At 39.9% G+C, this 225,592-nt stretch overlaps 5 protein-coding genes and 1 pseudogene across 6 annotated transcripts; 2 read left to right on the top strand and 4 right to left on the bottom strand.

Annotated features, from left to right (window-relative positions):
* Positions 1-3,296: 3,296 nt before the first annotated feature.
* On the bottom strand, positions 3,297-14,054 carry TMEM64 (transmembrane protein 64). Its single transcript, XM_010210774.2, has 3 exons — positions 13,090-14,054; positions 7,399-7,554; positions 3,297-3,528 (listed from the first exon to the last, which is right to left on the bottom strand). Exons 1-3 carry the CDS (start codon positions 13,852-13,854, stop codon positions 3,334-3,336), a joined length of 1,116 nt encoding a protein of 371 aa, XP_010209076.2. The 5' UTR covers positions 13,855-14,054; the 3' UTR covers positions 3,297-3,333.
* On the bottom strand, positions 13,952-14,585 carry LOC133625373 (spidroin-2-like; annotated as a pseudogene).
* Positions 14,586-51,462: 36,877 nt separating this feature from the next.
* Positions 51,463-112,398, top strand: NECAB1 (N-terminal EF-hand calcium binding protein 1). The gene is made up of 13 exons (XM_061995886.1): positions 51,463-51,612; positions 59,982-60,135; positions 63,270-63,378; positions 78,437-78,462; positions 80,728-80,825; positions 95,084-95,220; positions 96,734-96,846; positions 99,472-99,548; positions 104,033-104,086; positions 105,071-105,183; positions 108,508-108,585; positions 109,597-109,688; positions 112,324-112,398. The coding sequence occupies exons 1-13, from the start codon at positions 51,463-51,465 to the stop codon at positions 112,350-112,352; spliced, it is 1,230 nt and encodes a 409-aa protein (XP_061851870.1). The 3' UTR covers positions 112,353-112,398.
* Positions 112,399-115,092: 2,694 nt separating this feature from the next.
* Positions 115,093-137,795, bottom strand: C4H8orf88 (chromosome 4 C8orf88 homolog). The gene is made up of 8 exons (XM_061995887.1): positions 137,782-137,795; positions 136,825-136,877; positions 131,313-131,338; positions 125,952-126,021; positions 124,806-124,882; positions 121,617-121,701; positions 118,617-118,723; positions 115,093-115,191 (listed from the first exon to the last, which is right to left on the bottom strand). Exons 1-8 carry the CDS (start codon positions 137,793-137,795, stop codon positions 115,093-115,095), a joined length of 531 nt encoding a protein of 176 aa, XP_061851871.1.
* A 3,992-nt stretch (positions 137,796-141,787) lies between these two features.
* PIP4P2 (phosphatidylinositol-4,5-bisphosphate 4-phosphatase 2) lies at positions 141,788-165,493 on the bottom strand. The gene is made up of 7 exons (XM_061996025.1): positions 165,291-165,493; positions 159,235-159,383; positions 157,936-158,042; positions 156,041-156,164; positions 150,445-150,497; positions 144,587-144,677; positions 141,788-143,348 (listed from the first exon to the last, which is right to left on the bottom strand). The coding sequence occupies exons 1-7, from the start codon at positions 165,394-165,396 to the stop codon at positions 143,205-143,207; spliced, it is 774 nt and encodes a 257-aa protein (XP_061852009.1). The 5' UTR covers positions 165,397-165,493; the 3' UTR covers positions 141,788-143,204.
* A 7,868-nt stretch (positions 165,494-173,361) lies between these two features.
* Positions 173,362-193,112, top strand: OTUD6B (OTU deubiquitinase 6B). 2 transcript variants are annotated; one of them, XM_061995776.1, is made up of 7 exons: positions 173,362-173,710; positions 184,822-184,976; positions 186,864-186,959; positions 188,309-188,621; positions 189,785-189,846; positions 191,404-191,510; positions 192,062-193,112. In XM_061995776.1, exons 1-7 carry the CDS (start codon positions 173,692-173,694, stop codon positions 192,144-192,146), a joined length of 837 nt encoding a protein of 278 aa, XP_061851760.1. In that variant the 5' UTR covers positions 173,362-173,691; the 3' UTR covers positions 192,147-193,112. The 2 variants fall into 2 exon arrangements, with proteins under 2 accessions (XP_061851760.1, XP_061851761.1); XM_061995777.1 differs by lacking the exon at positions 173,362-173,710 and adding an exon at positions 182,062-182,233.
* Positions 193,113-225,592: the final 32,480 nt, after the last annotated feature.

Consider the following 225,592-nt stretch of genomic DNA (forward strand, 5'->3'; position numbering starts at 1 on the left):
TGCCACTCAAGCTATTTGCTTCTGCCATTAAGATGACCACAGAGTGAATGGGAACACATTTACTGTACTTCATCTCAAGCATCACATCCTAGATTATTTGCAAGGCCCCCGATGACTCCAGTAATCTTGGGTCAGTCAAAATCCAACTCATACCAGACCCAGGTAGAAAGCTGAAAATGAAGGCAAAGGTCCTGCTACATGACAACAGCCACACATCACGTACAAGCAGTTTTCCCACTTTTCCAACCCAACCTCAGCAATGCCTGTTGTTGTTTGAGTGCAAAAATCAGTATGAAAATGGCATATAAAGCTCTTGGACAAAAAAGGGGTTTCCTCCCAGCTGTTTAGTATAAAATTAAACTTTGACAAACTTAGTATGCAGCTGCACTTACCATGAGGACGAGGAAAGAAAACTGGAGCCATGCAGCCGGGTAAGATTCCTTCTTCTATATGACCTGCGATTTCGCTATGTTTCATATACAAAATGCAGAAATGTCACCATCGTGGCAACTCAAAAAGTATTCATAAAGATGACTTGCCACATATTATTTAAACTGGATTCATATTCTTTTATTCTTTAATTGCACTAGGTAGGAAGACTATCTAAAAAAAAAATGAAAAGGCAGGACATGACATTTACTACTTACATTCAAAATTCTCAATCTTTCAGTTCAGGAGCACATTCCTCACACGCCCGTCTATATTTATTCTTCTATCAGCCACAAATATCTAACCCTCAAAGTATTTAACAGAATGCAGTATGCATTTAGTTTTAATGAAAACAAGAATAAAAACCAAGTGTCTTTCCCTTATCAGTAACTGCCCACCCATGGAATTCATCCTTAAACCCTAACTTGTTACTCCTTTAAAGCAGAAAATTGTAGTATGCCCATGATGACAGTCCACTGCACCTTCTTTCCAACTACTTCATAGCAACCTAAACACTTCATACATATTCCTTTAAAGAAATTTGAGTGATTTTATTGTATAAAATTATGATTGGCATGGTACAGAAAAGTTCCTTTTAATGCACATTTCCCATTAACTTGTACACAAATATTACAAGTATCAAGCAAAATGCAAAAGTCTTAAGAACTAATTCCATACTACAAAAGTGTTCACATAGTGAAGTTACTCTGGTTACAAAATGTCATGGAAATAAAAGCACTTCAAAATACATATTTGGGAAATGCTCTTGAATAATCAACACAACCTCAAGTTAGTTAAAAAAAAAAATGCAAAGAAAGAGATACCCTTGTTAAAACACTGTTGTTGATTTGGCAAGATGGAGCAAAGTTCAGATCAGTTCATTTCTTTAAGGATTTTTCAAGAAACAAAAAAAAATTAAAAACCTTTAGTTAAGAAAGGGCTCAATTATACTATGATGACAAATAACGTCATCAACAATTTATCTGGCTCTCTTGTTTTCACACAGGAGCTGTCAGAGGCAGAGATGTGTAAATGAACGCTTCCAGGTATATACAGATTGCCTTTTCAAAAACAAACCAATCAACCAAAAAAAAAACCAAATCAAACTCCGAAACAACAAAACAGAGGCAATCTGAACTTTGTTTCACTTAACTAGTTTGGTTTCTTAGGCCACAAGGCCCAAGAACAGCAGTCAGCAAAGGATACATAAGTAAAGAAGAAAACTGAACTTCCACTACTAAGGAATGCGTGGGTGTCAAGCTATGGGAGTAGCGTACATCCTCTCAGTAAGGCTGTCAGAGGCTATTTAATCCTCATTTCCCAACAATCTCCAAGACCTGCTATTCTCAACAAGACAAAAATGTTTGGATCCTACAAACAGCCTTACAAAAAGGAGGCACAGTCACATTGTTAGAAAACAACACAAAACCTTGAAGACTGAAAGCATCCTTAAAAACTTACACAAAATAACTACAAAATAAGCAATACGTTACGTTACTTTTGTATCAGATGATGTGCGTGCGTTTGAGCAATCGAACACTGGTATGTATATCTACATGAAACTCACACATACAGGACATCATGTTCAGGCATTATTTTTGTTTTCCTTTCACACTTACGCACAAGTCACTATCGAGTTTTCCAGTCTATTCAAATGCAGTGAAAAACAGTCCCCAGCAGGCGTAAAAGGAGCATTATCCAATACAGTGTTGTCTTGTGAAAACAGAGTCAGAATTCCTGAGTCTCACAGACATTACTTTCCTCCTCCATTATCGGATTATTTAGTTTTCCAACAACAACCTCTAGTTTCCATTTCTTCAGGCTGATGAAATTTCTAATAGATTGCATCTTTTAAAAAATGTAAAACTTTTAGAAAAGAACCATGCCAACCAAAGTGATTCTTTAAAGCTTTTTAAAGGGAGAGGGGATTCACTTACAAAATAAAGGCCACCTTCATGTAAAATTAGCACTGCCAGTATCCCATTGTTCTGTTTAAAGGAGAGATTTAGCTCCCTGTTCTGGAAGCCTTATGACGTACAGCCACGAGTTGAAAAACTCCATCCTTTTAACAATTAGAAATACTATAAATAGGACTAGCATGGAACAGCCCTTTGTTACAATCACCAAGGTGGCAAAACCAATGCAACAGCTAGGTCACGAAGTCTCCTTCAAATAGTCACTGCAATCTATTACAATTTCTGTATTTTCCCTTTTACTTTGCATATTACACAGTGTAACTTAAAATGTTATTTAAGAGCACTTCAGTCCCACAATGTAGGATTTAAGCTTGTGTGAATACATATGCATGACTCTGCAACATTTTTAATGACTTACAAAAATACATTCAACCAAAACTTCATATAGGGTTCTCTTTGTTGTTTTTTTAAGTCAAAAATGAAGGAAAAGCCAAATGGTCCCACCCTCAGCTAAATAATATACTCCAAGTTCTGGAAGCAACTCCAAAGCAAAAGCACATTCAAGAATAACATACATTGAATTGCATACTTCCTCATTCGTCTTTATCAGTAATATAATTATTCAGCCTTATAAATAATGCTAAGCAGAAAAATATTTACCTCTGTGCTACTTTTCTCAGTCTATAGAAGCATTTCCCAGTTTATAGGAGCAAAGGAAAAAAACTAAAGTGCAGACTACAGGCCATGACAGGCATAATAAATGACCAAAGGTGCAGCAAAATTTGCATTTACATCTTAAGTTACTTTGCCATCTTCCTCTTCTTGCTAGAAGTCATCCCATAAGCAAATGAAGAGCTGGTCAGTTGGTTTGTGCCACAGTACAACCTGTAACCACCTGTAATTTTTTCTGAAAACTAGTTGAATTGTCCATAGATATTTCTAGGCAATAGCTTAGGTTCATAAAACCTTACTTTATTAATACTTGAAATCACACAATATTGACACCTCCTCCAGAGAAGGCTACTGCCCTTTTGCTGCAGTACGTGCTGGAACCACTGATGCTCGGCTGACTGTCCTTAACAAGAGATGTCTTCATTTCCATCTCACACGCTACAATAGCTGCGTTCAGTTCCACTTGAGCACGGTGAACGACATAAAACATGAGTCCTATGCTTATGACAATCTGCAAACAGACCAAAAAAAGCACTGTAGGCTACATAAACTGTAAGCATGAATACAAAGCGACTGTTCTGAACAAAGCAAGAAGTTGTTGACACTAAGACTGATGGAGGCATCTGTTGACTCAATGCTTCACAGGCAAGACATCAACAAGGGAGATGAACTTAACCAATCAGTGGCTCTCAGCCTACATATACTAAGAACATAACCAGCGTGTCAGAACACAGGCATTACACAGAACTTAGATATTAATACGAATTTGAAAGGTATTTTCTTTCTTTCCATTGACATTCACATATTTGTTAGAAAACAATCCCCTCACTTTCTCTCTTGGCAAAAATGTTACCACGAAGCTATGTCACATGTTTCTGCAAATTAAGAGGGCTGTTTCACATGCACCAAATAAATAATAGTTTGGACTGTGCCAGGCATCTGCAACTTGCAAAACAGCAGAGACAGGAATGATGCAGTGTAAAGGAAATAAAACTCCTTGTCCTTGCCCCTCTGGTGTGGAAGATAGAGAGCAGCAGTGTCACTGTGCTTCTCTAATGTCAGAACTAACCATGACAGAATCAGTGTTTCTGAGAAATTTCACCTGTATCAAAGAGCTTGGTGTTTGGAGGATGGCTGAGAGAGGAAAGAAGTGTGGGTTTTTTTGTTTGCTTGTTTGTTTTAAGGAGGAACTACTGTCCAAAATTAGGTTCTAAATGCAATCTAAATTGCATTACTAAGAAATTTTTAACTTTCACCACAAAAATTACCAGGAATAAATCTGTACAATTTTGCTTAGAAATTACTCATTCAATGACACCAGCATACACAGCACTCCGCAGAGGCAGCCTTCAGTTTCAGTAAAACATCAGTTAACATTTTCAGCTGACATCCTCCTTAAAAAGAAGTAAAATCTTCAAATTAAAAAAAAAACCAAACTCAAGCTGTCTTATAGCAACAGTCCTTTTGAAAGAAGTATATTCTTGTGCTTTTTTTTAAAGACTATTTTATGAAACTGGCTAGAATCTACAAGTTCCTTTCAAAAAAACCCAAAAGGTTATACTGTTTACAACAGAGTCCAAAATCTGAACTTCATTATTAGTTGGTAGGGCTATGTTTTCATATCAATTAGATAGTCATAGTAAGATGATTGATGAGTATGGTCATAGAATAATTGTGGTTGGAAGGCATCCTCAGCAGTGTCCAGCCCAATCTGCTGCTCAGAGCACAGCTGGCTGAAAGATCAGACTGGCTTGCTCAGAACTTGTGTGCAGTAAGATCCTCAAAACTTTTGAGGATGAGGATTTCACCACCTCTCTGGGCAACCTGCTGCACTGTTATCCATGTGGTAAAAAAAATTTTCCTCATGAATACATGCTGTCCATTTCAAAAACTGGCAATGTAAGAGTAAAAAAGATACTACAGACACCAAGTTCTGAATATACAGGAAAAATCCTCTTTTAAAAGCTTACCCACATATTTAAATATTAAAAAAATACATACACACAGATAACAATGAAACGTGAAGGACTGTTAGAGCTATTTACTAAACTAAAGTCCAATCAAAGCCCAGCTAGGGAAAGAGCCTGAGAGCAAGCAGGAGAACATAAGTAACTCCTCCACTAACAGGCTCCCCCTCACTTGGAGACTGCTCTTAAAAAGGTGACAACTCCTATTTAAACAGTCAGCCTCTCTACTAGCCCTCACCTGAGTGACAGTTATACTACAATCTATAAAGTATACAAAGAGGGTCAACATCATACAAAAAACTCCAGAACATTAATGGAAGAAAAAAAGGGGAGAGACAGTTGGATGCTGCACTTAGGGAAACAGTGTAGTGGTTGATAGGGCTGAAACAAAGGCTGGACTCAATGATCTTAGAGGCCTCTTGCAGTTGAAACAATTCTGACTCTATGACTCTAAATAACATTTCACAACTAAAATGAAAGCTGAGCAAGTAACCATTTATTTCTCCTTTGGTCTATCAAGGTTATTTATCCCACATCTATGAATGTGTTTAATACTCATAAGCCTGTTCTATGAAGTCTATAAATTATATATTCTTTTCAAGAACATGTTTTTTGGGGGGTGAGGGAGGAGGGTGTGTTTAAAATGGTCCTAGATGTAGTTTTGTATCTTAGTATCGTTAAATATCACGTTTATGTATGACTGTAAAAACTGAGGAAGACAAATGACTGCAGTAGCAACTAAAAATCTGCAAACCATGGTAACTGCTGGTCGAACATAGCCTGAAGTATTGATGCTGTCAGAGAAAGACTTAAAGCATAGTCTGTTTCTGAAATACTCATAATCTTTGTGCTAGTCATGGTCTCAGAATTAAGGCTTATCCCCAAGATTTACGACAGATTATTTCATCAGCTAAGCTCATGTAAAGGTGCTATAATATTTCTCCCAAGTTTACTCACTGAAAAGTTAGTATATTCTGATTTAGGCATTAGCAAAATGGTATTTCTACAGCACTCTTCATCCTAAACACCTAGGGAACATGGGGAATGTTCAATGCTAACAGTGAACACCACATAGGTGCTGGGTCTAAGCACACTAACTCATAGCTGGTGGCACGTGGGCTTTTGTACAGGAGAGGCTTGACAAGTCAATCACACCACAGAGGGCAAGAGAAGAAAACTTGACAAAACTGTGGCTGAAGGAGAACAAAGAGAATAACTAGCAAGTTCTGCTTTGTGTCATGAAAAGCAGGCAAAAATCAAAAAGAAAACACTACACTGGAAACCCATTTCTCTGGGTATCTAGCAGTCAACAAGCCACACAATCTACGGAAAATATTAGTAACAGCTATAAATTAAACGCTTTTGGAAACTTTTCCCTTTTTAATACCACATATCTTATACTTCCTTGGTCTGTAAGAGGTTGGCTCCCTGTGGCTAGGGAGCTGTTATGTCAACCGAGAGCATCTCATTATCTGAGATATGCATCCCCTCCAAACTTCCTGCAGCCACCCCTTCACACTGGAGGCTGGGCAAACTGAAAGAGAAACCAGCAATGCTGAATCTCTCTACACCTCATGCACACTATTATGGGCATGCAGTTTCCAAAGTGAAGATTCAATGACTTGAAGAGACAAAGCTACAGGAAGGATACTGGCCTACTGTCCCTAGAAACAAAGTCCTGTCTTGAATCCTACTGCTACAACAGGTGAGCAAGAAAGTAGGGGGATAAAGAAATAAACTCAAACACACTAAGATGACATTTTCCAAGAGTTACTGCTTACCCAAGCAGTCAAAAAGACTCACATTAGCACTACCAAGATCTATGACAGTGTAGTGGGTCTGGGATGGTAGTGATTTTCCACAGCAGCTCCTGCAGTGCTGTGCTTACTGTTGATATCAATATTATGACTACCGCTTGCACAACATCAGGGCTGTCCCTCCAGCATTCCTTCCCCCACCTTCACCAATAGCTGTGAGTGGGCATGATCTTGGGAGGGACTATGGCCAGGACAGCTGACCCAGGCTGACCAAGGAGATATTCCATAACCATATGACGTCAGCTCAGTAATATAAACTGGGGGAGAGGAGCAGGAAGGGGAGGCGAGATTCATTTCTGGCCTTCCCAAAGCAACCGCTACGCGTACTGAAGCCCTGCTTCTCGGGAGGTGGCCGGACATCGCTGCTGATGGGAAGTAGAGAGTAACAGCTTTATCTGCTTCTGCTTTGCTTCCCGCGTGCGCGGCTTTGCTGCTTATTTATTAAACTGCTTTTATCTCAACCCACGAGACTCCCATCTTATTTTCTCCCCTTCCCTGGCTTGCTGAGGAGGTGGGGGATAAAGCGGTGTGGTGGGCACCTGGCATCCAGCCAGGCTCAAACTACCACAGACAGCAATCACAATCACTTTCTCTTACCTGTAAACTGAATACAAAATAGCCACTAACACTTTGTTTTGCAATCACATCCTCCATCGTGCGCAACGTTGTGCCCAAGTACGAGTTCAGGAGCTGAGTAGGCAGCAGCCCAACGGAAGAAGCCATCAAGTAGTTGGGTAGTGACAAATCTGTAATCTGAATAAAAGAAAGAGTAAGAAGCTGAGCACAGCTCCAACACAAATCTAGGACCATAATAACCAGACTGATGCTCCCATGAGCATTCATGCAAAAAAATGAAATAACTTCTTACATTCCTTCACTGAAACTTTCCACTGTATGTGAATCTAACATAATACAATAAAACAGTATGTGGCTAGTTTTTATCTGGCCTTTTAAAATTTATTAGGTTTTATTTCATTTCATCTTACACTACACAACATCTCTGTGCAAAAGCCATTAACTAAGGATGTAATTACACTGTTCACTGAAGACGTTTATTTCTGCATGGTGAACGGAGACCTACAATTTATGAGAATTTGCTCAGGGAAGAAATTACTTTATCAAATGTGAAGGTCTACAGCAAAGATCTATTGGCTTTGCTTTTTATAGGTATGGCAACTAATAAAAGAGGTAACTTTTCAAAATGTCATTGTATTGAAGATGATTTAGGTAATCAGAATGGCAGATGCAATTTGTCTCTGCAAGGGAAGTTATATACTCATTAAGATACATATGTGATCTCTAGCAGTGCTATCTATCTATCAGTGACATACATGGGTATCATAAAGATTCTCTACCAAAGATATTTTATATAATACTTTAATTAGTGAACAAAACAATACACACGGCTATAGCTTTTGTTACTTTCTCTGGAAAAAAAATAACCACACCCAAAAACTAACAATACTTCAAGATACTTTCCTCTCTTTCCTGTGAAATTTCTTTTCTGAGTCAGTATGTGGTTAGTTTACATGGGAACAAAGTACACAGTACTAGCTAAATTAGTATCAGCAGCCATTGGGAAAAAATAAATGCAAGAGCCAGGAGGAAAAAAGATATTTATGTAAGAAAAATTGAAAAAGGAGGAAACCATAGGTTAAAAATGAGCATGAAAAGGGAAATTTTAAAACAAGCAGTCTAAGAAATTTTGCAGACAATTCAGTTGATCACAGTAATAAAACAAGTTCTAATTAAGAACAGCCCTGAATGCTGAGAGCCTACATTAGGAAATTATTGACCTTGACAGTTTTGTATAATGTAGAATACGAGAGAATAGAAGCAAAGTTACTTATTTCATCATGCTATTCTTAAAATAAACTTTGGTTACTATGAAAGTCACAGTGCTGGCTTCTCAGAGCTCTAAGCACCATCAGTGGAAAGTTTTTAGGAGGAAGGGCAGGCAATGGAGGAGGAGAATGCAATGAAGCATAAAGATCAAGAATAATTCAATGCAACATGATCCAATAAGCCAATCCAAACTTCACACTGCAAATTCCACTTCCCGCAGACTGAGATATATAGGAGCAACTCAAATAATACATTTCCTTCTCTATATCAGACTGATTTAGATCTGCAATGGAAAAGCACTACAACATTAAGTCAGAACTTCATATTTGAGAAATGCTTTGAATAAAAACTTACTGCTTTTTATTTTAAACGTTATAGGAATCTGGGCCACATAATAAGAATTCTCAACTTCCCAAATTGCCAAGGGAATGAAGGAACTGCTATTAGAAATCTCTGAAATACTAATGTAGTGGTAACATTTGCTAAGTAGGATACTGTCATTAAATCTGATTTTGCTAGGAAACTTCCCAAAAATTGTTTTAACACTCCCAGGCACCTCTTTCATTTCTTTATACCTATTTAGGACACTTTGGTTACGGAACCACACCTGCACCTGTCCTAAAGAAACTGGACCCCCTGGGACATGGGATAGACCATTTCAAAACAAAGAGGAGGCTGCCAATAGACACTCTGGACTGAGACTTGTGCTTCCCACTAAAATGAATGCCAAGGAGAGGAGGTAAAAAAAAAATAAAATGCAAGTGCCCTTTTACCTCCTGGTTTGCGGAGTTTAGACCTACAGTGGTATCCCTTCTGCCAGAAGGCATACGAAGGGGATAGATGGCATCCCTACCTAAGAAACCTGAGACATTCTTAATAAAACTTACAGCTTTCCATGTCCTTTTGGTAGCTCAAGCTACCGAAAAATAACAGTGCAATCCCAAAGCAAACATGGATGCAATTGTTCCAGGTCATGCCGATGTACTAAAACTAAATCAAGAACTACCTAACCACTCTGGTAAACAAAGATTGTTAGCCAGAAATACTCCCACTAAGCCTTGGAAGGCTTTGCTGGTAAAACTTTTGTGCATTTCTTGCAGCTGACACTTTTGGTTCAGTCTTGTCAAAGAATAAACACTTGTGTCAGGACTTTGTTGGGGGCTCATATGCCCTTGCAGATTGCAGATTTCTCTTCCCCCAACTTAGGAAATCCCATGTTTCAGATCAGGCAGGCTTAAGCAACTCAGCACAAAAGACAATTCTGATGCTTTTTACTTTCATCAAGAAAAAAAAAAAACTAAAAACAAAACAAACAAAACCCAGAACAGGTAAAAGAATAAAACTCAAACCAAAAAATAGCTAGCAACTTTCCAACAAGTAAAGCAAGTAACCTGCAAGTTCCTGCAAAGCAGGTACTATTTCTTGAACTTGGATTTCACTGTGAGCATTTCTCAAACCAGAGAAGCACATTTGGACACATTATTTCTTCCACACAATACTCCCCTCCAAGGAGAATGAAGAAATATGAATTCTGACCTCAGCTACATCTAGCACTACAAATAATGTTTGTGCAAATCTAGCTCCAGGGACTCAGAAGAGGGAAGGAGGTGATAACCTGCATATCAGGCCTCCTCACAGACCTGCCTTCAAAACACTCAGAATTGCCACAGGGAGAGGGTAAACAATTCAGTAAGAACTATCAGATCACCTTGTGCACCCCAGGCCACCCTGGCATCATGGGAGCGACAAGTAAGTAAAACCCACTTAAAGAGAAATGCAAACATGCTTTCAGTTAAGAAGTCTAGGTCTTCCAGAAAGGCAAGTAAATGTATTATCCCAGTGCTCCTACTATCAGTGCTTTCACAAAGAGCAACAGAATGACCTTAAGTAGCAAGATGTTTACGTCTGGCTGGTGAGAAACTACGAGATTCATGTTAATTTTCTTCTTATGCTGTTTCAGATAATGAGATTCCATAAGTTCTTCATTCCTCCAGTACGTTCTCTTGCAATTCAACCTCCCCAAAACCCTCAGCAGATGGCACATACCACTGAACAAGTGCTTGTGAAAACCCACTAATCCAAGCCCTGCAGATGACCCCTTCTCACATCAAGGTTATGCCTTGTCCTGGACCTCATGTGTCACTTCCTCTGTTCCTTCTCATTTAACTATTCTCAGTATCTCCAGTAACTAACCACTTAGAAAACACACACAGATGTGACTGCTGGAAAATAAAAGATGTGTTGGAGGGGGTTTTTTGACATTCATTGTTCTTTCTTCTGCTGTTAAGAGCAATCCTTTTCAAATTAATTGCTCAAGTTGCTAGTACAGAGAATGGATAGATGGTTAGGACACTCCAAATTCCCTTGAATTTTAAACATTGAGTACTCAGTTTTCAAATAAATCAGATTTCAAAGAGATGACAGCTTGGTCGCTGTAGGTAGATCTATACTTAACTTAAACTTAACTCACAGTGAGAAACTGCCTATAATTCCCAAGTTGTATGCAATGCTTTTATTTTTCAATAATCTAATAGTTCGTATTAAATGTTCTTGGTGCTTTGACTATGCTGCAAAGCAATAAATCCACAGTAATAAATGCAACGCAAACAAAATTTAGCAGGCAACATCCAAGTTATTTGGCATACTCATGAATCTGGTTTAATCTAATTTCCTATCTGTTATTTTAACACTGAAACCTTCCACTTGGAAAGAAAATTATTTAGCTTACAGTACTTAGAGAACACAAAATACTGATTTACAGCATCATTTTAATATGGCACTGGCTTGAATACCCTCCTGAACTGTGTTTCAAACAGAACAGTTATGCCAGGAAGGAAATAATTTTAACTCAGTAATTCTATGATTAGTTCTTCAGATCCAATACTGCTCTGCAACATCTTCTGACTACTTCAAGAGACACACAAAAGCTGTGAATAAACAAAGCACAATAGCTATCTCTGAGAGGGTCATCCTACAGCAGAAGCTCCATCTGCTACCCAGGGATCTTGGGCTCTTGGGGAACTCTGCTCTTGACAGCACAGGTCTAAGCTTCCTCAGTCATGCAGGAATATAAGTAAATAAATAAAACAGATCAGGTTCTTGTCATTCATAAAAAGGAAATGGTTAAAGGATCTGCCTAAAAAGAAATTGTAAGTTTCCACAGATTTTGCAGGCAGAGATTGCAGCTCCTGAAGCAAATGCCCCAGCACACACAGCTTTATATACAGCAATTTTAAACATTGGGTGTGGGTGTTAACCCCTAAGAATTCTGTGGAATTAAGTTTTTCTTAAATCTGGTACTCAGTGACCTACTCATTTCAACCAGAAACCCACTCCTTTCAATTCTGTCAAAATCAAGCAAAGTGGTTCAGAAGGGTCCAAGATCAAGACTGATGATGGGGGGGACCTAAAGCATACTGTAAGAAAGTGGCAGACCACTTGTTTATACGTATAAACACTTGTTTATACAGCCTCTTACATTATAGAAAATACCAGTTACTGATAAGTTTAAAATATTTCACAGCTTGGTTGGCTTTGACTTCACCAAGTTAACAGGCACAACTGAGGCATAATGCACAGTCAAAATCAGATCCTTCAAGGGAAGCACTCACAAAGAGCTGAGGGTCTGAAATTTTCATCATCAACATGATGGTATGGAAAAGCAGTACTCTCAATATTGTTCTTCGCTTTCTTCTTTAAGGTCATCAAATAGAACAGTAAAATCCTAAGTTTTAAGCACTTTTTCTTAATGAATGTACCAATCTCCATTTAAAAGTGGAAAGAAAAGTAAGACCAACCCTTTTCTAAACTCAAGTTTAAATTGACTTTCAGTACTACTCTGGCACACCATTCCCTTTTTAGCTTTCAGCCTACATCTTAATGCTCTGCCCAAAACGCACAACCTCACTTGTGTGCATGGACTTAACACTCTTGATGGATTTGCTAGATGTGTGTTACAAACATCAACCAAAGCGAGCAAGAATTTTAATCTGTCCCCTTCTTTCTTTACAATACGGTTATTTATATTCAGTTTGCCAGATGTCCCTCAACTACTTAAAAATACAACTTTTCCTCCCACTTCAAAAACACAAGCAGTTTAAAGTCGTTGAGTTCTTCACAAATTTTGCTACACAGCTCCTTGGTGCTTCTTTCTAACACCACAACACAGCCTCAAAAAGCAGAGCAACACAATGCTACCGAATGAGGCACCTTGAGAACCCATCTGCTGCTCCACTACCAGCACAGGTGAGCCATTATCAGGCACAGACAGAGAAGTTACTTTTACTGTTGTCAAAAGAGAAAGAAACCAAGGCTCCTTCCTGGGAAAGGAGGCAACCTCAACCCGCGGCGCTGGCCGCTACACTGTGAGCCAGCCCTCCAGCCAAAGCCTCTTCCACAGCCATAGCCACTGGACCGTGGCGCTCGGCCCCGGCTAGCACTCACCGCGAAGACGGCGTTCTGTAGCCCAAAGGGGATGGGCGTCAGCCGTGCCAGAGCCACCACTTTGAGGCCACTGCCACCCTCCACGACACGGACGACGGCGCTGAGCGTCTCGCTGCCCTGGATCCTGGCCCGTGCCCAGTGGGCCAATAGCCGCTTGCAGGCTACATGAGCAACAAAGGTGCCAACAAGGACGCCGAACATCATCAGCACTATGCCGAGCACAAAGCCGTAGAGGTAGCCAGCGGCCACGTTGAGCAGGATGTACCCCCAGCCGCAAGGGAAGGACACAACGATGAAGCCCACGGTGAAGAGCAGCACGCTGGCCAGACTGTCCAGGCTCTCGGCCCAGAGCATCAGGTCCCGTAGGTACTGGCGCACCAAGGCCAGTGAGGCAAAGCAGAGGGCCGCCAGGACACACACGCTGAGGCAGCTCTTGCACCAGCAGGTGCCCAGGAGGCAACAAGAGCAGCGCCAGCCCCGCGCCTCGGCCAGCCCGGGCCCGCCGCCGCCCGCCTCGGGCAGCTGGCACAGCAGCAGCTCCGCCGGCGCCAGCCCGCCCTGCTCCGCGTACGGCCCCAGGAGCAGCCCGCCGGCTCCTGCCGCCTCCGCAGGGACGAAGCCGACGGCGTCCCCACCGCCGCCTCCTGCCGCCGTCCCGGCTGCTCGGGACAGCCAGCGGCCCAGGTCCTGCCGGGTCCCCTGCGCCACCGCCTGCTTCACGGCCCGGGCGAGGAGCTGCAGCGCCGCGGCCCCCGCGCCCCACATCCCCCCGCCCCGCCGCCCGGCACTAGCACCGCCGAGCCTCCCAGCCCCGTCGCTCCCCGCCTCCCCACGCAGCCTGCGGGCAGGGGCGGCCGCTCCCTCATCGCCCCGCCATGGCCCGACTGCCGGCGGCGGAGCCCAGCCGAGGGCCGGGCGGGGGCGGGGAAGCGGCAGCGGGGAGGGCGGGGAGGAGGGAGCCGCGCTTCACCGCCGCCGCCGCTGAAGTGCGGGCCCGGCGAGCGGAGGGGCCGCGGCGGCCTCCGCGCTGCCTCCCCGCCTCGGCCGCGCCGCCGGGGCTAACGGCGTTAGACGGCAGCGCTGCGCTCTCCGTCCCGGCTGTGGCTGCGGCGTCCCTGGCGGAGCGCGAGTCCCGGGGGGCGGCAGCGGCGACAGCGGCAGCAACAGCGGCAACGGGGCTCCATCTCCCGTCACGCTCGGCTCCCGCTCCGCTCCGGGAAGCCGCCTTCTCGGAACAGCCGTGCCGATGTGGCAGCTCAGGCGCCGCTCGCAGCGGAGGGGGCGGAGGCTCGGCTTCGGCGGCGGCCGGGCCCTGCAGGCTCGGCGGCAGCGCCCCGCCCCGAAGCACCGCGCCAGCGGGGTGTTACCTCCGCGGGATGCCGCGGCCCGCCCGTCTCGCCCGTGCCCTCACCCCAGGTAGCTGCACGCCGGCGGCCGCCGTGCTCGCGTGTGAGAAGCCGCCGCTCGCCCTCACGCGTAGGGTTTGGAGGGACCATGCTGAAAAGCCGAGTGTTTTCCGGCAAGGGAGCGTGTGGCTAAGGCTGGATGGTTGTTACCCTTGAGCTCCTGTGGTATGTCGGCCAGTCTCCCTCCCGTATGTGAAGGCTTTGTACTGCAAGTGCCGCGGCTTTCTTTTCTCCACAAATGAGGCAAACCTCTCTCAAACAGCAGCCGGGGGTTTGAGCCGAGCGTCGACAACCGCGGCCACCCCGCTCCACAGCAGCTGCTGCATGGAGCTTGCGGCATCGCCGCAGCAGCGCAGCTTGACTCACGCGGCTACTTGGCTCACATGCCTGAAGGAAGGCTCAGACACACTCTGTCGTTTTGAGCTTGAATTTTGAGCCATTGCTAGAAAGAAACAGCCTGAATACGCAACGAGGGCTCCCAACGAGGGATGTTTTCTCAGGAGGCTTGACAGCTTTGTACGTCGCTGCCGCTCTGGTGTTAACTACTGAGAGCAGCCGTATAGTGCAGAAAAGGTTTCGCTTTCTTTACAATGCTTAAACTAAGTACAACGTACTCCGGTGGAGCTATATTCCTCTGCTGGGAAATTTTCAAGCATATCAAAACAAGAATATGTGTGGAAGTTATAAAGATTAAAAGGTGTTTGGAACCTCCCCACTCCCCCTGCCCCAGATCTCAAAATGACAAACGTACCTCGGAGAATGTATTGCAGACATGTTCACTTGCAAAATATGCCATTAGACCTGGGCAATGCAACAAATCAGCCAAAAAACACAACAGATGTCTTTGAGCACCACAGAAAATTAAACAATCCTGGGAAGCTGCAGTTAAATATCTTCAATATAATCTGCTTTCTTGCTGTTAAAGTGTATCTGAATGTGAGCATTTGATTTTGTCTGTGCTCTTCACTTAGAATGCAAACACAGGCAGTTCATACATCCATAACAACAATAGTAATGCAAAAAAGCCCTGCATTAGGGCTTGTGAAGGATGATGGGCATGCTCGTATATTCTGTAAGGCATTTCAGCAAACTGGAGGAGGCTAGAAATTCAGCAGAAAAGAAAGGCAAATATTAATTTCTGGTTTTATACTAAGAGCACATATGTCTTTGATGTGGATTCAGCTTGTGTATATTTTTGTTCAGTGCAGTTGCTTTAATAGAATATACAAAGCCTGAGTGGAAATGTCTGTCAGAGTTACATGCGCTACACTGCCCCTACACTTCTGCATTTCAAGTGCATAACCTTATGCTCAGAGCTGGAATGAATCTCCTGCTGCAGCTCCTAAAAGCTATAGCGTTCTATAGTTATAACCATGGACTGGAAAAGGGACCAAAAAATGGTATGAGGAACATAATGGTGACAGTCCTGACATTTCCCTCTGTAAACCTCTAAGAATATTTTAACTGGTTGGTTGGAGATGCTTCTCCAGTCAATAGGAATAAATAGACTGAAACTTCTTGACCTCACCCGTTACCTGCCCACCCTAAAATAGCTAATCCTGACATTGCACAGATCCTTGGAGCAATAGCACAGGAAGGAAAGACAACATACAGTCAGATGTTGAGTGACACAGAGCGTGGTCATGGAGCAGGAGCTTAAGCATCTTTAGATCAACATCCAAGCAAGGCCACAGGAATTCGGCGTGACTCGGGTGGAGCTGGGAGCCTCGCCCACACACAGAGCGGATACAGCTACAGAGCTGAGAGGCAGCGTCAGCTGGCTCCTGCGAGTCTTCCTGGCACACTCTCACCATCTCAAGGGGAAAAAAACCAACTTCACACACCCTTGAAGATGTGCCAACTTCTGTACTGTACAAAATGCTCCCCCTTAAAGACTTACTAGTCAGTGAATCATAAGATATCCATACTATGGATGCTGCAGTTGCAATGATCTAACAATATAAGCAAGGTAAGATCGGTAAGGAAAAGCGGTTATCTTTTCATGGACCAATCACTACACTTAGAGAAACACAGGCACACAGCACACAGCTGGAAAAACACTTTTTGCTCCAAATTACATTGCTTTGGGGTTTTTTTTTCCCCAAGTGGTTGTTTTAGTGAATAATTTCCAACAAATGTTGCCTAACCTGTCCTTTAAAAAAGCACTGCTGGCCTGATTAGCTTCAGAAATTATTTGAAGTAGTAGGAATAAAAATCATAGGATTAGTACAAATGGATTTAAATGATTACATCAACTAAAACTTCTTCTATACTTCCTCAGTCTGAGTTACTTAGATTCTCATTAAACTCATCTATCATTTGAGCTGATTTCTTATCTGTCTTTGTATTTAAAATTGGTGTTTGTCAATGTTTCAGTGTGAAACCTGAGAGGCACAGGGTAACAGCTGGAGGACTGTTCTGCTTCAAGAAAAGGCAGCTCTCGTGATGACATAGATTGTAGTGGATATTGAAGACTTTTTGCCATGTAAGTCTTTTTTCCAGGCCTGTACTATAGATATAGCTGGCACAAACAACCCAGAAATGCTATTTTGTGTTTTGAAGCTCTGCTTCTCTTGCCTCATGTTTTATTGGAAGGACACACCTCACTAAGTGTGTGAATCATCTTATTGATGTGAAAGACCTGACTCGTTTAGGCCCATGCAACTGGTCCACACTGAACAGGGATCCTGAAGCCAGAGAGTAGAATACATTAAGCCACAAATCAGGAGCCAAAAGAAATCTGAATTATGAGCTCCTGGAAAACTGTGATAGTTATTTCTGTTTTGGAGGGAAAAACAGGACTTTTTTTTCAAGAAGATGATGTTAAAGACCATAACCCCAGTATACTTCTAAATGCCCATGCTGTTTAATTCTGTCAGCATTAATGTGAGGATAGTTTGGTGAGGACTGAAATGTTGACTAATTTATGTCAGGAGTAGCCATTCTTTGGCCACAGCTGGCTGTCACTTATCTGCACTCTTTCTTGTCATACATTCCTTTATATCCACACAAAGGAAGGTGCACACACTTTTTCATGCAGGGAATACACTCTTTGCTGTGTAACAGAGGATGAGTTGCAAGGATTTGAGGGAAGATACTAGCAAGGAGCAAGCCATGACCAGATAAATTATTCTGGTAGACAAAATTAGATCTGCAGGCCATAGTCTGGACACCATTGATTTGAGTTGTTCATCAAAGAGACTAAGAAGTATCCTGAAGAAAAATAAGATGTCATGTAGCTTTACATGAGATTGGTTAAATTCCCAATTTTGAAGTTGCTGCATCAGGAACAGGAGGTGTAAGAAGAGAAATGGCACTTAAGTAATCTAGGATTATCCAGTGTTTTAATATTTTTTTCAAATCTTGATCAAGATGTAACAAAGCCTGGATTGCTCTCACCTGGAGCATCTAAATTAGAAGAGAGCTTTAAATAAAAGGTGCCAACATAAAAAAATAAATGCCCATAAAACTCAATAAATGTATCCATTAAAGAGTGCTACTTTGTAAGTCTTCGGGTGGGAATCCAGACTCTTGTTTAGCAGCTTGATTGCCTAGGTGTCTGCACAGAGTACTAGAAACTCAGCCTCCCAGGGAAGTGCTATACATACATGCTAAAAACCTTAAATGATTTGATATACTGTCAGAAGCTCATAGAATTCAGAAAAGGAATGTGGTTAGCTTCATACGTATTTGTAGAGTACAAATATGGTTAATATAATGATTTTACAAGAAATATTTCAAAAAAGTTTTATTACAACTTTAGGTAAGGCATCAAGAAAAATGAAATACAGTGAGGTACTGAAATGTTTACATTGAAGGGAAGATTCTGAGACATCACTCTGATATTAGTTACTATAGAAGTAGTGACACACCTAAACTAAGGCCATTTCAGTAGAACTGAGGATATACAATGACTTGCCTGGTATTCCTTAGATTGTCATAGCTCAGAAACAGCAAATAAGAAACCTTAAACATCCTTATACATAAGGCAACAATACAGGTATATACTTGGTACATCCACAGCTTCTTTTGGCTATTGCAGTAATGGAAAACTTAAGCTAATTCTTAAAGACTCCCATGGGATTCTTCCCTGCAAAAGGATATCCTTAGGTTGACAGAAGAAACTTCCACCAATTTTTTCATTCCACAGCGTTACAGCTTTGTTGCCAAAAGACCACAGTAGTCAGGGGCCGTTGGTATAATACAGAGTAGCCTAAAGTTTGGAAGTCACAAAATTGCTCATGAAGATGAGACTAGACTTGGCAGCCCAAGGAAATGGTAAGCTATAGAAGAAAAAACAAGTTTATTAGATTAATAGTGTCCCCTTACACAGTGCAAACATTAGATGCACTGCAAACTGTTAACCGTGTAATTACTTCCTTTTGTCATGGCCACAAACTAGGAATCTGTGTTTTCACACAACAGAATACTTGAGGCAGTTTTTGAGAGCACTAGGCAGTCTTGAGAGCACTAACATTTAGGAGTTTTGCTTTCAGAATGAATATTGGCTATCATGAAATAAGGTAGAGTGAGCAAGGCATATCTGAAAAATTGGAAGCTCTCAGTAATTTACTGAGGCAGTTTACACAAATATCTTTCTCCACTTAAAAGTGACTAAAAGAAGAAGTGTATCTAAATATATGCCATGCTCGGGGCACTTTTTAATGCAAGACGTGTAGGAAAATGGAAATGTTAGCATATCCTTTTTGTCATGTTTTCATCACTACCCACACATCTGTGTCTTGCTAGCAATATACTTTGATATCCTTCCATAACTTACCTCATTCCTTTTGATACATTTACAACCTTTTTTTTTACCCAATCCCATATGTAAAAGCTGTATCTCCCTCCTTTTATATATATACTTTTAGAGTATACCAGACTAAGTTGCAAAGCAGAGTAGAATGCATTTTCTCTATTTCTGTGGCAAGTTTATAGTCCTAGCAGGTTATGGATTGGCGGTCAGTTTCTCCTAATATTTTTGGATCAGTGATTTTTGTAGAAGTATTTAACATTAAAGGTTAAACCAACATCCAAAGATTCTGTTCTAACAGCACAGTAATATTTGCCTTAGTTTTACTATTAAGCTTATCAAGCAGCTTGAAGGTTAGTTTCAAGTCAGCACTGAAGCAGAACATTGAGTTTGTGGGCTGGATAAAAGAACACATATTTAAGTTTTCTGGTATAAAGCAGGCCACTGAGTTAAAGCTGTGTAAGATCAGAAAGCAGCTCATGGATTTATTTGTACATGTTGTCTTTATTTATAATTAGCTTTTACTTAACAAAGTTTTAGCAGTCCTTTCCTATCTTTGTTGTTATTCCTTTATCTGAGAAACCACAATGTGGTAACCACCAGCAAGCATTGAGCATAGCAGGCTTTCATGCCTCTGTAGAAGGGTGAGGACTAAAAAAATCCCAGCTTTTAAAATCAATGGCAGAACCCTTGTCTGAGTGTTACACTATATCAGGCACTGTTGCTGCAACAAAGTGCAATTCCATTGATTTACATGTTGTCGTCCTGGTTGTAGTATATCTACTAAATTCTTTTTCTTAGTTTCCATATAAACTAACTGAGGAGTTACAAACCTCACGTTTGGGTATGGGAATGTTCACATTTTACATTAAACTGTGGTGAAAACCTGATTTGAAGCTTCATTTGCCTCCCAGTTTAAATAGGAGTCCTGGCTTCAGGCAAAAGAGTATCTTAACCAAAAGCCCAAAAAGTCGTAGTTCAATAGGCAGCCTAGCTCTCCTCTGCTGTGTACTTTAAAGGAAGGGAAGATTATGACTGAATTTGGAAAATGATTCCCAGACTTTTCTTAATAGCCTCACCTCTTCTGTGCTAAGACTGCAAAATGGAAACTCCTTCTCTTGCCTGCTTTTTCGAGGCTCTGGTGTCTGCACCACTACTCCAGTGGCTGACATCAGGGTCACAATGTAGTTGCAAGAGCAGCAATCTGTTAGGTTTGCAATAAAGATTTTGCAAAGGCTTGGTGTGTCCTCTCTTTCTTTTGAAGCATTCATTAGTTCTCATAAGGCTTAGCAGGCACTCAGGAACTCCGCATCAAGCAGCTTATGAGATAGACACAGAATACAAATAAATGAATGGTCAGATGAGATAGCAAGAGCTGAAAGGACTTAAGGAATGTTACTGTTGATAGGAAACCACAAGAAAAAGAGCTATGTGTTCTTTTTGGTCCTGTTCCTCCTTTCTGCCAGACACAGGAGGTGCTGTAAATATAAAAACGCCTTTTAGTACTATTAAATGGAGTTATGCGGGAGGTATAAGGTACACAAAACAGGGTAGAGCGACAGGGTCTGTGCATGAAAGACACCTCCCTTCATCCCCAAAACTACTTTATCCAAGGCAACCTCAATGCCCCCTTTCTGCACTTGAGGCCAGCTTTTCCATAATAAAAAGGAGGAACCTCTAATGCTGCATGAGACACAGTAATTAAGATTAATCTTTTTGCTAAGTATGAAGCCTGTGTACAAAGCAGATCTCTATAGGGCACACAGCTTAGGCAAGTAGGAGTTCAGGCGCATGGTACTTTGGACTTTTGAAATCAGACATTCCCAAATTGTACCACTTACCAGGTTCAACAGAGCCAGAATAGCTGTGTTAAAATATTTAGACATGTTGAAACTATTTATTGACTTTGCGACTGATTTAAACTGCTCGTACATTGATACCCAAAAGCATGTGTTTAAACTGAAGTTATTTAGTAAACCTGGTTCAATTGATACTGTCAGATAAAATCAGGAAAGGATTTCCAAACCTTGCAAAGACATAGAAGCGTATGGGTTTTAGTCATTTAAGCAGATACTTCAATCTGACCTCTTTTGACTGTATCTTGGGCAAAACTGAGCTTTCTGCAGCCAATAAATCCAAAAGCGATATTGTAAACAGTTGCATACAGCATTATTAAGCACACAGAAAAGTTATACATGTCACTGTTAGACATGTTCAGGTAAAGACATCCACAAAACCTGGCAGCAGCTAGAGGTTTCCATTGATACTCTCTACAGCTCATCTCTTCTTTACTTCAGATCTTTACCTAGATTTAAAGTCTGTCTGTTTGATTTCACAGTTTGTCTGTGAAGATGGTTATTTGGGTTTTTGAGCCACCTATACATTTGCTGCGCAGGGTTTATTATAATAGTTTCAATTTCAACAGTTTTCATTAGGCTACATTTTTTTTTTTTTCAATTGTCTGTCTCTCCTGTACTTTGCATCCTCAAAACACTATATATAAGCATTTTATGTTGGCTTTATTGCTTCCATCTATCCCTTGAAGCACTTAAAATTACCTTTATAAAATATGCATACATTAAATCTAACACTCTGTACATTTGAATGAATCTGCTCTAAAGTTCTTTCCAAGTCATCAGGCAAAATACGGTCTGCAAACCCTTAGAAAATAAACACACAGATAGCAATCAAAGATATCCTGGGAAGATTTCTCAGCTTCAGAGTACAGTCTTTCCCCATTACTCCTCCCAAAATAACAGAAGTTATTATGTGAGCCGTTGTAGCAAGCCCTAACTTAGGTTCTAACTAACTTCATTGAAAGAGCACCTTAAAACCTTCCTCCAACACTGAAGCAGCTATCTCTAGAAAACCTCTAGGTAGTTTGCTTGCTTGTATACTTCTTGTGATCAGAAATATGGCAGAAGGATTAAATTAGACATAGAGGGAATTAGTACCAAATCAATTCTTTACTCCTATTATACAAATTTATATTTTTGTGAGGGTTTTTTTTTCTCTTAAAAAAATTTAAAGAGTTATTTGGGTTTTTTTAAAGTAAGTTTGTACAACACAAAAAGTTCCCAAAGTTTTCTTCATGTTTTTCACAGTTTCTTTAACACATTCTGAGGTCACTCTTTCGATGTAGTTTGAATTCCTTCATGGAATAACATGTTCTGTTAACATACAGGCACTTCGTACTGCTCTGTCTTTAGGAAAATGTTATCTTTCATCATTATATATATGATCTCAGTGGGAACACTTAACATCATCCTTTATTCCTTGTTTCCAGTCAATAACACTGGGAGGTTCAACTCTGTTTTTCTTTCTCCTCTGTCTCCTTTCTGGCCTTCTGCCTGTGGTCATGGGGTTGCAGGAGTATATTATTTCTTCAAGCAGTTACACCATTTACTTTAGGCACGCATATCTCTTCAAATTAGCTTCTCCATGCCCCTTAGCACCTGTTACTGCTTCATCACTTCACTGCCAGATGGGCAGCAGGAATCAGTCCTGAGCCAGGACCAGTTGAAGTGCCATTTCCATTCTTACAATAGCATCACTGTTGAATTCCATAGTGGAAACTGCATTACCTAATCAGCTATATTTTTACATCAAAATTTAGTCTCATTCTTCTTTATATGTGTTCTTAATATTTCTCAATAAGATAGGACTAATTTTATACCAAAGAAGAAACTGAAGACCTAGTATGCAGACATCTATATATGATTTTTAGTGCATTTTGAAGGCAACTCCACATCACTCCAGCAGGAAATTTGCCTTAATCTGGAGTATTCCTTATTTTCTTCTTTTTGCATCAAGGCCTTCCAGATTAGTCTCATGTCTAGCAAGGCATACAAAAACACTGGAAAATTTTGCTATGACATAGATGTATTTTAAAGTGTAAAATCTACCTTACCTCCTCCAAAGCCCACAAAAATGTCCATAACATAATTATTTGGCAAAGAAAAAAAAGGGATAAAATAATAATTAAATATATTTGGAGTTGTCTTTGATATTGAATAACTTGAACAAATAGTTACAATGTGCAATGCTAACATCCTTCAGTACAAAAGGCAGACCAAGTTAAACCCAACAGATGTACCTTTGTGACATTCTCAAATGTAGTGTACGGTGTGTAGGAACTAATGGGCTATTTGCTAATTATGGCTGCAGTAAGACCATGGCATGCTCTCTTATGAGCCTCTCCATTCCACAATAGCATATTGCAATCATAAGAAAGAGGCTGTGGTGCCTTTTCTTCTTGACCTGTGAAATTACAGACTTTTCCTGTAACACATTCCTTGATCCAAGGTGCCAAAAGAGAATGGCCACATTTCTGCAAAAGTCTTTACTTCCCCACAAAGCAGATGTCGGAAGAAACTTCCTTCTAGATTGCCTTCATCAACTGTATCATAGACACATGCTCCTGTAATGAGAGAGACATAAATTACCTCTAGTCAAACTGTATTTGCTGTCCCTCAGGAGCAGTATAAATGTCAGGACCACTGACATCCAACATGCAGATATCCCAAACTATGAAGACCGAATTCAATATAGGTAACCATTTATTTTGCTAATTCTAAGGAAAACTGTGTTATGAATGGAAACTAGTCTGGCTTATGCGTGATTAATGTGCTAATAGAGGTTGGTAAAGTATGGAGGAGGATTATATCTTTCTTATTTGCATTCATGGCACTAAAAAGTTTTGTGTTAGGTTTTTTTGCTTCTAGGTTTGGTTTGTTTTGCAATAGCCATTATTATTTTTCCTGGATTTTTTTTTTCTTTCTTTCTTTCTTTCTTTCTTGCATGGAGGTAGAAACAACATCTCACAAAGCAGTGCCTTAAAGAAATCAGAAAACTGGAAAGAATACTGGATGGGAGGTGTTGAGCTTTTGTTGACAGCAGAGATCTAGTACCTTGCTCCTATGTAAGACCTTCTTTAGGATTTCACCTTCTTGTTTCCTAGTCACTCTTTGCTTTAAAATTTGTCATGCACTTTAAATTTTCATCACTTGAGATGCTTCACATTACTTCAATATCCACTACTCATACACTTGCCCATTTGGCCAAAACCTGCTGGACAGAAAGCAAACTAGGCAGTGTATTTTGGAGATTGCTTCAGAATTAAAACAATTGCTCATAAATTTGGTATGTAGTGATAAAGAAAACCCCAGTAGCTCCCTAAGAGATACAGGAAGCTTTTTGCAAAGTTACTCTTTATAGACATACAAAATATACAGGAACAACTCATTGCAATAGCATTTGGAATCCATGAAGCATGTGAGGGCTTTTTATTGTCTTAATTTTTATTTTGCATTTTACTTAGCAATGCTTGAGCAGCCTTTTCCCGCTTTGCTGTCATTCCTTTATCTTAGAAACCACAAATAGGTGGTCCGTCAGAGATAATTAAGTTGCTCAGGCACGATTTTTCTACACAAGTAGTTATGTAGCTGAAGACTTGATGTGATTCAAGAGAGCATTACAATAGCTCTAGGACAAGTTATCCTCCTTGGGCTCAAAAGGTTTTCATGAGCAGGGAAACACAGAAGCAGTCAGGCTTCCCTAGTCTTCAACGTAACAGAAGGCTGCTTCAACAACAAAGGCAATAAAGTACTTGTAACACTGCTGCAACCAATTACAAGGTTTCTAATTATGAAGAATTATTTAGGATTTCCTCCAAGGAGTTCATTTTAAAGAGTACCGGAGATTATCCCTAAAGACCTCGTCTAACCTGTCACACTTAAAAGTGTTCCAGCTTCTCAGATGTGCTGCTCAAGGGAACTCTTTCTATTTTATTGGTATCCACTAGAGAATAGTGGCTACAGCCAAGTCATAAAAAGGTTGTTTTTTATTACTTAACATCACAGAAATTTGCTGTTGCTAACCTTGTTGGGAAATTGCAGGGAGCTGAAAATAAGTGGATGAGCTGATTCACTGCGGAGGGTGATTGATTGATTGATTGATGGTGGTAAAATAATGAGAGTTCCCAGGGAAGCACATTGCAGTGAGAAACTTCAGCAAAAAGAGACTTTTAAAGAGAAGTGTTCTATTTTTCTCTTTAATCTGCACAGTTTTGACTGGGTTATTTTCAGAGTATAGTAGGCCCTTCTTTCTGTGTGAAAGTGAAAAGGCAGCACTTGCCACTCCTGGAAACAGCTGTAGGATTCACAGTTCGCTCAGAGCTCCACTGGAGAAAGTGGATGAATGCCATGTGTGACTGGACAATAAACTGCTCCTCCACATGCCAAGATTTAGACCAGAGCAAAACACATAAAAAGCCCCAAAACATTTCTCCACCTGTTTCCTGCCTGCGCACTGACTGTAACAGGGTCTGGTTTGGAAGCAGAACTGAAGAGAGAAGCTGTGATTTCAAACCGGCACAACATGAGGTAAATGTTCAGTGTGGCAAGAGCGGCTGGAGTGCCCACTGTCCTGCAGAAGAGCAAAAAGGTTGCCCTGCCATTATGAGACTCTTACAGATTTAGCACACTGGTGTCAAAGATCCTCACTTGGTGGTCTTCTGCTTTACCACAAGCAGAAAAGAGGACAATTGAGAGGATAAACTACAGAGCCAAGGGATTTCTTCTTTCTCAGAGCTCAAGCAAGACGAAAACACGGCAAAGGATGATGAAGACAATTCATATCAAGACCTCAGAGAGGAGAGGACAAGAATACATGAGCATTAGAAGAAAGCTGTGCTGAAGGGAAGCCAACTAGCCTGTCTCTAACAGACATTTGCTTTCAAGGGAACTTGGGAAATGGCTGAACTTTCTTGTTCTTCCTCACTGCTGGTGTATAGAGGCAGTACTGCATTAAGTCCTACCCTTTAAGGTATAGGCTTTTTGGAATTAAATTTAAACATACACTGCACTAACACAACTAGTGTTACTACTGCAGCAGTTATGCTTCCTTTCCTATATTTCTGCAACAGGAGAATTAAAAATAAATAGAATTAACCTGATTTTAAGACAGTAAAGGAAATAATCTTCTTAGTTTTCTTTCTAAACTGAACTAAATAGTCCTGTTTCAGTGTAGAGTGCTGAATTACTACTACACCAAGATGACTTAAACTTACAGTTGAGCCTTATGCCTTCTCAAGGGACTGCCCCACAGCAGCTTTCTTGGAGAGTTTTTCAGAAACCCTATGTCTTTGATGCTGCAAGTCCCTTGGCAACACTGCTGTCAACAAATAACCCACAAAATCACCCGGTGGCGTACACAAGACTCTCTACTATGATAGAAGAATCTAACACTGAAATATATTCCCTGAGATATGGAGAAAACTTTTCTGGTAAAATTTTGCTGGAGGCTGCAAGGCTGCTTTAGCTGTTGTGCAAGAGATCCTGTATTATATAGAAAAGACAAGCAATTCCAAAGTGATTATTCCCAGTGCTTGCTTCTGACATCACTTTTCAGGCCAACTATGTAACCAAAAATAAAGAAAACAAGGATCATGTCATCATTAAGATGTTAATTAAGTAATGAGACAGGTTAAAAATAAAACAGGAAATTGATCTTCTATTTTTACTTCTCAAGATTTTATTAGCTAACCGATGCAGGCCAGCTCCTGAAAATGTACTTGTTTAACAGCTGGTCAAAAAATCAAAACATAACTTTGAAGGCCATCTCCTTGGCAGCTCTTATGACAGACTCTCTGCAGACATTCTCCTTTAAAAATATTAAAAGTCAGTCAATCTAAAGAAACCTTTCAGGAGATTTCATATCTTTCAAAGTGAAACTAATCTGCTTAAAGCTGTCATGACCCTGCAATAATTTATTCTGTCCATCCTCATCTAATGTTCAGAACATCAGCATACCAATCAGATTTTCCCAAAGAGCATATAATTAATCTTTGCCCTTTATAATAAACTCTTGGGTTGGCTGTATTGTATACAAAATGAGCTTGGGATTCTGTCAAGGCCTTGTCCTCTATGGATCTCCCACAGCCCATCAATGTGGAGTCTTCTGAGACTGAAAAAAATGTCATTTGGGATTTCCTTTAGCATTTGAGAAAGGGGAGAGGAATAATGATAATTACTGATGAAAAACAAAATAGAAATACTCAGAGATGGAGAACCAGAGGGAAAGAACAGTGCAAATGCAGCCCACACAATAAAAGATGTGCTTGTGTTTTATTTAGATTCCATTGCCATTTTTATTTAAAATAACCTGACTAGAGTGCAGGTTATTCAGCACCTGGAATGTTCTCTTTACTGCTTGCAAAAATAAATCATTAAGCCTTATTCCTTGTGATAAATGGAAGTCGAAGAAAAAGACAGGAGAGTAGGCTTTGAGAAATACTCAGAATACTCAGCAATGGGTTTGTATGAAAGTACACCTGAAGCCTATGAGACACCAGGACTTTTGGCCCGCAATCGTAAGAGACTTCAGGAACTGCACAGCTGGAAGCGATGGGCACAGCAAGTCTCACAGGGCTTCTGAACAGTGAGGATGCCTGAACCCTTGTCATAGCCTTAGCAAGGGAGAAAATTAGTATTTCTGTAACTTTGCCCCTAATTAAGTTTGAAATTGTAAGTGAAATGGAGTGTCTTGATGCCATTTCCCTGCTCACAGAAGATGTTTCCATGCATAGTTCTGTTCATATTTACTTCTATGCCAACAAATGTTCATCAAATGCCTTTCCACTGCTGTTGTATTGTCAGAACCTCTGCCAAACCATACAATCATTTTTTTCAGTGTTTACAGACATTTTGAAAGTTTATAAACTGTAGTTCCTGCGATATATACAGAAAAGCAAAGGAAAGAGGAATAAAAATCTCTTGCCTGCTTTGATGGCAAAATTGTACAACAAGGAAGTATAAATTCTTTTATTTTTTATCTTTTAAGTTACAACAGCTGCCAAACTCATATTCTGCTAAACTCCAGTATTTAAAAAATGCAATTACTAAACCACAAGGGATTTTGTACACAAACTGGAGTTCCATCCCTCTAGTTCTGAGGCTGGCTTTTCCAAACCAGCATAAGCATACGCAAATGGTTTTGTATTGTGGTCCTCCCAGCTCCTACATCAGACTCCATCTTCTGAATTTAATGAGCCTTCCTTATATTCTCTTCCTTATCTGATCAAGAACCACATTCATCCTTCAAACTGAAGATTAATTAAATTAATATACTCATTAGATTAATATACATGTTATAGTTGCATAAAGGACTTGCCAGTAGAACCTGGGAAAGGAAGAGGGAAGGAAGACAAGGAAAGAGGGGAGAAGGTTTGTTTGTGGAAATCACTTTGTAAGGACCAAGAACACTTCCAGTTCCTCTTTCTGAAGTACAAAACCAAAGCAAAAACTTGCATTTAGACCCATAAGCCTGTCTGAAACCAGTCTGCTGTGAAATAATTCTTGGGAATTATTCTTGAAATAGTTCTTGAAATAAATCTTGGGAAACTAAGATTGGGAAACTAAGCAGTACTCTGTTATACTGTTGTTTCCTCATTACTCAGCAAAGTAAGTAGAATAGTCACTGAGTGAAGGAGAGAGAAAACCTTCAACAAAAGACACTAGCCACTTATATTAGTAAATTCTATAAAATATATGATAATGAATAAATAGAATCATAGAATTATTTCAGCTGAAAGAGACCTTTAAGACCATTGAGTCCAGCCTTTGTCCCAGCTCTATCAACCACTGGACCATTTCCCTAAGTGCAACATCCAACCGTCTCTTAAACACCTCCAAGGATGGTGACTCAGGCTGTTCCAATGCTTTCAACCCTTTCAGTAAAGAAATTTCTCCTCATATCCAGCCTGAACCTCCCCTGGTGCAACCTGAGGCCATTTCCTCTTGTTCTATTACTTGTTACTAGGGAGAACAGACCAACTCCTACCTCGCTACAGCTTCCTTTCAGGTAGTTCTAGAGAGCAATACGGTCTCCCCTGAGCCTTCTTTTCTCCAGACTAAACAGTCCCAGATCTCTCTGCCGTTCCTCATATGAGATGTGCTCCAAATCCTTTACTACCTTGGAAGCCCACTTCTGTATCCTCTCCAGCACTTCAATGTCCTTCTTGTAGAGAGGGGTCCAAAACTGGACACGGTATTCAAGGTGTGGTCTCATCAAAGCCAAGTACAGGGGAATGATCACCTCCCTCCTCCTGCTGACAACACTGTTCCTGATACAGGCCAGGATGCCATTGGCCTTCTTGGCCACCTGGGCACACTGATGGCTCACGTTCAGCTGTTGTCAGCCAACACTGCCAGGTCCCTCTGCCTGGCAGCTTTCCAGCCACTCCTCCCCAGGCCTGTAGTGCTGATGGGGGTTGTTGTGGCCCAAATGCAGGACCCAGCACTTGGCCTTATTGAAACTCATGGCACTGGCCTTGGCCCAGCCATCCAGCCTATCTAGATCTCTCTGTAAATCTTCCCTGCCCTCAAGCAGATTGACACTTCCACACAGCTTGGTGTCATCTGCAAACTTACTAAGGGTGCACTCTATCCTCTCATCCAGATCATTAATAAGGATGTTAAACAGGAGTGGCCCCAGTACTGAGCCCTGGGGGACCCCACTCATGACCAGCCACCAACTGGATTTAACTCCATTGACCATGACCGTTTGGACCCGAACATCTAACCAGTTTTTCACACAGGAAAGTTTACACCCATCCAAGCCAAGAACAGCCAATTTCTTTAAGAGAATGCCGTGGGAAAGTGTCAAATGCCTTACTAAAGTCAAGGTAGACAGTATCCACAGCCTGTCCTTGATCCAACAAGTGGGTCACCCTGTCACAGAAGGAAATCAGGTTTGTTAAATAAGGACCTGCCCTTCATAAACCCATGCTGACAGAGCCTGATTGTCCTGTATGTGCTACATAATAGAATGATCTGCTCCATCAGCTTCCTGGGCACTGAAGTCAAACTGACAGGCCTGTAATTTCCCCAGATCATCCTTCCATCCCTTCTTATATATAGGTATTACATTGGCTGACTTCCAATTAGATAGGACCTCAAAAGCTAATTTTCTAAACTTATGACTGTAATGTAAATGGAGATGTGCTAATCCAGTTGAAATTTGTGCAAATATCATCAAAAACTAATCATACACTTCTTCTCTATAGATTTGCTTGAATTTGCTTATTTTGGAAACAAAGCAAAGCTTTAACTTCATTTGTTAAAACTGTATAGGCAGCAGAACTAGCCAGTATTTTACTCTGCCTCATGACCTAATAGCAAATTTCCCAGAATCAGCAGATTTCCAGGTGCAGAAGTTTTAACTGGTCACAATACAAGGGACAGAAGTGACTCATGGGCTGTAAAATTAACAATGAAATAACTAGCGCCACATATATCCCAGTGATGTGTTCCACTGGTAGATACTTGCCATTTTACATCAGTACACTTTTGTGAGATGTCCTGAGAGTTCCCAGCATTAAAATTAAGATAACATAATCAGGTTCAGTCCTCGATTACAACAGAATGTTTCCAGATTAACAGCAGCATTGAATTTCTATCACCAAGAGAATGAGAGACTAAGAATATTTAGCATTTTCTGGAGAGACTCAAACCAGAAAATGTTAATATTACCTTTCTCGTAAGATTTTACATTGGTAGAAGTGATGGAAGAATGTGGCTACTAATTCATTAGCCTTAGAATTAATTTCTAAACTTAATTACTATCTCCAGTGAGACTCTCAAATGACTTTTGCTATTCATCATTCCAATTATTTTCAGCTGCAAAGCAGTCAGAATTTCTAGGGAAAATTCTGAATCTTTGAAAGTTATGCTCAGTCTGAATAGAAACAAAATCAACTTTTTACAGTTTCTTAAAACATAAGTTTCTGGAGGAAATGCTGTTTCAGAAAATTTGAAATGCATTGCCCTAAGATAATAAACTAGTAAAGAGCTTTGAGTTTCAAACATGACAATTTACTCTTAAATGCTTAAAATTAATTACACTGACATTGTTGAAACGTTTTTTCAATTGTTTTCATCACAGAATTAATGAAAAGCAGTGCATTTTTGAGATTATTCAATTTTTAATGGTTTCATTTCCCAAAAGAGAAATTTTTGTACAGCAGATTTCTTACCTTTTAATTTTATCCTTTGCTTTCTATACTCTTTCATCTGACACGGTTATACCAATACTGAAGACAGTCACTTCTATCACCACCACTACCACTTTTTCTTGGTGAGTCTCTTACTCCATCTGCCAGTATGGAAGTGTATTACAGACATTACAGCTGTATATATATGGCCTTTCATAGTTTAAAGATTATCTAAGGGTCAAATATTGGTACCAAAATATAGTAGTAAATGTCACAAATCTATAGTACTCTCCAGCTTTAAATGTGGTTTTGCAAGTTGGAAGTCAGTGGTAAATGGTTGCTAAATGAGGCCCTTCTGCTTTTTAAGAGATGATCAGGGAGAAATGGGTAGATTTGGAAAAGAAGCTTAACTGAAAAAATTAGGGGGGAGGAATAAGGCTTGAAGTTACAAAATACACAGACAGTATCTCAATTAACAGGAAAAAGATTTCCAAAGAACGGATGTACTTGGAGCATGGTGAAAAAATTAATTGGTTCTCTTGAGGTTAATAAGGAATTAGAAAGGATGGAAGTTGCTTTGCAGACCTGTTGTGTAATTTCCCTGTCTGCTTTTACAAATGAAGTGGAAGGAGATTTTCTTTAGCTAGATGTCCATTTTCCCAAAGACAGGGAAAAGAGCTAAGAAAAAATGATCAGCTATAGGTACAGTCAGAACACAATGGGGCCAAAGGCAGTCAAAGCAAAAGGTTTGTGTGTGGGAAACTGTCAGAGGTAACCACTGAAAAATATTTGCAACGCCATTTTTGGTGGATTTAAACTCAACATCTATTCTGAAGGACAAAAAAAAAAACAAGTGTAAAATAAACACCAACACTGGAATCAAGGCTTATCTGCCAGAGATTACAGCCATTTATTACTGATCACACATACGGAAATCTGACCTTTGGCAAGAAGATATGATTAGACAGAGATTGTACTTTGCAGACGCTGCAACTTTCCCACTGGAGGAGGATGCTAGGAGAAGCAGTGGCTGAAGTACACTGGGGTTGTAAAGTGGCCTCTGATGCATTCCTTGGACATGTTGCTTGCCTAGCAAGTAGTGCGCATAGCCCTCAGGAGGAGGAGAAGATGCACAGCCTCTTTACAGCTCTATTACCTCACCAAGTCTATCAGATGTATAAGATCTGGACATAGCTTCTGGCAAGCCTAGGGTCTTCTGCAGATGCATCTTTGCCTTTAGATAGTTCAGAGGTAGCAGAGGTGTTATTCCCAAGTTCCCAAGGACAGTGGGTATGTTCTTTTTCTAAGGGCTGCTTTAATGGCCTAAAAATATCTTAGACAAAATTTGCTTCATTTTCAAGCAAGATCCACCTGATAAATACTTATGTTTACTGTTCATCTGCCTCTATATTCCTCATTGTTGACAACACAAAGCAAGAAGCCATGGTAAACCTTAGCTATAATTAAGGCTAAGCTGAGAGTTGAAGGCTCTGCCGTAAACATCCATTTTATTGCCACATGAGAGAATCAAGTAGTACAGTGTGAGCTATAAAATGTGAAAGGATAGTTTATGTAACTAATCTGCAAGCTTCTTAAATTCAATGTAGATGTTCTTCTTGTGCAAGTGTGAAGCAAGAAGGTTTGTGGGAAGGAAGTTGGCATTGGGATAACATGATTGCAGAGGCAGCTGAGGGAAGAAGATCCCTCTGGACCAAGGCTCTGGGGCTGAAAGGATCTTGTGTGTTATAAATAAAAGAGGCATCAGCTGGGACCCTGCAAATGTTTAATAAAAAATAAATTAAAGAGCAAAATTACAGCTGCCATACATCTCCATAAACTTTCTCATCCATAAAAGAGTTTCAGACATTAATTCTCCTCTCAGTCAAGAAATTGGAATTGTTTAAGAATATTCATATTGACAAATCAAATGCTGAGTAGGGACGGATGGTTAACGGCCTATCACTTTTTTAATTTTTTGTGCATTGCATCACAGACTTTTGTCTTAGATAAGCCAGAACTAAATCTCCCTCACCCTACTCTTTTCTTATAATTCAATTACTTTCTACCTTGAGAAACAAAATCAGGAGCCGATAGCTTTGAGTTATTAAAGATGATGTGATTAAACACAAAGCACTACTAATGAGAGAGGAGCACCTGACCGACTGCCAGTTTCTGCAAACAGTACACATGTTTCTTATGGTATGGCCAGTGAGGAGGGTGTCCTCTGTGTAAATACTTTCCCTGCTTTTAATTTGTGGTTTGTAGAAATTGATAGCCCATTAGTAGGTATCTTAGGTCACCATCCCTTTAACTGCTTTCATGGTTTAATCAAATACATGACAAATTCTACTAACTCCCAAATTTTTATCTGTGGAAAAGACTTAGTGTGGGCAATGCTTTTTGTGCAGATGGAGATTGTACATGTATTCATTTCATTTCTACAGCTCTCATTTAACCTGTTCATATCCTTACATTTGTAGAAAACTAAATACAAGATAAAAGGAAAGAATGTAAGACGGGAACCAGATGTGACTGGTAAACCTCTTTCCATGCATCACAGCTTTCCAAAACTAAACAAAATTGCTAAATATCATGCAGAGTGGAAAAGGAGACTAACTTTGCATAGCTTTCAATCTCTTGTTTTAATTGATTAACAGGTAAGATTCAGAATTTTTAAAGCATTCAGTTTCAGAAACTCACTTGGGAATGACAAAGCAAATAAAACAAAGAAGTCTTGTTCAAACCACTTTCTTACTGTTTCATCAGATTACAATTCTGATTTATATTTATATATCATAAGCTTAAAATGAATATAAGTACCATATTTATTCTTCAAATTATAAAGTAGAGATTTTTAATTCTAAATTCCAAAAAGGTAATGTAAATTTCCTGTTCCTTTTACATTTTAAGGGAGAGTGATGTATTTGTCAATGTCATTTTAATGTTTTATAGCTTTTGTCAAATGCATTATTCACAAGTATGTTTGGTGATTTACTTGTTTAGTTCTGAGCAAATATTTCAATGTGGAAAGTCGGAAAGACTATTCAAATATTATTATTCTATTCAACGAGCTCTGTTTTGAGAGCCAGAAGAAGGCACATTTGCTGAAAATATGCTGTTCTAGTACTTTAATTAGAAGAGACTGGAGAAAATTCCCTATAGCTTTTGGTTAGTATTAGGCTGCAGTGTAAAAAATAAACTCTAAATTAAAGGAGGAACACTCTTCTCATGGCAGATTAGAGTTCAGATGGGACTCCAAAGGATGCCTGCAGCCTTGGTCATTTTGCTTGAAAGGTGAAAACAATTTGGGTTTTGCATGCTTTTTTTACAGCAAAATTGCAATGAATGAGAAGAGAAAAATAACAGATCTCTGATAGTTAAGACAAGAGCAGACCATTTAAAATAAGAATCTGAGTGCCACATGCCATTTGGAGGCTGTATAGTGAGGTCCACTACAGGCAGAGCATTTGCTTCTGTGGCCAGAGGCCAGGCCATGGGCTGTGCCCAAGCAGCCCAGCTGAGGCACAGGGAGCCCTAGTCTAGATCCATTGCATGGGTTATTTCTGCTCTAACTTCCCCAGTGTAGTCTGTGGCAGATGTGAGCACAGCATTTCCTAAAGCTGTAGCTGTGCTATTCCTGATCTGTAGATTAATGGAGTTCAGCAAGCCCAGTTGTTAATCTCCCTCTTTTCAGGAACATGATATGTATATTTATTTATACCCACATCGATACTCATGCATATATAAGCAAATGTGAAGGGAACAAAAGGAAACCATTAAAGTAGAAAAAGAAATGAGACTCGTGGGAACTCTGATTTCAAATTAGAAACACTGTACTTCTATTATCATTTTAGCTCACAGAGGTTAATAGAAAATGAGATCAAAGGCAGTATGTGTTTACCAATGGTAGATCATGCCAGACTAAGCTTCTTTGATGTGCTAAGAGATCTGAATAGGAAATGTAGAACTCATCTATCTGGACTGCGGGGAAAACATTTAATGTGCTGCCACTTGGGACAGTATCTGTTAGATGAACGGTAAAGGAACTCATATGAGAACTTTAGAAGTGCATGAGATTTGGAAAAGGGCAGATAACAATCTGATTATGTTGAAAGGAAAGTGACTGTGCTGGAAGGAGGTTTAGTAGTAGAGATCCTCATGGATTTGTGGTGGGTTTAGTCATCCTCCTCAACAGTACTTACATTGTTCCTTCTCCTCCAATCTCATATGTTCCCCGAGGGGTGTTTTTAACCAGATGTTTCAGGCTGCTCAGCAAACAAATGCAATGCTGCTCTGATCCTGTCACCCAGCTGGTGGAAGTCTGTGTGGTAAGCTCTTTCCCTTTCTCAAGGGGAAATCCTCAGCTGCGTTGCAAACGTTTGCTCCAGGGAGGGCTTTAGTACCTAGCATTGCAAGGATGGTGATGCCTCAAGCACTGACATTTTCAGAAGACTTAGACTGGGCACCACAAAACCTTCTGGGCTCAAGTCCAATTGATAGCACTGCCAGGTCATCCATCGTTCAACTGGTAAAGAAAACACTTTCCTGTGTTGGGAAGCAAATAATGAACACAGAAAGATAATTCATTTATAACCTTAAAACATTATTTTTAATTGAAAATGTAGGTGTGACAAAGTGGAAGACTGCAATATCATTCAAGGGGAACTAGAAGACCTTAGGGCATGGTGTGATGAGCTTCCATCAAGTATGCTGTAAGACTTGCCCTCTGGACCTACAATGAGATTTGTGTTACAGGCTAGGAGTTTGTCATTTGCATAGATGATGGACTAGGGGTTTTATTTTCAAAGAAGCAAAGGTACCTAGAAAGCACTGTCTAAGCTACTTCTAGCAAAGAGGAGGAAACACATAATGCCATTTTCCTTCTGAGCTCTTTCTGGAAGGTGGAATAAACCCCTTGTCTTTTGCTTTGAAGAGAAGTAAGTGTGAACCAATGTAGAGAAAGCAGACATGATGAAGGAACTAACAGCTTCTCTCAATGACAGAAACACTGAAGAGTTTAACTTGTTCTTCTAGCAAAATTAAGGCTGAAAGAGGAAGTAATTATTATCTGTAAAGCTATTGAAACCAAACCTCATGGAAGGAAAGGGACTTTTTACCTGACACAGGAAGACATGGAAATAAACTGGCCTTGAGTACATTTAGAATGAAAAATAGGAAAAAATAAACTATCATAGAACTGATACATCTCCCAGTAGAGGCAAATAAAAGTGTACGCAATTTTAGGACAGCAGCTAGTCAACATATGGAATGGCCACCTTGAGCAGTGACATTGTGCAGCTGGAAAAAAATTAAAAATTATAAACCATAAGACATTTCTAATTTGCAGCTGGACATACAGAAGCCCAAGGGATACCAAATTGCATGACAATAACTAAAACTACATCTTCTGCTCTCATTGTGAGAGACTGCTCTCTAAGCACAGGTTATTAACGCTTGGATTCAAAGGTTAGTCTTACATCAGAACAAGCAGGTTCTTTGCTCTGGAGTTACAAGTGAAACTGAGATAAAATCTACCTAGCTCCTGTAGAGCCATCTACTGCTGCTCCTAAAAACAAGTGAAAAAATGGCAACAAGAAAAGCCACAAGCCCACATTAAGTAACTTCAATCAACACTCAGATCCACAGCTGAAGCTAAGCCACAATAGCAGAGGTTGGTTATAAAGCCTCTGCTTTGGAAAAAAATGCAGGGTTTTATAGAAAAGCTTACATACACTTCTACCATGAATTATTAAGACTCCAGTTGGGTAGGGCATACACACATTTTAAAGGCAAACATGGACATTAATGACCTCTGGACATTACCACAATGACAGTCTTTGCTCTCCCTGCCTGCCAATCCAGGAGCCTGCAGAGCTGAAATTTGTCTGAGGCATGTATCCATTTGTGAAGCATCCTTTGCTTAACACACCTGTTAGACCATTGCTTAGGGGAGTGCTGCTGGATTCAGGTCGCTTTGGCTGCGGCTGTTGGCAAGTTCTGATTGATTTCCAAGCCAGAAAACTTTGCAAGCTTTGTGCAGACCACAAGATGGCACAGCTGTAGTAGCTATATAGAGCTGGATAAGGCAGCCCAGCATGAACAGACTAAAGTTAAAACTGAAGATAGTATTTATTATCAGTTAGAAATGGGGAAGAATGAAAAAATATCCTATTCTGGTTAAAAACCTCTTATTTCTAATTGAAGGGCAGTGTTCTCTGAGCCTATAAACAGCAGTCAATGCTGAAATCTTTTATTTTCAGTAATCATCTGCTTATATATTTACCAAAAATAAAAAAAAATTTCCAAGCAGAAAGAACTTCTGAAGAAGGAAATTAGTTTTATCTGAGATGCAATAGAATCCTGTGATTTTAGAGTCTTTTCAGTTGAATGTTACAATGATTACAGAAAAGCATTTTGATAATATATTCATTTAAAATGGAAATTTCTTTAATATCAACAAACTCTCTCTGTCCTACAGACAATTCCATTTGCAACCACTTTCAGTTTTTGAATAGCAAGAGCTTGACATCAATACCTAATTAGATGTCAGATACCAATGACCTTTAGGAAATAATCTTTTTACGATACAATCCAGAAGGCACAGAATGCATCCTGTGAAACAATGATGGTAGTAATATGGATTTATGGGATTTAGATTTGCTGCATACCACAAGGAACTAGACAATATAGGTTTATTTTCTCCGGTATACATGCTTTATTGTCCTCTGACTACTGAGGAGATGACTTGAGGTAAAGAGATGCAGACATATATTGAAGACTATGTAGGGAGGTGGAATTTTCATTTTGCTTCCGTTATGGGGTTTTTTTTAACAAAAATGTTGTCATTTGTATCATTCACCAGTGAGTTTTGCCATTTGACCTGCAGCTGTTCAGCATCTAGCATAACATGGTGATAATTCGTGATGAAGATTTCCAAGAGTCTCTGTAATAAAATACTAACTTTCTATCTGTTTATGTACTGCCATATTTCTCAATAATTGTCACAAATTCCAGGTCACATTATGACAGAATAATCATAATCTAAATATAAACATCTAAACATTCTGATATGTCCATCAGAAATATCTATCTCTAGTCATCTAATCTGTTTTGAAAGGAGAGGAAAATAAATTTTCACTCAGGTCTTGTAGTAAATCAGAATTCCTGAGATAGCATCTAATCAAAAAACTGACCTTTCCAAATTTGCTATGTTTCATCCAGACAAACTATTCTCTGACTTGGACAGTGCCAAGATTCACAAAAGCCTTCATTTTTATAAATGAGATTATTTGGATTGACAGTATTCCTTATTTTAACTGAGAAATGCCTATGACTGTTCTTGCTATGCCTGATATAATATTTATAACGAATGTCCTAGTAAATAAGAATTAAGTCACTGAAATTCACTAATACTCATGGATACAACTTTCAAAACAACCTAAGGGATCTGAATACATTATGTTTTTCCCCCTGCATAACCTCAGAGCCTCCTTTTAGTCCCCCTGAGTCTCTGGACCCTTCTTCCAAAGATCATATACTCTTTTTTTGTCACTCACAAGTCTTTGTTCACAAACACCAGGTCCAGCAAGATGCCTTCCCTTGTTGGTCCCTTTACCAGCTGTGTGAGGAAGTTGTCTTCCACACATTCTAGGAACCTCTTGGACTGTTTCATATCTGATGTATTATACTTCCAGCAGACATCTGGTAAGTCGATCTGCCCCATAAGAACAAGGGCTAGTGATATCAAGACTTTTCCTAGCTGCTTTTAGAATATTTCATCTTCATCCTGGTAAAGCAGTCTATAACAGACTCCTGCCATGATATCAGCTTTGTTATCCTTCTCTCTGACTCTTACTCATAAACATTGAATGTCATCATCACCATTATTGACCTCTAAATAGTCAAGACACTCCCTAACATACAGGGCTACTCCTTCCCGTCTCTTTCCTTGCTGATCCCTTCTGAAGAGTTTGTAACCATCCAGTGCAGCACTCTAAACATATGACGCATCCCACCATGTTTACCTAATGGCAACTAAGTCATATTTTTCTTGGTGCACATTGGTTTCCATCTCCTCCTATTTGTTGCCTGTGCTGTGTGCATTGGAGTAGATGCACTTCAGGTAGGTTACTGATCCAGACACCTTTTGAGGGGAAGAAGTTCTAACACCTACGTGACCATTTGCAGGACTTTCTGTGGCTTCCAACACATTAACCCTCACATCGTTGCTGCTGCAGTGATCTCCATCTCTTGCTGCATCAGTGCTACTAAATTATTTGTCTAGGACCCTATAGAAAATAAGCAGTATGGTCAGGATTTTAACCTAATTGTCTCAGGGTTGGGCTAGCATTGTGGCACTGAACTAGCCTTCACGGGCCTGGCTCCAGGATAAAAACAGCACTAGTTGGATATGTTTGTCCAAATCACTTATTGCTAGTTTCAATTTCAAATCCGATCTGTAAGGAGAACTTCTCTGGGAATATTTAATGTAGAATTTAGCCAAAGAAGCACAATATTCAGAAGCAGGCCAAAACTTAATCATCTATACTGAAAGTTATCTCAATTTCTAGTACAAAGTTGCATTTGGATAGAAATTTCTCCAAAGTTGCACTTCGTTTAGATTAAAGACTTTGGCTGTGTCATTTAGCAGAACTGATTTTTTATTTCAAGTAGATATCTATTAATTATCCTAATTATTGACCTATTAATTGTATTATTGTTAAAATCAATAACAGTAAAAATTACATCCGAATTCTCCTCTCCTTTTTTTTTTTTTTTTGCATTTTGTTGCATTATTCTCCTTAGCCTAGGATTAAACATGATAACAGCTGCAGAACAGGCAAAGTGTTTGTCACTGAATGCTCTGTCAATATAAAGTTGCTAGAGATTTTTTTGAAATATGATAATTCCATGTCTGATTCTGTAATTCAATCTTTGGAAAAAAAAATCCTGAAAACAAAATACACTATCAGCTACAGTCATAATAATATGATCACAAACATTAATCAAGAAGACCTTGAAGAGCCCTTGGCTTTCCTTCAGGTGAGAAGTACCAGGAGACGTGCCACCAGGCTGTGAATATCACCCATTTCAGGAAGCGAGGGTTGCCTGCAGATTCTGAGCTGTCAGCGTGGCTGTAAGGGATGAAATCACTGAACTGGAATAAGCCAGGTGGCCATTTCTGACAGCAGAATTTCAACAACTGACAGGGGTTTTAAGGCTGAAAAGCAAAGAAAAGAGCTAGCATCATCACATCAGGTACTACTTCATGGAAGATGTGTGCCTCAGGAGCAGCTGCAGCCTGGAAAGGGTGGAGAGAAAATTCTTTATTTTGCAAAACCATTGGAATAATAAAGTTTTTGTCTAAAAAATCAATTTTTCTCAAATTCAGCTACAGAAATAAATTTGAAATACTCAGATCCATGATGTCATTATCAGATTCATGTAATTAAATCCCTGTTGCATAGGAAGGATGATGCTCTTCACTTAGAAGAACGTTTGGGCACCTAAAGCAGAGCTTAGGCACTCCATCTCAATAGGTCTCAGACACTCTCCCAGGTTGCTGTACTATTATATGTATATATGCGAATATTTCTGGCCCAGTTGTGAGGCAAAAAGCCTTTGGCATTTTTCTCAGTGGCAGTCACCAAATACTTCTTACCTCAAAACATGTTACTCATAGGTTGGCATTAATGAGAGGGTACATTTGCAAGGACGAAGAAATAATAATAATTTATGTACCCCATAAAGCTTCAAGCACTAGACTAAATTAACAGGGCTCCTTGGCTGCCCATGACTTGGATGGGTGCACTCTTTTTTGGATGGAAAACTGTCAGGATGGCCGGGCCCAGAGAGTTGTAGTGAATGGAGTTAAATCTAGTTGGTGACCGGTCACCAGTGGTGTTCCCCAGGGCTCAGTGCTGGGGCCTGTTTTCTTTAACATCTTCATCAGTAATCTGGATGAGGGGATTGAGTGCACCCTCAGTAAGTTTTCACATGACACCAACTTGGGTGGGAATGTTGATCCATCTGAGGGCAGAAAGGCCTGTCAGAGGGACCTGGACAGGCTGGAGCAATGGTTCTAAGCCAATTGTATGGGATTTAACAAGGATAAGTGCCAGGTCCTGCACTTAGGCTACAACAACCCCATGCAACACTACAGGCTATGTGGTATATTAATTATCAACACATATCTTATGGATTTCACACATCTCTAAAAAGTTATATGAAAATCTATCAGTCCATGTGAAAGACTGGAAAAAATCTCTGTGCTACATCTTGCAAGGAATAACTAATATTCTGGATACAGTGATGTGCATATAGTTTACTTAGGCATTTCTAATGCAACACTGTGCATTACTGACCCAGAACTCTTCCATCTTTAATATGTTTATAATGATACCTTTCTACCCCAGGAATATTGTGTCTCCTCTACAGACAGAAAGGGGGCTGGTAAATAGAGGATGAGGCTCATAGCTGCTGGTCTAAAGCCTGCCTTAGATGCCAGGAGATCCCAGCCTTGGCATTTCCCACTGACTGGGAATAGTCTGTCAAAGATATGATTTATTAAGAAAAATTAGGCTTGGGAACGTATATGAAAACTGGATTGAATGAATAAGGCTTCAGCGATTTTCCCAAACACTTATAGGAAGAGCATGAAGTGTACAAAAGAACAAAATTATGTTCTACTATAAGCTGTGTGCAGGAGCTCTTACTAATATGGAAGCCAGCTTTACATCACATTACATTTCCTGGTGATTTAGGAAAGAGAACCAATGCACATAAACTGCATCCAGGTTCACCTGCTGATACACCTCCCACATCCCTGTTGTCTACACTAGATTGCCATTGGAGCACAGGCTCCAGTCCAGCCTGCGACTGGGTTTCCTTTCCACCTAAGAATGCATGTGGGACAAGAAGGAAAGGATGAGGATGGGAGGGGCATGGGAGCAGACTCAGGTCTTGCCTCAGAAGGGATTAGGATAAGGGCAAAGTGAGCTTCCAGAGCCAGGGACTTTGAGGTGGCTTTTATCCAATGATGAAACCCTACATAGATGGTTGACCCAGTGTCTTTCCAGGAACACCATCAGTCCTTTTGGGAATTAGTACATCTCTCCTTGTTGTCACTAACAGGGATACCATATGGAAGGGGACTCACTTTTCCATCTTCACAATCCCATTAGTGGAAACTCAGAGATGTAAAGATACTGACTCTTCAATTCGGTCAGATTAGTCCATGTGCAAGATACAAGGTGAAGGAAAAGAAAGGTGGCTTCTGGCACCCTCTGTTTCTGCTCATGCAATAAGCCAACACCACACACACACTAACTCTGAAATTTCTCAGTTTTTACAGCTTATGATCAAGAAAAATCATGAAGAAGCTATTACATTTGAGTACCCAAAGAAAAGGCTGGTTTGGGGTTGACCTACTAAGCATCAGACCATGTCAAAACATGAGAAAACCATGTTTTTAGAGCTGAAGGGAGACATCATAGTATACTAACTCAACTCTTTAGATAGCTACCAGTGAGCCTCTGCAGTGACAAAAGGAACATAAAGCAGATATATTTCCTTGGCCAAGGGCAAACAGCACTTTTAACGACAAACCCATAGGGCATCTGAGCATGCAAGCTGTTCTTCTGACAAAAAGGTTGTATTTTGACATAACCATAATAGTATTTTTCCTGTCATTTAGAGGCAACACACATAGCTAACCATCATCATGGAATGACTTAGAGACTTGATTATACAGCTAGGCAGCTTGTATCTCCTCAGTGAAAAAGAAGCTTTGCTGTCTATCTCAGCATCCATAGCTCTTGTTGCTCAGACCACTGCACAGTGAGCGGAAGGTAATTCTTGCTGCCAGTTTTTATTTGTTTTGCCCAGATAAAAGGGCAAAGCCATTAAATACTGGCTGAGCACTTAGTTTCACATGAGTGAAGATGTTGGTACAGTAGGCTAGTTTCTAAACAAAAGTTTAATTATTTGACACATAGTAAGAAAAAAAGCTGGAACTTTCAGGTTTTATCCTCATCTACATAAGAAACATCTTTATTTCTTGTAATACATTACGAACAGCACCGGTCTGTGGCTGCAGAAGCAAGCAGATCACTGAGTACAGACCTCTGCTAACCTCATCTGGGTATTTAACAAAGCCATCATCCTCCCACTAAGACAGAAAGGTCCACACCTGTACTCCCACACCAGGGGAACCACACGGCCACCTTTCCCTCTCCTCTGCCTCACAGACTCCTACACAGAGACAGAGGGAAGACATTGAATAAATAGAGAAGCTGCTCAAATTCAGAGCTTCCGCCCCACTTATGTTGTTAAAACTGAGATATTACTTCACATAAAGTGGCATTAAAAAGTATCACCAGATAGTCTACCCACAGATTTGCTTGCTCACCTGAACCTGAAAACTAAAGTATCTAAAAATTATTACTTAAACAGTACTTTCACGTTTCCATGTCTTGTGAAGGCAATTTGCAAATGAGTTTTTAAATAATGGAAATACTTCTTCCTAACATCGTAAACGGCCTAAGAGTTATTCTTGCTTCTTCTGTTTAAGGTTTTACCTTAAAAATATCAGGATTATACATTTTTTTCTTACTGTATTTAAGGAAGATTTTCTAGACAAACTTAAAATATTCACAGTGAATGTTAACACTAATCAAAGGGGGAAAACACTGCTTCTTAAAAAAATAAAGCCTTTTCCTTTCAAGACAGCAATTAATCAATAAAGTTGAATATATGAAATGTTGTTGTTGTTGTTATTGTTTTTACAGCAGTTAACAAAAACAAGTTCTCCCCTACAGTCTAAATAATCTTTTCCTTTTCTTCACGCACTCTCCTGGCTTTTGACACAACGTGTGGACTTTTTTCTTCTTTTCTCTCTCTGGAAAGAAATATATTACAATATTTCCATCATAAAAAACAGATTAAATAAAAGCCTTTCAGTATTATTAAAAAATCAGATATTACTAAAAAGCAAAATAGTCCAAGATGATTTTTCCTTCTCTTTTTCAATTCATCTTTAAGAAGTGAGATAACAATTTCTCACCCTGTGAAATGCCTGTCTTTCATTTTGGACAGTTCCCTCTCCCCCCTCAGATTCCCTCTCCTCCCTCAGATTTTCTTTTGAGTCATGGAAAGGGAGGTGGAAGAAGCAGGAACACTCATGCAGAGCAAGCTGTGCCATAGCCAAGGCTTTTCACACAGGAAAGTGTTTTAAAGTAGAAACTTCACTCTAACAATTGTTATGAAGCATAATACCACCTACAACAGTACAGAAAAAATAAAATAAAATATTACTGTAATATATAACATCAAATGACAGTGGCATCAGCTAGTGGTGTATGCTGGGAGAACAAAGACAATGCCACCATGACATGATGTTCATGTAACAACCTCCTGTCGTGCGTTTTAAGTAACACGAGGGGAGTTTCCCCAGAGCTGCTCTCTCCCTCACCCCAGACCCCTCCTCCTTCTCATCTGCCCTCACCACACACAGGCTGCTCCTGCCCCATCCTGCAGCTCCACACTTGCTCCCCTCCAGAATCACCAGCACTCCCAGGTCCCTGATTTTTAGCCAGGCTGTTTTGAGGGGGTATATATAATATTTAAGGATCTCAGTTTGAAGCCGGAGTGCTTTTGCAGAGTGCACCTTATCGTGATGTCTGCATCGCCCATGCCCCATCACCCCTTCACACTTCAGCGACTTCAAAGCACGTCCAGTCTGGACTGTTGCGGTTCAACAGATTTCCCCCTCAGGTGATTGTATGGATGACAAAAGCAGCCAAAATTATGGTGAGAACTTGAGCTGGCAAAGACAGACTGCGAGAAGCAAGTTTCTGTCATGGAGAGAACGCAATCTTAGCCAGGCACACGCTTACGGGATTCAGCCAGGCGGCTGCAGAACAGAACCAAACGCGGCCCCGCGCGAGCGAGCAGCGGCAGCAGCCGCTGCGGGTTGGTTTCGCCTGGGCAGGCGAGGCGGGGCGTGCGGCCCGGCCCCCGGCAAAGCCGCCATCCCCAGGGCCGGGAGGGGGGTCCGCCCCCTCCACCGCCCCCCGGGCTGCTCTCGGGCCGCGCTGCCGCTGCGGGCGGTGCCGGCGGCTACGGCGGGCGGATGGCGGCGGAGCCGGGAGCGGGAGCGGGGCTGCGCATCTTCGGTGATGTGAGTACGCGGCACCTTTGCCGCGGACCTTTCTTCCAGCACAGGCAGCAGTTGCAAGCGTTTTGGTGGGTGGGGGGAAGCGTCTTTTTAGTTTTTTTCTTTATTTTCCCTCGTCTTTTGGGTTTTTTCCCCCCCGATGTATTAAATTGTATTACTTTTTCTTTTTTTTTTCCTTGAAGATGTGATTTTCTCCCTGGGGTGAAAGAGGGTGAAGCCCAACAAGTCTTTCCCTTTCTTTCCCTCCTTATTCTCCCTCTCCTTCCACTTTCCCTTTCCATTTCCCTTTCTTCTTCCCTTTCTCTCTCTCCTTCTTTCCCTTCACCTTCTCCTTTCCTTTTCTAAAAAATGTTGTTAACATTTAAATGTGAATGAGAGGAAAGAGCCCGTTTCTGATGAGCTTAGCAGTTGGGGGTGGTTAGGAGAGACACTGGGTGAAAACACTGCCACTTTTTGCAAAACATTGCTTGGATTTTTTAAATATTTTTTTCCTGGTCTTTTGACTGAAGAGTTTTCCCAAAGTGTGCAGGCTCCCTCTCATCCCTTTACATCCTGATTGATTTGAGGTGTGAACCCCTCATCTCCTTGAGGGGGAGTCCAGCCAGGTGCCTTCATGTGTATTTGGCCATCATATGCCTTAGGGCTGCCGTGCTAGACCATCAACTAGGGATCAGCATCTAGGAAGATGCAGCTGTAAAGTTTCTTGTCTAAATCTGCCCAGCACAGTACATTTCTTTGGTCCAAGGCAAGTCCTGGATAAAAGGCAAGCTCCTACCCAAAGATCTCCAAAGTATCCCCTGTCCTTGATGAGACCTACAAATCCTCAGACCAGCTCTACTACCAACTCTGATCTACTTCAGACCAACGTGTATACTGGAGTTAGTCCACAATGTCAGATGAAAATAGCATGTTCTGCATTAGAGGACTCTTTTTATAGGTGTTTTCTTTAATGTGCCCACATTACCTTTCCCAACCTTTTCCCTAATTACTTGAGCAGCCCCGAATGAAAGTCACATCTGCACATCTCCTGACTGTTCTTGGCTCCATAAGAAGTCATTTACTTTAGTCTCTTTGTTGACTTTTATAATTTCCATTCAAGGATATAATGAAAAATGCAGCTTTTTGGTCTTAAAAATACCTCTTATAAGAGAAGCTAGAGGTTTATAGGCATGCATCACAAAGGCAGAAGAGAAACCCAGGTTGCCAGGAAAGAGATAAAAGACAATCAAATGGAGCTAACTCCCCAGTTTAACTCAGCACACTGGGTTAGGATAATGCAGGTGGTCAGAATATCTGATAAACTGAAAACATTTTATTTCATTCAACATGAAAAATTAAATTTGAATCAAAATTGTTTGTTTAGTGTTCACCGATTTCTTAAACCAGTGCCATGTTCATATTTATAGATAAGCAGATGCCTTTCACAAACCTGGTGATGAGGAAAGGACAGGGCTGCTGCTGTACTCCTGCTCTTACATCTAGAGGAAGACCTTAAATTCAAACCTCATCTCTGCCTCCTTCAAAGCACAGACTAGACCCTGGGAGCCCTTCCTCCTGTGAGACCACAGTCAGTCATGTCACAGACATTTGGGGGTGTTCAGCTCTGTGATTACCCCTCAGTGAAGTGCTTCCACCTGTGTAAATACTCAACTGTGTATTAGGGCAGAAGGAGACTGGCTGTAAGGCTGCTCAGGAAGGGCAGGGGCACAGGCAGAGAGACCTAATGGGAACAAAACCTGATTTCTAATGTAGCCTCCTCCCTGATTTTGTGTCAATCCCTATTGAACGTCCAGAGGATTTTAACAGTTCCTTAAGGGGTTTTGTAAACAAACAAAAAAAATAATTAAAATTTATCATTTTAAAAGTAAACAATAAGTATTAATTAAATGGAAACGAATTAATTACAAGAATTTAAAACTAATAAAGATAAATTAGTTGTGCAGAAATGTTTGCCACCTTTGACCCATAGTTACGGAGTGCTTCCAACTGGTGAAACTCCCCTGCTGTGGCCGCCCTAGTCGTGTACATCCGTGAGCCACAGCAGCGTGGCCAGGTGGGCTGCTTACACAGCAGCCGTGCTTGGGGGCGTGAGCTGGTCACTGCTGTGGCTGGGCTGCTCTGCAATGCCCTCGGCTAATTAAGGCACATCCATGGTTCCATGCTGGCTGTATTTCCTCGCTCTTTCCCACTGTGTGTGCCGGACCGTGTCACAGCGTGCAGCTCAGCTCAGGCACCTGTGAGGTGAGGAGCACTTGCCCCTTTCATATACACCTGCTTGGGAGCACCCACCATTCCCTTTTATGGGGTGCAACTGGACAGAAGAAAGGCATTAGATCTCAGGGCATCATACTTTTCCACTCTCCCCAGATTTCATAAACCTCTCCACTTCTAGCCGAAAATCTGTAAAAGCTTTTGGCACACTGGCCTTGTCATCTCTGTTAACATGTTACTAACTCCAGAGCAGAACCAAGTCCTAAGGGCAGCACAGCAGTAGGTACCTTGACAAGCAAGATGACTTTTCCATCAGGTGACAAGGAAAGAAAACAAAGCAGCTTGCCAGTGAGATAAAGACCACCAATAGCTCCCTGAAAAATCCAGCCATATTTGTCAGGAATCTAGGACTGTGTTCTACCTCTTATGGATTGTAACAGTTTTTATTTTATTCTAGTAATGCTTTTAATGATCTCTTCTTTGCTCTGCATTTAGTCTTTAGTGCTCATCAGAATAAAATTTCCATTTTAAGAGTAAACAGTCCAATCCTCATACTGAAAACTGAATTGCAATATATTGAATTTGGTTATATAGAAAAGGGAACTGTCATCTTGCTAAGTTTATTTCATACTTTATGTGCTGTAAACTCGGTCCAATGCAAAACTCAGCATAGAGACCATCAGTGAAGTCCTGGATGTGGGTCACAATTACATTAGTTTCCCACCCTACAGAATACAGTCACAAAGATGCTCCAACTGTGCTTGGCACTTGGATCCTTGGATTTCTCATTTGGTTTCACCTCGAGCAGCAGAACAGTTATGGCATGTGCTGGAGAAGCTGTTCACATACTACTAGCAGTTTATTAAACTGAAGAAGATTTCCAAGCTGTTAGCTCTCAAAAATGTATGTGCTGATTTTGGAACTCTTTACTGATATTCATAGAAACAATAGCAACTATGTTCAGAAGATTTGCTTTCTTCCCTTGCCTGAAGTTGTAGTGTTGCCTGGATGACTCCATTTTGGCTCAGGCTGCAGTAGCAATGGGGATTACATCTTGAAACATAGCAAAGTGACAATGGATACCAGTTGCATATATCTGAGGTGTCACATGGTGACCCCAGCCACAGCAAAATCACCTTGTCTGGAGAGCAGGGAGCAAAGAAACTGGACCAGAAGCCCTCTGTTGCTTGTGCTCCCTATCCCTGAATGCTTCTTCAAAGTGTGGACTCTTGTGGTGGGGCTGCAGCAGGGGCAGGTGGGCACACTGGCCTGTCCCTGGCAGTGAGAAGTCACCAGTGTCCTTGCATACAGCATACAGCCCCAATGGGTTGGTGTGTGTGTCCCTGCCAATGGCAGGGCTGGGCCTGGAGGGCTGTAACACCTCTCCTGGCAGGGTGCACTCCCCAGGATCATCTTCTCAGACTTTGCATGAGGAGTTCGAGGTTCTTGCCTGCGTATTTAAATAGCTTCTCTAGCAGGTGCCATTTACTATGGGGAGAACAGGCAGACCTGCACACCAGGAGAGTGAGCTGGATCACACGTAGTTTTCACAGCAGACACATTGCAGAGAAGGATCTGCAGCAGGCACCCTTGCACTGCCCTTGCCTTCCCAGCTTAAAATCTTCTGTCCTCTCCTTCTCCCCTTTCTTCTGTATCTGGTTTCTATTTGTTATCAGAGCAATCCTCAAATTAGCTCCCATACATCTGATCTCGCAGCCTCCTACACCCTGCCTGATCCCTTCATGCCACATGTCTCCTCTCCTGGCTTACTCCTTTGCTTCCTCCATCCACGCAAACCCTGAGTCTTTCTCACCATCTCAGACGCTCAGCACATCCTCCCACCTGTCATCCTTGCTTTACTTCCTTAAACCACTCCTCTTAACCCTGAATCCAGTATCATGGTAGACATACAATGTCAAGTTTTGTGGCTGAACATTTTCCTTATAAGCCATGCACAAACTGGAAAATAAAACTGGTTCTCAGTATGGTCTTGGTTTTCAGTGCATAGAGCACAGGAGGAGTTAAAGAAAGCAATATGCTGAGGGAAGAATGGAGACATTTTATTCAGCCTTGTGAAAAAATGATGTAGAGTTCAAACTATAAATGCCCACTAAATACAGCATTGTGTAATATTTACCCATTAAATAAAGAGTGATTCCGTTCTTTCTCTCTTTTTGTTTAGATATTAAGAAGAGCAGACAAGAATGGTAAGACCAGTCACATGTCTTCCCACTTCCCTTTGGAAAGAAAAAAATCCATTGTTGATTGAGCATTTTAAGTCATGCTTTAAACATTCTAATGGAAAAACCAGCCATCCCTCATGTCATTTTATGTTTTCTACAGGTTTCATGCAGTATATGTTGTTGGGCACTGATCCTCCCTACAAGTTCTTTAAGGGCAGATCCCGTGCTTTCACAATTTGGCATGTGTGTTTTTGACTTGCACTTTGGGCGCATGTGGGTGTTTTCTGAGTGACACTGTGTTCACAAATAGGTTTGAAATACTTTTTAGTAGCTCTTACTAGTTTTTTGTAAACACTATAGGCTATATCCAGCAATTAGTCTTGTTTCCTACATTCTGTAGTTTTGTATTTGTTCAATATGTCAGTAGGCAGAATAAAACCTTGAATTCACCTCATATATTTATACTACAAAAGTAATGAGTTTTTTATTGTGTTTGTAGTTGCAAGTTTTGCCCTTATGCTACTTACTGATTTTCCTCCTGCATATATTTTTTCTCTAACTTAAATTCAGTAGGTTGGAGTGGTGTAAGGCTTCACAAATGCTTCTATTTTGGCAACAGCAGAGAAAGGTCCTTACTGTAAGGACCACAAGTGCTCATATACATAGTCACGATCTTGAACCCGACTTTAACTCCATTTCCCATCTCAGAATTGCTGCACAATTTTGGACATTACATTGCTGTGTCTGTGCCACAGACCCAGCAGAGAAATGAAGCCCCTGCTACTTCCTTGCATCACACAGAGTGTGAGATTTGTATGTTTGAGGCTATAAAGAGCTTCAATAGGTCTGCAGTTACCGTAATATTATGTATAGGTAACTTGGATAATCAGATCTTACAGGACAAGAAGGAAATAAAAGTTCACAGTTATTTAGCACTGTAATACCGAAGTATAGGAAGAGAGGAGGTGCAGCTTCTTGCAGAAGCGTGGGCCAGACTTGGATCTTTTCCTGAAAGCATAACACACGAGGATCTGTGTCTAACCCACAGCTCAGACAGGTTTAACCCTTACAAGTAATTCACAGCCAGCCCTCAGAACACAGCTATTGTGCAGGTTTGATAAAATGTACTCTCAGATATCTGAAGGCAAAGTGATACCATTGAGAAAATCAGAGGTTCTAACTTTCATGGAAGAAGTGTTGGACAGTAAGGGGCTGCCATATAGTTTGACATTATAACTGAGCCTGTTGGATAACTCCTTAGTGTTTCTGAGAGAGCAGTCCCACTCCACAGCTTACTTGTGGTTGCTATTCCTCACCCAGCTCACATGCAGCAACTAGCACGTCCCACAAGACCATAGCAGGCTCCCTCAGAGAGTTCAGGAGCTACAGAATTCACCACTGTGAAAGTTTTTCACAGTGCTTTAGTTATCTCCCTTGGTCAGCTTGCCTGTGGCTTGCAAGGGCAAGTTGAATCCCAAGGCAGGGGCTGTGATGTAGAGGAGAAGAAAGACTTTCCACTTCAGCAGGGCCTTTCCAATTTAGCTGCATGCCAGCCATGGCCAAGCTCTGCTGGTGTCCCCCACAGACCACGTCCTGTGGTCTGGAATAGGTCCTTATGTGTCTAGCCTGAAGGTTAGTAAGAGTCAGAGCACATGGTGCAGAGCAGTACTTGCTATCGTCCTGGAGCCAAAAAGAGCCCCAGCAGCTTCATGGCATTGCCCTGGGACATAACTTGGAGCTCACGCTCTGTCCCAACCTTGGCGGATCCACAGCACTTCAGTCAGGAAGATCTACAGGCCTCAGTGAGGTTACCCCACAGTTTATCATTGATACTTTGCTATTAAAATAGGAGAAACAACTCACATGACCAGTGACAAACGTGCTTGTTCCAACAACACAAAACCACATCAGCCTCAGAGACTGGTCACTGGCATTTGTACCTATATAGAGAGGCTTTACAATACACTATTGGGAGAAAAGTGGCTAAATTCAGTCTCTTCAGTTCTGTTAAGTCCATGAGCTTGAAATGGCTTGAGCCCTTATGTGCTTCATTGTGTTTCCTCAACCATCAATCTTCCACTTTGCTAACATAGCAGTGCACAGGTTTGTGCAACATTAATAGTGAGGATATTTAAGGTTAAACGCCTTCTCAGAGAGGTGGTTGGATATGTGGACGCTTACCTAACATATTTACATTGCTGTCAACAGAGATTATTAGCTCTTGTAAATGTCTAGGATACTTACACTGTAAGTGTCACCCTTCTGTGCTAACAGGAAACCAAGTATTGGCTTACGGTAACAAATACTATGTTAGTGTTCGTGAAAAGGTCCTATTAAGTTGTCCCATGCACATTTAATAGGACTCGCTCAGAGCTGCCATATTCATTCCCTCTATGAGATTAAAATAACCCCCAAAATATGTAATCAAAAACCTTACTAGATATGTGCTTGACAGCAAGAAAAATATACTCCTAAAAAAATGTATTGAGCTGATAAAAAAAGGAGTATTGCAGGAGACTGCTTCCTTACTATGAATTTAGGCACTATGACACTTCAGGTTAGCTTTCCACAATAAGGAAAAACAACTATTCTTGCAAAGACAATATAAAATGAGATCTAAAGAGCCAAAAATTGCTACTGGATTGCTGTACAATGACTTAGGACAGCTGGGTTTAATTGGGGAACTCCTTTATCAAACTGGCATTCTCCTGTTTGAAAAAAGCCATACAAATATGTCTTTCAGGGTGGTAGCTTCTTTCTTTGCCAGCACAGGTACATATATCATTCTCTTACCCTCCTGTTCCTGGAAATATCAGTGTTGCACAGCTTCCACAAGAGGATCAGCTTCTTAAACTCTATCTATAGTCCTCTGTCATGGTTGAGCAACTCCGCTCTGCATGGAGCAGACCCACACTCCTCCCATAACTGAAAAGGTCTTGTGATTTTCTTAGAGGGAGAACAAGGTGTATGGAAAGAATATCTCATTTCTAAGAAATAGATGGTTCATAATATTGACAAAAGAAGACCCTGAGGGAAAAAAAGCAATTTCATAAAGGTGAGATGTTGCACAGTGACCTTTTTGGAAAGGAGAAGTTTCAACTTTGCATGTCAAAATGAAGTTTTGGTCAGGTTTACTTTACAAAACTCCATACATTCAAAGGAAAGCTAATTTTGAAAAATTCCAACTAAAAGGTAAGTTCTTATTTTATTAATGGTTACACTGTGTTTAAATCCCCTGTGGTTGCCTTGGCACTGCCTCCTGGCATGTCTGCCTGCCTCACCAGAGCTGCCAGCTCCTGGCGGGTCCCTCTGCTCTTCCTTGGGTTGGGCAGAGAGGAATCTCATGAGGTTCAACAAGGACAAGTGCACAGTCTTGCAACTCAGGAGGAACAACCCCATGCACCAGTACAGGCTGGGGATTGACCTGCTGGCGAGCAGCTCTGCAGAGAGAGACCTGGAGTCCTGGTTGATAATAAACTGAACATGAGCCAGCAATGTGCCCTCATGGCCAAGAAGGCCAATGGCATCCTGGGATGCATCAAGAAGAGTGTTGGTTGAGGGAGGTTCTGCTTCCCCTCTACTCTGCCCTAGCAAGGCCACATCTGGAGTCCTGTGTCCAGTTCTGTGCTCCCCAGTTCAGGAATGATAGAGAACTATCATTCTGGTAGTCCAGCAGAGGTCTACCAAGATTATAAGGGAATTGGAGCATCTCTTTTATGATGAAAGGCTGCAAGACCTCAGGCTGTTTAGCCTGGAGAAGACTGAGGGGAAACCTTATCAACACTTACAAATGCCTAATGGATAAGTGTTGAGAGGATATGGCAAGTCTTTTTTTCTGTAGTGAATAGTGACAGGACAAGGGTTAACAGGCAAAAGCTGGAACACAGGAATTTCCACTGAAACGTGAGGAGAAATTTCTTTCCTGTGAGGGTGAAGGAGACATGGCACAGACTGCTCAGGGAGGCTGTGGAGTCTCCTTCTCTGAAGGTTTTCAGAACCCGCCTGGATGCGTTCCTGTGCAACCTGATTGAGATGAACCTGCTTTAGGAAGGCATAGGACTGGGTAATCTCTAGAGGTCCCTTTCAATCCCTGTCATTCTGTGATTCTGCAATTTCATTCCTTTTGGTATTTAATCCAAAATCAAAGTTAATCTCAAAAAGTAATATCTTGCCCTTAGCCAGCAGAGACAAGAAATATGAAAAGCTGGAACTGCCAAATGTAGTCTTTCCTAATCAAGATAATTTTTTACCTGCCTCATCTCACAGGCAACAGTGGTTGCCCTACAGACATGTGACTGCAGCACATATACATGCTTACCCTCCTGCTTGTCTGCATGAGGTGTTTCTTTTCTAATATACTGAGGGATGTGGGACACCCCACAGGCCTTGCAGTTATTTGCAATCAAGTGAAACAATACAGGTTGTTGGTAAAATTCACCCTGCGGCTTCCCCTGACCATGCATCTTTGACACATGCCCTTTTAGAACAGCCTTATGCTATAGTTCCCTCCTGTTAGCACAGAAATGGAAATTCAAATATGACTGCATTGAAGAAATCCAATCACAAACAATCTGTCAAAACTGAGACGAAAAAAGTAATAATCTACTGAAAATGCAACTCTCAATCTTGCAAGAGTAAACCTTCTTTCAGTTGAAGGAAGGTGCTTCAACACTGACGGGTCAACACTGGCCAGGGTCAAGGAGTACGACAAAAAAACTGGAGAGCAGTGGCCTGCCCTCATTTGCATCATGGTGGGTATTGTTTCTCTTCCCACTTTCCTGTGGGAGATGAGGAGAAGAGGGCAGTTCTTACCATTCTACTTTATCGTCTCCAGCTTTTCACCGAGAGGAGCCTGGATGCTTCAGGTCTGTTCTCCTGTGAAGGTAGAAATGAATGGCTGAGCCTAGTGGCATACTTGCCTGACTTGACTGCTGAGCACTTGTGCCATCACAGTAACTACTCTTTAAGGCAGGAGCTTGCTCTCCTGCTCTTGGAACATGTCATGCCTGGGCATTTAAACTCCACTTTCCAGTGTGGAAATAGCCATCCAGTGAAACCTGGAGGGAGGAGAGAGTGAGCCCCCAGCCATGTCCTCCTGAAGGAGGACCTCTCTCTCAGCTATCTTTTGTGCCTCTACAAGTTTAGAACTGGTATTTGATTACGGCCTTGTTCCAAACTTACAGCTTCTTCCTCCAAATGCTTTGATCAGCTCTAAGCAGCAGTTAAATGAAAAGGGCAGCTCTAATATGACAGGTTTAGAGAAGAAAGGCTGTATATTGATGATGAAAAAGCACCAAGTATAAACTATATCTCAAACATCCTTAAAGCTCCTAAGAGAAGCTTTATATTTGAAAACACCACAGGAAATATCTGCTATAGAAGCAAAGACTTTCCAAAGATACAAAATTTTAAAAAGAAAAAAACCCTGTAACTCTAAGGAGCACAGTAAACTATGCTACAGGCAGTCAGGACCAAATGTGGGGAATTCAAAACATTGACTAAACAAAGCAAGACTGAAGCTCCAGAGATGGACTAACCTGAATATCAAAAACCCAGCAACAAAACAAAATACTGTTAATGCCAGAATCGGCATATTTATGCTTGATTTCATTTTTTTTCTTTGATATTTCAAACAAGCCTTCAGTGAAAGCTGAGTTGTTTTTCACCCCCCCAAAAGTGTAGGTTTTATAATTGCATTGAACTAGAATCGGTAAAATGAAAGATACAGTCAGATGAGACTAATTTGATTCTATCAGGTGTCTTGATGTCCATGATAGGGACATCACATTTCTAAATGTAGACTTCTAAAACTGAAGAGCGTGTTAATATGAACGATAAATTCTCACCTGTCTTCAACCTGAGAAGTTATATAGAATCACAGAATCATAGAATGGTAGGGGTTGGAAAGGATCTTTAGAGATCATCTAGTCCCACCCCCGTGCAGAAGCAGGTTCACCTAGATCAGGTCACATAGGAACATGTCCAGATGGGTCTTGAAGACCTCCAAGGAAGGAGACTCCACAACCCCTCTGGGCAGCCTGTGCCAGGACTCCATCACACTCACAGTAAAACAGTTTTTCCTTATGTTTAAATAGAGCTTTTTGTGTTCCAGCTTCATCCCATTACCCCTTGTCCTGTTGCTAGATACAATAGAAAAAAGGGATGTTCTAACCTCCTGACACCCACCCTTTAGCTATTTGTAAATATTAATAAGATCTCCCCTCAGTCTCCTCTTCTCCAGACTAAACAGCCCCAGTTCCTGCAGCCTTTCCTCATATGAAAAATATTCCAGTCCCCTGATCATCTTGTGCTGGACTCTCCAGAAGTTCTCTCTCCCTCTTGAGCTGAGGAGCCCAGATCTGGACACAGGACTCCAGATGAGGCCTCACCAGGGCAGAGTAGAGGGGGAGCAGAACCTCCCTCAGCCTGCTGGCCACACTCTTCTTGAGGCATCCCAGGATGCCATTGGCCTTCTTGGCCACGAGGGCACATTGCTGCCTTATGTTCAGTTTATTATCAATCAGGACTCCCAGGTCTCTCTCTGCAGAGCTGCTCGCCAGCAGGTCAATCCCCAGCCTTTACTGGTGGATGGAGTTGTTCCTTCCCAGATGCAGGACTCTGCACTTACCCTTGTTGAACCTCATGAGGTTCCTCTCTGCCCAACTCTCAAGCTGGTTGAGATCCTGCTGAATGGCAGCACAGCCTTCTGGGGAATCAGTCCTCACAGTTTGGTGTCATCAGCCAACTTGCTGAGGGAACACTTTGTCCCCTCATCCAGGTCATTGATGAACAAAACTGTCCCCAGAACCGATCCCTGTGGAACTCCACTGGCCACAGGCCTCCAACTTGATTCTGTGCCATTAATCACCACCCTCTGGGCTCTCATTCAGCCAACTCTCAATCCACCTCCCCATCCACTCATCCAAACCACACTGCCAGAGCTTTCTGATGAAGATGAAGTTATATAGGAAGAGTCCTCCAGTGCCCTGTGGAAAACACACAACCCTCCAGGAACAGTAAAATTGCTTTTAATTGCAGCAGTCTAAGGGTTTCAGACCAGCTCTAAAACCATGTGAACATTATCCAGAGAAAAAAATGCATCAATGAAGGACCATTTAAAATAAGGCAGTAGAGTGCAGCAGTAACATCCTATAGCTTCCACTGATGTCAGTGACCTGATTCACAGAGCATACACATTTGAGTCACCAGACAAGATTTCCACAGGATAACCAAAAAGGCACCAAGTTGTACCTGCATGAAGGTACAATCAAGTGGAAATCTCACAACATCCACTCTATAGTCAGCTTTGTGAAGATCAAAATAGGTGTTTTCATGTTCATTATTTACTGACAGTGCCATTGGAGAACAAACACTGATTTTGCAGGCAAGTCTTCTACCAGCTGCATCTGCTCATGTGTCTCCAGGTGAGCTCTGACAGGGTGATAACTGCCTCAGGACAGAAGTCCTCAGAGAGTGACTTCTGTGTCTCTAGTTTGTAGCCCAGAGTGATAGTTTAATTCTCCCAAAGGACTGGGTGAATATGCCTTGGAGAGGCAGAGGAAGCACCTCAGGAAGGAGATCTCATGAATCACCCTGATATGAAGCATCAGCATTGGCCTGGGGACTCTCTGAAGATCGTCGCTTATGGGATTAAACTTTTTCAATAAAGGTTTTAGCGTTACACCAAAGCAAGGAATGCCAGATCCGTGATTTCATCATTTGTTTTTTCCTCAGCCAGTATCTCTTAATCTGGGTCTGCAATGTCTTGGTATCTCGTGAAGTCTTCAGGTAGCACATAGATTGCCCTCAGCAGTGCTATGCAGTGGTGGCTGCAGCAGTGCATGGACTGTCCCCTTCATAAACATGGGCTGGTCAGATATGTCACAGCATGATTGAGTGACCCAGCTTGTGTGCCCTTCCTTGAGAGAAACAGCCATGTGCAGGAATCCCTTGGGGAAACTCTTTGTGCCACGATACTCAAAAGAGACGAGTCTTAACATCATTTCATCCACACTTGAGTTATGTATTTACTGGATGACATTACAGAACATACGTTTTGAATGGGAGCCAGAGCACAGAAATTCTCTGAATTGCAGTTTCGCTGATTTGAGATCCCCAGTTATTTAATCAATACTGGTAAAATGGATTTCTAAGGCAAAACCCATGTAGCACAGCCTCCAGGGACTGCCACCGTGGTGCTGTTCTGCTTCATGACCATCTGGATCCACTGCAGAGACCATCCTGGCTCCTGTTTCTGAGCCCAGGCTCTGCCTGTGGTTCGGATTGCCTATCCCACCACCCTGGGTCCTTCAGGTGCAACAGGGCTAGACTCTGCACTCCAGATTGCTCAGGTTCCAAACATTTTGATTTCTAAAAAGACAAAATGTCTACTTTTAAACCTAAACCCTCACCCTGTTAGTCTAGACCCCTTGGGACCACTTGGTTGCCAGTACTAAGCTTTTCTAGCAAAACAGCTGGAATAATGTCTCAAAGTCATTATTTCTATTTATATCAGCACTCGATACAGACTGGAGTCAATGAGAGCTTAGTGCATTTTCCCAGAATCTTTAAAGCTTCAGCATATGTCTGTGCTTTTTCTTATTCAATCCCTTATGCCTGGGACATAGTGGATATTATCAACATAGTCTTTGGCACACTGACATTTATTCTTTTGGCAGCTCTTCCTTGATCTGATTCCAGTGGGATAAGAAATCCTTTTTTTTTTTAGCTTTTTGCATCTGGTTCTGTTCATTCGTATCTGTTGTTACATGTCCTTCCCCACCCCCTTGTATTCACTGTGTATAGGACAATATCTCTAAAGGTCCCTTCCAACCCCTACCATTCTATGATTCTATGATCTTTTGTCCTTTAAGTGCTCCAATCCAAACCTTTTGCAGCAGGTATGAACTCTTACCAACAGCAGGTCCCGGGATGCTGAGAGTAGGGCCTGTGCTCACACTGCCTTCCCACTGTGTTTGCTTCAGCTGTGTGAGCATCTGTGGCCTGAGTGAGGCACTATAAAGCTTTAAGATCTTCAAAGAGAGATTCCAAAATGGCAGAAGGGGCTATCACAGCTCCCATGAGGGATTTGGGAAGTTGGCTCCCATTGACAGCTGTGAGGGCCCAGACAGGGCTGTGGTTTTGGCCATTGCCTTTCCTATGACAAAAGTGACTGCATCATTTTGAACACTGGCATTTCCTAGTCCTTGCTGTACCTGAGGAACAAATACTTTCTGCCACAGAGAATTTTTCTATTTATGGTTCAGCTTGTGGCCGTCTCTTTTCCCTTTGCTATTTTTTGCCCTACAAGGGCAGAGGATTATGTTTGTAGAGCTGTAGACCCTAAATAACCCAACTACCTTGGCAGTGTTCATGTCACCATCCTGGAGGTGGGCTTGGACAGGACAGTGCCATGGGCTGTGCTTTCCATCCTGCCAATGTGAACCCCAGGATGAGCTTTGGTCCCATGGGTTTTCACTCCAATTGACCTAAGCTGTTCCACATAGCTCTTCCAGTTGCCATGAGTACTAGCATTACCATTCAGCCATATGAACTCCATCTGATGTGACTCCTGATCTGGTAAGATTGCTTTGGTGGTCCTATATAAGGCAATCAGACATGCTTAACTACTAAGAAAGGCTTACAGTCCTAACAAGAAGCCTGAAATGTGTGGAGTGGATGCTGTTTTGTTGCCCTCCAGAATTTGCTGGCATTTCTGTGAGACATCCTGCTCCTCTGCAGCACTGTAGCTTCCTTCACTGACTGCAGACTCACCATTTGCTATCATCTTCAGGCATGTAGACCCCAAATCTATACATGTTTTTCTTCATTAGTTGCTTGTCATCTTTTCACACACTTAAGTCATCTTTCAGCTCAAAAAGAGGGCATCCATGTTAATTTCTTTCATCAGGCATTAAGACTACTGTAGTCTTAATGTGCCAAAATGTGCCCTGGCGATTACTAGTGTTTCTGGAGCAGACTGGATGGGGGGAAGATATTCTCTTGGGCTTGTTTTACACATAAAAACATCTATTCAATAGAGAGGGGAATTTTACTGGTATAGATGTAAGAATGCAATTATAAGGAAGACTCCCCTAAAACACTCTGTAAATATATGTCTAAACCTGCAAGTGGGAAGATTCATTTTATTGTTTATATTTCTGTCTGCCAGTCAGGAGTGTTTTGGCTCCAAGAACGATGGGCAACTGTGCCTGTTTTTGAAGAAACCCTGTTTTTGAAAGACATCAGTGAAGATACACAAAAGCAAGCAGGGCTTGAAAAACAGCTTCTTTGTGATGACGTTGCCAAAGCAGACACTGCCGAAGGTTGATTTGTCTAAGGGATGCATGACTTCAGAGAATTTTTTCTTTCATGAATCATCCATTCCCTGTCATTTGCCAGTGGCAAGGATTGAAGCATCTCTAACAGAGCTTTCTGCTTAGCTGCTCTAAATCACTTGAACCAGACAGTATTTATCTGGGCGCTTTGAGGGCAGTGAAGTGTGCCTCAGGGAGGCAGTGCTCAGGATACACAATGCAGTCTTGAAGGCCATTCTTGACACTTAAAAAGCCCCAAATCTGGCTGGGCAAACGTGCTTTCAATTAAACAGCACAAGGAACACTTATTAGCAGTTGGGTCTGAGCTTCATCTGAGAACTAAGGAAGCATAGCGGTGGCCTGGGCCATCAGCAGCCAAGTCCCTAGCTGCACTAACGAAATATTTACAGTCATACAAAATCAGAGAAATGCACCGAAGAATCAGAGCTTTTTTTGAGTAAAAATAACTGTATAAAATCTGTAAGCAACTTAACAGGTTCCAACCTCCTTGGGTTTTGTCAGCAACAAGATCAGAGGTGTGTGTCAGTCCATGTCAGCAGCATTCAAAACATTATTGAGAATAAATAGAAATGAAGCAAAAGCTAATGTCTGCTCTTGGATGATAAAATGTAAAGAAAATAGCTAAAGTGTCCAATCTGGCTGTTGGCAGATCACTGATTTTATGGGTTGATGTAATGTCAGTTATCCTGAAGAAAAGAGATAAATAGATGTTTCAGGATTTGTGTCATATCCAGCTTGTTGTATAAGTAAATTCATAATATGTTTATCTCAAGGAAAATTGCCAAAAATCACTAGTTTTTTGAGTATAACTTGCATGGAAATCAGTCCCCAGCAAAGGCTAAAGCTGCAGAGGCACTTTGATTAAGCAATTGATTGTGTCTCAATGAACCAAAGAAAGAATAGCTGTGAAAAGAAGCTCATTTCAACACCCTCAATATTTGATATTTCTTCTCTGTAACTAGTGCCAAATGGCAGATATGTTTAGATTCTCAATTAGTTAATCATGGCAGCTCTGTCAAAGAAAATTGCCAACCTTCAACACAGTATCGTGCCATCTTGGTTTTTAGCTCTTGTATATCTTGACATTTTATTTTGATCGCAATGATCATTATCTCCAGCTACAATCTGTCTTTTCATATTAAACATTTCAAAACATTGTTCTTGAAACAGGCATTTAATTTGTACAATTTTGAAACCTCTCGAAGATTACGTGTTTGAAGCCAAATATTCAAGTGAAAGAAAGTATGAAATAATAGCAAGTAAAAGAGTGAAGGAACCCTCATCTCTATTCTTCAAGTCTACATGCTGTAGCACAGCATGTAGTTACAGGAGTCAAATGCTGCCTTCATGATAGTTTCTTCCCCACTATAAAATTAGTTGTGCTGATTATCATATGTTGTTTAAATGATCATTTTGAGACCATAGTTAGCAAAGTCCAGCCCATATGTCCCAGAGTCCTATTTTCCAAAACAAACAGTATCCTAAGTCTGCCACTTCTGCCACTGCAGCCGTGGCCACCCAATGAATGGGACAAGGCTGTCCAAGTTACGGCACATTTTGTCCACTTCTGATGTCAATAATCAAAACCAAAACCAAACCCAACCCCAAGAGTAAAATAGTCTGCAGTACAGCAGTTTCTCTGGGGTTATCAGAGATGCAGAGATGTGATGAGATGCAAGTATGGCCCCTTCTTCAATGTAGTAGTTACTGGAATATCCTTTAGAAAGCATTGATGGTTGTGCATATTTTAATCTGACAAGAAGAGGATAGAGCCTCAGCATCAAGTGGTAGCATCCTGAAAATACCAGATGAATTGATCTAGCGCATTGCATCTCAAGGATTTTGCCTGTGTAGTCAAGGGCTTGCTGTAATTAAAGCTAACTTAAGAAACAGATTAAACAGATTCCACTAAATAATGCAGTGGAGACTGTAATAAGGACTTTCTCTTCTTAAATGAATGTACCTCTCATTACTATTCTTCTAAATATTATCACATGATGCTTCCTCTCCCTGAGTCCCATTAGTCCTGCAGACACTTCCTAACTACATGGACATGTTATTGATGATGATCAGGATCCATGCATGTGGCGATGTGAGGTTTTATTTGTCCTAAACAAATAACAACAGCAGATGCTTAGAAAATTGACAGTTTCTTCATAGTTGAGGTTCACTGTGTATTAAATGGTCAATTCAAACTCTATCTGGAGATTTTGAAAGACTTCTGATATGTGTCCAAACCAGTTTTCTCATTCCTATATTTGGCATAGTCTCCAGATGAACTACACGCTGGCACATAGAAATGTATTATTTCTATGCTGACCAAGAAAATAAGTTGAAATTCTTTCCTGTGGAAGAGGACACAAAGCTGGCTTTCTATTCCATGAAAATAAATTTTTATTAAAATGTATTTTGTTATTTCATACCAAGCATAGAGCTTTTTGAGAAAGACATATTTCATTAAAGAGAGAATCACAATGCTGCAAACCAGTGCAGTGTATTGATTCATGTTCTTAGCTAGAGAGAAGAGCCAGGGTCAGATCCGTGCTGCTACTAAATTTTGCATTTGAGGCTCAGCCGCCTGTGTGGGAGGCAGAGAGCAGAGGGAACAAAGAGAAGGAAGAGGAAAGGGAAATAGAAGCTCTAGACAGGTAAAAAAACTTTTATTGAAGTAACATGTCCCATCAACAAATGTTTGCTTCTGCATTTCACTTGAATTTCTGTGCTCCGCTCAGTCTCAGAAGGTCACTGATGTTCTATGCAGAGGTGGGGACACATTCAGGGGGCAAGTAGGCGAAGTATGCAACAGAACAAGGAGAGCCACAGTGAATGGGATCAGGGCAAAGATAGAACTGTATTGATGTGTTTGTCAGTAGACAACAAACTATCTTTTCTTGAAAGATAAGGAGGAACAATAACAGAGTTAGCAGGCAAACTCAGAACTCTGATAAGAAAGACAAAGCATTTCGCATCATGTTCTTTGTGTGTCTTGATCAAATATGTAAAGTTTCTACATTTAATCTGATGAGCTAGAGGCTTTTAATAGTTTCCTTTTCTACTGCATGACTTAAAAAAGCAAAACCATAAATGAAACTAAGGCACTTTCCATATCTTCATTGTTTCAGATGATGGAAAACTGTCCTTTGATGAATTCAAAGCTTACTTTGCTGATGGAGTTCTGAGTGGAGAGGAACTGCATGAACTTTTTCACACCATTGATATACACAATACTGAGTAAGTGCCTTGTTCATACAGTTACAGTGCTGCTCTCTGTATCTGAGAATGGAAAAAAACCTATCAGGCTGATTTTAGAAAAGAAATCTAAGCAAGCTGCTTCAGAGAAGCCAAGCTGTGTCATGAGGCTCTAAACTGTACAAGGGATGTATTTCTAAACCTTGTAGAAATGTCTGCATGTTTCAGTAAATGTGACTTTGGTTCTGAGAATACAGGGTGGAAAATAACTGCCTTCTATGTTCCCCACCAATGGAAGTAAGGAAAAGGGGCTATGGCCTCCTTCAGGCTTAAGTGAGTTCCTCAATTCCTGATACCACTTCCCTGATTTGTCACATGAGATGAATACTTTGACCAGATATTGAGCAGGAAAAAAATTAAAGGAAGCAATCATATATAGTTGTGGTTTAGGCCCATCAGGAAACAAAAGACCACGATTAGCCTCAAGTACCAAAGACCTGAGAATTGCCAAAGGGCAGGAAGGGCCTAATTGCCGCTTATGGTCCCAGAAAAAAAACGACCAGGCTACTCGGCTTGAGAAAGAAAATAGAAAATAATTTAATCCACCACCAATTAAAACATAACCATAAAACCCCAAAACATAACCAACACAAAGCAACACAGAGCGGTACAATGATGAAGAGCGCAACCAGCCCTTTAAGACCACCTTCTCCCCACTCCTCCCCGGGCTCAGAGCCCTGATCCCGGTGTCTTTATCTCCTCTACCCTGAACGGCTCAGGGGGGCAGGGAATGGGGGTTTCTGTCTATTCCTGATAGCTTCTGCCCTTTGTCTCTCCTCAGGACAGGTGGGCTCCATGCCAGTCCTCCCTGCTCCTCCATGGGGTACCTCACACACACCACAGCCCTGCACAGGCTGCTTCGATGTGTGTTCATTCCAAAGGCTGCAGCTCCTCTCTGCCTCTCGTGTGGGGCTGCTCTGCAGCACACAGGCTCTCCAGCATGGCTTGTGCCATGGCTGCCTCCTCACATAGTCTCTCGCCCGTCTGGGCGCACTCACCCGGAGCTGCTGGTGGCTCTCAGTCCTGCCATTGCCCTGCATGGGTTGCAGGGGTACAGCTGCATTCTCACCACGGCTTGCAGAGGGGTCTCTGGTCTGGTGCTCCTCCTTCCTTCCTCCTTCTCTGACTGTGGAGTCCACATGGTCGCCTCCATCTTGTATCATTCTTACACCTCCTCCCAAACCCTTCAAATTCCCATCCCTAAATAGTGATGGCAGAGGCGCCAGATTGGCCCAGCCGGGCCGGAGGTGGGTGTGAACCCAGGAGACGGGGGAGAGTCCAAAAACTCTTTACCGGGTCTTCACTGCAACCTGCTCCTCCTGTTACCAAGCAAAAGCTGCTCCTTGCTAAACCATGACAATAGTAAAGGGCAGGAAAAGCTATATGGTCTCGTTCTGGCATTGTAGCTGTGTTGGTGCTGTCACATAGCTGTATGGATCTCTCCATTATGGTTGGGCTTAACAAGGCCACAGGGAAATGAGCTGACAGGAACTTTGTGAAGTTCAACAAGGAAAAGTACAAAGTCCTTCACTTGGAGAGGCACAGTTCTGCAGGTTTTTTTGCTGAAGGCTACCCAGCTGGAAAGAAATGGATCTGGGGTGGACACCAAGTTGAACATGAGCTAACAATGTGCCCTTGCAGCAAAGAAGGTAAATGGTGTTCTGGGCTACATTAGAGAAGGTGTTGCTGGCAGGTCAAGGGAGGTGATCCTGCCCCTCTACTCAGCTCTGGTGAGGCTACATCTAGAGTCCTGTGTCCTTTGCTGGCCTACTCATTGCAAGAGACATGGACACAGTAGAGAGTCCAACAAAGAAAAACAGAGATGATGAACAACAGAGAACAACAGAGAAACTCATGCATATGAGGAAAGGCTGAGAGCTGGGACTGGTTTAGCCTGCCAAAGAGAAGGCTGAGGAGCACTTCATCACTGTGTATAAATACCTGAAGGGAAGCTGCAAAGAGGACAGAGGCAGGCTCTTTCCAGTGATGGCCAGTGACAGGACAGAGGCAATGGGCACAAACCCAAACACTGTTCTGAACATCAGGAAACAGTTCTTTACTGAGGGTGATCAAGCTGTGGCACAGGCTGCCCAGAGAGATTGTGGAGTCTCTGTCCTTGGGAATGTTCAAAAGCCATCTGGACATGGTCCTGGGCAACTGGCTGTACATGGCCCAGCTTGAGCAGGGCTGGACCAGATGGCCTCTGGAGCCCCCTTCCAGCCTCTTCCAACCTATGATTCTTATGACTGAAGAAGAGAATGATTTTTTTTTATTGCTTTCTGGATATCAGCAGTTATTCACAGCAGGTCTCCCATTTACTGTTAATTAGGAGAGTGTTACTAAGCCAGTGGTTTTTAAATCAGACAATTCCGGTAGTACACAAGGTCCTGAGGAGGGCACATTTATTGCTTTTGGTAAGAGGTTATGAAGACATTGTGTAGTAGTTGGGTTGTGGGTTGTGGTTGTGTTTATAAGGAGCAAGCACGCAGTAAGTCAGTATTACTTTTCTCAGCTGCATAAAGTGGAACAACAAGCACTGAGATGCTATCACAGCCCTGCTTCCTATGTTTACTGCAAGAAAAGGCAGGAGCAGTGTAACAGGACCTTATCTCATCCAATGCCAAACTCCACTACGTCTCTGGGCTTTTTTCCTTCCACAGGGAAACAAAATCAACCGGCTGTGGCTTTGTAATTGATCTACTTTGTAAACATCCAGACACTAACCCACAGTGAGAGATTAGTAGCCTTGTTCCTCAGTCACTTGAATTTGGCAATCACCTTAATACTCTAGGACATGGGGATTAGCACAGGTAGCTCCAGACGAGCCTTCCCCCTTGGGCACTTCTTCCTGACAGTGACTGACATATTTCCCTAATTTCCAAGAAGTACTTACATGCTATAAATTCAAAGCAAAAGGCTGCAGAAATATTGCTAATTGGGTATTGTGTACAGAAGAAGTATGTGTAACATTTTAATTTCCTCAGGTTTTTATTTTTAACTAGTGGCAAAGACTGAGAAATAAAGACAATCTTTAACAAACACTACATATGCAACCTACTTAAACCTAGCAAAATGAATCACATGCTTCTTAGAACAGCATGGGAATTTTCTTAGCAGATTAAGAACCTTCTCAAAAATTTGTGCTTCTCACAAATTTTTAACCCATAGTCAAAGACTCATTTCAGAGCCAAAGACTCATTCATATAGCTCTGGACTTCCTCATCTACACCACATATCTGCATGAGAGTGATTTTATTTACTATGATTCCACTGTCTGCATTTGCCAGGGGGCACCCTCATGAGGGCAAATATCCTTGATGACTATGTAAGGTTTCTAAGAAAAAAGACAGATGTTCTACATCTATTCTTCTTTTCTTTTTACTTGCAAAGCTTTTTTTTTTTAATTTGTAAAATATTTTTCTTTGTAATTTTAAATTTAGTTGTAAACTTTTTCATAGAATCACAATTCTTTTTCATAGAATTGTAGGGTTCTGTGAATATCTAGACTTGAAAAAATATGTTAGGAAATTGAGGATAACATTATGTTTTTCCTCCTGGAAAACAGGCATACCTGAAGAGTAGGAGCAACTGTCAAATGCTACAGTTATTAGCTGAGAACAGGTAATGAAACTGGCACAACAGCTGTCTGAGAGAGAGGTCATTGTCACTTTCCAGGAAAAGCCTGGTGGAAAGCAGGGCACAAAAGTCACAGAGAAAATGTGTTTTGAAGGATCATATTTTCATGTATTTCAGGGAATTGAACAGGTGTAAGACTCAGAAAATCTAAGAAATCACCTTTTCCAACCACAAGGCTTTCTATTGACCGGTTAACATTTGTTATCAATTAGAACCTAGATATGCAGGAAAACATACTTAAAACACGGATTTAAAACAGCAACAAGGAGCTTTTTGAGTATGTTTTTTCATAAAATTTTTAGCTGATTAAAGGTGTAGTGCCTGACTTTCCATACCACTTGATCTTTCTCTTTAACAGAGGCAAATACATTTTAAAGGCTTTTCCTTAGCACCTTGAAAGCTTTTGAGAACCCTGTCGTCAGGGAGCCAGCGAGATGGATGATGATATATATCAGATGGATATAAGAAAGAGAGACAGCTTGGACAGTACAATAAAAACTCCTTGTTAGTACAGCTTTACAGCAAAAGTCACATGAAGCAGATATAATAAGGAGGCAAACACTTTACTCATTGGCATTTGCTGAAAAGGGCAAATTATGTAAAAAGTCTCAGATTAACCAGCTGTCTAAGAAAAGTAACAAAATGTTCATTGAACCTTGGGAAGTTTTGTAATGTAAGCATTAAGAGAATCAAGTATATATCAAAGTCCCCAATCTACATATTTTGTGATGTTTTCATTTGCAAATTACCCAAGAAAATTACATGAAAATCATTATTTATGCCTATAATCCCCAGGTAGTTTATGGCTGATTTTTACTAGAGGAGGATGAGAAATTCTACGCAGTTTTGTATCTATTAGTAGGAGATTTGCAGATTATTTTGTCTCTCTTGCCCATTTAAAATCCAGGCTCTCTCAAACTCTGGGCAAATCATTTTTCTTCTTTTCTCTCTGCTTCACTTCACTAGTTACAAGGTGCAGACTGTAGTTCTCTTATATTGGCTTATAATAAGTGTGGAGATGATGCAGTGATTTACACCACACATAAATGCCTAGGACAGATGGCTAGGGAAGCATGTCATGATCTGCTAGATCATTTGTTGGAATATATCAGGATTTCATACCCAGCTTGTAACAAGAGTAGACTTTGGGTTGTTTCTACCTGCATTAAATCTTTTAGCTCTGACAGCATTTGAAACCTTACTGTCAGTGTGCGTGAGTCTTTGTACTTCAAAACCTGAAGATAAAAAGGAGAGGTTGCCTTGGGGTGATTTCCACGGGCCACAAGCTCAGGAAATTTGAATTCTCTTCCCAGTTCTGCTACTGCAGTCTTTCAAAAAAAAAAAAAAAATCAATGTATAAAAGACTTATGCTGGCTTAACACTTTAAAGAGAACTAAAATAATCAGATATTAAAAGCTTCGGTTGCACAGGTCCTACCATCAGTCTTGTGGAAGAGAGATTTAGAAGATTATAAACTTTTAAAAAGACTAAGCCAAGCTAATGTAACATACCCATTACAAAGCAGATAGAAGACTATGGAAGACTGCTAAAACGAGCAATTAGCATTTTCAATGTGATAACAGAACAAATAATAGCAGGTTTAACTTCTCAGTAATTAGGGTTATGTCTGCCTAACTGACTATGATCTTTGCATATTGATATTTAGTGCAAACAGGTGTTATCTTTTTACAAAGTAGAGCCAGTTGATACTGCAGTGACCATAATCATCAGGAGAAAAAGATAAAGTATCCAAGACACAACTTGGGAGTTCATTATGCCAGCATGAATTTCTATTTACAATTTGTCTAGACCCTGAAGTACAGGTTATTTATTCAGGGCAGATCGTTGCTTTTACTGAAAATATCCATTAGCTAAGGATCTGTCCTCAGTATGTCATTTGGACATATATTTTGCAATTTCTGAATGTACTTAGGTGAAGATTGGCTATTTTTTTCCTTTATATTTCATAAAATCTTGGTTACTTTTTTATATTATTTTAAATATTACGTAAATACTAATAAAGATATACCATGCCTTTTTCCTTCTGATACAGCCAGAAACAAATGTGTAATTTAATATATACTAGGTATGACATAGATTAATAACTATGCTATCACTATCTAGAGAAGCAAATTAGGTGAAGCAGTGTGTCCTTGCAAAAAGGAAGTTTCTTTTTCCCTGTATTTTATTATTGCCACACTGTTTTACTTTTCTTGAAGGTGTTTTATTACAAGAATTATATTTGTAAGAACTGGCAATCAAAAAGATGAGTTGTAAACAATTCAATATGTGGCAGAACCTTTCCTCCACTGAATCATAAGCCAATATAATAATTAGTTCATAGGCCAACTCCTGGATACTCAGGGTCACACAGAAATTCCCCCCATGGGCAGACTAGTTCATACTTGTTCACAAGGCCTCAACATACATTGTGGGGTTTTTAAAAGCTTCCTATGACCACAGAGAAAAAAGAGAACACTGGAGCAATGGGCCACTGGTGATTCAGTGAATGGAACAGTGAATGTGGGGAGATAATGCCAAGAATTCATTAAACTAATTTTAAAATTCTTCAGTAAAACAAGTAACTTCTGATTATTCAGAGACACTGTGCTTCAAAAGTTATGTAAAAAAAGACAGCAGAGTGCTTTGATTAGACCATACAAGTTGCAATCCTGACCTGTAGTTAGCACAAGGTGACTGCTTTAGTGGAGTAGGAGTTAACTATTCTTCCTTAACTGCAGTTTCCAGTACTGTCGTTACCTCAGATTGAAGCAGAAAGGCAATTAGGCATTTAATATTCAGAGAGTCACTTCTATTTGTGCTTTCCAGGATACCTTTGGGCAATCCCTATTCAGTCACATAGCATTAAATAGTAAAAAAGAAGGCTGTTACAGAGCGTCCTCACTCAGATGCCCTCACTCTGTCAGTGTAAGAAAAGGCATTGATGCAGCAGTGACCAGGTTCTGCTACAGGCAGCTCTCTAGGTTCTTGTTTCCTAGCATGTGTTAGCACTTGCATCTACTGCAAAGCACTGTCTTGTATTTAAAGACCCTTTAAAAAGTACAGGCAAGACATTAAGATCAGTGATTATTAAAGACCTAAGCGTCAACCTAGAATTGTACAATGATCCCTTTCCCCTTATTTATAACGGTCTAAGTGTTGCAGATAGCCCAGAAATAAGCATACTGTAAGCATCTGGGCAACATCTTAAGCTTTGCTAAAGGTATCAGGAGGCCAAGGTAGATCCCCACAGTGTGTTGAGTAGGAGCCAAGCCACCTCAGCTCGAGTTGGACCAACGTTGAGGACATGGCTGTGAGTAGGGAAGGAGCAAAAAGAATTGTTTATCTTTACCTTCCAAGTTGACACACGTTTGACATGATGTCTGTATTACACATCTGTAATGTCACAGTTGGGAGGTTGCCGGTGATTTTCCTGAGACTTAAAAAAACCTCAATGTGCTCTAGTTGAGAGCTGAGTTAACCTTTTTGGAGGAGTTTTATCAGGGTGAAAGAAATCCTCCCCCAGAGGCTGACAAGGAGGGTGACAGTGCAATTTATGGAGGACATGGTCTGCAAGTCATGGCTGAACTAATTTTTAAGCTGAAGACCCACACGTTCCAACCCCTACCATTCTATGATTCTATGTTCTGCTATCTTGGAGCATCCTGGTTAATGGCAACTCTATCAAGAAGTGTGAAATGTTCATTTTGGTTGTGTAGCCATTTCTACTATCAGAGTATGAGTGCAAATTAATACATACAGCTCAAAGTCTGTCAGAGACTGACGCTCAAAGCCACACGAAGATGGAAGTCAGCTGGAGATGATAAATACAAGAAAGAATTTATATTTTCAGAAATTGTAGACTTTTACAAAGGCAATATCTGAAAAGTTGAAGGCTGAGAGAGTGGAGTTATCTTGCAGCCTTAAGCATTATGTTTCTTAACATATTCTCCTAAGCACTATTTTTAGGAGCAGAACAGTGCATAAAAATGTTTCACATATTAAATAGGAAGAAGAATTATGGAATGTGACTGGCTTTGCTGACTTTCCACATTAAAAATATTGCAGAATTTTTGGTGTTGTTCCTGTTGCTATTTCATTTATTGACCTTTTTCAATGACTAAATCATAACATATACATCAAATCAAAATCTGAAAAACTTCTTCCCCCATTACTTGCATGCAATCAGGAACAAAAGCCGTATTTGTGTAGTAAATTTGATATTTGAAGCACTGCGATAATGTACACGTCATTCCCACCACCTATTTTGCAGCCCAACATTTCTGTGAGCTCTCATCTGGTTTCTAAATCCAGTGTGTGCGTATGTTCAGGGCAGCTGCCTAGGTCTTGTAACACTGAGAAAGAAGCTGTTTAAACTCCCAGTTATCCCAACTCAGAAAACCCTAGCTTGTGGGGTTAGCATGCTCCAAACAGTGAATAGATTGCATTATCTGGACTGCACATCTGCCTTTGCTGAATGCTAAACAGTTTGCATGCAAGACAGTATTGCAGCATAGTTCAGCTTCAGAGGAGGTAGTTCTGCAGAAATATAGCTGCTTTGTTTACATGTGTTAATCCCTGAATAGTCGTACTGAAGGTAAAGTATCAGCAGCACAGGTCTTTCTATACATGGAGAGAAGCATGCAAGGCAAGTTTGAAATTGTGGCATACGGGGGGTCAATGCTTTTGCAGCTCATTTCGTTAGTAACTCTGTCCCTCCTTAATTTTAATGTCAACTCTGACGAACCCATGCTCCAGCAGAGAAATGATCCTTGACATGGTTAATGGCTGAGTGCATAGATTATAACAGTCATTGCAAATGTAAGCCTCCCTTTTAGCCCACAATTTTCATGGTGATTGTTTTTCATAATGCCATCCTCAGGGAAAAATGTCAGAAGATAATGAGAATATTTGGCAAAGTTACAAACTAAGATATATGCAGAGGCTCTCAAGGGGATTCAGTCTGCAGCACTGCCAGGGTGATAGTGCAGTAAATGTTTTACTGATAACTGACTCATGAGTCAGTGGGAAATCAGACTTGTTTTTCTCACTTTTCTCATTGGTAAAATGAAGTCCTTGGATAGCATTTTAGTTAAAAGGTAGGAGGAGTGCTAGAACTATTGAGGCAGACCTGGGGCACAGGAAACCTCCCAAAGGTAGGGAGGTCCCATTAAGCTTTTGCGTGTGGCAGAAGTTAAAATATGCATGAGCCAGAGATGAGTTTGGTGAGGACCTGGGACATGTGACCACCTGCAGCGCCAAGCTTGTGCTGGGCATTTGGGAGTCTGCCATGCTACATGGGCTGCACATGCACGTAGGTTTGGACTTGGCACTATGGTGACACATCTCCAGTTGCATGTGTGTGTGTCTAAGGCTCTCTCACAATGAGGGCACTGGCACTTGAGAAGTAATTCTGCTCACGTAGGCTTCAGCACCAGTGTAAGGCATTTAAGATGCTCCCCCTTAAAACATCAGTCTAAGGTAGACACGATGACACAGGAGAGGCAGCTGGGACACGAGTGGTGGGAGAAATGCTGAAACAACACTAAAACACTATGTTATATCTAAATACTGAGCATCCTGCTGTCTGGTCTACTGAAAAAAACTCCCAATTTCTTTGCGTGCACTGGGGTTCCTTTGCCTGGCAGGAAGGGCTGAACATGCAAGCACATATATGGCCATCTACATTTAGGACTCATCCCGAAAGTGAATTCACCTCCTTCACATCTGCCCAGTTCTTCATTATCAGAGCCTTAGTTCCTCCGTTGGATAAAAAGAAATCATCTGCTCTAATAAGTCTCCAAAAATATGACAGTTTGATGTCTTAAGAGCAAGAAGTTGGTTATCATTACCCTTGCAACCAAGGAACACTTCTTACTGCATTAGCCTGCAGCCCAGTACTATGTACCGAAACTAAAGTGAAATGCACATTATATGGGACCACAGTGTTTCCTTCAAGGTTCTGGTTGTAAAGATTGTGATGACAAATCCTCAGTAGTTTAGCAGCAGTCTAAGGATAGTAATTATCTATGCCTATCTATTCTTTGTTTCAGCTGGAAGGCATTAGTCTCAGGCTATTGCTGATTTATCATGGTTCAATACAAGTACAGAAGAAAAAAGAATTTCTAAATACAATTAGGAAAAAAAGATTTACTTTAAACAGCAGGAGATACAGACAGGCTCTTTGATTAGATGAACTGCAGGTGAATGAAAAGTGCTTTTTTCTAAAAAGGAATTATTGACTGCAAATAATGGCAGGAGGAAAATAATACATTGGGTTTTGACCATTTTTAAAAAAAACTAGATCCTTTAGCTTAAATAAGAATTTCAGACACGTGGTGCAGCACGGGCATCAGAAAGGTGTGTTTGCTACTATTTAAGAGATGCAATTTCAGCTATTGGCTTTAACTCTGAGACTTTTCAAGACAATATCTATAGAAATCAGTTTGGAAATGATGTACCGAGAAAAGGGTGAGACACTGGTCAGAGTGATCTGATTATACGGCTTAGCATTTTGTGACTGAACAAAAGTTAACTGAGAATGACTTATACAGTCCTGATGCTTACAGATCCTCTGGTCGGCTAGACAACCTGAAAATAGAGTTGCTTGGAAATTTTCTGTATGAATGGTTATTTTTAATGGGAAATTGAGCTTTCTGCAGAGAGAGTGAGAGTCGCTCTCAGGGGGAAACAGAACAATAATGAGTAGTCTCGATTGCATTGACCTAAATGGAGCTGATCTGGAATGTTTCATCTCAGTTTGGTTCTTCAGAAGATAACATTGACTTCCTAGCAGTGAGCTCATTGCTTAATGGCAGGTGTAGGTTGAGAGCCTAGGCCTTTCCATCAGCTGGGTTTCTCAGAGAACCACAGCAGGGTTGGTGTGTTTCCAAGGAGTTTAATTAACCAAAATGAACAAGAAATAATTTAACTTCATTTTTTAAAACAATTAACACATCATTTTGAGACAGAACCAGAAACTGAAATGCCATCTTCTTCTGTGGGGTAAAAACTCTGAATTTTGCTCCTCATGCAAAACAAGCTATCATGTTGCCCTTTGTCTCCTTGTTTAGGTTAGTGCCATTCAGACATTGCTAAAAAAGTCATAGCTCTGCAGCCCTTTACAGTTCTCTACAGACTGTAGCATGCACTGCAATTTTTAATAGTATTAATAAGACCCATTTAGCAACACAGAGACTGTAGGTGGGATGATTAAGGTGGGCAGCTATGTAGTCATTGCATCCTTGTGAATCATTGCACAATACAAAGAATTACGGTGGTCTTTTTTTTGAGACAAGTGGTTAATTTTCTCCTTTAGCCCTGCCACACACAGATCAGTAAGTGAGCATTCCGAAGTTTTCACTTGGCCTGGAGTTAAACACAAGCAAACAAGACAATTATTTAGTGTAGCAAAATGTGGGTCATGGAAACAACTATGACCTGTGTCAGAGCCCAGAAAGGGGAGCTGTTGCTGCTGTTGAAAGGCCAGAGGACACACAGCCCAGCTAGCCCTGAGGTGGAGAACAGCAGCAACAGTGAAGCAGCTGGAAGTTTGGCTCTGCAGGGACCAGCCCTGCCAGCTCTGTCACGTTTTTGCCTTTTCTTCCTCTTCTGTGTCAAGAGGCCAGCACCTGGTCTTGTCCCATTGGCAAAAGGCAGTTTTGCCTCCACTAATAAGAAATGTTGAACAAAACTGAACAAAAAGGTCTTTGCTCTTGCGAAGGAGCTGTGAAATAGACTATTCTGTGAAGTAGAGTATCCTTATGTGTCTTCCATTTTAAGACACATAATATTCCTTTGCACAACACCCTCTGTAGGGTTGGAGAACTTATTTTGCTAACTTGAAGTGGGATTGTATACAGGCTTTCTTGTTGCAAAGAGCTTACAGGTTATTGTCTGAAATTGTCCATGGATGACTATTCAGTTACCTTTGTACAGTCTAAGTAAACACTTAATTGTGACTTTCAGTCACGAATTATATGCTTCTACTTAACAATATAAGATACTAGCCTCAAACTTTCCTCCTTAAAAACAAATCCAGCAGAGATGTGCAAATGAGACCCAAAAAAAGAGTTGGTGCAAGCCTCCAAAATAAATGTCTCATATCTGAGAATGAAGAGGAAAGTATTATCCTTCCTCAGCTATGACAGCCATACCAGTGACTTTCCTAAATTTAGTTTGTAAAGTCTTTCATATAGTATTGGATTCTTCAATAAAATAACAGCTTTAGGCAGCAGCGTCCATACTTTATATATAATTCCTGCACTGAAGGGATGTCATTGCCCATTCTCATGGTCCAGGGGAAACGGGCAGGTGTTCTGCAGGTACCTCTGCCTAGAGATGCCTTTTGTACCAGAGAATGGTACATGTCAGGTCAGCAAATAGGGCTGTGGATTGATTGATTCCCATTAGTGGATGGGTGTAATAGCTTTAACCTTCCTTCCTCCCAGGCTGGCCTCAGTCCACAGCTGACTGTGGTGGGCAGAACAGGAGCATGATCACAGCTGCTTTGCTTCCCAACATTTTGGGCCACTTCCAGAAGTACTACAAATAGGCACTTTTGCCTCAGTTCATTCAGGTGAATTTGCTTATGTTTCTGTCACTGAGCAACGCATATGGTCAATGCTCAGTGGAATATTTATAATGTTTTAAAACAGTTCATGTTATTAGAGAGAGAGCATTTTAGACACAAAGTCAGGCATGTAAAAGGACTCAACTAGTAGTCAGAAAGCAAGTTGAAAGCAGAAGTTCAATAAATGATTATGCTGACATGCCATGAATGCATTTGGCTGCACTCTCTGCTTCGAGGGCTTATCATCAGTGGCATGCTGGCGTCTGGATGTGAGTCATCCAGCAAGTATGGCAAATGACATGTTTAGCCTTGCCAGATTATAGATCTAAGCAGAAGCATCCTTGGCATAGAATACCCAATGAAATAACAAACAGGTGCCCACCATAAACCTGAATGAGTAGCAGAAACAGCCTTCTGGTGTGCACCTCACTCCTGAACTATTACATATATTCTAAACTTCTTTAATTGTGCCTGTATCATCCTGCTGGGAGCTCAAAATTGTTTGTATACAGAAAAATAATTTCTAGGTTTGTTCTTCACTGCTTGAAGCATCATGATATTATTTGAGAGAATGAAATAATCAGCAATTCAAAATTATAGTTTCCCTGCCTAGAACAGCATCCCCTTTGAAAAGGATGCCAAGAACAATGGAGCCTCAGAGGATATTTATAATAGAGAAGGAAACACAATAAATATGCTGGACTGAAATCCATCCTCTTTATGTTATTTCTATGTTCACTCACAGGCTTCCCGAAAGCTGCTGCACAAATCACTTTGGACAATAATTTCCTCATTATTCAGGTTCCCAATTCTAACTGCCAATTAACTCAACACCTAAATACTTTTCCATTTTTACTCGTAGCCCATTTGCAGCTGTGTGCCTCCTGCAAATAGGACTAAAAGCAGTGTTCTAATGAGAGCAACACTGAAAGCCTCCAAGCCACTCCCTTACCCTCCCACAGTACTGAAGATACTGCAGAAGAGCAAGGACCAGAATAGATTTTATTATGAAATTTGAAAAGACTATGAACTTGACTGGCTAACAATGTGAAAGGCTGCTCTAAACACCGTTACCAAGATGTACATTAAGAAATACAGAAATGTCTTTTACAAGAAGAAAAGGCAGTGGGACATGATGTAAGGCATGATGTAAAAGGGCAGAAAATGCAGAGAAAATGAACAAAGAGTAGGCATCATAACAGCAGACTCCTGTCATTTAGCATGATATTCTGCCATTGCCTTTTGCTCCAGCTTTCAGGGTTTCAGATTGCATTCAAGGAGTGAATGTCTGGGCTGTTCCAAAAATGACTGTTGAACTATGGAAGTGATTGCTCAGACATATTTAGTTACTGATGCCATAGTGATCTGTGGTGAACAGCTTTTAGGAAACACAGACGCTTTTTTCCCCAATCACATAGTTTGTGGACCTAAGAATTAAGTTTCTCAGCTTCAGCTCCAATTCTTCTAGACTATGAATTTCATTATACTTGCTGCTAAGGTCATTGGAAAAATTGGCTGCAAGACTCATTTGCAACCCTACAACTTGGCCTTTAGAAAGGCAGATAAGGTCACCTTCAGTTAATAAAAGTTGTGGGAAAAATCTCATTTACAGCATCAATTAAAAGTGTTCAGAATTTCATATAGCCGTGAGTATGCAAGTTTTTGACAATTCAGGATTGTGCAGTTTCTGTCTGTTTCACGCTATTATGAAATAAAAGCGAAATATATGGAAGTTAACACTGGCAAAAGTGACTTTAAGATAATACCGAGTCAGCATTTCATTAAAAGGTCAATTTAAAAAAACCATCCCATTATAAAGACAAGTGAAAAAAATCCTAAGTGCAATCAGACATTCAATATTCACCCTTCAGCAAGGTTCAAAAAGGACATTAATGCTTTTAAGTGTCTTCAATAATCGTCTTCTTCTCCTCCTTGGAAGAAAGTCAACATGCTAATTCAGAATTGTGCTGTAGGGTTTTTTTTCTTTTGTGTATTAAAGCCTCAAAGAGAAAATGTTGCTTAAGAGAGAAAATATTGCTTAAGACTTGATCAAGATGAAATCTGTTTGAAGTGAACAGCTTTGAATTGTATAACTCCTTGCATATATTTATGTATTTATATAATATTGGCATGGCAATGTGGCAATACAGCTATAGTTTTCACACCACTAATTTTACTGGTTAGTACTGCTGAAATGGCTTTGTACGGCCAAGGAGTCGTAGAAATTACATGTGTGATAGGCCGTGTCTGGTTTTGTCTTCCTACTGTACTGTCACTACGCTGGTAGCCCTATTGCACAGTGTGGACTGCAAACAGGAGAAGGTTATCAGCTTTTCCCTGATTTAGCATGGAGGGCTGAGCTCCCTGAGCCATACTGTCCAACATGACAGCCACAGAAGTACAGGCAGAAAAATGGGGAAAAGAAAAACCCCAATTTGTGTGTTCAGATAGATTTCTACCAGCACTGGGACCAAATGTATAAAGGCTGAGATGGAATAACTCTGCACTGTGATGCCCAAAGGTTGGGATTGTCAGAGGGGGTTGTCAGTCAGTAGAAAGGTACCAGTAGAACATGGCTGGGAAGGAAGGCTGCACCTGTAGCCAGCTTCAGAAAGGCTGCAGTACAGTTGCAGCCTTCATCTTCGGATAAGCCTCTGTAAGATAGCAAAACAAAACCAGCAAGGGCCAGGTGCTCATCTCATGTTACAGCCTGAGCATGGAGATTTCATATCACAGTCAGGCTCACCTTTGAGTCCTGTTGTTTACCAATCCAACAACAACAAAAAAAAACATTACTAAGCTCACTAACCTTCTATACTCTTATCTTTCCAGCAATCTTGACACAGAAGAGCTCTGCGGTAAGTTCCTTTTTGGGCAAGAACATAATCAATGCCTGTGGCAGCCCTGTGCAAGTGAACCTATCACATGATAAGATAATTTTAAATTTTTTTCTGTTTAATCTTTGTAGATCAAACAGAAAATAATTTCCATTGAAAGAACTCCTGGGAAAATGCAAATGGCTTATAAAATTTTCAGATTCTATCATCCAATACATGCAGAAATTACTTTGAAGATACTTTTCTGATTCAATACTTCACATTCTCCAAGCTTCAAGTTCTGATCTGATGTAAAGATAGCTAACTTTTATCTTATTTCCATTTCACACAAGATTTTTTTATAGCTTGTTTATGATTTTCAGAAGTATGAATGCTTTAGCATTCATTAGTACCTAGTGGGAGAAAATTCATTTATTTTCTTCAACTTAAGCCAATGAGAGTAGTAGCTTGATAAGTTCTATCATCCTTCAGCACAAAAGCCTCCTACAAGGCCTAGAATTTGGCCTAGTTACCCATTTTTGTACCCCATTCTGGGCTGTGAGTCATTCTCCCAAAACTCTATTTGCTCTCCATCTGATCTTACAGCTACTGATTTAGAAGTCTGCTTGCAACAGAAACTGATTCACAGAAAATTTCTGCAAGTCCTCCCACAAAATGTCAAAAGAACAGTTAAAGTTGTCAAAATCAGACTATTTCTGAGGGAAAGACAGTAGCCTGATGAATTTTCCAATAGTCAGCAATGTTAAAGACTTATAAACCCTGAAAATCTTGTCAAGTTGCATGCCAGCTCACTTACCCACAGGGTAACTTCACCCATAGCCAAAAACCTAGTAAGAGGCCCCTTACTCTGTGGCCTGTAGATATATGACAAGAGACTCAGCTGGAGTCAGTTGGGCTGTGACAACCTCTGCTGATTGACCATCTGGCCAAAATGATATCAAAGTGGCCAAGGAAGATGTGGTATTGTTACATAAGGGATTTACTGCTGTTGGTGTTGCACTGGAGGCCCACAGGTTGGCTCAACATCTGACCCCCATGAGCCACCTTAGACTGGTTGGAGGATGGAGGAGGGCTGTCAGCCCTGCACTGGCTCTTTCTGCTGTCTTCTTCAGCTACCTTTTAAACCTTTTATAGGTTGCCAATAGGGTGTTTCTCACCTGAGAATCTGGTACTGAGTTTACTCAGCGCATGTTTAAGCCCTTTCTAGGTTATCTCAGGTCTCCTCAGAAAGGAAACTTCACTTCCAGGATAATAATTCACAATATGTTTTTATTCTAAATCATTTTGTTCGGCCTGTCAGCAATACCAGGTTCTGTTGCAGTGCTCCTGAGACTTTATGCTTTCATGTCTCCCCTGAGAAGCTTGTGCTAACCTCTAAAAAGCCTCAAAGTATTGTTTTTAATTACGTCAAACAGCTATCTCATTTGTTCTTCCTGTCTGCCATTTAGATGTTATTTTTCATGCTCTTCCATGTGATCTGATGTCTAAATGCCTTGTCTAACACAATCTCTAGCTTTAACACAATTTTCTTCCTTTTTTGCACTTTTTATTTCCTGTGCCTATCTCTGTTGTGTTTTGCTGCATCAACCAAATAGGAACTTGTGTCATGATTTCCCAGGTTTGCCTTCTCCTCTCACTTTAGTGCTTCTGGGTTGTGCCCCCTAAATTTACGTCATCTCTTTCTGTTAAAATGCCCTTTGCTTTGAGCAGCTACGCAGGGACATTCTGCAACTTATGTTCTTTCCGTGAGTTTTGTTTAAAATATTTTGCATGCACTGTATTCATTGAAAATATCATCACAGTACCTGGGACCGGAAGCTTATCTAGCTAACTCATGGCCTCTTCATTTCTCAAAGAGAAACAACTGGTCTCAGCTGACCCCAGTTCACAGCAGCCTCCACTCTAAAGGCTTTACCAGATTAGATTTAGTGTGTATATGTGAAAGCTTCATTTCCTGATAGTAACTGTAGACTATTAGACTGAAAATTGAGTTCAGAAAGAAAATATAACTCTTTTGAAAAGAAGTTTGTGTAAATTTTTGATGATTTGACAGGTCTTTTGTTGAAAATGTTTTGAAACACTGAATTTTGAATACTCCAGGAATTGTTTTTAGGAAAATAATAAAAACTTTTAAAATAATACTTTTCATTAACTCTTGTATTTAAGTAGTTAAATAGCTAAATATCAATACCATACCTAAATTTGGACTTGATAAAATTGATATTTAATAAAATACTGTTTTTTTCAGGTTGTTAATAGGTGACATAGGTTTTCTTCTTCTTTTAGAATATTTTTCCCAGCACTTAGGAGAGTATGAAAATGTTCTATCTGTATTGGAAGACTTAAACATAACCATACTGAAGGCAATGGACAAAACAAAGAAAGTAAGTAAAAATTGTGATTATTTTTGTTCTTTACATTGTATATTTTGTTTATTTAAGCACCAGTTTTTCTTACTGAGATAAAGTTATTAATTCATGTTTAAGTTCTTCCACATACATATGTTTGTAGGAAAGTCTAGTAGGAAAAGGCTTCTCAAAATGGTCAAGTATGAAAGCTGTAAAGCTCTGTCTGCATAGTATTATAGTTTGGATGTAACCAAAAATTGTCTTTATGAATGATCAGAACAATGTTCTTCATATACAACAAGAGAGTTCCATGTCCTGTGCCAAATGTGGGTATTATCAGCATATAGACATTTGGAAGCAGTCTGACTTTGAAAAAAATAATCCAAGTTTTTGAAGTAGAAAACATTTTAGTAGAAGGTGTTAATGACATAAAATGTATGATGACTACTGTTAAATTGGGTAGGCAAGAGTTATTTGGAGACATATTGAGTCATATTTATGTTATTGTTAAATGTAGATTCCAGAATAGTTTTAAAGATTAAAAAGATTTGTAATGTCTCTCTCCACGTTCCTGGAAGCTGAACTGCAGTACTGTCATGATTATAAAATGATCCTGTAGGCTGCAGCTCTGCATCCCAGCTGCTTAGCCCACAGTTTTGCATCCCAGCTACTTTTAACTGGCTAATATAAATCACTTGAAAATAATTCTGATAGTAACAACAGAAGAAATAGTAATTTGGGCTGAGGGAAACCTCCTGACCAAGAACAAGATTTCATTTCTATTTCAGGCATTTTAAACAAAAGCAGTGCTCACGGAGTCTGGAAATAGGAGGTGTTGCCCACCAACAACTGGCTGTTGCCCACCAGCACAGCAAGGGAACATTTACCAGGGAGGAAGGAGATGTTTCTTGGGAGGAGAAGCTCAGTTTCTCCATCTGTCCATCTGATAGGGGATGTCACCAGGTCACAGGATATGCTAGGCAGCTGATCCATTTGGCATCCAGTTCATTATAGTCATATCTGCTCATATCTTTAGGCCTGCTTGTTCATACCATGTCCCAACTAGATGTCTGATTAAAAGTGCATCAAGACATTGGGTAATATGCTCCTTTTCCCTGTCTAAACAGTTAAATATTCTGTGCAAGATGAAACAGCTCCAAAAGGTGAGAGAAAGCAAAAACCAGGGAAGGAAGTAAATGTGGATCCTCCAAACTCAACCCCAGACTCACATGGCAAAACTGTTCCCTGGAAAGTGAGCTGTCAAGAGACATTTTGGCCAAAAGTATCCTATGAGATTCCATGGGGGGGGGGAAGTAATTTTTTTTTTAGTCAACCAACAGAGAGGTCAATGGGGATGGGGAAAAGGCTTTACTTCTCTAGCAAAGTGGTTGTCTTTGGTTATCGAGTGTTTGCAAGAGCGCAGTACTCATCCATTTTACATGAACTGCCAACATAATATCCAGAAAATAGAGCTTGTTTATTTAAAGCTTGAGCCAGTAAACTCAATGTCTCTCCATCATGCTGTGCATCTTCCACTCCTAATGAAGTGAATGCATGCTGACTCACTGCCTCATTGAGCTGGACAGTAAAAAGCAACAGATCAGTTTATTCTAGCTATGCATAATAATAACAATTAAAAAAGTAGCCGTGTCTATAAGCTACTGCTAAAGGGCAGGACATGTCATCTGATAACTACTGGAGGTAAATAGAACCCAGCATTTAAGAATGACTTCAGAAGTTAATTACAAGGAGGAGTCCCAGAAGACTAGTCATAGTGAGCATTGGCCTGAGTATTAAAACAGATAAAATCTGTAATATTAATAGATGTTTCATCTGTCTGCTCAAAGAACCCATCTGAAAAATAATCAAACCACAATTTCTTTGGATTTTGTTTTCCTGACTGAAGATTCAAGCTTAATGGGTTTTCTCTTTCGGGAATATTACAGCCGACTATTTGTTAGAGGTGACAGAAGTAGAGCAAGGCTAACACTGGATATAAAAAACCACTTTTCATTCCAACTAGTATAAACAATGTGTGAACATAATAAAACAAAAAATGTGTTATCCAATATTCTAAACCGGAGCTTTCTGACAAGGATATGCCCAGCAAATACAGCTTTGTATTGGAATGAAATTGTCAGTTCAAAACTAGGATTATTCACAACAGTAACTCAGTTCTGAGGAAACAGATTGTGACCTGACTGCCTGATAAATTATTGGAGTGCAAATGTTAACATTTCCATCTTAAATAATCCGAGCTTTTATTGATGTTTATGGTCCAAACTCTGGAATATATCCATCTAAAATCTGAGCTGGGGGTGCAGCAAAAGCTAGTTAGCATACTGAGATAGCACGGATAAGTGATGTTCATCACCTGTGACACACAAGGTGTAATGCAGCTCCCAGCTCAAGTTGGCTCCTCATCTCAAACACAAAAGTGCTCAGAAATGGGTGATCTGGTTATGAATGGCTGTTGGTATGTATCCAGATCAAGGTTTGAGGTTTTCTTTCCTAGTGCAAAATAAAACTTTGTCACTGCTCTGCCATTGTAGTCACCTGGTCACTTGAATAGCAGCTGAGAAATGGGAGCAGTTTTTAATGTCTTCTAAGCTCTTATCTAGTTGGAAAATGTATACCTAGAAAAAAAAAAGACCAGAATTGAAGACCTACACTTTGAGACATAAAAAGACATGATGTATCTACAGTAGCTGAGTCCGTTTCAAATTACCAGGAACAAATTTCTAAAGACCAAATTCTCATATTAATACCCAAAAGTAAAATCTGCTGAGGTTGAACCTAAACTCTGCTCTGCAGAGCATGGGGCTGTTTATGGACTCAATCCTCAGGTATGCTGTGAACTGTCCATCCCCTCTGACTTTTAGTGGACTGGAGAAAGCTCGGTGACTCTAGCCTTAGCTAAACTTTCCCAGAGTGCATGCCACTTCAGATAGGCAGCTCATTTAACCTTAAATATTTTTGGGGAAAAAGAAGCAACTTGATACTTCATTTTATTTATCCAGTTTAATGTCAGATAAACAGTTACCACTCAGTCCTTCCTATAGAAAATCCCTGCTATCCTACCAATTCAAGTTGTCTGTGCTCAGTAGATACTTTGCACAAGAGGCAGTTGCAGAACTGAAGCCCTAGAAAAACTGTTCAGCTTCCGTTTCCAAGGAAACCCTGGAGAAAAAAAGATGTATTAGTCTTCAAGGAAAAGCTAAACAGGGAATCAGCATGTCTGAAAAATCTAAACACCTCCTTTTTCCAGATATAAACACAACTAGAAATTAAAGCTCCCTAAAATGTAGAGTTTAATAGATGTCTCTTTACTTTGTGGCATATGTTAATATAAGTTTGATAACAGCGAAGTGTGTGGCTTTACTTGAAACATATCCACAACTCCAGTGCACACACCATCTAGCTTTTGCACATGTTTTATTGGTTTTTTTAATTCACCATCAGTTTTGAAAATCCCATGCATTGATGAATAAATGCCTTGAGTTTCATTTACAAATATTCTTAACCAGTTCAGCCTTTAGACATAAAGATTTCCCACCAAGAGCAACTGGAGTTTCACTTGGCCATGGACTCCTGAATTTAAATCAAGATCAACCAGATTGTCCCCATTACTCCAAATTATTTCCATGTGTAGATAATTTTAACCCAACAGATTAACAGATAACTGATTTCTGTAAGGGAATTGCAGCATGATTTCTGTGGGCTTTATTGCCCTCTGTGCCTTGAAAAGGTTGTCAATATATCTTTCCTGAACTGAGCTTTTCTCTAGTCTCCCAGACATGTGCTGTCTGAAAGTGAAAATATCAAGTCATCTGTGGGAGAAAATGTTCCAGTGTGTTTTCAGGTTTAAGACATTTTTAAACTGGACTTCCTTTCAGCATTCTGGGGACAGATCCCTCCAGCCTATCCGTCCTAAGCATCTGGGATGTCAGGAAGCCCTCAAGGGTGTAGGAGTGGTTCATGCTCTGTTGCTTGACAGGAAGGTGCTAAGCTAAAAATGGAGATAAATAGATATAGCAAGGACCATCTTTCAGTGAGGAAAAAACTGAGTTGCATTTGCAGACAACTATTTTTAATTCAGAAAACATCTTACCAGAGGATGCTAGGGGAGCTATAGTCCTGTTTTGGTACTGGCTTCTTGTTCTATCCTTATAGAAGGAAAGGAAACACATATCTGAGGATTTTTAGAGGGATTTTTGGCATTTGATATTTGCTCATTTTTCTCCTTAGATGGAGAGTTTGCATGAGTTGACTATACAGGAGTGGTTGGTGTCAGTTGTTTTTCTTGTACGTGCCAGGCTGATAGTTTCCTGATCAAAGTACAAGCTGGCATAGTTCTCTTTACCTCATTTCTTCTTAATCATACATTCATGAAGCATTAACAATCAAAGACTCTGCAAAACTGTACAAATGCATTGGAAGGCTTGTTTCTTCTTCTTATAACTAAACACAGAAGCATATTTCATATAAAGTTAAAATAAAATATTTAATTTCTACTTTTTATTACCCAAATAAACATAACATTTTCAGCAAGCTACATTTTTATGACATTCTGAAGCTTGCAGTCATGTACAAATAGAGTGAAAAAGAAACTCTGCAACCTACAGCACAGAAAATAAAATCTGTCACTGAGTAGTGATGTACATAGATAAAAATAGACCAGTTTTTTAAGGTGCTTGACATCTTTGTTGTGTTGACTTGTGACATTCTGAAAATAAGAAACTTACAGGCTAAAGAACATGCCTTCCTTAAGTTATCAAGCCATAAAATTGTTGCTATTTGTCAGCTGTTCAGTAAGAACAAATTTGACTCTCATTTTATTTCTGGTCTTGCTGTAGTTTAATGCAAATGCAGGCTGCTGCTGCTGGTGGTGAACTATTCTGTGCTCAGTAAACTGAACAAAAGCTCGTTTAATCACCAAAACCTGAATTTTTATGTGCAATGAAACTGACAACACAGAACTATTCAGGGATTTAAAGACATTTAGTGGCAACTTAGAAATCAAAGGGTATTTAAGGATGTCCGAGATGTCTGGACAGGCCTGACAAATAGCACACAGGACATCTAGGAGACCTGGGAGCAGGGTGGGGTCTCCCTTCTGGGGCAGCAGCGAGAAATGAGGTGGATTTCTGAAGAGCATCAGACTCCAGTTCAGGTACTTGAGTAGCTCTGAGGTCTCTGACGGGTTTTTCCCAGAGAAGTTCCCTGACGGAGAAAGAGCTGGTGATGGCTTACTATGATCTGACAGTGCCTTTTATCAAAGTCACAACACCCATCCAAAGTTTACCATTTTTTACCCCTGAAAACTGGTGAAACCCCTCTCCTCCTGCGTTCTGCCTTCCCTTTTGCCAACAGCATGAGGTTATTTTCCAGCCAGACTGTATCCCCACTGGTACCTGCACAGTCAGTGAAGGCTGGCAGCAGAGGCTTGTGGGGAAGCAGGGAACATTGCAGATAATTTTAAACCCTCTGCTCTCATGGGCAGTTTGTACTGCAGTGCAGTGAAAGGTGAAAGTCTCCACTGGCCGGTGGCCAAATGACTGTGCCAGGGAGATTTCAGGATGAGAATTACTTTCTCCTTTGGGATTGAAAAGGCTGTGGGAACTGGGGCTGTTTAGTCTGGAGAAGAGGAGAAAAGGGGGAATCTCATGAATATTTGGAAGTATATAAATGGTGGATGTCAGCAGGTTGGGACATCCCTTTTTTCTATTGTATCTAGCAACAGGACAAGGGGTAATGGGAAGAGGCTGAAACACAAAAAGTTTAAACATAAGAAAAAACTATTTCACTGTGAGGGTGACGGAGCAGTGGAACAGGCTGACCAGGGGGGTTGTGGAGTCTCCTTCCTTGGAGATCTTCAAGACCCACCTGGACACATTCCTATGCGACCTGATCTAGGTGACCCTGCTTCTGCAGGGACGTTGGTCTAGATGATCTCTAAAAGTCCCTTCCAACCCTACCATTCTATGATTCTTTGATTTCAGTGATTGTTGGCTTGAGCCTCACCTATTACCTCTATCCTCACAGTCATGGAGCTGACAGTGGCATTGGCATGAAATGAAACAGCTCTTAACTTCCTGGAGTAACAACTAAAATTCAGACTTTTTGCACTAGCACAACGGCAAATGGTGGGAACTGGGAATCACTGAGAGCAACTGAGCCAGCAGAGATGCTCCCCTGGGAGAGTGACACTAATGCCCACATGGTTGTTTCTTTTTCTTTGCAAATGCAGAGTCCATGTAGCTCTCATGGAGGCCAGCCTGCAAGCTGTCTCCAAAGTGAATTAAGGGCACCATACCTGTGTAAAAGTAATCCAGCCTTCAGCAACAAAAACTTCATATCTAAGTTGTTTCTTAGGTTATACTGATTATATTTATTAGATTAATTCGAAGGGAAATGGTACAATAGATTCTTTAAAGAAAATCAAACTAAACTGAAACTAGCTTTTATAATTAACAACACTTATAAGATGAAACTTCAGTCTGTCGGGTAAGAGTATAACTCAATCCTATATATACTTTTAATGTCTGAAGCACAAATCCACTGTGACACATGGATGGACTTGGGCAGGACTTTCTAGCAGTCAACAAAAAACATATATTAATAGCAAAATGAGAAATTCAAATCTAAAATAAAGACAACAACAAAATAACCATGAAAGACTTAGTTAGCATAGTAGGAAATTCATTAAACAAATATTGAAGATTCCTTCTCAATCTGTTCTGTGTTATATTTTCATGATCCTTAAGTCATTGTTTTCATTCCATCTCTTTTCTATCTCAAAACTAGAGCAAAATCTTTCTTCCACAGATGAAAACCAGAAGGTGTTTTGCTAGAATAGTTAATGCTGACCTTTTCAAAACTGAGTCAAGAGAGCTGAGTACACACTCCTCTTGTAAATACAAAGATCTGCTTGTTTTGGAGACAAAAGCGCTGCAGACTTCCATGGAACAGAATGGTAGAGAATATAGAAAATGAGCGATGAGGTGCTGCAAATTTTCTCCTTTTCAGACTCAATCTGAAAAATCTCACATTCTTTGCTTTGGAGGGACTTTCTTCCCTCCTTTGCAACTATTTTATGAAGGACACCAAAGGATCTGTCTGTGGTGGCTGGGGACCAGACTCAGTGGACTACCAAACAGCACTTAAGCATCAGAAACCATGACTGGTTTCCATCCAGCATTTAAATATGCAAAACATAAAAATAGTGAGTTTAGAAAGCAAATGAAAGATAACCCTTATTCAATAGAGCAATCAAGTTCTGGAATAGCCTTCCAAGCATTTTGGGGTAGAAAACCTGTAACCACTTTTCACACGTTGCTTGAAAAAACCTGGGAAAAAGAGCATGTGGTGCGGATTCAGTGAATGACACAGCATGTCTAATTTACTAGCAATCATTAATTTTTCTGCTTTCCTCAAAAACCCAAAGCTAAGTGAAGTCAATGCAGCCTTTATTATTACTGGAAAACTTGAATTACTGGAAAACTTCTTGAATAACATTAAAAATGAGAGCCGGTCAAAATAAAAACGAAGATTAGAGGAGCTGGAAGAGTAATACAGGAACATTGAATTGAGTTACTCATGGTGCATTTATAATAAATATGTAAATCACTGCACTCTGGAGGGTTGATACCCATTATAAATCAGAATACCTGTATTTTTTTAATTGCATATTTGAGTAGTAGTAACAGTAGTAATTAGGTAAATTATATTGCAAAACAGAATAGGTGGGGAGAAAGCTAGATAAGCATATGACAACAGACTAACATTCTGTTTGAACAAAAGTTGGGATTTTTTTTGCTTTCACAAAATCTGTGTTGAATTGGATAGTTTTTGCATGTGATTAGAAGTTATTAAAATTTTTCACTGAATCTAATCCTATTCTCTTTGAAATTGTGCTTTTTACAAATCTATCTTTCACAGAATGAATGTAATGAACAGCTGCTGCGTAAGAATAACATAAAGCAGGTATTACTCAGTGATTATTTTAATGCATTAGTTTTGAATCTGGCTTCTTGGTTCCTTTATGTTTATCACTAAGAGTTTTTCAGATTGCTGTCAATCTAAAATCAGAATCTCAGAATTTTTTAGGTTGTAAAAGACCTTTGTCATCAAGTCCAGCCATTTCCCTGAGTGCCACGTCTTTTGAATATCTCCAGGGATGGTGGCTCAATCACTTTTACAGATGATCAGAGTCTAGATTCTTTTTGCATGAATTTATGTACTCAACTGTTTATCAGCTCCCTGCTGTAAACTCAGATGAAGAGAGGAATGCTAGTGAGAGTGCTAGATTTATCACCAGTTGTACTGTGCAACAAGGCAGACAGGACCCTATGAATAAACATCTATCTAGGGACATTATTAAATGAGGTTTTGGAATTTCATTTAATAGATTTTCGATCCATATTTTTTTTAAAGATTGTGATTATTAGTGCCAGTCAAGTTAAACAGGGATAAATTAAAAAAGCTGCAAGTGATGAATCCTAAGCAGTCGTGCCAGGATATTCCAGAGATTTGCTACTTTCATAGAATCCTAGCTCCTTACCAGAGTAATGAAAACTCCTGGGAACTTTTGTTCTGTTTTGTGGAAGTCTTACACCTACTGGGTCAGAAAGAGACAATGTTCAAATTTTTGCTGGTAGCAGAGAAGATGTGTTGAATAGTCAAAACTAGAAAAAAAAAAAACCACACAAAACCAACCATAAAACATCTTAATTAAGTTAATATCCATACATTTAAACATAAAAGTGTATAGAAATAACTTCACAGCAGAAACATTTAACACAGACATTCTTCTTCTGATACCTGTCAAAGCCTCTGATGTTTTCCTTGTATCCTTACAAACTTCTCCCATGACCAATAGCATTACACATATCCCTGCTACCTACTGATATAAACCATAGCCAGTTTGTTGTCTCTAAGCTACATGGTGCACTAAATAGTGGTTAAATAGGAGTTAGCTTTTGTCCACGCATGAATTCTGGGCATACTGTTATTGCAGTAAGAGTACATTACTCCTTCAACAGTCCCAGTAATGGAGAGTGATAGACTGACCTGCTATTACAAATGTGTGTCAGTATTCTCCTACAATCACCCATGGCTGCCTATTTTATTTCATTTCCTTGCTCTTCTGTCAGCACTGCACATGGTTTGTTAGAGATTGTCACTTCCAATTCTCTAGGCAGAATTTAAACATGCTGTAAGATTTTTTCTGTAAAAGTTGCATTTGTGTGAAGTCATCACAGTGTGCATCTCTGGATCCGGTTCACAGAGTCATAGAATGGTAGAGGTTGGAAGGGACATTTAGAGATCATCTAGTCCAAACTCCCTGCAGAAGCAGTTCCACCTAGATCACATCACACAGAAACGGCTCCAGATGGGTTTTAAAGGCCTCCAGAGAAGGAGACTCCACACCCTCCCTGGGCAGCCTGTGCCAGAGCTCCCTCACCTGAACAGAGAAATAGTTTTTTCTTATGTTTAAATGGAACTTTTTATGTTCCAGCTTCATACCATTACTCCTTGTCCTGTCACTAGATACAAAGGAAAAAAGGGATGTTCCAACCTCCTGACATCCACCATTTATATACTCATAAACATTAATGAGATTCCCCCCTCAGTCTCCTCTTCTCTAGACTAAACAGCCCCAGTTCCCACAGCCTTTCCTCATAAGGAAGATGCTCTGGTGAAATTGGGATTTTATTCTGCCTGTTCTGATTCCATCCTACTAGTCTGAAGAACTAAGATCTTAGGGACAGAAATGAAAAAGGCTTGAATTCTTTTTCCTTTTACTACAGTTATTCTGAATAATTTTATATCCTCACTTTAAAGTTGTAACCTAAGGCATTGTCCCATGAATGTAAGATGTAAACACACAGCGCAGGCGACTCTCCATGATCAAGGGAAATTTAAATAGATTATTCCTTAATGAGTTTTACTCAGTGATAGCTACTTTTCAGTTCCTTTGGGGATGATTTCTGTAAAGCAAAGCATAAATAATTTTTATGAAATTATTTTTATATGACATATAAAATAGGAAACAGAAAATCACAAAGTAATGTAACAGTAATAAGTTGTAAGTAATGTTACAAATTAAGTACAATAAATAGCTTTTACAGTGGTATGTAAGATAAACTACTCTATAGCAAAATAGCAACACAGGGAGAGGCGAAGGAGAACAGGTTTGTCCAGCCTAGAGAAGAGGCTGCAGGAAGATGTAATTCTGCTATCTAAAGAACGGTTATAGAGAAGACAAAATGACATTGTCCTTTTCAGAGGTGCATAGCAAGAGCACAAGTGGCATCAGCTACAGCTTGCAGACAGGAAAATGCTGACTAGACATACGGAAAATACTTTGTGCAGAGAGAGTATATCAGTGGATCAGAGAGATGGTGTAAATCTCCATCTTTGGAGACATTCCAAACTCAGCTGGACATGTCCCTGAGCAGCCTGAACGGCTTTGAAGTTGGCCCAGCTCTGAACAGGGGGTTGGGCTAGATGATGGCCAGACATCTTTTCCCACTAAGTTTGTGGTGCTCTTGTGTAAGCTCCCACCCCTTCTGAGAGACTTCCCAGCCAAGCTCAGTTGTCTTGCCCCAGGTAAGTGGACATCAGTATCCCCTACCCCATCTCAAGGAGCTGCTCCTCTGGTAAGCAGATCAGTGTGGTGTCAGGTAACCCAGGGGGAGAGGATCAGGGCTGGCACCAGGGCCAGCTGTGTTAACCCTGAGATGTGGAGAGGTCTAAGCACTGCGGTCCCCACCTTTAGAAGAAAAGAACCTCTTCTGCACCTTTTAAGACAGCTGTAAGCCATTTTTAAAGACCACATTGACCTTTTCCTCGGGGAAATCACTAATTATGTGTATTTTCAGTTGCATTAATGAAAACTCAAATCTTAGCTGCTCACAAAGGTCACAATTGTCTCTTGATGAGGAAGATGCAGAAAATTACCCTCATTCACTCACAATCAGTAAAACTAATAAGCAGAACGATATGTTAACACAGACTTATTTCATCTGGACTGCCCAAACTGCTGAGCAGTATAATATGTATGCTAATGAACCCTAATTTACAGCTAATGAAATTCAAGAAACGGACTATTTTTCCAGTTCATGTACCGATGCCATCACTGGGTTCCATTAATAATTGGTGGTGTGGCATACTGACAATACAAATGCTGGGCATTAAGCTGATTATACCATAATATACACTTAATAAATTGGCACATATTTTTCTTAATTCAGAAATAACATTTTCTTTCTTCTAGGGAAATATAGTAAAATGCAAATAAAGTCACTTTTCTCTTGGAAGCAGAGCAGTGAAACGATAACAAAGCATGGCTGGTAATTCCTCATCACTGAAAGACTGAGTTGAGGTTTCAGTGAACTGCAGTGGACAATCTTTTTCCCTCCATGACTTAAACTATAATAATGCTGGTGATTTATATATACTGAAGGCCTTCTTTCATGTTCTTTGAGGAATTTTAGGATGGGTAGGAGTAGTCACCCTTCAGTGGACAGGAGTCAAAGTTCCCCAACATTGCTGTGAGCTCAGGATTGCTGGCCTCAGAGCTATTATTTAAAGAAAAATATTAAGCATCCATTGGCCTAGCTGGGTGCAATAAGAGAGTTAAATAATTCCACATAGAAAAGTTGCAAACATAAATATGTGGGTAGAATATACATAGGAATGTGTCTTTGACAATTCTAGGCTCCCACAGATGATATTCACATCCTGCCTGCCTAACCCATCTATACAGGTAGCTCTGCCTACCTGATAAAGCAACTCTAAGCCATATTTAAAGATCACAAGGACTATTCTGTCTTTAAATATAGAACTTAAGAGACAATAGAACAGGATGAAAAAAAGACTAAATTCTGATGCAATGAACAAACTGTTCTGTAGTTCTGATGAAAAAAACCTTAATAACTTTCAGATACAGGAAAGCATTTATCAAAAATTGAGAAAGCAGCCAGCTTCAGCCAGTATTACACAGATAACATTGATATAATCCCCACATCAGCCAAACAGAACCATTTGCAAATGAAACAGTATTGATGTACATTTGAAGTAGTAACTGAGCATGTTGGTATGAGATTTACCATGGCTACATGCAAGAACCTGTATGGAAGTATCTGTGGCATTTGCTTTTTGGCTGCCTAGAATTTTAAACCACTTAGATTATCCTCCTCTTATGAGATTACTTTGGTATTCAAAAATTTACAATAAATGGTCAGTTCTGTCATGTTTAGTTCACTTATACCCAAGAGCACTGGCAAGAGCTGCATTTCTACTGCAGGGTTTTATTTAGCTGCCCATGCTCCACAGATTTGCACACAGTATTCTAACATGCCACAGAGAATCAAAATTTTTTGAAATTAAATTATCTCTGTCACGTGCACCAAAGTTTTGAATGTTATAGGGGAGAAAATTTAGAAGAAGAAAAAAAATCAGCTTTCCTATTGCATAATAAGCAATAATAACAAAAAAGTTGCCACAAGTGGTATTTATAGGACTGCTGGGAGTCTCAGGTATTCACTCAAAGGTAGGCAGACAATCTCCCGTGAGTATCTATTTCTAAAATGTATAAATACGATATTATTTGTTGGAGAATGGCTCACATCTGATTAATCTGAAGACAGATTAAGTTAATAGAGAAGACCATGAAGGTCCTGTCTACAGAAGTAATTTCTTCATGGGTGGCTTAACATCTGAGATTTCTGTAGCAGAAGTCTTCTGACGTGAACTAACTTAATAAGATATATTATGAATAGATTGCTTTCATTTGAGAGCAAAAAGATCTTACGGACTTCTATTTTACATTTAGTTTTTAAAGCAGTCCTTATTGGGTTCAATTGCAAATACATGCATGCAAAAAGTCAAAAAGGCATTTCAGGTGTAAGAATAGGGAAGAGCTTAAAAATACCCATAGGCATTGCCAAAAAATACTCAAAACGGCTTCACAGCTAGAGTAGGAGGTAAAACCATTCAAATTACAAGCTTTCTTTAAAGCTTCGAGATAACAGACCATCATCTATCTTCAGATGTGGTGACTAGAGAAATCTTTCATTCAATGCACCTCATATTTTATGAAACTATTTTAGGCAGAATTGTACCCAAAGGCTTTCAAGATCGGTTGTGTGGGTTTTCTTCACATAGAAGCAGATTTAGGGCATATGAAAAATGGATACCAGCATACTTTCATTAGACTATGAATCAACAAATCCATTCTGTTTAAGAGATTAAAGTCTGTTTTTCTTCTCTGTTTCTGATGGGAGCTCTACACAGTAAGTAGAAGTTCTAGGGATCTGTTCTATCCTCTCTATTACAGTTATTAATGAGAAGACAACAAAGAGGGTGTTTATGTTATTGTTCAGGTGACCCCCAGCACACAGCATCCCCTGCATGTCATGGAAAGACTGCGTTTTGCAGATCTGGGCTTGCTAGAAGTACTAAAGATGACCCCATCCATGGAAATACAATTCATTGGGTCAGGGAGAGAACAGGCATAAGAACTGATTTCTGAAATTAACTAGACAAAATAGGCATAAATATCTGTGAATACATGAAATATATTGCAAATGTCATTAAAAACAAACCAAAAAAATATTACAGACTGCTAAAGACAAGTACAAACTTTTCTAACTCAACATAGTAGATGCATTTAATCTACTCTAAAATATATGGACTCATGGTTTCAAAAATAATTAAACAAATTAAAGGAACAAAAATCAGTCCATGACTGTTAGATTCAGAAAGCAATCTCTGTGGCACAGGCAGTCTTTCAGCCAAACTGCTGGTGGAGTTTTCTAGGGGAGTGTCACTAAGCATGTCCCCTGCTTAAAGACTATTTCCGTAATTACTGTCAGAGACAGGCCAGTTGGTCAGATAAACATCTCTTCACAAGAGTGAAGAGATCTGAATAAAATCTTCAAATTCACTTATGCAGTTGTCAATCATATCTTGGCTTCTCCATTCTGAAGAAGTAATGTGGTACTGCCACCAGCTGGAGCTAAGAAACATAAGGGAAAGGGGTTTTTGAGTACAAACTATGTTGTGCCACTGTGTACCTCGGCCTCTCAGCCTGGCTGAGATCAGTTTCTATACCTGGAAATTAAGACGTCTGGTCCAGAAACATAAAGGTTACTTACGTGGTTTTCACATATAAGCATGAAAACATCCAAGCTGCTTCCTTTCCAAATTAAATCTGAATTTTCCCTTACAGATTTCTAACCTAGTAGGCAAATATTTACTTTTTTTTCCCCCTATGTAATTTTTAGGACTATCAGAAAGCTTCTAATTTGGAGCAGTTTGTGACTCGCTTTCTTTTGAAGGAAACACTGAATCAGCTCCAGTCCCTCCAGAGCTCCCTGGAGTGTGCCATGGAAACCACAGAGGAGCAGACTCGGCAGGAGAGGTGAGCAAACACTACGTAGCTGCAGTAAAGGGGGTGAGAAGTGGCATCACCATCAACCTCCAAGGCCATTTTATAGTCCCCCTGGCAACCTGATGCAGGGAACAATGGGAAATAAAGATACGCTTTTGATTCCATATAGGTGCTCACTAAAAGCAATATTCCTGAAGATTAATTCAAGCAGGTTCCAATCTGATCCTGTGGTGGATTATTCCTCTGGAATAATCATTGACTTGTTTTCTGACTTGCTTTATACAATGGCCTCCGTAGAAACACGATCTGGAAAGACCATCTGAGTAACTCAAACTACTCACTTGGGTGTGTAGAATTGGGTGATATGAACATCCCTTTGGTTGTCACGTTTGTCATCTCCATTGACTGGGCATTGTGGAGACTTCTTTCTCCAATTTTATTAGTAAAATTGTCTAAAAATATCCTCTTGCATGGTGAATTTGGTTTATGGCAAAGAAAATAAAAAAGAAGTGTGACAAAGCCAAATACTATCTTCCTTATTTTCTGAGGTAGCAATGGAAAAGCCAGGGAAACTCATCAGTCTAACTACAGCTGTTTTGGAGAAAATTAGTTAGTTCCTAGTGCAGATGCTCCAGTCTCTATGTAAAATCATCCATCAGTTATATTTAACTTAACTCAGGAGCAAACAGTCTGAATCAAAATCCCATTAAGACACTCCTAAACTAATTTCAGAATGCTCATAGTGTGGAACTGACTTACTGTGTAGTGATTTTGTGCTGCAGAAAATACTATCCTAAAACATCTTCTTAACATGGTGTATTTGGTCAGCCTTCATTCTGTGCTTCAAGACACAAGACACCTTTCCAAAGCTGACCTGGAAATTACTGAATCTTTTAGGCTGCTGTTTAATGTGCTTTGCAATCACTCATCCAACGGTTCAAAACTAACCATAGCTTCAATGACTCTGTCACAGCACAAACATAAGTCATTTCTATATCTGCTATGTTTCAATACTGGTCCTAGAGATGTATCTGTCCTCCATAAAATATTAGCTAGTTCTCATCAGTTTTCTTTCCTTATTAACAGATACACGTTGCTGTTTATCTTTTCAGCCTTTATGATGAAGGGGTCAATGTTTAAAGTTCTTTCCTCACTTTTAGCTGTTCTTATGAACCCTGTTTCTCTTCAGAGATGCTACAAAGCTCCCATGAATAATGAAATGCTGTGAATGGTTTCTTAGGTCAGGTCAGAACCACATCACGGACAGAAACTGACTTTGAACTTTCTCTCTCTAAAAGATTCACATCACCTTAAACCTCTTTTCTTGTTTGGTTTTTTCCTCCTTTATTTCTCTAACAACTAGCAACCTAAACACAACTAATTAGTAACAGTGAAATTCTGGAAAATAATTCAGTGGTCTCAATAGTTATTTCTCCTTTTTTAATTCCAAAGCACATTTTTAATACAAGCACATTTTTTGAGAACAGAGAGGAGAGCTCTCCCACATGTGTTACCTCATGAACTCTTTTGTGTTTCTGCGCAGACGAGATCCAACAAAACCAGAAGTTCTCTCAATTCAATGGCCAGGAAAACGCTCAGCTCGAAGGCTTCAGAGGAACAACAGCCTCTTGCCAAACAGTCCTCATTTTAGCACAGGTATGGTGCTTCACATTTTAAAGCTACTTAAAACACATGCAGACACATAACCAGAAAAATACACATGTATCTTCCTCCCACAATTTAATTTAGACTAATGCTAACTAACTCAGATACCTTACAGAAGTCAATCTTGAATTTAATATAGCAGGTATTAGCTCAAACTAAAAGGAAAATAAATATGTACCCAAAAATCAGTGTGAACTGCTAAAAACTATATACATAATTATGGGCCAAACTGTGATATTGTTTGGGGGTTGTGAGTTGACTGAACATTTCTCAGGTTATATTTGCAGATTGCAGATAAGAATGAAAAGGTGAAGGCTGTAACTTATCCAGAACCAAGTTCTCTATCATGATTTACATCCCAGTTGAAGCGAACAAACAAGAAACAGAGAGGGAAAATACAAATCTCAAAAGAAAAATAAATACTTAATACAAAAAAAATCTGAAACAGCACTTATGCTTTGGAAAATGTGAGAGGTTTCTTACTGTATGAATGTAATTTTAAAGAGCTAACATCTTTCTCCACAGCTATTCTAATAGCCATCTAACAGCTGTCTGCTTCCTAGAGAAGATTTGTGTTTGTCTTGGCATTTGGTCTTCCTCTGTACTGCATGCTGCCCACATGCACAGTAACATTGTAGGTGTGTATATGCACTTAACACTCCAAGTCAGTATTTTTTAGCCTTTGTACATGTTCAGGTAAAGCCACACTCTGCCTTCTGTAAGTGTAACACCTGTGATACATTCCACAGAAATCAGAATTTCTTTGCTTGTTCAAAACAGTCCAAGCGCCACAAGAAGCCTCATCTGGAAAATGCTCAGGTTAATGAATACGCCTGTAAAGAGTATGTGTTGAAAAATCTTCTGTTTCTGATAAATAACCTTCCTCTCCCCTTAGAGTAATCACTTATGTGCACAGTCACACTCTGGGTGATGCCAGCCACTGGTCTCATAATGCACATACCTGTTTCCTTGAGTATTATCCTTTCCATCTTATAGGCAATTTTCTTTAGACTTCAGCAAAGCAAAATTTTCCAGAGACTTTTAAAGAGGCTGAGACATGCTTGTGCCTTTGTAGAACATTCTCTAGCTCTCCTTTGCTATATGACGTCAGGTCATTATGATCATGAGGATTACTGCAGTAGAGATGGAAAGCTAGGAAGTCTTTTGAAAGGAGCATGTTCTTTCTATCTGTATAGAGAGACAAGAAGCGACCTGGGAGAAAAATAAATATAGGAAAGTTATTATGATGAAACATAATCAATCTTGAGTTGGTGAAAATTTGCAATCACTACAGGCATAAATTACACATCTCAAATCCAAAATATAATTCTAGAAAAATCTAGTGTAGGAAGGATCCATCCTAATAATCTTTGGTGCAATGCATCAAGCACCCAGGCATGCTGTTTATCTGGAAAGGTAAAGAAGGATCGTTAGCTGCAAGAGACATCCAGTTAATGTTATTAAATCAGGTATAGAGTCAACTGCAAGACTGTATTCATAATTAGTCACCAAACACATGAAAACACCTATGATGGTATATTGCAGATGACTGTAAAAAGCTGAAAACCCCTCAGAGTATAAGTGTTAAAACAGTTGTTGCGGATAAACTAACCTTTTCGGAATGAAGGGAAAGCCCCTTATTCCCAATGCATATGAGACATTCCTGGGTTATGTTAGGAGGCTCCTTCAGGAATACCTCAATATCAGGATTCCTCAATATGCCATGCCAGAAATATAGATCATTTACTTGCATATGTACACCCAATTAATTCTTTTCTGCTGCCCATAAGAATGTAGTTTTTCTATTGGGTCGGAGCATAGATACTCTTAACTTTTGAGTAATTCTGGAATTCTCCTGGAAGCACCATCTCAGGATGCTGAGACCAGCAACAGGCCAGCCATGGCAATGTCCTCACAGTCAGGGCCCTACAGCAGGTCTGCTGTCTCTCTGCAGGAGAAAGTAAGATCCTGTCACCTAAGCTGTATTGTCTGCGCCAGGATATTTAAGCCAGTCTTGACTGCCTTTCTTTCACCTTCACCAGTGCTCTCAGGGGAAAGAGAAACTGCAGACAAAACACAGCACGTGGTGCCTCCATGGGATGTGTTTGAAAGGAATTCCAAAGACAGGCCTGCTATGTGGCAGAAGAGCTGAATCTTACTCTCATAGAAAATATCACAGAAAGATGGAGAAATGGCAAACTAAGAAAGATAGTAAGACAGAGAAAGCTTTAACACCCATACACACCACATGCACTCCCTCCAAGACGACTTTGCATTTTGAGCAGAAGGTGCTCAGGTTATGAGCTGAACCCATCTGCAGAGGAGAGTGTTCTTTTCTTTAGGTATCATGATTTCAAAAGCAGTGGCGTTAATCTAGAATGTAGTTTGCATTCTGTATTCGATTTCTATTGTATCATGAAGAGAAAGGAAATATATAGTCAAAATCATGCATTCCTTTAGTTTCACCTAAATAAACATTAAACTAGTTGCAGCACAATCATTGAGAAGCAAAATAAATTGCAGGCTAAGCCAAACTTTTTTGTAAAAGAAAAGAATGCACCATGTTCCAGCATTTAGTAACATTTTGTAACCACTCACTATTTATATTTTCCAAAGGTTGGTTTGAGGAAGACAACCAGTGGATGACCCAGATAAACAGGCTACAAAAGCTGATTGACAGGCTGGAAAAGAAGGTGTGTGTTTCTCTTCACCTGTTCTCCCACTTTCAGTATAGCCTTTAAACTACAAATGCTTCCAATACCCCAATCACGGTGTTTCCAATCAGTTATGAGTGACACTTCAACATCACCTAAGAGAGCTAACTCTCAATAAAATGCATGTGTTTTCCTTCCACCTTTTTTCCTGTTTCATGAGAGTATGACAGGGTTTTTTCCATTCTCCCCTTTCCCCTTCCTATCACAACAGATCTAGCTTTCCATAAAGATCTGAAAAGTCATACTACTTTATGACAAGCAGATGGTATTGTATTTGTTTGTGCTTGTTTTGGGGAATATGAGACAAGCCTCTCTTTAGGATGTTTTTTTTCTCTTCCTCTCCAAACTTTCTCACTAAAGGTTGACAAAGTTTTGTTTCCTCCTTCTGCATCAGAGAAAATTAATTTATAAAGATTTAAACACTTTCCCAATATTTGAACTTCAATGAAAAGCTTATGCAAATCCCACCTCAGAGGCAGCTGTAATGGTCTCAGAGCCCTGAGACCACCTGCAGTTCCCACACCAAAGCAGAGCCCTCCAGAGAGGACAGAACAGATCTCAGCAGAGTCTGACAAATGATACCAAAGTCTGATCCAAGGATACCAAAGTTTCCAAGGGCTTGTAAAAAACCTGAGTAACGTCATATTGATTGCTGTCAAAGTTTGTTTATGTCTCTGTGTGATGATGACTTTTTTTTTTCCTTGAGAAGAAAGAAAAGCAGAGGAAAAAGTAAGCTTATCAATTCCTGTGCTGTTCTCTACATAGAGCATTCCTATTGAAGGACAGGCTGGCAATTTCAGATAAGTGCTAAGGGGGTCACTGTACTCAGTCGATTTTGGGACCCAGGGACTTTCTTCCTCCTGGCCCACTAGCGGAGAGGTTTTAGGTTGAAGTGATCTTAGGCCCAGGAGTTGCTCCAGTCCCAGGGCAGCTGATGCTGCTCCTCCCTGCAGATTAGTGCTCAACAGCACTGAGGCTCTGGAGGTACTCCCGAGATGTGGGCCCATGCACACGGGCACCCACAAACAGACTGGCAGCATGCCCAGAAACATACCATGTCCAAACCCATAGCACATGGTTGGACCCATGACCCATTTACCCAGGCACTGCCTCAGATCTTGGAGCCTGGCAGACCAGTGTCTCCTACTCAACTGCTAGTCCAACTTGAGTTCAGTAGCAAATCATACACACAGAAAATAGTTAAGTAAGGAACTTAACAAGAAGACAGAATAAATAGTGGTGACCTGGCCCAGGGCTCAGAGAGACAAGCAAACCAATTTTTCTCTGCCATTGCACCCTCTCCCACGAACAAACTGTCCGTAATTACTTTTCCCCTCTGTCCTTAGTCTGTTATCTCACCCTGTTGCTGGTTAGCTGCATTGCTGACACATTCCCCCTGGCACTGCTGCTCTCGCAAGGCTCTCCAAAAGGAGCCCAGCGCTGCCCACGGTTATCCCAGAGCTCTGACAGTCTCTCGCATTGCTTCTCCTTAACCAGCTGTGAAATTCAGCCATTCTTTCTGGTACTGTATATAACTTCTGCCAGCTTCTCACTCTTCTCCCTGCTATGCTCAAGCAACTCCTCATGGTCTGCTCTGTCTATTAAGCCTCTGGCCAGAGTATACCCATATGCCTGCACACAATAGCTTCCTCCCAGAGGTCATTTCTGCATGAGGAAAGTCACTACATGGCAGTTGCCACATTAATGACATTTTAATAGCAAATTGATTTTTTTCTGCATAGATATACATTGGATTTTGAAATGTCAAAGTCCATCATGACATGTAACTCATTTTTGGCTCAGTTTTACTTACTTTTGTTCTTTGGAAGCAGCAGCTTGCTGCCCTAACAAGGTTGCCTCCTGACACGGACTGATGCCAAAAGGCATTTAAGGAAACTTAATATTTAAAAGAACATTACTGAAAAAAAGAAACCTGGCATACAGCAATAATACAATGCAAATACTACAGAAAGCAGCCAACCATTTTGCAGTAAATAAAACAAGGATGTTACAGAATGATCAAAATCTGCTACAGAAAAATAAGAGACCTTCAATCTGAAAAGGGGATTGGTGCCAAACAGTGGCAGGGCATAGTTATTATTAATTGATTATCCATATTTATATCCATATATATCCATAATAATCCATAATTATTAATTGATTAATAAAAAATTAGATAAACATGTTTTTGCTAGTAGATAGCCTTTGCCTAACTTTGCATCTGCTTGGTGGAGTCAACATCCCTAGAGATATTCAGAAGACCCATAGATGAGGTGCTGAGGGATATGGTTGAGTTTAGTGATGGGCTTGGCAGTGTGAGGTTAGTGATTGAACTCGATGATCTTAATGGTCTTTTCCACCTGTAACGATTGTAACTTGACTTTATATCTCAGAGCCAGATCTGTGCAGGTATTAAATATCAGCCATCTTTCAGTAGCCATTAATCTCCTCTTTTTTATTTTGCTCTGAAATAGATTAGAAAGCATTACACAATCACACTAAAAGGCAATTTCAGACACTACCACTTCTCAGCTGTGGTGAGGTAGGACTGTGGAGGCATTTTAAAGCCCCAGCTCTGAGCTGCATCAGCTTCTATTTTCAGGCTGCATGATAATGTTCTGGCAAGGCCTCTGTTCTTCTCATTGGGCTACTTCATGCATGCTCAACGTCGAGTCGGTTGATGCACAAGCATGAGGACTATGTGCCAGTGCTCTGAGGTCACAGCTGGCTGGCTGGCTGTGTAGTCATGCCCTGTCTAATGACATAACATTACAGAAGAACTAACACTGATTCTTTTCAACTTCTTGAAGGGGCCAGCAAGTTATGCATCTGTGGTTCCTACTGGGAAACCACCTGGTGAAAGGTTGAGTTAGTGTTGTCTAACTCATCTGCCATCTTCTGTCAAAAGTGAATTTAACCATGAATTAGTCTCAAAAGTTGTCTTTTTTTTCTCAAGTACTAAATTTATACATACTGGAAAAAACAGAATTCTTTTCTTGCTACCTTAAGAGAAAGTTTGCAGTACAACTTGAGTCATTCCTTTCCTCTCTTCTTCCATACATTGCCCAAGAAAAAAAATGAGCTGAATGTATAGAAAAACCAGAGGGGTATCCATTTTCCCTCAGGGTTTTTATCTGAAGTGTCTGAACTGACAAATGGGTTATTAAAGCTGTGTGTTTTTCCCACCACACATGCATTTCATGCCTTTCTACGCACATTCTGCAGGAGAGGTACCACAGCTCAGCAGTTTCTGTTGAGTTGTTGTTCCTGCCTCACTCTGCCACCAGCTGCTGGTCCTCAGCTCATTTGAATTCTACCTGCACACCTCTTGCTGGCTTTTCAGTGAGTACAATATTTGTGCTGGCAAAACACCTGCTACCTGAGGGTAATCAGTCCTCACCCAGCAGAAAGCAAAAGAAAGTTTTTATCTTTGCTACACAAGAACTGTGTGCAATAAGATGCACCAATAACGAAGAGTACACTTTGCTCTAGCTGCTTATTGCAAATTGTTCTGCTTTTCTTCTGGCATACAGGTATTTTTCAGAACATCCATATGGCACTGGGTCAGAAGGTAGCTTAGCATGTAAGCAATAGGTTTGTGTGCATTGCTAGATGGGGTTTGCATGAACTGGCGATGCATGAAGTGTGCATCCAGTGTGCATCAGCTCACAGATGCATCAGCTTGCTCTGCCCAGACTGACCTCAGAAGCAGAAGCAGCGGTTCAGAAGCCAGACTTGGAGCGTCACACACATCTTCAATGAGAGAAAACAATCCCTTGCTACCGTAGAAAAGTTTCTTCTGAGCTCCCCAGCTCAAGAGGGGAACTTGTGGAGATAGTCCAGTGCAGGGCCACCAAGATGATCAGGGGACTGGAGCATCTTTCCTATGAGGAAAGGCTGCGGGAACTGGGGCTGTTTAGTTTAGAGAAGACTGATGGAGGACCTCATGAATATTTATAAGTATCTAAATAGTGGATGTCAGGATGCTGGGGCACCTCTTTTTCTATTGTATCCAGTGATAGGATAAGGGATAATGGAAAGAAGCTGGAAGAAAAAAGTTCCATTTAAACAAAAGGAAAACTATTTTATTGTAAGGGTGATGGAGCCCTGGCACAGGCTGCCCAGGGAGGCTGTGAAGTCTCCTTCTCTGGAGATTTTAAAGAGCTGCCTGGACAAGTTCCTGTGTGACCTGATCTAGGTGGACCTGCTTTAGCAGGGGGGATGGACTAGATGATCTCTAAAGGTCCCTTCCAAACCCTACCATTCTGTGATTCAGTGATTCTGAAAAGCATGAAAGATTCTGCAACCATGCTTGTGTTTGACTTACAGCTAATAAAGATTTAATTATAACTTCTGGAGATAAAACAGAACTTAGCTGTTGGAATAGTTTGTTAAAAAGGTAAGAGTAGAATACGGATGTAGTATTGCCTCATATTTCTCTTTTCTTTTCAACTGCCTCAAAGGACCTAAAGCTTGAGCCATTTGAAGAGGAAGTTTTGGAAGAAAATGCAAGATCTGTAAGTGCTTTTCAAGATTATGATTTTGACATTTGATTCTGAATGCCAGGTATTGAGACAACAGTGTCATTGGATCTCTTTTTAAAAATAGCTTTTTAAAAATTGTACTCATTTTTTCCAGTGACAAGAATCCATGTTAGTTGGCAGAGGCAACAACCCAAAACTTAGAATATGTGGGCAAAACTTTTATGTTATTTTTGGCATTGTTTTTAAAGGATACAGTGAGGTAAACTCTCAGCTCACATAAAGAGGAAAAGATGTCATTAATAAGATTTACCACATTTGGTGTCACTCTTCATGAAGTAGTAGCTCCTCTGCTTCTGATCATCCAATGCTGCATGCATGCTTTTAAATCATAGTTAATCCCAAAACTGCTACAGGAAACTTTATCAGGAAAGATAGGAGAGCATCTAGTGCTAAACCAGAATCACTATTATTACAACTAGCATTCTTAAAATCAGGGCTTTGAACCTAACAAAATGCAGATGACGTACACATGAAAAAATCCAAACAGATGATCCATCAAATTTCTTATTTCTCCACAGAAATTGGATTAGATTTCTTTTCTTTTTTAAAATAACTCTATCAGGGACTACTTCAGGCACCTCATCCAGGTGTGAGTTGGAGCTCTAAAAGACTATGATTGCCCCTCAATGAAAGCAACACTGCATCCAATGCAGATTGCGGGAATGTGCTCTTACCTCAGACGTCTTACCTGCTTGCATACAAATACATCCAAGGAAACATGCTGACTCAATTATTGAATATTTCCGAGATCAACAATTGCCTAGACATAAAAGCCACATGAGAATTTCTACTTCTCCACTCCAGAGCAGGAAAACAGGGATTCAAAATGTTGAAGGAACTTTTGTGGGTTTTCTTTGGTGATTGTGTTTTTGATAGTTTTATGATAGACTTTTCTGAGTGTAAAGTACAAGGAATTCAGAGGATGATATGACAGTAATAGTCATGTTTTTGTATCAGCACATAATGATTGTTCAACGTCAAATGTCTGTAATAGAAGAAGACATAGAGGAATTTCGGCTTGCTCTGAAGCAGTACGTGGAATCTGCTTCTACTCAGGGTGGCTGCTTGCAGTAAGTACAATGTTATTGTCCTTGGGCTCAAGGAAGGAATGTAATCTAATTTCCTGAGTAACTTTTAAGTGGAGCTGGGTTATTTATAAAGAGAGAACCTGTAACATGTTCTTTCCTGGCTGGTTATGCATGCGTGTAAAATGATTTTTCAAAGACAACTAAAACCAGAAAGAGATGTCCAAGTGTATGTGCAGATTTTAAGTAGTACAAGTCTTCTAAAGCTTCTCAGCTCTGCAGGTCATCAATTCATGACTTCGAGAAGCTTCTAGGCTGAGGCTCTTTATTAGAAAACTCATTAGCCATCCTTCATTTGTCCTCACCTGGCAAGTGAGCAACTACTCAACTTGTCTGACAGTTCTGTGCTTGGAAGCTTTCGGAATCTTCCCTTTAGTCTGTCATGTTAAAACCTGCATTCATTGTAAACATTAGGAAGAATTATAAAGCAAAATTTTCAATGAAATGGTGTATTTCTGCTTTGCTCCTTTTTGAATTTAAAAATGTCGTGGTTTGGCCCAGCTAGCACAACAGCACCACGACAGTTTCTCGCTCGATGCCCCCATTCACCCCCACCCTCGTTAAGATGGCGGAGGACCCAGCAAAATGGAAGTAAACAGATAAGCAAGATTGTTGTGGATTGAGACAAGGGCAGGGAGGGCTCACTGCCAATTATGGTTCTGGGCAAAACAGACTCTAGTACTCGACTTAGAGAGGAAAGTAGGAAAGTTTATTCTACAAGAAAAGAAACAGAACAGAATAAAAGCAAAAAGGGAGTAGGATGATGAGAAAATTACAACCAGCACTTTAAGATCTCCCTCCCCCATCCCTCCTTTCTTCCCGGGCCCAGCTCACTGCTCCCGATATCTCTACCTCCTCCCCCCGCAACAGCTCAGGGGGGTAGGGAGTGGGGGATGTGGTCAGTCTCTCACAGATGGGCTCTGCCGCTTCTGTCTTCTCAGATGAGGATGACTCCTGGCATTCTTCCCCTGCTCCAACACGGGGTTCCTCCCCCGGAACACAGTCCTTAACAAACTTCTCTGGTGTGGGTTGTTCCCAGCAGCTGCGGCTTCTGCCGATACAGGTTCCCTCACACGGGACACAGTCCTTGGTGAATATCTCTGACGTGGATTCTTCACCGCGGTTGCAAGGTCCCTCTCTCGGGACAAGGCCTCTTCTGGGCCTAAGTTTAATGAGCTGCTTTGTCGTGGGTTCCTCCCCGCAGTTGCAGCTGTGGATATTGGGTCCCTTCCTCGGGACAAGGCCTCCTCCGGCCATAGTGATAAAGGGCCCCTCCTTCGGGACAAGGCCTCCTCCGGCCAAAATCACTGTCCCTGGCTCGGGGCCTTTAATGAAGTGAATCGCTGCCCCTGGTCCGGGGTCAGCTTTAGCAAAATGAGTCTCTGCCCCTGATGCGGGCTCATTATCAACATGAGTCTGTACCGCTGATGCGGGGTCTTTAAAGAAATGAAAATAAATCTCAGCTTCACCAGTTCTCTCCATAGAATGCAGGGGAGTCTCTGCTACAGTACACCTCCTCCCTTTCATCACTGACCTTGGAGTCCACATGGTTGTTTCTCTCACCGTTCCTACTCCTTGCACCACCACCAGCCAGAAGAAGAGAAGAAGGGGCAGAAGCAAGAAAGAAGATGGAGGAAGACACCTCCCCTTCCGGCTTCTTCTTAAAAAGTGATCGTGGAGGCGTCTAATTGGCTCAGCCCCAGAAGTGGGTCTGGCTCTGAGCTGGGGAGAGTTGTGAGCAACTTCTTGCAGGAGCCATCTTTGCAGCCCCTTCCCCCTTACCAGAAAAGGCTGTCATGTCAAACCATGACAAAAAAAAACCCAAAATATTAGAACTAGGTTAAGAATAAATACTAGTGACTTCCCATTGTACTGAATTTCTTACCTTAACATATTGGAGAAAGCTACTACCGAGCACACTACAGACCATTATGAAATAACTATTTTTATGATGTGTACTCGATAGATCTTCCTGTATGTTCCAAGGTTTCAAAGGCTGACTATCATATCCACAGTTTATAAGCCTTGTTGTTATGAGACCATCATATTTGAGAATATATCAGTAGTGCTCACATAGACCACCAGAAAATGTAAATGAAGCTGGAAGAAGAAAAGAGTGATCTTCAGCAGTGGTTCACTTGTAAAGGCAGACTGATAAGGAAAATAAAATTCTCTTGTGGGCCAAAAAACAAAGAAGAAAAGCCCCCTGGCCCCCTTCCAGGAATGAACGTCCATCAAAACAATGTAGTGACTGTGAACTTGTCAGGGGAGAGAGCTTACACGACTTCAGAATGCAACTGATGCATAATGATGGCCAGAAGATAGTTTCTTTCTCAAGTTTACAGGCATTTGTTAAGTCTGTATTGCCACCTACCGTTTGTTTATAACTATAGCTGTTCATGACGTCTCATTTTTTGCAACAGTTCTTCCTTTTTTCGCAATTTTAGAACATACATTCACATACATCAGGAGAAAAACAATAAATTGTATCATTTGCTGCTTATTACAGCATGAAATATAACCTGAGTTCAGTTTTCAAGCACATCAGTAGTAAAATGCAGTCTCACACGTGGGTACTCACATATCTATGCATTTAAACAGCAATTTGCATACCTAAATGCATAAGTACCTTACATGCTATAAAGCTTTTATGTTCTAGGATAATAATGATGATTCTGTGTAGAGGATCAGCAGATATTCTGTGGGTATCCATGATAAATTGTTAGCTAAATAGCACAAGAACAACTAAAGAGTACCCAAAAGTATTATTTTAAAAGTATATCTGCAGCAGACATCAGCCTGTCTGGCTTTATACTCCATTATATATTTGTCTTCAAAACGCCTAAGCTCTATGCCACTTTAATGCATCTCTCATACAAAAGGACGACTTGTCACAGCACAATTCTTCAAAGAAAGAGCACAAGTTACTCTGTAAACTTGTTTGAACTGTTCCCTATGTGCAACAGGCTGTATTAGCTGATTTTCCCTGAACTGGTTGTTTATTTTTCTGTTTTAATGCATTTCTGTAGATAAATGAGACTATTGGAGGAATATGAAAAATTAGTTCCATAAACAAGAGTCCATCATTAAATACAGCAATATAAATAATAAAAAGCCATCAAAATTCTCCGAAGTAAAAAGTATGTGATCATTTATTTGCTAAATTTATTATTATTTGGGTTGGTTTTTGGTGTGTTTTTTCTTCAAAAAACACTGCATTGGTCCTACTCATAACCAGTTTGGAGCAAGATCTGTACATTCACAACTTGGTCATGATTTATTAAACTAGTTCTCTCCTACACTTCTTAGTGTTTCCATACAGAAGCTTCCAAGTGATTCCCGCTTCATTGTTTATGAGTTCTGGGAGAACAGCAATGCCTGGAATAGGTAAGTTTCAGGGTTTTGGGTTGTTTGGGGTTTTGTTAAATACAGACAGTTTTGAAAGTTAGAAAGCAATTGTGTAGAAAGACTAAATACAAATTACCTTAATTACTGCTAAACAATCTCTTGCTAAATGTATTGCAATTAATACTTCAGAACAATACTTCTATTCCCAAAGACTGAAACAGTGAAATAGAAATAAAAATGGCAGAAAGACAAAACTAGTTCTAAGACAACTTAAATCTGAAAGCAAATAGAGAAAGATATGGCAACAGATTGATGTTAGCTCATCAGAGACAAAAGAATAGAGAAACAGCAATATTATGACTTTAATGATAATGAAAGAAACAAAAGGAGTCAATAAGACTGGAGGTGTGCCATCCAACACGACCCTTAAGCATGCAAGCAGTCCTGGAAGCCCTCCCAAAGCTTCCCAAATCCACACCACAAAAACTCATCCAGCAGATTCCCAGTGTCTCTTCTGGGACCAAAACAGAAGTTACAGTGGTTAAAAGTCCTACCAGACAAATTCTAGCCTGCAACAGGCAGATAACTAAGTAATTTGAGTAGAGACAAAAATATTTTCCTTAACTACATTTGCTATTAAAAAACCAAACAACTAAACAAACCCTATGATCCTAAATCTAGACAGAAGCCATTCTGAAGGGAAATTGAGAAGTCTCTTGAAGTGCAGTTGCTTTCTTTTTGAACAAAACCCCAGATCAAAGTTTACTTTCACAAAGACTGAAGAACACCAGCAACACACAGTGACACTATATTGGGTCACACCCAAGAGGTAAGCATCAGAGTAACATTTAACCCAAGAGAAGAAACCCTGTGTTTAATCTCATATGCAAGCACTTCACAGTTTATCTGGTCCCCTCTTCCGCTATCATAATTGCCTAAGTTTTGAAGCACAAAATCTTTGTTACAGCATTAACAGTAAAATTTCCAATGCTCATTTTTTAAAAAAGTGTCTCCTTTAAAAAACTTGATATATTTTTTACAATTATTTAGTCACCTTCAAATGAATTACAGCAAGACATTCCAAAGAAGTAACGTGGACTTCTTGGAAACTCCAGAGCTCATAACAACAATGCTAGTCCCTGGTAAATATCATTTTTTTCACATTATTTTGTTTGATATTTTGTTTGTTTCATGTGAAGAGTTCTGCTATATTAGTATGTTCCACATGCAGGACGACTGCATAGTGTCATCCTTGGTCAGATCTTCTTTGGTGAAGTATGGGGGAGAAAGGGACTACACAGCAATCCGGAATGCAACAGCAAGAATAAATCTCAAATGCTTTAATTTTATAGTGCAAAATTAACACTAGCATATAAACAAAATATCTAGAATGAATAATACTAATCATCAATAACTTCATTTAAGATTTTCAGGCAAAAAAATGCTTTCTGATGAAGATTTCATCTTAATCATACTTACATTGACTGACAGAAGCCTTAATTACTCATAATTAACATCTACTAACCAATTTATTGTACCTGTTTCCTGCTATGTTAAAGAACCAAATTGCTTTGAAAAAGCAAGGTGCTAACGATTCCAAATTACTATGCCTAATACAAACCAAGGAGCATGCAACCATCTTCTCTCTCTTAGAAATGGCAGTTAAAAAGAGACAGCGCAGGATGAAGCAAAACAAGCACTGGTCTCATATTTACAGAGGGAAAACGGCAAATTTTTTATCTTGAGGGAAATAAATCCATAACAATGAAACCCTGATTTTCCCTGTGCCTGAGTACAGATTAGATTTAAAATAATAAAACCCACCTAGCAGGAAACAAAGATTACGTAGTCCTGTACTTGAGTTCTCTCCTTAAAATAAATCAGACAAGACGTTTTCAGACCTCATGAGCCTCATGTGAACACACAATTATATACCAGGGATTCCTGCAGAATCAGGAGGCTGTACTTAATGAACCAAGAGTCAAATCTTGCACGTTACTGGGAAATTGCTGGATTTAAAACAAACCTGGCTGTAGGAGATAATCCAGCCTTTTCCCAAACTTCTTTGTGTTCAGGAGCTAGACTGCATTATGACCCAGTGCGGGTTTACTCCCGGAAAAAGTACAATGAACATGAAATTATATATAAACATATTTTTTAATACCTGAATATGAAAGTGTCTGAATTTGGATTCAAAAGGCTCATTAAAGCAACGACCTTGCCTGCTAAGGATTTGAGTCTGCAGCACTACATCCTGGCAGACAGTTGCCATAGAAACAGCATTTCTCACTGTACACTCCTTGCTAGTGGGCCGGAGTGGGGGGAGGTCAGTGGGAAGTAAGGTGTTCACAGCTATTTTTATAAGTTTTACATTATCTGTAATTTAGAAATCTGTGCTTTGTTTTTTTTTTCACGGAAAGTCCTTCCCATGTTTCATCTATACAAACCATATTAGTATTTAAAAGACATAAAAGGTTCTTGAAGTTAAAAATTATGTCTGCAGTCCTACCAGTTTACCTTTGTGAAGGAATTTTAGACGCTGTAAAGTGATACCATTGTAAAATCAGGAAAAAAAGCCCCCTGCAACTAGTTCATAAATAGGCTCCATTTTAAAAAGAAATTTACCCCAGCTCAGACACATACATACTCTTTGGACATCTGTGTAACCAAGAATTGTAACAACTCTAAACTGTAGTCTGAATCTGATTTAATCAAAGATTACAACCCAGGAATCTTTATTCTGACTATTAATGAAAATTAATACAAATACACTTATGTGGCCAAGAATGATTCAGGAAGACAAGCATTTTCAAGACTATTAGATCTAACATTATCCTAAAGCAAATTCATTTATCATCAGTTAATAGGAACCACAACTTATTAAGATCACCTGTTAACCGGCCAAGTTGCTTCAGGCCAACCTACCAGGATGGCATGAATCACTATCTTCAGTGAATGCCTCCTCCTTATAGATGGTCTGGACTTGAGGTAACTAGAGAACCTTTTGGTGAAGAAAACAGAAGCTAAGGGAAAACCATTGAACACATAGGAAACTATAACCTATGAAATAAACTGTTAAATTGGTGTATTTTGGCCAAAAGTAATTAATCCACTGATGTCTCAGAGACTTAGGCTTTCATAGCTCAAATTCAGGTAAGATTCTTAAGCACCTTCTCAACATTCTTCAAGAATAACATTTTTTATAAAAGTGACATAAATTGAAGGATTTATGGACACATTCACAGAAACTTAATGAACTTTAAGTTAATGAACTTAATCCCCAGACTCTGTAGTGCAAAACCTACTGAGCTCAGAATACCACTCTGCTAAGGAGACTTGGCACCTTAGAAAAGTCACAATTCCTTTTCCTCCTTCCTGTCTCTCTCCTTATCTCTTGTGGTTTCTCTCTGCATAAGTTTCCATTTCAAAAGGCCAAAGTGTAGGGACTGTGGGGAAGGAAAATAAATGTGTTTGACTTCAGCCCTGTCTATAATGTGGTGATTACAAGTCGTCTTCTACAGAACAACATTTTACAAGTCCATCTATTCTCTTACTCTTGGGGCAAAACCCCCTTAATTCTTCCCCTGCCTGGAGAGGTTTTGTCCTTGAAATTATGCAGGTTTCAAATAAAGTACCTTTAGCTGCATATATAAATGAGTGTTTCTTTACATAAGTTTACATATAGTTATAGCTATCTTATTTAGGATTTTTACAAGAGGTAGAGAAAGAAATACTGCATAATGTTTATGTTAATAAATAAATTCTTCTCTCTTTCAGCATCATGGTGGGTCCTCAATAACAACTAAAAGCTGTTGTTCCAAGTAATGTTAATGTTGCATTGCTTTTCCTGACGGTGACGTTTATATAGCAGCTACAGGTGTGCTGGCTAATGGATTTATGATGTGAATCTGTTTGTTACAAATGTGATCTTTTCCATTTTAAATTATGGAAAACTGTGTATTTATTACCTTCTCTTCTTGTGACTAGTTTGGTGAAATGATGCATTCTAAAACCTGAAATAAGACAACTATGCTAAACTGTTTATTGTGTATATGCAGTCCAAACTGTTCCAGAAAAGTGAGTCTTCATTGGCATGACTAAATATTTGTGAAAAGTTTTAGTCTTATGTTAATAAATAATTGTTACTTAATGCTGTGGTTTTCTCCCTTTAAAGAAGACATAGGCATGAACAGGAACACACATTTTCATAAATGTTTTATGCTTCAGAGAAGCTGTAAGTCATTAATTAGGACATAGGGCCAACTTTTTGTGTTAATACAGAATGTCACTCATACAGTATATGTTTTGGCCAGAAGAAGACAAGGCAAGTACCATTTTCTCTTCACAGCCTCTAGCCCCTGCCCACAGAAGAGGAAGGATAGCCACCTGTCTGTCAAGCTGCTATGGAACCACAGACCACACATTTCACAACCAATTTCCCTTCAACCCTGTGTCTTTACCACTCCAAAATATTTTCATTCAATCACTGGCAGCTCACTGAAAAGTCATAAGAGAAACTGCTGTTAGAGCATAAACAGCTATAAACCTGGACGCAGAAACACTTTATTCCTTTATAAGTCTTGCTGTTATCCCCTCCACCTGAGCAACAGGTGTGTCCTCGAGACCAAGAAGGCAAGGCAACCTCACACATCCAGGCCAACAAGCTCTACACACTAAATGAGCACTCTCTCCACTCATCTTGCAGTCCAAGGTTACAAACAGCAGCCAAAAAGTAAATTAGAGGTCGTATTCAATAAAAATTAATTATTAATTAATTTACATTATCAATCCTTCTCAATTCTAATTCTTCTAACCTTCTTAATTTTTCAACTACGTGAGTCCATATACCACTCTCTGAAGTCAGACCCGGGCTGAGGCTTGTATAGTCCATTTCAGGAGCGTTCTGCCTCTAAAGGCATGGTGGGAATTAACTTTTTAGACAAAGGCTCTACCTAAGCTTACATCTGTTATGCATTAGGCTAATGTTATACTTTAGTTATGTAAGTCCAACTATTATGAGACCCCATCTAGAGTGGGGGTGAGAGCACCAAGGTCAGTGGAGAAGGAGGGAGAGGAGGTGCCCAGACACTGGAAGAAAGATTCCTCTGAGACCTGTGGTGCAGCCCATGGTGAGGCAGCTGTGTCCCTGCAGTCCATGGAGGCCACCAAGGAGCAGAGATCCACTCGCAGCCTGGGGAGGACTCGATGCTGGAGCGGGTGGATGCCTGAAGGAGGCTGTGACTCCATGAGAAGCCCACATTGGAGCAAGTTCCTGGCAGGACATGGGAGTCCATGGGGAGAGGAGCTAACGCCAGAGCCAGCTTGGTGACAGGACTTGTGATCCTGTGAGGGACTCAGGCTGGAGCAGTTGGTACCTGAAGGACTGCTGTCCCTGTGGATGACCCATGTTGGAGCAGTGTGTGAGGAGCTGTAGCCCACAGGAAGGACCCACGCTGGAGAAGTTCATGGAGGACTATCTCCCGTGGGAGGGACCCCACACTGTAGCAGTGGGAAGTGTGAGTAGGCCTCTTCCTGGGAAGAGGCAGCGGCAAAATCCATCTGTAACAAACTGACTGCAACCCCCATCCTCCATTCCCTGCGCCGCTGATGGGGAAGGAAGGAGAGTCCTGGAACAAGAAGGAGTGAGGAGAGGTGTTTTAAGATTTGGTTTTATTTCTCATAGCCCAGTTCTGTTCTGACGGTTCATTAATAAATCAAACCATTTCTCCCCAAGTTGAGTCTGTTTTGCCCAGGATGCTAATTGCTGAGCGATCTCCCTGTCCTTATCTTGATCACAAGCCACTCATTATATTTCTCTCTCCCCTGTCCAGTTTAGGAGGGGGAGTGACAGAACGACTCAGTGCACGTCTGGCACCCAACCAGGGCTAAACCACCACATATACCCATTTACCCATATAAGACATATTATTAAAACATGTCTTGTTCCTCAATTTTTCCCATTACTTTCCCTTTTCAGTCATAAACACTGGAAAATTATTTACAAAGAACTTCAAGAAAAGTAATGATAGGCAGCTCTGCTGTTTTGATCTATGATAAGTCATGATTTCTCATTTCATGATTTCTCACTGTTAGTAACTAAGGTCTTCATAGCTTGAAAGAAGGTATGTATCCACAGAACATGAAGGAATTTCTTGTGTCAAGATGGAGATTTCAAGCTAAGTTTTGTCGTAAAACAAAGAAAAAAATCAAGCTGGAGGAGTACATACCCTAAGACATCTGAGATTTGACATAGCCAGTATTTGTTGTTCCATTATCACTGCTAAGGAAGCAAGCAAATAAGCTCCAGTCAAGTATTGGTTTAAAATTTATGGTCAAACTATATGGCTACACAACACAAACAATAAAAGACAAAATTCTCTCACAGCAAAACACAAAATTATTTATTTTCACTGTAATTGTTTTACCATCTTGGACATTACAAATGACTTTGAAAGCGTTCAGGCAACTACAGAAAGAAACAGGCATTTCTGTAAGTTTCACAGGGTCCTACTTTCATCTGTAGGCACTTAAGTACCTTCAACAATCTTAAAGATCTGCATCATACGTAGTTCTTTCATTGATGGATTTCTCATCTTCCAAACAACCTGTCACTTCTTGCATGCCAATAAAAGTGTTGCTCTTTTCCTGTTAAACAAACAAACACTCAAATTACTCCAGATATAAGAAGTCATTTAAATGAAGTTTTCATAGGTCTGCTTATAAGATAACAATTTGATATCTTTTTGATTAATGCAAACAGTTCTACTTTCATTAATCATAGAGACATAATCTTAAATCTTCCTGGAAGACTCTGTAAATACAGTAACATCAGTTCAGTTTAAATGCTGAGCTATGTACAGGTAGGGCTGACCCTCACGTCTCAAAAAAACCCAGTGTTTTTTGAGACAAATGAACTCACAGACCACTACTTGTAATAACAACACCTCCCTTGTACAGGTCACTCCAGGAAGCTTTCTCCATCTGAAAATACAGCTTCCACTCTTAGATGGGTATATACTTCAGCAGCGAATTCAAAATTTCAGAATTGGGGAAACCTTAAGATAGGCCTGAATATTCAATTTAGCAGCAAACAGTTGACAACCACTTACTCCTAAATACAAGCTTACAGACATGTTACAGGATCATCTGTTCATAATCAGAAATTTCTCTGGGGGCCTCCTTCTGCCCCTTTTAGCATTATTCATTTAATTTCATCATATTTCGTATTTCATTTAATCTCATCAATGTATCTGGTTTCTGAGCAGAAAAACGGACATCTTGAGATCAGTCAGCACACTGGAATTTTTCCATGTAACCACAGAATCTGCTGCATGAAGGAAACTAAAGTGTAGAGGGGAGAGGATAGATAACAGAACACTTGAACACTGTATTGTTCAGTGAAATTAAATGGTTTTGCACAGTCCATGGGAAACAAGTCCTAAACAATGATACTATCAAGAAACACACATTTTATATTCCTCTATATTTGTTCTGGTACTGGTTTACCAAAAGAATACTGTCTTTAGATGACTTATTACCAGGGTGCCAGAAGCAAAACTGCACAGCAATTCACTTCAGCGCTTACCTTGGAGACCTCAGGAACAGTAACATTCAGATAATGTTTATCACCATCTGCTACAGGATGTACTTAATCTGTATCTCTCCCACCCTTCTAGAAACCACAATGGCTATGTGGAAGATTTTTTAATTATTTTTTCTTTTTAACTAATGGGAACATCCAATAAGACCTGATGAAAGACAGACAGCTTTCACAGCTTCAGCAAACCAATTGGTTTTTCACTTTGAGGGTGACCAAGCACAGCAACAGGCTGTGCAGTCTCTCCAGAGAAAGGCTGTGGAGTCTCTGCCTGTGGACATACTCAAGACCTGACTGGACACGATCCCAGGCAAGGTGCTCTGGCCTACTCTGCTTGAGCAGAGGGATTGGACTAGGTTACCTCAAAAGGGCCCTTCGAAACTAAATGATTCGAGGAAAATTCATTAAAAGCTACTGAAAATGTCCTTAGGAAGAAAAACAAACAAACAAACAAAACCTCAAATCCAAACTAAGGCTGCAGATTGTAATTCTGTCTCATCTGCCAGAAAGCAGGACCTAGGGCTGTTTAACCTGGAGAAGACTAAGTAGGGATCTCATTAACACTTAAAAGTATTTAAAAGGTGTATGTCAAGATGATGGGGTGACACTTCTTTATGTTGTCTCAAGCGACAGGACAAGGGGCAATGGACATAAACTGGATCACAAAAAGTTCCACTTAAGGAAAAACTTATTAACTGTAAAGGTGATGCAGCCCTGACATGGGCTGCCCAGGGAGGTTTTGGAGTCTCCTCTAGTGGTTTGCAAAACCTGTCTGGAAGTGTTCCTGTGTGACCTGATATAGGTGAACCTGCTTTGGTAGGAGGCTTGGACTAGATCATCTCTAGAGATCCCTTCCAACCCCTACCAGTCTATGATTCTGCAATTCTATCAGTTTGTCTTACTTTTTCTTTTATTCTAGATGCTTTCTCACATTACATGGTCAAGAACTATTAAATGCTTTTCCTCCAACCTATATAGTCTAAGAAATATTACAAAAAATCCATAACAGGCTCAATCCTTTTAGAAGATATTGGGCTCAGACTATTCTCATCCAAGATAAATCCTGTCTTGGAAAGCAAAATGGCTTATTCAGTGTCACCAGTTTAAGAGGAGCTATACATCAATCCATTCTGAACAGAATCCTCTCCTATTTCCATGTTGACTGATCAGTCCTATATTTCATGAAAGTCTCACTAGTACTGCTTTCCAAAAAATGCAGTTAACTCAGAGGAGTAAATTACACAATTCTTTGTCCCACAAATGTTTGTAGTTACTCATTTTTCTTCTTCTAGTTTTGAAATGTGTTTTATCACTCCTCGTTCTTAAAATTCAACAACATTCTTGGAAACAACGGCAGTTTTTTCCTTTCTCTTGCCATTAAGGAAACCACTTAGTTAAAAGTGAGCTGGTATATCCATGTAAACATACACAAATATGCATCTTAAGACAGTTCATATCCAAAGAATTTAGATTTAATTTACAATATATACCTCCAAACAAACTCCCAAATTAGAAAAATTGACTGTCTACACTAAAATTCAACACTTAGACTACAATAATGTATCATTTTATCTTACATTAACAGCAAAATATGTATTCTAGTCAATTCAGAAAAAGAATACAAACTATCACCAACCATGTTTCATACTTATAATGTGGAACTAACTTCTAAGTATGACTAGCAAGTTGGTAATATCACCTTTATATGCTCATGAGACCAGTATACTTGCAATACCCTTTTCAACAGTCTCCAACATCACAGCAAATTCACCAGCTTTTGCCTTCTTTTAATGAGAACAGGATTTTTTTCCTTTATCTTCCTACCCAGCCATCCATGGTTTGTGCTTAAGACACCAATGATGATAGTGAAGTGACACACTTTATGTTACTCTAAAACAACATTCTGACTATTAAGGGTATGTAGTTCACCCACCCCCTTTTGCAGCTGAACAGAACCAGAACACTGGCTGCCTTTTCATCTGTATAATAAGCTAGCATATGCAGGTGATGATTTAGATACATGAGTAACACAAAGCATAGGAACTGGATATTGAGTCCTGACTAGCTTCTTCACAGCATCAGAACGTCTTTTAAGAGTAGCCATCACAAACAGTGAGATACTATTATTTTAAAGAGAAGACATCATATAACTGGTTACACTTATGACATCATTCTACAGACACAAATCCTTCTCCAGTCAAACCAAACTCTTAAAGCATAGGCAACCCATTTTGGCTTGCACCAGTTTTTTCTATCCTTCTTTCCCTTTACTCAACTATTTGCAATTTAGCCATGTCATGAGCAATTTTTGAGTTCATTTGTCTGCTGACTCCATTTCTGCAGGGATCTTCCTTTACCTATAAAGATAATCAAGCGAAAGCATAAATTGTAGCAACATTTGCTACTCTTAGAAACTCAAGTAACCTCCCTGACTGTTTTTCATAACTTCACTTCATGTTAAAAATGCACTTACTGGTTTTTCAAGTACAATTGGATGATCAGGAAGAAACGCAGGCTTCTTCTTTGAAAGAGAAACACTTGAAAGTTTCAGAAGGAAATCTCTGCTGTATTTGATCCTTTCTGTGAACATACAAAATTACTAAGTTTGATATTACTGTTTAAGGTATTAAGGTTGGGAATTCAAAGAACTGCTCTGTTTTCTTATATAAAGGTGGGAATCCTGCCTGTGTAAAATCAGTCTTAAAAGCAGCAGTAAGTCTGATCTTGCATCAGGACAATTTCTAGTAAATTACAGAGCATTTCACTTTATCAAATTGACTTAGTAAATATGGAGGACTAATCCAAGCTAACAAGGGTTTGTTGTTTTAATATAGAAGGAAAAAAAAAGTGAACCCAACCTTACACTATAGACTGATTCTCCATATCTTCTTCCAATGAACAGAAACATCAAAAACTTACCTTTAAACACTAGAAGAAAATCTGTTTATAACTCATAACAAAGTTGCAGATGGGACAGATGACAAAAACTGAGTGTTTCTTTTACTGGAGCTACTAAATTGGTATCTTTCAGCAGCTCAAAGTAATTAGGAGATCTGCTGCATGTGAACTGGCAAAAAGGATTAACACCAATGAAAATGTTTTGAGGGTTTTATACCAAAACAAGAGTCAGAGGCTTTGCTTACAATGTGCCTGTTATCATTCAAGTTTGTACCACTATCTCTACTCTAGCATAGCTTCAAAGGTACTATGTCTACCCAAGTCTGTATTTAAGCTGATATTCTTAAGCAAGAGCAGAAATAAGAGGAATTAGGCAAAGAAGAGACAAACTTTAGTTCTGATCCTTGGTGATGAAAAGCTTTCTGTCTTTAGGAATAGCGGGCCTTTTGTAAGACTGTTACAAAGTCACCTGATGGAATACAGAATACAGTTTTTGCTTCTCAAGCTATAGGCTGTTGACAAGGGAGGCCACAAAGTCAACTATTAACGGGATTTTTCCTGCCTTTGACCACAAATTATTCTCATAGCTGCTGAACCTATGTGAGGGCATGAGGATAACTTTAAAAAGAATAGTTTAAAAAACAGGACCAAACTTGAAAACTTACAGCTTGGTACTTTTCCTCATTTAAAAACATATGAAGATGACAGCTTCTCTAAGGCTTTCAACACAGTCTCCCACAACATCCTTCTCTCTAAAGACGTATAGATTTGATGGGTAGACTGTTGAGTGGAAGAGGAATTGGTGGGTGGTCACATCCAGAAGATAGTGGCCAACAGCTCAACGTCCACACAAAGATCAGTGACAACTAGTGTCCCACAGGAGAACAGTATTAGGACAAGCACTGTTTAATAACTTCATCAATGTCACAGATAGTGGGATCAAGCACACCCTCAGCAAAAGTTTCCACCAAGCTGAACGGTGCAGTTGACATGCCTGAGGGATGGGATGCTATCTAGGGGGACCTGGACAAGCTCAAGAAGTGGGCCCATGTGAACCTCATGAGGTTCAACAAAGCCAAGTGCAAGGTCCTGCACTTGGGTCAGGCAGCCCCGAGTATCAATACAGACTGCAGAATGAAGGGATCAAGAACAGCTCTGCAGAGGAAGACTTGGGAGTACTGGTGGATGAAAAGCTGGACTTGACCCAGAAATGTGTGCCTGTAGCCCAGAAAGCCAACAACGTCCTGGGCTACATCAAAAGCAATGCGGGCAGCAGGTTGAGGGAGAGCATTCTGCCCCTCTATTCTGCTCTGGTGAGATCCCACCTGCAGTACTGCATCCAGCCCCGGAGTCCTCACTCAGCACAGGAAAGACATGGACCTGTCAGAGGGGATCCAGAGGATGCTACAAAAATGTTCAGTGATGGAACATCTCTCCTAGGAAGAGAGGCTGAGAGAGTTGTGGCTGTTCAGCTTGGAGAAGGCTCCATGGGGGCCTTACTGCAGCATTTAAATACTTAAAGGGGGTTTATGAGAAAGATAGGGACAAACTTTTTAGCAGGGCCTGTAGCAATAGGACAAGGGGTAATGATTTTAAACTAAAAAAAGGAAGATTCAGACTAGATACAAGGAAGAAACTTTTTACAATGAGGGTGGTGAAACACTGGAACAGGTTGCCCAGAGAAGTGGTCCAATTCTCCAGAGACCAGTTCGTCAGAGACTACTTCAAAATTGGAGATTACAGATGAAGATTTGAGATGCCTCATTACAGGAAGACATGAACAGAAAACTGTCTCAGTGAACTAATGACCTAACTCAGATCATTGACACAGTTTCTGTGACATGTTTAAGAATGAAGAATTAAGCAGGAAGCAAGGCAGAGAACTGTGAACATATATCTGGAATATGAGATTATCCCTTAGTGAAAAAAGTTTGGCCTGTTTAAACCACCAAACCATGACAAAAACACTATTCTGCTTTATGAGTACTGAGTGATAGGCAGTATAGAAAAAAAAAAATAAGGAGCAAAACTTAAGGATGGAACTAACATAAGAACAAACTGTCTGGGACTAACCATAAAAGAAATTAAGTAAATTCATCAGAAAATTAGTATTTCAGAAGCACTGTAGTAAGAGTATGAAAAGGAAGCCAAACTACAAAACTCTGAAATTAGTTGCTGCCATAGGTTGAAGGACGCAACTCAAACTTGTACTTCTACACAGAGAAGCAACTTACACAAAAACATGGCTTTGTGTGAAGAAATTTTTATGCCTAGGGTTTGCTTTTCCTTGGTTTTGTTGGTTTTGGGGTTGTTTTTATTTTAACATACAATCAGGTCTACTATGGAAAGTTTCTCACTTCAGTTATGGCCACGTTTTACACTGTCTCTGGAGAGTGTTATGTGAAAACCAGAAAGGTTTCATATTGCTGTCAAATTGTGGCATGGAAGGAGGAAAACTCTTAAGTACTGGCTAATCAGACAAAAAAAATTACATGTAGCCCATATCACTTCAAACTTCAACCATTTTCGATTCAGAAAATACGATTCTGATACAGAACTCTATGCGATCTGTTACCTTTCTTTGTTTCTGATTCATGCTGTTTTGCTTGACACAGCATCGTGGTTTGAGTTAAGATCTTCACTTCAGTCATTTCAGGTGACTAAAATAGGAATGAAAGAGTTAAACATTTTTAAATCTATTTGAAAAAAAAAAGTTATGAAGGTTGGTACCTTTAAGCATATCAAAACAAGTATGTATGTTTCTGGGTTTCTTAATTAAAAACAAAAGTTGTAGCACAGTTTCAGTAATCAATTTTGCTTTCGCCAGTCATCAAGATTATTAATACTTTATGTGCATGAAGAAAACTGGATTCTGTTCATTCATTCTATTCCTTGCAACTGAATCACCATCTTCCTCCCAGTATAAGAACGGTCTGAAAATAAACCACCCAGAGTACAGTCAGAAGCTTACATGCTGGGAGGTAAGAAAACCAGGAAGGACTTTCCTTAAGACCAAAAGAGAGACCTGGGTTGTCTCACTTAGCAAAAGCATCAAGACCCAACAACTACAGTATATTACTGAGTTCCTTCCAGCTGCAAAAATCCTGAAGCAAGTGTTTTGGAAAATAGGAAAGCAGTTTACACTCAATAGTTCGTCTTGGCTCCAGGAAGGCTCTTCTGGTTTGTCTGAAGAATTTTAATATCATTCCAAGGAGGATAAGGAGAACTGAAAACTTTGTGGAACATTTGTCAAAAGCAGAAGAGATCCTACATTTTGGACAGAGACAGCAGTTAACACTTTGTGCTGTAACTGCAGCACCAGCTTTCACAGTGCACTAAGACTAGAAATTGTGAAATGGCAAAATATTTCTAGTGTATTATCCACCCTGGTCAAACTTCCATTTTCTGTGGTTGAAATTTAGTTACCTTCTCCTCATTTGTCTAAAACTTCTGGGGGTAAAAAGTTTTAAAAATCTAGGGATTTCAAAGAATTAAGTTAACATGGAAGGAGTTTTTTGTGATGCTCAATTTGTCTTGGCAAGTCTTAAGCTATTCAGAGGCTCTTTCCAAGTACTAGCAAAGATTTAACATATTCTCAAATCTGCAAGACATGCATGATAAAGCAGAATTTACAGCAATGTGCCAGACAATATCATCACAATATTTTTACATTTCTTCCTGCGCCATGTCTCATCGCATCATCCTGCCAACCACTTTATAATAGGAAGAGTGCTACTCTGTTTGCTATTTGGTCCAAAAATTAACATGTGAGTATCACCACTCAGAACCATACTGTCAGAACATGTCCCCACTTGAAATCTATCTACAAAGAATGGATTCTATCTATAAGGAATATCCCTAGAGCAGTGCATGTATTACTGAAGCTCAACATCATTTTTAAATGATAGCTAAGAAGTAGTAAACTAAAATTGATCCTGACTCATTGACACATTTCAAGCCTCTGTACCTCAAATGGATCTGAGGTGGTGGACTCAATGTTCTCCAGACCTCTGAAAATGATTTGAAGAAATAAAAATTGTTCATTTATCCAGTTAGGACACAGTGAGTATTCAGGAATTTCTACGCTGAACATCAGCTTGGTGGAAATTCCCTAGAATCAAGGCTAATATCTTAGACACAAGCGCTGTCACTGTGGTCATTACTAACAGTAGAATCATAGAACAGTAGCTCTTCTGCACTTCCTCTAAGGCTTAAGATTAGAAGTTTGTGGCAGTAAGTTGCTCGGATAGTACTTTTAATTCCATAATTCTCTGTTCTTTATACTCAGAGTTGAATTTAACACTGACCAGAACTCTTGATGTGCCATATGAAGATTCTTTTTTTTCCTGGCAGAAGTCTAAGCAGCTTTAAGTGTACTTACCAAATATCTCAGTATAAGGCAGTTTGGAAAAATCTGGTTTCCAAATTCTTCTTCAGTTCTTTCACTGCTTTACAAAGTTCATCAGAGTGGACTTTTTTTTTTGGTTGTTTTGGAAGCCTCTTTTATTTTTTTTAAAATCTATTTCTATAGGTTAGTGGCAACGACAATCTGCTTTAGTTTTTAAAATCTTCACCATGCTTTCCAAAAAGTCACCTGCATTTCCTGTCTCCTAATCTATGTGAACTTGAATATTTATTCTCTCTTTAATAGATCATCACTACATAAGACTAGACTATGACTGGCACAAAAAGTTGTTACCAGTTGGTTTCCCTTTAGCAATACTAAACATTACATCAGCAGTTGTTTTTCACTTTACAGTGTGTTTAGTGTTGTGCTCATTCATTCTCTGTAAAAGGAAATATACTAGAGGAGGAAAGAAATTTAATTAGGATAATTAAATTTTAATGACTGCAGATACAGAGTACTATTGCTACCTTGCCAAAAAGGTAATAGGAATTACAAGGTGTCATAGGGTACTGATCAGCTGGTATTTGGAGATAACTCATGAAATAGAAGACAGTGAAAAGTATTAAAAAGTCATTTCGATATCCTATGCCAATGAAAAAGGCTAAATAATACAGCTACATGAACATCAAAGAAATGCAGTATGTAGCTACATGTAGCTAAATATTGATGAAAAAGAGTACTACAACACTGTTGACTGAAGCTACAGGCAGCTTCCAGAAGCTTCATACTATAAAGACAAGACTATGGGACTACAAAATTAATTTTGGAGCAAAGAGTTATAATCTATTTCAAATTTGATATTGTACCATGTCTAAAACCAAGTATTTCTGTCTGCTTCTTGTTGTTTGAATGCTAAGGCCCATTTACTACATGATCCAGCAGTCAGTGAAGCAGAACTATAGAATGCACTGGAACTGTTTTAATTACATAGGTTTGTGAGGTTTCCTGCTTCAAAAGAATTTTTAAATGTGCTAACAAAACTGAAGAAAAAAATATTTGTAATGTTATTCTTTACATGTAAGAAGCAAAGGCTGAATATGTGCACTTTAAGTTGAAAATAATTGTCTTGAATTCAATGAAGACTAAGGAAACGGTAGACTTTCCTAAGACTCTTAAATAGCTAACTCATAAGATACATTCTCCAGCTACTAGTGCATGGAAGTATTAGGGAAAAGCATTCCTGAAACTCATACTTAACACTGCTGTTTATATCATACGAATTCAAGGACACTCCAAGCTGGAAATGCAGTTTACTTTTTATTTGGTACCATAAGGGACCATCTGACCTCACATTTATAGTACTCTAGAACACATCCCATCAACTTTGTCATCTACCGCCATTTACTCAACACTCACCCAGCCAACCTCACTCTTCACACATACTTCAGTGTTGCTAGGTAATTCAGTTGGAAGGTTTAACACAATGGCTGATGCTGGGGAAGAGAAAATATTAAGGAAAAACATTTTATATAGACTCCACATTTTTATTTTGTGCTACTAACCACAAGAACATTACTGAAATCCAACTGCAATGAGATTAAATGGGCATTACAACTGAAAATATCTAAATCATCATTTCTAAGTAAAAAATTATGACGTCACTTAGCTTCTGTCCACTTTATCACTGCTGTCACTGTTTCTCTGGCCACAAAAAAATTATAACTTAAAAATACTAGTAGCTTTAATACTTCAATCTCTCAAAGGTATACAGAGATTTATAAACAAAAAGAAAATATGCATGCCTGACATAATACTGTATTTTTTTTTCTTAGGCTTTTTTCTGCTTTAAACTGGCATGAAGGCTAGGTAGAGCAGTATGGTACAGTGTATTTTACTTGCAATAAGCCTAAACAATAATCTGTTAAATTATGTGTATTTCATGTTTTCAATAGTCAACTAACCTAAGAAACCCAAATTTAATAGAAAAGCCTGATCAAAGTCAGAATTTCAGATGTCAAGCTAGAACAACACTAAAAAGAGCTCTGCATAAACCTAAAGTAGTTTAAATTCAGATTTTATCACAGAGATGATGTAGCAAGATCAAAACATAGCAAGATATAACATTTACAAATATCTAAAGGGTGGGTGTCAGGAGGTTGGCAGATCCCTTTTTTCTATAGTAGCTAGCAACAGGAAAAGGGGTAATGGGATGAAGCTGGAACACAAAAAGTTCCACTTAAATATAAGAAAAAACTATTTCACTGTGAGGGTGAGGGAGCCCTGGCACAGGCTGCCCAGGGGAGTTGTGGAGTCTCCTTCCTTGGAGGTCTTCAAGACCTGCCTGGACATGTTCCTATGCGACCTGATCTAGGTGAACCTGCTTCTGCAGGCGGGTTGGACTAGATGACCTCTAAAGGTCCCTTCCAATCCTTACCATTCTATGATTCTATGATTTATATACCAACTCATTAAAAAAAATCCAAGTCACCTTACACATGCTTGTTAATTTCCTTAAAGGCAACTGAAGCTTTGGCAAAGTGAACTGTATGTTAGCTATGATACCTTCTTTAGAAGACAGATGACGAACAGGTCGTGTTGGCTGAAGGGATTTACCAATAAAAGTTCTAGTTTCCTTTAACATTTTGCAGCATCACATTTAAAAAGCTGCAGAAATCAATATAGAGCATTCAGTTCCCCATATTGACATTCAGTGAGAAGAGCAGTCTAACTACCACTCATTCGTTGCATTTGATGGGAGGATATACTATATTTCAGTAATTGGGCAGGAAAAAGCAGCAAGATCTAACACAGAAATCTTCTCAGATGACAGAATATGATGGATAAAATTTGCATAAAGATAAAATCAGAATGTTTATCAGTTTTCCTTCCAACTGAGCTACCCTAGCTGCTTCTCAAAAAAGTTTCTTTCCTGTATTCATGTCTGTATGGTTGGAGAAAGGAGATGGGATATCAGATGGAAATGAAGCTATTTTCTAACATTTAACCCATTGGGGTTTAAATTAACATGAGCATACTGGCTGCAAAAATTCCTTTCATATATATCTGTCTACATAAACTTGCATAATTGTTTTTTAATACCTACTTTTGTTAAATTAGTACAGTTTTGCATCTTCTCTCTCACTTTAGCAGAAACACCAAAAAAAAGAAGCACCAAAAACTGCTAAGGTGGCACTGCGCTGACAAACCTCCCACTACAAGTAAACCACTAGTCATAATATATTAATTTGTAGTATCTATATCTTAATTTTTCTCTTTCCCAACCTCATCTCCTTTGTCAGCGGGGAGATTTCATGATTTAAATGAATTTCATCTTCTTTTAGAGACTTGTCAAGACAAGGGAATAATTGTTACAACAAAAAGGAAAGATTCAAAGGAAATGATAAGGACTTCAAGAGTTAAAGAGATTATTATCCAAATGTAGTACAGAACATGAAAAGAGAAGTCAGGTCATTTAAAATATGATCCAGCATCACTTTCCACTATAACTGGTCTTTCCATTATAGGAAAAAAAATACTATTTACTATGCTATAATTTTTTGAACTTGAACATTGAACTTTTTCTATAATCAAGTAACAACCTTCCCACACAGACAGTTTGAACCCATTCAAGTCTAGAAACTGACTGTTAAATGGTTACTGTCTGAATTGGAACAGTTTGGCTAAAGTGAGGAAAAAAGTTCTGGCTTGATTCCCTGGTTTTCCTACCTTCTCATCTTAAAAATGAAAGTGGTAGTCAAAAGCAACAATGAAAATTCTTGCAGGTGAACGACTGAGACTACTGACATTGAAGATACATTTCATTTTATCCAGATTAGGAATGCTTGTTTAAACCATGTTTATATTAGATACTAAATTTTCACAGAAACCAATGCAGTAATAATATTTGCGTTGGAAAATTAAGACGAGTAAGTTTTCCTCACACTCTGGCTGCAAATGCTATGCACACTTTAGAAAAAAACACTATTTAAGAGGCTGTCTAACTTTCAGAATGTAGCACACTGGTATTTTCTAAAGCATTCTCCTGATGATGAAAACAAAATTACTTGTGGCAACCGCAAAACAACACATTTTTCTCCTTCACCCTCTCCCTGAATTTCCACAGAGATGATGTTCAAGAAATCACATAGTCCCAAAGCAAGCAAGCAAAGAACAACCCAAAAAACCTCACCAGAGTATGAGAGGGGGGAGTTTGGACAGAGGTGAAATCAAGTAGGTGAAATCAAGAGGTGAAATCAGGGGGTTGGACTAGATGATCTCTAAAGGTCCCTCCCAAACCCTACCATTCTATGATTCTATGATTCTTAGTATTGTAACAGCTCTATTTGCTCCTTTAAGCATAAGGAAGAGGTTAGAAATGACCTTGACAAGTCATCTAGCTCAACCTTCTGGATTAATAGTGTTCTATGTGACCAGTAGTCAGAAAAGTGGAGAAAGATCATTTTTACTAGCTGAGAAATAAACTGCCTCCATGACAAACTACTGCTGCAGGGGCAACTCCTGCACTGGAAAACTTTACCCCCCTTTGCAAAGACCATATTGCTTCTTGCGAGTTACTCCTGTCAGTGACCTGCCCACCAGAAAGGAAGCCCACAGCAAACAGGCCCAGCAGGATGTCTGTAGGACAGCTTTTTTAGAGTATTGTAACAAGATGGCCATTCAAGGCGGACACCTTTTGAGGACCCAGCAGAAATGTTCTCTGGAAGACCCTTTCCTGAACATGTGAAAGAGAATTAGAACAATTTTTGTAATAAATTCCCCTAGCCCTGCAGAACCACCACTGCCTGCCTCCCCTTGCCCAAGCAGGCACGGCACGGTGCCGCTCCGAGCCCACGAACGCCGATCACCACCCACAACGACACGAAGCCGCCTCCCTCCTGCACAGTACCTACCGGCCAGCGGCGGCCCTCCCCGGCCGGTCACTCGCTACTCGCCGGCACCTCCTGCCCCAGCCTTGGGCCGAGGGACGCGGCGGACTACCCCAGCCCAGCGCTAACGCCTCCTGCGGCCGCTTGCCCAGCCGCAAGCGCCTCGGCGGACGGGCTGCGAGGCACCGCGCTCCCTCAGCGGCGGGCGGGAACGGCCTTCGCGCGGCGGCGCTCGCCACAGCCGCGTGCCGGGCGGAATTGGGCGCTAACGGGCGGTTAACGGTCGCGGCGCCGAGCGCTGGGGCGGGGGCCAGCGCGGGTTGTAGCCTAATGCCGATTCTCGGTGCCCTGAGTGGGTCTGCTGTGGCTTCTGCTTGTGACTTGTTGCAGAATGCAGACTTGAAGGGTGCCCTGTGGGGCGTAGCAGGTTTTGGTCGGCCCTGCCAAGGAGCAGGATGGCAAGATGAGGTGCTGTCACCTGTTCCCTCTTGTATCAGAGCTGCTTCCTCCCTCCTGCCCAAAGTATAGTCCTGTTACAGTCATATAGTCATCAGGGCCTTACAGTGGAACTGACGAGAAAATAAGTGACATTTGAACGTGACTATGAGGCCTCCACAACTAAACATATCCAGAAAGAAAAGGAAAATCCACAGGATTCAGGAAACTGTCAGGTGTGGCTTGGGAATCACGATACAGCCCTTACCAGCCCGCCCCTTTGTACCAACCAGTTACACCGGCATGATAGGCCACAGAATGGCCACCAGCTTGTTTGTGTGAGTGGTGGCATCCTGCATGTTTTGGAAATTAAAATATTTTTTTTTCTTACAACATGTAATCAACAATAACAATGGAAACTCATCAAACTCACAAAGAGGCAGACTGAAACTTCCTGATGTTAATTTACTGGATTCCAGATAGTCACTTTACTTACATTACTATAGTATACAGCATTAATGAAAAGTTTGGGGGTTTTATTTCATAGCACCTAACAACTCTCTGACTCCAAAACTTCAGAATAGGTTGGTAACCCCAAGTATGTAACAATTATATAAATAGCAAATACTTAAATAATAGATATTTAATTACTAATATCTAATGCTAAGATTTACAGTCCTGGTTCATTATATAAAAAGACTTTTTTGTTCCACCAAGCATCTGCAATCTCTGAATTTTATTCCAGTATTTTTGCAAATTTAAATATTGTAAGGATGAATTAAATGGTAAAAACCGACATCTGTACATTTCATAGGGGCTGTACAGTGGGACAATGCTTGCAGTATGTAAGAGAATAACAAGGAACGGGAGAAGAAATAGGGCAAGAGGAAAGAAAAAGAATGTGCCAGATATTCTGAAAGCTTGTTGCTCCTGGACCTGCTGGGAAGATGGGACTATTAGGTCTGGTAATGACTGTTTTTTGAGGCACTGACTGTCCCAGCAGGAACAGTTATCACCTCATACACTGCTGCCCATGAGTTGGCAGTACCAGCAATAGCAGTGAAGCCAGCTTTCCAGCAGTCTGGCCTAGGCAGAGGAGCACTGGACAGCAGCCATCTCACAGATCCCAGCAACCTGCTGTCTTAAGCATCTTTGCCTGTGCCTAGAGAGAATCCTGCTTCTGATTGTAGGGATGATAACATAAGCCAATGTGTTTTTTTCTACTTTATCAATTCTCTCCCGGTTTGCCTGGTGCTGGTAATTACCCTGCTGAGAATTTCTACTTCATTTAGTATTATGTTTTCACATTACATGTTGATAACCTAGCGTTCTCTCAAATACTTATATATATAATAATTAATGTGAGGAGTTAATGACAGATCCAGCCAAGAGAAATTTATTATATATAGAAAAATATAAACATTAAAGGTTTTATTGCTATGTGACCAAAATGCATAGATGTAGAACAAAACACCTCCCCAAAACCAATTGGCAAACTAATCAGAGAGATTATTTCCTCTTTTTTTTTTTTTAACATACTCTGTCATTTTGCAGTGGATGGCACATAATAGTAAAGTAATGGCGTTCTGCTGAAACGGAAGGACTCTTGGGTCAGCCAGGGGCAGACCTGTAGTTGCAAATTCAAAAAAGCATTTTCAGTGTAATGTGTCATTCAGTTTTGCAGACAAATGTAATCAGCCTTGTGGTGGTTTAGCCCTGGCTAGGTGCCAGATGCCCACCAAGTCATTCTATCACTCCCCCGCCTAAACTGGACAGGGAAGAGAGAAATATAATGAGATATATTCACAAGTCAAGATAAGGACAGGGAGATCGCTCAGCAATTAGCATCACGAGCAAAACAGACTCAACTTGGAGAGAAATGGTTTGGTTTATTAATGAACAATCAAAACAGAGCAAGGAAATGAGGAATAAAATAAAATCTTAAAACACCTCCCCCACACCTCCTCTTCCCAGGACTCTCCTTCCTTCCCCCCCAGCAGCGGCGCAGGGAATGGAGGATGGGGGTTGTGGTCAGTTCATTACAGATGGACTTTGCCACTGCTTGTTCCCAGGAAGAGGCCTACTCACACTTCCCACTGCTACAGTGTGGGGTCCCTCCCACGGGAGATAGTCCTCCATGAACTTCTCCAGCATGGGTCCTTCCCATGAGCTACAGTTCCTCACAAACTGCTCCAGCATGGGGCCTCCCACAGGTGCAGCTCCTCACACCCTGCCCCAGTGTGGGTCACCCACCGGGAGAACAGTCCTTCAGGTAACTGACTGCTCCAGCCTGAGTCCCTCATGGGATTGCAAGTCCTGACAGCAAACCTGCTGTCTGGTGTGGGCTCATCTCTCCCCACAGACTCCCAGGTCCTGCCAGGAATTTGCTCCAACTTGGGCTTCCCATGAGTCACAGCCTTCTACAGGCATCCACCCGCTCCGATATATATATAAATGTACAAAAAGACATGATAAAAATTAAATGTCTATTATTTGGGGGAAGACTGCCTTGCTCATCTCTCATCACTGAGACATAGCAGTACTGAACTGCAGAGGTTAATTGCCACACCTAAACTGAACAGTGAATGCTGGATATATTAACTGAAATGTTCTCAAAAACTGCAGACACTGAACATCAAAATTTCAACTGACGTTGTTTTATAAGCTCTGGAAAGCCACCCACACATACAGCTTCCTGAAGGGGATCCCAGAAGCTGCTGTTAGGAAGATGAACAGGCAGAAACACAGACCCCTGTAGGCAGTACATCACAGAAGACTTACCTGAGTAGAAGAGTCTGCTCTTACTGCTCAGACCAGCACAGGTGCTGCATGCTTCTTAGAGTTGCTTTTTTCATGTTGACACACAAAACTGTGCCTCTGTTGAAGGTCTAGCATGTGGAGGGCACATCTCAGTTGCAGAGCTTTATTTTAGCCTGGGGCACAGTGGCTGGAGAGATGTCTGGTGGAAAAAGGCCTGGGGATGTTCATTGACAGCCAGCTGAACATGGACCAGCAGTGTGCCCAGGTGACCAAGAGCATCCTGGCTTGTATCAGAAACAGTGTGGCCAGAATGAGCACAGAAGTGATTGTTCCTTGTACTTGGCATCGGTGAGGCCACATGTTGAATACTGTGTTCAATTTTGGGCCCTTCACTACAGGAAGGACAGTGAGGTGCTGGAGCATGTCCGGAGATAGGCAACGAAGCTGGTGAAGGGCCTGGAGAACAAGTCTGGTGAGGAGTGGCTGAGAGAGCTGCAGGTATTTAGTCTAGAGAAGAGAATGAGAGGAGATATGATCTCTACAACTATCCAAAAGGATGTTGTAGCAAGGTGGGCATGAATCTCTTCTCCCAAGTAACGAGTGATAGGACAAGAGGAAATAGGCTCAAGTTGCGCCAGGGGAGGCTTAGATTTGAGATTAGGAAGAACTTTTTCACTGAGGGGTTTGTTAAGACACTGGCACAGGCTGCTCAGGGAGGTGGTGGAGTCACCATTCCTGGAGATATTTAAAAGATAAGGTGATGAGGCATATAGTTTAGTGGTTGACTTGGCAGTGTGCAGTTAGGGGTTGGATTTGATGAAAGGTCTTTTCCAACCAAAACAATTCTACGATTTTGCTATGACTGCATACAAAAATGGAAGAAGATGCAACAGTACAGTTGATCCTTAAAGAAAAAAAGAGTGCTAGACTGCAGCTAACAGTTTGATGAACTATTTTTGAAGGATATCAGAAAGTATATCTGCTGTCTGCTTATTTTTGTATTAACAAAAGCATAAAAGTAAGAAGTTAGGAAAAATTTGTGGTCCAATGTGAATTGATTAAATGGATTTTTGGCTGTCAAGAAAAAACTATCCATAAAATCATAGAGTTAAAGAGTGGTAGGGATTGGAAGGGACCTTTAGAGATCATCTAGTCCAATCCCTGTGCTCAAGCAGGTCCACCCAGGTCAGGTCACACAGGAACGTGTCCAGACAGGTTTTCAAGACCTCCAGAGAAGGAAACTCCACAACCTCCCTGGACAGCCTCACCCTCGTGGTGAAGTAGCTTTTTCTTATGTTTAAACAGATCTTTTTGTGTTCCAGCTTCATCCTATTACCCCTTGGCATGTCACTAGATACAACAGAAAAAAGGGATGCCCCAACCTCCAAACATCCACCATTTATATACTTGTAAATGAGATCCCCCACAGTTTCCTCTTCACTCGACTAAACAGCCCCAGTTCCCACTGCCTTTCCTCATAAGGAAGATGATCCAAGTGATCCATATGTATCATTATCCAGAACAAATTTTTTATAGTCTATCTATGCATACAGTTAGTAGCAGATTCTTAAAAACCGCACACATATATTTCTTTTATGTGTTTACATATACATATGTACAGGGAAAGAGACTCGTGCATTTAGTAGTTGATAATCATATCCTGGAAGAGCTTGATTTGCTTTGGGAGATTGGAATTCTGAAATTGGAGCTTAATAAATTTAGTGTAAGTTTTGCACTTTACTGGGTTTGGGACAGAATTTCACTACTGACTTGAATAGAGTTTTTTACTCTGAATTCTTACATCTGACATATATATATATATCATAGCTCAATTACAAAACCTAAAAATCTTTATATATGCTGGACTTGGCCTCTGAATCTGAAAAGAAACTTCAAGAGAAATCAGCTCATGCTCCAACAGAATTTTGCTTTCCAGTGTTTAAGTCATGAGAAAAGAGTTTAGTTCTTACACTGATTGAGATCATTATCATAGCTTTTAATACCAGGGCTATATATAGAGTCTTGTGACTAAGACATTGCTACCTTGGAATTCAGTCTAATCACCATGATTCAGCAAATGATTCCAACACTTGTATTGATAAATATATAGTAAAATGGGGATAGAAGAGTGAAGTCCAAGAGCTTAACAGGAAAAAAAGACCAAAGTTTGAAACGTGACACAAGGAAACGTGTATTAGCTGTGCAAAAAGGGTTGTGATTATAAAAATTCCACACAAAATTCATGCATCTCTGGATTGAGAGTAATTGTTTATGTCACAGCTATGGGGGAAAATGATTATTAAAATTGTTGATAGTTTTAGTTTACATGATGAACAGGAAATATAATTCAAGATAATAAAACTGTACTGTATGCAGATGTGCATATATATATATATATATATGAGGGCAAGAATGACCTAAGTGAAAATTAATCCACTGTAAATTAATCCATTGTCATGGATTGTTTTAATTGGGAAATCAGATTTGCTTCATCACCTTGAAATATATTACTGTAAAATCACTAAAAGCAAATAACTACATATTGCAATGGAATCATTCTTACCCTGTTCAGCTTTTTCTAGATGCAAGGTATGGCCAATTTATAATAATCCAGAATAAAGTATCTTACTTATAAGTATACTACTTATACTTATACTACTATACTACTTATACTACTACTACATTTAAATCTTAATTTACTTGGAAGTGAAAGTTACAGATATTTCTGGAGCTTTTTAGTCAGTTCTGTTTATGCAAGATGTAGAAAAATATGACATTTTTTCTCAATGGCTGTAAATATAAAGAGTATGTTTAGGCAGGTATCTTACTTTTCTTGTTCTTTTGACTGCCACTGGAGCGATAATAAATTAAACCCAAGATTTATGAGAAACCTAAAAATTTCTAGGATAGCGTTTTTATTACCACACTAGGTGCAGTTTGATAGAATCATAGACTCATAGAATGGCAAGGGTTGGAAGGGACCTTTAGAGATCATCTAGTCCAACCCCCCCTGCAGAAGCAGGTTCACCTAGATCAGGTTGCATAGGACATATAAGCCATTTTCAGATTTATTTCATTTTTAAAATAAAAATATTTTAATTAAGCTTTTAGGAAGTTTGAGATTTTCAAGGGAGTCTTCTCAGCCATTCTTTGTAGAAGTCTATTAGTACTCCCTGGAAATTGGTTTCACAGAGAAAGGAATCAGCATGTCAGCTGCTGTGAGCTTCTTTTCACCCTACACCCTACCAGGGGCAGATACTTATACTTTGACAGTTAAACATGGACGTTTGTATCCCATTCTGAACATTAAGCATGTGCTGCCCCAGGTCAGGAATTTGTTGTTCAGTCTGATCTTCCTTCTGGAATGTGACTTCCAAAGACTCCAGTGATATCAGTCTCTTATCAGCAATAACATTTTTGCAGGATAAGTAAATCCCGACTTTTGATGTTTTGAATCCCAGCAAAGGTAGCAATGTGGCCATCACTAAAACTACATTCTAGACAGCTGTCCTAAACAAAAAATGATATATCACTGTAGTCACAGTGTCAAAGAAATAGTTATATTCATTAAAGCATGTATTCCTCATCAATTTAGAAAATATTATAGATTTAGAGAAATGACAGAGATTCTGTAATCATAAAATAGGAAAATTAGTCAGCTCACATAAACACCTCATTAAATCAGCTCACACACCAAGGCTTGCCTTCAAGCCAAGATTAAGATCTGCTGTTATTTGAAAATTCCATTCAAGCTTTCTAGCTCAGCCAGCCTGTGTGCTTACAAGCATGAAACTAAAAAGCAGATAATCCTAGCAGGGATTTCTCAAATATAAACACTTAAATTGTAAATTTTATTATTTTCTTCTTCCTCTGCCTGCTCCCCAAAATCAAATCTGTATTAGTGACAATCCAGAACACTTAACGCTATATTAAAAATACGTGAGCTATTTTGGGCATAACAGTGCAACGGCAATACTGTCAGGGCTCAGAGTTCTTGCTCATATCATTGTGCTAATGGCTGCTGCTGTTACAGCCAGGCTGCTTCTCTGGTGCAGAGAAGGGCACTGTCACACTCAACACTGGGTCACACTGTCTGTATGTAACAGAAACTGTGCTTTTCCAACATGCAGTGAAGCATGACATTGAGTTCTCCACACTCTTGACCTGCTCTGTCTTCCTAATGCTAAAAGCATAGAATTCAATAGTTCATTTGACAAAGCCTGAATGACAGGCGGCAACAATATTCTTTCTATAATTCATCAGGTAGGAAGCTTTAATTTACTGTCTCCCAAAATGAAATCTATCCCAAGCTTTCAGTTTGGCTTTATAAAAATAATTCAAACAAAGTATTTAACTTTTTTTTTTCAAGTCAATTGCACTATTTTTTGTTTGTTTAAAACAGAAAGGCTGCAAGTGTTTTTTGTTCTGGTTTAATGACACTGGTTTAAAAACACCATATTTAACAGATTGTGGTTTATGCTTTTTAATTTAAAACAAAGACAATGAGGTTTATTCTTACTAATTTTTACCTTGATAGTGTAGATGAGACTGCAGGGAGGATCTCAGTAATATTTACAAATATCTAAATGTTGGATGTCAGGCAGTTGGAGCATCACTTTTTTTCTGTTGTATCCAGTGATAGGACAAGGGGTAATGGAAAGCAGTTGGAATACAAAAAGTTCCATTTAAACATAAGGAAAAACTATTTTGCTGTTCGGGTGAGGAAGCCCTGGCACAAGCTGCCCAGGGAGGTTGTAGAGGCTCCTTCCTTGGAGGTCTTCAAAACCCGCCTGGACGTGTTCCTGTGTGACTTGGTTTAGGTGGACCTAGGGTTGGACTAGATGATCTCTAAAGGTCCCTTCCAATCCTATCATTCTGTGATTCTGTGCAAAATCATTCTTGTTAAGCATCCTGTCACAGATGTGATACCCAAACTGTACCATGTCTTATAACTGTGCCATTTCTGCTTTTGCAAAGTAAATTGCAGTATGATTGTACATCTGAGGTTTTATTAAGTAATAATAGCTGCCACATTATATTTTACACGTTTGGAAAGAGAAACCCATTTAAGGTTAACAGTCACAAAATGTGTTAATTTGCTGCAGGCCTACCAGTCAATGAAGTTGATTGCATGCCACCTCTGATACTGGTGACAGGGCATTTTAAACAAATCTGGAAGTACTTTGAATAAAAATGCAGATTCTAATGATTTATCATGAAACCTACAGCATCTGTTCTGTTCAGCAATATGTGAGACCACTTCAGTGTTTTTCCAATTAGAAAAAAATTAATGAATTTGGGGACAGTTCTTGTGTTAGCACTGCATGAGACAGTAGGTAACCAGTGATGCTTACAGCGTACAGGTGAGTGTTTCAGCAGCCTTGCCTGGGCTTGTAAAGAGGGTTGACTGCACAAAAACATGGGAAGAGTTTAATGCATAACAATAAAAAGAGTCTTGTCTTTTTTGAGAGATAGATCTCTGAGGAAAATCTAAGCTATTTCATGGCAGGCTCTGATTTTTTGTTGTTGTTTTGTACTGTGCATGCATTTTTAACAATTTTGCTCAGCTCAATTAGGTTCCTAGTGTCCAGTTTGACATTCTAAATACAAAATTACATACAACAATTTTTTAAGGGACATTTACTCATTTATAAGATAAAAAAAAAATCACAAAAAGTAAGATCTCCCTTTTAATTCATAGGGTCATAGAATGGTTTGGGTTGGAAGAGTCTTTAAAGATCATCTAGTTCCAACCCCCCTGACATGGGCAGGGACACCTTCCACTAGACCAGGTTGCTTAAAGCCTCATCCAACCTGGCATTGTAGTGCTTGTTCCTTGGTTTTGGCACTTGTGGGGTGGACTTAATTCTGAGATTTATATTGTTTCCCACTTTTCCTGGGACATGCACGATGTTGCTGAGGGCTGTCAAGCTCAGAGCATTTCTGCCAAGAACTCCAGGGTCTCTCAGCCACACAGGACACTGCTGATGGAGGGAAATCACAAGTACGCTTTTAATTCACAGGGGTTCTGGCTTCTTCAGGTTTTCCAGCTTCTAGTACCTGATACAAGGCAGACTGATACAGACAGCGACAGTGTTCAAGAGTAAGCCCAGAGACCAGCTTATAGCCTAGATTCTCTCCATCCTCATCCTTTTGCTGGGGAGTAAGGAGGATAATATTTAGGAGTACTAAAACGGTCTTCTCAAGGATGCTGTTGTGACTAGATATTATGCCCAAAAGTGCATCATGTAAAAAAGGAATTGTTTGTTTAAGCAGAATTTGATGTTCTTAAGAAATTATTATACATTTACCTCTCATTTTCCATAGCGGGAGTTCCTCTATTCCTATCCCTTGGTCTGACTCATGTGAATTGTGTTTTCTGCCTGTATCTTTGCATCACCATCCCCCTCTAGGCTGCTGCTTCACTCTGACACTCCTAGTTTGTTTTGTTGGTATTTTTTTCCTTCCTTCACTTTGCCCAATTGCAAACAAAACAGTCCACAGTACTGGAGGGGGCAGTCCTTTTCTTCTTTCAGATAGGGTAGAAGGAAGAGTTATAGGAAAGCCACATGTGTTTCCCACACCTCCAAAAGGAAAGAACCAATCTGACCAGTTCAGAGGAAACAGATATGCAGTATAAAACATGTTCTGAGATTTTTAGTTTATTCTAACACACAGGTAATTTTTTTCTGACTCTTAGCCGTATTTCATCTCACTTTCACAGTAGAGTTGAAAACATACCTGACATTATGCCAACTGATCCCGTCAAACTGCAGTTTGGGGCAGGGATAGATGGAATTTTCTGGTTATGTGGTTTATGTAAGCATAAACAAATAAACAATTTTCCCCTGCTCTCAATCCTAGAAAAATAGTACTATTTAAACTGAAACTCCACAGAAACTGTGCCCGAGACAGATGCCTGGGATGGAAAATTTTTATCTAAAAGGTTAATGTTTGATACTATAAAGAATCAAAACAGAAATAAGAGACAACTAAAACTCAGAAAATAGAAATGTTAGACAAGTTAAATATTTTTTTAAGCACACCTTCTTTTTCATTGACCTTCCAAGCAAGATAACAATGTAATTTTTGCACTCATGTTAAAAGGAATGTTCTGTTTTCTTACTCCTAAATAAAAGGGTACACAAACTATAAATAGCTGTGTAAATAACTCTTCAGCACTAATTAGAGCTAGCTGAGTAATTTTTGATGGAAAAAATAAAATAATCAGAGAATGTCAGTTTGTCAAACTCTGACTTCTGAAGGCAAGACTCCTAGGGTGATGACATTTTCAATGAAATCCAGAGAGCCCTCAGGAAAACCTGCAGGCTATCTGCTGCCTCGTCTGGTGGGTGGCTGGGGTTTCTTGCCACGCAGCCTGCTCAAGGTGAGAGGCTCCAAGCTTGCAGAGCTTTTTGAGAGCTGTGTTGTACCTCTCAAATGGATGGTCAGTAGAAATCCTGTGTTAAAGATTCATTTCTTCAAGGTACTTTTTATTTTATCTCTCTGAAATGGTTAGGAATTATGTTCAGTGTGTGGTAAAGGCATCCCTTAAATAAGCACGAATTCACAGTATTTCAAAAGTGTAACTTAAACTGACAGATTCTCCTATTTGTAGACCTGTTCTCTTTTAGAGACCCCTCCTCATGTTCCTTTTATGTTACAGATATCAGTAACAACACTACACAGAAAAATATAATAATCACACTATAATAATAAAGGCAACCTAAAATGCTCCAGTAATATGACATAAGCAAAATTTTGAAGGCAAGTAATATAAAAATCAAATTCTCTACCTATTACCTATCTGGGCAATCATGCAAATTTTCTTAATGAATTAAAAGTATGACAAGAAAAATGTATTATAAATGGGTAAGAGGGAAAGTTTAAAGATGTGGCTTTGGAAATACTAGAAATTCAGTCTCATCTTTCTTGCTGTATGTCATTTGACCTGCACCCCTGATAGCAACTTCTTTCTCACACAGCTTTTTACTCAAATAAGTCTTGAAATTCCATCCGCTACATAATTTTCCCTAGAAAATACTGCAAGAGAAAATAAGTGTGCCCTCAGAGGTCTCTGTGCCTTCCCCAATTTTTGTGCTCGAATAGTAAGCAAGAAACTTAATTTAAGCTCTAACCATGTCATTACAAACTCATATAATGCCATGCAAAAGAAACAGTATTAAATTTACTTTGAAATACAATTGTTTCTGCAGTAAATATAAGCTGTTATTGGACTAAACACCATAATATGCAATTGTCCCTGAATCTCATCCAGTTTTGTCTTTTACCCATTATTTATAAGTGTTCTTAAACCTATTTGATTATGATTTTACTCAGTCTTTGCAATGACATACAGTTTATCATCTGGATTGACGACTTCCCATCCCCTCTGTCATACAGAATGCTAGAATTTTGTTCACAAGAACACACTTTTTGCTAATAATCTGTTAGGAAGGAATAACAAAAACAGCTATACAGACCTGGATCTAAAAATCTGCTTAGCCCCATGTCCTTTTTTTTTTTTTTTTTCCCCCAAAAGCAGCCAACAGTGAATGCCTAGAGAGGAATATAGAAGCAGAGAGTGATCCAGGGACACCTCCCTGGCAGACTTCTGCTTCCAGTGAAGTGCAACAGGATGAGATGAGTTGCTAGCTAATCAGGCTCCCAAGTAGCTTTATTGTTCTAAAATAAAAGCCCTTTTTGTGCTTAACGCTGTATGAAACTAAGCCTAGATATTCCTTTCTTGTTGGCTCAAATAATTGATTTGCAAGATAATATTATGGTTAGATTAAGTTTCTCTCTCCCCTCTCCTTTAAAATCTCCAGCTTTTTGTTCCTTCACCTTCATGCAATCTGCTGCACATCAATTGTACCAATAAAAATCAATGAAAAAAATTTGAATTAAGGAGTCAATCGCAAAGTTATTTTCAAGCAGTCTTTCTCCTCCTATGTGATAGGTGCACAGTGCAGGCACTGACACTCATCTGGGAGTTCAGCTCTGCTGCAAAGCTCTGGTATAGGAAGGCTAAGGAATGGGAACAGTTTCATCTGATGTGGCTACTCAGACAAACGTGGCTTGTAAATTCATTATAAAAAAAAAAATATATCAATCTTTAGTATGAAGGGAAATTCGATAAAATAACAATTTTTTTAAAAGGGAAAGCTGAGTTCCTGGCAATGCAAATCTGAATCACACGTGATACAGAAAATAAGTAGAAAAATAGGATAAGCTAGCTTAATCCAGCTTCCTCTCAATTTCTGTTAGCTAAGAGCAAAATACGTGAAGCAAAGAGCACGCTAACTTTACAAAAACATTAAATATTTTGAAATAGGTCACATGTATTTGCCACATCCTCTTTTGATAATGAGTGTTTCTGAATAATTTTAAGATATGTTTCTTACATGTGCTTGAAATAATATTTCACAGGTATTTTTAGAGGGCATATGGCATGCACTGCAGTATATTTGCCCTGGCAGAAAAGGCAGTTGGATTGATCTAATGTGACAAATCATCTTTGGTGCTACTCACTCATTTATCATTCAAGTCTTTCCAGTTCATTATAGGGGTTTTCTAGCACTTGATGTTAAGGTGCTGCCTTTGTTTTCTCTGTTTGTAAAGACATACACTGTTTTTCAAAGACCAGGAAAAAACAAATATTACTAATCATCCATTTTTTTCAGTAAGAACCACTAATGGCTCCATGGCTGCTTTAGCATCAGCACTTCATGGTCAATTTCTGATCGGGGTGATTTGAAACCTCAGCCTCCTTTCAGAGATCTCCTGATAAATGAATTTTCAGAAAGGCTACCCTCTAGTCTTTAAGAGATGACAAAGATAGGCATGAAGAGTACAAAAAAAAACCTCAGGAAAACACTCATCAGTAGGTCTGTAATTAATAAAACACAATTCAAGGTCTAAAGCATTTCCTAGTCAATACCACTCAAGTTTTATATAATCTCTTTGGCGGGAAGGAGACTAAGGACAGGAAAAGATGAAAAAACCTGAAAGCACAGAAGCCCTTCCCTGTGAATTCACTTAACTCCTTCCCTCATCTAACACAAACTTAACTCACTGTAGATAAAGACTGTGTAAAAGATAACAAAAGACAAGAGTAATTATAAAAGCTGAGAGGAGTTCTAGTGGACAGTAGGCACAGGACAGGACTTTATTTTTTTAATAATATTTGGCAAAAATGCAGAGTCCACCTTTGCTGGATCAGAACTTTGTTGTTTCTCTATCATACTTCCAGTTGGGTATTTTTCTTTATATGTAAATAACAAATTATATTAAGTTTGAATAATAACCTTTATTTCTTTATTAGTTTATTTGTAAAAGGTACATTGTAATCCTGAGCTACTGCTTTTATACATTTAGCATCATACAAAGACAGATCATTTACAGATTTGATCATTTACATTTATTGTGCTCCAAAATCCTTATCTGAATATCATTTTGTCCTAGCAGGAACACGGACAATTTAAATTACATGTATCCCTGAAACATCCACATTAATTTACCCATCTGACCCCATTATCTAAATCACTACAGTCATCTAAATCATTCAGGACATTCCTTCCGAATTTAGCAAAACTTGTTTAAAACTATAAAGATGGGCAGTGCAAGAACTGGTCCCTCAATCCTTTGTGAATACATCATGAGAAAAAGCTTTCTGTTTCCGTATTCTCTTAGCAAGTCAGTGCTAAATTGACTAGATGTACTTTGACAGAATGGTCCTAGTAATAGTTTACTCGTTTTCTTATTACAGCAGTTAACGTGAATTTACAGCGTCTCCCTTTGCAGTGACCAGTGCGTAACTCCCAAACAGGGAAAATCTGACATGACCAGAGGAAACTATGAGGCAACCCATCACCATCTTATTGTCACCTACGTGACACCAAAGTATCATGAAACAAGTCATATGAAATGCTTCCCTTAGACCCTGTAAAGGAACTTGTACTAATAACCGGAGTTGTACGAAGAACCGGAGTTAAGTTCCATAATCCGAGCATGGCTTTTAGGATTTGCCAGTTTAAAAAAAACAAACACCTAAGGCCCAGGATCCTTGAGAAGAAAACATTTATTCTAACAGAAACCCAGTCCTGGATAAATGTAAATTTAATTTGACTACCAAAATAGCATCTCTCTACCTGAAAAAAAATCTCAAAGCATACAGTGTTTACAGATGTCTCTCTAGCAACAGTGTCAGTCTTAAAGTACACTCAATTTTCATTTCCTGAATAAGGTCACTATTATCTTAGGCAAAAGATACAGTAAGCAGTTCAAGCAAAATGCTTATTGCTTAGGTTTTAAAGCAAGCCACTTGAATATAACTTCTGTTAAAATGATAAGTACAAATGTGAAGCTACTGTAGAAACACTTATAAACACTCTTGCTTTTGAATTCTTACTGATCATCTAGAAAAATGGCAGACTGATTTTAACATAACAAAGGAAATGTAAAACTTAATACTGCCTGCTGAAATAAAATTCAACACCTATAAAGACAGAGTTATGAACATGTAAACACAGCTTTAGTATTCAGAGCTAGGGAATCTAGCAGCAAAACAAACTATTTGCATATTATGTAGTGCAATGAACATTTGTTCTTAGAGAACCCCAGTCTTAAAACTACTTTGAACAGAATGGAATCCTTACAGGAAAGGTTTTAAAAGTGTCCAAGATGTAATATCCAGATTTACTAGATGTTCACTTGCTATAATCTAACAACTTTTCTATGCAAAACTGTGCTCTGGATAACTGACTTTAATGGCTCCCCAGTAGCAGGCTCGAATGAGGCAGATTAAACCTAAGAGATAAGCAATAGCCCAAGAAACATACGTTGCGTGAAATCGCCTGGCGAAGTCTTGTGTACCAACCTAAAAAGAGAAAACAAAAACGTCAAACATACTGCACTCTTCGGGGAAGAGCAAATTATACTAAAGAGAAGCATTTCGGCATCCTTTTCGCTCCAATGATAAATCATGTTTTATTGACTTAATTTCACACAATTGAAGGATGACTGACCTTGGAAGGGGACATCAGGAAGTCTCTAGTCTCAACTTCATGATCAAACCATGGTCAACTCTGAGGTCAGACCAAGCTGCACATGGTTTTAATCCGGCTGGGTCCCAAAAAACTCCAAGGATGAAGTCTATGTAAGTCTCTGGGCACACTTCATGGAGACACGTTTTAATCATTTAGGGCCATGGTTCAGTCATGGGTACAGTGTGAGGTTACTGGTTGGACTCGATCTTAAAGATCTTTTCCAACCAAAAATGATTCTATGATCTTATGATCATTTCCAAACTCAGAAACATTGTTAAAACAAAAACCCAAACTGTCTCTGACTGTTTTTTCTTCTCTCTGTCACTGTTTTAATTAGGGAAACTGGAAGATCCTCCATAATTCATTTAAGCTTACACATACGAAAATGTTCCAGTTATAATGCAAGTTAGAGATATAATGAGAATTACACATACGAGTTCAGCTGCAGGGAATTCCTCACACATACTTTTCTGAGACTGCCAGGCAGAAAGTTGGCTCTAGGAATCAGTACCAGCTATTTCAGAGTCAAGCAAGGCAGATATTTTTTCAAGTAATAGAGTAACAACAATGTGGCCCTTTAATTTGTACTTTCTTATCTGGTTTTACTCCTTGTACCTTGTACAAATTATACAGGCATATACATGTTTTTAACATTTGAAATCCCCTTCCCCTCACTGCAGTAGAACTTACATTCCTGGATATATGGCAATATGTATTTTGGGAAATATGTAAGTTTTCAAAGTCCTAGTAAGAGCAAGATGTTCCCGCATTTCTACAGTGAAGTAAAATCATTTTTCTTAAACCTGAAGTTTTTAAGAGATGAAGAGTGAAATTTAACATCAGGAAGATGAGACTCTCAAAGTGCCTGAACACCCTTGTTAGGAACATTTAGTATTTCTGGCTAACTCAGATGTTTAAGTCCATGGTTTTAATAGAGATGATAAAGTCACGACAACTTTGGAGGTTTTACTGAAATGCTGGGGAAGGAAGGGCCGGCTGACCAAGGGAGCTCCTTTGTACAGGCACATCCCTGCTCACAGCTGCAAGCACAGCACAGTGCATCACTCACAGTTAATCCAACGCCAATGAAGATGCATATCATTCCAATTGTAATGTATGCACAGCAGCGCCTCCGCGGCAGTGCGCTTCCAACAGAAGAGCTGTGTAGACAAGACATGATATTTAAATAATCTTTAAAAAAAAGCCAAACAAAACTGTACATAACAGTAACTGTTCAGTTTAAATGGATAGAGAGGAAGAGAATTGGCAGCACACATATACCATCTTCAGTTTATAAAGTGTACGACTGTACCAAGCAGTAGAAGACAGAGTCCATGTTTGTTTCGAGGGAAGACAATTGGTGAAGACTATCTAGTGTCTAAAAATCTAGGGGCTTTCAACAAAAAGAGTCTACAGTAAAGTGCATCTACCTCCTATATCCACAGTGCACCCAGGTAAGTATCTTGAATAGCCTTTGGATTGCAAGACCCAAGTTTGCTTTGCAGCTTCTAATGTAGGCTGTAAGACAGCTTTTAGACTTCTGGTACATCAGTATATTGCTTTAATGCGTTCACTGCATCTCAGTAACTGGAAATCACTTCTACCACTCCTAGAAGTCATTAACAACAACAATTTGCATGATCTATTTCCTGGAATAGTTGAGTGGCTAAACTCTACCCCATTTCTTGAAGATAAAAAACCTAAACCATTTGAGTCATAGACAGGATTTTTTTTTCCCCATTCAACATTTGCAAAGACTGGAATTCTTTGACACGTTTAAGTCAGTTTTAGTAACTTCAAACTCATGAAAAGTTATTTTTAGTTTCCAGTTTTCTTCTATAGTATTATTACAAGTTACATGAGCTGCACAAATCATTGCTGACAATAAATCCCTCGAAATTCTCTCACTCATCACCTAAACTATGACTCCAGACAGGCAACTTTGTCTCTACCTGCTGCGTTAAGCTGCTTTGATCAAACAAAATATAGCATGCAAACAAACCACATTATTTTACTCCAGAAACTCAGCATTGCTTAACAACTGCAACTGAATCACAAACATACAATTACATACAATTATACCAATGAGGAAAACAGGAACATGGTTTAATTCCACTAAAATACAGTGAACATGTAGGTCCCTTGAAAGGGCTACAGAAGCAGAGGTGCTTTCATAAAACATGTACCAACTATCTTAAGAGGAAGTTCTGAAGCATCCTAAAGCATGCTCCCATTTGTTAAGTACTTCACCTCATTTTGGGAGTTCAACACGCCTTTGGAAATATTGGAATGTTTATACCCCGTGACCCTGTATTTAAAGATGCAAGGGAAAGTCTTTTTCATCTCATGATAGTTGAGCATATTCAACATAAACGCATAACAGAAAAAAGCGCTACTGAACTATTTAAGTAGTACATCTGTCATATGATTGACCAAATTTCTGGCTCCAGTTAATTAACCACATAGCAAGACCTCATATGCTTAGCATGTGACTAGAATTTTTTAAGCATTCGTCTTAGCCTTCAAATAGATTGGTTTAAGCAGCTTTACTCCAATATTCCTTCTTTACAAGGAATTTCTAAAATGCTCCATGAAAAAACACACCAAACAAACCACAGTCTTGAAGCTAACACACTGAGCTTCATCTTGCAAGGCAAGGGTTGAATGCAGTGACTACTCACAAACCATCTGTTAAACATTTTCAGAAAAGTCCCAAAACTGTTCTGCTAATGAATTTCCCTGAGGGCATTACTTGTTACCAAAAGCTTCACCATACACCTTAGGGACGGGATTGAGGCATGTGTGGGGTGTGATTAGGGTGTGAGAACTCCCAATTGGGGAAATAATGGTATCATACCACCCTCTCACATCTTCCACCCCCTCACACTCTCCAAAAGCCACTCTAAATACTTCTATAGCCACTCTAGAAGGGGGATATGTTGTCTGATTCCAAGTTACATGAGAAAAAAACCCAAACAAACCCAAGTTTTATAAAAGGGGCCAGGGAACTTCTCCAAAACCCTGAATTGATGAGCAATGAGCTTGCTAAATTGACCCTAGGTTCCCTCCTTTGCAGGACTTCCTGGCTATCTACTCAGAAAGTTAATTCTATTAGACCTGGATACCTTAGGATAAGCTGATAGAAATGTCACATTCAATACACCTAAAACACACATGATGTTTACTGCACTGTGTATTTCACAGAGCAAGAAAGTTCAGTCTGAGAAAGGAATCTTCACTTTCAGAGCTGTCTGACATACGATCTTGGTTTGGTAATCATACTATTGCAGGTGCCCTGTGTATTTTCTATCTGTATTTCTCTCAAGCTCTGTACCCTCCTATCCAATAAGAAAGGCTGGGAGAGAAATCATCATCTCAAATACAGCAAAAAGGAAATGTGAAAAAATGTCATAATCTAACTGCCTTTTTCCTTCCACAGAGAGGAAAGATAAATATATTTAAGTTTGTATGGTCATATAAACAGACTTGAGACTATTTAACTAAGTTATGATTTATTCAGATTGGTATCTCCAGATAGCAATATTAGCCAGCAGGCCACTCAATAGCGAGGTTCCCCTCTACCCACCCCACATTACATATAAAAAACTCAAACTAACTTCGAATAAAGAAAGTTGAAACCTTACCCCAAAAACCTACCACGTCCAGCAACTTTGACAGGCATATTTAGAAATATTAAAACTGGGGCCAAAAGAAAATTTTCAAGTTGCAGAAACAGCTGTTTCCATTGTGAGACTACTGAAGGTGAACTCACTACAAAGCTATCCAGAAGGCAGTGGTTCTTTCTTCCCAAGCTGTTGCTAAGGAACCAAATGCACCTGCCAGACCTTTGGGCAGCAGCATCAGATTTTATAAAAGACACGAAAGCCAATTTAACATCAGGTAGTAATTAGAAGAGGGGAAAACCACCACAAGGGACAGAGGCTATTAAAAGAATAGTACAGGAAAGAATGCAGGGTCTCTTGCACTCCAAATAATAGGAATTATTGCCAAGATGTTGAACATGCATTTAGAACGGTTTTTAACAGGAAGATCAAAACATCAGTATTTTGAAGGTCAATAGCACTGCTGAAACTAGCCTCCACAGCAGTGACAGGGTTCTGCCATGTCTCTCTTCCTTAAAGGTCCTGCTGACTTCATGGGGCAAAAGTGTTACAAATTCATTAGAGTTCATCATTTTGTCTGACCTTAAAAAGAAAAATAAGAAGGTTCTAAAGGAGGGGGGAAAAAAAAAAAGAAATCTGGCATTCTGAAATAAAGACTTGCACCATTCAATTATCTTTCGAGTAACTGAATTCATAATCCTGAAGTTTCCAGGTGATTTAATATACAGCTTGGGAAAGTGTACCAGACAAAAACCAGTTCTTGCTTCTTCTTCATCATGTAAGTAAGACAGATATCAGAAGTCTTCCTTAAACTTCTCACTCTTTTGGAAAAAATGCTAATAAACATCTGGTATTTTATTTTGAAACACGAAAGAATATTTTAACAGTATAAAAGCACACTACTCCCAGGTGTCATCCTCTACACCATAAAATACAACTATACTGCCATAATTTCCTCATCAGCTACATTAGTTGTCCCAATGCTTTAGATAATGTGATGCAGAACTACCCCACATCAGTAGTGCTTCTGCAAACACCTTACTTATTCGGTATGACCAGGCCTCTAGCCCATCTTCAAAGGGATTTATCATTTACCAAATAAGTAATTTTATTAACTGCATCAAACTAATTTCCTGTATTTCCCAAGTTATATTGAAAAAAAAAAAAAATTAAAAAAAAAAGATTACTCTTTGCAGGGCAGGGAACACAGGACAATGACACAGTGACACAAAACAATGCCATTGTGACCACAAGGGTGGCAGGTAGATGAAATTAAAAACAATCAATCAACACAAGATTCTGTTTCCTCTTTGCAGAGATTCACTATACTTTTAAAAGCACTTGAAACAAAATCATGGAAGTTATTTGATAATCTATACATCTCATCAGTGCCTTCTTGCAAAGGTACCTTTTGCCTCAGTCTGCATTACCCTTTTTTCAGTGACAATCTTCCACCGAGTCAAAAGAAGGAACAAATAGTTTTGCCTCTGATTAGACTGCTATAATAAACTGAAACAACCCACCATTTCCTTCTGACTAATTGGCTACAGGTATGACAACCTCTGACTAAGCGCTCATGGAAAGCAGCAGGTCACTGTAGTAATTTATTCTGTCATGAAGACTCAAAGCTCTGCCTCACCTGTGCTATGCCCTAAATCCATGCATTAGAAATTTTTTTATGCTGCTGGAAATTTTGATGACCATTGCATCTCAAATGTGGAAAGACACTAAGCAACTCATTCCAAGCTAAGCCACAATATTCCATAGTTTGCATCCTCAGCCCAAGGATAGAAATGTCTATCTGTTAAAAGTTTTGTTTGTAACCTGCAATTCAGTTGCCACACAAGCTGTAGTTTTCACAAATTGCACTGCAGAAATGCTCCAGGTCTAAGAAATCCTGAGACCCCAGGTGAATTTTAAAACACACCAATGTAAATAAATAGAAAACAGACCAAAAGATCACATGGTATGAATTGTATGACTTGGAGTGGTTGCGAGTTGTTTTTTGTTATTGTGGAGGTTTGTTTGTTTGGGTTTTATTGGTTTTTTTAGGGTTAGAGAGCAAATAATTTCATACCTGAGGACACTCAAGAAAAAAAGCTGAGGTTAACTATCAAGTGTGACATGACAAAATATAAAATGTAATTTGTTTAAAAATAAACGAAACCACAAAACACCAACATCCCTTCCCAAGACTGGAAAGACTGTATGCAATTACAGTCAGTGAGACTACTCCTGCAAACCAACATCTCAAGACTGTGCATTTATTTGAAGTAAGCCAACTATAACATAGCCACTACACACCCCATCAGTTACACTCCTGAGGTTAAACATCCCACTAGACTGACTTCTCTATCAAATACCACAGTAAGAAATTTCAAACACTGTTGACAGCCAGGCCATGCCAATACCTACTGTGCATTTATTTACAGGAAGTCCTCTGCTTTGTAAGAGACCTGCTAGTTTTCCTACAACACACAACACAGCTGTGGCTCTCCATTCCCAGGTGTTTTTTTTATGCTTTAACTAGAAGTTACATTTGGCTATCAAAACAAGACAAATATTTAAATAAATCATCAGGATAAAAAAAGTCTCTGAAGTAATACTTTTGTCATATTTCACATCCTGTAGTCGAGATTCCATACAAATTTATGGTATGTTATTAGTGTAGCTTTTATCAACACTTCAGACTAGTGGCTCTTGACCTCAGACAAGAAAGGCCAAACAAATACTCAAAAAGCAGCCCCCCAAAACCACTCTTTTAAAGGTCTTGTATTCCAGGTTTTGTCCTTATTGAAGTAATAGTAAATGAGTAGACAAGTTATTCCACAGTAATTCATAAACATTAAACAAGCCAATGCATTAAGATGATATAACACAAATTAGTTGTTGAGTTTATGAAATAAGTAAAACCTCTTTTGAATTAAGCCAAGATTATTTCCTTCCTGCTTGTACAGTAAGGCAATTCAAGTTCTACATTTAAACAAAACCTCTTATTAACTGCATGAAGGAGTAAAATTTCAAGGACATAAGTTGTTAATTTTAGCAACCTGTCTATTGTTAGCAGGTTATTTTTGCCCTTAGCAATTCAATCAGAGCATTTTAACAAACACAGGTTGGATTTCTATGCATAAATCAGTTATTTTGACAGAAAATTCACATGAACACAACATGCTCTTGAAATTGAGACACCACACCAAAATTATCAGCATGGCTGACACATTCTACTCCAAAGACTTAGGGAAGAAGCACTGGCAACTTATTTAACAGTTGATTTACATAACCTTGCTTTCAGAGAACTTACATTTTTTTGCAGTGTGGGCATTTTGCTAGTGTGTTAAACCTCAGTTCCATCCACTGTAAAAAGAAAAAACAAAAAGGTTGAAAAACTGGCCTGAGAAAATGTTTGTTGTACTTCATGCTAAATGTCACCATGAAAACATTTTGCTTCTCAGGCTTTCTTTGACTTGTTTTCTGCTTTCCTCCATAAATGGGATGCCCTTTTGTCACTGGCAACATAGGACTGGGATTTCTATGTGAACATTTCCCATGACTCGCCTCAGTATTACAAGATTTGCTTGACGTAAAATGGTTTCATCCACAGGCACAGTACAAGCAACGTGGTAAGATTTATACAACCTTTTTCTCTTACTTCCACGACTACGAACGTACCCTGAATCAAAATAAATGTGTTTTCTTTGGCACAATTACAAATAAATGAATTTTCCCGTCTTTCTCCAACTCTTGCATCACTTGTGAAAACTTAAGTGTGCCCAGAAAGACTGCTTAAAGAATAATACAGAAAGTAGTTTTAATTTTTATATCAATAAACCAAAGAACACTACTAGCTACCTACATGACATTTGAAAATGTTGATATATAAAACCACACATGGTATGGTCATAATCTTCCATGCACTGACAAATACCTATCTGGCAAACGGCCTTAAGTGAAAGTAATGTCTCAAGCTACCTCAATCACAGGATACAGTCATATGCTAATTTAAAACAAGTGTTTGTTAAATTTTATCCTGTGATAATAAAAATATTAAACCAGCATTTTAAACATCCTTGCCTTGAATAAGGGGATAATTTTATTGAGCAGTTATATTGTAACTGCAGCTCTTTTCTGCTGCCTTTCTTAATTGGAGGTAGCTAGCACAATTTCCTGGATAAATACAATTCTCTTCTACCCATCCCTCCTCTCTTATTTATGCAAAAGTCACACTGTAAGTTACTAGTAGGGGCAGAAGACACCCCACAGACTGCCAATACCTCCACTTGAACCCTCTCTATCTCTGTGAGAAATCAGAAGCTGATGTACTGAAGTGAACAGTGTTGTTGTAACTGCTACAAACACAAATCACAATCAGAGCCCATTCTTGTATGGAAAACAGGACCCAGCTACAGCACATGACCATTTAGACACCTAGAATGAATTTACAGTTGCCTGTGCAAAGAGAGAAGATGTGGCTTGTCACGCCTTGACATATGAGCAGGTTTTGCTGTGTGCAAGGTTCTGAGCTGTAGTTATCTATAGTGCATTCCCCTGCCCCTTGAAGGTCTCCCTCAGTTTTATTTACTTCTAATGGGGCTAATTCTCCACTAAGAAGAAACCCATTACTTTTTTCCTGATTCTGAAGTATCCAATTACAATACCAGTCACATAGTTATTCTTTAAGATTTATTTGTTTACAAAACTTGGCCAAACTCATTTAGCACAGTTGCATTTTATCCCTTAATAAAATGAAAGCTTCTGTAATACTTCCAACCTGAGCAATGTGTTCTAGGAGCATTAATTCTACTTCCACATTCCTGCCAGAGAAGCAAGTTAGCTATCTGCCTGCATCCCTGTTTCACTTAGTTCCACACTGCTAAAGTGTGAGAAGGTGTGGTCGGCAGTACCAGGAATGGAGATAGGTCTCTTCACAGCTGTTCGTTCAGCTTTATAAACTGCAGGTTCAGAAACAGAGGCAAATCTAAATTCAGCACTCAAGTTTTATGTATTTTTAATTCCAATTCTAGGGTAGGCAATTCCATTTCCAAAGTTACTCATTAATGATCTTTTTAGAGTTCTATTTAAGAATTCTTATTATTAGCCTTATTATTAAAACTCAAATGCATCTGGGCTCTAAATATTAATGGAAGAAACAGACACATCGATAATTCGTTTTCATTCAGAGTTACCTGGAAGAGAAGTACTGTTATAACACCCTCTGCACATGGCAGAAATATCTGCAGAACAAAATAATCCAAGAGAACAACTACAAAATGCAACAAGACATTAGCAAAACTACAAGACTTTAGATCACATTAGCAAAATATGGAAAAATTATTTTCTTTCACATTCTAATTTTTGGAGTTTGGGTGGTTTAAACAAGTAGCTTAAACCATGTTTAAAGCTGGTATTTTTACTTCTACCATGCAGTGCTTTAAACTATCTAATATTGTTTCAGGTTAAGAAAACTTGGTTACAGTTATGTGAAATTTAGCACCCTGCTGACAACAAAATGTATTTTCCACATTGAAACAATACAATTAACTATAATCCAAGTCCCTGGTTCATCTGAAACAGAGATGAGTATTTGAGCATACTTAAATGTTTCAACTGGACACACCAGACATATATCAAGGGAATTACTAGAAGAGTATGGTAGACTTTCTTCCCCTGAGCCTAAAACAGTTTACAGTGTATTCAATACAAGACAGAGATGAAAAAGACATATGTACACACATACACTCACATCCCTACACGTTGCTGCTTCTGTCAAAAAAAGCTCCCCCTCTGCACCTCATCAGGTCCTTTGAGAAAGCAAAATAATTCCACAGATTGAAACACTGAGTTTTCTAAAGAATTTAAAGGCTTTTCTATTCAAATATTTCAGAAGAAATACTTCTCCTATTTGATTAGTTTTAATAAAGCTGACAGATCACAAGGGACACAGTGCAGTGCTTAACCTACAGCCTGTGGCTTCCTTCCAGGACACACTCCTGGCTTCTTGTCCTTGAGGGTCTCTTCAAAAGCAAAAAGGTAGCAGGAAGACAGCAGAAAGGGGAACAACAGAGAGATGGCCTTCCCTTGCCCACCACCACTTCCCAAGGCAACTCAGTGTCTGACCGCCACAAATCATCACAGGCCTCTGGGAGGGTGGTTGCAGGGAATGAGTGCTGACAGAAAGAGTAGCTCTGTTACAGTCAGAACATCTCAAAAAAAGGCCCAAACTGGACCAGACTGCAATTTAGCAAAACAGTTAAACCTTTATCCTACTCTCCTTTTCTATTGTATCACTGTTTCCACTTGTCCAAACATCAAATCTACCAGAAACAATGGAAATCTTAGCACAGAAAAGACCGCTATCAGGTTACCCAAAGAAAAAAAAACCTGATGAACAAAATTTGAATAACTAGTGATAGTACAGCTACAGTATCATTTCAGTACTAAGACATTCTTGCAGCTGATAAAACACACACTTGGAGGCACTCCATAGCATGGAGTATGCTTTTAATGATTTATAAAAAACATCCCCTGTGTGTAGAGGCAAGAGAAGCACAAGCCATACTTATGTTTTCAGATGGCAAAAAAAAAAAATCTTGGGAAGGTGGTGAACAAGTTGATACTTTTAAAAGAACACAGAACAAGCAAGTGACAATTTCACTTTTCTGCTCCAAGGATTCTAGCTTTGCTTGTCTATTTTATTTATTCTTTAGCTGCCAAGTAAAATAAAGGACATTCCTTACTCAGCTGAGAGATGCATCTAAGATGATATATTTGCTTCACTATGTGGCAATCTCTAAGGGCAGAAATCTCACAGAAGCTGAATTCCGGGGCTGGCTAATAGAAGGCACTTCTATTTTTCACCTCTCTGCTCACTCTCAAGTCCAAGAAATTTTCTTTCTTAAAAAAAAATTGCAGAATCTCAGACAAAATAACGGTAAGAGGTCAAAGCAATAGAGTAGCCTGAAAGCTGCAGAAAGTGACAAAAAAGGGCTTATTTCTTGATAACTCAGCATAAAAGAATACAAGCTTCAAATGTTAAGTGAGTGTTTCTTTACAACATATTGTGAAGTAGTAAATTGATCTTACAAGCAGATGGGACTATGATGTTCAAAACTATACACAGCTCCCTGAAGCAGCCATCAGATCTAAAGTGACATACACAGATTCCAAATTAGAAAAATTTAGCCTTTTAAGGCATAGTCTACTAGTTTTGGGCAAAACCAGCTTTGATAGTTTTGGGAGGATTTTTTTTTTCCTTATGATCGCCTAAAGAACTACAGAACTAATTCAGGAGGCACTCTAGAACGTAAATAGAGGATAAATAAAATATCTATGCTTGTAGAAACCCCTAAAGATAGGCCAATAATTTAGAAGTGAGAATTTTACCCCTTAACAGTGACTCTCCCTTATTTTTTTTTTTTAAAGATAGTAGAGACAATCTTTTTGCACATGAAAACCACACAGGCAAAAGCAGTGCTGTAGAAGAGTCACAGTGTTAAGTTTTAAGGCTGTGCTAAAAAACATAACTGCGTTACAAAATTAAATTATGTTTCTATATCAAACTACAATGTTCATGCAGGTACTTAACAGCTTGTAACATGCCACTATATTAAAAAAAAAGGCTAACAGAAAAGACATCCTATAATAAAAGATTCCTGGTTTAGAGTATGCACTTGAGTCAGCCTTTTTCTACTGCAGATCCAGTAATTTTCTGTTTTTAACATTATTCGATATTGCATACAATGGTTCTTACTAGTTAAGGTCACATACAGACTTAAATGTTTTAAAAAGCAAACAAAAAGCCCATTCCAACAACCTCCATTTACAGACTACTGTTCTTCAGCAAAGGCTATAATAGAATTTTTTTAACATACAGGCAGAAGTAGTAGATCAACTTTCTCAATTGTGTCTCTAATGGTTTCACAAACACTACATTACTTTTAAATTCATAACCAAATCCCTAGTTCCCCTTTAAAAAAAAAAGTGTAGCTAAGCAATTACTGTGCACCTTACAGATCCATAAACCTGAAGTAAAGGTTTGAAGGAACAAGTCTATTCCATTAGAGAGCCCATCACAAACAAACCCTTATCTCACTGTTGATACAAGCCAACATGGAATGCCATCCCATAAGCTGCCTTTTTCCTTTCACAAAATACACTTGAATATTCTCCGGCCTTTATGCATCTTACAATCGTTTGTGTTGGGAATGTAACGTCTCTCTGTTGACTACACAAGTCCTTCAGCTGTACCACTTATCTTAGTCATTTCCCATAACTCACAAACCTGACAAACATTCAAGCACTGCTAGATGATAAATCTAAAGTGAAGTTACTCGTGTCTTAGAGATTCTTCCTAAATCAAAAGTTATATATGGTAGCTTCCTGTCCACATAAAATGCTGCAAATGGTTCAAGAGCAAAAGAGTATGCTTGATTCTTCCACCTCTGAAAAGGAATCAACTGTCAACTGCATCTCTAAACCAAAAATCTCCAGTTCTGTAACAACTATCAGACATGCTAATGGCAAGTATATAACAGGCAGTTTTCAGGGCAGCAATGGCAGAACTGCTCTCTTAGCCACTGCCGAACATAACCATCATTGCAAACCTAAACAGAACCTGTAAGCATAACTTCCTTTTCCAGCACTGTCCACTCTCATATCACTAGGCAATAAGACAGATTTTGGGCTTTATTCAGGCACGCACAGAAAGATTGTTAAAAGTGTTCTTGAAATGCATGTAAACATAACCAAATATAGGCCATACATCCATCGCAATTAGAGCACAGAAGAAGCTTTAGTTTCTCAAGGATGTCACAGAGTGAGGCAATATGCTCTTAGAAGTGCTTGCAACAAATAGTTTGAGGGATAGCACGGTGAGAAGGAGAGTCTGGTGCTTTACTTACAAGGAACGTATTTCCACAGTGCCCACACACCACTCTAGTTCCGTCTGGTTGAACTGGCAAGGCTGGCTGAGCTGGCTGCTCTTCTGGGATCAGCATTACTGGACCAAGAGTGATGATGCGTCTACTGCGTTAAGAACATCAGATGTACATGTAATTAAGCTAGTAAGAGATGCACGATGCCTTTAAGCAACTACCTCAGGCACTACCAAATATTTTACACTTTTAAGCTATGATCTACTTCTTAAACTGATGATGCGCCCAGCTTTGGTCTCTTTCCAAAGTGTTTTCCTTTTCAGTTTCAGAAACATTCTCTTTCACTCTAGGATCAGCCATGCAAGCCAGAATCCTGTAGACATCAAATACTTGCCATCCTGTGGTAGAAACACGCCTCAAGAAAATGAAATCCTAATACTCAGGATGAGCAAGCCCATGAATTGGAACATACACATCCATGTGAAATATGCACGAAGAGTAAGGACTCTTCCATAACCTAGTAGTTCTTAATAACCCAGATATTCCTCTTTCCTACACTGACAACCATGTCAATATAAGCAGCATATCCACATTTGTACAGTAAAAAGTCCATAAAAATTGTGTGAACTAAAAGAAGAAAACCACCCCAGGCTGATCAAATGCAATCAATTTACTTTTAAAAACCAGTTTGGAATAATTTGCTTTTACATCTAGCGTGTTTCCATTTTAATTATACAATTCCTCTGTACAAAATGACAGTACTCAGATTAACCAACTCAAAGCAGAATGAGAATCAGAATTCCTAGCATTAAAAAAGTGAGGGAAAAATTATTGTTTAACTTTCATTGTATTTCTCTCCATATACAACCAAAATTGTATTCTGGATGGTGTCCCTTCAATCTGGAGACTTCCATGTAGGGCATACTCCCAGCTCTCTCCTTCAAAGTACACCAATTTTGCTCACCTTCTAGTAAGACAAATATATAGGCTATCTTAGAGAAACTGCTGAGATACATGCTTTTGGGATTATTTTAATAAAATCAGGGTGTTTCTTATTCAGTTTGGTTACCAACCAAGTATTACAACTTAAGTATTTCAAGAACATTTTTTTTTCACAACAAGAAAACATTTGGAATGTTTTGAAGTTCTCCCAACACTGCATTAGTAAAAAAACAAAAACACCCAAAAAAACCTTCAAAAAAATTAAATCCCACCCCCCCCCAGTTTAAAACTGTGTTTCAAAACCAGAATAGCCAACAGACTGATGACTAGAGCACATGGTGTGGTAGAGCCCCTATTAATGTGTCCACAGATCTAGTCTTCATCTCAATTTCTCCTGCTAGAGCTGTACCACTTGTGATCAGTCTCAGTGGGATATTTAATATCCTAAGCCCAACAGTAGGAAAGCTCACTATAGCACTTGTGCTTGTTTTGTAACAAATGTGTAAATTTGAGAGCTGGGACGAGATTGAAAGCTCAGCATAACAAGGGAGGACAGGACTGAAGCCAACCCACTGCTTCCTCTCCAATTTCATTCTGAAGTCCCCACTCTAAGCTAGGCAAAGTGAGCAACATGTATGTTTTCAAGAATTAAGTTTGCAAGAATCATGACTATTAGTCCCAGAAACAACAAGCGATTTTCTTCTTTATATTGTTTGTTCTTTATATAGTAGCTAAAAACAGAAACACACATTTGAGACCATCACTAAATATGGGTTTTTTTCACTGTTTAAAGTTCATCTTACTAAAAAAAATAAATTTGGCACCAGGAAAATCTGTATCTACAGTGAATCAATAATGCTTTGTAAGTGGCTGTGTACAAAGGCCCAGGGTTGAACCTCTTAGTTTTAAATATTCAACACAAAGATCACCATTGCTTTAAACAAAACTCTCTCAAAGCACTTACAGTTGTTTATTCTTACCAGTTTGGTCTTGGACAGCCTATTTTCCGAGACGTATCCTTACAGATAAGGAGACAGTTACACTGACATCTAACATACTTCTTCCCTGAAGGAGGGTTTTTGATTGGCTAAACAAACAAAAAACCCACCAAAGAACATATATCAGAAGTCATAGCAAGTCACTCTTTTCCTCATAAAAGTATGACAAAGTAGAACAACTTCAGCAACAAGTTCTTGCTAACACGACAGTTCCTCTTACAGAGGGAACTTGACTCTCAAGACAAAATTAGAAGTTTTCTCTCTCTTCCCAGAGAAAGAAGTGCAAATTTCCTCACTAGAGCAAAGAAGAGGTTCTGCAAACTAATGGAAAAAACATTCGCATTTTAGCAGTGAAAAATTCTTCAAGACTTCAGTTTAGTTTTTGGGGTTTTTTAAATGGTGAACTTAAGTACTGGTATATTTTTTTAAGAAATGGTCAAAACATCAAACAAACCTCCTTGTGTGGTACAACAGCCTTATTCAACAGTCAAATCTGGTTCTCAGTCACTAAGAGTACATGTAGACATCACTGAATCGCAATCATACTTTAAACTGTACTGAAATGATCTTTCTCAAAGCTGCGGGTCAAGTTTCTGAGTCCCTTTCATACAGCAAATTAAAAACTTCAAGACACTTTGTGTGGCTTAAAACTTTATACATTGGCAGCAAAAATGAGTATTAATAGCAGGTTTTCTGCTCTGTAACGTAAAAAAAAAAGTTTTTCTACAGTTTTAAGGCTTCCTGTTTTGTAGACATAATTTAAAGTTCTTTTCCTAAAATAAATCCAATGTAGCATTTCATGCAGATGCCCCCAGTAGCTCTGGAGTGCTGTGCTGCAGTATCAGCTCCCAAAACTAGAACTGCCAGAAAGGGGGAAAAAAAAAAAAAAAAAAATAGAATCAGGAGGCCAAACACTGAAGACCTGAATTAAGAAAATGGGAGGAGTAAAAAGGACCACGATCACTAGGGAAAAAATCCTACTGTTTATGCCTTTCAAAATTGTCATGCAATTCTTAGCAAGGTAACAAACTGAATGACCAGTATTGCAGGAGGAAATCATAATATCCAAGTAGAGGAATTTTTTTTCATAACATAATTCAGTTCTTGATTTCTCTTCATCCTACCAAAACCAGTTTCATAGCTCTTTACAGAGGAATAATTACTTAAATATCTTTGCTTTTTGTCCTCCTCACAAGGAAACATCCTGTGATAACTGATAACATCCTTCAACCTCCCCATGCTTCCCTCTGCAAAAAGAAAACACTAAAACCCCATTTTTACCGTAGCTTCATTGCACACTGTGCACTTAACGACATGTTGGTGCAGCTTGCCATCCAAATTGATTAGCGACTGGCACACACGGCAGTTTATTACAGGAACACCACTGGCGTCTGGACTTGCAATGGCAGTATATGGAGGAGGAAGTTCTGCTGCAAGAGACCAGGAAATCTCAGATGAAAAACCAGAGGATCCTAAAACATTGTCAGCAAAGATAGTCTCTAACAGTCACAGTCCCAAAAAAATTAAAATAAATAAAAGTTAGTGATCAATATAAACATAAGACAAACCTAAGTTTGCCTTTCCCCTTCCCCACAACTTCTGTGTTCCCAAATGTCAACCATAGTTGTACATAAAGCATACCAGGGAGACAAATACATTGTAAATTACCCCAGAAAAGTGGATCACACAAAAGGCTCATCTATGCAACTTTATTTTCAAACCTACCTTTTCAGTCTTTAGACTAGGAGGGGGGAAAAAAGGTCAATTCCCAAATTCAATAGAGATCATTACTAACCAAAGACTGGTTTCTGAACAACAACAACAAAAAGTTCCAGAAGGTAAACCAAGACATAGGTAGGCAGGAAAGCCATAGCCAGCATTTACAAACATCTGGGGAGACTGAAACAGAGTCAAGTGTTTACATATAGGAACAAATACTACAGGTAAAAATACAGGAAAGTCCTATTAAGGAATTAGGTTTTGGACACAAAGTGGCATGAAGTACTTCCTTTTTGACTGCAACACTGGCAAATTTATGTGATGTCAAAGAAAAAAAAAATAACTGATCCCTCAGAGCTTCTGCTCTTAAGGGTTCCAGGTATTTCTGTAGTTCAGGACCAAAAGCACAGATGCTCAAGGAGGTCTTAGGATAGATTAACACAAGGAAGACTATAGAGGCCTCTGGCCCCAGTGGAAGAACAGATTGTAGCTTTGCCAGTCCTGAGCCTGTGACAAACCTCACAGGAAACACTCAAGCACCTTGGTTTAAGAATCTATGGAATGAAAATAATTCAAAATCAGCAACCTCTCAAAAGCATATCACAATTATTTGGCATGGAATAGCACTGGCTTTTATTTCATCAGAGCTCAGGGCTCTTCAGGTAAGCACAAAAGAAATAGGTATATTTAGTAGTTCATAGTTAACTTTTCTTTATACTAATAGTTTGAAATACTCTACAGCCTTGGACTTCAGTAAGTTACTTTATAATGTCCAAGAAGCCAATAATATCTTCAGAGAAACAAAGAGAGACCGGCCTACTTTCAGTTTATTAACAGCACTGAACAGAGAAGTATCTGCTCGGGGTAGCAAGAGAAATCACCAGCTGCTATCAAAGCTGACAAGCACAAGTATTACATTTAAGCCTTTAAGAAAGCACTCTTTACTCCTTCAGTCTGTTTTAAAGTGAATGTCATAAGCTGGATGGATCTAAGAAACCCTACCTGCCATTCAGATCCAAAACTCATCACAAACATGTGAAGTAGCATTGCAGTTCAGTGCTCTTCCTCTTTGCTACTAGGCCTACAGACAATCTGGGCCCCTAATTGATTTTAATTCTCAGAAGCAGTGGAAGGAAGATGGGCACCTCAAGGGTCTCAGAATCACATTCAACATACTTGAATTATTTCAGAAAAGAAACAAAATTAACTTATATGCAGCAATGCAATTCTGAAGTCATCACACAAACCTATGCTCCCTTACTTGAGCAAGTGACCTTCACACCTTTAGCTTTGATATACTGGCTGCACAAAGCAACATGCTTAAGAAATACCAGGTAACTTGAGTGATGTTCTGATTTTTTTTTTTCATGAGGAGTTACACTCTGAGGAAACACATCATGTAGTCAAAAATTCTTAAGAATAACAGTATTTTGCAATACTATGATACAGTATTTTCAGTACAAGTAACATATGCAAGAGAGGAGATAATAAGATATTAACAAAAAAACGTAGGCTTGACAAAACTCCAACCCGACACACAGAGTTTGGCAACTACAATCTTAAGCCTACTAGATCATTACAGAAACCAGGTCTGAGATTTAGATGATGGCCAACAGTGTCTTAGCCGCAAGTGGCTAAGTCAGGGCTGGGCCAAGGGGGTTTTGGCTGTAAGCAGGCTGCCTAACTGCTCCTGCAGCAGGCAGCTGATGCACTATTTTGCTAGAAGAGTAAGTAGTCATAAAGCAAAAGACACATCCAGTGGACTGAATACCAAGCTCTCTGTCAAGACACCCCTACAGTTGAATCCCAGCTTTGAGGCTGATTTTCTGAAAAACAACAATCACGTTAGAGCTTTTTTGCTTTGTCCTCTCCATGGAAACTGCAGCTTCTCAACTCTTTATCAGCTGGGCACAGAGCAGCTATACTAAAGAAAGGCAAACAGTATCTTGGAGGGTATTAGGAAGTAAAAGGAGATACACTCCCCAGCCTCTCTGCTTTCCACAATCCACATTTATAATATTGGATACTTGCTCATGATAACTCAGGATTTTGGATTTAAGTTGCTTAAATGAGCTGTGTGAGCACCCACAGACACCACCAGCCACTTCTCCAGCCTCATTGGAGCTGCTCAGCTTCCAGGTAAGCAGCCTGCTGGCTCAGCAAATTTCAGATAGCAAATTAATAAAGGCTGCTTTTCAAAGCGGTGCTGCAGCAATCAACATTTGCTGTAGAGCAGAAAGCCAGAGGTATCTTGGCACTGCAACCTTTGTGCTTAAAAAAAAAAAAAAAAAAAGAAATCAACAAAAAAGAATTTGGAAGAGTTCCAGGAAACAAAACAGCAAAAGCCACCAAAATTAAGTTTACAAAAAAGTATATTGGTGAGGTGGGAGATGTGAAAAGAAAATGAAAGGGATTGTCTCAGAGCTTGTTGCTCATTACTCCTCAACAGAAATGTTTCAAAGCACATTAACATACTTTGCTATGTCTTTTTTGACAGCTTGAATTTCAAGCTAACTAAAACATCTAAAGCCAGTTCACAAAGGTCTGTCATGCTGGATGTGACTGGATGGGAGGCGAGTTTCACACAAAACACTCCCCAGAGGTTTCAAGACATGACTGAATTTTCTGCTGCTCACATACTGCTTTACAACTATATTAGCAGTTTTTCTTAAAAAAAAAAAAAAAAAAAAACCTAACCAAACAAAAAAACCCAAAAAAGCAAAAATCCAACAGTAATTAGTTCAGCAAGATTAGCGGAGTGGCCTACCATGGTACATCTGACTGCAACCCATGATTGCCAGCTCACTCCCACAGGACAGAGATGCAGTAGTGGGGGCAACACATTCAACCTTAGAAATTCCTTGTGGTGCTTGGACATTCCTTCCTCAGTTTTGAAAGCGTGGAAACCACAGGGAACCACTTGTAGCTTACCTTCATCAAACAGAAATGAGTTTGGTTTTGGTTTGTTTGGTTTGGTTTTAAAAAAAAACAAAACAACAATAGATTTTTTTTTTTATATTCTGACCTGGGAGGGAGTGGGTAAGGGAAAAGAGATGGTGATTTATGTCAGAACAGGTAGTTGAGAAATAAGAAAGCCTGAAAGAAATAATTAAATAACTAAAAGGGGAAAAGACTCTGAATAACCACCCTGCGACAGGAAGCAAAGTTTCTTAAATATTTCTTAAAGTTTCTTAAATATTGTGTCCTGCATCCACACTGAAAAGATTTTTTTTTTGCTTGCTTCCATCACTAGGAATAAACATTAAGTCATTACGAAAAGGTTCAACCACCCATCAGCTTACACTGAAAAGGGTCAATGGGGTCTCAACTGCAGCCCAATAAGGGAAGAGGATGCTACTTCCAAACCATGGCCTCCCTAATTTAAAGCTCAGGATGACATTATTGGGCATCATAGATAACTATAGGGATAAATCTATTGATGTACATGCAGGTGGCAGTTTGGAGGGCAAAAGGCTTCTTCCTTTGCAGCTCTGCACCACTCGGGTAATGTTAAGCCAAGAAACTCTGCAGAGAGAGGCCTGGAAGCAAACCCTGTCTCCCACAGGAATGCTTCTTCCCTCTACGTCTAGACTTGCACTACAGAGAGAGATAAAGACTACCCGTTAGCTAAAAACATGGTTTAGCTTGCACAGATCCTTTCACTACGGATAACTGACAGAGCAAGGAAGCTAGAGCTATTTGGTCTATGTCACAGCTCTGCAAAAATTTGGTCTGCGGGATACCTTTAAGTTTTGTAGAGCAGTTTTGAAGTGCTACCCAGCGTGCTTGCTTTTGGATTGACCAAACAAGATCCTCAACTTGTAAGGAAAGGTTTGAGACTTAAGAAAGCTGTATGATTCCTCCACATTTTCAGGAACAGGCCACTTATCTCAAGTGCCGTGCCTCACCACTGGTGCCAAGCTGGTTACAGACACAGACTGGAGGCACAGCAGGACACAGCTACCAATGGAAATAAGCAGTTGGGTCCAGCTTGTTTCCAAGTCATGAGTTTTACCCTGAGCTCAAGCAAGAACCACTGATCCAATGCATTTCATTCCTTCTTACATCTATAAGGATCTTGACAAAGAGACCAAAAATGTATGAAAAAGTAATAGTTACAGGATAAAAACTACTAAGAACAAAAACTAAAGTGGTTTTCTATTTTTTTTTTTTAACTACAAAACTTAAGGAATGATACCCATTCTACATAATTTGATGGGAAAAAACCCCACAAACCTGCTTCTTTTTTTAGAGCAATATTCCTATGCGGAATTCAAATGAAAGCAGCCAACACCAGCTACAGTACTAACTGAAATACATTTTCATATTAAAGCTTTCCTCAAGTTTAAATACTATTCAAAACAGACACATGCTCACACATAACATTCTAATTACACACATATGTCATATATCCATAGTTACACGAAAATCCTTAAGAAAGGGCCAACACACTACAGCCAGTGAGATCAGGACTGTAATCTTACATTTTAAAGCCTACTGCTAGCAAAGCTACACTAATCTTATTTAGTCTTGATTCCTTCTGCTTTCTCCTTCCCTCACTTTCTGCTCTAAAATGTTTAACTGGGGGAAAAAAAAAAGTCTATTAATTTATTTGGTAAATATTCTGATGTTTCCTAAGTTACATTTTTTTCACCTACTTATTAAATATTCAGTATTGATCAACAAGATGAATTTCCTAAGTCTGTGCAAGAAAGTTAATCCACATCATTAAGCCACGATCCCAGATTTGAAACCACAGTACCTGACTCTCTGTGAAAATAAAGCCAAAACCAGCTACGGCCTTGAAACGTGATTGCAAGGACATCCTAGTGGTTTCAGGCTTCAACTACCACACTGCAGAGCCCCTTCGTTCTTCAAATCTGACTGCCAGAACTGGAGCTGCTCAGCAGGCATCTCTGGATTCACGCACTTCCACGGTCACTCGCGAGGAAACAGTTCTGCGTGCATGCTTCTGCTCCCACGATCCTTCCTTACACCTCAACCAGCTGCCCCCCTGCAGTGCGCTGTACTGAGTTCACTTGTTCCTAGCTAACGATCTTTTACTTAACCCTGCTCCTAATTAATGGGAATACCGAAGCCAAACAATTACCTGGCAAGCTTCGACATGCGAATGAGTTACAATTAGCAGACTGGTTCGGACTTGTTCTGCTACTGCAAACGATTATTTCAATGTATTTATTTACTCTCCTTTTGAAGAGTTCATGCCGGAGCGCGGAGCACGGCGCGGAGCACGGCCTACCCGGCCTTCAGCGGCGTTACCTGTTGTTCCTTCCCCAGCTCGCCCTCCGCCGCCAGGGCGGGGCGAGGGCTCCCCGCTGGCCGAGGCTCCAGGCCCGGTCCCGCCGCCGCCCCCGACAAAGATGGAAGGAGCCTCCGCAACCGGGCGGAGGCGTCGCGACTCCCCTCCACGGATGCAGGGCCCGGCCCCCTCCCCCTGCTCCGTCGCCCTGAGGGCCGCGCCGAGTCCCTCGGGGCCTCCCCGCCCCACCCCGCTGTGCCCAGGCTGGCGGCCGCTCTCCTCCCCTGCCCGGCTCCGCTCCGGGGACGGCGGCTCGGTTGCGTCGAACGAGCGGCTCGGGCGGCGGCGGCTGCCTTACCTCGGGGACTGCTGTCCGGCAAATAGGGCGGCGCGGTCGGGGTGACATTGCCGGAACCGGGCGCGGAGAGCAGAGGGGAGCGCTCGTCGACCCCCTTGGCGGCCATAGCTGCGGCGCAAAGGGCCCTTCCCGCTGCCGGGCTCTCGGCGTGGGTCGGAGAGGCGGCCGGGCCGGCAGCGCCGGGGAAGGGGAAGGAGCGCAGAGGAAGGGGCTGGGAATGAATGGGACTGGGGCGGGGAGGCGAGGCGGCGGGGCGGAGGCTAGGCCAACAGGACCTGCCTCCCTCCTTCCCCCCAGCACGGGCTAATGAGCGGGGAGGGCCAGGCGTCCTCCACTGGGGAAGTGCCACTGCGGTGGGCTGGGCCGGACCGAGGACTCCCGGGCCGAGCCGAGCTGCTGCGCGCCGCGTCGCCTTGCTGCGGCCGCCAACTGCCGCAGCGCCGCTGGAGGAGGGTCCCCCCCTCCCCCACCGTGCCCCGGCGAGCGCGAGGAGGGCACACCCGCAGCCCCCCGATGACGGCTGTACCACGGAGCGCTAAATCGAAGGCAGGTTCAGCAGAAAGGTGTCTGGTGGAGAAACGTAACGACCTCCTTTTGAAATTATTTTTGTTTTCTTAAAAAAGTGTTTGGTTAGGGTTTCTTTTTTCCTCTGAAATGCCGTAGTTCTGGAAGTACCAGAGGAATGCTATAGTTGCTACTGCTACCCGTCACCTTTTCCCTGAGCCTGAGGATCCAGGCTGGCCGTGAGAGACTGAGCTAGGCAGTACCCATTGATGGTGGTAACCCTTAGGGCCACTCAACATGAGATGAATCTACATGGTACAAGATCTGCTGCTCAACAGATAAGTCTCTCCCCGGGTGTCATTGAGCTCTCTGAGGACTTAAGGTCTTGATTTCTCTCTGCTAAACATCACATTTGGGCACTTATTTGCCTTCACAGTTTTGCATCTGGAAGTCTCTGTCAAAGAGGGAAAATAGCCTTCCCTGATGTTTTGAGCTTATATTGAGACAGGACAGATGTGTATCATGTCCTTCCCTTGTCCATAGGTCAGAAATTGCCAGGCTGTGCGTTACGTACCAGAAAATAAGCAGACACAACTGCCAAGTGCCACCCAGCATCCCTGTGGCAGGGTTACCCAGAACCAAGCCACTTCTTGAAACATGTTACATGGAAGGTGTGTGGATGTTTCGTAAGAACTGGGTAAAGATGATATCATGGCCTAGGAGTTTACGAGCTGGTCATGTTCCTTCTTTAGTAATACATTTCATAAAATAGTATTTCTTGTATCATGTTGAAAACGTTTAGCAGGAGCTGGTTTTCACCAAAAAAAATTAAGAAATCAAACCATTTTACAAAAACAGATTGATGCATTTGAGAGCCTATGAGAAAAAATCAAAACGTTAAATTAAGTAGAGGCTACTGTATTTTATTTCTGTGAGACTTTAATGATTCCTTTTTACTTTTATAATAGGGAATTAATGAGCTATGGTAATATTGTAATGGCAAAACACAATGTTGCCATTGGTGATTTTAATTTAAAAAAAAAAAAAAGGTTTTTTGTTTTGAAGAAAATTTTGAAATGTTGTTCATTCTTTTTTTTTCATTTTTTCTTTTTGGGACAAAGTTTTGGTTTTGAACATTGTTATGTCCTTCAGAAATACACTCCACCTCTGAGCGAGCTGACATTACCGTGTAACCGCTACAAGGCAGCTGGTTGTGTTATGACAATCATCATCCAAGAAATGGCAATCATGCCATGTCATACTGCTCTTCCCTTGGAAAATGTGATAACTAACTTGGAAGATGCTTTTTTAGGTATAATTTAGTTTGAGCTTTCAGTTTTCAGTCACCTTAGAAATAACTCTCTCAAGCTCAAATCAATACTTAAAGGCTCATCTTTTTTTTTTTTTTGTGAGCATTTTTAGGGCTCATGGTGTTTTGTGCCCCCAAATCCTTTGTCTTGATGAGGTACTGTGAGGCTGGCCTTGGCAGGTCAAAAGTAGGTCATTAACATTACTCTTTAGGACATGATCTTGCTATCACATGCTGCGTTTTCAAGAAGTACAAGGCCACAAGCTTTCTTTTGGAGTCCTAATGCAGGAACTAGAATTTGCAAACAGGTGTCTGTACCATTTTTCTTGTTTGGGGAAGGACAGAAAAGATTTTACATCTTGTTAAAGCTGCTAGCTAGGCAGCACTGAGATGTACCGGTGCCTGGTCTATCCCACTGTAATTACAGCCAATTGTCTACGTGGGACCCCCTTCTCCACTGAACTGCTTTTCTGTGCCTCAGAAGAAGACTGAAAACCTCTCCTCCTCCCCTTCCCCTCTCAGGTCCTTTCCTTCTCTCCTGGGACCTGCAGAGAAAGCTACATCACAACTCAGTTTGACAGCTCAAACCTACACATAGAGCTGAGAATTATTGCTATTAAGCATCCCAGCATGCTGACCTATTCTTGGAAATACGATTGGCATCTATGTAAGTACCCATTTGGGATTAAAAAAAAAGTAATCCTCTAGCCCCTGTGACTTGACTTGTCAAGAGTCCTTTAAACCATAGTCAGCTCAGCTGCTAAACAGTCTAAATAGCAGAAATTAGGTAATAGTTCAGTCATCTGCCTCTGTTTTTTCAGTGTTTTGGGTCCATGTGCTTAAGGCAGCCAAAGATCTACAGGACTTTCCAACTCAGAAGTTGCAACTTGTCATGTAGGTCTGCTCACATTGTCTGTGATATCCACATGGAGTTGGATGGCCCCAGCTAGTAACAGAGGGAACCAAAAGGTGTGCCAGGGAACAGTGATGCATGCAGCTGATAACACCTTTGGATGTTACTCAGGCTGTAAAGGAAGAATTCAAACATTGGATAATGTTAGGCTGAAAACAACTTAGGCAGTGAGATCTTGATGCCTTCCTCCTTTGTAGGGCTACAATGATGATCAGGGGACTGTCACATCTTTCTTATGAGGAAAGACTGTTCAGCCTAGAAAAGAGACTAAGGAAGGATCTCATTAACACTAAGAAGTACCTAAAGGGTGGATGTCAGGAGGATGGAGCAACGCTATTTTCTGTAGTGTTCTGTGACAGGACAAGTGGTAATGGACATAAACTGGCCTACAAAAAGTTCCACTTAAATACAAGGAAAAACCTCTTTCTTATGAAGGTGAGTGAGCCCTGGCACAGGCTGCCCAGGGAGGTTGTGAAGTCTCCTTCTCTGAAGGCTTTCAAACCCACCTAGACATGTTCCTGTGAGACTTGTTCATGGTAAACCTGCTTGAGCAGGAGGCTGGACTAGATGATGTCTAGAGGTCCCTTCCAACTCCTACCATTCTATGATTCCTGCTCCCTCTGGACACAAATGTCTTATGATATGTGTTTAATTATGCGGCTGTGCAGTTTTCCTGCTATGAAAATCCTGCCTTGTCCGGTGGGTGGGATGCTGTGCCACTTGCAGCCCTGCCTGTGACTGAAGTACTGAGAAGATATGTCACTACTTGAGTTCAGTGCTGTAGCACAAACCAACATGGATGGCACATCACAGTGGTTCCCTACACTTGGCCTTTGACTGGTAAGTTGTGGTGCACTCTGCATATGCCTCAAACTGGTACTGCAGTACCTGTTTATGCAACCAAAGCATCTCATGGATTCCCAACAATAGAGGCTGAATGGTATAGACTATGGATCCAACCACATGCCTCTATGGAAAATGCCTCTGTAAGTGCAGGTAAACTGAAAACAGGCTACAGTGCAGCTTTGAAAGTAGCAGAGGCAAATGAACAAACTATATATCTGAGAACAACCTTATAGAAGATTTTTCAAGGTGTCTTCATTTGTGTCAGAGAATTGAATCACATGTATACCTCTCTGTCCTGCCTCAAAGATCGGTTGTTTCATATAAATGTCTGTACCAAAGAAAGGAGGGCACATCGATTACGAACAAGGCTTACATTAAATAGAGACCTAAACCAAACTGGCTAAAACATATTTTCTTCTACTATTTCTAAATTTCCCCATGCTTATTGTGATCTTTTGAGAAGCTTTTGAGAAGCATTACAAGCTTAATTATTATTTTTCTTCATTTTGAAAATATTATCCTTATTGGTTATTTTATTTTTTTAGATTTTCCTAGATAAAAGGATCAAATTAGTTTAGTATCAGACAAACCACTGCAAATGGTGAAGCTCATTGTCAAATGCAAAAGTAAGCAACTACAACTTTTTGTTAATCTTGCCTCTTTAACAAGTAGTAAGTGCAAAACATTTCTTAGGTGATCTGTTTTCTGCAGACTTTTTTTCAGGTAACCTTGTAGATTTCTGTGCTATATTAAGAACAAATAACTTCCAATAATGCACTGTTATCTGTGTGTCATTTTTATCCTCATAGTAACACTTACAGACTGCAAGACTAAATCTATTGTGATAGGAGCAAGGAAGGATAGAAAAAGAAAAAATCCCAAAAGTGCAGATTTAGGTAACATTTCACTCATAGTGTCAGAAATGGAACACAGTTTTTCTCAAGTCCAGGCTGTTTGCTAAACCAAGTTTCTCCATAATGGCTGAAGGAAGAGGAAAGAAAAGCCATTTGTCTTGCACATGTCCCATCTCTGCACAGCACTGTGCCTTGAGCACGGTTTTAAGATGCTGTGTGAGGAGTGTAATAATCTAAGTAGACAGAATTAAAGTCATATTGTATGTCTAAACCTTTGGATGGTAAAATCTTACATGAGAATGGATGAAAATGATGAAAAGCCCATCTACTGCTGGTTTTGGTACTAAAATAAGACAATAAAAGAGAACAATACATATTTGGCTTCACAAATTTGCAGAATTTTTATCAGTTTGAATCATTTTTTATGTTCTGGCTATGACCTATAGCTAATTGGTAAAATATCTGAATTTCAAGAGATGTCAGGTGTTAAACAATGGGAAGGAGAAGGTAAATTGCTACAAAAGCTTTCTGAGATTGTTTTCTGTGCCTGTGTATTAATGTCTGTTTACTGGTGTTACCAAAATACACTAATTACTCTTCTGCTACTTGGTAAGTATACCAAATAAAAATTACTCTTACATTTTCCCAGATCCACTGTATTATAAAGAGGCACAGTAAGATAACACAAGGCCTGTCTTATTTTTTAAAACTGTAATATGGAGAGGTACATAGGAGCAGCATATACAGTGTACACAGCATCTTCTCTCGATTTTCATGTGCAGAGGCATCCTGTGCTGCAAGATCAAGTCTATGACAAGATAAAATTTTGTACTGGACACAGTCTGAGCAATTTAATTATATTACTGTATATAGTATGAAATGTAGGATATAATCATTAGCACCAGTTATAAAAATAATTAACTATAGTTTTGCATGTGTGGTTTCAGATAAGGCAATGCAACATAATCTAATCTAATAACTAGGATACAGTATCCAGAACACTATTTGTCAGCATATTTTGACAGATAGATGGGTATGTCTTTTGAAAACACTTCTCACTTCTGTCCTTTGTGCTGTGCCACAATCTAGTGCAGACTTCTGACTCAAGACAGGATTGTAACTTGACATTGATATGTACAACCATGGGACTTTTTTTTTCCTTTAAAGTATGTATCTGTAATTTATTCATGTACAAAAGTATACGAGCCCAATGGAAATGGGAATGTCATAGAATCATAGAATCATTTCAGCTGAAAGAGACCTTTAAGATCATCGAGTCCAGCCTTTGTCCCAGCCCTAGTAACTACCAGACCATTTCCCTAAGTGCAACATCCAACCATCTCTTAAACATCTCTGGGGATGGTGACTCCACCACCTCCCTGGGCAGCCCGTTCCAATGCCTGACAATCCTTTCAGTAAAGAAATGCCGCCTCATATCCAGCCTGAACCTCCTCTGGTGGCAACTTGTGGCCGTTTCCTCTTGTTCTATTGCTTGTATGTCATACAATTCCATATTTATCTGTAACTGGGAAAGGTCTGATTTGTCTCCACACAGCAGAAATTAGACAGTAGGTCCACAGAGCACAAGAATTAAATATAAAGCTCTTATGTGCAGAAGATTTTTATCTTCGGTACCATCAAGACTGCTCATCCCATTGTGACTGTGTGATAAGTCACCCTCCCACTAGCAAAACACAGACAAAGAACGTTATATATTATTCAACGATGACTTAGGAGGTTGACAGCAGCTAATGTTTCAGAAAGTGGTTGTTCTTCCAACCCACTCCTTTTCACCTGCAGGGCTCTGAAGGCCAGAGTAGAGGGAAGGGTTGTGCTTGCTCCACTGACAGGCTCTTGTGCTTGTCACCACCTTCTGTTGCCAGCAGAACAAAGGGTAGCATTTGGCCAGTGACTAGGCAAGTCTGCTTTTCCTAACTTTTTATCCCATATTTTCTCTTCCTGTCACTACAGAGCACTGATGCAAATATATGTATGGAGGCTGCAGTTAAAAAGCTGCAATTTAGTGGATTGAATTAATTTTACTACAGTAGATGTTGACAGACAGAAATTATCATGGTAAAGATGTCTTCATTTACACAAAGGGAGAACTCTTCTGTTATTCCTAACTTGGAACTGTGATTCGGGTAAGGCTTATTCTTGTTATCATCTTTTCTTGGTTGCACATCTGTCATTTCTTTTCCAGTTTTGGTGCTATTTCTAGTTAATCTTATTTTTAGAATAATGGAGGAGTTTTCAGTCTCAATCCAGAAGTGGTTCCCACTGGAAAAATGTAATCTTGATTGGCAGGAAAATTCTTTATAGGTTTCAAGTTCCTTTCCAGCCTGGCTCCATATTGGTGTATTACCATGACTGCTACATGTTTTCTTGGTCATCTTGAAGACACCAGCTACTTTCAAAAAAATCTGTAATATATTCATCTCCTCCTAATCACATTGCATATAGTCAAGATTCCTCTCTTTATCACTTGTCAGAGGTTGCTATTCAATAAATACCTGTCTCTACAGCTTTTCTTTCTGTTAAATCATTCCATTTGTTTATTAATGCCAGTTGAAGGCTACTAGTAGCTTTTGAATAACCTTTTCATTCCTTTTTTTCTACTTTACTTTCTATTCTTGAGTGGATGACTGTTACAAATTAAATACTTCTAAATTTGTGGACACTTCTAAATGCTGGCATCATATATGATTTTAATTTCATCTCCAATTTTTAGTTTAGCGGGTGAGGATTTGGGGGGATGTAGTGGGTCTGGGATGGCAGTGATTTTCCACAGCAGCTCCTGCAGTGCTGTGCTTACTGTTGATATCAATATTATGACTACCGCTTGCACAACATCAGGGCTGTCCCTCCAGCATTCCTTCCCCCACCTTCACCAATAGCTGTGGGTGGGCATGATCTTGGGAGGGACTATGGCCAGGACAGCTGACCCAGACTGACCAAGGAGATATTCCATACCATATGACGTCAGCTCAGTAATATAAACTGGGGGAGAGGAGCAGGAAGGGGAGGCGAGATTCATTTCTGGCCTTCCCAAAGCAACTGCTACGCGTACCGAAGCCCTGCTTCTCGGGAGGTGGCCGGACATCGCTGCTGATGGGAAGTAGAGAGTAACAGCTTATCTGCTTTTGCTTTGCTTCCCGCGCGCGCGGCTTTGCTGCTTATTTATTAAACTGCTTTTATCTCAACCCACGAGACTCCCATATTTTCTCCCCTTCCCTGGCTTGCTGAGGAGGTGGGGGATAAAGCGGTGTGGTGGGCACCTGGCATCCAGCCAGGCTCAAACTACCACAGGGGAACAACAAGGAAAAAGTTGTCTTACACTTACCTTTGAGCATTTATTTTTTTCAGTTTTGACTGGAGTTACTTTTTAGCCAGAAATACCTTTGGTCATGAAACCAAGCAATATCAGGCTTAGTCAATACCTAGATAAGGTATATCCAAGAAAAACAGGTAAAGTTACTTTTGGTGCTTCTGTTAGATGACACCCTTTGCTCTGAAGAAAAACGGAGCTGTTCTACCCTCCTGGTACTAGGTGGAGACTAAGTATAAAGAAAGAAGCTTCAAATTAAAGTCAAAGTTACAACAGCTTTTGATCATGAGCTGTCCTATGATACATATCACAAGAACAGCAGCATCTTGGTCAAACTCCACTTCAGATAATTAATCGTCTGACTTAAATTCCCTTTGCCATTTCAGTCTCAATGAGAAGACTTTCACTTTCAATTAGAACTCATTTCATGCAACATGTACACTAAAGAATTGCTCCATTTCAGAAATGGATGAAACAACGTAAAGTTCACGATTTGTCCAGGAGAATAAAATACAGTAACAAGGCCTGTTACTCTAGCTGTTTTTATGCAAGCTGATGATCTAATGCTTAGCAGATTCATAACATTAATGCAAATGATATCGAGAAGACTGTTGTACACATATATGGATCCTGTGGATTGAAGTGGCATGGTCCTGCTTTTTAAAGGTAACTCTGTTTATTGACATAGTGGTCAAATGTGATCAAGACTAGTCATATTGAACTGGCATTCTTTGAAAGCACTTTGGAAGTAAACATTTGAAATCAGACTGAGGGACTGCAAATGCTGGTGATGGCCTGTCTCCAAAACAAGCTTTACTATTGGGAGCTGCCAAAAGAGATGTTGCAGCAGAAGGAATGTGCAGATGTTGGATGGACATTTGATGGAAAGAAATTCTTAATGAGCATTAGGTGCCTCAAGCTTGGCTCCACTATGGCTTGGGGTTCTGCAGGATTTCTGTGAGTTAGGAAACCTGCACATAACTGGATGGGAAAGAAAAGAGGTTGAGGTTACTCTAGATATCCAGAAATTAAACTGTTTGCATGTTTGCATCTAAATATTGGCTGCACCTGCAGAGCCTCTTAATTGATTCTTTTCATAAAGAAAGAATTTCAGTTTACAGATATGGAGTTCTATTGTGTGCCTCAGCATGTGATGCAAAGGTGGCAACAGCTAGTCTAATCATAGCCATCAATAAAGAGGAAATTGTAATTAACCGAAAAACATAGTAGCAATGAGACACTAGACAAATTAGAAGCCTAGAGGGACTCCAGCTACTAGTAAGCTGAATTTCCTGCTATAAAAATAACAGAAATAACCTGGTTGGGTTTTTTTTTTTGCCCGTGTCTAGAACTTATCAGTACAGATTGAAAATGGAAAAGTAGAAAGATACATTATTCCCTGATTGACTGAAAAGGTGTGAGAAGAATGCCAGTGGTACTGTGATCTTCAGCTGAAGAATAATTTACAGCTTTTTGATACAAAACCCAATATCCTTCTGGGAAAGGTCAACACAGTGCTAGGAGCTACTTATCCCTATCAGTTGACCAATCTTAAGATTGTAGTGAAAAGATGCAGGATGTATAATGTGGATAAAGAATGCAAAATGGTGCAATTAAGGTAATAACTGAATAGAAAAAAATCCCTTACTGGTACTCCAAACAAGTTTAAAGATCCATACCATTGAGAAAGGTGCAATGAAATGAGTGTACTTCATGCCATTGCAGCATCTTTATAACTAGTTCTCCTAATTAAAAGCTAATAAATATGAGGTCTTTGCACGTTGTTACTCAGTATACAATGCATGAAACATGATTCCTGCGATCCTTTTAGCTGGAGGAAGACTTAGTTGCTCCAGTGTATCTCCGCAAAAGCTATTTTGATTTACATTAGCTTTAGAAGCCAGTGACACAACTTTTGTGAGACTTTGCCATCAGATTACTCACTTAAGTTATACTATTTTGCTTTCTCCATATACAGCTGGAAGGCTTTGCATTCTGCTCCTATTTAATATACATACAATATGGATAATTTCCATTTTCCTTATTTCTTGCAGGCCATTATTACAATTCCAGCTCCACCTTCATCCCACAGCCCTGTCTAGATGATCTGCTATATCATGTGAGGTCTTTGCTATGTTAGATATTACAGATCACAAAAAAACCCCAATAATCTTCTGTAAGAAATTTATATTATCTGTGTTCTCTGATGTATCCTTAGGAGGAGGATTGTGAACATGCTCAGGTGACTTGCAGCTGGGTTGTAGAAAAATACATGTACAATTTTAAATTTTGTTTAACCTTTTGTGTTGGACACATAGAACAACTGTGTTTCGATAACATAGACCTGTGCTAGACTTACAGGCAACCAAACATGCTTGAGATTCTTGCCCTGCTGTGCAAAAGACTAAAGCACAGAGGTAAAGTACAGCTGCATGAATCCTTGAAAAACAGGCACAATCAGGTTTGATGATCCTCTAGCATGGACTGAGGTCCAAAGTGCCTGCATCCCTGCTTGTGTGTCTCTGCTCACATGCTGCTTCAGAGAATCCTCTTTGCATTTCATCCACAGTTTTGCAGCTGTTCCCGTGTCCTGCCTGTGCCAGCTCACACAGTTAACTAGTACATCACCCCTGCAATAAGCAGGGACATCTTCAACTAGGTGAGGTTTCAGAGCCCTATCCAACCCAACCTTGAATGTTTCTAGGGAGGAAGTATTTACCATCTCTCTGGGGAACCTGTGCCAGTGTTTAACCCCCCTCATCATAAAAAATTTCTTCCTTATATCTAGTCTGAATCTACATTCCTTTAGTTTAAAACTACTACACCTTGTCTTATCACTACAAGCTCTACTAAAAAGTCTGTCTCCCAAATTCCCCTCCCTTTTTCAAACACAACTTCTCCAATTCTCTCTTCCGTTTTCTGTACTAGCACCAGACCTTACTTCCTCCTGTCACAGCCATGACCTCTTTCTCCAATCATCACCTCTCCAGGCCAATATTCCTCTCACAGCTCTCACTTTTCCTTTTCCCTTCCCCATGTCTAGTTCTCCTCACTCCTTTTCTGATTTTTCTGCTAGTTTTTTCCTTGTCTTTAAGGCACTTAGGCATATTTCTCTCTTCTCTCACTGGATACTCAGCAGATGAGAGCATGAGAGGTGGGCTCCAGTACTCAGCCTTGTGGAGGGTAACAGCAGCAATGTGCTGGGATTAGAGGGTGAGTCTACCTTGGTGCTTTGCCTTGGTGCCAGATTGTGCTCCACCAGTATGTGGGACCAGTTTTACCCAGATGGAGCAGTGCCAGGACTGCTGGCATAATCTCACGTGCTGACAAGCAACTTGTTAAAAAAAAGAATCTGAGAAGAAAAATTTACTGATAATTGTACTATCTGCCATGTCTATACTAAAGGTGTTTCTGATACCATGGCTAATTAACATCTGTTTTGGCAGCTTCCTCATCTTTGTGCTCAAATACTGAACCAGTAGAGAAAAAACTTATTCTGCACGATGAGTTATTTGCACAGCATTGTAGATGAAGGTCTTACAGATATAAACCTATAGGGGCCTGTACATTACATGAGATTTGAAACTATTCACAGACCATCAGCATTTAGGATTGCCACCCAGCAGGTTTACTCTTAAACTTCCCTATGGCCTCCCCACTGCTACTGAGTGTATGTGCACGTGTAGGTTGTCTGCTCAAGTACGTCAGGAGTTTTTCTGACATGGAGAAATATTTTTAGTTGACTTGTGACAATGAGAGAATTAATATGAGGTCTGTATGCTGAACAGCAATGGTATGGTGTAATTGTATTTTATAGATATAAGGAATTATATAGTACAAATATTTAGTCATGTATTTGTCTTGGAGGCTATGTACAAGTAAAATGCAATTTTAGCTGAAATGCTTACTATTGAATACTACTTTGGGAGTCTCAGAGATTCTAGTAACTGTCCAGTTATACTTTTTAGCAGTTTAAAGAGTACATAAGGTATCTCTTTTCTTCTTTTTCATTATCATAAGATCTGGGAAGATTACCTGGAGAAAAGAAGAAGTCTGCTTAACATGAGACACTCTCTTTCATTGGTTAATAGCAATAAGCTATAGCTGGCAACTACGCAGAAAATAGAGAGCATAGTAAAAATGACAGCACCTTCAAGGGGTTTAGCAGAGCGTGGATTATTGGACAAGATTCTTGCCAAGACTACACCAGCGATATGTAATGACATTCAGTGCTAACCCTGTGAAACCTGGTTGACAGTCTCTGCTGACTGCATTAAGTGACTGTACTTAAGCAGTGGAAACCCCAAGTGTCCAATTTTTAAAGGTTTTTTCTATTGAAAAGCAGTGTGAAGGGCTGGAGCTGGGTTTTTTCTTTTTGCTTATTGCTTCTGAACACTTAGGATGCAATCAAGACACCTCTTGTCAAACATAGGTCACATCTCTCATACAGCCAAGAAAACTGCTTAGAAATCCAGACTCATGGGTTTTCATGAAATCTCACCATTCCAGCTGCTGAGATTTAAGAAAGCAAAGCACTGCAAAGCTTGCAATGCATTTGCAGAAGCTGGTAAAGTTGCACCATCTCTAACACGTATTTCCCAATAGCAGTCTTCATAGAAATCAAGGGTGTCTTCAGGTTAGTTATTTTGCATTCCAGCATTCATAAGCTAACTCTGAAAAATGAGTGACCCTGAACCTGACTGCATTAACAGAGACCTGAAATTCTTTTTACATCTTCTGGTGCTACAAACAGAAAAGGTAAATACGCTGGTCTTTGTGAGCTCCAAAATGCCAAATCCAGAAATAAAAACCTCACTACTTTGTTTAACTGATAAATATGACTCATTACAGATTTGATTAAGTGAATGGATTTGCATTAAGTCCTGACACTTGTCAGACCTGTGTTGAAAAACTACTAGAAAACAGTTTCACAGATGAGGGATCTCAGCTGCAGGTGACTCACTGTGAAAAATCTGTTAGCACTGTTTCCAGCGAACATAAACTAACAACAGGAGACACTCAGTTCATTTAAGGATATGTGAACTTTCAGATAACAATATATAGCACATATACCACACTAGGAGATTTTACGTGACAGATAGAATATGCCATATTGATAGTCATGTTCTGTGGAGGTTTCATTGCAAGGTCATGTATACTGCTTAATTCATGTAGAATAACTGCAGGTCTTCCTCTGGGCCAATTTTATGACAGTGAGTGAAACAAAGTTTAACTACTTTTGCTTCAATATCTGTGATCAAGTGACCTAGAGACTGACTGGTCACATAGTACATAAATCAGGAAACTCTCAACCAAACCTCTGAAACAACAGAGCCACTTTAAAATTAAGAGTTTTGTATATAATTCACTTGTAATTTTATAATTCACTTTAGTGCTCAGCAAGAAACATCTTGGAGATAATGGAGGGAAATGAGATCCATACTCACCTAAAATGCCTTTACTTGACCAATATTTTATATCATTTAGCTGAAGTATGATTTGGATATTATTTACTGCTGACTTGAAAACTGTCTGCTAGACAGCCTTAGCTAATTAGTTTTGCAACCTGACAAAGTAAGTCAAGATTTTTACAGAAGTATCAGGGGTCCCACCCTGACTTAAAAAATTCCACTGAACAAATGACCTTCCTGATTTTCAGCATGCTTAGTAAGCACTGGGAAGCTCCTGGGGGAAAGATACTAGAAAGGATGTCAAAGTGTAATGCTTTAAATGGCCATTGATGTTTTTTCTTCCCCAGAAAATAAATACGGAAGAAAGAGAACACAGGTGGTCAATTCAATGTCTAAGTCAGCTGTTACCAAAAGTAACCTTCACTTATAGACTTCACTAAGTTGGCAATATTTAGTCACATTTCAAAATTCTGAAAATGTCAATTTTGGCAGTGTAAGACAGAGACAGCTTAGTACAGAGCTATCATTGATTTCAGTGTGAGCTTCAACTTCCTACAAAACAGATTAATCAAGTCATAAATTTTAATACCAGAAGGGGCTGTTATGGTAATCCAGCCTGTCTTTGAATTCTGAGATGTCAGTAAATGTTGCTTGCATGAAGCCTATAACAGCTGATATTCTTACTGCATATCCACAGGAAGGTATTCAATCTTGATTTAAAATTTGTGTGACAGCGAACCTGTCACATCCTAGATAAAGTGCTTCACAGCTAATTACATCAGATTTCAGTTTTCTTTTTTTTTAATTTTGGCTTCTAAAAATTATATTTTGCTATGACCTTGCCTGTCAAACCACCCTTTCTACCCAGGAATTGTTATTAGCCAAGCTGAGCTTACATGCAATAAGGCTTCATTTGTTTTGGAGAGGAAAAATGTACAGAATTGGGAAGGGGAGGAGCCACATGTACCCGATCTTGATGTACATGGTCCTGATGAGTTGACAGGTCACAATGTCTCCGAGGAGGGATCATGGGGCAAGCAGGCAGGGAGAGGCAGTGCCCCTGACACAGGCAGTGCAGGAAGGAGCAGCAAGGCCCTCTGTGCTGGCAGGGTGGTATGTGGAGCTTGCAGAGATGTTATGACTGCAGGTCCCCATAATGACAGTTTCCCAAATTCAGACTTTTTTTCCCTGTATAAGAGGATTTCTGAACAGGCAGCAGCCTTTGGGCTCCACCCCCTAAGCCATAGGCATACCTTGTGATACTGGAGCGCATTATTTTCTCAGGTCTTAGCAAATGCCTCCTCCCAGGGCTTGTTTTCCTCTAGCTCAGCTGCTGTCCTTTGGTATGCTCACAGCAGAACTTGCAATGTGTTTTTTTCAACCAGGAACTGGCCATCACTGAGTTGTTTATAATGTTGAGTCCTCTGTTTTCAACAGTCTTTCCAAGGCCTTTGCTGTTATCCCACGCTAAGCTCCAGTCTGTAATAGCTGCCTGGCACAGAGCTCCAGTTCACAGGGCTGGTTCTCACCACAGGTTGATAACCAGCCCCAGAGGCCAGGACTGGGGCCTCTTGAAGTTGGCATTGGGCCTGAGGCCTGCTGTAGCAAGGGTAGTGCTCTTCTTAATAGCTTTCATTTATTCTAGATCTCACAGCAGCAGAGGAAACTCCTCTGTAGCTGGCTGTGCAGCGTGACCTCCCCAACATTTGTTTTACTGCTGTTCTCTGAAATTTATTTCCTCATACTTGGTGTGCTCCAAAATCTCTGTTCCTGCATAACTTTGAGTTCAAGTGTATTAAGATATGTGTTGTTCAAATGAGGCTAGTGTCTCGTAAGGTTACTTTAACCAACTCACCTTCATCATCACTTGGCACTTAGTCTTTTGAATTTATAGATATTCTTTTTCAGATGACTGCTAAATACATGTCAGAAGCCTGGACTACAACCAGTAGTGGCTACAGGGACCTCAACAGGTGTATCCCCTTTGACTGAGAATAGTTGTGCTGCAGGGAGGAAGCCTCCGCGACTTTTTTTTTTTTCCTGAAAGATTTAAGCCTGTAGTCCCCAGAAACCCAGAAGTCATCCTTCTTGAAAGATGGAGTCATATGTCTGAACACCTAATGACAATGTCTTGTTATGGTAAAAAGACATTTCTTTCCTTATAAAGTTCTAAATGAAACTAAAATGCAGAAGGTATAAACCAGCACTTATTATTTTAAAATACACAGCATTTTTAAAGAAGATTTGTTCAATGTCACATTCATATATACATACATGTGTGAAAAAATGTGTGTCATTCAGAACCTGATAGAAAGAAAAGATATATATCAGTCAGCACAAACCTAACCTGGATTTGTCCTTATTCGGGATTCATTGGTAGTACACAGAAATATTTATAGGTCCACCCTAGCAATTTGAAAGCAATTTTCCTAGTAAAAAGCCACCCACCAACTCAATTCCTTTTTTTCCTAGATGGTCTGTGATCTGATGTTATTCTAACAGGCTGGAACAAGCCAGTGAAGGTAAAGGTAAAATATATATCCAGGTACAGGTATATAAATATGAAGATTATTTACATTTCAAGAGAATTGCAAATGGGAGGTCTAAAAACTGGGTGGTTCTGTACAGCAAGAGACTTCAATTCATCACCTTGCTTGAGATACTGTTTCCATTCTTTCCACTTGACAGTGTACTTGTAGAGGATCTCTTGATAGGAATATAAGAGACTAATAGCAATGCTGTAACACTTAAGCACAGTCTTACTGTTTCCATTACCAAGGTCTTTGCTCAATCAGAGTTATTTTGAATCCAATTAAACTATTAATCGTTATGTTTGTCTAGATGAAGCGAACGTTCCACAAAATAATGTGTGACTACATTGACCAGAAAAGCATCTCATGCCCCACTAGCACTCAACAAGAACTCGTAGTTCCCACTTTGGGGGGGGGATTTGCCTCCAAACCAAGGTTTGGAGTTTACTGGGCCAAAAATCTAAAAACTTTATGAGCCATAATTTGACAGTAGTGACAAGACCAAATCACCACAACTTGGAAAATCAGGAGTCTTTGTGTATTTTTCCACTTTAAGTGATGTCAGTTAAAAAAACTTGCACGCTCACAGGGCACTGTGTGCTTTGCACAAAAGTGAACAGGCTGAACAATTATTTTAATGTGATCCACCACGTAAAAACCCTAACCAATTCCTTCCTCACCTCTAGCCTTCCTGCTCAATGGGATTTACCTCTGGTTCAGCTAAAGGTATCCTTTTTTCTTAGTAAAGACAAGTCCATTAAGGAGATAGAAGCAGCTCCACAATTGTCCTTGTCGGGACAGCAATGAGGAAAATCGGCCTTCCCCTCCCGCGCTGTTCTCGTGCTCTCACAACGCGGGAAGCCGGACCGACCCCACGGCCCGCAAGGTTCATGAGCCGCAGCAGAGGCTGCCTTTCCCTCAGTGGACCACTGCGGCGGTGACACGGAGACGAACGGGTCGCGGCGAGTGGCAGGCGGCACACAGAGCAGCCCCACGGGGCGGGAAGAGCCGGCCCACATCTCGCCGTCATGGCTCCGGCAGGGGGCGGGGCGGAGCTGCCGGAAGCGCTGCGAGCTCCGCCTTGCGCCGGGGTCGGGGGTCAGGAGCGCCGCCGCCGCCGCGGCGTGAGGGCGCCCAGAGGCTCGCGCGGGCGCCCATGGAGGGTTCCGGCGACGAGGAGCCGGCAGCTGACGAGCCGCTGCAGGGACTGCTGAAGCGGCAGCGCAAGGAGAAGCGGGAGCTCCAGGGTGAGCGCCTACGGACCCCGCGAAGGGCAGGCGGAGGAGAAGGCTCGGAAGCGGGGGAGGGGAGAGCGGCTCCCTCGCCGGGGGGAGGCGGCGGGAAGGCACGGGGCGGCTCGGCACCCCCTCTTCCTGGCGTCACACTGCCCACACACCACGCTCCGCGGAAGCTGAGCTGGAAGTCACGGACGGCAGCGGGAGCAGCTCGGTCGGGAGGAACGGGGCGGGATGGGACGGGACGGGCGTGTTCGCCAGCGCAGGGCTTTGGAAAGGAGGGAGCAGCCGTGGCACTGCCATCATGAGAGGAAAAGGACGTCAGTGATGAAAGTGTCGCTTCTCTGCGGAGGTGTCAGAGGCGCGGTTCACCGCTGGTTGTGGTCCGAGTCTCGCACGCGGTCTGCCGAGTTCGCCTCACTATCATCTTGGCAGCCAAGCAATGCTTGACAGCCATAACATAATGCTATACTGTTAACATTATGATAACGCTTTGCCATTTTATTTTTAAGTTAAAGAAGTTGTGTTTTTATAAGGCGTTTTAGATTGAAAAGCCTGCCCAAGTGTCCCTACTGCCTAGGCAACTACATTTCTTTGTTCAAGGTGCAGTTGATCTGAAATGAGGTTCTGTCCAGCCACAGTAAAATGTGTAGTATAAAACCCTCTGTGTTCTTACAGTGCTACATATGAACTCATGAGACACTTTTTACCTGCTCTCTTAATGTAATTAAGTGGTTCTGTTTGCTACGTTCTGTTGGCTTGTAGTTTTATACTTGATTATTACATTTTTGTTTAGCCTTTTTCATTGCTGACGTTGATATGGCCTTTTCCTTGTTTGGCTTCTTTGGTGTGTAATGAAATAGGCCCATCTGTAGCCTTTTATAATTTGGAGGACTGAAGAAATGTGGAGACTATGGGACTGCATATTGTCATTAATAGTATAGGAACTTACTGTTTTGAAATGCCTTTTCCTACTTCAGTTTTGGTTTAAATTGAAAACCGGGAGGAATCAAGCAGTGTGGTTAGAGCGTGTGTTGCATTGATTGGGAGAGGCTTGAATAATGATCTTGCAGGTCAGAAACTATACTAGGAGTTTTTCACCTAGAGAAGATGATCTATAGAAGGGGTATCTAATTGCAGTCCTCCATCACCTAAAGGTGGGAGGGTTAAACAGAAGTCAGAACCCCAGTCTTTCTGGTTAGGAGAGACAGGTGGCCTACAGGCAAACATTTTCCTTCTTGAAAAATACATTCCTGGTAAGTGCAATGATTAACTATTTGACAGCAGAACAGTTTGTTCATAAGAATTAACTTAAGGTACATGTCAGTCTCTGAAAATCCAGGATCTCCTCCAGCTGATGATCCTTGTCTCCACTACTCACCTATATACAGTCCTTATGTATTTGTGTGTGCCTCATAAGTCTCTAACTTCTTTCTCCCCATTACATTAATTTTTATGAACAAAACTGCATCTCTGTCAGTCAAACTCAGATGATTCATCTGAATGCTTAACATAAATCTTTCAATATGTGAGCATTCTGGCTGCCTTCTCTTGAAAAGTTTCATTATCATCACCATGATCTTCGGCTCAATTGTGCCAGTCAAGGATGAAGGATAGAAAAAAGTACAGGTGATGAATAGCAAGTGTGTTAAATATTTGGTGCTATAACCCTGAAATGGTGACTACAGAAGTGATGACAGCTAACAAGGAGTGTTCATGTAAGGGCACAGGCTGTGAAAGCTGTGTTTGTTCAGCCTGAAGAAGACTGAACTGGTGATCTGATTCTGGTTTTCACCACGTAATGGATGGAGCTGAACTCTTCGAATAAAGGGTAGAGAATGGGCTAGAGACAGTGGCTGAAGGTAGTAACAAGAAAAATCCTAATGAGAGGAAAAAGAGAAAATATTTTCATAACAAGAATGTTTAAACACTGGAAAAAACCTGCCCAGAAAGGTTGCAGAATGTCCATCCCTGGAGACTTGGCACAGTCCTCTGAAAAAATTCCAGATGAATATGAATCAAAGTAACCTGATGTAGGTTTGAATTAAGCCCTGCTTTGAGAAAGAGATTGAACTAAGTGTCCAGACATCCCTTCTAACCAAAGTGTTCTGTGATTTGACAAACGGAGCCTTGACTTACAGATGATTTAAGCAAGTTTGTTTGTTTTTTTTCCTGCTTGAATATACATTTTACTTTTAGAAACTTTATTTTAAAGACAGGTAAACTCTGTTTTAACTTTTAATCTGCTACTTAGGTGATTAAAAATTCACACATCTTTCCCGAGTCAGGATTTGAGATCTCAGTGCCCAAATGTTTTCGAAGGCAACGGGCTGAGCTTTGCTGTGTTGATGAAGTTCATAAGTATTTATAATACCAATCTGGCACAAGTTTTTCTCTTCATCAGATACAACTTAAGAAGAATATAGCTGCTTTGAAGTGTGATAATTGTCACAGGAAGTCTCATAGCTACACTTTTAAAACATATTGATGTGTTAGTATTTGCAAACTTTTTTGTTCTGTGTGACTTAAAATTCTCTTTTCTGAAATGACCGTGGAGCATGTATATTTAGAGGTAATTTTTTATTACATTACTTTAACAGCAAAAATCCAAGGCATGAAAAATGCTGTTCCTAAGAACGACAAAAAGAGACGAAAACAACTGGCTGATGAAGTTGCCAAACTTGAAGCAGAACTTGAACAGAAGCACAAAGAGGAATTAAAGCAGCTGAAGGAAACTTCACCTGAGCAGAATAAGGTAGGCACTTTACCTTTAGCTGAAGTTTTGTGGATACAATTTGGGTTAGGGCTTTTTCAACTTTTAAGAATTATAATGAAGTTGTAATGAAATTATAGTGAATACTTTAAAGTATTTTTCTTTTTCCTTGCAGTATTAGTAACTTTTTTCACCCTTAGTGGATGGGCTTTTAGAAGGGACATTTAACAGTGGGGGATTTTGTTATTGTTGAGCAGCATTTGGCTTTACTCTTAAGGGTACATTAGTAGTAAATCTGTCATCTTAGTGAAATCTTTTTAAGTTCCTGTTATATTGCTACTCTAATGTAGACAACTAGAGTCTTACTGGCCCCGATTAGGCATTTGACTGATGCCGTGTGTCTTGTCCTGCAATTTTGTCAGCAGTGTAGCTGCCCTCTTTGTAACAAGACACTTGCCCTGATGATGAGAATTCTCATCTTGAATGCTATTGCTTTGTCATGTTGGCAACATAGCTATGTACTTAAATGCTTCCAGGTTACTGTTTGATGTCAAACCACTTAATTTTTGACAGAAGCTTACCATTATTCAAATATAGCTGCAGGAGATAATGGCCACCTGAGTAAACTAGATTCTGTTAAATATTTGTGTGACATACAAAAATTCATTTACATTTGATCACTTAAATTAATAAGTAAGAGTGTTGGAGTCTTCTTTCATAGTGAATTTGCAATCCATAGACTTAATTCTGTATATGCAGTACTGAAAAGAAAGAACTGTGTCTTGCGCCTGAATTTAAGGACTGTTTGTGAAAGTAGCCCTATACATATACTTTCTCCTACCTAATCATGAATAAGCCTTATGACTAAATTGGTGCAATACAATTCTCTCTGAATGATGCCAATGCTCTATGCTCATATGGTGTGTGTGTCTTGGCTGCTTAAGTCTTGCAAAGAAACAAAGAAAGTGCCTGTGCTGTTTGGACTAGTTTTTTCCGATTAGTGACCAAACAGAAAGTTAAGCAGAACGTACTTTTGTTAGAAAAAGTGAGTGAAAACATTTCTGAATGACGTTTAGGGAAACAGACTTGATTGAGGAGCATCTACTGAGCATCCTTGTGGGGAAGAAAAAAATAGAAGCAGCATTCAATTTGTGAGAGTTACGATTCTATAACAGTCTTCTTTGGTAGTTTTTATACAGATACTTAAGCAACTGAGTAATGCATAAGCATTATGCTTCCATTTACCTGTATCTCAGATTAGTTTAAAGAGTTTCTTTTATTTTGATAAATGAGGTGTCAAAACTTTAGGATAGAGGACCTTGCAAGCTAAAATCCTTGCCTTGGACAGAGCTTTGGCTGAGAAGATGATGTTTTAAGATGTATGGTTTCTTTCACTTCTGAACATTTTTATTCAGATTGAAACATGTCCATGCCTCCAAGGGTAACATCTAGTTCATGGGGTTAGCTTTGCCATTTTTTTGGGGGGGGAAGTGTCAACTTCCTGTCTCTTCTAAGTGCTGGATATGCTTTGGTATAGAAGGTGAAGCCTTCTCCTGCTGTAATTGTCACAGAACTTGGAAATGGCTGTTGGACTACTACAGTCATCTGCTATGGTCAGGAAAACTTTCCCTTTCAGCCTGTAAGCACTGTCCACACTTCAGTGTGGAAGCTTTTAAGAGAACATACAGACTAAATCTGAGATGCAGAGTTTGAAACTGTCTCTATGTTGAGATTATGGAAAAAGTAATAAAATGTGGAACAGTGGTTTGGGATGTGAAATGTTTTACTTTTGTCTTTGATGGATTTTATGCTATACATAGATTGTTGTGTCATAGAATTACCTAGGAACAGAACTTAATGCCGTTTCAGGAGGTGCACATCTCAGTTATCATCCTAATAAGAACATTTAACATTTTTTTTTCTTTTTAGACAGATTCTATAGCTGATGGAGTTGCAAATTTAGAACTTGAAGGAGCAGGGCAGCAAATTCAACATCCTCGAATATCGAAAGCACAGAAGAGACGGGTATGACTTAACATTTTAAAATCTCACAGATATTTGTTTTAAATTATATTCACTTAAACTTAACTGTAATAACCAAAGTTAAACAATTTTGCAGGGGACATTACCCGGCTAATTCAGTATTGATGCTGTACCTACTGAGTGCCTTGAAAGTCTGTAAAGCTGCTACCTAGAGATATGTAAGCATTTTATAAATAGTTGCACTTTTTTACCCTCAGCCATGACCTGAGGATCAGAATAGATCAGGAGATGGGAGCCAGAAAAAACAAATGATGTAAAGCAAAATATTTTAATTCAATTACTTCATTCTTTATTAAAGTTTGTAATTAAATCCTTTTAATATCATATAAAATACAATGTGGAAAATATGCAAGTAGTAGAACTTCACACATTTAACAAAAGAACATTAATCCTGAAGTTCTTTTAAATTTTTGAGTTGTTAATTAACACTACGTGGTGTCCAGGCTGTTAGGGTTAAATCTTGTTAAGCTCCAGATGTTAAACTGTGATGGATTAACATTCTTGCTGTACCTTCTTGAATGTTGGTTCAGGGCCAGCGGAGCACTGCTTTCTTGTTGAGTCCATCCCCTATTATGTGATCACCACGACAGAGCTGCCTTGTAACAAACATGATAAAAGTATGTCCTTAGTTCAACACGCCACATCTAGTCAAACCAGAAACTCCATAGACTAGTTTTCCTATATTGTGATCACCTAAACCAGTCTGATCTTGATTTGTGGTGAATTTTAAGTGTGAAAGTTAAAAGATAATTCTCTGGACAGCTTCCTTTTTTTATTCATATTCCCTTTGAATTTAAGTGTAAAGTTACAAAACATTCTATAAAAGTCATTTTTGTGTTAGGTACGATTTCGTCCCCTCTAGTATTCTCTGTATGCATTCAAATCAATTCTTTGTGTCATCTATGATGTCTAGTAACTAGCCTGAGGGATTTTCAGTTTCATAACATGAGCTCCGTTGTGCAGTCATAGGCGTAAGTGGTAGATCTCACACTTCTTATGAAAGAGCAACATTTTCTGTTGTTTAATTAGAATTTCAGGATCACCTATTACTAGCCCTTGTATTTTGCATGTTAATAGAATTAAAATTTCTACTGTCACATAATTTTGGATGTGATGTCAAAGGAAGCTGGGATATATTACCATTTGATGAAGCTTGGGTTCAGGAGGTCTCTAAGATTTAGTAGTACTCATTTGGGAGAACATTTCACAGATGTGGATGAAATGTCTAGAAAATATTTGAAGGAGTAGAAGCAAGCACTAAAGCCAAGAACTGTACACTCATCTTCTAAATTTTAAAATCTCATGTGATTTTTATGTGTTTTTAATCTAAGGAAAGAAAAGCTGCCTTGGAGAAAGAAAGAGAAGAAAGGATAGCTGAAGCTGAGATAGAAAATTTAACGGGTGCTAGACATCTTGAAAGTCAGAAACTTGCCTCCCTATTGGCAGCAAGGCACTTAGAGATTAAACAGATCCCTTCAGATGGCCATTGCATGTATAGAGCTATTGAAGATCAACTCAAGGATCACCAGAATTCCTGGACTGTTGCAACTCTGAGGAACCAAGCAGCAAAGTATATGCAGAGTCACTTTGATGACTTCCTGCCATTTCTTACGAACCCTAATACTGGAGACATGTATAGCAGAGGTAAGCTTTTTGTCTTAAGACATTTTAAAAGCTCTTGTAATTGTTTCTGATAATTCTCAGTCTTGGTTACAACTTAGTTGGGATTAACACATTATGGTGTTTGTTCCTGATCTTTGTTACTTTGTTGATTAGGCCATGTTCTATGCCACACCGAACTATGATCCTCTCTGAAGCTTGGTACGTCTGAGTCTTTGTAATTTATCATCCTTTTTTTAAGTAACCTAGCAAACGTTATTCTCCATTAGAAAAAAAAAATAGAACTTGCTGGTTGATAATCATATTCTGGGATGTGATTTAAGTTGTATTATAAACAGCTTGTCAGACAATTAGGGATCATTTTTTGTCAAATTTTGTTGCTTTCAATTTGTATAGGAAAGCTGTTAGTAATGAGTGTGAAATTTAAGCAAATCTATTTTATGATAGTTTGCATAGATACTCAATTGTATTCTCCCTTCATTTTCACTGTTTCTGCCAGATCTTTTAGAGACCTTTCTTAGAAACAGACTAAACTAAAAAATAGAAAGTAATTTAGCGTGGAGCAATGGTGTTAGCTTAGGAAATGCAGTTAAATGAAATTTATGCACTTGATCTGCATTAGGTTTATTTAGCTATTAACAAGTGAACTATTGGGAATAGATGTTCCACAGGTTAAAAATGAAGCAGCTAATTTGGGAATTTAAAAAAAAAAAACAAACCACAAACCAAAACCAACCCAAACAACAGCTGAACTACATAGTTAAAAGATTTTAAAAACACACCTGACTAATATAAGAAATAAGCATGCTACTCACTATCACATTGTTCCCTAGAGTCTCCAAACAACAGACTTAACAGTTAAGTGAAACTTAACAGTAGAGAAACTGAATGCAGTTTCATACTTCTTGGTAACAGTTCCCTGAATAAAAAGTTTAAAATATAAAACTGCACTTCCTTTTATTCCCATACATATTTTTATTCTCATCTTAATTTTTCTCTCTCAAACAATTATGGGGGGTTTTCTTTGTCCTCTGCTGTTTTCCTTTCCTTCTCTTCAGGGAGCATACATACTTTCCTGTATAATGTGTTTGGGCTCTTCAGGTTCTAGCTATTCATTGGTATTTTTGCTCAGTTGCTTGTCCTTGAATAAAAGAAATGCTAAAAGTTGTTTCTCTCTTTCCCTGCAGAGGAATTCGAAAAATATTGTGATGACATCGCAAATACAGCTGCGTGGGGTGGTCAGTTGGAAGTAAGTAGTGTATTGACACCTTTTATTTGTGAAATTCTGAAGTAGGCGAATACACCTTCAAAACAGGGCTTCTTGATGTCCTGGTTTAGGCCCATCAGGGCACAAAAGACCACAATTAGACTCAAGTACCAAAGACCTGACAATTGCCGAAGGGCAGGGAGAGCTTAATTGCCACTTATGGTCCAAGACAAAACAGACCAGGCTACTTGGCTTGTAGAAGAAGACAGAAAATAATTTAATCCCAACACCAACTAAAACATAACCATAGAACCTCAAAACATAACCAATACAAAACTACACAGAGTGGCACAACGATCAGTCCAACCAGCCCTTTAAGACCACCTTCTCCTCACCTCTCCCTTCTTCCCGGGCTCAGAGCCCTGATCCCAATGCCTTTATCTTCTCCTCCCCTGAATGACTCGAGGACAGGGAATGAGGGTTTCAGTCAGTCTGTTCTCGATGGGTTCTGCTGTTTGCCTCTCTTCAGGACAGGTGGGCTCCGCACCAGTCCTCCCTGCTTCTCTGCGGGGTACCTCACACACACGGCAGCCCTGCACAGGCGACCCTGATGTGCGTTCCTCCCAAGGGCTGCAGCTCCTTTCTGCCTCTCATGTGGGTCTGCTCTGCAGCCCACAGACTCTCCAGCTTGACCTGTACCATGGCCACCTCCTCACACAGTCTCTCGCCCATCCGGGCACACTCACACGGAGCTGCTGGTGGCTCTCAGTCCTGCCACTGCCCTCCATGGGTTGCAGGGATACAGCCTGCATTCTCACCAGGGTTCTCTGGTCTGGTGCTCCTCCTTCCTTCCTCCTTCTCTGACCGTGGGGTCCACATGGTCGCCTCCATCTTGTACTGCTCTTACACCTCCTGCCAAGCACTTCAAATTCCTGTCCTTAAATAGTGATCAAAGAGGCTCCAGATTGGCCCTGCTGGGCTGGAGGTGGGTCTTCACTGCAACCCGCTCCCCCGTTACCAAGCGAAAGTGGCTCCTTGCTAAACCATGACACTTGAGAAGAGAAGTGAAGGCATAAGAAGGAAACATAGGCATAAATAATTTATCAAAGAACTTTCTTCTGTGGTTATAAACAGTTTTCACAAATTAGTAGCTTTTCTGATGCTGCACCGCTGTTGTGATGTCTTTGATGACGTTCAAGTTAATGAATTCAGTAGTTCTGAATATCATTAGAAAGGCTGACAGTGCGAGTAAGGGAAGAGTTTGTATGGAGGAAGGATTTTCTTATGCAGACTTGAGCAGAAGAATGTTACATTTTTGTGATGTAAATTAAAACTTAAACTTTAAAAATTACATATTTATCTTAGTTCATGTCGTATTGTTTTATGAAAAAATGATTAATTTGAGGCAACTTGTTTGCAGTTAAAGTAATTTTGGGAATTTTTTGTTTGTTTTTTTTTTTTTTACTAAAGTCTTATTTTCTAACAACATTTGAAATGTTATGCCTGAACTCATGTCTGCTAAAACTAAATTCCATGTCTTCCTCTTTTGTTGCTATGTTGGATTTAATCCTGTTATGGAATTGTTTTTATACCTTATAGCTAAGGGCTTTGTCGCACATTTTGCAAACACCCATTGAAGTAGTGCAGATGGATTCTCCTCCAATTATTGTTGGTGAAGAATATACAGGCAAACCCATAATACTTGTGTAAGTATGTAATTTTATCCCTTCTTAAAATTAAGTGCACTTATTTCTATAGCAGAGGGCTCAGCTCTGATTCTCACCTACTCTTTCATTTTATGTTGTGTACCTGATGTTGAAATGCTGCTTGAGTCTTGCAGGTCAGAAGTTATGTTTGGGATGGACATGCTTAGTTGGAAGATACTGTAATTAGTGTTCTTAAAATGCTGACAGTCAGTCTGAGGTGTGATTCAGTCGCTGCTTTATAGAATGCTACAGGGTCATTTTACCTGTTAGGTAATTACAAATAAATAGTGAATTTAGTATAAGTTCTATCAGGGAACATTTTTTCCCTTCAAACTTTAGGGCAATCTATGCCTAGAAGTCACCAGAATTAAAATCTGTATTTATGAATACTTCATAATTCTTTATGAATTTTTAATGACCATATTTTTTTTTTTTTTTTTGCTAAATTGTGAATTTTTCAAGCTCTGTTCTAGTGCTGATAAAGTTTGGTGTGATGTATGCTTTCAGTTTAGCTGAACATTAATTCTGTAACTTTTTTTTTTTCCTGTTAGGTATATGAGACATGCTTATGGATTAGGAGAACATTACAATTCTGTAAAACTTCTAACAGATACTGCAACAGAGAATGGCAGCTAGCATACAAAAGACATAGTCCACATGGATAACAGTTGCATCTTGGTGTGTTGGGCTCCAGACGATTCCTAGACAGACTGAAAAGTAAATCTAAATGGAATGGATTAAAAATGAAAATAAGACAGATGAGATTTGATTGTAAATCAGAAATAAATTTTAATTCCAAACCAAACCAAAACCACACAACAGTATTTTGAACTTGGTATGTTTAGAATGTCTTCTCTAAATGGTGACTGTGTAGATCAGATTTTTTTTTTCTTTTAGTAGAGCTTCATCCCATGCTGAGTAGTGAATACTGAGTAGTGAATATTTTGGTTAATCTTCATTTCTGCTGAAGAATTCAATTACCTGAAGGTTCCTGTTACGTTATTTTTGGCAGATTTTGATGGTCGTGGAAGAGTTGAGGCATTTAAAAGAACTGATTTTGTTTTGATTGATGGAATGTCCTCCACAGTGTTTCTTTAGTTCTAGCAAGATATGGCTTTAATGCTGTAGTTGGGATCCCCTTCTTTATTTGGGCAGAGAAGAATTAGAGGCAAATGCACTACTAGAACATCTTGCTTGTCTGAGGGAAAATTGCACGATCTTTTAAAGACTTTCATCTATGATTTTTACCAAAGTTAGAGGACTTCACTTTTTTTTGTTTTATTTTTTTGCAATTGAAATTGGAGCTGAACCCTCAGTGCTGTTCCTAGTACTGAATCTGTAGGAAGACTGTTGTTATTCATGACTGACCATCATAACATTGGTACACGGTAGCTGTGCTGTTCATCCTTTGTGATACAGAAATCCTACAAATAAAGAACTCCTCAGTGTCCTCACTTCAGACAGTGAAACTCGCCTGAACTCATCATCTATGGATCATCTGAGCAAAGCACATAATGATCTAAAGTGTGGTGCTTTACAAAACAGCTTAAAACAACTGATTGCCTACAACGGTAAAATAAACATCTTAGACTTTGTCGGTAACTTTACATGATTCTCATGGCTCCTTATGACAGACAGAGGCTTGAAATGCGGCATTTTTTTAATATGACTTGAATTCTTAACATTAGAAATGTAGATATTTGTCTTTAAGTCTCTGTAAATGTGACTCCAAAAGTAGCGATGTATTGAAACCAAAGCTGTAATGCAAATTTTTTTGTAACAATAGAAGTGATTTAAAACAAAAATACCTCTTTTTTTTTTTTTTTAAAGCCTTAGTCGATGGCATGATAATTGCCTGTATTTTAGTGCTGATGGCACTGAAAAGTGACTCACCTCGACTTTCATAGAATGACAGAATGGTAGGGGTTGGAGGGGACCTTTAGAGATGTAGTCCAATCGCCTTGCAGAAATGGGTCCACCTAGATCAGGTCACACAGGAACACGTCCAGGCAGGTTTTGAAGACCTCCAGAGAGGGAGACTCCACACCCTCCCTGGGCAGCCTGTGTTCCCTCACCACCACAGTAAAATAGTTTTTAATTACGTTTAAATGGAACTTTTTGTGTTCCACTTTCTTCCCATTACCCCTTGTCCTGTCTCTGGATACAATAGAAAAAAGTGATGCCCCAACCTCCTGACACCCACCCTTTAGATATGTGTAAATATTAATGAGATTCCCCCCTCAGTCTCCTCTTCTCTAGACTAAACAGCCCCAGTTCCCGCAGACTTTCCTCATAAGGAAGATGCTTCAGTCCTCTGACCATCTTGGTGGCCCTGTGCTGGACTCTCTCCAGCAGTTCTCTGTCACTCTTGAGATGGGGAGACCAGGACTGGACATGGGACTCCAGATGAGGCCTCACCAGGGCAGGGCAGAGTAGAGTGGGAGAAGAACCTCCCTTGACCTGCTGGCCACACTCTTCTTGATGCATCCCAGGATGCCATTGGCCTTGGCCACGAGGGCACATTGCTGGCTCATATTTAGTTTATTGTCAACCAAGACTCCCAGGTCTCTCTGTAGAGCTGCTCTTCAGCAGTTCGACCCCCAGCCTGTACTGGTGCGTGGGGTTGTTCCTTCCCAGATGCAGGACTCTGCACTTGTCCTTGTTGAACCTCATGAGGTTCTTCTCTGCCCAACTCTCAAGCCGGTCGAGATCCCACTGAATGGCAGCACAGCCTTCTGGGGAATCAGCCAGTCCTCCCAGTTTGGTGTCATTAGCCAACGTGCTGAGGATACACTCGGTCCCCTCATGCAGGTCGTTGATGAAGGTTTTGAACCAGAACCAATCCCAGAACTAATCCCCGTGGAACAACACTGGCCACAGGCCTCCAACTCAAGACTTAGAAATTAAATATGTATCCTTTCTTAAAAAGGAGACAAGTATTCACTTTATGAGTCAGATTATGACTGCTTTAAATCTCTTTGAGAAAGAGAGGAAAAAAAAATCATACATTTATAGCAGGGGGTTTTGGACAAACTGAACTGGAATTTTGGCTGTTTTTGACTGGTGTCTATCAGGAAAACAGTAACAGTAAAAACTTCAGAATTTGGGTTACTACCTTGATTGTATAAAATGGTGGGTTTAATTTTAAATAAAAAATTGTATGTAAGAATATGGAAAAAGTCTCTCTATTTGTAACCCCAATATGACTTTCACTAACAATAATCAGAAATACTTTTCTCTGTGTTGCTTAGGGTTATTGTGATCTGAAGTGGACATGCTGCATTTTATAGATACCCCATGAAAAATGTTCTCACATTTGTTGGGTTTTCACTCTTGTTTGATTAACTGATGTAGGAAAGATATCGGAATATAGGAAATGGCTGTACATCAGTTTGTCCTGTTGAAGATGTTTACAATTTGTATAAAGCTAAATAATATTTTAATGTAGTGAGTTGCTCATGCCGTATGGGACTTGCCAAGAAGTAATAAATTGGTTCTTGTGTGGCAAATCTTGTTGTGGTTGCTTTTTATTTTGTACTTAATTCCTACTATTAATAACTGTTACCTAATTTTTGTGGCTTCAGTGTCCTAATGTATCAATTCTCCAAAAACTGACTCTTCCTATTCAAGAAGACAGCTTTACTCTTTGTGAAGCTGTTTCTGAACAAAATTTATCCTCAGTGTTTTAGCAATTGAACTCTTCTGAAAAGCTGTATTTGAAAAAATTTGAACTTCTTCATACCTAAGAATGACAAATTGAGATATTTTTCAGAGTTTAGCTTTTAACTTCTTTGTTGGATGACATTTTCTCTGGAAAACAACACTACTCATTTTGAGTTTATTTAAGTAGGTTTTCTTGCTTTTATCTGCAGTTCACTAATAACTGTTCCTTCAGCCATCCTTTTTTTTGAAGGGTTGTTAGGTAATATTTTTGCAAGATGTATTGAGATTAGTTTCCAGTCAGAATGCTCACATGAATGGTAGAGAAACTCTAGTGGTCTGTGGTAAATTGTGTGCAATATTCTTAAAAGGAAGAACTTGTTGAAAGCAACAGGTTCAGTCGGGCAAGTGGGGGCACAGAAGAGGCCACCTCCTCTTGCAGCCACGTGTGACTTTCAGTGTTTGGCCTTGTCACTTTTACTTCACCTGTTCTCTGCTCTCGTTGCATCTCAGGTAGTGGCTGCAGCACACTTTTGTACAATTCTTATACCTTGTTGTCTTCACATATATTAAAATGTTACACCAAAGCTGGGACACTATGAAGAGGAGGATTTGTTTCACAGCTACTTACCTTGGGACAAAATTCCCAATAGAGGCACTTTTTTGTGTCCTGTCCATGCTCTGTCCTTCTCATTGCCTCTTTTTAACAGACATTTCAACAGGAGCTGTGACAGGCCCCAGGAAAAAAAACAAGGCTGAAATTTCAGGTCTGTTCTACATGTCCCCTCAGCTCCTCCTCTGTCTGAAGGAGTGTGAGGAGGCATGGGTAGCAGTGGGACTAGGCAGATCTGGTGATACCATAAAATCTATGTTAGTAGTTGAGCAGACTTAAAAATAGCATCTGAAGTGAAGAAGGCGTTTTCTGTACTTTCCATGGCTCCAGTAAGAACACTAACCCACCAATTTCTTTTTTTTGAGAGAGACTAATAAAAGCAGCAGATGTGTTAATGATTAATCACTAGGGGCATATGATACATGTACTCTTGAATACAACTAAAATCTTAGTAGTTGCCTCCATGTGTTATAAAACAGGTATGTTATAAAAAGAATTGTTCACACAAAAAAAATGTTTAATAAAATTGAAAATTAGCTGATGTAGTCTCTGTGTTCCAGATGAAAGAAATACATCAAAGTGCCAACTGAAAAGCTTTATTCTCTATTAATTAGAACATTTATAAATTAGATTAAATATTAAGAAGATACAAAATATTCCTACAGAGCTACATTTTCTGCAAAGACTCCCTGAACTTCATTAGTCCTGGAAGTGTTTTCATTATATCTGAAAAGATTAGATATGTGAAGCATCTGAAGATGCTGTGTTTGTCCAGAAGCAAACTTAAAAACCTTCCAGGTGTGAGGTATTTTAAAGTGTTTTCTTTTCCTTTTGAAGAATAATGTTTGTCTTTTGAAAATATTTGAGCAATATATATATATATCTTTCTAAAATTATTGCATGTCATGAAAATATACTTTGATAATTGCATTCTGGAAGGCATCTGAATGCTCTTTTTGTATTTTTTAAATTTTATTTTATAGAATCAAAACAGATTGATTGTGTATGACTCCATGGGATCTGTTCTTATGCTAAAATAAGTGCCCAGAAGGGGAAAGAAAAGGAGATATTTACTACTTTTTCTAGCTCATAATTTACTTAATAATATGAAAAATATCAATATATATCTTCATGCAAGTCTTACTTGTGTGTATCTTTACACTTTATGTGCTTCTGAAGGATTACATTGTATACAGCAGTCTGAAATGTTCAGGGTTTGGTGAGCTCCCCAAAAGACAGTTGTTTTGTAGCTTCACTATCAGCCTTCATTGCAGCTTCTTCACTGGTTAGTAGAACTGTATATTACTTGAGTGTATTTTAGAAACTTTTAATTTACATTAATCTCAGATGTATTTATCAGTATTTGACATACTGTGTTTTATGTCACTGATTTAGTTGCAGTATTTGCTGTCTGCTTGATCTGCTGCTTGACTACGTTACTCATCTGCTTCTGAACATTTTATCACAATTTTTGCAGACAACTACAGACTTAGAGGTGACATGGAGATCTTTGAGAAAACCTCCCTGCGACAAGAAACTGGTGAATGTAATGAGAGTATGCTTTAAATCCAACTTGAAAAACTGTGCTGTTTGGTGAAAAGAGTAATGAAAGGAATCTTAAGGAAAAGTACCGTGCCGATATTCCAAAACCTTTCGTTTTTTATGCTTTAGTTGTGACTATCAAGATTTGTTTGTTTGTTTCTAACAGAGAGAAAAATGGATAGTCTACTCAGATTTTGCATTCCTTTCTAAAGGAATGGCTTCTTTCCCTAACACAAGTGATATTTCCCCCTTTAGTGCAAGGACACATTACAAAAATCATAAAGGTCTTTTTCTAGTTAGCCAATTTTGAGCTTCTGACCTTTTTATGAAACACTCTTGAATCTGTATTTAGGATTAGAGATGTGCTTTTAAAAAAAAGAATTAAAAGAGCCTTTAAAGGTGAGAGGCTTGAGGGGGGACAGGAAGGACAGGAGTTGCTTTCCTGAGTTAGGCAATAATTGAACTGAGACGTGTGGACACTATGTGGGCGTATTGAGAAAACTGTGTATTTTAGATCTGTACACCAACATATCTTCAACATTGTGGGATACGTGCTGACCTGTTCCATGTGGTAACCACTCCAGAAAAAAGTTTGTAGAGTTTTGGCAACAGAGGTAGAACTCTGTGGGCTGCTGCAGATCTAGGACATCACTGGGAATGAAAAGAAATGTGGAATAGCTTGGATGACTGGGGCAGTTAATTAAATGGATATAGGCTTTTTAGGAAGGAGAGTCTGGGAAGATGAGGAGGAGAGGCTTATCTTATTGCTTGACTGTCTGTGGGAAAGATGACAGGTCTGTTCAAAGCTTGTGGGTCAAGATCTGAGGGGTGGCTTCCATGGGGCATGTTGTAGTGGATGTCTACTACACACCAATCAATATATTTTTGCTTATTTTACTTAAATGTTTCTTTTGCACAGTTTGAGTTCCCCGACCAAATCCAGAACCTTAATGTAACAATAAGACAAAGCAGGCTAAACAAACAAAAAAGTATTTCGTAGTAAAACATTCCGTTATGCAGTCTCCATGAAATCCTTTGTATGAAACTCAATGTCTTTTCCTTGCAAGATTTATTTATGTATTTTAAGAAGAACACACAAGATAGCCTATTTGTACAACAGGTGAAACCAGGTCTCAGTAGAGGCTTTCTTGTATTTTTGCTTGCTTCACACACTGTATGGTACGTATCACAGTGATGAATGTAACATCAGTTTGTCAGATGCTCAAAGGTATTACCTTCAAAGAATGGGCTTTCCAAAACTGATAACAAATGTTACATGACTTAAGAGTCTTGAAGTAATCTTTATAAATTTCAACTGCATTGGTATGCAACATTTTTTATCTCAGAACACTTATAAAGGATAATTTCGAGGACTGTAATCAAATACACATTTTAGTAAGGACAAGAAAATCCAGCCCTGTACTGGGTACCATAAAATGAGATGAGAATTGCTGACTATGATTATAATAGAAGCTAAATAAACAGGCTAAGAAGAGAAAAAACAGGATATCTGGTAAACATGTAAGCTTATTTTTTAGCAGGATTTCTTATGCATAAGTTTCATAAATTAAATACATTTTATTGGATAAAAGTTATTTTAGCTAATTAAAGCCATCACCTTAAATAGGAAGACATAATTAGGATATAATATTCCATATAAAAGTAATTCCTGAAGTTTCTATAATAAAATTTTAAAAGAAACTTAGCAAAGATCTCTGAAGCCGTTTGCCCATCTGTCAGAATTTCTTCTTTGTCTCTAACAAAGCACTGACAGAAGGTCTTTGATTTCATTCACACCAATAGTGGGGTTTTTTAAATCTGTAACTGACAACAGTAAATTAAAAATTATGCAAAGTGCACTTTTGAATTGATGAAAAAATGAACCTCCATCCAGTTTTCTACACAGGTCTCTGCCCTATTTGTAGATGCATTCCTACTAAACAGAAAAGTGAACATCATCAGAAAAAAATAGCACTGAAGTACACCAATAAAAAAGAGATTTTAAATTTTCTTAAAATGTTCTGCTTTACTGAAGATTTCTTTTAAATTGCTGGGTTTGAATGACTTCAATTATAGCAAATGGAATATTTGAGTTACCTGATTGCTAGTCTTCAGAGGATCAGCCTCTTCTTTCAAAGTGATACTGATGATTTGTTTCAAAAGCAGTGCGTTATATTTACAGTGTAATTCCCTTAACCTGAGCTCCTCACTTCAACAAATTTTATTACAGTTAATAACTAAGCAGTTTTTCTACTTCAGTTTCCATTAACTGTTTTACAAATTAAAAAGGATGAAAACAGATGCTTTATTCAGTATGCATAAAAGGCTCAATTTCCTTTGCAAAAATGTAGGATCATGTCTTCCCCTCATGATTCTATGAAATAATTCTTATGTTTTAATCAGACAGGTAATCCTCATTTGCTCTACTGGATTAATCTTGCTACTTGAGTGTCAGTTTAGTGGAAAGCTAGAAATCATCAAACTCAACCCATTTAAGACCCAAAAGATGATCAGAATATCTGAGATTGACACATAAAAATGTCTTCTACTTGACTGATTTTAGATGTACTTTAATTTTTGTTATCTGTGTTTCGGTGTAAATCACAGAGCAGTTTTAATAGTAGGCTTATATCAGCAGTGAAACACTTGTTGCTTCCAATTTTTCAAAGGAAAGTTAACAATGTATTTATTAAAGCACTGTACAAGTTAATTATGGATTGTCAAGAGTAAAACTGTCAGTAAATCTTAACTGAAGAGCCTTAAAAATAATAAAAGCAACTTCGCCTCTAATCTTGCATATAGAACATCTCACAAACATTAGCTTTTGAAATATGGAAACCTGCGAATAGATGAGCCATACTGACTAACTCAAAATACATTTTAAATTATGAAACTATGATCTTGCATGTTGCTCATCTGTCCATGGACATATAAAACCATATAGACATGTTTTAAAAATTAGTTATATAATCCATATATTTGGTACTTTTTTTTTCTAAATTAAAATAATAATTAAGCAAATTTCTAGAGTCAGTGCTGTACCTGTTATGGGCACACAAAGCACGTGACATTCTGTTCATTCAAATAATGGATTCAAGGGTAGTTTAACCAAATATTTGAAGGCTTGGACACCAAGATCAGAGATCATAGAATCATAGAATGGTAGGGGTTGGAAGGGACTTTCAGAGATCATCTAGTCCAACCCCAGTGCAGAAGCAGGTTCACCTAGATCAGGTTAATATCCATTACTTCTTAGGTCTTAAGTATAATAACCTTTTTTTAAAACAGCATGAATTCAAATGCAAGGCAATGGAATGTGGGGTTGGAATGTGAATCTTGAAGTTGAGCAAAACATTCTTGAGAAGGTTATCAGTGGCTCCAATAACACACGCTATTATAAAACTGAGGAATTACCTTCCAGCAGTTGGTTTGTCAGCATTTGATCACACTTTTCTAATTGGCAGGAGAGATGAGCAAGCATGAAGCACAATTTATTTATAGAAAATATATAAAATATTTATAGAATATTTTAGTCTTGAAGGGATCTCTGGTGGTCCTGCAGACTGACATCCAGCTCAGAGTGGCACTAACTTCAGACTGATCAGATTATTCTTTCTGTGTGCGGAAAATGGGGAGGAAAGGCTACTGAGAACTCTGTAGAGATGGACGAAAGAGAAAGGCTGCTTCTGTGTGTTTGCTTCAGGCTGCATGTCCCTTGTTCCTGCAGCCATGCTGGTCAAAGGAACTCGACCACACTTCTCAAAAACTCTTTAGCTGAGGATTTGCTCAGTTTGAGGTGAGTTTTACAGCTTCTTCAGGTTCCAGCTCCTTGTTCACAGTGAGGGAGACATTGGTTTGATGTTTTCTGCTCACTTAGTCTGATTAATAGAGCCAGCGGACAGACTAGAATAGTTTTAAAGCTATTTGTGGTTATTCAGTCTATTTATGATGTTGGTGTGTTGTATTCAATAGGATTAACTCATCTGATGCTTATCCCTTCCGACAAGTCTTCTATCCTTATCCTTAGCCATGCACCTCTGGTGTGAGCTGTTGTGATTTTCAGATAAACCATCTTACTGGAAAACAGCTGAAACATTGCAGTGATGGACTGTAGTCTCCTGCTGGGGCTGGGGGCTACTGAAGTTGTTACTGAAGAGCTTCACTCACTTGAACTCAGTCCTTGCTTGAGACTCATAGAGCTTTCATTTGTGTACTGTAGCAGCTGTGAGGACATCCTGTGCAAGGAGGTCATCTCACCACACTTAGGCGGGTAGTGAGCAGTGCACCTTTTGTTTTCCACTTGAATTTCAGTTTGTTAGTTTTCATTTGAGTTTCCAATGATCTTTTAATGACTACGTCTCCCTCCAATTTGGCAACTGCTGCACATCTCATTAAAGCATTTTCTACTTCTTGCACCTCATTAAGTGAAAGTTATATAAGACTGGACTGGGCAGCAGTAATGGACTTTGTCACAGAGCATTAGCTATCTCTCTCAGCAGGTGCGTCGTCCTTTTGTAATTCACCCTGACTCTATCTACGTCACAGAGCACCAGTCCCAACAAGTATGGAGTGTTTCTGGCAGACATTGTTATGTTGCATCAAATACTTTGTTAGTTGGACATAAACTACACCAATTATTGCAGAGAAGTCATTCATTTCGTAAGTGTTTCACATCTTTTGAGAAGACTTTTCCATCTAGGAATACGTGCATGTTTTCTCTGCACACAGAGTTCTTGCTGCGACTGCCAGTAAGACTCCCAATCACATAATGATTTTTTTTAAAATCTGGACTTCATCTATAAGTATTTGGACTCAGGCCAGGGAGCTAACTAATATCAAATAGTTTGTAGTAACAACTCTCAATTATTACTCATAGAGTACATAACAAAAAGGGTGATTTGGAAATGGAAAGTCTTAAATTCCATTGCCATGTCCCTCAGCCATCCAGTCCTCAGACACACTTCCATATATATATTTCCTTTCTGTAGCACTGATGATCCTAGCTGTGGTAGTTTGAGCCTGGCTGGATGCCAGGTGCCCACCACACCGCTTTACCCCCCACCTCCCGAGAAGCAAGCCAGGGAAGGGGAGAAAATAAGATGGGAATCTCGTGGGTTGAGATAAAAGCAGTTTAATAAGTAAATAAGCAGCAAAGCCGCGCGCGCGGGAAGCAAAGCAGAAGCAGATAAGCTGTTACTCTCTACTTCCCATCAGCAGCGATGTCCGGCCACCTCCCGAGAAGCAGGGCTTCAGTACGCGTAGCGGTTGCTTTGGGAAGGCCAGAAATGAATCTCGCCTCCCCTTCCTGCTCCTTTCCCCCAGTTTATATTCCTGAGCTGACGTCATATGGTATGGAATATCTCCTTGGTCAGCCTGGGTCAGCTGTCCTGGCCATAGTCCCTCCCAAGATCATGCCCACTCACAGCTATTGGTGAAGGTGGGGGAAGGAATGCTGGAGGGACAGCCCCGATGTTGTGCAAGCGGTAGTCATAATATTGATATCAACAGTAAGCACAGCACTGCAGGAGCTGCTGTGGAAAATCACTACCGTCCCAGACCCACTACAGTCTCCACCCCTTATTCCATACCATTTATGTCATGCTCAGACAAACCATCTTAACAATCCATATACATTCTTATATACTCTCATTAACCAGTACCCCTACTCTTCAACAGACAAACATCATTCTTGTATTCCCTCTTGCATCTTGCATCAAACAAACAAACAACATTCTTATATCTTTCATCCTCTGTAGATGTTCACTGGAGCAGGTCATAACTTCTGTCTCATCCATCAAGATGAATATCCAGGCCAGGGGAAACAGTATGTTCGGTGTTGGGCACCAGCACCGGCTTGGTTTGTCCACTTGTTCGGTTTTTCTTGCAAAGTTCATCTACAACAGATAACTCACATAACAGGTTATTTTTCCCCCAAGGTTAAGTCTCCTTGAGGTACACATCGAGTTTCCCCATCCTTTCTCATCACCCACCAAGTACAGCCAGGCCCTTGAGCAAAGACAATCCCACGAATGGGTTTGCCTTTTCCCATGGGAGGTGCAACCCATACTGCCTTCCCCAGCCATTTCCCTGGGTGCACTACGGGGACCTTATCTCCTCCCACAGTATGTAGTGGTTTTGTTTGGGCAGGACCAGGACGGTTAGTTGAACCTCTGCTATTGACCAGCCAAGTGGCTTCTGCTAAATTTTTATCCCACTGCTTCCATGCCCCATTGCCCAGTGCTCTCAACATGGTCTTTAGTAACCCATTATATCTCTCAATCTTTCCAGAGGCTTGTGGGTGATAGGGGATGTGGTATATCCACTCAATGCCATGTTTCTTTGCCCAGGAGTTTATGAGATTATTTCGAAAATGAGTTCCATTATCTGATTCAATTCTTTCTGGAGTGCCGTGTCGCCACAAAACTTGCCTTTCAAGACCCAAGACAGTATTTTGGGCAGTGGCATGGTTTACAGGGTATGTTTCCAACCAACCAGTAGTTGCTTCCACCATGGTGAGTATATACCGCTTGCCTTGATGTGTTCGTGGTAGTGGTCCAACATAGTCAATTTGCCAGGCCTCACCATACTGAAAACCCAGCCATCGGCCTCTGTTCCAGGGAGACTTGATTCGTGTGGCTCGCTTGATTGCGGCACATGTTTCACATTCATGGGTGACCTGTGTGATGGCTTCCATGGTCAAGTCCACCCCTCGATCACGAGCCCATCTATATGTTGCATCTCTTCCCAGATGTCCTGATGTTTCATGGGCCCATCGAGCTATAAATAGCTCACCTTTACGCTCCCAGTCTAGATCTACCTGAGCTAGTTCAATTTTAGCAGCTTTATCTACCTGTTGGTTATTCCATTGTTCTTCATTGGCACGGCTTTTTGGCACATGAGCATCTACATGACGTACTTTCAGAGTCATATTTTCCACCCGAGCAGCAATGTCTTGCCATAATGCAGCAGCCCAGATGGGTTTACCCTTGCGCTGCCAGTTGGTCTTCTTCCATTGCTGTAGCCATCCCCATAGAGCATTAGCCACCATCCAGGAGTCAGTGTAAAGATAGAGTACTGGCCACTTCTCTCGTTCTGCAATCTTTAGAGCTAGTTGGATAGCCTTCACTTCAGCAAACTGACTTGACTCACCTTCTCCTTCAGTGGCCTCAACAACTCGTCGTGTGGGACTCCACACAGCAGCTTTCCACTTACGATGATTTCCTACCACGCGGCAGGATCCATCAGTAAACAAAGCATAATGCCTCTCATCTTCTGACAATTCATTATATGGTGGTGCCTCTTGGGCGCGAGCTACTTCCTCAGGCAATGCTCCAAAATCTCTGCCTTCTGGCCAGTCCATGATTTCTTCCAGGATTCCTGGGCGATTAGATTTCCCCAGCCGAGATCGTTGTGTAATCAACGCCATCCACTTACTCCATGTAGCGCTGGTTGCATGATGTATAGAAGGGGTTTTCCCTTTGAACATCCAGTGTAACACAGGCAGACGTGGTGCCAAGAGGAGATGAGCTTCTGTGCCAATGACTTCTGAAGCAGCTCGAAGTCCCTCATATGCTGCTAGTATTTCTTTTTCAGTTGGGGTGTAGTGGGCTTCCGATCCTCGATATCCTCGGCTCCAAAACCCTAATGGTCGACCTCGGGTTTCTCCAGATGTTTTCTGCCAGAGGCTCCAGGTGAGACCATGCTCTCCAGCAGCAGTGTAGAGGATATTCTGCACATCTGGTCCTGTACGGATGGGCCCAAGGGCGACTGCACGAGCTATTTCCTGTTTAATTTGTTGAAAAGCTTGTTGTTGCTCAAGGCCCCACTCAAAACAGTTCTTCTTTCTGGTGACTCTAAAGAGAGGGCTCACAAGCTGACTATAACCTGGGATATGCATCCTCCAGAATCCCACAAGGCCCAGGAAAGCTTGTGTTTCTTTCTTATTAGTCGGTTGAGACATAGTAGCTATTTTATTCACAACATCCATAGGCACATGCCGACGCCCATCTTGCCATTTTATGCCCAAAAACTGTATCTCTTGTGCAGGTCCCTTTACTTTGTTTCTTTTTATAGCAAAACCAGCTTTCAGGAGAATCTGTATTATTCTTTTCCCTTTCTCAAACACTTCTTCTGCCTTGTTGCCCCATACAATTATGTCATCAATGTACTGTAAATGTTCAGGGGCATCACCCGTTTCCAGCACAGTTTGGATTAGACCATGGCAAATAGTAGGACTATGTTTCCACCCCTGGGGCAATCGATTCCAGGTATATTGGACACCTCTCCATGTGAAGGCAAATTGTGGCCTGCACTCTGCTGCCAATGGAATTGAGAAGAATGCATTAGCGATGTCAATCGTAGCATACCACTTGGCTGCTTTTGACTCCAGTTCATACTGGAGCTCTAACATGTCTGGTACAGCAGCACTCAGTGGTGGTGTCACTTCGTTCAGGCCACGATAGTCTACTGTTAACCTCCACCCTCCATCAGATTTTTTCACAGGCCATATGGGACTATTAAATGGAGAATGAGTTTTGCTAATTACTCCTTGAGCCTCCAGTTGATGAATCAACTCACGGATGGGAGCCAGGGAATCTCGGTTCGTGCGATATTGCCTCCGGTGCACTGTCCTGGTAGCAATTGGTACCTGTTGCTCTTGAACTTGCAGCAATCCCACAACAAAAGGGTCTTCTGAGAGGCCAGGTAAATTAGAGAGTTGTTTGATTTTCTCTGTATCTACAGTGGCTATACCAAAAGCCCATCGATACCCCTTGGGGTCTTTGAAGTACCCTCTCCTGAGGTAATCTATGCCAAGAATACAAGGGGCCTCTGGACCAGTCACAATGGGGTGTTTTTTCCATTTGTCCCCTGTTAAGCTCACTTCAGCCTCTAATACAGATAATTCTTCACATCCCCCTGTCACTCCAGAGATCCAGACAGAATCTGTGCCTCTATACCTTGATGGCATCAATGTACACTGTGCCCCTGTGTCTACTAAGGCTTTATACCTTTGTGGGTTTGATGTGCCAGGCCATCGAACCCACACAGTCCAGTAGATTCGGTCATCCCTTTCCTCCTCCTGGCTGGAGGCAGGGACCCTCTATTTCTGTTCTTCATCAGAGTATTCGCTATCTGATCCTTGCAATTGCAGACCTGAAGTCTCCTCATTGGCTTCGAAGGAAGTAGTTGCAGTTCTTCTATGTCTTGGAGATTGTTGATTGTCCTCTTTTGTTTTGGCAGCCACTCTGCTGACAGCCCTCTTGGGCGGTCCTTTTCTAACAGCTGCCTTCCCCCTTAGTTCACGTACACGCGCTTCTAGCTTAAAAGTGGGTTCACCATCCCACTTCCTCATATCCTCTCCTTGGCCACGCAAAAAGAGCCAGAGTTCATTTCGCGGTGTACTCCTGCGTCTGGGACTTCCCTTTCCCCTGGTCGGGACAGTGGATGACTGAATTCTTGAGGCAGATCTAACAATCAGGCCATCATCCCACACTGATGAGGAGGTGCAGAGGCTCTCTTCATAGTTCTGTAACCAAGAAGATACCCTCTCCACTGTTGGTATGTCCATGTCTGGATGATACACCATTGCCAGGATATTAGAATATGTAGCTGGGGCACTCTGGATCACTTTTCTCAACATGGCCCGTGTACACTGGACATCGTCTGGATCTGTGGAGGCCTCAACATTATCCAGATCACCATAGATGACTTCCAACACAGCTAATTCCCTTAGATATTGGATCCCTTCATCAGCTCTAGTCCACTTTCCTCGGGCATTTACAAGGTCTTCCTTGAATGGGTATCTTGCCCGTACACTTGAGAGGAGTCGTTTCCAGAGACTACAAACTGAGGTTTTCTTTCCAATGCCTTTATCAATTCCCCGGTCCCTAGCAAGAGATCCTAGCTGTTGGGCTTCTCTGCCTTCCAATTGTTGACTGTCAGCCCCGTTATCCCAGCATCGGAGCAGCCAGGCACCAATCCGCTCACCTGGCTGGCGACTGTAATCTTTTCGCATATCTCTAAGTTCTGTTGAGGTGAGGGACCGAGTAGTTTCCATTTCCTTTTCGATTTCTCTCACTTCTCCTGATCTCCTTACCGAAGGACCAGTTTCTTCTTCTAGCCTTTCCTCTTCCTCCTCGTCTGCCCTTACTAATCGATGATATGGACTTGACCTCCTTATCCACTGCTTCTTTTTCACTACTGGGGCAACCACTGTGGTTGTTGTTTGGTTCCCTGACTCAACCATGGTAGTCTCAGGTATAGTTTGAATTTCCACCTCGGCCATAGTTCTCTGAGAGGGCTGGACTGCGACTGACTCAACTATGTTGGTCTCAGGTATAGTTTGAATTTCCACCTCGGCCATAGTTCTCTGAGAGGGCTGGACTGCGACTGACTCAACTATGTTGGTCTCAGGTACCGTTTGAGTTTCCATTTCAATTACAGTTCTCTGAGAGGACTGGAATGCAGCTCGGTAGGCAGAGGCTAGGCCCCAGTATAGTGCCTGAACCTGATGGGCCTCATTAGGGTAGGTAAGACACCCTTCTATCAGGTAGCGTGTCAGTAAAGCAGGGTTTTTTATCTGTTCAGATGTAAAATCCCAGATTACAGGAGGTGATAACCGTCCTAGGAATTTGCCTAAATTCATCCACATACCCTGCCACCCAGGGACTGGCCGCTTCAGGGGGCATTTTAACATGTTTCCATCGCAAATTTGTACTCTCTGATACCCAGATGACTCCAGATTCCACAAGATATATAATATACCAACCATGTTAATTAGTAATATTAAAACTCTCGTATAAGGGTGACTAAGGACCTGGGAAGTCTGTGTAACAGAATTGTCTAGATCAGTCCGAGCTGAGGAGAAAGAGGTGCTTTGCCCCATGGCCTCCACAAGATAGCTCCCACAGCACACTAAATTCATCAGTAACAGAATGAGACTTGCTATTATTATTTGGGCCATCATGTTCCCAGGCCCTTTCATCCTCTTCACAAAATTATATAGCCAGCTTAGCAAAGCTATTAAGGTTAAAGCACAGCCGAGAGTCAATGTTAGGAGCATCATGTTCCCAAACATTAGAAAGTGTAAGATAAGCTGCATAACAGCAAGGCCCCGTGACCAGCACAGGAACTTTGCTCTCATTGGTTTACTGTAATTGCAATGCAGTTAATGTAAATCTGCTATTATCTCGCCCCACGTTGGGCGCCAAAAGGGCTGTGGTAGTTTGAGCCTGGCTGGATGCCAGGTGCCCACCACACCGCTTTACCCCCCACCTCCCGAGAAGCAAGCCAGGGAAGGGGAGAAAATAAGATGGGAATCTCGTGGGTTGAGATAAAAGCAGTTTAATAAGTAAATAAGCAGCAAAGCCGCGCGCGCGGGAAGCAAAGCAGAAGCAGATAAGCTGTTACTCTCTACTTCCCATCAGCAGCGATGTCCGGCCACCTCCCGAGAAGCAGGGCTTCAGTACGCGTAGCGGTTGCTTTGGGAAGGCCAGAAATGAATCTCGCCTCCCCTTCCTGCTCCTTTCCCCCAGTTTATATTCCTGAGCTGACGTCATATGGTATGGAATATCTCCTTGGTCAGCCTGGGTCAGCTGTCCTGGCCATAGTCCCTCCCAAGATCATGCCCACTCACAGCTATTGGTGAAGGTGGGGGAAGGAATGCTGGAGGGACAGCCCCGATGTTGTGCAAGCGGTAGTCATAATATTGATATCAACAGTAAGCACAGCACTGCAGGAGCTGCTGTGGAAAATCACTACCGTCCCAGACCCACTACACTAGCTTTTCCCTAGATCCTCTTAAAGTTACAGAATTTGGGGAATAAATGATTTTTGTGTTGGATAATGAACTTTCAGCTCCATATTAAATGATGTAATGCAGTTAAAAACTGCTCTTGAAAGAGGCTGAGGTGGATATGCCTCATTCCAAATTTGTGTGACTTAAAGGGTCCCCTTATGGAAAAATAAATGCAGCTTCATAGCCATAATTACTTTAGCTGACATGTTTAGCTGAGCAGCAATAAAACATACATCATCTTAATATGTATTGTTAATCTTGCCAATGATTTATACCATGGAAGCTAAAATTACCTCACCAGGTTAGATAGAATGAAGTCAATGAAAAGCAGCTGAGCTTGATAATTAAGCTAGAGAAAGTGGCAAGTAGGTTTTATGCTGCTTAATATATGTTATTGTAGTTTATTTAAGTACTAAAAGGCAACATGAAATTCCTTTCTTTTAGCTATGATTGGTCCTGCTGTGGATGTGTTCAAATAAAACAGATATTTCATAACATAAATACAGAGGGTTTTAATTCATTTGGCGAGCTGCACTGCAATGTGCTTTTAGTTTAAGTACCTCTAGCCTTGAAAATCTTCTGATAACTCATGGAAGCACAGCAACAAACAAGAGAACTTCATTGTTTGTCAGGCATTTGTTTGAAATACATTTCTATCTGTACTGCTTGGGAGAGGACTTTTTTGTTTAGGTGCCCTTCTGTCTCACTTTTCTCATCTGAGGGAAGTCAATGTGGTGGTGACAGGAATTGGGAATCTTTGTAACTACAGGAAAAACAAATTTTGTGTTCATCTGCCTTTTCCATTTGAAGACAACTATTTTTAGATAAAATGTACAGCTTTTACATCACTTTACATGTACAGCAGTATTGCGGAAAATGGGCTTGTCAGTTTGTTAATTTTTTTTAAACATTCCACAATGGAAATCAGATGGGCAATTTCACTTAAAAAATAAATAGAAGCAGTAATAAACCCCAAAATTTGGAGGCAAAGAAAATCCATATGGTTTTGATGTTTTGGGTTTTTTTTGGTCATTGTTTGACATTCTGTAACAACTTGGAGCAATATCTTAGTCCAAGAACACAGATGGCTTTTTAGTCATGGCTACACAGTCGCTCAAGGGCACTTGCACTTCTGTTCTGATTGCCAGTGACTATAGGGAAAGACAAATGTGCTCAAAATAAAGGCCTGGTTTGATAACCCATTTGTGGTTACTCTTAGTTTTCATTTATGACTGAGTTGTAAAGGATGTGCTGTTCTGCAAGCCTAATTTTTATGAGGTGTTGTGAATTACTAGTTGCACCTCCAGTAATATCAGTTGAGCACAGGTACAGCCTTGTGCTCGTTATACAGGCCACCAATTTGCAACAGTAATAAGGTCATAGAGGTTAAATGGTTTGTCTGTAATATGATGAATCGTGCAACAGGATAGAGAATTGGTTTGCATGTGGATGTGGGATGAGAAACTGAGATGGAATTGTAAAGCTCTAGGAAGCATTTTGATGTGCAGTATTGAGAAACCAGAAATCCTGAATATGTGCTGTTCAGCATGGGCACACGCTTTTATGGAAGTAAATGAATTTTAAAGTGCTGAAATATTTGTATTTTAAAGCTTTATTTTTCTGGTTCTGGATGATCCTAGGTAAGAAGAGTTGCAGTACTTTTCACTGAAAGATTTACTCTTTCCTTGGTCTCTTACGGAGCTTCTAATCAAAAGTCTTACTCTGTTTTCTAATTTGAAGGTTTATAAAGCATTTTTAAGTCTTCAAATATTAATGCCAATGTAGATGGTGGAAATGAGAGTTGGAGATAGTCAACATCTTAGAAAACTGTCACTTAAGAACCATTTGAAAGTGGAACTGCTCTCAGTCAACAATAACAACTGAATTCCATAACAGCTTAAACAATGGTCCAGCAGATGTTGCTTCTGCTCCCATTTCTGTAGACACAGGTAATATTATAAAAAAGATTGAGAAACTTGAGAATCAGTTTATGCCATCTCTATAGCACTTTGTTATTGTTGATATGTCATCTATTTCACAGAGCTGGATAATTGGAGAATTGTCTTAGTGGGAATCGTTCTCCTGAGAACATGCAGTGTAATGCCTGAAATCTCTTGGTGTGTTAGCTGTATATACAAATGAAATTAGATTCTAAAAAGTGTTATAATGAATGTTAGATAGGGAATAATATTTATAGTATCTTCAATTTGAAGTGAGGCATTACCGATCCATTGGAAACATCACACAGCTAGACTTTGACAGGGAGAGCAGCACAGCAGGCTGCTACAGTCCACTGCCAGAAAGAAGTCAGGGTGGTCTTCCTCCATTGACATTTTGACTGTTTGTCTGTGCATCCTGTCTCTTCAACTTCAGACTGTTCAGGATTGAAATCACCTTTAGTTATATGGATAATGTGGTTCTCCACAGCAACCTGTCCAGTGCTGTATGGCACAACAGCTGGATTTGGCTCTCTACTGGACCTGTGTGGTGGTGTGCCTGGGTATCTAAGAAACAGCCTTTATTCTTTGTATGTTCTTCTCACTTTAAAGTTTTTAAAGTACGTTTAGAGCTTTTGCCCGGTTCACCAAGGTGATGTTTCTGTAGGATGGAAGTGAAGGTATGTTTTCATGTTTAAGAGTCCAATCCTCATTTCTGCTGAACTGTGATACAAATAATAAATTAATTCATTTTTCCTAAATTAAAATTAATCTAAGTTTCTTTTGTGGTCTCAGAAATCTCCCGTTTTCTGTAGCAACATAACTCTCCACTCCTTGCTCCGTGTTGCATATGACACAGCAGATAACAGTGGTCCCTGATGTAAATCTTCACATTTCAATATTAACCTTGAAGACAAAATTTGGGTTTAAATTGTGCCCTTGGAAGTCTTTATGTCTTCTAGACTTTTGAAGAAAACCTGTCACTTTACAGGGTGTTTGACAGGATAATAATTCAGCAGTGTTTGTGGTAGAGATTTGTGGAAAGTGATTTTAAAATATCAGTGGTAAAGCTTTTCTCCAGAAAGTACAGTGTCTCTCATTTTCAGAAGAAAATGAAAACAAGCTGAAATGTATCCCTGCTACCTATAGCAATGGTGCTGTGCTCCTACCCAGCATGGTCATGGATTGGTTGCTGTTGCTGTGCCATAGAGCAAGGAAGGAAAACACTCAGTAGATCAATCAGATTGCTCTCATTGGTATTGTTTACAATAATTGTTAATTAGTTTCCTAGGATAGTACCTCATTTGTGGTCAAAATGAAATGTACACCAGATGGAGAGAAAATGAATTCTGAAGTAGCAATCTATTCATATACATAATTATTCCTTGTAACTCTGTAATAGCGATGGTTTTGGCTGTTTAAACTCCAGCAACAAATAGATCAAGCAGATGACATTGCTTAAACATTATTCAGTGTTTTATTGGGCAAACCATAAACAATTGATATAAGATTGCTTTTTGACTGTCTTCTTCCATGTGTTGTAATTTGGTATTGTGATTAACATTTTTTCATTTAGAGACTTTAAGTTAAAATTTTAAAGTTACGTACAATGTTTGGATGTTCATAAATCCTAGTATGTTTCTGCATTTTCATTATCAGATCTGTACCTTAGTTTCTAAATTAGTGTATAAAATGTGATAAATGTCTTAATATAGAAACAGATACTTTCTTAAAAATGAAGAAAAAGGATTATGTTTGAAATGTTTGGATGTTTTGTTTTTCTTCTGGAACACATTTAAACTTCAATGCTCTTATACTTTCATTGAGAAAGGATTAATTACTGTATCTTTAGAAATTCTGTATTTATACTTGCCTTTGTTTTTAATCCTGTGAATTATTTAATGTGGAAGCAAGATTACTGTTGTTTCTTTTCATGCTAAGAATATTATTATTCATGCAATTTCTCTCTCTCATGAAATTACAGTTATTTGTTGTTTCTCATCATTTTGAAATGGTCATGATATTACAAAGACAAAGCTAATTGAGGAAACATATTCCTAAACTTAAGTATCTAACTACTCAGTAACATCAATGGGATTCTCAATGTGCTTAAATTTAAGGATTTGTTTAGGAAGCTTCTTAAGTGGTCTGAACTTCTAAATTTTGAAATGGAATCTACGACTCCTATAGAAGATACCTGTAAGGCTTTGTCTTGAATTTGTGTGGAATTGTTTCTGTTAGTAGGGAAGGGATTGTAAAGATGGCTCCTGTGTACAGTTGCTTGAAATGTTCCCTGTCTCAGAATTAGACCCACTTCTGGGGCTGAGCCAATTGGACACCTCTGCAACTACTTTTTAAGAAGAAGTAGCCAAAAGAGGGGGATTCTTCATTCTTTTCTGGGAGATAGTGGAAGGAGTTGGAAGAGAGGGAAGCGATCATGCAGACCCCAATGTCAATGAGAGAAGAAAGGAGGAGGTGTGCTAGAGAAGAATCCCCTACCCTGCACCCTGTTTAAGTGATGAGATGGCAGCTGGTCCCTGGCAACTCTTGGAGAGGAGTGGTGAAGCTGAGGTTTGTTGGCAGCTCATCGAGGACCCCATATCAGGGGTGGTGACTGTGCCTAAAGGAGGCTATGAGTCTGTGGGAGGGTGGCATTGCAGCAGAAGGTGCCTGGAATGTTTCTGGCTGCAGAGGAGTCCCATGCTGGAGGTGTTTGTGAGCAGGAGCTGTAGCTCTTGGGAAGGACTCGTGCCAGAGACATTCATTAAGGACTGTGTCCCTGTGTTGGAGCACAGGAAGAATGCAAGGAGTTGTCCTCATCTGAGAAGAGAGAAGCAACAGAGCTACTTCAGAGTCCGTGAGAGACTGACCACATTCCCCATTCCCTGCCCCTCTGAACCGCTGAGTGGGGAGGAGGTAGAGATATCAGGAGCAATGAGCTGGGCCCGGGAAGAAAGAAGGGATGGGGGAGGGAGATCTTAAAGTGATGGTTGTAATTTTCTTATCATCCTGCCCTGTTTTTACTTTCTGTCTGTTCTGTTTCTAGTAGGTAGTAGAATAAACTGTTCTAACTTTCTTCTCTAAGTCAAGTACTGGAGTCTGTTTTGCCTGGAACTGTAATTGGCAGTGAGTACTCCCTGTCCTTGTCTATCTCCACAACATCCTTGGTTATCTTTTTCTCCTCCTATCTCTTTGGGGCATGTGCAATCCTAAGGAAGGTGGGGGTGTATGAGGTGGGTGAGCAAGAGGCTGCATAGTTCTTCATTGTTGGATGGGCTTGAACCATGACAGGCTTAAAAATAAGTAAATAAAAATTCCATACACAGATGTGGATTTCTTTGTATAGGCTATCCGTATAAAGGATTGCTGGAATGCAAACATTTCTGGAGATTATTGGCTCTGTGATAGAACCAATGGAGACTTTTGGCATGATCTTTTCACTTTGAACAATGGGAATGGCTGAGAGACAATGAACTTCTTTATACTACTGTGTAAACTGTGAAGGGTATCTCAGTAATTTTCCAAACATTCTGACACCTTCCTGAATAGGAACATTTCAACAAAAGGGTGGTTTAAAAGCACTTACTTATTTTCTGATATTGAGGGAGAACAAAAATGTAAACACAACATACTATATTCTTATCTTTACCACATTAAGACGACGTTAAGATGGCCATAGGAGGTGCTTAAATGTATGGAAATGACATACAAGTTCATCAGGGGACTTTAGTTATGCTTTCACCCTAAGGTTTTTACAAAGCAATGTTTTATGTGCAATCGCATTGTATTTCCAGATGCAAGAAAATGAGACTCAGACTGTCTTCATAGCTGCCTACTCTAAGATGTAACATTATGCATGATATAAAAGCCCATTATTTCCAAAATTTAAAGACAAACTACATGGTTTTTATTTTTTCCATTCAACTTATGTAATGTATATAGTGCTTTTAATTTGGGTAGGACATAAACCAAAATCCATTTATGATGAGGAGAGAAAGATATTACTGAAGTTTACACAAGTGCTGTCACAGAGCAAATGTCTGTGTGGTCACTTGCACAAACTTTGTCTATATGTAGGAAGATATCCACACATAAAAGTTTACCATTTGGAAACCTTATGAAAATATAGATACATACAGTATTTTGTAGAACTTAAAAATTTCTCTGTAATTATAATAAACGTAATTCCTGTTCAAAGCCCAATTTATTGTTAAATGTAAATATTCTAATTTGTTGTGAAATGTTTGTCTCATTTTCTATTCCAAAAGCAGCTTCATTAAAGTATCAAGTTTCACAGTTTTTCTTATTTGATGTTATATTGATTTAAGTTGCTGACTCTTTAAATAACACACTACAAATAAACATACACATAAATAAGGAAACAACAAAGTGGTAGATATTAATTATACATGCAGATAAAATGAGTCTTTGATGACATGTGGATCCTCATTTATCAGACACCAGAGTCTAAGATGCCTTGAGGCAACAGGAGGTAAAAGAAGAGTTGGAAAATGAAGTTATGATGCAATGGAGTGGGTACTAGCTCTAAAAGCTGCCCAGACCTTTGGTCTCCCAATGTAGATTCCCTTTACTCCTGTTTATTTCCTTACAATCTGTATAAAAAAAAGGTTGTCAGGTGTTTCACTGCTTTGACTTCTCAAAAGCTGCTCTGTAGCATTTCTTTCTTTCCTCTATGGATGGCTGGAGAACATCTGAAATGTAAGACAGGAGCACACACAGAGCCCTTGTGTCCACGGAGGTTGAAATGGTAGATGAATGTGACAAGTTGGTTTCAGAATGTGTAGGCAAAATTACAGAATCATAGAATGGTAGGAGTTGGAAGAGATCTCTAGAGATCATCTAGTCCAACCCTCCTGTTAAAGCAGATCCACCTAGATGAGGTCACATAGGAACACATCCAGGCAGGTTTTGAAAACTTCCAGAGGAGGAGACTCCACACCCTCCCTGGGCAGCCTGTGCCACTGTTCCCTCACCCTCACAGTAAAATAGTTTTTCCTTATATTTAAATGGAACTTTTTGTGTTTCAGCTTCATCCCATTACCCCTTGTTCTGTCACTTGAGACAACAGAAAAAAGTGCTGCCCCATCCTCTTGATATATACCTTTTAAATGCTTGTGTTAATGAGGTCCCCCCTCAGTCTCCTTTAGGCTGAACAGCCCCAGTTCCCGCAGACTTTCCTCATAAGGAAGATGCTCCAGTCCCCTGATCATCTTGGTGGCCCTATGCTGGACTCTCTCCAGCACTTCCCTGTCCTTCTTGAGCTGGGGAGCCAAGACTGGACATGGGACTCCAGATGAGGCCTCACCAGGGCAGAGTAGAGGGGGAGAAGAACCTTCCTCGACCTGCTGGCCACACTCTTCTTGATGTATCTCAGGCTGCCATTGGCCTTCTTGGCCACGAGGGCACATTGCTGGCTCATGATTAGTTTATTGTCAACCAAGACTCCCAGGTCTCTCTCTGCAGAGCTGTTCTCCAGTAGGTCAACCCCCTGCCTGTACTGGTACATGGGGTTGTTCCTTCCCAGATGCAGGACTCTGCACTTGTCCTTGTTGAACCTCATGAGGTTCCTCTCTGCCCAACTCTCAAGCCAGTTGAAAACCCACTGAATGGCAGCACAGCCTTCTGGGGAATCCGCCAGTCCTCCCAGTTTGGTGTCATCTGTGAACTTGCTAAGGGTACACTCTGTCCCCTCATCCAGATTGTTCCAGAAGACATTGAATAAGATGCCCCAGAACCAACTCTTGTGGAACCCCACTGGCCACTGGCCTCCAACTTGACTTGGCTTCATTCAACACCACCCTCTGAATTCTATCATTCAGCCAGCTCTCCATCCACCTCACTGTCCACTCATCCAGGCCACACTGCCTGAGCTTTCTGATGCAATGGGAGACAGTGTCAAAAGCCTTGCTGAAGTCAAGGTAGATGACATCCACTGCTCTCCCTTCATCTAGCCAGCCAGTTATACTCTCAAAGAAGGCTATCAAGTTGGTGCATGGGACAGGTTTTTTCAAGAGAATGGAAAGGAAATATCTGTATAGAGTATGACAGTCCGAATGTGAATATCTTTAATGAGAGGATAGAAATGAATTGTACACCAGTGGATGAGAAGGTAATATCAACACAAGAGCTAAAAAATCTAAATTCCAAAAGTAGCAATAGAAAAGGAATTAGAAAAGAAAATGGTTTGTGCTATTTGCAAAAAGAAGGAACTAAACAAAAGCAACTGCCAACCACCTGAATCAGCAAACTATCCAGCCATATGCTCAAGTGCATTTTGATTTAACAAAGCACTCCACAGACAATTAAGCAATCACTGGGATCAGGAGAAATCTTTCATTAACTGGAATGAGAATTAGTTTAATTTCTTAGACTTTTTGTTTTTTAATTAAAAAAAGATGTAGTTTTTGCACTCCCATTGTTTATCAGATTACAGAAAATGAGGCTGAGAAAATTATAAGCAAAGATTTTTCATGTTAATCTGTAAAATTTTTAATGCATATACAATGAAAAGCACAGTCTTTCTGATTACTGTCCAAAATGTATCTGAAAAATTTGCATACAATCAATCATTAGTTATCAGTTTTGGCAATACATCTTAGCAATACAGGTTTTTAAATATTTAGCAGAGAATACTGGCATCGAATGACCTCAGTTGTCTGCTCCCTCACTGTGACAAGTGAAGGGGACAATTTAATGAGATTTGGAGCTGCCTAGGGCAGATGTTGGTTATTTGAAAAACATCTGAAGCTCCACAACAATTGTCCCATAGTGGTGTATTTCTCTTGCCCTGATGAGTACATTTCAAACATGCTTTTCAAACATCTTAAAAATGTGATTTATTTAAAGTATGTACTGTTCAAGCATGGTAATGAATTAACTATTTCTTTTTAGCAGACCATGTCTGAAGATCTTATTCTTCCTCCCTGCTCCCTCAAGCAAGACAGAAAGGCGACTGCCACAGCCACACCAAGCACATCATCCTGTCCTTATCAGAGACTGGGACTACTTAATCAACTGCTGTCTAGTGTTAAATTCTCTAATCTGAGTAATAATTGATATTTAAGAAAACAGCAAGATAACAGCCTTCCCTTCAACAATGAGATCATTAAGAACCATATCAGAAGAGATGCTACATGTGAAACAGAGGTATAAAGACAGAATGCCTTGCTCAAGATTACCTAGAAGAGATTTTTCTGCAGTAATTACAGACCAGTAACAATCAGGGCAAAACTATCCAAATTATAAAGTTCAGGCCATGCAAGCCTTGCCATATATGGAATTACTTTCTTACATAATCAGTTGTGTGAAATGTACACAGTTACATAAAATGTGCCAGTGGCTGTGTTTAAGTTGTTCTCATTACCGTTGTTCTTTATTGTTAATGAGAATTAAAATGGATTGTATCTTGAGAATCAGGGAATATGTGTCTTTGTAGTGAGAACTTTGAATAAAATATCTGGTTTTATCTGGATAGTGACTCTAAATGAATACTCTTTTTTTTTTTTTTCTGATGTATTTTCACGGCTTCTTAAGGACCTGTCATGCAAGTCACTGTGTTCTGACTTATTGTACACAGGTCAAGATGATTTTGTTCCTAACACTTTGGATGAAAGTGCTGGAGAAGTAGCAACAAGGTTGCTGATTTCAGAGTGCTTGGCAAGTATACCAGAGGATTTATTTTGACTTATTTCTAAACTGCAGGAATTTTGAATTACTTTTTGGAGTAATGCTTTGTTTCGAACTTAAGCATTTTATTTGTGTATCTGGTTCATTAAGTCCCAAGCAAGGATGAGACTTTTTATTGAAGTGAGCAAGATAGTTTAGTACAACTACCTGTTTTATGAGTGTTCTGAGGTTACTATCCTTTTTAATAGTAAAGTTGTTTAGAAAAATAATGTTCTTATGCCTCTATATATCTTTCAGGCTTGTTTGAGCCAATAAAATTTGATATTACAATTCATATTCTTATTAGCACAGGTTTTGGCTTTAAGTTCTTAGCCACGACAGTAACACTGTATGGAATACAGTGGATTTTCATGAGTACTTGCTGATGTCAGTTTGGTATGCAACAATGTTGAAGAGAATTTAATTCTTTTTGGCCCTATGTTTGGAAAGTAAACCCTTTTTTATTTAGTTCGCACTGTACATGTATGCAGACTATAAGGTAACAGTTTCATAAAATATCTGAAAAGGTAAATAAATGAAAATGAGGAAACAGAGGACTATAAATTTGTTAATTCTTTTAGATTGGGTTTTTCAAGAACTGCAGGCTTCTTGGAGTTCACTTGGCTGTGGCCCTGGTCTTCCATCAGTTTGCTGTCTCTGAGGGCAGCAAGTTACTAGCTATTTAAATAATAATTTTTCGTTATTTCACATCATAGGCTTTTCTTTTTGAGTGACTGTATTTTCTGTCTTTGGATATAAAATGTATTAGCACTGTGATTTATATTATGACAACCTACAGAACTACAGAACTGGATTAATATGCTGCCTTATAAATGAACTGTTAGCTTAGTTTTGTCAGTGAGGTGATTAAATATCCATTTCAACTGGCTGAAGTCAATGAGTAAACATACATGGATACTATTAAATTACAGGTTTTTAACACTTTCATGAATTACATGTCTCTGTAAAATACTTAGCAGCAGCACAGTGTATTATAAGAGTGAGTAGAAATAAGGCATGTAAAGCCTTTCACACAGAGGAAAAGGAGTGTGATAAGATTATCATAGAATGCAAAATAATAGATTTTATCTGCTGAAGGGTCTGGAATCAAGGAATTGGTGATTATTCATATAGTGATATCTTCTCTGTGAGAGTGTCTTAACAAAAACTTATTGTTGATGAAAGACTATGTGAATTGGGATAGTCTTCAATTTAGTATCCATTCCTCCTTCATAAGATCATGTAACACTCAAGAGAGAGAATGGGAAAAATTTTCTGTGCTGCCCACATTCTTTAATATAGTATGTGCTTTTGGGAAGAAATGGTAACCCAGAAGAAGTCACAGGATAGTGATTTTTTCTGCACCACTTTCAAAGAAGGAGGACAATGACATCACATTTCAGCATTCGTTTCCTCTCACAATTTGTTTTATTGATCTGTTATATGACTATTAAAAATTATTCTTTTTCATGATCCTACAGGTAGCTAAGGTTTTCCTGTTCTCAACATACTCACAGGCAGTAGACTTACCATGGCACAGAGGTGACTTTCTTTTAGTCAACTTTGCTACTAATTCACTAAAGTGAAATTGTTGCACTTAACCTTTAATATACTTTTTGTGTCCGAAGGCTTGGAAATGCCTTATATTGTCTATCGATATAAAAGACAGTTACCACTTTGATTAGCTTATGTGTGACTCTTTCTAGTAAGACTGTCACTTTGAGTCCACTTGAAAACAAGCAAGGGAGTCTCATGTCTGAGGAACAAGCAAAGGAAGGTAATGGAGAAAACAGAACCATCCTGTTGTCAGAGCTGAATTGCAGGGCAAGAGGCAATGCTCAGAAGCAGTAGCAAGGGAAGTTCTGTTTGAATACATGGAGGAGGAGGAATGCAGTGATGGATGAGATTAAGCACAAGATTAATTTGTCCCTAGGGCTTGTGGAATCTCCATCTTTGGAGATTTGCAAAATGCTCCTGAGCAAGATCCTGAGCCACTTGATGTGGCTTTGAAGTTATTCCTTCTTTGAGGAAGTGTTTGGACCTTCAGAGTTCACTTCCTTCTTAAATTATTCTGCGATTCAGAGGATTTCTGGAGAGAAAGTTCTTTAGGAAGGTATGTTTCATAATACTTGTTACCAAATAACCCTCTCAAGAGACAATCAGTGAGCACCTAAATGTTTTGTGGTTGATGAGAACATTATATTAATTCAGGTAAAAAGTAACCTGATGTATGAACCCTTCTGTGTCTTGGGAACAGTGGGTTGCACATTTTGAACATACATTTCAGATCTATCTGCTGATAGTTGTCTAACTCGCAAGGCTGTTGCACCTGAATTCCAGGAAAATTCCTGTCCTGTCACGAGAGATCAGGTTTGGTCTTCCTAGATGCATCAGTCCTTCAGCTGTATCCCGCAGCCTTTGGTGTGACAGCACTGTTTTGTACAGATTAGGCCTCAAACATGATGATGAGTGCTTCTTCAAGATGTGTTTAGATGCTCAGTACCCACCCATTTGAAATGAAATATCTGGAGTGAGTAGAGATTTTGAATTTCATTCTCTGGCAGTCAAGGCTAAAACTGAAACCAGTGAAAAACTGCTGCTGTGGAGTGGCTGCTCTCTTCCACAGGCTGCTGAGCACTCACCAGCCCGTAAGGTATGCAAGGGACCGGGGAAACTTGAGTTTGGACCTGTTCATCTCCAAAGTCAAAAGGGTATCCTTTCATTATATGGCTTATAGGATCATCTGTGCACTCAGTTATCAGCAAATCTGGTTTATACACTCAGTCTTAACATTTGAAGGAATGAAATAATATGAAGAAAATGATGCTTGGGATTTAACATTTTTTTTTCAGCATGTTTTTTGGATGTTGAGACCTTAAACAGTGTCTCTCTTACACACATGAGTCTGTCAAAGATAAAGATTACCACAAAATATTTCTGTTTTTAATGTCAATGTATATGAACACATAATTATGTATTTTGGCTGTGAGAATGCACTCTCAAATCTGCAAGTTCATAAATCTCGGTTTTCAGTCTATTCTGTGACACTTATCCCAGTTTAAAAAGAAACAAAGATTTGAAGGTAGCGTTCAATCAGCTGCTAGAAACAACCTTAAAATGGAAATAGAAAAAGGAGATTTCCTTTACAGATGTTTCCCATAAGAGATGGGTACTACTGGGTTTCTTATGCTTATTTTAGATGTGCTAAAATTATTTAATATAACTTACCAATAATTTTTTTTTCATTAGCATTTAGGAGGCAATTTACTAGCAGACAACTGTCAGTATCTCAACAGAAATGAAGTTTAAGAGACGGATTCCATTGTCAGATATTCCTTTTTCTTGTTCTGTGCTTACATTTTTCATTCACTAGATGATCTGAGATCAGAGAGCACTTGAGCTTTAGGATGTCCTATGATTCAGTACCTTGCTAATCACACAGATCACACACATAGAATCTCAAGGGCTGGAAAGGATCTCGAAAGATCATCTAGTCCAACTCCCTGTGCCAGAGCAGGACTTCTATCTTGAATTTCTGACCAGTAAATACATTTGAAATGTAGTGAGCAAACCTTTTACTGATCTACATATCTTTTGTTTTTAACATACTGTATTATTAAACTATGCAGTTACTATTACTCAGTTCAAAAACCAACATGACATGGGGCAGTATCAGATCTAGACAGTGCTCTTGGACCCTGCAATGACCAAAAGTCGTGAAGAAAAATACCATGCAAAGCCACTCGATGTCAGTGTTGCTTCACACAATCTTGTGCAGCACAGCACCCTTTATGGTGCTGAAATGCCGATTCACGGAGACGTTAATGTTGAGCCCAAGCCATCTGAGTAAGGTCTGTGTTGCCTGGATGTTCTCTTTTATGTTGTGATAATTCTGATTACTCTGTGGAAAGGGAAATATTAGTGTCACCATAGTGACTCCTAAAAATCCTATATGATGAAGAAGTGTATATTTTAGCTTAGTTGGTTTTGTGAAGAGCAAAAACATATCTTTTTCAACTTAGGTCCATATTAAGGGTTTAGTGACTGAAATCAGGCATACTTCCAAAGTTAGATATTACTGAAAATGAATTGCTTATAAATGTGGAAAGTATATTGGCAAGCTTCAGAGTTTGCGAGTGACTTTTGGTCTTAATGAAAGAAATTAAATTTCAGTAGTAATAATTTACATACTTAAGTGTACACCTCTTCTGTGGCCTAGTTAACTATTTTATGTCATATGTATGGTTTGATAGCCTTTTTTTTAAAAAAAACCAAAAATCTCAAAATCCAGGAATACTTTTTTGAAACTGTGGAGTTTTGTCACTGTTTTTGTATTATCCCATTTGTCAGCACTCTCTTAACATTCCAGAAACTTGTACAATATTCTTATATGCTCTTTGAACTTGTACCTTTCACTCCTTATTTTAAATCTGACTTCCATTACCGTTTGGCTGTGCTTTGTCAAATGTACTAGGAATCTTTCATAGGATTTCTCTTGGAATTTTAGCCATCTTTCCTAAAGACACAAGCTTTGTGTGACCAAGATTTTTGCCTGTCTTTTTTTCTTAAGCCTTTCATCTAGCATCCTCTTAATCCAGTCTTATCAGTATTTGACAGAGAGATAGCAAAGAAAGATAGCAAAACTGAGCTCACAGAAATTGTTGGTCAGGATAGAGGAAAAGGGCGAATGGAAATTAGTTTCCCCGCTGAAGAAAAGGTGAGGAAAACTCAATCTATTCAGAGCTCAATCATTTATGTATACATTCTGTCAGCAACCAGCCAGCCAAAAAAGTTGCACATAGCTTTGGATCAATGATAGAGTGTGGTTTCCCTTATCCAATAAGGGTAGATGGGAGAGCACGGAGAAGTAACTTGCGTGTATTGGATATTCTTGAGGACATCAGCAGAAATACAAGCTTAGTTAGTCCAAATTGGCTTAATATTGTATGTTTGCAGATATTTAGTAAATGTTCTCTATTCCTGAGAAAACATACAAAGAGTGAGTCATGTTATTTCTGTCATGGCATCTATGTCTGCCTAAGGTATGAATAACTTCATTTAACTTCTGTGAACGTGTGTAAACATAAGTACAGTTCTTCCAATGATTTCCTATAAAAGCTGCTTTTATATGAAGTGGGGATTAGACTTTATCTCGCGGTTTGCCAGAAATTTTTCTTTTCAGGGTCTACATCAGAGTGAGATGTTAGTTTTCTTTTTTTACTCTGTGAAGTCAGAACTAGACAATCAAACCTCCTACTTCCAGCTATCTATCTTGTATGTAAATACTCAGTGAAAAAGAGCTGACTGAAAATAAAGGCTGCTTGTACAAAGGTTACTCCAATTTTATGGAAACTATCATAAATCAAATTTGAAAAGCCCACAAGATCTGATCTATGATGCAATAATTATTTCCTTTTGTATACTAATTCTAAATTTTGCCACAATGCTATTTTATACTATTCTATTATTTTATACTATTCTAAATTTTGACACAATAGTTATCTTTTTTTTTTCTTTGCATTGTACATATGTACACTATTAGAATAATACTTTTTTCATATTTCCCAGAAAAAAACCCAACAATCTAACCACTGGGTTTTACTTATGTGAGATATCAAAAGAGCCAGCTATAAAAAAATCTAACCTTACAACATTGTATATGTGAATATACTGACTTACATGTATAAAAACAAAGTTTCCTCATGCTTATCCTTCAGTGTTCCATAAAATTAAGTTTTATATGCCTGTTTCAGGAAAGTAGGGTGTCTCATAGTCCTGATAGCTCAAGTATGTTGTGGTACAGTTTGAAGTGTAACAATCCTGCATAGTCTGTGAGTTTACAGATTATAGGTTTATGAAAACGAACTGATAGGAAAAAGTTCAAACATCGTACGTGTGTGATATGGTGTGTTTCAGTTAACATATTGATATTGTAGTGGTTTTACCTGGGTCAGGTTTTAGTAGCGGGGGTAGGCTACAGGAGTGGCTTCTTTTCATAAAGATCTGCCAGAAGCTTCTACTGTAGGTGCTAGGGCTAATGCCAGTCAATTCTACGATGGACCCCACAGATGACCAAGTCTTGGCCAATTTGCAACAGTAGTAATGCCTCTGTGAATGACATATTTGAGAAGAGAAAAAAGTTGTTGCACAGTTGCTACACTGCAGCAGCAACATGGAGTGAGAATGTGAAAACCTCTCCACGGACACCAAGGTCAGATTGTCCCTCTGCAGTCCATAGAGGCCACCAGGAAGCAGAGATCCACTTGCAGCTCACACCGACTCCAAGCCAGAGCGGGTGGATGCCTGAAGGAGGCTGTGATTGTGTGAAGCCCGTGTTGGAGCAAGTTAGTGGCAGGACCTGGGAGCCTGTGAGGAGAGAGAAGCTCACACTAGAGCAGGTTTGCTGTCAGGACTTGTGATCCTGTGAAGGACTCAGGCTGGAGCAGTTGGTACCTGAAGGACCGTTCTCCCAGTAGATGACCCACATTGAGGCAGGGTGTGAGGAGCTGTTCCCGTGGCCGGCCCCATGCTGTAGCAGTTTGTGAGGAACTGTCTCCCATGGGAGGGACCCCACAGTGTAGCAGTGGGAAGTGTGAGGAGGCCTCCCCATGAGAAGAAGCAGCGGCAAAGTCCATCTGTAATGAACTGACCACAACCCCCTTCCTCCATCCCCTGTACCACTGGTGGGGAAGGAAGGAGAGTCTCGGGAAGAGGGAGGGATGGGAGGAAGTGTTTTAAGACTCAGTTTTAATTCTCATCTCCCTGTTCTGATTGTTCATTAATAAATCAAACCATTTCTCTCCAAGTTGAATCTGTATTGCCCATGACTATAATTTCTGAGCGATCT

The sequence above is a fragment of the Colius striatus genome, chromosome 4 (assembly GCF_028858725.1).
Source record: "Colius striatus isolate bColStr4 chromosome 4, bColStr4.1.hap1, whole genome shotgun sequence".
NCBI classification, from domain to species: Eukaryota; Metazoa; Chordata; class Aves; order Coliiformes; family Coliidae; genus Colius; species Colius striatus.

Bases quoted from the DNA above. Each gene is read 5' to 3' on its own strand.
- C4H8orf88 (XM_061995887.1), bottom strand. The intron at 131,339-136,824 runs GTAAGCATCACT...TTTGATGTTCAG, and splicing joins GAAACACTCACCTGTACGCT to TGTCTGCAGTTTTTGAGAAC. The intron at 121,702-124,805 runs GTGAGTGTTGAG...TTCCTATTTTAG, and splicing joins TGAAGAGTGAGGTTGGCTGG to TCACCTGAAATGACTGAAGT.
- OTUD6B (XM_061995777.1), top strand. From the start codon at position 182,143: ATGGAGGGTTCCGGCGACGAGGAGCCGGCAGCTGACGAGCCGCTGCAG. The intron at 184,977-186,863 runs GTAGGCACTTTA...TTTTCTTTTTAG, and splicing joins CTTCACCTGAGCAGAATAAG to ACAGATTCTATAGCTGATGG. The intron at 188,622-189,784 runs GTAAGCTTTTTG...CTTTCCCTGCAG, and splicing joins TGGAGACATGTATAGCAGAG to AGGAATTCGAAAAATATTGT.
- TMEM64 (XM_010210774.2), bottom strand. From the start codon at position 13,854: ATGTGGGGCGCGGGGGCCGCGGCGCTGCAGCTCCTCGCCCGGGCCGTG. The intron at 7,555-13,089 runs GTGAGTGCTAGC...TCTTTTATTCAG, and splicing joins TACAGAACGCCGTCTTCGCG to ATTACAGATTTGTCACTACC. The intron at 3,529-7,398 runs GTAAGAGAAAGT...GTCTGTTTGCAG, and splicing joins ATTTTGTATTCAGTTTACAG to ATTGTCATAAGCATAGGACT.
- NECAB1 (XM_061995886.1), top strand. From the start codon at position 51,463: ATGGTGCAGAGCAGTACTTGCTATCGTCCTGGAGCCAAAAAGAGCCCC. The intron at 51,613-59,981 runs GTGAGGTTACCC...TCTGTCTGCCAG, and splicing joins AGGAAGATCTACAGGCCTCA to TCAGGAGTGTTTTGGCTCCA. The intron at 99,549-104,032 runs GTGTGTGTTTCT...ACTGCCTCAAAG, and splicing joins TTGACAGGCTGGAAAAGAAG to GACCTAAAGCTTGAGCCATT.
- PIP4P2 (XM_061996025.1), bottom strand. From the start codon at position 165,396: ATGGCCGCCAAGGGGGTCGACGAGCGCTCCCCTCTGCTCTCCGCGCCC. The intron at 159,384-165,290 runs GTAAGGCAGCCG...GGTCTCTTGCAG, and splicing joins GCCGGACAGCAGTCCCCGAG to CAGAACTTCCTCCTCCATAT. The intron at 143,349-144,586 runs GTGAGTGATGCA...TTCTCTTTTTAG, and splicing joins TCATTGGCGTTGGATTAACT to GTTGGTACACAAGACTTCGC.